This window comes from Cupressus sempervirens, chromosome 2, assembly GCF_028749045.1.
Source record: "Cupressus sempervirens isolate cs-2001-9-10 chromosome 2, ASM2874904v1, whole genome shotgun sequence".
Classification (NCBI taxonomy): domain Eukaryota; kingdom Viridiplantae; phylum Streptophyta; class Pinopsida; order Cupressales; family Cupressaceae; genus Cupressus; species Cupressus sempervirens.
Window position 1 is genome coordinate 438,560,374 of NC_143119.1, and position 288,358 is coordinate 438,848,731.

Sequence of the window (288,358 nt, forward strand, 5' to 3'; positions counted from 1 at the left end):
GCTGAAAAATGGTTTACATAGTTTTTTGTGCCATAAAAAACACATATGTCCAATCTATGTTACTTAGCATATGTAGTTACTGATGCTTAGCATTTACTTTAATTATGCTTTTGACTTGGCACCTAAACTACTCGGCATCTACTATTCACTTGGCACTTGAATCACTCGGCATGGTCTATCTGGTTGGCACTTAAGTGACTTAGTACATGAGTAACTCAACACTCATTGCAAGTCAACATGGTCTAATATTTACATGTTGTACTCAACATGCATTACTAGTTCAACATGAACTAAGTGTCTTGACACTCACTTGTCAAAACCAATTTGAGATCAACAAGGAGATAGTGACTTGGATAGAAATACCACATAGCAAGTAGATGTGATGTTGTGACCAACATGGTAGATTAAAAATTCCATCACAAGATCATGATATTGTGATGTGTGGCATGTGGGGTCCTGAGATCATGCGGTGATATTTCTACACATGATCGAGGATTGACTAGTGTCATGATATCACAAAGAAAAAGTGTTCATTGGATAACCATTGGAAGAGCTTGCTACATGGTGCATTTGGGCTCAGATAGTAGGTGGGCAATTAGAAAATGAGAAGGCACTACATTGCACTAACATGGTGGATCACTCTAGTAGAGCAATGATAGGGCAGGTGAGAAAGACATTTGAGCCAATCATAGGTCACTTCTTGTAACCAACAAGTCAACCAAGTTTGACCAAGTATTAAGTTAAGAAGGAAAATCAAATTCAAAAGGATTCATCTAAAAACATTAATATTGCTCACATAGGTGAGCACTCAAATTTGTCAAAATATTGGTGAAGATAATGTGCAAAGTATTAATAGATATAGACTTTAATGTGATGTAGGGCTTGCGTTTGGATTACTTACAATTTTAATATCAAACATGTGCATACATTTTAAAGAAAATTGCATTTTTTTAGAAAGTTGAAACTTTATGAAATATTTTCGAAGTCTTAAAAGGCTTATTCCTTATTGTTGTCTACAACTTCAATTAAATGCCTAGGGAATGAATACAGCCTGAATATAGGATAGTTATATATCAACAAAAGGGTCTTAGAATGCACTCTTTATTTTTAGAGGCCAAATGTCTGTAGGAGTTAATGCATAAAATTTTATCCCATTTTTGCCATAGCAGGTTGCTTAGTCAATTAAATATTCTTGGTCATTTGTGGTTCTATCATGGTAGTTAGAGTCATCACTTAAAAAATTCATCATTTGGATATCCACAAAATTTGGAGAGGAAAGTTCTAGAATCATCCTTATCTCATTTTATACATTTGGTGTAACTTTTAGCAGTGTTTTTATTAGAAGATCTGATTTTCCTTCTAGCAAGGGTTTTTCATTATTTAGAGAGTAATTTCCCAAGTTTGTTGCAAAATGATGAAGATAAGATTGGATTTTTAGTTGAGGAGAGAGGTGAGAGGATTTTCTTTGGTAAATGATGAAGAATCAAGTGGACAAGTGGAAGTTATAGATCAAATCTGACCCCTCTTATTTCTTCTACTTATTCTTCTTCTTTCTCATTCTACAAGGTTGGTTCTTAGCTATTTGGGAAAGTAATTGACCTAATTTTCCACCATTCTTTAACATTTTCTCTATATGAAAAACACATTTTACATTTCTTTAGGCATATATATGGATCTATGTTTAATCTTTGGTATTTGTGTGAGTTTATTGAGTCATGTATGCATTGTAATTGGGGAATAATAGAGTTTTAATGAAAAGGATTTTAGATTTGGCTCTCTCCATCTATGTAAATCAATAGGGTTTTGAAATGAATGTAACATAGTTTATTTTCCTTTCAAGGTCTTGTTCTAGGATACATATTCATTTGTTGTGCTTCAATCCTAGGGATTGACTAAATACTTCATAGAGATTATCGATTTGCTAATATTATATATGGATCTTATAAGTAGGCCAAGTTTAAATCACCATTCTAAGGTGTTGTAGGACATCAATTTATAGATCTATGTTTTTTCATAGATTTTTATTACTTTGCTACATTTCTTGTGACTTGATCTCCCATGGATTAGGAACTAATCTCAGCCAAGAAATTACATGTTCTTATGGTATATATTTGGTTCTTGTTGATATCAATTTAAAATAAAAAATCCATTTTCCTTTCATGTTTAAGAGTGGAAAGTAACCCTCATTTAGCTTGTGGATTCATAGGTTATGTTGTTATCTATTTCATACCTATCTAATTAAATAAGTGTAGAATAATTAAGGGTATTATCTTCTTTGTTAGATTGTGATTTATGTTTTTGCATTAGTCACATAGATGAATCTAAAGGTGTACCCTCCTAGGTTTTGCAAAGCCTAAAGTGTAGAAGGATTTTTCTCCTTGTTAGTTGGTACAGGTTCTATCCAAGGTGTATTGATAATGGGAATTATGTATCCTTAAATGAATTTTTTTTTAGCTTCTTGGTAGTTAAAATCCTTTCAAAATTAGAAGCCAACAAAATAGTTACTCAGTTGGGGATGTATTGAACTCTTCTATTAGACAAACTTTGAGAATCTTATAAGAGTTTCAATACAACAAGAATAAAGGAATGAAGATCATACTTGTAGCAGTAAGGTTACAATTTTTTTCATCTCACAAGTGTGAGTGACAACTCTAAGATCTCTACACTAGTTGCAATTATTTTATGTAAAATATTTCAAGGAATTTCAGCATTTTGTTGGGAAGATTTGAAACTTTTGTGAGTAGTTCTTGGCAAGAGAAAAGAACTCATAAATTCTTGATTGATGAGTTTAAGTGTTGTATTGATCTGATTAGGATCTAGGACTATTATAGAGGAATGTTAACTAATTATATAAAGTTAATTTTAAAGCTTTAAATGAAGCAATTAACGTAATTGAAATAAAGGAATAACACAAATTAAATTGACAGAAGGGAAATTGAGAGATAGAAGACACAAAATAATTTGATCTCGGAGTTCGTCTATATGGACTACATCTCTGGGTCCTGCTCCAATAGGGGGACCGATCTGATTAACTCCAAAATTAGGTACAAGTGTTTAGAAAATCACACCCTTCAAGTACAATAACATCACGCTATTCCAAAGTATAGGATTGATCACACCATAATTTCTCTCTCCTTCTCAACACTTGGACGCTCTCTCCATTTCAGAATGAATTCTAAGAGTCTCCTAAACCCCCCTTTTTATACACCAAATTAGCTAAAATAAGGCTATAATTTTTTTTTACAAGAATAGGCTCTCCAATTAATTGCCCTCTTGAATTAACCCTTTACCCATTTTTGAAATATTTGGCTCTATGTTATTTTTGGGGGTCAAAAATAACAAATAACCTTGATTTACTAAGGTTGGTGGGTTTTTTAAATGTTAAATAATAGCTCTCCCTTTACTAAAAAAAGTTCTATAAATAGCATAGTAGCATTAGTGATTTTTTCGTGCTGCCCGATCAGGGGTTCCAACCTTGCTGGTAGCCTCCTTTTCTCATTCTTTGGTAGTATTACGTTAAATATAAACTCGCACCTATTAATTTGTGAAATTCTTAGAGATAGAATAAACTTATCTAAACAAATGCAAAAACCCCCTACCCCACCACCCCCTTCCCCAACCCCTTGGCTTCCCCTCTAGTTTTGTAGTTGTTAAATGGTCCCCCTACATTCCTCCAATTCTAGTTGGTGGTTCATCAGGAGGCTGCCCCCCTATAGGTGAATAGGTGCAATTGCCACTAGCTTGGTTTTGGGAGTTGGTGGTTAGAGGTTCAAACCTCATAGGAGTCTTTTTTTTGCCAACCAACTTCCAGCTATCACGTTAGCATGGTGATGTCATGCTAACATCATTAGGGCCCCTTTTTCAACAAATTCAAACTATCGCCACTTTCACATACAAACTCCAATTTTATGAAACAAATTTTGTTCGAAAGATCTCAATGATCTCTTTCATTTGAAATCCATTATTGACAACTTTTGAGATGATTATTCTTTTCATCTTTTGGTGACCTCTATACCTAGTTTGACCAAACTTTGATCAACCATAATTGGAGCATACAGACTCCATTTTTGTCTGTTCAAGTTGCATTGGATTTAGAATTTTGAGAACTTCAACATGGTGCTAATTTTTTGAGTTTTTGAGACACTTCAAATTTTGGTGAAAATACCCTCCAAATCAAGCCTCCCCATTGAAGAGCTTTCAGATCTCTAAAAGTTTAAATTAGTCAAAAATTAGGTGAGGGTATAGTTCCCTCACTTTACCAATCTCCATCCATCTTTCCTTTCTTGGATGCATCCCCTTCAATCCCACTCGAAGGTATTCAACTGGTCCTCTATGAAGTTCTGAAATTCTTGTCTAGGATAACATCTTCTAGCAATTTTGACATATACTCTAGTGAAAGATCATCAATTGATGGAATCTAAACATTGATGTATTCATCCAAGATCATTGGAGGCTCATACAACTTCAAATTCTCAACATTGACAATTGAGTAAATTTGCATGTTTGGAGGAAGATTAAGGTTGAAAGCATTGGTACTGATCTTTTCCAAGATCTCAAAAGGACCATACCTGATAGGCTTGAGCTTCCTTCCTTCACCTTGCATTCTTTCCTTTTTGATATGTAACCAAACTCTATCACCAACTTAGAAATGGTGATCGATGCAATGCTTATCATGGTGAACCTTGTATTTTTCTTGGCTCTGCTCCAACTATGCTTCTATTGCCTGATGGATTTCTTGGACCTCTTGGATGAACTTTAAAGCCTTTTCTGCATCATGGTATACATCTACAACATCATCCTTTCCAAAAGCAAAATACATTGGTGTCTTATGAAAATAACCAAAGCAAGTCTCAAAAGGAGATCTCTTTCTAGAAGAGTGTGTTGCATGGTTGTAGGAATGTTGCACATAATCAAGACTTTCATCCCACAACTTAGGATGCTTGCTACAATAATCTCTAAGTAGATGCACAAATGTCCTGTACACTACCTCTATCTGTCCATCAACCTATGGATGGAAGGTTGTACTTTTCTTTAACTTGGTATCCATGAGGCCCCACAATGCTAACCAAAATTCTCCTAAGAATCAAGAATATTGATCTGATACAATAGAATTAGGTAACCCAAAATGAACCCATACGAATTGAAAGTACAAATGAGTTGTTAGTTCAGCAGTAACATTCTTTTTACAAGGCATTAAAATACACATTTTGCTGAACCGATCAACTACTACATACAAATAATCATGACCCTTCCTAGACATATTTAAACCTCCCTCAAAGTCCATAGATACATTTTCCCATGGATGGGATGGCATAGGTAATGGTGTGTACAAACCCAATTTCCTATTACTTGGTTTGGTAGTTGTACACATTACACATCCTTTTATATACTTAGTGACAGTTTCTTGCATCTGAGGACAGTAACAATATTTTTGTAATTGAGCCAATGTTTTACTTACCTCAAAATATCTTGCAATCAAAGAGGTACGTGCTTCTCGGATTACCTATGCTTGTTCATCTCTAGGAATACATAAGTTTCCCAAGTGGTAAAAAAATTATCTTGCACATAGTAATCTTTCTCTTCTACATGTTTACCCTAGATTAAAGCTGCATAAATATCCTTAAAGTTCTCATCATTAGCATACTATTCCTAAAAACTTTCATGAACCATAGAACTATTTTGAAGGATTATCAAAGCATTATTAACAAGAGGCCTTGAGAGCATATCTACTACTTTGTTATGGGCACCCTTCTTATAGTTAATTACCAAATGAAACTATTGTAGAAAACCCATCCACCTAAAGTGCCTACTTTGTTGCAACTTAGATTGTGAGTGAAAATACTAAAGTGGTTGGTGATTAGTGTGGATCATAGTTTCTTTTCCAATTAAGTAGTGTTTTCATTTTTTAACACTCTAAACTAAAGCATAAAGTTCCTTATCATAAATGGGATAGTTAGTTATTACTTCTAAGAAAGTTTTAGAGTGGTACCAGATTGGTTTACTACCTTGCATTAATATAGCTCCCATGGCAAACCCAATTGCATCTATTTCAATTTTGAATGGTTGATGTAAATCAAGTAGAGCTAGAACTGGTACAGTACTCAACTTTTCCTTCAAAGTGTCGAAAGCCCTCTGTTGTGGACCTCCCCACTGAAAAGTTTCCTTTGTACAGGTTAATGCATGTAATGGTGATGTAATGTAAGAGAAGTTTGCAATGAACTTCCTCTAGTACTGTACTACACCTAAGAAACTCTTGACTTCTATAATTGTACTTTGCTTAGGCCATTTTACAATACATTCAACCTTCATAGGGTCTACTTTCAATTGACCATCTCCTATGACATAGCCTAAGTACACTAAGGATGTCTTAGAAAATTTGCATTTAGACATCTTTACATAAAGTTTTTATTTTCTCAATATATCAAATACTTTCTTTTCATGAATTACATGATCATCCTAAGACTTACTGAATACAAGAATATCATCTAAATAGACTATGACAAAATCATCAATAAATGGATGAAAGACATCATTCATGACTATCATGAATGTAGCTGGTGCATTACAAAGCCCAAATGACATAACCAACCACTCATAAAGTCCCTGTTTTGTCTAAAATGCATTTTTCCAAATATCATTTTTTGCAATTCTTATTTGATGATATCTGCTATGTAAGTCTAGCTTAGTGAAATAAATTGCATTTTTCAACTGATCATGTAAATCATCAATTCTAGGAAGAGGGTATATGTTCTTTACCATTATCTTGTATAGAGCCCTGTAGTCAATGCACATTCTCCAAGTCCAATCTTCCTTTGCAACCAACACAATAGGAGAACCACAAGGAGAAGTACTAGGATGGATAACTCCTTTCTTGACTAGCTCTTGAACTTGCTTCTTGATTTCTTCATTCTACAAGATTGATAAGAAGTACATGCCAATATTAGGAAGTGGCACATCTTGTTGCAACTAAATCTCATGTTGTATCTCTCTCTTAGGAGGCAATCCTTTCAGTTCCTAAAACAAGTCATCATAAGTGGAAAATACTTTGACCAATTCAGCTTTATGTTTTGGTTCACATTCCTTAAATGCCTCAGATGTCTCATCTTCTTTAGCTTTTACAATCATCAACACAAAATTCTTACTAGAGTTGACTAACCTTTTCATTTGACCATCATTGAATAATGCCATATTAGTCTTAACCCTTTGTGCCCATACAATGTATTCAATTTTATCTTTAAATAGATGATACTTATTTTCCCTCTATAGAAGATAGCCTGCTAGTCATACAAATAGGGACTCCCAAGTATAAGACCACAAATATCTAAAGGGACTACATCTACTTCTACCTCATCTACAAAGTTTACAATGATATCAAATCTTAACTTACATTCCTTAGTTACCTGTAAGTGTGCAACATCACAAACCCATCCTAGAGGATATGGTTTTGGATGAGGTGTTGTAGTCAAATTAAGATTTTTAACAACCTCTTCAGCTATCAAATTAACTTGAGAACCCATATCAAACAATGTATCAATCTTAGTATGCTTGATAACAACTTGAATGTGAAATAATTCATTCCTTTGATTATCATTCTTAGGAGAAGATTCTTTACTTGTACTTGCACTTATGCTAGAAGAATTTGTAGCTGATGAAGAGATATACCTTTTCCCTTACCTTGGATCTTGGTTACAACAATCCTTGTTACATCTCTGGAATTAGATCCAAGATCTTGTTGAATTACAACAATAGTTTTTATTTTACCTCTATTTCCACCATATCGCATTGGCCTCTTTTCTAGGTGTAGCTTTCAACAATTAGAATCATCATGCCCTTCTTTCTTGCAATGTAAGCATCTAGGTTTTTCAACCTCTTTCTTTACTATAGCTATCTTTTTCCCCTTCCCTTTGTCTTTGGATTTACCTTCAAACTTAGATGGCTTATTTTCAACCCTATTAATAAAAGTACCCTTACCCCTTGACTCTAAGTGTGTCACCTGTACACTTACTTCATCCAAATTACATGGATTCAAAACCAAAATAGAATTTCTAAGGTAAGAATGAAGACCACCTATTTACTTGAGTAAAGTATCCTAAGTTTACAATGGAACATTTAGAGAAATAGCCATTTTGTGAAATTCATTGGTGTACTCCTAGACAATTTGACCTTTCCCTTCCCTAAAATGTTGCTAGTTCATCATTAATTATTGCATATGGCCTAAGGGGTAGAATTTCTTCTTTAAAGCACTAACAAATTTTGACCAAGACAAATTGAACTTACCATGCTATGAGGTTTCATCCCAAGTTCTACTCTCCCACCAAGTTAGAGCTACACCACCTAACTGAAGAGTGGCTAGCTGAATTCTATCAACATCATCTATAAGGTTTTGAACTCTATAGTAGAATTATACTTGTTGAATCCAATCATCTAATTTCTCAGCATTTAACTCCCCACAATACTTTGGTAAGTCAAACTTTACATCAAACTTGATTCAAGGCTTATGTCCACCCTTAAAAATATTAGAAGACTTAGAATGGGTAGAAGAAGGAGAAGAGGGGGGAGAAGGAGAAGACAAAGGAGATGGAGAAGTAGGAGGTATTTTTGGAGGATCATGATCGCCTCCTTTCTTTTTCCCTTTATCCTTTCAAGCTACACATCTTCACATCTTTTTTCTCTTTCTTGTACCAATAATTCTACCATTATTTGCAAATTCTAAAGAGTCTTCTATATACTCTTATCTTGAAAAACTTGTCCACCACATTCATCTATCATTTGTGATGATTGTTTAGTCCTTCTCTTTCTAATCTTAGGATTGTATTCCTTGAGCTTTCCTTTGCCTTTCTCAATCCTGGATCTTGTTAGCACTCAAATCTACAATACTAGTCACACAATAGCTTTGATACCAAATTTGATCTAATTAAGATCTAGGAATATTATAGAGGAATTCTAACTAATTACATAAAGTTAATTTTAAAGCTCATAAAGTTAATTTTAAAGCAATTAACATAATTGAAATAAAGGAACAATACAAATTAAATTGACAAAAGGGAAATTCAGTGATAGAAAACACAAAACAATTTGATCTTGGAGTTCATCCACATGGACTACATCTCCAGGTCTTGCTCCAATAGGGGAAAATATCTGATTAACTCCAAAATTAGGTACAAGTGTTTACAAAATCACTCCCTTCAAGTACAAAAGCATCACGCTATTCCAAAGTATAGGGCTGATCACACCTTCATAATTTCTCTCTCCTTCTCAGCACTTGGATGTTCTCTCCATTTTAGAATGAATTCTAAGAGTCTCCTAAACCCCCCTTTTTATACACCAAATTAGAAAAATAAGGCTATAACAAAATTTACAAGCATTGGCTCTCCAATTAATTCGGCTCTTGAATTAACCCTTTAGGCATTTTTGAAAGATTTGGCTCTATGTTATTTTTGGGGCTCAAAATAACAAATAACCTTAATTTAGTAAGGTTGGTGGGTTTGTTTAAAGTAAAATAATAGCTCTCCCTTTATTAAACAAAGTGTTATAAATAGCATAGTGGCACTAGAGATTTTTCTAGGCCGGCTGGTTAAGGGTTCCAACCTTGCTGGTAGCCTCCTTTTTCCATTCTTTGGTTGTATTATGTTAAATGTAAACTTGCACCTATCAATTTCAAATTCAATCGGTGGAGCAGTGGCCACTAGCTTGGTTTTGGGAGTTGGTTATTATAGGTTCAATCCTCACAGGAGTCTTTTTTTGCCAACCGACTTCCAATTATCATGTCAGCATGGTGATGTCATGCTAAAATCATTAGGGCCCCCTTTTTTCAACAAATTCAAACTATCGCAACTTTCACATATGAACTCCAATTTTGATGAAATGAATTTTGTTGGAAAGATCTTAACAAGCTCTTTCATTTGAAATACATTACTGACCACTTTTGAGATGATTATTCTTTTCATCTTTTGGTGACCTCTGTACCTAGTTTGACCAAACTTTGATCGGCCATAACTTGAGCATATGGACTCCATTGTTGTCCATTTGAGTTGTGCCAGATTCATAATTTTGAGAACTTTAACCTAGTGCTAATTTTTAGATTTTTTGACACTCTTAAAATTTTTGTGAAAATATCCTTCAGATCATGTATGCATCTATTTTTACTTTGGAAATTAAATATTAAAAAGTGAATCACAACTATTATTACATTTTTCCTATTCAAGTGGTGGTGAATCTACATAGTTCTCATGTATGATGTGAAGGGATTTCATGTCTACATTAGTGCTCAATCAGTAGATTAAGTTTTAGCATAAGAACTTAATGAATTTTGATTTTTATGTGTTTTCTTTCCATGAGGATTAACTGGTAGAAATGGTTACCTCTATTTAGTGATTTCACCACAAGGAGTAAGAGGTGTGAGTTTTAAAATAGATTCAAATCCCATATATGAAAATGATTTACCAAGTTATGAAAGTGTTTTTGAAGATATTGCCATGTTGAAAAAGGAATTTTATGACTAGATCATTTATTTCATAAGAATGGGAGTAGGGAGTAGAGAAGGTCAAAATGATGTTTAGTTCTATAAGAAATTCAAGATAGTACTCTTGGAGGATCCCCTCTCCATGAGACCTAAAGAATCCTCATGGCCTATTGTGTTTTTAGATGCCTTCATGCCTAATTTAATTAGTTGGTCAGTCTATGCAAGGTTAGAAATGGCTGATCTATTAAGAAAGTAATGAAAAGAATTGAAATTTTCATGTTTGAAGATATTCACCATGTTATGCCTTGTGTTAATGATAGTGAATGTGATGAATCCATAGATTTTGATATGTATTGTAATTATAAAGAAGAGCATTCTCAAAATGAAGGAATTGGATATGTGATTGAAAATGAATCTTGTGATAGTGTGTATGAGGAAAGTGACAAATACAACAACAAGAGACATGGTACTTCTTGTGATAAGTATGAGTTTAAAGAGGTTTCAAGTTTAATATCAAATAAAGAAGAAGTGTGTTGAAAATGTGTCACTAATTTTTTTAATTGTAATACTAATCAATATGTTGTTGTAGATGTTTTACGTCAGCCAAGTTGTGCTTTTAGATTTCAAGGAGAAATGGAAGTGACTAGGAATTAAGCTTTGCTAATTAGTGAAGAGATTTCAACACTATTTGCTTATGATTTTGAAAGATATCGATCCAAGGATCATTCAGTTTCTTTTTCACTAACACCCATAAGTTTCTATGAGAATCAAAGTACAAACACAAGTGAAAGGTATAATGCATATCATGATTCTCCTAGGTCTTCATTTCACCAAATACATTGTGATGAAGAAGCTTTGTATGAACATAAATGTGAGGTATTGTACAATGAGGATTTGTTTGATAAAGATAAGCATAGTATTGAAGCCAAAAATGTAAGATCATATTTAAATGATTTATATTTTTTTGAGAGGGTTTCTACATGTGTTGGATCTGATTTTAGTTATGCTAATTTTACTCCAACTGAAGTCACTTCTGTAATGTTTGATACTAAAAATGACAAAGAATCAGAGTGCTCTTCATTAGCATGGGGTAAGACATGTGATAGTAGTTTGTAGTCATACATTCTTGATTTTGATCAGTCATTTGATGAAGTGAACAATGTTGAAGGTGGGCATGAATTTGAGTTTCATCTTTCCTCTTATGTTGATGGGTTTTATGATAGTGATTTCAATGCATTCTCAAGTGTTTCTAATGGCCTTTTTGGTGAAGACATTGTCTCTTGTCAGCCTTCTCTTTATGAGAAATTGTATGATGGTTCTTTGAATTTGGTTTCTAATCCTTTTCTTGATTATTTTGAACAAGTATCAATATTTTTTAAATTTGGTTTGGTAATTTATGGTATTATAAAAGGAGAGAAATCAGATTTCATATACTCATTACAACTGATTGCACAAAGGGAGTTTCAAGTTCATGGTATTTGTGATTCTTTTTATCAAACAAAGTATGAGTCCTTTGTGTTTCCACTTCATAGAATGAATGAATCATATGTTGAAGGAGAATCAAAGTTTTATTTTGAAATCAAAGAGCGTGATGATTTTTACTTTCATAGTGAGCAAGATTTTTAAGTGGTCCTAGTTTGTATATGCACTATGAAATCAAAGAGCATGATAATTTTTACTTTCATAGTAAGAAAGATTTTTAAGTTGGTCCTAGTTTGTATATGCAATATGAAAGTGAAGAGAGTGATATTTTTTTTCCTAATGAGCTAGTTGAGGATGTTAATGTTGTTGGTCAAACTAGTTCATGTTTGGTGGCCCAGGGCCATCATTTGTACAGTTAAAGTAGGTGCTTCTTGCTTTCAATAAAGATTTATTCGAGAAAGGTTTGTTGGAATGGTCTACTTCTTCTAGAGATTTGAATTCTTTCGATGCCCACAAGGGGCATTCATCCCAAGATAGAGCCACTATTGTGACTCAAAATTGCAAGAGGATTTTGAATACCTATTTAAAAACTTTGCTAGAAATACCCCTATAAATATTTTTCATGTATATATTCTCGACTGTCATTTTGAAGCCTATGATGTGTTTTAGGTGTTCCATGCCTTTTATTTAGTATATTCATGTGACTCATGATTATAAGTTACAATTATGAGTCATTTTGAATATTTGAGAAATCTATATTTTTGCCTAAGTGGAAAATAGTGTTCAGAGAGCTAGTTTTCATTTAAATATCTTGTACCCAATTTAATTTCATGATTCACCACTTTTGGAAAGTTTAGTATGCATATAAAATGTCCAATATTTAAATTTTCAATTCATTACAACATGATTTGATAGGTTTTGTATCTTTCTAAAATTGGTTGTTAATTATTGTCTTGTTGATGCACTTTACCTAGAAATTTGGGAAGCCCTATTTGACTGATTATAGATTTGACTTAGTTGACCAAAATGTGAGCATGATGACTATTTTATAGGGATTAGAGATATGTTATGTTTTAGATTTGAGCTTATGAAGAATCTGTTTGGTCAATTTTTAAACGTGATTTTGCTTGAAATTTCTAACATGTTGATATAGATGAGTTTTACTAAATGATTGGAAGACATCTTCAGGATGTTATAACTTTGAAACCACAATAAAAATGTCTAAATAAATTTCACCACTATGCGACACTCAAAAAATACTTCATGTGTGCCAATTTGCAAGTTTTCACAAAACTGTTTGCATACTTTCCCAGGCCCATTCCATTTACACAAATCATTGTTTTACATGTATACTTAGTTCTTCAATTCTTGGGGCCCAACTTTGGAGGCTTTCCAATTGTTTCATGTTTGATATCATGATCCCAAATATAACTATATACTCTCCATATTGAAATGAACAAGTGTCCCAAGTTTTATGTTCACAAGTGTTCATTTGACCTTTTTTTTAGGGTCATTCCAGATGCATTTTGTTGTTTCTGACAAGTTGTTTGCAAGATGTTTTTCGAAGAGGAAAATTCAATGGTCAATATCTTTTGATTGGATAATCGTCACAAGGTGAGATTTTGCAAATTGAAGGAGTATATAAAAGAGAGCATGAATGCAAAGTGTTAGAGCCTATTCAAATGATTTTTTTAGTTTTTTAGGCTAGTCTTAGGGCATCTCAGGACAATTTCAAAAAAAAATTAGGGAAGTTAAGAATAAGTTTAAGCTCATCAACTAGTGATTTATTTTTAGTCTAGTCAATGCAAGAAGATCAATCAAAGAATTTCCAAGAGCTTGGGTGTTTGAGTTCAAAACTTTTTTTTTAGTTGGACCCACTTTGGGGCCTAACTGATTTCATCATATTGATAATGCATTATGAGAATTCAAGATGTTGAAAAGAGGCTAAAGTGATTTTGATTATTAAAAAATTTCATAAGTACTCACATATTATCATTCAAGATCAAGTGGGTGTGTGGGATTATTACATTAAATGAATAATAAATGAGGGAATGGAACATACCAAGGAGTGTCTAATATTCACATGTATTGAGGTTTATTTCAACAATGTTTTCTCTTTGGAAGTTGTTGTCTAGAACCTCTTCCATTTGATAATGTGGTATGATATTTTTTGAGTGAACAATTGTGCATCTCTATTATTATGATTTCCCTTGAAGCTAAGTGTTTCCATTTTTAAACTTTCTTTTCAATCTAAAATACCACAACACAAAAATAAATGTGTTGGTTCAACTACCATTTTATATAGATTCCCACAGAGTTTTCTACAAGTTTGAGATCTTGATTGTAAGGAGACCATATTTTTAGAAAGAGAGAAGATTTAATGGATAAGGGCATTAGAGGTATGTGTTTTATACTATGTGCCAAATAGATACTTTAATAAATTGATAAGTATTGTGTACACTAGTTTTGATGGGAATGCCTTGCATAAAATATTTTGAAATATAAAGTCTGATAAATCAAATATTTACATTTTGCCTTCTAAATAAGGTCATGATTAAGATGAATAAGTGCGCCACATTGCCAGGTATTGGAGCATACTATGTGAAGTCAAGAATGGGCATCAAGAGTGTAGAAGAACCTGCCAAATCGATTAGGGCTTGCATCATACCCCCATGAATGTTGATTATATATGCAGTGAGAGATTAAAGAGAAATAAATTGCATATGTCTAGAAACACCAAGACTCATGGTTTTTGTGGTCCAGCTCAAGAAAGGATTTTCCTCAAGACTACTTATTTTAAGTTTTCTCATGAGGCAATATATGTTGAGCTTTTAACAATGGTGGAAATGTAGATCCAAGAAGATTGCAGTGTCTCACCCTTGTTTGTGACAACGATCAATTTATTAAACTTCTACTATTGAATGCTATTCCCAATTTTCTCATAGAAGACATGCTTTTATGGAATGGTGCTTGCAACAAGAGAATAAAATGGGCATGAGTGCCTAATAAAGGAGTCATATTTACCATTGCACAATTTGTAAGTTATGAAGGAAACTAAAATATGAAGAAGGCAAGTGGTTGATGGACCATTTTTTTTAGAAGATCTATTATTAAAGATATATAGGAGAACAAATAGTGTGCATATAAAGACAACCTAAGATAAATTAGGATGAATCTATGCTATTTTGAAATGTTCCTCTCACACCTCCTACTAGATTCAATATCTATGATGCACAAGGTTGTGTCGCTTCCTAGATTTTGAGCATGTGGGAATCATTTGATTGAAGGCCCCATTCGATTTGATGACATAAAATGTGAAAGGGTATAGCCATGAGAAGTTTGATTGGACTAGCAAATTACTAGATGTTGTCTAATTTGTAGTTGTTGGTTTTGCTCTATGCAAAATCTAATATATGGGCATTTGCTACAGGGTTATTGTGAGTAAAGTCCAATAAAGGGAGGCTCAATTGGGGTGGAGCCAAAAATGAAAATAAAATCACACTCAGTTTGTGATGAATAAAGATGGAAAGCATCATCATGGCCTGAAAAAACATGTGCAAGGGGCATGATGTGATGACAAGAATCACATAAAATCATTGATAAAGGATTGTAATCAAATACATAAAAGGAACATGTAAACACTTTATTCGACATTCATTATAGGTGGAGACATTTTTAATGTTTTTATATCTCTGTGTACGATATATTGATGTCTTAAGTGTCTGACACTTTTGATAGGAGGAACCAATGTGCACATGGAGCATGTACATGACTTAGAAAATAGTTGGTGATGAAGTAGGTCAAATTTTGACTAGCACAGATACTGAGTTAGTGATTTTTGGATTGATGTCTATACCTAGTGAAGAATGGATGAGTGACAAGTGGCATGCATAGGAGGTAGTGACTTGGAGGGAAATTCCATGTGGCAAGAAGTTGCGACTGACATGATAGATTAGAAATTCTATCATGAAATCATGACATTGAACATGGCACATGGTTCCTAAGATCATGCACAAGATTTTGACACATGACAAAAGATTGATGACTATCTCAATATTACAAAGAAAAAGTGCTCATTAGATAACTATTGCAGCAATGTATCATGTGGTGCATGCAAGCATGGATAGAATGTGGTCAATTAGCGAATGAGAAGGTGCCACATGGCACTAGACATGGCTAGTCACTTAGGTGAAGCAGTGAAAGGACAAGCAACAGAGATAGCTAGGCCAATCACAAGTAACCAAAAATCACCTATAGGTAAACCAAGTTTGACCAAGTATGAAATTTAGAGGGAAAATCAAATCCAAAAGGGTTCATCTAAAAATATTAACATTCCTTATACAAGTGAGCACTCAAAGTTATTAAAATATTGGTGAAGATAATGTGCATAGTATTAATAAATGATGACTTGAATATATGGTAGGGCCTACACTTGGAGAATCTACCCAATCAAGCAAGAAAGGGTAAAATAAGATTGGACTAGTTAATTTTTTCAACCAATTAACTGAGACTTGCAATGTTAATATCAGACCTCTGCATGCATTTTAAAGAAGTCTACATTTTACTATAAAGTTGAAACTTCATGAAATATTTTTGAATTTTTAAAAGGGTCATTCCTTATTCTAGTCTGCAACTTCAATTGAACACCTAGGGCATGAATGGAGCCTAAATTAGGATTATTATATATCAACAAAAAGGTATCAGAATGGAATCTTCATTTTTAGAGGCCAAATGTGTGCAAGTGTTAATGGGAAAAAGGTTTTCCCAAAAAAATTTATAGCATGTTGTTTTCTCTATTAAATATTATTGCCTAATTGTGGCTCTTTCATGGTAGTTAGAGGCATCATTTGGAAAAACTATAATCTAGGTATGAGCCAAATTTAGAGAGGAAAGTTCCAACACCATCATTTTGTCATTACATACATTTGGTGGGATTTTTAGGAGTAGTTTTAGTAGCAGGTCTAATTTTCCTTCTGTCAAGGGTTTTTCATCATTTGGAGAGATATTTCCCAAGCTTGTTGCAAAATTATAAATATCATATTGGGTTTTTAGTTGAGGAGAGAGGAGAGAGGCTTTTCTTTAGTAGATGATGAAGAATCAAGTGGACAAGTGGAAGTTACAAATCAAATCCAACCCTCTTATTTATTCTATATATTTTTCTTCTTTCTCATTGTATAGGTTTGGTTCCCAACATTTTAAGCAATTAATAAACCTATTTTTCCACCATTATTCAATATTTTCTTTGTATGAACAACATATTGTCCATTTCTTTGAGCAGATATATGGATCTATGTTGAATCCTTGGTAGTTTCATGAGTTTATTGAATCATGTATGCATTGAAATTGAGGAATAAAATAATTTTAATGGAAAGGATTTTAGATTTTTCTCTCTCCATATATGTAAATTATTAGTGTTTTTAAATGAATTAAATTAGGTTTCTTTTCCTTTGAGTGTCTTTTTGTGGGATGCATATTCATTTTTCATGCTTCAATGCAACGGATTGACTAAATGCTTGGTAGAGATTATGGATATGTTGATTTTTCATATGGATCTAATAAGTAGGGAAAGTTTAAATCATTTTTATAAGGTTTTGCATGGCATAAATTTATAGATCTAGCTTATTTCATAATTTTTTATTACTTTGCTACATTTCTTGTGACTTGCTTTCCCATGGATTGGGCACTGATCTCAACTGGGAAATTTCATGTTCTTGTGGTTCATATCTAGTTCTTTCTAAAATAAATTTAAAGAAAAAAAATACATTTCCATATCATGTTTAAGAGTGAAAACTAAATGATGCAGGAGCGTCCTAGGCTGCACTGCTATCCTGCATGTTTTCAGTTCTTATCTTGCTGCTGAAACTGTGTTTTTTTTTAAACTGCATTTTTTGGTTTTTGGGTGCCTATTGCAGACCATATAACTAATTTTACATAATTAATGAAAGGCTGAAAAATTTATGGATTGAAGAAGGCCTAGATTAACATCTATAATAAAAGTCTCAAGTTCTAAGTACTTATGAGTTGAGAGATATGATAATTCTCCCATAGTATCAATTTCTAGTAGTTCTGTGCAACAATTTTTTGTGCTTAAATTTTAGAATGGATGCACACTTTTCCTTGATGAATTAGACTTTGTGCACTTAAGGTCTTGTAGAGGACCTAGATATCTACCCACAATTTGAAGCACAAGCTCTAACTCAATTAGAGCTAGGAGATATTATGATTTTTCTTAGACATTGATTTTAGGATAGTTAATTATTGTTACATGCTGACTTGTATATTTAAAGTTAGGTTTATTTTCATTTAATATTTATTGAAAGATGACTTGTGGCTTCTCCATGTTCTATAATTATTTTAAATCCATTTTGACTAGTATAAATAGAGCATTTAGGCTAGGAGCTAGGGAGTGAAGAGTTTTTGAAGAGAGGATTGGGAGCAGAACTGGAAAGTATGAATTTGTTGCTGGATCTTGGATTTGAATGTATTTGTATTTGGTCATAACCTACAAGGCCTTACAGCTAGGCATGTATGTTGAATATTTGAAGAATCAATAAAAGTATTTTACTCTTCTTCCTCCTTTGGTTTTTTTCTTTGTGTTTTCTTTTGTTGAGTTCACTCTTGTAGGGTGGTTTGGAGAGCTGGGTGTGCCATTGGCCCTACTTTTCCCTATCCTTCCTTGTGTTAGGTGGTATGAAAACTTTATTTTCATCCTTATGGAGATTGGATCATTTAGAATCCTATTTCAGATTTAGTTGTAGGGTTGCAAATCTATGGATTTGAACTATAACTTACAGAGGGTTACAATCTTGTAGGAACCTGATTTGTAAAGATGGTTCATGTTAGAGGAAATGTTGATAATGATATATTAGATTAGTTGAGACAAATTGAAACCATATTAGATGTTGTGGAGGTAGCCTAGAGGAGAGGATAAAATCTTGATGATGTAAGTAATGATGAAGCAGTAGCACCAAACCATAATCCAAAACCTAAAGAAGATCAAGATGAGGAAAGATTATTGAGAGCATTATCTAGGGAAAATTCAAAGCCTATTGTATAATTTGTTCTCTATGATGGAAAATTGGATACCAATGTTGTATTAGATTGGATCTCATATATGGAGAAGTTCTTTGAGTATGAAAACACTTTTGATAATAAGAAGGTGAATATTGCAATTACTAGGCTAAAAGGTCATGTTTCATTGTGGTGGGAGCATTTGCAAACTAATAGAGAAAAGAGAGGAAAGGAGAAGATCAAAACTTGGCCAAAGATGGTAAACAAGGTAAAGAACAAAATACTCCCTACTAATTACCAAGTTAGATTGTTGAGAAAGATGCAAAATTTGAAACAAAAGGACATGACTGTGAAAGAGTATACCAAGGAATTCTATAGATTGGACATCAGATTTGGACATGTGTGGATGATGATGTTGAGAAAATTGCAAGGTACATAAATGAATTGAGATCTAGAATTCAAGATGAAATAAGTTTTGTGAAGTTGGAAAGTGTGGAAGAAGCATATCAATATGCCTTAAAAGCTAATGAGATCTTAACAAAGAAGCATGAAAAAAGACAAAGAGGTAGAGGTGGTAGATTCTAGAGAGGCAGAGGTAGATCTTATGGTGAAGGTGGTAGATTTGATAATTTCATACAAGATAAAGGTAAATCTAAATAGAAGAATGATGACAAAGAAAATACTAAGTGGAAAGGTGGTAGTTCATACTGAGGAGGTACTAGATCATACTGAGGAAGAGTTAATTCTTATCCTAGAGGTGGTTTCTGTGGTAATTGTTTCAGATGTGGTAAGGAAAGGCATAGATATTTTGAATGTAGATCTTTTGAAAGTGGGAAAAATAATAGAAATGTAGTAATTCAAGGAGACATTAAGAGTTCACCAAGTGGACCTGAGGGTGGAGAAAATCTGATGGTGAAAAGAACCTTGTGTAATAAGGGAAGTGATGAGGAACCTATCCTTAGAAGAAGTCTTTTCAAGACTAGATGTAAGATGGCTAGAAAAAGCTGCAAGGTGATCATTGATAGTGGATGTTCAACAAATTTGGCTTCTGAAGAGCTGGTTACAAAGTTGTAGTTGTAGAGGCTAAAACATCCTAAACCTTATCATGTTTCATGGATCAAAGATGAGCATAAGATATTGGTAAGTGAACAATGTATTGTGAAGTTCAAAATTGGACATTACTTTGATGAAACTTTTTGTGACATTATGACCATGGATTATTGTCATATTTTGTTGGGTAGACCTTGGAGATATGATATATATGTTGTACATGATGGGAGATTGAATCAATATACTCTTTGGGTAAATGGGAAGAAACAAATATTGTTGCCTTTAATTGAAAGTCCAAATGAGGTTAGTTGTACTATAATAAAAGTTTAAATGGTTAATGGAAAGCAATTTGAAAAGGGAGTAAAGAAGAATCAAGTTTGTTTTGCTATAGTTCCTAAAGGAATGAGTGTTGGTAGTAATGACCAAGTAGCAGAAGTTGGTAATGATAGAGTGACAATAGAAATTGCAAAAAATTTGAATGAATATAAAGATACTATTACTGATGATATTCCTAATGGTTTACCTCTAGTAAGAAGCATAAGTCATTGTATGGATCTAATTCCTAGAGCTAGTTTTCCAAACAAAGCACCATATAGATTGACACCTATAGAGAATGAAGAACTTAATAGACAAGTGCATGAGTTGTTGCAAAAAGGCTTGATTAGAGAAAGTTTAAGTTCATGTGTTTTACCTATTATATTAACACCAAAAAAGAATGGAGAAAGGAGAATGTGTACTAATTCTAGAGCTATTAACAAAATCATAGTGAAATATAGGTTTCAATTGCCAAGGATGGATGACATAATGGATTGTTTGAGTGGAGCAAAGTATTTTACCAAGATTGACTTGAAGAGTGGCTATAATCAAATTAAAATTAGAGAAGGTGATGAATGGAAGACTACTTTCAAGACAAAAGATCATTTGTATGAATGGTTGGTTATGCCTTTTGGTTTGACTAATTCACCTAGTACTTTCATGAGGTTGATGAATGGAGTTCTGAAAAGATTCTTCGGTAAGTTTGTGATTGTTTATTTGGATGACATTCTGATATTTAGTAAGACTAAGGAAGAACATCTTGAGCATATTAGACAAGTATTGTAGAGGTTGAAAGAGGAAAAGTTGTTGATTAATCTAAAAAAATGTTATTTTATGTAAGAGGAGATTGTGTATTTGGGATTTGTGATTTCAGTTGATGGATTGAAGATGGATCCTAAGAAGGTTAAAGCAATTTTGGAGTGGCCTACACCTAAGAATGTGGGTGAGGTAAGATCATTTCATGGTTTGGCTACTTTTTAAAGAAAGTTTATAAATAATTTCAATGTTGTTTGTAATGCTATGACTGAAACAATTAGAGGAGATAAAAAGGAATTCAAGTGGACAATGGAGCTGATAAGATTTTTGAGACTTTGAAACAAAAGGTTGTTGAATTACATGTATTAGCTTTACCTAATTTCAATAAAGTATGTCAAGTTGAATGTGATGCAAGTGGTAATGCAATAGGAGCTATATTAAGTCAAGAAAGTAAACCTGTTGCTTTCTTTAGTGAAAAGTTGAATGATGCTAAAAGGAAGTATTATGTGTATGATTAAGAATTTTATGCTATTGTTCAAGCTTTGAAGAAGTAGAGACATTATTTTATTCATAAGGATTTTGTGTTGTATATTGATCATAAAGCTTTACAATACTTGGGAAGTCAACATAAATTGAATCAGAGACATATGAAGTGGGTTGAGTATTTGCAGAATTTTACATTTGTAACTAAGCACAAGAGTGGAGTTACTAACATAGTTGCTAATGCATTGAGTAGAAGACATTCTTTGTTGACTAAAATGAAGGTTGAAGTTCTTGGTTTTGATGAAATTAAAGAGTTGTATGATGCTGATCCTAATTTTTGAAGTGTGGAGAGAGTGCAGAGACCCAAATCTAACCAATCACATAAGTAAGTATGATGAGTATTTCATTCAAGAAGGTATGCTATTCAAAGGTATTCATTTTTGTATTCCTAGAAGTTCTATGAGGTTGAATTCGATTAAGAAAAAACATAGTGGTGGATTGGCTAGACATTTTGGAATTGATAAGACATTCAGTTTGATGAAAGAGAAGTATTACTACCAAAAAATGTATAAGGATGTTCAGAAATTTGTAGAGAGTTGTGGAGTTTCTCAAGTTGCAAAAGGAGTGACTCAAAATAGTGGTTTGTATACACCTATTACTGTTCCTAAGAAACCTTGGAGTGACATTAGTATGGATTTTGTTCTTGGATTGCCTAAAATAGTGAAGGGGTATGATTCTATATTTTTTGTAGTAGATAGATTTTCTAAGATGGCTCATTTCATACCATGTAAGAAGACATCAGATGCTGAGCATGTTGTTGAACTTTTCTTTAAAGAGATTGTGAGATTGCATGGATTGCCAAAAAGTATTATTTGTGACAGAGATAGTATGTTTGTTGGTTATTTTTGGAAGACTTTATGGAAGAAGATGGGTACTAAATTGAAGTTTAGTTCTACATTCCATCCATAGATAGATGGATAGACAAAGGTTGTCAATAGAAGCTTGGGTAATTTGCGGAGATATTTAGTTGAGAATAAGCCAAGTAATTGGGAGATGGTATTAGGACAAGCTAAATTTGCATATAATAATTCTGTGAATAGGAGTATAGGGAAGACATCTTTTGAGATTGTTACTAGAATGTAGCCTAGGGGAGTATCATATTTGAGAGATATTGTTGGTGAAGAAAAGATAAGTGTTATAGGAGAAAAATTTGCTGGTCTTATGGAGTCTTTACATAAGGAAGTGAAGTTGAGGATAGAACAAAGTAATCAAAGGTATAAGGAGAATGTTGATTAGTCTAGGAGACATCAAAATTTTCAAGTTGGTGATGAAGTGATGGTTCATCTAAAGAAAAGAACATTTCTAGTTGGAAAATATAGTAAGATGAAGATGAAGAAGTTTTGACCTTGTAAAATCTTGAAGATGTTTGACAGTGGAAACGCTTATGAAATTAAGTTACCTAGTGACATGGATATATCTGCTATATTCAATGTTACTAGTTTGTACAAGTATCATGAGTTAGATGATGAAGTTATTTTATTAGAGGACTATCCCAAGAAGTCAATTGAAGAAGTTGAATAGATATTGGATCAGAGAATTGGTAGGAGCGCAAGAGGAAAAGATTACTATGAATATCTAATGAAGTGGAATAATAGACCTATGGAAGATGCTTCATGGATTTCTCAATCTGAGTTGGATTCAACTCAAGTTGTGACATCTTAATGATTCAAAAAAATCATTTCTTCCAACCATGGATATTTTATGTAGGAGCATCCTGGGTTGCACTATTATCCTACATGTTTTCAGTTCTTATCTTACTGTTGAAACTGTGTTATATTGAAACTGCATTTTGGTTGTTGGGTTCTTGTTGCAGAACATGTAACTAATTTTACATAATGAATGAAATTTTTTGCCCTTTTGATATTGAAGAGGGCCTAGATTAACATATATGATCCAAGATGCAAGTTCTAACTCCTTATGAGTTGAGAGATATGGAAATTCTCCCAAAGTATCAATTTCTGGCAATTTTGCATGATAATTTTCTATGCTTAATTTTTAGAATGGATGCACACTTTTCCTTAATAAATCAGACTTTGTGCACTCATGGGGTTGTAGAGAACCTATATATATACCCATATTTTTAAGCATGAGCTCTAACTCAATTAGAGCTAGGATATATTGCAATTTTTCTTGGATATCAATTTCAGGACAATTAATTGTTGTTGCAATCCAACTTGAATATTTAATGTTAGGTTTATTTTCATTTAATATTTGTTGAAAGAAAACTTGTAGCTTATCCATGTCCTAGAATGATATATAACCATTTTTTCTAGTATAAATAGAGTGTTAAGGCTAGGATCTAGGGAGTGAAGAGCTTTTGAAGAGAGGATTGGGAGCAGAACTAGAAAGTGTGAATTTGCTGCTAGATCTTGGGTTTGAATATATTTGTATTTGGACATAACCCAGAAGGCCTTACAAATAGGCATGTATTTTGAATATTTGAATAATCAATAAAATTATTTTCCACTTCCTCCTCCTTTGGTTATTGTTATTTTTGTTTTCTTATGTTGTGTTAACTCTTGTAGGGTGGTTCAGAGAGCTGGGTGTGCCATTGGCCCTAGTTTTCCCTATCCTTCCTTGAGTCACTAAACCCTCACTTAGCTTGTGGATTCATAGTATATTTTATTAGCTATTTCATACCTATCTAATTGCATAAGTATAGAAGAATTAAGGGTATTATCTGCTTTGTTAGATTCTAGTTTATGTTTTTGCATTGGTCACATGGATGAATCTAAAGGTCTAGTTGTCTAGGTTTTGTAGAGCTTGAAGTATGGGAGTTTTTCCTTGTTTTTTGGTCCAGGTTCTATCCAAGGTGTATTGATCATGGGAATTAGCTATCCTTAGATGCATTTTTCTAGCTTCCTCATAATTAAAATCCTGTCAAATCATGAGCCAACAATTGAATTGATCAAACTCTTGATTTTTGATGGATTTATTTCTAGAAATGAGCGAAATTGGTTATGATATTATCCTAAGGATAATATTTAGAATGGGGAATATGTATTTTGATCAATATCTCATTTCTAAATGGTATGCTAAATGAAGTTAAAGTGATATTAAGAAAGACTTATATAATATCCTCCTCTTGCTCCAAAATATCCTCATAACGATGGTACATATTAGGAGAAGGGTCATAACTCATTAAGTCCTCATTAGTAGACGGATTTTTTTTTAAATGAATATAATGTGAAATTTCCCTAAGGGAATGACCAATTTGATGAAGATTATTCCCCTTATTAATACAAATACACACAACAAAATAGAGAAATAACAACAAAATGTATCAGGAGGAAACTTTCTTTCAATTATCTCCAAGGAAATAGAATTGCAATATTTAGAAATATGACATGAAAAGCCACATGGTATTTTTCCTCATAATATTGTGCAAGCCAAAGATACCATATACATCTCTAGAAATACCCTAGATAACCTAAGGAACATTCTTTCTATAAGCAATTATAACCACCCAAGAAATTTTAATATTAAAATTTGAGGCTAACCATTTCTACTATGTTATTTTTCATATTTAATTACATTAGAATATTCCCCAAACAACTTTCAAAAGTAAAAAAAAATTTTGAAGGAATTTCATTTTTTCTATTTCATACAATGCAACTTTCAGAGACCATAACTTATCTCCAGTTGACTTAATATGATATAATAAATCCATTTAGGGAATGATGCAAAGTTGTGTAACAAACTTGACTAATGCAAGCCCAAGTCAAATAAGGTTGAATCCCTTTACAGGCCCATGAATCCTTAAGAATTTATCACAAAATTTATGTACCTTATTGTTAATAGTAATGTTTTTAATATATTCAAAATTAGACTTAATTTTGCAATGAAACTTTACTACCCGAATGATATATCCAAAGTGAACCTTAGGGGAAGATATTAGAACATTCTAAGCTCCAATGAAAAACTTATAAAAAATAATAAGTTTCAAGAAATAACATCCTTGTACTAAGATGGCCTTTATCAAAAACTAGATAATATTTTTGGGTGATGCAAGATTTCCCTTACACCCCATATGCTCCTGTAACAAACACTTGGGGTAATTTGACAAGTGACCTTGTCACATCTCAAGTGTTCAGAAGAAAACCATAATGGTTAACTTCCTCCCTTGAGAACCATGATGAATCCTCAACGTTTCTTCCTTTCAATTTCACTATATATTCTTTGTATGTTATGTTTCTTGTGATTTGGCCAACATGACTATCCAAGATCTCTTCAATCCACTCTATAGATGAAGTAGTTTATGGAATTCTCTAGTGCACTTCTATGAGATATTTGATATGTTGCCATCAATTCCAAAGAGGGAGATTATTGGAATAAAATCTATGGATGAGACATTTTGCTACCTAATCTGAATATCATATCTATTTGAATGATGAAGAGGATTTGAGTGTTACTCATAACTATAGTACCTAGAGGAAATATTGAAGTTATAAAAAGGAAGTTACAATGCATATTTGACTAAATAGACTTTGATTAAGAAAAGTAATGGTTTTATCAAGGAAGCTAAACCAAGCCAAGTAAAAGAGTTAATTACTAAGGAGTGTTAAGTAATGCTAGTGTCAACCGAGCCATAGTTAGTGCTGAGAAAATCTAATGTTTACTAAGCATTAGCATTGAATAAGAAAGTTAGTTGATATCAAGCTAGAGAGTAATAAATAGTAACCGAGTATTTCAGTATAGACTGAGTATCAAAATTTAGTGAATTATGAGTGACGATAAAAGATAAAATTCAAAGGAATTATAAGATCAAGTCAACTCAGTTGATTTCTTGGGAGATGTAGAATGTGTTGAGGATTAGATTGATGAGTTGGATCATTAAATTCAAGGTGATAATTAGGTAATGACCTAATAAAAGGATTCAAGAAAAGTTTCTAGAGGATGAAAATGAAGTTATACAAATACATTGAATCACATTGACCTTGATCATAAACCCTGAGATCTATGGTGGATGTAGAAAATGGTAAAGCACAAATTGTCTATTTAAAGTGAGACTAAATTGAATTTTTGGTGTCATGTCAAATCAAGCTTAGCCCAACCCAAGTAGTGTGTATGAGTGAGTTCATATATAGAGCAAGGTTTATTAGAAGCACACAAGTGTGAATGTGAAGCTAAAAGAGAAATCTTGTAGATGTGATGCTTTTATTGATGTTGATGATAATTGTAGATTTATTGCTTGAAGGGTGTTCAAGAAGACCAAGATCATAGATGACAATGATAGGCTTATCAGTGAACTAACATAAGGACTAAACAAAGATTTGAACTAGAAAAAGTGAGATGTAATCACATAGATCAAAACCTACTAGTTTATTTCTTATCATCGTGAACAATTTGTATTGAAATCCTTTTAACAAAGGTTGACCTAATAGTCATTGAAAGACTTAATAGTCTGTGTAAATCCTTTAACTAAGTGACATTCTAAAATGGAATGATCAAAGCCCTCTTACAAGGCCACTCCTAATAGGGTAATTACATCCTCTAACCAAGTCACATTTAACAATGTGTATTGTAAACCTTTAACAGTGTTGGCTCCTAACGGAGCTCACTTTCAAAGAGTGAAAAAGAGTGACATGTTGCTAGTGGTTTTTCCCAAATTGGGTTTCCAAGTAAAATCCTTGTGTCAAAATGTGATGAATTTCTTATGAATTTTTTGCATGTATTGATGTTTTTCATTATGTAATACAAGTTAATTTTATGGCAATTTTACAGTATAATCGAGCAAAAACAAGCAAGATCAACAAAACATTGATTGTTTAATATTTAATAGTTCAAGTGGTACATATAGACCTTGAGTAACTAATTCATCCCCCCCCCACCCCCCCTCCATTTATTCTAAAGATTTCTAACAATTGGTATTAGAGCTAAGTGTTACACAAAAAAGTTTAAATGTACTTAAAGCTAAAGATCATGACATATAATAGAGATGTACCCAAGCGGAATAAGGAAAACCTTCCTACATGGTAGACCCTGATGAAGCTACACATATCTAATATCATTGATGGTACTATAAATTTTTTGAGTAATGATTATGTAATAGTAATAACTACTCCTCTGAATACTTAAAAATTGAGACATAAGTTAGATCACAACCAAGCAATGTTGGAGATTTCCTTAGCCCTAAGCTATGCTAAGTTTGATGACCTAAAAGATTATGATACTACAAGGAAAATGTGGGATAGACTGAAGACCATATATGGAGGTGATGAAAATGTACTACAAGACAAAGTAGAAACCCTAAGAGGTAAATTTGATGATATGAGAATGATGGAAGGTGAGAACATAGTACAATATTGCACAAGAGTTAAAGAGGTTGTTAATTCTATTCAAGGAGAAAATGGAATAGTTGAAGATGAAATAGTGATAAGCAAGGTATTGAGGATGCTACTCCCTATCTATGCCATTAGAGTCTTTATAATTCAAGAACTGAGATGTACACCAACTAACAATTTTAACCTTAGAAGGTGTAGTTGGAAGACTTACTGCTTTTGAGATGTCTAATTTTGATAGCTACACACCTGTTACCATTGAATCTTCTTTTAAGTCATAACTAATTCTTACTATGAAGAAAGGAAAATATGTGAAGAGTGAAAGTGATAGTTCTCATGATGAGATTGATGAACTTGAATCCCTTATCAAAAAAGGTTTGGAAGAGGAAGAGGTAAATACAAAGATAAATTACCTATCATTTGTTTTTCATGCAACAAAGTTGGTGTATTACTGCTAGATGTCCTGACAGAGAAGATAAAGATGAAAAGAAGGAAATCAAGTAAAAAGGAAGAAGAGATGATATAGACTACAGAAGAAGAAAGGATGAAATAGGTAATAAATCTTGTTAAATTTATGAAGAAAATATTGATAATGAATCTCAGAGTAATGATAAAAGATAAAGGCACTATTCAACTTGCTAATAAGATAACATGTGAAAATGTTTACTGGGTTGAAGGACTTAACTAAAATTTAATGAGTGTTTCATAGTTAAACAAATCAGGTTACAGAGTTGAATTTCACAATAGGAAGACCAAGATACATGATGGTGATGGTAAGCTAATTGGAACTAGTGAGAAGACAAAAGGTAATTTATTCTATCTAGACCTATCAAAAGGGACATGTATGCTTGCACAACAAGAAGATGTTTGGTTACGGCATAGAAGATTATGTCATGTCAATTTTGAAAGTTTGGTGAATATTAGTAAGATGAAGAAAGTAAGAGGATTGCCTAAACTAAAGAAGCCTAACAATGCTATGTGTTAATAGTGTCAATTAGGAAAGATGACCATGTCTAGTTTTAAGAGAGCATATACTACTAATGATATTTTGAAATTGGTTCATACTAATCTATGTGGGCCTATTGGTGTTAAAAGTTACTGTGGAGATCAATATTTTATTCTATTTGTGGATGTCTACTCTAGAATGATGACTATAATGTTTCTTATAGTTAAATCTGATGCCTTTCAATAATTCAAGTGGTATTTAGCAAGAGTTGAAAAAGAAATAGGGAAGAGTTTGAAGTGTTTGAGATCTGATAGAGGTGATGAATTCATTTCACATGAGTTCAACACATTCTACAATGACAAGGGAATCAAAAGATAAATGTCAGTACCAAGGATCCCTCCTCAGAATGGGATAGCTAAAAGAAGGAACAGATTAATTATGGACTATGCCAGAACACTAATGATGGAGAAAGGCATATGACAAAAATATTGGAGAGAAGCGGTGAGTACTATTGTCTACACCCTTAATAGAGTTCAAGTTATGAAAGGTACAAATGCTACACCTTATGAACTATGGTATTGTTATGCTTCCAATGTTAAATATTTCAAAATATTTGGAAGTAGATGTTATATATTGAAAGATAATAGAGATGGAAAACTTGATGCAAAAAGTGATGAAGGCATATACATATGTTGCTCTACAAAAAGAAAATCTTATAAGTGTTTAAATTATAAACCTAACAAAGTTATGAAAAGTGTAAATGTGAGAATTGATGATTTTGTTGAAAAAGGTGATGCTTCATGTAATGAAGAACTCAAAGACTATAGTCCATTCATCTATGTGGATGATGATGCTCCTAGCACTCAAAATGAATAGACAAATCAAGCTACAAGTTCTCATCAAACATAAAATGATGGAGTGAAAATACAAATTGTCAAGTAGTGGAGAGTGAGTACCGAGCAATAGATTATAGATGCTGATTCATAGACAAGAAATGTCAATCATCAGATAGTGAATGTCAAGCATTCACAACCTAAACCTGAATCAGAACAAAGAAGATGAAATGAACCTGAGATTAATTTTCTAGAAGAACCTAAAGAAGAGTTGAGAAGAAAGCTACCTGTATCAAAAAAATATGTGAGAAGACATCATAAACCTAATCAAATAATTGGAGATGTTGAATCAAGTGTTATAACAAGGAGAAAACTCAAAGGTGACACATGCCAATTATGTGAGTTCGAGCCTAAATCAATAAAATATGCTTTAGATAATGAAGATTGGTTACATGTTGTGAATGAAGAAATTGACCAGATTGAAAAGAACAATACTTGGAATTTAGTGCCAAGACCTAAAGACAAAAATTTCATTTTGACATAGTGGGTTTTCAAGAACAAGGTCAATGAAAATGGTGAAGTAACAAGAAACAAAGAAAGGCTAGTATGCAAGGATTATGCATAAGAAGAAGGAATTGACTATGGAGAAAAAATTTCTCCTGTGACCAAACTTGAAGGAGTCAGAACTCTGCTTGCATACTTAGCTTACAAGAATTTAAAAGTACATCAAATGGATGTGTAATCTACATTTCTAAATTTTATACTGGAGGAAGAAGTAAACATTGAATAACCTGAAGGATTTGTAGATCTAGACAAGAGGAACATGATATCTAAATTGAACAAAGTTTTTTATGGATTAAAGAAAGCACCAAGAGGATGGTATGAAAGGTCACATAACTATTTAGTGAAAATTAATTTTGTGAGAACAAATGATAACAACAATCTATACTTGAAGAATGGAAAGAATAATCAAATACTGTTATTTGCGATATTTTTTGATGATATCATATTTAGAGGAAGAGAAGTGTTATGTAAATAATTTTTTGATGAAATGAAAAAGGAATTTGAAATGTCTATGTTTGGTGAGATCAAATTCATTGTTGGTTTATAAGTGTGCCAAATGAAATTTGGTATTTTCATTTTACAAACCAAATACATCCAAGAAATATTGAAGACTTTTGGTATGGAAGATTCAAGACCAACGAGTACACCTATATCTATAGGACATAAGCTATCTAAGACTGATGATTCTATTGATGTGAACTAGACCCTATACAAATCCATGATAGGAAAATTGCAATGTGTTGTTCACAACAGACTGGATATTGCATTAGTAGTTGAGATTATTGCTAGATTTTTAGCAAATCCTAAAGAGAATCACATGATGATTGTAAAAAGGATAATGAGATATCTAAAAGGTGTAGAAGATTATGGATTATACTATAGAAGAAGTGATAGATTTGAACTGGAAGTTTTCATTGACTCATATTGGGTAGGAAATATTGATGATAGGAAAAGCAAGAGTGGAGGTGCATTCTTTCTAGGAAATATATTAGTGTCATGACAAGAAAGAAATAAAATTGTATTTTCCAGTTAATAGTTAAAGCTAACTATGTGGCAGTTGCAGTGAACTGTTCAAATGTAATGTGGATTAAGCAATTGTTAAAAGGCATAAAAGAAGAAATTGTAGATCCAGTAGTTATCTATTGTAATAACAAGTGTTCTTGACCTTTCAAAGAATCTAGTGATTCATACTAAGAAAAACCATATTTCTATCAAGTATCACTACATGAGAGAAGTAGTTCAAGAAAAAGAAGTGAAGGTGGAATATGTGAATACAAAGGAACAAATTGCTAACATATTCACAAAGCCATTACCCAAAGATGCTCATGAATATCTTAGAGGTAAATTAGGGATCATTCCCCTAACTAAGGTTAATTAAGAATCCAAAATGCATTGCATCACATGTCCTACATAGAATATTTTACACAATAATGCAATACAGTTCTACTTTGGGATATGCCTAAGGTATAATACTTCAGTACAACATACAAAGATCAGTCATAGTCAAATGACAAGTATCATCCAAACATGAAAAATATACATAATTCAAATGTATGAATAATTTGTATTTGAGATAGCTATGCATCTTTGAAATTTTTGTCAAAGAGGGAGATATTACAATGAAACTTAGATGAAAGAGGGGAAAATGACATAGGAGTCACAAGATTATAGAATCATGAAAAAGATCAAACTGACAAATGGATTTTGATAGTTTGAATGGATGAGAATTAGAATCAAACTAAGAATAGTGGTCACTCATGGAAGTGAAATATTTTGGATTGTATGGTAACTAAGTTATTAGTACTTTGGATATTTGAGATGTTGTCATCAATTCCAAAGGGGGAGATTGTTGGAAACTTACAATTGGAACAATTATTATTTTGTCATTAATGTCAAATCTATGAATGAGGCATATTGCTACCTAATCTAAATATCATAACTATTTTATTGCTAGAGAGGGTTTGAGAGTTTTAGATTAAGGTAAAAATAGGTTTTGAAGGGGACCCAAAACCCTTAATAGAAAAGAAAAGGATAAACCATGAAGCACTACCAGGTTTTGCAAGGACCTAAAACTTGTAATTTAACAATAACAAAATTAGGTTTTATAGGGACTTGAAACCACATAAAAGGACCATAAAATGAACTCAGGTTTTACAAGGACCAAGAACCTAGTTTTTACAATAGACAAAAACTAGATAAAATAACCAAGATCAATGACCAATTACCAGGACCACTACAAAAAAATAGAGACCAGATACTAGTAACACTACTAGCTACTATTGCAGCTCTTTAATCATTTTGACCACCTCTTTACCTACCTCCATAGTGCCTTGGATGGTATCAATAGTCGATCCCCTAGTAACCTCAGCTGCCCTTTTCCTAGAGCTCTATCTAGTTCTTTTACTTGGTCCACCTAGAGACATGATTTCTTCATTGGTTTACTTCCCTAAACTTGTAGCAGTAGCACAAATTCTAGAAGTAACTTGCTCCATCTTATTGCTACTTTCTTTGATCAACAAATGAATTTTATGTTCATACTCCTTTAGTTTCTCTAGTATATTACTCACCTGAACTTCCATCTAATTGATCTTTGCACGGTCAATTTCCTGGCCTTGTTGCACCTTTTCCACTTTACTTTCCAGACTCATTAATTCATTATACATCCATGAGTCAACTTGCAGACAAGTATCAACTTTAACCTTTGTAGTATGCAGGAAAGAAAGCATAGTATCCCTATGAGTAGACTCATTCTTCTCCTTCTCCATTTCTTCCCTACTAGAAGACTCATCCTTCTCTGTCCTTACTTCTTCCCTCACATTCACATTAGAAAGGTCCTCCTTTTCCTTCTCCATTTCTTCTTTTCCATTCCTCAATCCCTTGGAATGCTCACTTTGATTTTCCTCTTCACCAACATTACCCGACCCTATATTTTTCTCATTACTTTCTTTCTCCTCATCCTTATCAATCTCACCCTTGCTTCCTAGGTAGCCTTCCAAATTAGAGTTGAAATCTTCCAAATTTTTATTCTCCTCCTCCTCCAAATTTTTATCATCATTATTTTTTGAGTTATTAGACTCGATAATCTTGCCACATTTTTCTGAGGGGTTTGTTGGGTTTCTTGCTTCAAATTCCTCCTTTTTCCCTTAACCCCTTCATCACCCTTACTCTTCCTAGAGTAAGTTTCACTAACAAAGAGCCCTTCTTTTTTTTAGAAGGAGGAGAAGACACAATGGCCTTGTTTTTATAGTAATCCTCAATAAGTAAAATTAACCCTTCATGTAAAATTGGACAAGACTCTTTTTTCCTATGAGCTTGCAAACTTTGGAGTAAAGAAAATCTCAGATAAAAAGGAAACAAGAGCCCATCCTTGTGCCTAAAGTGATTGAGGAACACAAAATGAAATTTATCAACATGGTTAACTCTACCATCTAAAATAAAATACTCATGAAAGCATGAGAGCATATCTTGCCAGATAACCTTAATCTAGCCCAGTTCATAAAAATTACCATTATTCTCCAGATTCTTTTCCTCTTCATCCATTTTTGGAAATTTTTTAAACATAGCATTTGAAATACTTGTTTCTTTACTGAACTTTATGTCTTCCTTAGGAAAAACCATCACCATAGCTATGAACTCTTTAGTCAAATGCACTATCACTCCATGTAGGGAAACCCTATCTTCAATCTAGTTTTTGAAGAATGCCTCTGTAACATGAGGTTTATATCCATGAAGATGCTCCAAATAAGTGGTGACATTACCCTTCTTCAAAATATGCCAAATAGAAGCTTTGGCCTTCCATGCCTTACAATTTTTTGGCTCCTATTTTCTTGGTTCTTTGCCCATTTCCAAAGACTTTGAATTACTGCAAAAAGCCAAAGTGGAATGGACATGAAGAACAGATGAATTAATCAAAGATAATACATTCATTAAAACAACTAAGGCACACATTAAAATAGATACATGTGAAGCCAAGATAAAAATCATATTAATGTACTTCCTCGGGGAGAGAACACTGACATCCACAACCCCACTCTCATATATCATTAAATTGCTAATCTTAGAAAATCTTTGCTTCCATTACATGAGTTGTATCATAATTAATAAGGGCTTTCAAATCCACATTCCTACTTAAGTCACCATGCCACATCAAGTGTGTTTGGCAATCTAGTCAGCCACTGCATTACCTTCGTAGAAAGAATGAGATATAATCACTTTTTCAAATTTATTCATTAAATATTTAATTTCCATAACACTAGCTTCAATCAACCAATTAATTGATTTTTTATCATTAAGCATATTGATAATGTTTAAGGAATCTCCTTCCATCTAGAAGTTGTAAAAACCAGTTTCCACTACTAGCCTCATTGTATATAGAGCTGCAGTAGCCTCAGCTTTATGACTGTTAGAGATACCAATAGGTATTGCAATAGCATCTATTATATTACTTGTATGATCTCTCAAAACTCCTCCACAACCTACTTTGCTCAGGTTTCCCTTAGTAGCACCATCAAAGTTCCCTTTAAGACATCTAATAGGAGGAGCCTTCCATCTAGTCTTCAATCTTGGGTCTTCTTTTTTAATATTAGAACCGTTGGATAATATTGGAGTGTCAATTTGAAAGTTTTGATCACATCTTCTCTGAGACTTAAAATTTTCCTTTATTGCCCTGACAATATTTTGGCCAAACACCCACCCTGGCATTTATTTATTTCTAAAGATTCTGTTATTTCTTTCTTTCTAGATACCCCATCAAAGATGGGGAAGAGTAATTTTCCATAGAAAATCAACATTATAGTATCCTTAGATGGACATTTCCAACTTTTAAAACAAAGTTCAACATTATTTTGATGAACCCAAGTTATGTTCTAGTAATTGAGAATAGAGCTCCATACTTGTTGACTATAAGAATAGTTTAAAAACAAATGATCTCTATCTTCAAAACCTCCTTTACATAGACTACACTTGTTAACCATATTAATGCCTCTTTTTTGCAAGTTATCTTGAGTAAGAATTTTTTTTTGAAGCAAAATCCAATAAAAGATATTTACTTTTGGCATGAGACCCTTTATCCAAGCTTGAGACCATAAAGGTTGATTACCTTTCTCCTTAGATTTAAAAACAGAAGAATTTTAAACTGGCCACTAGGATCAGCATTACATATCATCCTATCCTCTTGATGGGGATACAAAGAAAAGGCATTTAACATTATCTAGATGTTATGAAGACCCTAGTCAACATCAAGCAGGTTAACCCAACTATTGTTATGCCAATAATGTCCCACAAAAGTCCCATAGAATTGCTTGCATCTATCAACTTGGGTTCTATCCTCAAATTCCTCAATCAGAGGATGATCCATTAACCAAGAATCTTCCCAAAATTTTACCTTCTACCCATTTCCCATTTTCCATGAATAGCCTTTGGCTAATGTACTCTTAGTTCCCTAAATAGCTTCTTGAATAGCAAAAGGGGAAAGAACATCAGGAGATGATAAGAAATTAGATAAATAATTAGTATTAAAAATATACTTATGTTTCCATATAGTACTTCATTCCTTATCATCATGATAAACTCTCCATCCTTGTTTTGTCAAAAGACCTCTATTCATACTTTATATAGACCTTATTCCCAATCCACCTTCCCTAATGGGATTACAAATTTGATCCCAAGTGATCAAAGCCATTCTCCTCCTTTCCTCAATTCCAGTCCATATAATTTTTCTTTGAATTTTATCAATAGTATCTGCAAATTTCACTGGTATTCTAAAAAGACTCAAAGCATAAGTAGGGATACTTTGGAGACAAGCTTTAAGGAGGGTAATTTTATTAGCTTGACTCAATAGGTTACCCTTTCAACCTGCCAATTTCTTGTTAAATTTCTTTATGAGATCTTCCCAAAAAGAATCAAGAGCTTTTGGTCCCAAAGAAAGACCTAAATAAATACAAGGAAAGGATCCTATTGAGCACCCTAGAATTTTAGCAACTTTTTTCTATCTTGGGACAGGGGTATTAATCTATCTTGGGATAGGGGTATTAACAAAAAATAAAGATCTCTTGTTCCAATTTACCAATTGACTTGAAGTAGAAGAGTACAATTAAGGGCTTGCTTAAGATTTCTAGCTTCCTTAACTTCAGCTTTGCCCATGAAAATAGTATCATCAAAAAATTGACCATGAGAACAAGTAAGAGGTTGAGAAGAAGGCTGCAAACCTTTAATATCCCCTTGTAAGACCGATTTCCCAATATATCTCCAAAAGCAATCAGCCATAATAATAAAAAGAATAAGGGATAAATGGTCTCCCTATCTCAATCCTCTAGATGGACTAAAAAATTTAGTAGAAAAACCATTCACCAAGACAACTATGAAAGTAGTAGAGATCAATTGATAAATAGCTCTTACAATCTGATGATCAAACCCAAAGGCTTATAAAATCTTAACAAGAAAAGTCCATTCAACTCTATCATAGGCTTTTGCAATATCAACTTTAATGATAAAACCCTGATTATTAGAACATGATAAAGAATGAATATTCTCATGAGCAGCAATGATCGAGTTAAGAATTTGACTACCTAGGATAAAACCATTTTGTTGAACAACAATAAGAGAAGGAAGTACCAGCAATAACCTAGATGTGAGGACTTTTGAAATAATCTTGTAAAAGGAATTATAGAGACTAATAGGCCTGAACTGGTCTGGAGAATCAACCCCAATCTTTTTGGGAAACAGACATAAGAAGGTAGAACTGATTTCCTTAAGAATTCTTTTTTCCCCAAAAAATTCCGTAATAGCATCACAAATATCTCTTCTAACCAGCTCCCATGCCTTCTAGAAAAAGAACATGGGAAAACCGTCCGGTCCTGGTGACTTGTCCACTTCTAAGGAGCAGATAGCTTTTAAGATTTCTTCTTCCTTAGGAATGGAACCTAATAATTTATTTTTCTCCTCGGTAATTAAAGGAGTAGTCAACTTCAAAAGTTTAGCCTGGTGAGCAAGATCAATGTTAGGATCAACTGTCATTAAAGAAGAAAAGAAGGAGACAATCTCTTCCAAAATATCCTTTTCCTCAGTAATCTTCAAATCTCCCTTTTTAAGCTATCAGATATGAGTGTTGGCTCTATGCTTCAGAATAGAAAGATGGAAAAACCTAGTATTCTTATCTCCTTCATTCAACTAGATCGATCTAGATCTTTGCCTCCAATAGATTTCCTCTTTAGTAACAATGTCATGATATTCTACCAATTTGTCATTCTCTTCTCTTAAAAGGTTAATAGTATATCCTTTCTTCTATATCTTGTCCTAGATAATTTGGAGATCTTCCTTAATACTTGCTTTACTCTCAAAAATATTACCAAAACATCTTTTATTTCATATTTTCACCTCCTTTTTAACATTTCTTAATTTTGAGGCCACTCTAAAAAGAGCAGTACCTTCAACATCTATATTCCACCATTTAGCCAATTTACTTTGAAACTGTGGATGTTGCATCCAAAATTTTTCAAACCTAAAAGGAAAGTTTTCTTGAGATTTATTTTATCAATAAAAAAAATCAAAGGGAAATGATCGAACCCAATTTTTTGAAGTGCCTCCAGTTTGCAAACAAACTCTTTAGTCCAATCAAGAGAAATAAGAGCTCTATCCAATTGAGCCTAAATGCAATCATTACCTAGCTTCTTATTACTTTAGGTAAACTAAATTCCATGAAGATCTAGATCCATTAAACCCTCCTTGTTAATGAAGTCCATAAGATCCAATCTCCCTTCCAGCTGACTCACATTACATCCATTTTCTTCATGGTTATAAAGAGGAACATTAAAGTCCCCCATAATAATCTGTAAACCAAAGTAATCTTTACTCTTTATATAAGAAAGAGTGCCTCATACCTTTTTCCTAATATTCTTGATATTTGGAGCATACATATTGACAATATACCAATCCTTATTCTAATTAATGCTAGTAATTCTAACCACCATGAAATGTTTACTAGCATTCAACATAGTTCCTAAGTAATAAGATTTCTTCCATATCATTAGAGTTCCCCTTGAAGCTCCTTCTAAACTACTTTCTTTTAAATAATAATTTTTAAAAGATTTAATTTGTTCAAATTTCTCCTTTTCCATCTTTGTTTCTTGCAATAATAGAAAATCTAGTTTATGCTCTCTAACAAAATTCCTAACAACATCAAGTTTATGACTGCTGTTCAAACCCCTAATATTCCAAGTAATAATTTTCATATATATTTTTTAGGGGTAAAATCAAAAATAGTTGCATATCTTCCATTAGCAATATTCTACATACTTTCCATTTCTCTAGTTCTCCTAGAAGATTTCCTTCCAGGTTTCTCTAGAGTACCAACATTTGGTTTCACCTTAGCTTGCTAGTCCAATTTACTACTTTGAGTCTCCACTCCTTTAGGAACTATATTACTCTTCTTTTCTATCTTTTTCCTTTGACTCAGTTTATGTTTAAGATCCTTCCCTTCCTTCTTTATCTCCTCAAGCTCAAATTCATTCCTAAAGGGAATAATTTCTCTACACATAGGTGTCTCAAGAGACTTTGGGGTAACATTCTAATTTTCAATCAGCTGGATATTTTGACAATCTTTTGGCACCATCAGTTTACTAGAGTTAGATAGAATTTCCCCCTCCTCTAATTCATCCATCTCAGCTAGATCTTCCCAGTTAGCATCAATCTTTTGATAAATTACTAGTTGTTTCCTCATATCCACCATATTTTCTATATTTTTCTCAGGTGATGCAAATTCAAACATCATCCCAACCCCCTAATTTTCAATGTTCAATTTTTCTTTCAAGGTTGAATTTGATATTTTACTAGTATCCTAAGATTCCATATTCATTTTATCCTTCATATCTTTCATATGAGTAACTTTATGTTTCCAAACTTTCTTTTGTACTTTTACTTCTTTCTTTTTATCTTCCTTTTTAGTCTTAAGATTATCCTTGCCTTTATTAGGATAGTTTTTCACCCAATGGCCCTATTTTGTATAGGCAAAGTAGTTATTTACAAGATCTTCATATATAATTTCTTGTATTCTTTTACCCAGTTTTGAAATTAGTTCCACTTTTTCTGGAAGGTGATTCAAGTTTGCCACTTTCACATATAATTTGGCACTTTGAAGTTTATATTTTGATCCGATTGCATGATCCATAGCAACCAATTCTCCAAAGGAGCTAGCAATTTCTTTAAAGATATATTCATGCCAAAATTCTAAAGGAAGGCCAGGGAACCTAACCGAGGTCGGTGTGGTTAAGAAGAAAGCATCAGTTAAATCCATAATTGGCTCCCATTTTTTAATAGTGAGAGTACTTTTTCCAAATGACCATGGACATCCACAAAGAACCATATTCAAATCTTCTTTACAATTAACAACAAATGAGAAGAAACCATACAACATAGGGGCTATATCAACTTCACCATGGATAACCTATTTCTGTTTAATCATTTTTTTGAAGTATCTATATCTGGTCTAGCCCCCATAAATTTTCCCACAAGAGTAAACTCCATAAAAGATATAGAGAAATCAATGATTGAGTTTAGAATAAAAATTTGGAACTCATCTTTCTCCTGGCAAGATTTTGAAGTGACTAGTGGGAAGGATGATTTACCAGCAAGTATCCTACCAAACAAGGAAGACCATGTCCTTTGATTACTAAACTCTTTCCTTGACCCTCCTAATTTCCTCTCAATATTGACCTCTACATTCTCCAAAGGATTCTTTTCATTCTTGAATACCTAACAAGGCACATGAATTATAGTGGAAGAGTCCAAAGAAAGATCTTATACCCCACAACTAGTGGTACCAACATCCATAGTTTTTTTAGTATAAGCCACATTATCCTTGATTCTTCCTTTTGTCCCATGAGCTTTTTCTAGATTTTCCTCTATTCATCCTTCTATCCCCCCAGGTTTAGTACCTCTTGCTAGATTCTCCCCTACCAATTTCCTACTTAGCAGGGAACCAACCAATTCAAAAACACTTAGAGCACCAGCCATTTACAAAAGACTTAAAATTTTATTAACCCTTGGTTGTAGAGAGGATTTGATAGTTACTCATAACTATAGCACTAAGATGAAAGGTTGAAGTTATGAAAAGGAATATACAATGGATATTTAATTAGCTAGGTTTTGATTAAGAAAAGTAATTATTTATGTTAAGGAATTTAAGCTAAGCTGAGTAAAAGAGTCAATTACTAAGGAGTACAACATATTGCTAGTGTCAACCGAGCCACTGTTAGTGCTAAGAAAATCTAGTATTGACCAAGCATTAACATCAATCAAGCAAGTTCGTTGATGTTGAGCTAGAAAGTAATAAATAGTGATAGAGTATTTTAGTGTTGATCGAGTATCAGAATTTAGTGATTGTCGAGTGACAATAAAAGATCAAATTCAAAGGAATTATAAGATCAAGTTCACTCGGTTGATTTCTTAGGAGATGTAAAACATGTTGAGGGTTAGATTGGTGAGTTGGATCATTAAATTCAAGGTGATAATTAGGTAAATACCTAATAGAAGGATTCTAGAGAAGTTTCTAGAGGATTATCAAGAAGTTGTACATATACATTGAATCTCATTGAGGCTAATCATAAACACTAAGATCTATGGTGGATGTAGAAAATAGTAAAGCACAAATTGCCTATTTAAAGGGAGACTAAATCAAATTTTTGGTGTTGTGTCCAGTCAAGCCTAGCCCAACCCAACCAGTGTGTATGAGTGAGTTCATATATAGAGAAAGGTTGATCAAAAGAATAAAAGAGTGTGAATGTGAAGCTAAAGGAGAAAGGTTTTAGATGTGATGTTGTTATTAATAAGTTATTTTGAGAAGAAGGCTTAAGTGTTGATGAGAAGCTTAGAATAATTTCTTGAAGGGTGTCCAAGCAGATCAAGATTAAAGATGATAATGAAAGGATTATTAGTAAACCAACATAAGGAATGAATAGAGATCTAAACCAAAAAAAGTGAATTGTAATCACACAGATCAAAACTTATTATTTTCTTTCTTATCATTATGAATGGTTTGTATTGAAATCCTTTTAATAGAGGTTGACCTAAGAATCATTGAAAGACTTAATAATCTATGTAAATCTTTTAACTAGGTGACATTCTAAATGGAATGATCAAATCCCTCTTACAAGGCCACTCCTAATAGGGTGATTACATCCTCTAACTAGGTCACATTTAGTAGTGTGTGTTGTAAACCTTTAACAGGGTTGGCTCCTAACAGAGCTCACTTTGAAAGAATGAAAAAGATTGACAGGTTGCTGGTGATTTTTCCCAAATTGGGATTCTACATAAAATCCTTGTGTCAAACTATGATGAATATCTTATGAATGTTTTACATATGTTGATGTTTTTCATTATGCAATACAATTTAAGTTTATTGCAATTTTACAGTACAGACTAAGCAACAACAAGTTAAGCAAGTTCAATAGAACATTGATGTGTTTAATGTTTAATAGTTCAAGTAGTGCATATAGACCTTGAGTAACTGATTCACCACCCCCCCCGCCTCGCCTTCCACCCTTATCAGTTATTCTAAACATTTCTAACACCAAGAACCTCAATAGATTTTCCAAACTCCTATTCACCACTTTTGTCTATCCACCAATCTCTAGATGATGTGTTAAGATGAACTTCAAATATTTCTTTAGCTTTTTATACAATTTTCTCCAAAAGTATCCAAATAACTTGGTTTCTTCATATGAAACTATGCTCTTTGGTAGACCATGTAATCATACCACTTCTCTAGAAAAAAATCTACCACATGAATAACATCATTAGTCTTCTTGGAAGGATTGAAATTCCAATCTCCAAAAATTTTTCAGCTATCACCATAAAAATTGAATCATTCCCTTTTTGAATCCTTAGAAACCAATAATAAAGTCCATACTAATATCCTCCCATGATTTCTCTAGTACAAGTAATGTTTGATATAACCCTATATTATAGTTGGATCCTTTTTCCATCTCACATATTCTACAACTTTATACAAATTTATTAATTTATTTTTGTAATTGTGGCAAAAAATAATTCTCACTTACAAGAAATTTTATTTTATCACAACCAAAATGTCTAGCTAGCCCTCCACTATGCTTATCTCTGATGAGATTCTCCCATATAGAACTGCTTGGAATGCATAGTTGACTACCTTAGAATAACATTCCATCCTAGATTATGAAGTCTAACTATCTATTTATATATAGAGTAAAAAATTCTATACAATCTTTCCGAACTTCACCAAATTTGAGATCCTCATGGTACAAACACTTGAGTTCCTTGAACTCAATGACATTGATCTTCATCTTTTTCAATAAAATCTATCTATTTTTTTGGAAATTTTTAACCCTATTAGATGTATCACTCCTATTTTTCAAAATAAATGTATAGCTTTACAAAAAAATAAACCTATTTCAAATGCATACAGTTCAACTTTCCTTAAATATAAAAATATTGCAAAGATTGATGGTAAGTAAATAAAACAAAATCCTTAGGAAAAAGATAATGTCTTCACTTACTTAATTCCTAAACTATAGCATAGAACTCTAGATCATAAAGATAATATTTCATTTTGGAATAATTCAACTTCTCACTAAAATAAGCAATGGGTTTACCTTCCTAACTCAAAACAACTCTAATGGTATTACCACTAGCATCATAGTCTACTTGAAATGGCTTATTAAAATTTAGAAGTGATAAAATAGGTCTTTTTTTAAACTTTTTTTTTTTAATAATTCAAACTCGTGTCTACTTCTATAGACTAGTTAAACTCTTTCTTAACCCCTCTTATTCTTTTAGCCAAGGGTCTATAAATACTACTAAAATTTCTTATAATTTTTTTGTAAATCTAGTCAAACAATGAAAGGATCTTACCTCTATAGCACTCCTTGGAGGATTCCATTTGAGGATAAACTTCATCTTTTCTAGTTATGTTATAAGACCTTCTTCTAAAACTAAAAATACCATATACACTAACTCCTTCACAAAACTCCACTTATGTAGATTAATCAACAAATTCTCTTACCTTAATCTTAAGTATACCTTAAAGTGTGCATTATATTCTCTTCCAATGTCTTACTCAAGATCAAAATATTATCTATATAACAATGAAAAACTTACCTTAAAACTCTTTCAATACCTCATTCATGAGCCTCATGAATGTTCTTGGTATATTGGCTGGACCAAAACAAATGACTAACTACTCACACAATCCCTCATGTTTCTTGAAGGTTGTCTTACATTCGTCTCCTTATCTAATTTAAATTTGGTAATGTCCCCTCTTCAAGTCTATTTTAGTGAAATACATAGATCCACTCAAACAATTCATAATATGATCTATCTTTTGTAACAAAATTTTGTACTTCATAGTGATCTTATTGATAGGTCAATAATTTTTACACATCCTCTATTGTCTATTTCTATTTGGTTCTAATAATACTGGTACAACTTATGATCTTAAACTCTCTAGAATCAAACCCTTCTATAACAAGTATTGTACTTGTCTATATTTAACTCTTCACTTTCTATTGGAGTGATTCTATCTACTATTTTATTTAGAAAACTAGCCCCTAGAAACAAGTCGATCTAGTGGTTGATCTTTTTCATTGGTGATAATCTATCAAGTACATTATCAAATAGACTTTCCTATAACTCATCCAATAAATATGCAAGTTTTGTACCTATAGATTCTACATCTTCATCATCTTTTGGAATCAAAACAAAACCCATATGCTCATTCCTCATTCCTTCTAAGAACTTCCTTCCAACAACTATAAATGTTGTGGCATTACTCTATACCTTTTCCCTATTTCCTCTAGTGGTTTCATCTTGTGTCAGATTCCACCCTTTTTCAAATAATAGGTATTTACATACTCATCGTGTACTGCTCAATGATAAAAATATTCAAGGTTACCCTAATAGAAAATGAAAATCACCCATAGGCATAATATCACACAACACCTCATCATGGTAGTTCCTAATGTTGAACTCTACTAGACATTTTTCATTAACAAAATTCTTATGATCCTTTTTCAACAAAGTAGTTTTCTATTTTCAAATGCTTCTTTCTTTCTACCTTCAATTTATCAACCATTTTTTCATAAATAATATTGTTTGTTCTACCACTATAAAAAAATGACATTGCATACTTTACCATTACACCTACACCTTGTGTGGAATAAATTCTTCCTTATTTTAGGTTAATTATCATTACTCACCAATTACCTTTTGGTAACCAATACTTCTCCTCTTTCAACATATTTAGAAGGTGATGACTTGGTAACCTCATCTACACGTACCACTTGAGCATTATCCTTCGGTCTTCTATTTGTTCTTCCTTGGTGTTGGGTAAACTCATAAGCTGTATGATCTTCTCAGCAATGAAAACATGTCCTACAAAAACTTCCTCTCCCTAGCCCTTATGCTCTTCCTCTTCCTTTTTGATCTCCATTAGTTTTATTACAAGAATAATTGAAATTATTTTCCCTCTAATTTTGGCTTACACTTGACTAGCTATTATTTTTCTAGACTTCATTTCATCCTCCACCAGATTGTCTACTAGATCTTCCACCTTTCTTGCTTTTGAACTTCTTGTTCAAACTCTCTTTCACTCTTAAAGAAGAATAGTTAAGGTCTGTTTAATATTGGTCATCCCAACCAGACTTAATTGCTCCTGAGTACTTTGTTTTAACCCATTGAGGAAACCATCAATTTTTTCCTTGTCAGCTTATGCATACCCTATTCTGATGAGGACTCAATAAAACTCTTATGTATATTCCTAAAAAAATCTTCTTCTTTTTTCAACCCTCTATTTCCTTGAGAAGATTAAATCTCATAATCAATGGGAATGAATTAGCTCTTTATTTCCTCCACCATTCGATCCCATCATGTGCTTTTCTCCTTTCCTCTTTTGTTCCTTTCCAACTGAATCTCCTGCCACCAAATTTTTGCATGTCCTTTAAGTTTGGCCTTCACAAATTTAACCCTCTTAGGATCATCAACATCTCCATAGTCAAAATATTCTTCTAGATTATTGATCCATATAATCATTTTTTCTAGATTAAGATTTCCCAAAAATGTGGGGACTTTGATCTAAGGTCTCTTTCCAATCCTATAAATAACCCTAAAAACCCTATCCTCCTCAAGATTCCTTACCACTTTTGGCAATTCATTTTCAACTTACTTGTCTTATTAATATTTCTCCTCACTTTCATCTCTTACTACAATATTCATTCCTTTATACATATTCTCTTGAAATTATTGCACTTATCTCAAGAGGGCTCTAAAACCCTCTTATGTCACACCCCCAACTCTTTTGGCATGATTCCTTTACAGAGACATTTTCACACTTATGTCTTAAACCTAAAACCATGGTCTTGATGAAAACTATCTCACACTTAGAAATATATCTACACTATCAAGAACTTCTTCTCAAATATCACTTGATGAAGGGTATTCCTCTTATTAACACAAAAATACACAACATAATAGAGAAATAACAACAAATCGCAAGAATGAGAAAATTGATTTCTATTATTTTCAAATAAATGGAATTAAAGTATATCATGCAAATACACATGGACATTTAACTTAAAATATTATGGAAAATAGATCCACTATATACACCCCTAGAATTTCCCTAGATAACCATGTATGCTTTCTTTATATAAGAAATTTTAACTATAGAAGAAGGTTCTAAAACTTTTAACCCTAAATTTTGAGGTCAGTCATCCCTAATATAGTATTATTTATATTTTATTATAGTATAATATTCCCCAAACAACTCTTAAACCTCAAGAGAAGTTTTGATGGAATATCATTTTTTTCTATTGTAGGTAGCACAAATTTAAGAGACCATAATTCATCTCCAATTGACCTAATTGATATTATAGCCCAATTTTGGAAATGGTGAAAAGTTATCTATAGTATCTAACTTGCATAAGTTCTATCCATTCAAATTTTGAGCCCTTCTCAAAGCCTCTAAACCCTTCATAATTATTTTTTTTTGGCAAAACTTCCTATTTATATTAATAATAACTAGTTTGAAAATGGATCCTAGAGAAAAGAACCAGAAAAGAAAAACTTTGCTCATTTCTTGATACAAAAAGGATGTAGAAGAAGAAATAATTCATCTAGAGAGAGTATCTATCAACACTAATGAATCTTGTCATTGTGAATCTATAATCAACAAAATTGTGATTACAAAGAACCCAAAACTCATATGAATACAATTCATTATTTGGTGTCAAAGACAAAACCAAGAGCCAAGCCAAAAACTATCATAGAAGGTTCCATCATTGATCTTCATCCAAAAATCCAATTGAGACCATGATATTAGAAAAAATCCATTTGATGCAAGTGCAATCCAAGACTTGAACTGCATACAATATCTCAAAAGAACAAGTGAGATCCATAAAAGTAAAACAAGTGAAATCGCAGAGAAGTCGTGATTTACTATTAAATAATATTTGAGAAGGGATCAAAATGATTCTAAGAATATTATTTTTTCATAATATTAACCAAGTTGGGGAAATCAATGAGATTAATAGGGGAAATTAAAGAATTAATATAAACCCCATCAGTACCCAAATTAGCAAGATAGTCAACTAATAGATTGCCTTGTCTATGAGTATGCATGATGTAACATTCAAAGATGGAATCAAGAAGACACCATACTTGAAGCAATATATTTTTTATGAACCAATTATATACATGGTGTTTAATAAATGCATTAATAATAATGGTTGAATCCCCTTCAACATGTAACTTAGATATAGATAGTGATTTTTCAAGTTCCAAACCAAAAAGAAAGGCCAAGGCCTCAACTTTGTTATTAGTACTCAAAGGGAGAAGAGATGAATTTTCTACAATCATATGACCATTAAAGTCTCTAATGACTATTTCGTAGCTAGAGTTACCTAGATTTCCCCTAAAGGCCCCATCAAAATTGAGTTTGCAAAAACCCTCACTTGGGGGAATTCACTTGGTTTGTGCTCAGATAAGAGAAACCTTGGATGAACACAATGGAATAGGAAGATGAGGAAAAAGTAAACCCTTCCAGTAATGAATAACATAACCATCCCAAGGAGAAAAAATTTGTTTATCCTTATATTTACTTACTGTAGCAATAACAAGATCAATAATTGATCTCTCTAATCCTTCCAAAAATTGTGGGATTGTAGATGATGTCTATCTAAAAATTCTCTTGTTTCTCTCCCACCAAATTTCCCATACTACATATATAGGGATGCACTTCCAAAGACATGAAAATATTGATTTAGAATGTAAGATTGGCCATGCCTAGAATAAACCCCATAGAGAGTTAGGTAATGGCATATGGAAATTAAGCTTATTAAGAACAAAATGCCAACAATCTTGGGCAAAAGGGCAGTTTAAGAAGAGGTGATCTATTGTTTCCATAACTTGCAGACAAAGCACATAATTAAAGGGATCAAAAAATGTTCAATCTATGAAGTCAATCACTAATTAAAATTTGGTTATTTAATGCAAGCCATGCAAAACTACATGTTTTTGGCAGAATTAAATTGTTCCAACAGAATTTAAAAGAATAATGGTTGGTATAATTAAACTGATTGTGTTGGAGAGCTAAGTATCCTTGTTTAATAGAGCATTTACCATCTCTAACAAGAACCCAAAAGAGAAAATCTGGTTGATTAGACATAAAAACATTTCTTTCACCTAATACTTGTTTGAAAGAAGCAACCTAATTGTGGGATATAGGAAGAAATGAGGAGTCTTTCCAAATTACTAGCCCTGTGAATCTATGTATAGATAACACATAATTAGAAAAATATGTCCCCCAATCTTGGATTACTATGTTTAAGAAATCCTTTAAGGAATCAATAGTGGCAAGGGAGTAGGAACCTATTCCATGAATCAAACCAAAAATTGACACTATCCCTATCTTTCACTTCCCAAGATATGAATTAAGTAATAACTTCTTGAGAAGCCATCATGAAATCCCAAATGATAGAGCCCTTTGGTGGGTCTAGGACAATTAAAACCCTAGAAGGTTCCAAGTTATCTAAATATTTCTCTTGTAAAAGGAGAAACCATTTGGCAGAGGATTTTGCATACATTTTCCAAACTAGCTTAGCACCAAGAGCCCTATTCTTATTAGTAATATTGGGAAGTCCAAGCCCTCCTATTCTCAAAGAGGTTAACATGGCATGAATAGAAATTAGAGGTATTTCTTCTGTCCATTCATATTTTGTGACCAAAGAAAGGTACCAATTAGAGTTTCAATTTGAGAAATGATACCTTTGGGGGCTTGTAAAATGGAGAAATAATAAATAGGAATGGTAGAGAGAATTATTTTGATAAGAAAAATTCTACCCGAGAGTGATAACCAGTGAACCTTCCAAGCACTAATTCTACTTTTGATACAATCAACCATAGATTTCCAATAAGAGGGTTTGTTTAATCCCATAAAAAAGAGAACACCAAGATAAGTAGAAGGAAAATGATTAAGGGGAAAACCAAGAAGATGGATTATTCTTTAATTAACCAATTGGGATGCATTAAAAACATAAATTTTAGATTTAGATGCATTGATACATTATCCCAAAACTTGTGTATATAGATCAATGACTTTGTTCATACTTTGTGCTTCTTGATATGTAGATGATCCAAAGAGTAAAGTATCATTAGCAAAAAGAGAATGAGTTATGGACAAGGATGTAATGTAATGTTGATACCTTTGCACAATCCCTTTTGATTAAAAGAGTTAATAAGTCTATTGAAGGCATCTGCCATAATGATAAACAAGAATGGAGAAAGAGGGTCACCTTGATGAACTCCTTGGGAAGAGGAAAAAAACCTATTGGTGCTCCATTAATGAGAATAGAAAAATGTGCACCTGAAATGCAAGCTTTAATCCATTTACAACACCTATAGGAGAAACAAAGTTGACGAAGGACTAGAAGAAGAAAAGCCCATTTCAATTTATCATATGCCTTCATCATATCTAGTTTGGCAACCAAGGCCACAATATTATGTTCTTTGATGGTATGAAGGGTTTCATGGGCTATTATGTCTCCCTTAGTTGTTTCTCAACTAGGAACAAAAACTCCTTATTCTATCGATATAATTTTGTGAGTAATAGGATTAAGTTGCAAATAAATAGCCTTTGTGATAATCTTATAGATGGTATTACACAGAGAAATAGAACAAAAATTTTCAAAAGAATAGGGATCATTGACCTTTGAGATGAGAGCGATATTTGTGGTATTAAAGTTCTTCAAAATGCAAAAAAAATCTCAGATTCTTCAAGAAAATCAAAATAAATGACATCCTAATATCTCTAAGAAAATAATGTGGTGAACCAATCTAGGCCTACAACCTTAATAGGAGGCACAAATAAAACCACACCACATATCTCAAAAAGGGAAAATGGGACCATTAGAACCAAATTTTTTTTTTGTGTAATCAATGAGGGGATAGAATCCAAGATCTCATCCTAATGAAGGGTCACACTACCCTTACCAACTCACAAATAAAAACACAAGAATATGGAGACAAATAGATGAAAAAATGCTTCACAAAGCATGCTTTTAATATACTTGAAAATCCTTACAATATTCTCCAAATAAGGGAACTCCAATACAATATGAGAGGGCTTCCAAAAAGAAAGTTTCCAAACCAAGAGCTTCCACCTACTAAGATCTTATAACTAAGATCCTTCACCTCCAAATCTTGCTTACAAGAGATTACACCATGAGAGCTTCACTACAATAGCTTACACTTGAAGAGGTTGCACTTGAAGAGCTTGATTACAAATCAAAAATATTACAAACACAACCAATGTGGGATAAAAGGTAAATACAACTACCTTAAAACAAATATTAAATTCCCACCCAAAAACAACTAAGCACCACCATGTAGCCCAATTAGAAAATTACATTTCTTTTGTGGATCACAACAAATATTAAATGCATGATTTAAGGAACTCTCCACAAATTTTTAAGATGCCACCTACACACCTCGATAAATAGAATGACAACTATTTTCTTATTTTCTATTTATGCCACCTATGCACCTTGAAAATAGAAATTCCTCTTTGCCCTCTTTTTCCCTTTTTTTATTTTTAATTACTTTGCCTCTTATTTTTGTCACTTTATCTCTCCTCCACAATTTTTAAAAAAATAATTTTGATCACACCCCCTTTTTCGTGATGCAAGATGCTCTTGCATTAGACACCCATGGTAGGAAATGTTGTCGATATGAATTCAAAAAATGAAGCAACTAATAATGACATTTTTTCTTCTTCTCTTCCAACACCTAGCTAGAAAAAGTATTCACTCTCAATATATTTCCTTCTTCCTTCATTTCCAAAACCTAGCTGGAACAAGTATCTGTTGTTGAAAATACTCCTTTGCAATGAACTCTATCCAAGTATAACTCGTATCCTCCTCTAATCTTATAGGATTTAATAAATCTATAATAAACTCAACAACACCATACAAATCTTTCTTTGCATACCCCACATCACTAACAAGATCCTCATGCAAACCATCATCAATATCTTTCAAACTCATTTCAAATTCAGCATGCCACAATTCATAAAAAATTACCTCTTCCACACAATCATATTTGTTTGTTTCTTTCATGTCTTCAACAAGGCATGCAACCACTTCAATTCTTTGACCTCCAACCAAGTCATTTTACTCTACCTCTACTACTACAATCTTCAAATTATCTTGATCCACTTCAGGCTCAAGAGTCTTGTCATCTTTATGCTCTTCCTCTTCTCTTCCATATTCTTCAACTTCAAGTTCACAAATATTTTCTTCTTCATCCTCTTGCTCTTCTTTTGTACCACATGTGTGATACTCCACTAGATCTTCTTTCTTTCCAACATCCAAGGAATTATCAGCATCTCTTTTCTATTGATGTGATCTTCTCTTTCACAAGTTTTCTTCTAATTCATTCACTTACTTCTACAAATCAAAGAATACAATTCGCAATGCCTCTTGATTTCTTGCTCTAATTTTCTCAATTCTAGGAATCCTTAGAATCCATCCAATAAAAAAAGTCATCTTCTTCTTTCTCTTCTCCATGATCAAGTCTTCATAAGACAAACTTTGTTCAACACAATCACCTCATGCAAACAACCTCACTGTCAATGATCTATCTACACAATCAAGAACTCCTTCTTGACAAACTTTACCCAACTCAAGGTCCTGGTGCAAACTACCTTAATTTTGGCTATCTGTCCACATGCTTAGGAACTCCCTCTTTGATACCATTTGATGAAGGGCCACGCTACTCTTACCAACTCACAAACAAAAACTCAAGAATATTGAGATAAATAGATGACAAAATGCTTCACAAAGAATGTTTTTATTATACTTGAAAATCCTTACAATATTCTCCAAATGAGAGAACTCCAATACAATATGAGAGAGGTTCCAAAAAGAAAGCTTCCAAACCAAGAGCTTTCACCTACTAAGATCTTACAACTAAGATCCTTCAACTTTAAATATTTCTTACAAGATATTACACCATGAGAGCTTCACTATAAGAGCTTACACTTGAAGAGCTTGATTACAAATGATCATAAGCTTTGCTTAAGTAAGAACTTAACATCAAAGATGTTACAAACACTTTCGTCACTTTCTCTCACTTCAAAATTTTTTTAAAAATAATTTTCATCACACCCCATTTTTTGTGATGCAAGATGCTCCTACATCACATCCACAAGGTGAGAAAGGGGGGGGGGGGGGGGGGGGGGGGAGATCCCGAGGTGGAGGGAATATTAGATTAGAAAAGAACCATACATTCTCATTTTGGATACCTTTAGCATCATAAATCAAATTTCCTAGATGCTCATGAATTATAAAAATTGTGTTGTTAGCCTTCTTTTGTTTGGAAGATGCATGAAAAAACTTAGTGTTTTGATCCCCTCATTGAAGCCACAATTCTCTAGACTATTGTTTCCAATACTCTTCTTCTTGCTTACATAATTAAGACCATTCCTCTTGCAATATCTTCTATCTTGAATGCATATCAGCATTTAAACCATGAAGTAAAATATGTTGATTGATCTCAGGTAGTTTTTATTCTACTACCTTTTTCTCCTAAAAAATATTTTTAAAAACATGTTTATTCCAAATCTTGATAAGCCCTTTGACATACTACATTTTCTTATGAAACTAAAACATTTTGCTTCCTAGCTCTTATGGAGCATCCTTCCACCATTTTTTTCAAAAGACCATCAAAATGGGGATGATGATGCTACACTTTAAAACTTAAAAGATGGTTTGGAAAGACTAGTAAGATGAGAATCTGATAGAAGAATCAACAATTGAATAGGAAAATGGTAAAATTTAGAATATGGTAATATATCTGACTGGATAGTATAGTTTGCCAATTTCCAACATTGTGAACACAAAAATCTATATAATCTAACTGCAATATGGTGGAACCCAACTCCTCCATTAGTACAAATGAAAGATCCATCTTGTGGGGGAACATCAAATATAACATTATTATCAACAAAGTCATTCTTATCCCTAGGATGAAGAATGGCATTAATTTCACCGATGGTAATAAATTTGGCACCTACTAATTGTTGGATAGAACCTGTAAGAGTAAGCCATAGAATTTTTCTTATCTAACATAGGGGTAGGGCCAAAAAAATTAATCAATTGGAATGAAGTTTCATAATGTTGAATGGATAACATTTGTCAATTAGTTCATTGATGAAGATGTTGAGCATTGATAGTCTTAGGATTCCATAATACAACAAGGCCTCTAGAAGCACCTAAGCTAGGAACATGTGATGAATTCCATGTTGACCAACATTCAATAGATTTCTGAAAGTGATTTGTTGATAGCTTAGTCCCTTGAAGTAACACTAGATCACATTGAATAGAATCAAGACACTGCCTTATCCTATTACATTTTTTAGGTGCATTAATGCCCCTGATATTCCATGAGAGGATTTTAATAATTGACAAGGAGCACTATTGGTAATCCTTGTTGATCATTTAGAGGTAGGAAATTATTGTCCAAAGTTGACTAAATCCCTGCATCAACATATTCTTTAGCTTTTGTAGCTTTTGATGGCGTACCCTGTTAGGATAAACCACGGACAGAAATAAAAACTACATGCAAATATAACCAATAACAAAAATAATAGAACACACAGAAATGAACACAAGGCACCAAGATTTAACGTGGTTCACCCAATCCCTGGGCTAAGTCCACCAAATAGCAAGTCCGATCTTATTACAATCCAGTGATTACAACCTGATTACAATCCGTAATCCCTTACAGCTCAATACCGCCGCAAGAACCAATTTCGTATCACCACATATCAAAAATACCCAACCCTAAGCCCTTTTTATACAAGTATTAAACCGCTTTAGGGTTATAACATGTCGGCCATATGTCGGCCATAATATGTCGGCTACCATGTCGATGTCGGCTACTTCCAAAAAACAAAATTTCTATTTATGAAGTATGTACAGTACTTTCCTGATCAGTCACCACAATCTAACAATCTCCCACTTGGGGACTGATCAGGCTCCACACTAAACAACAATCTCCCACTTGGAGACTGATCCTGTAGCAATACAACTACCGCATGGGGCTCCCACTGGATCAAACCACCCTGGACTCTGCTGTTCTTTTATTCACATTTAGTCTAAAAGACCAACTGAAGCTGAAGAGGAGTTCAGCTTCTCCCTTGTGAAAACCTTTGTCAACATATCTGCTGGATTTTCATTGGTACGTATCTTCTCTAGCTTTAACTGTCCATCCTCCAAAACTGACCGAATGAAATGGTACCGCAACTGTATGTGTTTGGTCTTAGAATGCAGAGCTGAATTCTTAGCAAGATGAATGGCACTCTGACTATCTGTGAACAAAAAATTATCCTTCTGAGGATGTCCCAATTCTTCCAAGAAGAACTGAAGCCATATCATCTCTTTGGCGGCCTCTGTAGCAGCAACATACTCTGCCTCTATAGTGGAGAGAGCATTAATCTTCTGTAGCCTAGAAACCCAGCTCACGGCTGCCCCACCAACAGTAAAGACATAACCTGTAGTACTCCGCCTGGTATCAATATCCCCAGCCAAATCTGAGTCAACATAGCCCTGTAAATCAGTAGTAGAGCCCCCAAAGTGTAAACACTTAGTGGATGTTCCTCTCAAATATCTGAGAATCCACTTGACAGCATTCCAATGCTCAAAACCTGGATGACTCATATACCTGCTAACGACTCCCACTACATGTGCAATATCTGGCCTAGTGCATACCATAGCATACATCAAACTTCCTACAACTGAAGCATAGGGTACCTTGGACATCTTATCCTCCTCTTCCTGTGTCTTGGGACACATCTCCTTAGTCAATTTCAAATGACCAGGTAAAGGTGTGCTGACAGCTTTAGCATTCTCCATAGAGAAACGTTGCAACACCTTCTCAACATAATCAGCTTGAGATAGCGTCAATGTTCTGTTCTTCCTATCTCTGCAAATATTCATACCAAGGATTTGTTTTGCTGCCCCCAAATCCTTCATAGCAAATGCATGTGCTAATTGGCGTTTCAGCCCCTTAATATGATCCATGTTAGACCTAGCTATAAGCATATCATCAACATATAAACATAAAATAATGTAACTATCATCATCCAACCTCTTAAAATAAACACAGTAATCTGAATGACACCTATTATATACATGCTCATGCATAAAACTGTCAAATTTCAGATACCATTGCCGAGGTGCTTGCTTCAGGCCATATAAACTTTTCTTCAATTTGCACACTAAGTTCTCCTTACCTTTGACCTCAAAACCCTGTGGCTGAGCCATATATATTTCTTCATCCAAATCACCATGAAGAAAGGCTGTTTTAACATCCATCTGCTCTAAATGCAAATCTTCAGTAGCCACAAGACTTAAAACAGTACGAATAGAAGTCATTTTAACAACAGGGGAAAATATTTCATCAAAATCAATTCCTTTTTTCTGTGCAAATCCTTTTACAACTAACCTGGCCTTAAATCTTTTCTTACCTCCTTCCTCTTCTTTCAACCTGTAAACCCATTTATTCTATAAAACCTTTTTACCTACAGGCAACTTGCACAAATCCCATGTCTTATTTTTCAGCAAAGAGTCCATTTCATCTTTCATTGCAGACTCCCACTGAATCTTAGCATCCACCTGCACAGCTTCATCATAACTTTCAGGTTCACCAGCATCAGTAAGTAAAATAGAATACAAAGAGGGAGAAAACCTTTGTGGAGGTCTAATTGGCCTTGTTGACCGTCTAACATTCACTGGTGTATGTGGTATTTGTTGTTGCGGTTGTTGCACATCATGAGGAATGGCTGGAACATCAGCTTTTGGAGTATCATCCAGCACTACATAATCATCTTCTTTCTTCTCATGTTGCTGCAACAGATCTTTGTACAACACTTTTTCATTGAATATGACATCCCGGCTTCTTATAATTTTATGATTTTCAAAATCCCAAAGCCTATAACCAAATTCATTAATGCCATATCCAACAAAGACACATTTCTTTGATTTAGCTTCTAGCTTGGTTCTATTTTCAGAGTCTATATGAGCAAAAGCTTCACAACCGAAGGTCTTGAGAAAAGAATAACTCACCTTCTTACCAGTCCATGCTTCCTCTGGAATACCACAGCCCAAAGGAGTAGAGGGACCTCTATTAATCAAATATACTACAGTATTGACAGCCTCCGCCCACATGTGTAAGGGCAACCCAGCATGCAACCTCATGCTCCTTGCACACTCCATTATAGTCCTGTTCATGCGTTCAGCCACTCCATTTTCCTGTGGAGTCCTTGGAACAGTTTTTTGTCTACGAATACCATTAGTGGAGCAATAATCTTCAAATTCATGACTGCAATACTCACCACCATTATCAGATCCGAGACATTTTAATTTCTTACCAGTCTCATTTTCAACCAAGCATTTCCATTTCTTAAAAGTTTGAAATACATCAAATTTCTGTTTAAGGAAATAAACCCATACTTTTCTAGTTGCGTCATCAATAAATGTAACATAATAATGAGAGCCACCAAGGGAAGATACCTGAGCCGGTCCCCATACATCTGTATGCACAAGTTCTAATTTCTCCTTTTTGTTTTCCTTCCCTGTCTTTACAAAACTCACTCTCTTTTGTTTTCCATACACACAACTTTCACAGAAATCCATATTCACACATTTTAGACCTGGTAAAACGTTCCTTGAATGAAGTACTTTCATACCTTTCTCACTCATGTGCCCAAGTCTATTGTGCCACAGCGCTGTATCAGAATCCACAGCAGCTATTTGTTCTCCCTGCTCATCTGCAGTAATTGTTCCTGAATATTCATTTTTCTCTGAAACAATCAAAGTAGAAGGAACAATATGACCTGTACAAAGATATAAGGTGCCTACTTTCACACCTTTTGCTACTACAAGGGAACCTTTTGAAACCTTCCAATTTTTATCATTAAAAGTAACTACACAACCCTCATCACCGAGTTGCCCTACTGAAACTAAATTTCTACTTAGTTTTGGAACATGTCTTACCTCATGTAGTAGCCAATGATTCCCATTCTGCAACTTAATCTTAATTTTTCCCTTTCCAACAATCTGACAGGGTTCATTATCCCCCAAATAAACAAGCCCAAAATCCCCTTGGACATAATCAATGAAATAACCTCTATGAGGTGTAGCATGAAAAGAAGCACCAGAATCTAAAACCCATGAATCATCAACACTCTCTAAAGACAGAAGCAAAGCATCCTCTTCGGATTTGTTACTTACCACATTTGCCTCTTTGTCTCCATCTGATTTATCTCCTTCATTTTTCTTTCGAGTCCAGCAATCTTTCTTTTTGTGCCCTGGTTTCCCACAGTACCAGCAATCATTTGGTCCTCTCGATTGAGACCTCCTCCCCTTTGACTTTCCTCTTGATTTCCCACGATTTCCAGAGTTACTTCCTCTTTCAGTCGTTCTGCCCCTGCTTTGTGCATTTAAAGCACTTCCTGATGTAGATCCACCTGAGGATTTTCTATGAGTTTCCTCACTTAAAATAACACCGATCACATCATCATATTTTAGGGTACTAGATCCAGGAACAGAATTACTCACCGCCATTACCAAGCCATTCCAGCTTTCAGGCAAAGAACACAAAATCAAGAGAGCCCTAATTTCTTCATCAAAATTGATACCCACAGAAGATAATTGACTAGTAATAGTATTAAAGTCATTTAAATGATCTGCAACAGATCCACCTTCTGCCATTTTCATATTAAATAAACGCTTCATGAGAAATACCTTATTTGAAGCGGAGGGCTTTTCATACAGTGTCGCTAGGGTTTTCATCAAATCTTCTGTCGTCTTTGCTTTTGTAATATTAAATGCCACCAATGGTGCCAAGCATAACCGAATGCTTCCAAGTGCCTTTCTGTCCAAAAGATCCCATTCAGCCTCTGACATAGTTCCCTGATTCTTGGCTTTTCCTTCCAACGGCTTCCACAAATCCTTCTGATATAAATAGTCTTCCATTTGCATCTTCCATAACTGGAAGTTCTGCCCATTAAACCTATCAACCCTCAGCTTACCATCATCTGCCATTGCTCCCACTCAACCGTGAGACTCCCACTTAACCGTGAGACTTTCCTGCAGAGGATAACTGAGAAACAACTAGGCTCTGATACCACTTGTTAGGATAAACCACGGACAGAAATAAAAACTACATGCAAATATAACTAATAACAAAAATAATAGAACACACAGAAATGAACACAAGGCAGCAAGATTTAACGTGGTTCACCCAATCCCTGGGCTACGTCCACCAAACAGCAAGTCCGATCTTATTACAATCCAGTGATTACAACCTGATTACAATCCGTAATCCCTTACAGCTCAATACTGCCGCAAGAACCAATTTCGTATCACCACATATCAAAAATACCCAACCCTAAGCCCTTTTTATACAAGTATTAAACCGCTTTATGCCACTATTTATGAAGTATGTACAGTACTTTCCTGATCAGTCACCACAATCTAACATACCCCTAGGCTTTGCAAATTTCTTACTCATAGAGGATGAGAGGGGGGTTTGTAGCATAGAAATTTTTGGAAGAAATCAAAACTAACATTAGCAAGAGGTAGATCAGCAAAGTGGGACCTATTTTGACCAAATCTATTTGTTTGAGCAGGAGACTTTTTGACTACCAAGCCAAGATCTAGAAAATTCTTGAAGCCATCCATCCTAGGTGAAGGGGGACCCAAATTTTAAAAAATTGTTATTCTTAGGTAGGTCATGGGGCATGCTATCTTCATCAAAGAATTGGTGAGGAATTGGTACACTACACTATTCTGCTAAAATTTGGGCATATTCAATAGATAATGAATGTCCTTGGGAAACTAATGCAATTTATAATCTAGATAAAAAAGAGATTGCTTGATTGTTAAAAACAAGCTCATTGATGAAAGTATCCATCTAAGAGAGATGAATAACATCTTCTTCATTGGTAGCCAGATATGTAATTGCAAGCTTAGAAGATATTGATGATGTAAAAAGAGACTGATCTAGACTTGTATGCTTATCTTGATGAGTATTCCATTCATAGAGAAGATGGGTAAAAAAAACATAAAATTATTAACAAAATCATAGAAAAAGGACCCTAAATTGGGAAAAGTCATAAGAGAAAAAGCATTCCCTAAAAGTGAACATTGAAAAGGAGTGTACAAATTAGATACAGAGTTATTAGGACTAGAACAGTCTCCGTGGGATTAATCTTTTTTCATATTACAATGACCCTTAGGAAAATGACAAACAATTGGATCTACAAATGAGAAATTATATGAGTCACCTATCATTTTATTGAGATACACAATCATCATTAAAGGCAAAAGGAATGGATTGTGTCCTAAAAGTTCACTTCAAGGGGATCAGAGTTATGGTTACTACAAACTATTAGATTAGACCAACTAGGATGTCGACATTTATTGGTAAAATTTTCCAAACAACCTACCTTCTTAATCACAGTCTGTGTGTCCTAAATAATAATTGTTTTGTTCCAACATTCATATTTAATTGACACAATTAACCTTGGAAGAAGGTAATAGTTTATCCAGTTTTAGAAAGGCACAGAACCTAATAGAAAGAGTTGGATAATCAAAAGGCACTAAGTCATGTCAAATGAATACCCCAATTTTATTTTCTATTAATTCAATAATTTGTAAATATCTATATTCAATCAGTAAAGTAGGAAGCTCTATCCAAAATGGCATAAAATCATAGGTTGTATGACTAGGTTTAGTTTGGAGACCAAGCCCTAGCATATATTCCCAACCCTCTCCAATACCAAATCTTAATTCGAAGAACGTTATCCTGAGAAAACTTAGATTCAAATATAGAAATAAAAACTAGAGACTCATGATCAACGTAGAATAAATTAGCAACACCATACAAGTATCACTTTTCCTAAGAAGGAGATCTGCAACCAAGAGGAAGGACCAAATCTTACCGATGATTATCGAGTTGACCATGTAAGAGACTTTTGGTTCAAGAATTTCATCTTCAATCACAAGAGGGTCATCCCCATCTTTGGATGTAGCATTGTAATATCTAGATTGCTACTGGGACTAGTTGATCTCACTGAAGTTCTTGATTCCAATTTTTCCTTCCAAACTTTGGTAGGCTAATTTTCCACATATTTTTTACCTCCAAGTGAAATATTATTGGGGTAAGATAGAAATGTTGGGTAGGAAATGGAGAGATTATTTGGCCATGACACACAAGAAGGGAGTTGGTAATTGAAATGTTTGATCTCCTCACCAGTCATAGAAAAAATGGGTGTGGGTCGGAGTGGCCCATGAAAAATGTCAAAAATTGGTTAGATCTAGGGTTTGGAAGCCTTTAGACCATGTTTTTTCTTCTTTGCACCATGTCCATTATGGCTAGAGCCATATGATTTGCTAAAATCCCTTATACCTATTTTTTCACCATGATGACGAAGATAGAAATCCCTTCAATCTCCATTCTTAATATGAGATCCATCATTCCAACCAAAATTTGGATGAAACCCTTGCATATTTTTACATTCAAAGGAAAATGAGGTTACTTTGAAAAGTTTCCATGCACATCGAAAGCTTTAGTCCTTTCGCCTTGCTCATGCTAAAAAATGAACTCCAATAATTTCTCTTCTACCATAGATCTAAATCCATTAAAACAAATCGATGTTTGGTGAATGAATAGATCTTTACTACCATCATTAAAGATAATGAATCCATAACCATTTTTTGAATCGAACCACTTACCTTTCTAATCATTTTCCCACTCTATTACATGTTTGCCAATTAGATGCGCATATTGGAGTCTGCTATCGGCCAAAATCTAATTTGTGCTCAATCTAAAATTATGAGTATGCCAATGATGCTATGGTAGGTATACTTTCCATCACTATTGGATTCATCTACAACAATTTTGATATAGATCTGGATCTACCAAAACTTGCACTAGCTTGAGCCTATTATAAATTAGCAATTAAGTCATGTTTGTATTCCCAATTAAACCCAAAAACCCTCTTCAAATTTTGTTGCAAAGATCTCAGTAATTAGTTCATAGATAGGCAGATGAAATTCAAAGCACGCTATATTTAGATCCATAAACTCCAGTTGAACCTTGTTGTAGTGATGGTGAAATCGACAAAAAATTAAATATACTCCCTTAGTACCAGCAAACCCTAGAATTTTATAAAGGATTCAAGTGTGGCAAAATTCAAAGCAAGAGCTCAAAAATACTTGGACTTTTAATCTCTGGAGTAGCTTGAGCTATGTGTTTGTAATTTATAAACCTCTTTTCTCATAGTACTATACGTAGTTTGGAGGAATAAATCTTTGATGACATCGGCTATGGTGCAACTTATTTGCACCAAAGCTCTTGTCCCATTAGAATGCTCTACTCGTATTTAAAAATTGTACTTGCTTGTAGCTAAAACGGTTGCCATAACTTTTAACCAACAAAAAATAATAATAAAAATGAGGTTGTAGAATAATTTTAGCAAGGAAAAAACTAGGGATTCATTCTTAAATAATTTTTAAATAAAATTTTTAATAGGAATTTGTTATATAACATTAACAAATATTATAATGTCTTTTTTTTTATATAGGATTTTGTTATATAATATTTAAAAATATTATAATGTCTTCTTTAGCATGCAAAAAAATATTTATAGATCTACTTTCATAAAGAAAATTATAAAATGTTGATAATATCATATTTCATTGAATAGTTAAAGTGGTATGTAAAAAATTATTAGTAAAAATATAGATTACCATTTTTAATTGAATAGTTAAAGTAATATTAAAAAGGTAATTTGTTAATTTTAATTTAAATCTATTTATTTAACTTTTATTTCTCAATAAATTTTATTATATAATATCTAAATATCATTTTAAAAAATTGATGTTTGATATCTATTTTAAATAAATTAAATATTAGATTGGTAAATTTTTCACTTTATTTATATTTTTTCATTTTTCATTTCCAACAAAATAAAATTCAAACAATAAAATAATAAAATATATAATTTTATTATGGTTTTTTTTTCTTATATAGTTAAATATTTTTAAAATTAGAAAATCTCACATAATTTAAATGTGTACGATTTTAATAATTTTCTAATAATACAAATCATGCTAATAAATATTGTTTTACTTAAGTATACATATCATATCATATTATTTTAAAATTTTCATTAAAAAAATATATTTTATAATATAAAATATTTTTAAAAATTATTAAATTATAAAAACAAAATTAAATCTTAAAGTTATATCAAACTTTAAAAAAAAATTATATACATACATAGAGAGAGAGAGAGAGAGAGAGAGAGAGATTTTAAAAATAGATTATAATATCTCTTAATATTATATACCAAAATTATACCAAAAATTAAAATTATTTAAATGTGAATAAAATAATTTTACATCCTACTTTAATTCATAATTTTTAAAAATAAATAATTTTTTACAGACCACTTTATCTATTTAGTAAAATATCACATATTTTATAATATTTTTTATCGAAGTAGATCTATAAATAAATTGTTATATGTAAAATTTTACCATCACAATATATAAATTTAAAATTTTAGTTATTTGAAAAGAGATTATAGTATTTGTTATTAATATTATATAAGAAAATCATATCAACAATAAAAACAAATTAAAAGTGAATCAAATGTAATTTTTTATTGTATTTCAAAACCATATCAAATCGTGTTAACTACGACAATGTATGGCATACAAATATGGGCAGGGCATTTTGACGGGACAAGAGGCTCAGTGCAAATAAGTTGCATTGTAGCTCATGCTATTTTTGACTCCTACAGATTGGAAACTCCACATTGGTTATACTGGCGCCAAGGTACTGTTACCATAATTGTGTCTCATGTCTCCATTTTGTGCTTCTTGATTTGGTGTCTATGGTTCCTAATCACAAGTCAGCCTTAATGTCATTGATCACATCTTTGTCCTTGTCAAATAAACTGAAAGCCTCCTTAAACTCAGAGATTTGCTCCTAAGTTGTTCGGCCATTTTTTTCCTATTCCACACATGAATCTTCATAATTGAGTTCAAAGTTTTTGTAACTTGCTATCAATACCATTTTTTTTAATATCTTCAAAACTAGAATCGATTTTCCAATGAAACTTTTCTAGCAAGATAATATATCCAAGTGAACCTCCAAGGAAGACATTAGAATATTCTGAACTCTAATGACCAATTTACCAATAATAATAATTTTCTTGAAATAGAAACTATGCGCTGAGATAACCCTTATTGATAACTATATAATCCCTTACACCTAGGATTCTCTTTCATTAAAATTATATTGATCTCCTCTACTCTAAAACCATTGTCCTTCACCAAGGTACCTCATAGGGGAGATGCATATCAAGAGAATAATCGACATAATCTTGTAATGGCTCATTTCAAATATGAAGATCATGTAGAAAAGGATTATCATCTCATCTCAAAATATCCTTAGAAGAAGCAGGGTACTTGTGATTGAAAAATAAAATTAACCTATATGAAATATTTATGATGAATAAACCAACATGACATGTGCAACACACACACATATATGAATATGTGTGTGTGTGTGTACATATATATACATACACACATATACATATATATATGCATATATATACATACATATATACATGTATATACATACATACATACATATATACATACATACATATATATATATATGTATGTATATATATGCATATGTATATGTATATGTATTTATATATACATACATATACATATACATACATATATATATGTACATATATATAAATATGCACACATATATATAAATGTACATGTATATACATATGTTTGTACATGTATACATGTGTGTGTGTGTGTGTGTGTGTGTGTGTGTGTGTGTGTGCATGCATACATACATACATATATACATGTGTGTGGATCCAATGCAAGCGCATAAATAAGAAATTAAAGGATCTATGCGAAATACAATAACTAATGTATGAAATAATTATTTTTATTTTATGAAACTATATCAGTTTACCTAAATTTATACAATGTAGAAAATATGTAATGTAGATAGAGATTTATGTAATAAGAAGATTGCTTTGAAGATCTTAAGAATGATTTTGAATTCTAATTGTTTGATTTCTTGATTGATTGATTATATATATCTTATTTTAATTTTATGAAAGAATGGAAAGGGGGAACTTTATATGGAGATCTAAAAGTAAAATTACCTTTAGACCAACATAGAGAAATGATAATAACCTATGTGTCGTACCTTTGAGGAATTTGAAACCATAGAACCCCACTTTTAAAATTCAAACAAAATTATCAAGAGAAATTTTGTAATGCCTACCCCTGGTTTTCTTTTCAGTTATTATTGCCAAACACTTTTAGGCTAGCTTTGTGATTATGCTTGATGATCAGTGACATTGTTTTCCATATTGTTAGATATTGTTTCATATTCAGTTGATATATATATATATATATATATATATATATATATATATATATACAGTCACTACATGAACATATATATATCATCATTGAACAATCATGAGATAAGTGAAATAGCTAAGTGTACTTAGCTATTTCAGTTATCTCATGATTGTTCGATGATGATATATATATGTTCATGTAGTGACTTTCAATTATTTAATGATGTTAGTTAGATGAATGATGTATATGCATTTTGATATATATGGAGTTACTTAGCTATTTCAGTTATCTCATGATTGTTCGATGATGATATATATGTTCATGTAGTGACTTTCGATTATTTAATGATGTTAGTTAGATGAATGATGTATATGCATTTTCTATGGATACTTACCCCATACTTGCATGTGTATGGTGTACATGTATGCTTTCTTTATGTTTGACATTTTTGATGTGGTTGAGGAAGGAAATCGTAGTCACCTAGTAGTCAAGACCTATATGATGCACCACTTCCTACCATTGTCTATTTAGTTTAGAATATATGTGTTTGTACATGCATGGATTTTATGCAGATTGTAGGTACCGAGTATCGACTTCCCTGAATTGCTAGGATGAGTGTTCCCTATCACAATATCTCAATGGTAAGAGAGGGGAGATAACTCTTGAGTCTAAATTCTATCCTTAAATCATTTGTCCTAAAAAGTAGGGCAAGTATCTAAGATGTTTTCCCTTCTGAATTCTTCATATGACATAAATTTGTGATTATAACGCTTGAGTTTGATATTATATGTTGTATTTTATGATGGGTTTTCATAGTTCGTCTTGTGGTTGTATGGTGATTTTTTTGTTAATTAAATCAAATTAAAAGAATATTTAATGATTTAATTTAATGGAAAATTATTAAGATATTTTTCATATTTAATTAATTTTATTTAATTGATAAATTGATTAAATAAAAGAATTAAATTTAAAGATAAAATAATAGTTCTAATTTTAGAGCATAATAATATTAATTTAATTTAATAATAATATATTTAGGATATCATTTTTAAATAAATGCTAAATATTATTATTACTTACGTTAATAAATATTTTTATAAAAAATGCTTCGTAAATTAATTAAAGAGAGAAAGAGAAATTAATTTAATAAAGATACTTTAAATTGCAAAAAGTGTGCATGAATATTTGAAAGTTAATAGAATATTAAAAAGAATTTGATCAATGAGTTCCCTAGCATGATTGCACAATCAGAGTATCAAATTTAGGGGAGAACTCTTTATTAGAGATCTAGAGCTCATTTTGCAGGGACCAAGATTTGGAGAAGGGATTTTTAGAAAGAAAGGTTTCAGAAGAAAGAGGATTTCTCATGTTCTTTGTATTAGCATCAAATTTAGGTAGAATCTTATGGTTTATTTGCATAGTGATTTTTGTTCTTCGAATTTCCTATCTTCTTTGTGTCTGATAAATTTGTTTTTTGAGTTTTATTTAAGATGAATCTTTTGTTGTAAAGTTTATTGTTATTTGTATCAAATTTATCTATATTTGAGAAATTGTGTTTTAGAACCCTCGTTCTATGAATTTTAATAGTTAACTATTTTAATCAGGAAGGGTTTTGAAAAGTAATTGGAATTTGTAGAATGCAAAATTGATTGGTTTATTGGGTTTTCCCTATCAAAGTATTTTGCACAATTTTCTAAAATATATATATATATAACTATTGGGAGGGGGCATTTTGTTTTGTTTGATTTTATATATATATATATATATATATATATATATATATATATATATATATATATATATAATAATTAAAAAATTAAAATTAAAATTTGATTGGAGGGAGGCGGGCCACCAAATCTGACCTCCCCACTTTTTGTCTCCCACAACATACATGTTGTTGCACAACATACTACTACAGTAGCAACAACACAACGTGCTACTGCAGCAACAACTATATATTGTATTGTTGCAGTAGCAGGGAAGTTGCAAGCCGGTGGGCCTTTAAAACCACTGCTGACCCACCCCCATTTTTTATTATTAAATGTTTTTTAAATATAAATTTATTTAATTAAATTTTAATAAATGTTTTATTTATTATAATTTATTTTTATTATTTATTTTAATTTATTAATAATTAATAAATTATTTATTATTGTTAGTAAATATTAATTAATTTGATTAATGTAGTTTAATTAAATTTAATTAATAGTGAGTATTGGTTAATGAGTTTAAGATAAAAAGGGCATTGTGTTATTATTTAATAATTATGATTATTAATTATCCTGTAATGGCTTTATTAAATAATCAATAATTATTATTTAAATTATGTTATGATATTTAATAAAGGCCTTTGTATTTTCATAAGTTAATGGTAATTGTGCAATTTGTTTTAAAATGGGAAATGGGTTAAGTCGTAAAGGGAAAATTTATAAACTATAGTAAAGTTGAAAACTTGCATTGAAATGAAAACTTGAACCTTACTATAAACTCAAACTGTGTGTTTTTGAAGTCAAATAGAACTACGAAACTACATTGTCTGTTGTATGTTTACTTCTATGTTGGGTTTCGAGTTAACTTAGTACTTTGACCAAATCAGGATGTTTACCAAAGGCTTGGGAGTTCTATTTTTGTGATGTCATGATGATGTTTTGATCTTGATCTTTTATACTCAACCATGGTAATGTGTCTTGTATGCTCTATGAGGAGTTTTGATCTATTGATTGTTATTGCTTTTGAGTGTCCTTGTGTGAAATTGAGGTGAATGGTGTGACCTATCTAATTTAACCTTTGAGTCTTCGATCAGTTATTTTTGGATGCTTTCTAGTTTCTTGTAAAGGACCGAGGTGTTATTGTGAATTGTCTTTTGATGCTTTCTAGTCACTTGTATAGGGCTGAGGTGAAAACTATGATTCTTTAATTTGTACTTTTATGAGCTTAGGGTAGGTTATCTATATGTAATGTTGGGAAGTGGTTTGCAATGGAGGTTGGATCTCAAATAGGTTGCCTAGGTAACCCATTGTAGGTTATTTTAATAAGTGAAAACACTACACTAAATGAGAGTAAAATAAACTAATAAGAGTCCTTGTCTTTCCTCACCCATGCCTCAAGTGCTAGTATAGACTAGGATGGGATTAAAGAGGATGCTTGGTTGTGACCTTGCTTTGTTAGTATGCCTTGTCAGTATGAAAGGATACTAGTGCCGCATAAAGTCACTAGGGGTCCAAAGTCCAGTCAGGCTGCTAGGGTAACCTTAGAATTGACTCATGCGATGACACTTGCCTGCTTGGATAATAGATTCCCTATGTGTCTTTGTTTTCCTCTGGGTTTAGATGTCATTTTATCTTGGTACCTTTGAGTTAGATCACTTTTAGGTTTTCCTTGACTTAGATGTTGGATTTTACTTTTTGAGTTTATTATCCTATTTGGGACTTGAGACTATCCCCTCAACGCAATGGGAGTGGACCTTTTTGGGTTACCATGAGGTTCGGGTGGTAGTGCTTTTTACTTTTACCATTGAGATCTGCCAGTTCGATGCTATGGCTGGAGTTCCTTATTTCACATTTCCTTTCATTCTATCTTTGTGTATTATGATAGATAGTTATACCTATTGTATGTATTTTATTTCATGGATCTTAAAGAGATGATGTAACCTATTTTATGATGTATATTCTTTCAGTCTTTCATAGCCTGTCACATGTACAGTGGATGATTGTGCATTCTGATTATTGCCAAGTGGTATTTGGGACAACTGTATATTATTTAAATGAATTTGAACTTGTAGTTAATCTTTAATGTGGACGTGTTATACATTGGATTTAGTATTAATTAAATTTAAATGTGATTCAACGTCTTGGGATCCTTAAGGAATGTAATCTATTTATATGTTGCTTATGTATGAATGTATGTTATTGCTTTTGTTATTTTATAATTGTTGTTATATGTTATCTTTATAAAAAAAATGTTTGGAAAACTTAGTAAAAATTTTAGGTTAGTTGTTTTGGATCCCTTGGTGAGGCATTACAAATTGCTTTCTATGAAATTATACCTAAAAAGTTGTCCTTTATCCAAAAAAACCACCATTTACCTTTAAAAAATCTCAGCACCTAAAATGTCACCATATTACCATCAAAATTTAATGATATTTTTTAAAAATAATTTTTGAATCAATTGAATTTTATTTGTCCACTTGTGTGAAAATATGAGTATAGTGTGAAAAATAGACATTCACAATATATATATATATATATATATATGAAATCAAATAAATTCAAAATTATACTATTTGGAAAGCTTATAATAAGGACATAATTTCTAAATCGACTCATGATTTGACCCCTTATAAGGTATATTAAAAGTTGTATTTTGTCAAAATTTTGAGAAGTGTAGAGGAGACTCCATTGTAGGTAAGACTTAAGACTAGAAGGATTTTATCTAAGGGGGCTTGATATAGGAGTGCTTGATCTAACCCCTTTTAATTAATTCCTTCAAATGGGACCTCCCAAACTTAAATAATTATACTTTCTTTAAAAAAATATGATTCTATGTCCTCTAGTTTGTGACCCGCTATTGTAATTTCAAATTTTAAAGTCAACACAAATTAAATTATTAAAATCTATTTATTTAATTTGGATGAGAAGGATTTAATGATTTAATTAAATAAATATATATATAATTATTTGCATGGATATAATGAATAAATTGACAAATTTATAATTTAATAATAAAAAATAATAATCAAAGAAGATAAGAAGGGATAAATTGATGAATGACATCAATTAAATAGTTTAAGAATCATGTAGTTAGTATTTTAGGCATGGGACAATAATGTGATATCATGTCATTAGTACTCATGTAATATATGTTTAGACCACATGAATGAAATTAGGACATAGACGATGATCACCTATAAAATAGGTGATATGAGTGAAGTGGACAATTTTAAGTGTCAACATTATACCTTTTAATTACTATTTGGGTAGATGTTTATGATTATATTTTAATATGTGTATAATATTTGTGCAAAAAGAGGGGTAAAAATTTATTAAGACAGAAAGGAATACAACAAGGAGAGCTCAACAAGGAGCTCGATCCTGAGCAACAAGATCATCAAATTCTTGCACCATCTCAAAGGACAGTTGCCCCCTATCCCTAATATTCCAACCCGGATCATGACTAGAAGCCCATTTGGCTAAACAATCAGCAGTTCTATTCCATTCACGAGGAATATACATGAACCTAATGAACTGAAAAGAGGAAGAGAAGAAAAGAATCTGCTTAACAACAGTGGCCAGCTGCCAACTAACATCCTCAAGCTCTTGCAAAGAAAGCATGTTCACCACCACCTGGGAATCAGACTCACAAATAATATTACTCCATCCCCGCAAGCAACACTGTTCCACAGCATATAAAATAGCCTGAGCTTCCATGAGATTGTTAGTATAATCACCCTTATGAACTGAGAAGAAAAATTTAACATCCCCAGAACTACAACGAGCCACTCCGGCAATACCAGCCGAACCGGGATTCCCACGGGAAGAACCATTAGTGTTAATTTTTAGAACTCCGCAGGGAGGAGGATTCCAGTGCCCATCTTGGTTAACTCGACCCTTCCTCTGATGGTGAAGCTGCCTGGACATAGAAGGAAACCTATGAGCTGCAACCCCATCTTGCAGATGAAAATTGAGGCGATTACAGATAGCAAGATCAACCGGATCCATACCCCCATCAAGCTCACACTTCACAAGAATAGTTTCCTAAAGAGAATGTGATATTTTCCACCAAAGATGCAAAACACCAAGCCAAACATCTTGGAATATGCGACGATTCCTCTCCAACCAGATATGCCAAAGCATGAAAGATGGGCCAGCAATCCAAGCAACATGGAGAATATGTGTATAATATTTGATCTAAGATAGTGTTCCAATTTATATCATTTATCATTATGGTATTTATCATAAAGTAACTAAAGTAATTTATCTTTGTGCATTGTAAGATAAGTACTTATGCATGGAAGTAAGGGAATAGTTGAAGAGACAAATGGAAGCATATATCCTACAAAAATTTAAGCTACTATGCAATATATTTTTATTTTATTGCAACATTCTTATTCACATAGTGTCATTGAACCAATATAGTTGAGGTGAAATGCAAGGTAAATAATTTCCTTCTTTGCAATCTCCATCTTACATTCTATACTCATTTTGGTGTTCATTCCCTCTCATCTATTTTTAGGTCAAGTTTCACCTAATTATGGCCCTTAGCATTATCACAAAATGATAATTGAAATCCCTCCTCCTTTACAAACACATTATATTATTTCCAAATATAAAAAGTGTTTAATGTGCAAGGAGGTATACTCCATAGGTGCTAGTATCTAGACACTCCTCTAAGTAAAATTTTCAAATTTAAAGTTTAACTCCCTATATTTGCGATATTTCTATGAGGATTCAATTATTTAATTTTGGATCCAAATTCATCGACACTTGTTTCATAGTAAAATCCATGTTAGGTGAATCATCATAGTAGAATCCATATTAGACCAATCATCATATTAAAATCTACACTAACTCCAATTTCATTAAATTTTGTGACACATGACAAGAACAAAGTACTTGTCTCCAACCTGACCACACACACCAAATTGTATTTGAGAGAACAAGCAAACAAAAGTTAAATGACATAATTCCTCATATTAACCATGAACTATAACGCTAAATTTTTACCCAAAAAAAGTAACAAAACATATTGGGAAGATTTGACACCTCACACCACTTTTTTTAATAGAAAATCTTTATTAGTTAGTAACTTAGCAAATGAATTAAGTACATTATTAGTTAGTAACCTAGCAAAAGCTTTGGGACAATTTAATGATGACACTTGTAATGAAGTATCTAGATTCCTTTTGAACATTGCATAGAAAAATTTGACATAATTCTTTTATAGACATCCAATCCATAGAACAAGGCATAGACATCTCGAGAAATTGTACATAGGGCACTAGGGAACAATATACCAACTTAAACGAAAGTTACAACTTTAACTTTTTTAAATTTATTTTTCTTACGTTCTAATTTGCCTATCACATTTTGAATGATTTCTATGAGTTTTTTATTCATAAATTTGAAATTAAAAATTTAACCCAATCAAATGTAAGGAGATAAAATTTAATGAGTTTCAAAGCTATGTAACATGGCATTCACTTTTTAATGTGGCATTTTGCAATAGTTTATGTGCTTTGTACATGCTTCAAAATTTTGCACATGTGTAAATATAAGAGGATTCTTAGTTAGGAATTGTCATATTATCGTACAAACTTTGCCCCTCTTCATTTTGATCAACATTTTTGTTTGCATTCCACAATCTCAAGGCAGGTCAAGTCATTGGCTTGCAAAACTTGATATTTTATATTGTTATTATAATTGAGAGAGACTTGCAAATATGTTTCATGTGTTTTTATTATTCTTTGTTTTTGAAATAAAAAGAAACCAAAAACAAGGGGGTCAGCGCTTGCAAACCAAAAGTTGGTAACCAACACATTACCAGCAGTGACCAACAACCAACAAAAAGACTAATTAAAACTTCACAAAACAAAAAAACAACTAACTTAATAAAAAATAAACTAAAATAAAAGTCCAAAAGATCTAACTACTACAGAAGTTCAACAAAATAACTGTTGGCATAACAAGCCAGCCCAAGTCTTAGTTACAGTTGGAAACCAGCAAAACAAAAAACAATAGAAAAACATAAAAGTCTTGGATCCGAGGATCCCATTAAACTAAAAAACTTGATTTTCTTTTTTCTCCTTGTCCTTCATAGCTAGTAGAATCCGGGACCAGTCTTCAGCAAGGAATTTGAAGAGGAGCTTATGGTCCTCCATATCCATACCAGTATCTTCCTTTTCCTGTGCCAGCGGCTGGAGGGTGGTGGTCGTAGCATGGGTGACTTTGAGGGAAAATTTAGAGAAGGTAAAGAACCCTTCCTCTAAGGTTTTAACCCTCTTATCCAAATTGGCACACACCTTCACCTACTCCTCAGTCACTTCCTTGATATCCATTTCCACCTTTTTTGCTTCTTCCTTTGTTTTATGAACCTAGATATCATCCTACAAAACACTAGGGTTAGTAGAAAACTTAGATTTTTCCTTAGCCAGGGATGAGATAGTTATGGGGGAGGTGTCCACTTTTTTTCTCTCTTCAAAAAAGGTTATGGTCTGGAGGGTGAAGCTAGCGAAAACATGAGTGACCTCCATGGTAGTAGCATTGTCAGCTGACACCTGAGTTTGCACATTTTCAACAGGATTATCCTCTGAGTTAACACTTTTTTCCACCTCCTCCTTTTCATCTTCTCTTTTAGAATTAGATTTTTCTTCCTCCTCCCTTTCTTCTTTATTAGTTTATGAGCTTTCCTCCTCAACCTCCTCAACTTTGAATCTATTGGATTTCTGTTTGCACCTTGCCTAGGATTGGGCGAGTCTTCCAGATCTCCTCCTAATATTACCCCCTAGCCTCCTCCTCTGAATCCTCCTCTTCCACCTCAACAGGTTTTTCAACTTTTATCTTTTTGTTGCCCTTTTGTTCCAAAGTCATATAAGGTTTTTTCTTTTTCTTGATTTCTCGACTAGGGGAGGGACGAGGGGGTATGAATTTTAGTGCCAGTACTGGTGCTCGGGGGAGAATTTTGGCAATGACACTAGTTGTCAACCACCACCACCCTAGGGGGCATAGGGCAAGATGGAATTGGTAGAGGTGGAAAATTAGTCCTTGATGGATTATGGTAAAGTTATGCCCTTTATTCCTCTTTTCTCTAACATCAGCTACCATATCCTCAAGAGAATGAAAAAGGAAAAATGGGATAGAAATGAAATCCCTATTCCTAAAATGATTTAACAAAGGGAAATGGTAGTAGTAGTAAACACCAAACCTACCCTCCAGTGTCAAATATCTCATGAGAACCACGCACACATCGTCCCATGGGGTTGGCATCTTATCCCTTTTAAACCCTCCTCTATATCGAACCAGTTCCTCATCTTCCACAAAGAAATTGTTCATACTTGCCTCATCAGTAATTTTAGTAACCTTTCTCCATTTTTTCCTTTTCATTGAAAGGCTAGTCACCATGGCAATCACTTCCTCATTCACTTGGAAGGTGATTCCATTAATGGTGACCTTGTGGTCATTCCACCCATTAACAAATTGGAGGGCACAATTTTCGTCATACCCCGCCATTGCCTGCACGTAGGGAAAAAAACCCCCTTCCTTCAGTAGAAACTAGGTGGCCATCCTATCCTTGAAGTTCTCCATTTTTGTGGGCTCTAGCCTATTTAAGTCCCCCCCGCCCCCCCCCATATCTATTCCGCCAATATCCTATTCCTCTTCTTCAATAGTGTGCATCTGAATTTCATTCTCTGTGAGATCTCTGCAACTACTTTCCACCCTAATACCTATAACAATAAGTAAAATAGTTTTATAGTCCCATGCTTGATAAGTTTCAAAATCCCATGCAATTTCATTATGGGAATCATGATTGTATAGTATCATAATTTTCATGCCCCAAAAATTTTTGATAGTCTGATAAAAGATATCATTCATACTTTTAATTAGGAAGTAATTCAAATTTTGCAATGGGTAACCATAATGGTGAAAAGACATCTTTCTTAATTTGTATTCACTCATTTTTTTGTTTGTACGACCACATCTTCTAATCATTTCCAAAAAGTCTTTGCTAAATTTAGCAAACACCGAAACAAAATTGCCAAAATTGGCTCCAAATTTAGAATTTATAGTCATAATTAAATGATATTCCCACCTCTTTCTTGGTTTAACAATGACTTAATGTCTTTGTTAAGATCTATCATATCTCTCCAGCACATGATTGTCATTGATTTAAACCCCATGGCAACCACCATGTCAGCCACCTTATTTCTTTCTCTATAAATGTGTTGTAGGTGGAAACTTTCTGTCCCTTCCAAAATTTGCCTAATATCCATAATGATAGTTTGAATATTCCATCCTAGTTGGGACATTCCCTTAACTAGGCAATGATTAATTTGGAGTCTCCCTCTATTGTTATTTCCCTAATTTTCATTTCACTAATCAGTTGAAGACCCCAAAACAACGCCATTGCCTCAACCAGATTATTGCTTTCATTTCCCACCTTCCTAGCATAAACTAATAGTGCATCACCATTCTTATCTCACAACACTCCTCCCACCGCTCCTATACCTCCTCTTGTAGCACCATCAAAATTCAATTTATATTGTGTAAGGGTAGGTGTTTTCCATTTCGTTTGTTGTCTCCTCAGCATTTTTGAGTTATCAAAGAGGAAAAAAATCCTCTTGACAACCCCACTTTTCAGCAATCTGTCCTTCTTGTCTACCTGGTTCTTCCTTTGGCATTTTACATTTAGCCACCTTTAAATTTTTCTTCAATAATTTCTCCATTATTTCTGTAAGAATTTGCCTAAGGGCAAAATTCACCCAGGAACTAAGAACTCAAACACAAGCACAACTGTAGACCAAAAATGGATATGATCAATTAATCAGAGTATGTATGAATACATTTCTCTATTCAGAATGTGATATTCAAACACACTAGGAGTGCTTGTATATAAAGGCCTCTCAGGAAGCACCTAGAATGTCTCTAGAAACAACCAGAAGATAAAATGACTAAGCACCTTATCCAACATTCTAGATGAATGGATAAGAATGACAAAGTCATATGTGTGTAGAAGATTCCTATGTTGTAGACAACATGTGCTTAAAAGAGGTGCGTAACCTTGTGATGTCATCAAGACAACTCACAAAAGTGCACAAACTCTTAAGTGTCTCACAAATAAAATAATTCAAATTAAATAAATAATGCATTAACCTAAGTAAACTTAAGTAAGTGTAATAAGTAAATACTTATTGACACCAACACCCCCCCTTAAGGGAATTCCCTTAAGTGTACAAACTAGGATGAAGATGCATAATGGGTCCCAGCTACTAGGCCATGTTAGGTACCCATGTACATAATGATGTAAATCTCTCGTAAAGCGAGGAAAGAGGGAAAACCTTGTGGGAAAAATCCTCCCCCAAAAAGAGAGATAAATAAGGATGCATCAATGGATGGAGTAATCAAGACCCCCCCATTACGACATACATCTAGGTATATACAAGAAAGAATGGAGAAGGAAAAAACCTCCTATTAGGAAAAAGTCCCCCCAAAAAGGAGAAGAAGGAGACAAGGTAGTCCCCCCCCCCCCACCCTGCTTAAAAGTAGTATGTCGATTAGTGAAGAATGCTCCTATGTAGAAGCTGATCCATGACTTCTGTATGATTTTCCTCCCCTTTGGAAGAAAAAAGAGCAAGGGTACCTGCGAGATACATCCCTTGGATGGAGAAGGAATCTCAATGATGAGTGGTATCTCTAAAACCTATTTAAAAGTCCCTGTGTCAATATTGATGATGGATTCCTCCAAAACTATTGAAGAGAAGAGCAGATCAAACAAGGAAGGAGGTAGAACCTGCTTTAGAAAACCAACAGTCTTCTCAAATGTGAAAGAGATCTCATGCAGATGCTGTAAAGAAGAATCCATAATCATGCCAATCTGGAAGGATTGATCATGTAGAGCATGGATTTGAGGGTCAGAGTGGGCCCTCACAACAACTGTAGAAGACTCCTTAGCAAAGAGAAGTGAGAAATCATCATAAAATTCTCCCATATCTACTATGTGTGACTCCAAGAATAGAACTAAAATGTCTGACAAGAAATCATCACTTGCAAAAGCATGAGTACCCTGCAGTGCTGAAGTACATGAATCTATCACTGTAGCAAAGGATGAAGTATTCACCTCAAAAAGAAGATGAATGTCATCAAGAATATCTCCCACATCTTCAATGTGAGACTCCACGAACAATTGTGCAATGTTTGAAAGGAAGTCTTTGCATGAAGGTAGAGTAGGAAGACATAAAGTATCCTACTGCACTAATTTAGAAGCATCTATGGCTGAAATAGGATTAGTAAGAGCAACAGGAGCTAGATGTGTGATCTCATCTGAAGAGGAGTCAGTTGCAACTGGTGGAAGAAGATCTTCTGGGAATGGAGGAATAGTTGGATCTTCATTATGCTCCCAAAGATACATTCATAAAACATATGGATCAGATGACTTAATTTTGAATGTCTTTTTTAGAACTTTATACTCCATATAGAGATAAAGAGTAGGAATAAGGAGGTCAACTTGAACAGTATACTCAAGAGTTGGCACATATGGTAGTACATTGTGCTAAAAGAGATATCTGACCATAAGTTGACTCCATTCCTTATAGTTATCTGGTGTCAAGTAGATCAAATCTGACTCTTCCATGATGGACCAATCAAAGAAACCTCCAAAAAAATCAAGGAACCCCCCATGAAAAGATGATGTTGGCACTTGAAAGCCACTTGCCAATTTAGGACCTATTTCTAAAAGTAGTACTTCTATCTACAAAATCTATAATGAATATCCTTAAATTTCAAAAATTCAAATCAATATCCTTAAATTTTAGAATTCTGAAAGTAGTATTACTGTCTACAAAACCAAAAAAAAATTTTGCCTCACAATCGACTTTGGCCTAAGGTAGGCAGCTTTGTAGCCAATTTTCACTAAATCAGCATTTTGGATGCCATGGTGAGGTCAAATCTAATGCTGGACACTCCCAATTTCAGTGATACTCCAGAGTCGAGCTACAGTGATGAAGCAAGATGATGGTCTCAAAATGACTATGTGATGAGAAAAGCTCCAAGTTTCTCTAATACCATGTAAGAATTTTCCTAAGGGAAAAATTCACCCAAGAACTAAGAACTCAAACACAAGCACAATTGTAGACCAAAAATGGATATGATCAATTAATCAGAGTATGTTTGAATACATTTCTCTTTTCAAAATGTGATATTCAAACACGCTAGGAGTGCCTATATATAAAGGCCTCTCAGGAAGCCCCTAGAATGTCTCTAGAAAAAACTAGAAGATAAGACAACTAAGCACCTTATCCAACATTCTAGATGAATGGATAAGAATGACAAAGTCATATGTGTGTAGAAGATTCTTGTGTTGTAGACAACATGTGCTTAAAAGAGGTGCAGACCCCTATGATGTCATCAAGAAAACTCTGAAGAGTACACAAACTCCTAAGTGTCTCACAAATAAAATAATGCAAATTAAATAAATAATGCATTAACTTAAGTAAACTTAAGTAAGTGTAATAAGTAAATACTTATTTACACCAACAATTCCAAAAACCACCTCCACCAGTTTATTCTCCTCTCTAAATATTCTATTATTTCTTTCTTTCCATATATGCCAGTAGACATATGGTGGAACAAATTTCCATAGAAAAATCAATCTAGGGTGATAAAAGGGACAGCTCCAATTTTTCACAAATTGCCCCAGATTGTCTTTCATAACCCAGTCCAAACCAAATCTCTCCTAGACCCTGGTTCATATTTCTAAAGCATACTAGCATTCTAGGAATAGGTTCTTCCTTTGGCATTCTTTGTTATTCTATAACTTCTTCATCATTTCTTTATTGGTACCAATTTATTATGTAATTTTGGTGGTTTTAGGAACCTTCTTGGTACCAATTTATTATCTTATTATGTGAAGTTAAATAATTGCACCTATTGGGTTGTTGGAATCTGGCCTCATGTCCTTTTGTTTATTTTTTTTTATGTTGCTTCTGTATGTAACTCGAAGAAGGGGATGCTCATAGGTTCAAGTTGAGTTTATTCCATTTGAATTTGCATACTCCCTACATTAGGTGGTATTAGCACAAAGTTATTTATTATGGATTGGATCATGGAGAACCTTATTGGATTGGTTGTAGGGTGGCAAATCTGAAATATGACCTATAACTTACAAAAGGTTCTGATCTTGCAGGAACTATTGTCAAGCTGGTTCATGGTAGAGGAAATGTGGATAATGTTATAATGGACATGTTGAGGCAAATTGCAACTAAGCTTGAAGTTGCAAAGATAGCCTAGAGAAGAGGTGTGCATCTTGAAGATGTTAGTCATGAAGAAATGGTAGCACCTAATCCTAATCCTAAACTTGAAGTTGAATAAGCTGAGGAAAGACTTTGGAGAGTTTTATCTAGGGATAACTCTATACCTATTGTTGAAGTTTCTTGTGATGATGGAAGACTTGAGACCAATGTAGTATTGGATTGGATCTCTGAGATGGAAAAATACTTTGAGTATGAAGGTACTCCTGATAATAAGAAGGTTAAGATAATAGTCACCAAGTTGAAAGGTCATGCATCTCTTTGGTGGGATCATTTGCAAATTGAAAGGTAGAAGAGAGGAAAAGAAAAGTTTAAAACATGGATGAAGATGCTAGGTAAGATGAAGAAGAAGTTTCTTCCAATGGACTACCAAGTTATTTTTTTGAGAAAGATGCAACATTGAATTCAAAAGGACACGAGTGTGAAGGAATATATCAATGAATTCTACAAGATGGATATCAAATTTGGACATATGGATGTTGAAGTGGAGAAAGTAGCTGGATACCTGAATGGCCTAAGGACATTCATTTGAGATGAGATCAACTATGTTAAGATGAATAGCATAGAAGAAGCATATCAAATTTTCTTTGAAGGCTGAAGAAAGATTAGCAAACAGACATGATCAAAGAAAGAGAGGAAGAGGTGGTCGATTTCAAAGAAGTAGTGGTAGAACTTATGTAATGAAATAACTTTCACAATAGAAGAAATAATATAAAATCTTATATAAATAATTGATAATAACTTAGACTAATAGGTCACTTCGAGGGGGCAACCTCCAAATATCTCCAATGAAAGCACACTTCACCATATGATCTTGAAATAAGACTCACAACCTCCTATATATACCTAATTATGCTTAGGCTGAATAGACACAATCCTACATAACACCTAGGTTGACCTACCTATCTAAATAATAATATAATAATGATAACATGACTTAATTAATGATTAAGATAGCCACAAGTTGACTATTCGTAACCCTATATACACCAATATTAAGGGTGTAGCATGCCCTATAATGTCCCCTTTTTTGGACATTCGATAGTTTCTTTCTGATTACTTTAATTTTTGATAATATTTTCTACGATGTCCTCTTCAACGTGCAATATCTGATATTTATATAAGTATTTCATAGAGGTGTGTCTTTTCATCAATATAAATTTAATAAGGTAGTTATATTATGTATTATTTAATTATATATAATTATATATTATATGTTAATATTAATTATATATGATTAGATTATAATAGTATATGATTATATATATTACATATAAATCATTTTAATTAAATATTATTTTAGTATATAATAAAGATATAATGTCATATCCTATTGTCATATAGATAAATATTAATTATCTATGACATATAAATACATAGTCAAATATATAATAATATTCATATATATATGTATAATTAATATATATAGTAATTTATATTTATACTCTAGTGTAATTATAATATTTCATATAAATTATTGATTATTAATATTATATACTCTTTATATATTATTATATGCCGAAATGGGGATATCACAGTCCTCCCCTCTCAAATTTGCTTGTCCTCAAGCAAAATCATACACACACAAACTGCTTCATAGATACAAAACATATTTGCATACAAAGTCCTAAAAGATTTATCAAATATACATCTTAATGAATGAAAACATGAAGCAAACACGATGCAAACACATCATACATTATTTTTCACAATGAAGTAGAGCAAAGGGAATAATTTATAAAATATACTTCCCCAGTATGCTTTTATCATAGATCCTGCAACACAAACAATTATTAGCATGTAAATGTATATAATAGCTTCAAAGAAAAGATTAGTCATGATAAATTAGTCTTGAACCAATATCCTACCAAGCCCAAGAGTAGAACTTTGGCCCTCTTGGCCTTGGTGGCAGCCATTGACATCCATCAAGGTGGTCTACTTGGCAAATTCTTAACTGAATAGAGTTGACATGATGTCAAGTCTTAATCAATTTAAGCCCAAAAGTGGAACTTTTGCCCTCCTGGCCTTGATGGAAGCCATTGACATCCATCAAGGTGGTCTACTTAGACGGTAATCTTATTCTTCCTGCCTAAGCCCAAGAGCGGAGCTTTGGCCCTCTTGGCCTTGATGGAAGCCAGTGGCATCCATCAAGGTGGTCTGCTTAAGAGGTAATCTTATTCTCCTTAAATATCCTACCTAAGTCCAAGAGTGAAACTTTGGCCCTCTTGGCCTTGATGGCAGCCAGCGACATCCATCAAGGTGGTCTACTTAGGAAGTAATATGATTCTCTAATTATTATAATTTTTAATTGAAAAATGTTAAATGTTACAAATATATTCAAAATAAATATAGAATAGTTTGTATCTATATTTGAGTCAATAAATATCATTTACAATTCTATATTAGAATATTTTACATAGCATTATGCTAATATCTTATAACCTTTATAATAAAATCTCTTATTAAAATAAAGTTACCAATAATGTAAAAGAAAAATGGCATAATAAATATCCTAGCTAAAAGTTAGCTTTCTTATTTGATAAAATATATTAGCTTTAAAAATCACCTACCTCACATAATAGGCTCCTATAATTTCGGGACACATAATGGGCTCCTATAATTTCAGGATTTTAATGAGTTCTTGGGCCTTCATTATATACTAGTTCTCCCAAAATCATTGTGACTTACATATTATATGTTCGGCCTTTTGTAAGTGTGGTTTAATATTTGCATTTGCATCGGCTTTATTCACAAAATGTGATACATTCCTCTCCCTTCAGTCCACATCCTGCTTCAATGATGATGATGATGTGAGACTTAATTTGGATGTTCGTCCCTCCTTGTCTTATTACTTTCACCCGACATGATTTTCTCCTCTGTCCTCCTTCCACATCCTTAATTGTGAGTGGAATATCTTATGTTGTTTTTCTTCGTAATTCTTGTGACTTTGATCCTTATACTCCACGCCTGTATTCAACAATGGGATGTTGTTCAAGTCTTAACACAAATATAAGGAAATCCACAGAAAAGGTGTTGGCATGCTGTTGATTGTGGGGAGTCGAACATGGAACCTGATGGACAACAATCTCGTGAGGGCCAGCTGCAGAAATGTGAGGTTCATTCAACTGAGAAAATGCTACAGCTAGATGAAGCTCTGTAAAGAACTCGGGTTTGTACATAGTGATAGAACTCTGGCAAATTATAATAAACAGATCTTCGCATGCTCTAAGAAGCCCTGTCCAGTGAAATTTAAGTGACAGGGTTCTTGTGAGCAGTGCAAGAAAATGGTATGGTAGATTCATTTGAGGCATGTAGGCATGAAATTGAAGTGTTTCAGGAAATTTCCCCGAGCCAGTCAATGCTTAGATGTCAATGAAGATTCCCAATTCTGAGTCGCATTTAGATATTGGTGGTATGTAGTGCATGTAGTGAGAGATATTAATGAGGATTATGTGGCTTCTCATAGCTTTATGTCTATGTTTTCGTTTCTTTGTCAACACAGGATGGCAGGAAAGTGGCTTTGATACCACTTGTAATGTCTCCTTTTTTGGACATTTGATAGTTTCTTTTTGATTAATTTAATTTTTTATAACATTTTCTATAATGTCCTCTTCAACATGCAATATCTCATATTTATATAAGTATTTCATAGAGGTATGTCTTTTCATCAATATAAATTTAATAAGGTAGTTATATTATGTATTATTTAATTATATATAATTATATATTATATGTTAATATTAATTATATATGATTAGATTATAATAGTATATGATTATATATATTACATATAAATCATTTTAATTAAATATTATTTTAATATATAATAAAGATATAATGTCATATACTATTGTCATATAGATATATATTAATTATCTATGACATATAAATACATAGTTAAATATATAATAATATTCATATATATGTATAATTAATATATATAGTAACTTATATTTATATTCTAGTTTAATTATAATATTTCATATAAATTATTGATTATTAATATTATATACTCTTTATATATTATTATATGCTGAAATGGGGATATCACATGCCCCCTCTCTTAAAAGAAACATTTTCCTCAATGCTAACCAAGAGTGGATTCTTTTGAATGAACTCCTCATCCTCCTATGTGGCCTCTCCAACTAGTAAGTTCTTCCATTGGATGAGATAGTGGGTGAGGGTTCTATTCATCAACTTCTTTGTGCATGTTTGAAGAATGTACTCTAGTTCCAAAATTATTCTTCCTTCTTCATCAAGCTCTGGTAGTACTGTTTGAGTAGGAATATTCTACCCAATTACCTTCTTCAAGCAAGAAACATGAAAAATTGGATGTATCTTTGTTGTTGGTGGCAACTCAAGCTTTTAGGCAACACTACCAATCTTTTGCACAATTTGGTATGGTCCATAATATCTTGGAGACAAATTATTATTATTTTTTGTTGATTCATTGAGATTTTTTTTTAAGGCTGCAATCTCAAGAAGTTCCAATCCCCAACTTTAAAATTTCTTTCACTGTGATGTTGGTTCTCTTGTTGTTTCATTTTATTTTGTGCCATAGCTAAATTCCCCTCGAGTCTTAAAAGTACTTGTTGTTGATGAAGCAAGTGGTCCCCTACTACATGAACTCTTGATGAAACCTTTAATGATGATGTGATGGAAGGAGGATGATATGCATAAAGTGCCAAAAATGGAGACATTTTTTATGAGCTATGAAAATAAGTATTGTACCACCATTCTACAAGAGGTAGCCAATCTACCCATTGAGATTGTTTCTCTAAAGTAAAACAAAATGGATATCCTTCCAAACATTTATTAACAACCTTAGTTTTCCCATCTGATTGAGGATGGTATGAAGATTTATGAGCCAATTGAGTACCCAAACATGAGAATAAATCTTTCCAAAAGTGACTAGTAAAGATAGGATCATGATCACTAATAGTAGCCTTAGGTGTCCCATGTAGCTTTTGGATATTCTCCAAGAAAATGTTTACCACTATACTTGTTGTAAAAGGATGTGATAATGCAATGAAATGTTCATATTTAATGAGGTGATCAACTACTACCATGATGACATTATGACCTTTAGATTTGGGAAGCCTTGTGATGAAGTCCATGGATACCTCTTCCCAACATTGGCTAGGAATAGATAAAGGCTCCAAGAGACCTAGTGACTTAATTGTTTCCCCCTTATTTCTTTGACAAACCAAACATTCAACCACAAGTTTTTTAACATCACCTTTTAGCCCTTCCCCCAAAAAATTGTGCTTGACTCGATGATATGTCTTAAAAAATCCCAAATGAACACCAATTGGGGACTCATGTAGTTCTTTGAGAATCTTGTGTTTAAGAGTGGAGTTCTTGCAAAGATACAAGCACTCTTTATACCAAAGAATATCCCTTTTAAAAAAAACTTATGTGAACTACTAGGGTCACTTTTTTTTCTAGATGAGATTACTTGTTGTAACATCATTTTGCCACTCTGCTTTGGCTTCTACCACCCAATTTGTTCGTAATATTGAAAGGGTACAAAATAAGGCTTCACCTTTTCTATCCTTCCTAGAAAGTGCATTAGCCACAATATTTTCCTTTCCTTTCTTGTATACAATTTCAAAGTCATATCCCAACATATTACTGACCCATTTTTGCTGCTCTTCTGAAGATAGTCTTTGTTCCAAAAAATATTTTAGGCTATCATGATCTATCTTAACCTTGTAGTGTCAACCCATTAAGTAAGGCCTCCATTTTTTAACTACATGAAGGATTTCTAGTGTTTCCTTCTCATAAATAGGTTTGAGTTAATTTTTACCTTTTAATTGATGACTCTCAAAAGCAATTGGTTGATCTTCTTGCATGAGAATTGCTCCTATCCCATTTCTAGAAGCATCACATTCTGCAATGAATTCCTTGGTGAAGTCTGGAGTGGCAAGCACTAGAGTTGTACACATAGCCTTCTTCAATTACTTGAATGCTAAATTATCATATTCATTCCAATGAAAAGAATACTTCCTCAATAGAGTGGTAAGGGGTTCTACTATACGACCATAATTCTTCACAAATCTTCTATAGTACCATGCCAACCCCAAGAAACCCCTCATCTTCTTATGGTTTTTGGAATAGACTATTCCATGATAGCCTTAATTTGTTGAGGGTCCACCTTTACTCCATATGAAACTATGTGTCCCAAATACTCCACATCCTCAAGACCAAAAGCACACTTAGATGGCTTAGCATAGAGTTGATGACCTTCAAGTAATTTTAATGCTTGATCTATGTGCTGAAAATTTTCTTCCCAAATCTTTCTATAAAGTAATATATCATCAAAAAAAACTAACACAAACTTTCTTAAGAACTTCTTAAAAATGGAATTCATTAAGGTTTGGAACGTAGATGGTGCATTGTGTTGCCTCACTTTTCATCCTCTAACCAATTAGTAAAAGTGAATGCCCATGTATAGTGAGAGGAGTAAGTTCTTAATTGTGGTTGATTCTAGGTCTAAGCCCTCTTAGGTTGAATGAGTCTCCCCCAGATTTCTCCTTTTCCCCTTCTCCTCATTTCATAGTTGAGTGGTTCTTCATGTTGTTGAAGTGATTTCGGGTAGGTTAGTGTCTAGTCCAATGGAGATTCATGTTGCTTATATAATGATCATTTTACAAGTTATATCCACTTTTAGTCTATCACTTTCTCAATAGAAACATTAGCTTGTGGAAATCTGAAATTTGTCTTCTCCTTGGAGGGTTTCTAACCAATGAAGATGATTTCCTGCAAAGGGCACCAAATTATACATATGGATCAAAAGCAAGAAAATAGCAAAGTACCCTATGGAAAATCCATGTTCCCTTTATGATTATTACCTTAGAGAATGTTTAGGATTCATCATAGCTCTCATAATAATTCTCAGAGGAAAACTCAGAATGAACTTCTCCTCGGTGGGTCTTCAACCCATGAAGTTGGTTTTCCACAAAAGGCAGTTTAGAGTGAAAAAAAATGATAAGTGGGCCCAAATATAATTTTTGCACCTCACTTAGAAATTTCTAAAACCAAAAATGATAATGGTCTAAAGGTCAATTAAAAAGGAAGCATTGGTGGAAAACCACCAATTGTCTTCTCATCCACAAGTTTTCAACCCATGAAGACAATTTCCTAAAGTTTATAGAAAGTCAAGTTGGTAATCGGATTGGACCCATAATTTGTTCATAAAATGTCTTAGAATGATAATGGAAAGAATCTAACCATTAAAAGAAAGATTTAATGAGCAGAATTCAACCCAACAGATATTTTCCCACAGAGTACTCTACTAGTAACTTCTTGAAACTTAAAGGAAAATGGGAAAGTAAGTTATGGAGAGATAGAAAGTTACCATTGAGCCAACAAAATAGTGAAAAGACCCCTTGATACTTGTTAAACCTTCAAATTTACTATTTCAATTGATCTCTTCTTCAATTCATTTGCATGGCACAAATTCTAAAGATTAACGGATGAACATAGACTCCTATATATGGAAACATGAACAGTTGGACAAACTACTGCTCTTTATTTGAACTATTATTCTATTAATGTGCATACTTTTTTCAAAAAGTTAGTATCCATTGCATTAATTATTCTTCTCACTTTCTTAATTCAAAACTCATTCTCAAAACCATGGCCACCAAGTTTGCAAGTTTTGACAGTTTGAACAAAATCAAATCTCAATTGTAGAATTTCATTGATACCTCCCTTCATTTTTATGACATGGGGGATTTCCAAAAGAGAGTGAAGTTAGAGTGAATTCATCCCATCACTAAGAAGCTCTAAGGATTTGGGTTAGTCATGGTAGTTAGTTTTCCAATTGCATTCCAAGCCTTAGAGTTAATCTATGAGTGTATAAATCATTACAACCTAGACATAAGGCAAATTATGCTACCAAATGACATGGTGCTGATTTCAATTGATAGGAAAACTATGGTGAATTTCCATCAAGTACCAAAATGTGAGGAATTCTTAGACTTGACCTTTGGAGGAACTATTTTTGACTTCTCCACAAAGAAGATGATCTAGAGGAAGGAAATCATGTAGACATGGTTCCAAAAACCACAGAGCGCCAAGAGTAAGGTTCCTAAGACCTTGTTTGGGACTAATCTCAAACCAAAGATCATTGATATCTTGGTCCTTCTTCATAGACTAAAAGGTGAGGTAGAAGTGTTGAATTTCATTGAGCAATATTTATTTTTGGTGCAAGTCATCTACTCTGACACCCAATATATTGATTGGGCTCATGAGGTAAGTGAAATTTTTCCAATGCTCTCCATGCCGCAAAGTTTTACAATACATTCTATATGTCTTCTTTCCTCATCTATATGTTGGCCTCATTACAACTATGGACATGCCTACCAAAAGTAGAAAATTTTCTTGATCATGTGAAATCTTGTGAGTGTTATCCATGCTTATAGTTGGAAAATAGCTATGCAAAGCATGTGAAAGTTAATGATGCATTTACTAGGAGGATTTGCAGGGAGCTATAGGGATGTCTAGAAAGGATATTTAGTCCTAAAGCCATGGTAGCCATCAGATAATTTGGGAGTTATTTCATCCAATTCTCATCCTTTTCTTATTTGTGTCTTGTAGTTTTTGATGGTTTCCCCTTGAATCTATCGAGATATCCTAGTGATATGATTGTTTTGATTGAGATTGTGCAGCAAGCTATTCAGGTGAACATGTTGAGCAGGAGTCTAAAGAAGAAAGGGTATGATTTTCCCATGAAGGTGGGAGCCTTCAGCTGTGAAACTTGTTTTGATACAAAGAACATAGTGAGGCTGTTTGAAATGAAGTATAAATTGGAAATGTACAAAGTTTTGAGGCCCATGTTTGATCCAAATGGGTATGCTAGGGAGGTTTTGCAGATTGGAAGTGTAATCAAGCACATTACCACCATTGAAGACTATAGGGTTGATTGCAAGGATGAGTTCAAGAGCCATGATTGTGCTTTTGCTAGATTGACTGTCAATCAGGTGAAAATGTATAAAGTCAATATTGGTGTAGCAGGAGTAGAAGATGATGGTCAGAACATGTATAGTAACACTTACCTGACCAAGCAAAGAGGCACTCCAATAAGCTCAAAACCTTATGAGGATTTAAGGGAAGAGCTAGATATAATGATGGCTCAAACTATCAAAAGGACCAGAAAATGGGTAAAATGGACCACAACCAGAAGGAATCGAGCCAAAAGCACATCTGGTCAAGCTTCTCTAGTAGTTACGTCAGCTTCCTCCTGTCAAGGTGGCACATTAGGTGTGACCTTGGCCATTACTCAAGGGCCAACACAAACATCATGTGGAGGTGATCAACCTCCCGAAAAAATATTCCTTTAGCTAAGACTTTTCAGGATGGCTCACTCCTAGTAATTGGAACTCCATCAAAAGTTGAGAAGAAGAAGGTAGAGGAATTAAAGGATGGTGTAGTCACTCTTGCTCTCTCACCTCATAGTAGTCCAATCCCATCTATAAGCACCACACTCCTCCTTCTGAGTAGTCCTCAAGTGCAAGTAGTAGATATCAAAGATGATGGGAGAAGTAAGAGTGAGTTGATTGAATTTGATGAGGCAACAAAGAAGACCTTAGAGGTGGAGAAAGGTTAGGATTCTTCAAAGCTTATTGACATAGATTCATGGCTTGAGGACACCTTGGACAGAACAAGAAAGAGGAGAGATGAAGGAGCTCCTAACAAAGAGACTTTATCTCTAGCTATCCACTCTAGATTAACACTTAGTAAAGTCAAAAACAAGAAGATCTTGTACATTCTTGGACAAGATCCTGAAACAAGGCATCTAACAATGGAGATTGCAAAGCCCACTAAAGAAGGAAGAATCAAAGATGTGTCTATAGATGATTTTTCCCTACACTCAATGGATCTTGGGGAGGTCATACATGATACTAAGGTTGGCTTATGGAAATCAAAAAAATGAGGTGATAGAAGGATAGCTTGAAAGACTTAAATTATCAAAAGTTAGAATGAAGGTGAAAATCCATGAACTCGACAACTTCATCAAGTAGTTGGTTACCCCATAAGCGAGCATCTCTGGAATGTCAGTTATTAGTAACCCTACTACTATAGATGTACAAACACTCATCTCTCAGCTCTAAGAAGATAAACACTTTGTGAAAATAGGTAGAAAATGGAGTGGGAAACTTAAGTTAGAAGGGGTGACCATCATAGAGAAAATTGACAATGGGATATTGAGGCTCGAAATAGAGAAGGACAAAATTTTGGCAAATAAAGCCACCTTAGCAGCAGAGAAAGCTAAGAGTGAAGGTTGTGTCTCTTTATTGAAGATGATTACCCATATGAAGACTAAAGAGGCTATTGAAGCAAAGATCTTACCTAAAGGATTCAAGCCTTTATTTGAGTGGCTCTAGAGCATGTAATTCAAGTCTAAGATGATCATAATGACAGAGGAAGGACTTAACGAAACAAAAGCTAAAGTGAAATAGGATTAGGATAGAGACTATGAAATCCTAAGAGGTCTACATATAGACTCATAGACTAGTGGACAAGGGAAGAGAATAATTGGAATAGCCATCATGTAAATGAACTTCTCCAATTACATAGATAGTTTGAAAGGGATATCTTCCAATCACTAGAATAGAGTTTTCGAGCTCCATAAACTTGGTGGGTGTGTACACGTAGCCATGTAAGAGATACAAGATCATTTAAATGTTGTTGAGGATTTAAGCAGAGAGCATTCTAAATGGCTCTTAAGACACACTAATGCATATGTACATAGGCATTAGGAATCAATTCCAATCATTGTCACTGCCAAGACCTATAGGGAAAAATTAGAAAAGGGAAAGAAGGTGAAGTGATTCATATTCTACCTCTTTCATATTTTTATATAATGATTGTAGTGGAAAAATTGGCTCCTTGCCACTTTTCATTTCTGAAGAGATGAACCAATCTAAATTCCTTTGTAATAGTCATCTCAAAATCCTATATGTACTAGATTGAAAGATTAATAAAAGGTCAACTAATTTTTGGTGTGAAATACTTGATGTTGTAGAGACAATAGAATGATATTTTATGTCAATTATTGTCTATTCCATTCTATTTGTGTTAAATTTTATGTTTTCTCTTTCATTTGAATTAAATCAAGGAATGAACAGAGCTTCACTCTCCTTTTTTTGAGGCATTTAACTTAAGATGATAGTATTGTTATCATAGGTTGAAGAGAGGTCTCTTTTGTGTTCTCTTTCAAGCTAGTCTTTCTTCTCTAGAGCTAGTTTTCTATTGATATCAGTTTAGTCTCAATTAGCATGAATTACTGAATCATTAGGTCTTGCATTGAACTTAAGATGATAGTATTGTTATCATAGGTTGAAGAGAGATCTCTTTTGTGTTCTCTTTCAAGCTAGTTTTTCTTCTCTATAGTTAGTTTTCTACTGATATCAGTTTAGTCTTAGTTAGCATGAATTACTAAATCATTAGGTCTTGCAGGTTCATAAGATGTGTGAATTCATAAGGCTTAATTAATCTTAAAGTATCAATTCTTTCCTAAGTTAGTTCCTATATAAGCCTAGCTTGGTTTTCCTTTCTTGTTTTCAGTTTAAGAGCACACCCCTTTTTAGTTTTAGAAACAAACATAATTCATTGCAAATCATACTACAATAGGGAGCTATACCTAGAATACTACAATAGGGAGTTGTACCTAGAAATTCAAAGGGAAGTTAGTCATTTCAAAAAAACTTTCCAACTATTTTAACCATATGTTGTTCACAAATTTGTTCATTTAAGGAGTTATAGATTTTTGGCGACTCTACTGGGGATACGAATAGTTGCTTGACTAATAAAACTATAAAATGAGGGGAAATGGTACTACCTCATGAGAACATAGTCCCAGTGCTCTAACATGGTCTTGGATTCCAAGATGACTAGGAAGATATAATCTCATACCTTAACACATTTGTTTGGAGAAATTGGAGGAATATAGAGAACTAGAGAAATGCTAGCTAGGTATTGGAAGAAGAAGAATTTAGGGCTGAAGCATTAGAATGAGTTGTTTAGGGGAGAGATATCCAAAGAGTAGAAAGACAAGTAGAATGTGAAACCTAGAGGATAAATTAACCTAACATCCTGGAACAAGAAAGGTTCATTAGAAGTACCAAAGAACAAGGTGGGCAAGACCCTATTTTTGAAAAGATTAGAGAACTTAGTTTCCCCATCCTTGACACCCTTAGGGGAAAAAGCGATAAGAAATGTTTAAGTAGACTAGCCTTGCCTGTTAGAAATCAAAGTTCTTCACATACTAATTGCTAGGTATTGGCCTTATATGAAGTAGCTATTCCTCCAGTCATCAATTTTTTCCATACCTTGCTAGAACAATCATAGCTGCTCCCTGGGCCACAATGACAGGTCCATTAGCACTGACAACTTATCACCCACTCCCATCTGGTTCAAGGAAGAATTTCCCTAAGTTTTTAGGTGATGGGAAAGTTACTACTGATGAACATATTAAGGTCTTTTTTGCAGCTACTCATATCTTAGGAGCATCTCATGAAGATGTAGTTGTAAGGCTATTTGTGGAAACTCTGATAGAGAATGTAGCGGATTGGTTTTATCATTTAGATGATGGCTCAATCACAAACTAGGACATAATAAGGATGACATTTGAAACAAGATTCAAAATGATGGAAGATGAGCATGTCCTATTAACACAATTGACATCTAGTAAAAAGAAACCTATCATGAGTATGAGGGATTTTGTTGCAACTTTTAATAAGATCACTAGTAGGATCCCCACCATTGATAGACCCATTGCTAGCAATCTCAAAATGTTCTTCATAAGTGTGATGTTGCCAGATATCAATTATGATTTAAGGAGGTGTCATCCCATAGATTTAGTGGATGCACAAAAGAAGGTGGTCAAATTTGAAGATGACTTCATCTCTACTGGGAAATGGAAATGAGAACTTCAAACCAAGGGAAGTTCCAACAATATTACTTCATCTAATGAAAGATTCATAAGTTATCAAATGAGTTGGTGGCACTAAACAAGAAATTACCTAGATTTAATCACTCTTACCAATGGAACTATCAAAATCCACCAAGAAGGAATAATAATGGAAAATTTGCACAGCTTATAGGTTGACAACTAAGGTTGGCAATTGAGGTGGCACCTAAGAAAGGAAATAATTGCATGTTTCATTTGACAATAGATCATGATAGTTAAAGCTGTCTGAAAATGGCTTGTATGATGTAGTTGTTATCCACTAACGAGTTGAATACTACAACTCCTTGCTCTAAGTCAGATTTGTACTCAAATGGTGACTCTATAAATTTACTTTTGGAGTATGAGTTGGACTCTTGAGCCAAAGGGTGAATGCTATACAACTATTCATGGAATTTCATGCATAGTGTTAACCTGAAGTCAAAAGCACAAAAATCAATAATCCAGTCATATTCTAGGAAGTGATCCTACCTCTTCATCAAATACCATTCACATTGATCAAGGAGCATCAATATCTAAAATAGGCAAGTACAAGAGCCCTTTTGATTTCATCTAATTTTGTAAAGAGTCAAGAATCCAAATTTCTCCCATAGACTATCTAAAATATCATCCCTCTAAGTTAAAGAGATTCATAGATCACTATAAAGGAGGTGCTCTAAATTTGAATCATAATCTTACCACTAAAGAAGAAAATAAATGTTTGACATCTAACCTTTTTGATCAAGAAGATTCCACTATCTTAGCAAATTTTCCTAGGCAAAAATCCTGATCCATTCTACATATCACTATATATCAACGAATGCAAATTAAGTAATTGCATAATAGATTTAGGCACATCAGACAATGTGATTCCTTATTTAGTAGCTAAAATCCTAGGCCTCATCCTCACTAAATTTTATAGAATATGTTATTCAATGGATGCTAAACAAGTCCTGTTACTTGGACAAATCAAAGATGCTTAGGTGGCTCTAGCCTCTCATCCAGAAAAGAAACTATTGTTGACTATCCTGGTTGTGGATATTCTAGCAAGCTATGGCTTCCTCTTAAGGAATTTTTTTTGTAAAGATCTAGGGGGAGAAATAAAATTAGACTGGTCTCAAGCAATCATACATATAGGAAGAAAAAAGGTTAAGTTGGAACCTGAAGAGAAAGCAAAATTTACTATCTTAAAGTTAGATGATCCTAAAGCCCAGATTCTCTATCAAGAACTAGAGTTCAAAAATTACATGATTTTTATAAAAGATTCTCTAAATGAGCAAGAAATCAAAAATCTGGGAAAGGAAATACTAAGTGAAGAAGAAGAGTCATCCTCTATATGGACATTGGAGTTTGACAAAAGTTTCTCTTCATCAGGGTCTAGTTCAGGCATAGTGTTGATAGCTCCTAAAGGAGAACCTGAACCCATGGCTTTCAAACTAGAATTTGCAATACAAATAACATTATAGAATATGAAGCTCTATTACTTGGGATAATAGTTGCAAAGGAAAAGGGAACAAAGATCCTAAGAGCTCAAGGCAATGAAAAACTTATTGTGAAACAAATTAAGGGGTGATACTCTATGAAGAATCCTAAGTTAAAAAATTATAGAAATAGGGTTTGGGATGAAATAGAAGGCCTTGATGCATTCTCTATTTAATCAATGCCAAGAGAGATGAATGCTAAAGTAGATTCATTAGTTGTTTCCACCTCCTTATTACTTCCTCACCTAGAATTCAAAGATAAAAAGTATCAAGTGGAAATTGTGTATTGAGCTTCTATTCGTAACAATGCATAATTTTAGCAAGTTTTCAAAGATGATAGGAGTTTGCATCTATTTTTAGAAAATGACAAAGCTACTTTCAAAAACCAACCCAACAAAGGTGATCAAGAAGACCCTAACCATAAGCAAAAAGAAGATCAAACTGATGAAGTCCAATCACAAGGTAATATCATTCCCCCATACTTTGTATCTTTGGAAAAAAAATTTAATAGGCATGATACCTACATAAAGAAAAAGAGGACTGAAAAGTGCCCTACTACTTGTGAATACGAAGGGGTGAATATTGGAGACACGCAAAGTCCTAAGATGAACAATATTTGAAAGTGTCGCTCACTTGAAGAGAAGGAAGCTACCAAACAACTTTTCATAGACTATCAAGATGTCTTATCTTGGAGTTATGAAGGTTTGAAAAGTTACAAAGGTGGAAAAAAAAACATTAGATTCCACTAAAACTTGATGCAGTTCCTTTCTGATAGAAGTAGAGGAATTATAATCTTAAAGTAGTAGACACTCTATTCTAGGAATTCGACAAGATGTTGAAGGCAAGGATCATATATCCCATTCATCACTCCACCTGGGTAGCTAATATAGTACCAATTAGGAAGAAGAACTAAGAAATAAGGATCTGAGTGGATTTTAGAAATTTGAACCAGGCATCTTTAAAAGACAATTTCACTCTTCCTAACATGGATTACCTACTACAAATAGTGGCTGGAGCTGAAATTATGTCCATGCTCAACGAGTTCTTGTGATACAATCAAGTAGAACTGGAAGAGAAAGGTCAACACAAAATGGATTTCACCACTCCTTGGGGTATGTTCACATATCATATAATGCCCTTCGGTCTTATCAATACTGGTTCTATGTTCTAGAGGTGTATGAGTAAATCTTTTGTTGATTTAAAGGATTGGATTTTTTTATATACTTGGATGATCTCACTATGTTTTCAAAGAAGACAAAAAACCATATAGAGGTTTTCAAGAAGGTATTGCTAAGGTGTTGCAAACATGAAATCTCACTAAATCCTAAAAAGTCCATTATCTATGTAACAGACAGAAAGCTACTTGGTCATATAGTTTCTCCAAAATGTATCAGAATCGACCCTAAGTGAGTCAAAGCCATTCAAAGGTTCATCCTATTAGTAAAAAAAATAGGAGTTAAGTCATTTTTTTGGGCAAGTGAATTTCCTTAGGAGGTTTGTACTAGAATTTGTAGAAACCACTAAGTGTATTGTGGATATGATGAAGAGATATTCAATTTTTAAATAGAATGAATCTAGGAAGCAAGCCTTCCAAAATATAAAGATTGCTATTGCTAATGCTCTAGTACTGTCATCCGAACTATAAATTGGATTTCATTATCTATTGTTACTCCTCTAAACACACCTTATCAACTATTCTTATGTGGGATAATAAAGAAGGAATACAAGCCCCTATTTCCTTCATGAGCATACCTCTAAAAAATCATGAGTTGAAATACTCTCAAATTGAAAAACATGCCCTCACAGTGGTCAAGGAACTAAATAATTTTAGGTTCTATATCTTGCACTTGCATTTTGTGGTTTATGTACCTAACATTGCAATAAAAAGTGTGTTAACTCAACAAGATGTGGGGTACAATACTAGAGGAATGTGGATAGCAAAAATGCAAGAGTATGACATTGACATCAAGCCGACTAAGCTAGTGAGGGGTAATGCCTTATGCAAAGAAAATGTAGAAAATGGAATCTCTAAAGAATTAGAAGAATTGGGAGAGAAATAGTTAGTTTTGGCGGTAGGCCTACAAGACTCTTGGTTCGAGAATATTGCCTATCTACTAACATATGGAGAATGTCCTGAAGACATGACAATAAAACAAAGAAGAGAACTCAAGCTAAAAGTCACTAAATATGTGATCTAGTATGATAAATTATTCAAGAAAGCTACTAATGGTACTTTTCTTAGGTGTGGAGATAAACAACAACAAGAGAAACTATTGAAAACATTCCATGATGAAGCTTGTGGTGGATATTTCTTATCCTCGGTCAAGACTTTCAAAATACTATGACACTATTGGCCTATCATGTTCAAGAATGCCTACTCCTAGGTGTCAAAATGTAAAAAAATGTAAGATGTTCATAGGTAGACCTCAGTTAGCTAATTTTCCTCTCAAACCTATCATCATTGAAGGTCCTTTCCAACAATGGGGTCTCAATTTCATTGATCCTATCAATCCAACATCTAGCAATGGTCATTAGTATGTTATAAAGGTGACTGATTACTTCAGCAAGTGGGTGGAGGCCAAAGCAACCAAGAAAACTACATGCAAAGAAGTTTTCAAATTCATCAAGGAGAACATATTGGTTAGATTTGGTGTACCCATCAAACTGGTAATGAATAATGTGGCATATTTTTCTTCAATTGAAATAAACAAATTTTGTTTTGAGTATGGCATCATAGTCAATCATTCATCTAACTATTTTTTACAAGGAAATGGCCAAGCTAAATTTAATAACAAGAATTTAATGAATATTGTTAAGAAATTGGTGTCAGACAATCAGAAAACATGGCACAAGAAGATTCATGAGGCACTTTGGGTAGATACGGTAACCCCCAAGAGGGCAATCAACATCTCTCCTTTTGAATAGGTCTACGAGATTGAAGGTATTCTTCCTTTACCCCTGGAATTGGCTACAAGAAAACTAAGGATAGTAATGGAAGATGATATCTATAAAGATGGATTCGAAAAGAGGATCTTGTTCTTAAGAAAACTTGAAGAAGAAAGAGACAAAATTGTAGATTGCATCACATCACACTAGATGCATGTGAAGAGCCTATTTGATAAAAGGGGGAGATTATGAAAGTTCATGGTAGGAGATAGTGTACTACTGTGGAATAAGCGAAAAAACACCAAAAGGTAAGCATAAGAAATTTGATACTTTATGGAAAGGCACATTCAGTGTTCATCATGCCTTTGAGAACAACTCATTTAAATTGGCGTATCAAAATGGAAAAATACTACCCTTGACATACAATGGTTAGGATTTGAAGCTCTATCAAATTTCAAATTGAAAATAGGTAATCCCTGTATTGTACTATAGTTACATTTAGTTCCCTTTCTTGTTTTCCTAGTTAGGTTTCCCTTGTTTCCCTCATTCCTTTGTTTTTTTCTTCTTACTTTAGTTTTGTTGTGTAGCCCCCTTTTACTTTTACAAAACTAGAGATTTTGGATTCCTTGCTTGCACATGGATTGTCCAAGTCCTCAAATAGAGCCAGCTATTGCCCCACTTTTCATCCTTTGACTAATTAGTAAAGGTGGATTCTCATGTATAGTTAGAGTAGTAAGTTCTTAGTTGCAGTTGAGTCTAGGTCAAAGCCCTCTTAAGTGGAATGAGTCTCCATCATATTTCTCCTTTTCCCTTTCTCCTAATTTCATAGCCAGGTGGTTCTTCATGTTGTCGAAGTGATTTTAGGTAGGTTAGTGCCTAGTCTAATGGAGATTGTTGGTGTAAATATGTATTTACTATTTACACTTTACTTATGTTTACTTAGGTTAATGCATTATTTTATTATTTTTAAGGTGAGGCACTTAGGAGTTTGCGTACTCTTATGAGTTGTCATGTTGACAACACTAGAGTAAGCAACTCTAATTCAACACATGGTGTCTACAACACTAGAGTTTGCATTATTAACTGAGTTGTCATGTAGACAACATAGTTATTTGCACTCCTAATTTACCACATGGTGTCTCCAACATTATTTTGCATGCTACACCTTTGTAGGCTTATCCTCTCATCATCACACTTACTTCTGTGCTTAACGGAGGATAATCCACATCTAGTGGACATGTACCTAGTTGTATGACTTATCATGTTGTTGATTCTTATGCATTCTAGAAGCATTCTAGAGGCCTTTATATACAAGCACTCATAGTATACTTTCACATTGAATTAAATACATATTATTATTCTGATCATACTCTTTTTTGGTCTATTTTTGTGCTTGTGCTTGAGTTCCTTGATCTTGGGTGAATTTTTCCCTAAGGTAAATTCTTACATGGTATCAGAGCTTGGAGAATTTCTCTTCACATAGTTATTCGAGACCATTGTTGCTTTAGCACCTTGATCCAAATCTAGAGTACCACTGTCATTGGGAACATCTAGAGCCAGAATGGACCTCCCCATTATGTCTGGAACATCAATTTGGTGAAAATTGGTTGTAAATCAACTATATTGGGCCAAAGTCAATTTTGAGACATTATTTTTGTAAACCGACACCCAAAGGTTTGATTTGCAATTTTGGGTATGATCTATTAGAACTACAATTTAATTTGATTCAAATCAATTAATTTTCTCTATATTTTCATTAGTATTTTCCTGCTATTTTCAAAAAACTTTTAAGGCTAGATCGGCCTACAAAGAAAAAAATTTGTACAAGCACTGGGCAGTGACCCCAGTCTTGCACCTTGCACATCACCAAATATTTCATTGGCATCTAGTAGTCTCTACATTTATTCTGGCATCTGCATTTAAATCTAGCTTACATACCCTTCTGACCAAGCACATAATCCAATTACCTAACAAGAAATGTTACCACTGTCCAACAACCTTGCCTTTGCAAAAATCTTCATTGTAGAAGGTTTTTAAACACCATGGAGGGTGTTTTCCCATGCAATGTGGGACTAATCCCCACCTCTTGGTGGTGGTGAGCTTTTAAAACCCAACACTGTGTTTGAACCAGTGACAACTAATCTTCCCCACCCACAGCATTAAATTGTCAGGCAGCATTTTGTTCATTGTCTTCACACCTCCAGAAGCTATTGTATTTCTTGACCACTACCTATTTTCAATTCCTCACTGGCCATTTTATTATTCTAGCAATTGTTACTTTCATGTTTTCTAGCATGGTAGCCCAGTCACAACCTTGTGCCACATGGCACTTGCAGAGTGAGCCACATTAGCTAGACCTACAAATCCCTAACACATCGATAGGATGGTCCATGTTTGCAACATGTTGGAGCCACCTAATCTGTTGTCCAATCAGTGAGCGGACCCCTTTGACAGCTTAGTGTACCTACTATACCAGACACATCAACCTAGTGGTATTGCCAGCTTAGATTCTATACAGTACTGACTCAGCAAGTTTGTACCTTGCCATGTCATTTTTTTCCATACTTCTTTCGTACATCTATTACATCATCTGTTGATGTCATCAACCACGTCATTTAGGGAGGCTTAGTTGTTGCTAACATCATCATTTTGAGGCATTAAATTTGATAGCCATCTGAGCATCATTTCTTGGCATTTTTGAATAGTTTTAATAGTTGTTTGACTATCAAATTTAACCTAGTAGTTTTTTGCCCAAACCCCTCTTTAGATGTAGTTTTGATTTGATAGTTTGACTTTGAGAGGCCATAACTCAATCATCTGGACTCCAAATCAAGTGCAATTTTTTTTTATTTTGGGTAGAATTTCCTAATATTTTTAATGGTGTAGTTCTTTTCTAGTTTTGATGCATGAATTTGTCAAAAATTGCATTTTTTGGCAATTCTGTCCAATCCTGCATTTTGCAACTTGAATCACTCCATACGGGCTCATCTGGACACATTTTTAGGTTCTATTTTTTTTTAAAGTGCTTAATTTTTTTTCTAATTTCTATATCTATAATCATATTATAGGATTTTTTGGACAAAAATATTGCTTTTAGATGTAGGGCCTTTTCTGCATTATAATACTTTAATTACTTTTCAAAATTGTTGTACATCTAAGCTACAGTGCTTAGTGATAGTTTTGGGCCTCAAAAATTAGTTGTAAATAGAAAAACCAAAAGTCCACTTTGTACATTTTGACAAGTGGCCTATTGTACAAAAACTACCTATAAAGCATTGAATCATTCATTAGGGGGGTTGATTCATTTTTCTTGCATCTTTGGGGGGTATATTGATTAGTCCATCATGGAAGAGGAAGATTTAATTATCTTGACACCAAACAACTATCAAGAATGGAGTCAATTGTTTATCATATATCTTAGTCAGCACAATGCACTGCCATATGTGAAAGGACTTTCATACGATGGTGATACTTTTTCCATCATTTGTCATACTCTCTTTCTATTTATGGATATGGAGGTTATGGATTTACTTGATGACATTAAGTCAACTGATCCATATGATTTTTGGATTCCTCTTTGGGCATTGTATGGAGGTCCACATATTCCTCCATTTCCAAAAGATCTTTTACCTATAGTTGTAGCTGCATCCTCTCTAGATGAGATCACACCTCCAGATGCTCCTATTGCTTCTATTGATTCAGTTCTAGCCATAGATGCTTCGAATTTAGTGCAGCAGGACACTCCATGTCTTCCCATTTTAGTTTCATGGGATAACTTCCTTCCCACCATCGCAAGCATGTTCGTGGAGTCTCACATTAAAGATGTAGGAGACATTCTAGATGATATTTGTCTTCTCTTTGAGGTGAATTCTTCATCCATTTCCATAGTGAATGATTCATGTACTTCAGCACAACAGAGTACACCTTGTCTTCTAGCTCCAACATTAGTAGATGACTTCTTCATAGAAATTTTAGGTTTGTTTTTGGCGTCACACATAGTAGATTTGGGAGACTTCCTTGATGATATATCACTTCTCTTTGATGATGCAGATTCTTCTCCAATTTTTGCGAGGGCTCACTCTAACCCTCTTGTCCATTCTCTACATGATCAATCTTTACAGGTTGATGTGATTGTAGATCCTTATGTACAATAGTTGCAGGAGGTCTCTTTATCATTTGAAGAGACATATTGTTCTTTGGAATAGGTTCTACACAAATCCTTGCTAGATCTACACTTCTTCTTTTTAGCAGTATTGGAAGAAGCATCCATCAACATCAACACAAGGATAGTTGAGTAGGTTTTAGAGACACCATTCATCATCGAGTTTCTTTCTACACATAGGGGAAGCATCTCATTTGTACCTCTACCATTGTTTCTTCCAAGGGTAGGAACATCATTCAGCGGTCATGGATCAACTTCTACATTGGAGCATTTCTCACTGATCGACACACTACATTTATGGGGGGGACTACCTTGTCTTCTTCTTCTTCTCTTTTATGAGGGGGACTTTTTCCTCTTAAAAGGGTTTTTTCCTTCCACTTCTCTTTTGTAAATACTTGATGTATGTCATAATGGAGGGGGGGGTCTTGATTACTCTATCCATACATGCATCTTGTCTTTTCATCTCTTTTTTTGGGGGAGGGTTTTTTCCATGAGGTTTTTCCTCTTTCTCCACTTAATGAGAGATTATATTTCATTATGTACATGGGTACCTAACATGGCCTAGTAGCTGGGACCCATTATGCATTTCATCCTAGTTTTCATAAGCTTAAGGGCATTCCCCTGATTTTCACTTAAGGGGGGGTGTTGGTGTAAATATGTATTTACTATTTAAACTTTACTTAAGTTTACTTGGGTTAATGCATTATTTTATCATTATGCATTAGTTTATTATTTCTTTGGTGAGATTCTTAGGAGTTTGTGTACTCTTATGAGTTGTCATATTGACAACACTAGAGGAAGAAAATCTAATTTAGCACATGGTGTCTACAACATTGGATTTTGCATAATTAACTGAGTTGTCATGCAGACAACATAGTTATTCACACTCCTAATTTAGCACATGGTGTTTATAACATTATTTTGTGTGCTACACCTTTGTAGGCTTATCCTCTCATCATTGTACTTACTCTTGTGATTAATGGAGTATAATCCATATTTGGTGGACATGTGCCTAGTTTTATGACTTATCATGTTCTTGATTCTTATGCATTCTAGAAGCATTCCAGAGGCCTTTATACACAGGCACTCCTAATATACTTTCACATTGAATTGAATACATATTGTTATTCTAACTGTTGGCCTAGGTTTTTACCATCCTTGTTTTGTTGAATCAGTAGTGAAAAATATTGAATGTGTGTTTTACAATCTTGACATTAGGATAGGACCCTAGGTAAAAATTGAAAAAAACCCTAAAAATATTTCCTAAAAATAATATTTCAAACAGAATTTAGGTGGGACAGGCTTATCCTAATAGTATTATTGTGCAAGGCTTATTTTATCAATTTGCATGATAAACCTTTATTAACCTTGCCTTTAATTATAGTTATTTTGAGTATTTTTCTTAACTACAACAAGATTTTGATTCATCGTTGATCTAAGTGACATCGACAAGTGGCATATCCCCGCATTAAGGACATGCAAGAACTTTAAGTAAAGTGGGCAAGCACCTTTGTGCCACGTAACTTTTGCTGACTTTGGAACCTCAATGTACTGCAAAGTCCATAAACTGTCAAATTTGTCAAATCCATGTTGCAGAGTCGTCAGTATTTGTCAGTGCATGTTCAATTTTCCTGCAATGTTCTTGGTTGGCTCTTTAATGAAGTTATTACTATATGATCAATTATGATGCATTGTTGATCTTTGTAATATCGACGGAGAGTGCTTGCCCACATTTTCAAAATGCATGACACTTACACAAAGCAGGGAAGCACCAGAAAGACACATAGCACATAGTGATGTCATGGACCCATGCCCAAGTCAGAAGTTAGATGAATGATTTTGATCATTGGATAAAGTTTAGATCAATGATCATCGCCAACTCACTATGAAAAGATGTGCATTATTTACCCAATGTGACATGGTGACTATGGGACCCACCATAGTTATATGTATGTAATGCAGTTTCCTCGCCCTCATATTAAGTTTAGATCTATGGATGTCACTTTACCACTGTGGTGAGTTGCTCGAATGTTAGGGATAGCAACATAGTGAGTAAAGAAAATGAAGGAGAGGCCCACCATTCTAACATTAAAAGTGCATTAAAATTTCTACCATCAGATTGAGATGAGATCAATGGCTATTTCTTCATTGCTATGACAACATGCTCACTCTTTATGTAAAGCAAGGTAGTGACTCTATGACACGTATCCTCAAGAATTAGTGAATCCAGTTTGAAGCGCTAGTAGTGAAGGAAAGGTACATATCGAGAATTTTCATTGGTTGACAAGGCTAACTGATCCTCATGAGAAAAAATTATGATTCATCATCAATCTTGGTAAGATCAAAAGATAGCACTTCCCCACATTACAAACATGCAAGAAATTTGAGCAATGCGGGAAAGCACCAATATGTTGCATGGCACAGTGGGACCAAGCTTTGAGGAGGACACTAAGTCATGCTAGATTTTAAAGCCATGCTAAATTGGAGCTCATTTATTGGTGGAAGATGATGCATATATGCCAAGTTGCAAATGATGTCATGGGCATAGAAATTCTCAGAATTAATATTGTAATCTGTGACACTGTCAAGCTTTTTAGAGCACGTTCATTTAAAAGGTGATATCCTATTGAACAAGATAGCTAATTGGACAATATAAGGGTACAATTTTGTGTGATTGTTGATTTGTACAAGATCAAAGGCCAGTGCTTGCTCACATTTTCAAGATGCAAGAGATTTAAATAATGCGGGGAAGTGCCTTGTGAACATGTGTCCATGATGATGTCAATGCCACAAGATATACTAGCACTGCTAACAGTTGTTCTCCTTCTATATCATAGGTGTCAAAACTCCATTAGCTATTTATGCTAACATGGTTTCCTGTAACATCACTTGGCTCCACTATTGATCTTGACTTAATCAAAAGATAGAACTTTCCCACTTGGTGAAGTTGCATGATAGATAAATAAAGTAGGTAAGCACCTTATGGACATGTGTCCTTACTAATGTCATTTCTTTTATCTCAGATTGTCAAAAGGGTTTAAGCTATTCCATTGTTGATCTTTCAAAGATCAATGGCTAGCGCTTGCCCACATTTTGAAAGTGCTCACAAGTTAGATAAAGTGGGGAAGTGCCAGCCTGACACATGGAAAATGTGATGTTAGGGACCCACCAATTTAGGAGATAATAAGAACAAAATAGTGGAAGTGTTAACTTTACACATGGAAAAGTGGGACCAAATGTAACTAAGGTGGGCTAATGTGTGACAAGTTGGAAGATTTACTATGCCAATTGAAATCATATGATCAGATGAAGAAAATAACAAAGGTAAGATGCTATGGGATAAAAAATTAAAATATGTTATGCATTTCAACCAATGGAGGATGGACTTGTGGCACTGTTCGATTTGAGGGAAATGGAAAATGAATAAAATCAACATTCAAATTTTTCAATCCATAAATTAAAATTTTAAAGATTTAAATGATTTTAAGATTTTATATAGTTCAAATATATAAATCATTTATTTTTTTAATTTTTATGACTATTCATAGCCCACAAGCCAAAATTTTAGATCAATCTTAGGGGCACCATTTTTATCAAAAATAGATAGTATAATATACCATTGGAATCAATAAAGAATGAAATCTCCATTTTTGTAGTCAGATTTTGTGTAGGTGTTAACCATGAGCAGCTACAAGCAGACTTGTAATTTTGAAGCATTCTTAGTGAAATCAGCTAAAATTGAAAACATGGTAAGAATGCAATTGGGGTCAATTTTGATCACGTTTATTTAGTTTAAACTAAAAAATTTACTATCATTTCATGAGGTTTTCAGAATTTTGGCAAACAGAATGGTTTTCATCATTGAATAGGAGATTTTTCAAGTTAGTTATAGGAAAGTGATGAAAACTAAATCAGATCAGGTGGAGAGAGAGATTAGAGAGATTATTTTCATTGCAAGCGATGGAATTTCAAGTGGACACATGTCATCTTTAGATTAGATCTAAGAATTCACTCCTTATCTATATCTTCTTCTTTCTCATCCATTGTAAGAGGTTGGAAAATATTGGAAATTCTGGAATGAAAACATTTAGCAGAATTGGCTCTAGAATTGATGAAGTCTGAATAGAAAGATCTGGGATGTGCTAATTCTAGACCATGAAGCTTTGCTTTGGCTATGATATCCCCTTCCCATCCCATCAGTTTCTTATTTCAACCATTTTTTCTCTTGTATGACAACATATGTTATTGTACAGTCTAGTTTATTGGGTATCTTGTGAGTCAATTTTATGCATTTTTCATGTATTATTTCAAGGAAATCAATACAAAGAACCACAGGTGTTGAGTTTCAATTTAAATCATGTCTCCTTTCTCAATGAGTTGTAATGTTTTATGATCTTTGAATAGATCATAGTTGTAGTTCCTTAAGGCTGTATGTTGTTTCATTGTTGCTTATAATTCAAGGAGTTATGTAAATGCTTTAGGGAAATCAACAGGGTTGCAAGTTTATTGAGGACGATATCAGGTAACAATGAGATTTAGATTGAACATTAATATCCAATTTACAAGGTAAATGGATAGATCTGAAGTCTTGGCATGGGATATGTGTTTAGGATACCCAAAATGCATAAGAGAGATTTATGAATTTGCCCACTGGATCAGGCACTGATCAGCTACAGGATCATTAGCTTGTTGTCCATACTTGGTTTTCATCCACTTTCCCCACCACATAAAATCAAATCAAATTCAAATCATATTTATATTTTATGTTGAAGAGCCAAAATAGAATGCCCTCACTTAGCTTATGCATTGCATTATCTTGCATTTAGCTACTGTAGATCTATGTCATTGTATGAGTTATTAGGAGATATAAGGGTTAAATCTGCTTAATAGATTTAGGAATATGTTTTTGCACTAGTACCATATTAATTGAATCTGAGGTCCACCCACCTAGGTTTTGTAGAGCCTGAAGTAGAAGAAGGGTCTAGCCTTATAGTAGGCCCAATGTCTGAAGTGATATGTCAAACATGGGAGTTAGCTACCCCTAGATGTACCATATTCTCATTGGGGTAATTTGAAACTTGTAAAGTTTAAAAACACCCAAAAAATGGCAAATTTGCTAGGGATCAAGGGTGTAAATGCCTGATATACTTTGCATATTCAGTATGGTTTTACCCATCTGAGTAGCCAACAAAATGGTGACCTACTGGGGAGATAAGATGGCAATACATCTTGTTAAAAGTACAAGAACCTCTGGCATGAATTGAATACTTCAGTCCTATTTTTAGTATGGTTTTTCCCATTTGAGTCACCAACAAAATGGCAACTTTGCTGGGGAATGTATTGAATCTGAATGATAGACAAACCTTGAGAATTTAAAAAGGAGATTCAATACAGTAGGAGAAGTGATGAAAAAGTTGTAGGAGCAAGTTATTTGATGTATTTTTCTAGTTTTCTTATTCAAAATGTCATGCACCCCAGTGATGCTTTGTTCAAGCTAGCAGTAGCTTTGAAGGATTGAATGCAGATTATGTTATTACTAAGTTTTATTTCTAGTCAATTCAACCAGTTATGGTTTTCAAAGTACTGCTATAAATTTAGAGTCAAAATTGCTTAATGATGGTTTCTCTCTTCTAAATATTTAAAGTTTTACAAATTCTACATGTTAAAAATCTAGTTCAGATTGGTCATGTTATGAATCATGTTTTAAATCTTTCTCACAATTTTGAGTGGCGACTCTCTAAAAGATCTTTGTACTAGTGTAGATTGGTCCTGTATAAATGTTTTGAAGATTTTTTAGCTAAGTTAGGTAGATCTGAAAGTTATGTTAAGTATTAAGCAAGAAGAGAGATATATAAGTTCTTGACTAATGAATTTCAAAGTGTTGTTTGATCTGCAATCATAAGATTTTTTGAATGATAAAAATGAATCATAGTAGTGATTTCATTTAGTTCTGCTTAAGGAGATGGTGGCTCTATAAGGATTTGATCAGTGGTATTAAGATTTGAAACCAACACCTATGCCAATCAGAAAATCAGAGATTTCATACAGCAACACATAAAGGTATTTTCAATTTTCATGTATTTGTCTTTCATGAAAGTTGAATGGTAGAAATGGTTGCCTCCATCTAGTGTTTCAGCACTAAGAAAATAGAGGTACAAATTTAAAATTTCAAGAGATGGATTCAGAGTCTAGATCTAAAAGTGATGTGCCAACTCTTGAAAGTGTTCATGCAAATATTGATAGGCTGAAAAGAAAGATTCATATTAAGATCGTCATAATCATAAGAAATACAATTAGTGATGTTAAGGGTCTTAATGGATTTCAAATTTACGTGAAGTTTAAATTAGTAGTTATGAATCTTGATGAGTTTTTTACACCTAAGGAGTTTTCATGGCCAGTGGTACTCTTAGAAGTTTTTATGCCACATTCAATTGATTGGTCAGCAAAGTCAAGATTAGATAAGATTTGTGAAATCCAAGATTTTATCATAGAGATTGAAAATGCTTTGAATTTTAATGAATCTAATTATAATGAATTAAATCAATCCATTGAAAATGATGTTAAAGATGAAGAGTCTCAGTTTTATGAATTAGAGGATAGTAATCAGCAATTTGACAACATGCATAATGTGGATTCATCTTGTTATGATGATGATTGTAAAGAAGAGGAAAAGTGTAACAATAGTAAGAGTTTTTCTTCTAGTGATGAATGTAAATATTCTAAGATACCAGTTCTTGAGGTATTGACTAAAGAAGGAGATGTATGGAATGATCATAATTATAATTTTTTAGAATGTATTACTAATGAGTCTGCTATTATAAATGTGTCAAGCTATCCAGATAATAATCATAGCCAAGGAAAATAAACTAGTAATGAAGTCTTGTTAAGTGTTGATGAGATTTTCAATTTTTTGGCTCATGATTTTGAAAGGTATGCTAATCTATCCAAGGATGCTTGTGCTTTGCCACATTTTGTATTTTCATATGATGAAGTCATTTCCCCTAAATTTGATGCTAAAGAGGATATGGTTTTAGAATATGCTATGTCAAGTTTTGGAGGTGTATGTGATGGTAATTCATACATCAATACAAATGACAACTTCTATATTAAGAATGAAGATTTAGAGATAAGGTATGTTGTTGGTTCATTTTCTTCTTGTTTTCATGAAGCTGAGATACATTTAGACTGCTCATGTGATGAGGAAAGAAATAGTAATGAATTAGTTCATTCTAATGAGTTATTTAAGGAAAACATTGATACGGATCAACATATTGTGAGAAGGCAATTTTATGATTATTCTTATGATTTGGTATCTAATAATTTGTTGGAATGTGAAGAAAATGTAACATATGTTCAATCTAATTTATGGAGTACTAATATTGCAAATGAGGAGAAATCAAATTTTACATCTTCTTCATATTTGGATGCACAAGGTGAGTTACCATCTGATTCATGTAACTCATTGAATGAAGTAGAATACCAAGCTTTTGTGTTTCTAGTTGAAGGTGTCCATGAGTTAGTTAGTGAAAATCCATTTTAGTTAGATATCAATAGTTTTAGATTAAGGTAAAAATAGGTTTTGAAGGGGCCCTGAAACCCTTTACATCAAAAAGAAGGATATACCATGAAGCTCTACCAGATTTTAAATGGACCTGAAACCAACAGTACAATAGAACCAGGTCAAACAAGGACCTAAAACCAACAGATAAGTTTAGAAAGAGAAACAAGAGAGAAACTTGGAACTTGGAAAGATAGATTGGAAAGCAAAATAACTAGAGAATCCTCCTAGACCAGAAAAGCAAGGACTAAGATTTTGATTTCACTCCCTTTTTATGAGAGCGCAAATTCATATCAAATTGAGGAAGGGTCTTTTTAGATCTTTTTTTTGTCATAGGTATCCATCCCTCCTCAACCAATGTAGCCTTTGACTGCCACTTTTGAGAATCCAAAAAAGTTGGAAAATCATCCAAGCTATGGCAAGGACCAATTGCCATCACCACAACCTGCAATTTGGAACTACAACCTTGTTTACCAGTTCCAACAATAGCATTAAAAGGACATCCATCCTTTTGACCTAGGCAATCTGCCTTCAAAACATCCACCAAATTGGAACCAATAGTTTGAGCTCCAACTTTATCACTAAGATTAGATACTATCCCTTTTTGTCCAGATTCAACAGTCACATTATCTCTACCAAATTCTGAAACAAGAGTACCAGATTTAGCACCAAGATCAGAGATTGAAGAAACAACATGCAACTTGCCCATAGCAGCCTCAGAGCAAGTATCTTGACCTGATTTTGCTACAGGACCCCTAACACTATTAACTTGGCCAAAATCTACACCAAGAGAACCAAAACAAACACCTTGGGTATCCACCTTAGAAGTAGAAGCAATCCCCAACACAGATCCAGAATCCCCATCTACAGGAGAAGATTTGTAAATTGTATAATTTTGTTCCAGAGCACCCTTCCACCAGGAGGACGGTTGTTTGTTTGAAGAATTCCTATACACACACTTAGCAGCCAAATGACCAGTATTGAAACAATTATTACACCTAAAAGGGAGGCCCTCATAATCAATCAACTAAGTCTAAGATGCCCTTGAATGATTTAAAAGAAGCTCAGCTAGGAGATCCTTAGAAACATCAATATCCACTAGAATCCTAGCATAAGTAGAATGGTAGTGCTCAAAGGATTGGGGATCTACCATACAAAAATCCCCTAAAGCCTCACCAATTTCCTTGAAAATAGAGTTCACCCAAAAATGAAGAGGAAGATTAGGCAGCCTTACCTAAGTCAGGATTTTGAAAGACTCCTTTTGAGGATCAAAATCTGGATGCCAAGGTTTAACCATTAAAGGAAAGCAGTGCTCCCAAAAAAAGACCCGATCACAAAGAATAGCATTCCTGCCCTCAGGATTAATAAAAGTAGCAATGAAAAAAACTTTAACCAAAGGGTTAATCTTGATAGTATCTATAACATATGGATCCCAATTCTTAGAAATCCAAGCATGGAGCTCTAAAAGAGAGGGCCAGAAACCTTTAAAGTGACAAATAATAGAATCCTTGGAAAGATCCCTCAAGCGTTCTTCAATTTCTAAAAGTGACTTATCCCCTAGAGTAAGAGAAATAGGCTTATAAGGGATCAAAGGGGATACGACAGATCTGCTTCCACAGACAACGTCTTTGCCAGAATTGGAAGCGAGCACATCACTGTTACCAGTTTTCCCACTTTCACAACTAGTAGCCTTGCAAAATTCAAAAGCCTCAAAAACCCTAACACCATTTTTCCCATGTTCATTTCCAATGACCTTTGTAGAAGCAGAAGCCATCACACCATCATTTCTAGAAACCCTAGTAGCGACCTTGCTGCTATCACAACCAACTCCCTTTCTAGATACAAAATCTGAATGAGGTGTAGAGGAAACCCACACCCCATCCACTGACCACCCACTAACAACAACACCTCCACCCATGCAACCAGTAGAACTAGAAGAAGGAGGAGGGATGCCATGGATGGAAGGTCCAAGTTTTTGAGCAGGACCAAGAGCGGGAGATCCAAGAGAATGAACAGGACCATGAGCGAAAGATCTAAGAATTTAAACCGAACTAGGAGTGGGAGCTCCAAGAATTCAAATAGGACCAAGAGTAGAAGATCTAGGATTTCGAACAGGACCAGTCAGAGTAGGAGATCCAGGATTTTGAATGGGAGCAACAGCCATTCAAATGGCTAGTTGTTAGATATCAATAGTTATGATCACAGTGATTCATATTTTCATAGTGAGCAAGATGGAGAAATTAATGATGATTTGTACATGCACTATGAAGATGATGATAATAGTTTTGTTTTGCCTAACAAAGTGATTGAAAGTGTTGATGTGTTAGGTGAAACAAAGGAGAATGATGATTTGAATTTACCTCAAGAAAATGTTAATGAGAATCAGATTTTTGATAGAGGTAAAAGTTTTTGTTGAAGCTCAATGGGCAGTGGCCATCATGTGCACATAGTAGGAGTAGTTTTCTTACTTTCAATAAAGCTATTCAAGAGGAGTTTTTGACAATGGTCTGCTTCTTCTAGAGATTTGAATCCTTGTCATGCCCACAAGGGGCATGCATCTCCAGATAGAGCCACTGTTGGCCTAGTTTTTTACCAACCTTGTTTTTTGAATCAGTAGTGAAAAACCCTAAATTTGTGTTTTAAAATCTCGACATTAGGATAGGACCCTAGGTAAAAATTGAAAAAACCCTAAAGCCTTTATTTTGTTTTTCCTTAGCCCTTGAAATTTCTTGAAAATAATATTTCAAACAGAATTTAGGTGGGACAGGCTTATCCTAATAGTATTATTGTGCAAGGCTTATTTTATTAATTTTCATGATAAACCTTTATTAACCTTGCCTTTAATTGAAATTATTTTGAGTATTATTCTTAATTGCAGCAAGATTTTTATCACTGTCGATCTAAGTGAGATTGACAGATGGCATATCCTTGCATTAAGGATGTGCAAGAACTTTAAGTAAAGTAGGCAAGCACCTTTGTGCCACATAGCTCTTGCAAACATTGGAACCTCAACGCATTACAAAGTACATAGACTATCAGATTTTTTAGACCCATGTCACAAACTTGTCAATATTTGTCAGCACATGTTCAATTTTCCTGCGATGTTATTGGTTGGCTCTTTAATGAAGTTATTACTATATAATCAATTATGATGCACTGTCAAGATCGACAGAGAGTTCTTGCCCACATTTTCAAAATGCAAGACACTTACACAAAGAGAGGAAGTGCCAACAAGACACATAGTACATAGTGATGTCATGGACCCATGCCCAAGTCAAAAGTCAGATGGATGATTCTGATCATTGGATCAAGTTCAAATCAATGATCATCGCCAAGTCACTATGAAAAGATGTGCACTATTTACCCAATGTGACATGGTGACTACATGACCCACCACAGTTATATGTATGTAATGTAGTTTCCTCACCCTCAGATTAAGTTTAGATCTATGGATGTCACTTTATCGCTATGGTGAGCTGCTCGAATGTTAGGGATAGCAACATAGCGAGTAAAGAAAATGAAGGAGAGGCCCACCATTTTGACATTAAAAGTGCATTAAAATGTCTTCCATTAGATTGAGATGAGATCAAGGGTTGTCACTTTATTGATATGGCAACATGCTCACTCTTTATGTATAGTTAGGTAGCAACTCAACAACACGTATCCTCAAGAATTAGTGGGTCCAATTTGAAGCACCAATAGTGAAGGAAAAGTACATATAGAGAATTTCCATTGGTTGACAAGGCTGACTGGATCCTAATCAACAAATATTTTGATTCATTGTCGATCTTGGTAAGATCGATGGATAGTGCTTCCCCACATTACAAACATGCAAGAAATTTAAGCAATGTAAGCAAGCCCTAATGCACCACATGGCACAGTGGAACCAAGCTTTGAGGAGGATGCTGAGTCACACCAGGTTGTAAAGCCTTTCTGAATTGGAGTGCATTTATTGGTGGAACATGACACATATATGCCAAGTTGCAAATGATGTCATGGGTGCAGAAATTCTCAAAATTAATATTGTAGTTTGTGCCACTATCAGACTTGTCAAAGCACATTCATTTAAAAGGTGATATCCTATTGGACAAGATAGCTGATTGGGCAATATAAGGGTACAAGTTTGTGTGATTGTTGATTTGTGTAAGATCAAAGGCCACCGCTTTCCCACATTTTCAAGATACAATAGATTTAAATAATGTGGGGAAGCACCTTATGGACACGTATCCATGATGATGTCAGTGCCACAAGATAAACTAGCACTGCTAATAGCTATTCTCCTTTTGTATCATAGTTGTCAAAACTCCATTAGCTATTTATGCTGACATGGTTTCCCGTAACATCACTTGGATCCACTATTGATCTTGACTTAATCAACAGATAGTACTTTCCCACTTGGTGAAGTTGCATGATAGATAAATAAAGTAGGTAAGTACCTTACTGACATGTGTCCTCACTGATGTCATTTCTTTTTTCTCAGATTGTCAAAAGAGTTTAAGCTATTCCACTACTGATCTTTCAGTGATCAATGGCTGGTGCTTGCCCGCATTTTTAAAGTGCTCACTGGTTAGATAAAGTGGAGAAGTGCCAACTTGACACATGGAAAATGTGACGTTAGGGACCCACCCCTTTGGGAGATAATAAGAACAAAATAGTATGATCGTCAATCTTACTGAGATCAAGGGCTCATGCTTACCCATATTTTCAAGTTGTAAGAAATTAAAGCAATGTAAGGAAGCGCTAACTTGACACGTGGCAAAGTGGGACCAACTGCAACCAAGTTGGGCTGACATGTGACAAGTTGGAAGATTTACTACACTAGTTGGAATCATATGATTAGATGGAGAAAATAAGAAAGATAAGATGCTATGGGATAAAAAATTGAAATATGTTATGCATTTCAACCAATGGAGGATGGACATGTGGCACTATTCAATTTGAGGGAAATTGAAAATGAATAAAATCAAAATTTAGAGTTTTAAACGCATAAATTCAAATTTGAAGATTTAAATGATTTTAAGATTTTATATAGTTCAAATATATAAATCATTTAAATTTTTCATTTTTATGACTGTTCACAGCCTGAGAGCCAGAATTTCAGATCAGTCTTAGAGGCACCATTTTTATCAAAAATAGGTAGTATAATATACTATTTGAATTAGTAAAGAACGGACTCTCCATTTTTGTAGTTAGATTTTATGTAGGTGTTAATCATGAGTGGCTATAGATAGACTTTTAATTTTGGGGCTTTCTTAGTGAAATGTGCTAAAATTCAAAACACAGTTATAGGACTGGTAAAACATGGTAAGAATGTAGTTGGGGTCAATTTTGATCACATTTATTTAGTTTAAATTAAAAATTTTACCAACATTTCATGAGGTTTTTAGAATTTTGGAAAATCTAATGGTTTTCATCATTGAATAGGAGATTTTTCAAGTTAGTTACAGGAAAGTGATGAAAACTAAATCAAATCAGGTGGAGAGAGAGATTAGACAGATTATTTTCATTGCAAGGGATGGAATTTCAAGTGGACACATGTCATCTCCAGATCAAATTTGAGAATTCACTCCTTGTCTATATCTTCTTCTTTCTCATCCACTGTAAGAGGTTGGAAAATATTGGAAATTTTGGAATGAGAACATTTAGCATAATTGGGTTTGGAATTGATGAAGTCAAAATGGAGAGATCTAGGATGTGTTGGTTCTAGACCATGAAGGTTTTCTTTGGCTATGATACCCCCTTCTCATCCCATCGGTTTCTCATTTCAACCATTTTCTCTCTTGTATGATAGCATATGTTATTGTATAGTCTAGTTTATTAAGTATCTTGTGAGTCAATTTTATGCATTTTTCATGTATTATTTCAAGGAAATCAATACAAATAACAATAGGTGTTGAGTTTTAGTTTAAATCTTGTCTCCTTTCTCAATGAGTTGTAATGTTTTATTATCTTTGAACAAAGAGCCTAGATCATAGTTGTCGTTCCTTAAGGTCATATGTTTTTTCATTGTTGCTTATAATTCAAGGAGTTATGTAAATGCTTAAGGGAAATCAATAGGGTTGCAAGTTTATTGAGGAGGATATCAAGTAAGAATGAGATTTAGATTGAACATTGATATCCAATTTACAAGGTAAATGGGTAGATCTAGAGTCTTGGCATAGGATATGTGTCTAGGATACCCAAAATGCATAAGGGAGATTTATGAATTTTTCCCAATGGATCAGGCACTAATCAGCTACATGATCATTAGCTTGTTGTCCATACTTGGTTTTCATCCACTTTCCCCACCCACATAAAATCAAATCAAATTCAAATCATATTTATATTTTATGTTGAAGAGCCAAAATAGAATGCCCTCACTCAACTTATGCATTGCATTATCTTGCATTTAGCTACTATAGATCTATGTCATTGTATGAGTTATTAGGAGATATAAGGGTTAAATATGCTTAATAGATTCAGGAATATGTTTTTGCACTGGTACCATATTAATTGAATCTGAGGTCCACTCACCTAGGTTTTGCAGAGCCTGAAGTAGAAGAAGGGTCTAGCCTTATAGTTGGCCCAGTGTCTAAAATATAACGTTAAAAATGGGAGTTAGCTACCCCTAGATGTACCATATTCTCATCAGGGTAATTTGAAACCTGTGATGTTTAAAAATACCAACACTGATCATACTCTTTTTTGGTCTATTGTTGTGCTTGTGCTTGAGTTCCTTGATCTTGGGCAGATTTTGCCCTAGGAAAATTCTTAAAGAAATTCATGTTGCTCATATAATGATCATTTACAAGTTATATCCACTTTCAGTCTATCACTTTTTGAATAGAAATAAAAGCTTGCGAAAATCAAGAATTCATCTTCTCTTCAGAGGGTTTCTAACCCATGAAGATGATTTCCCACAAACGGCACCAAATGATACATATGGATCAAAATCAAGAAAATAGAAAAGTATGCTATGAAGAATCCATGTTTCTTTTATGATTATTACCTTAGAAAATTTTTAGGATTTGTCACAACTCTCATAATCATTCTCAATGAAAAACTCAGAACAACCTTCTCCCCAAAAGGTCTTCAACCCATGAAGTTGGTTTTCTGCAAAAGGCAGTTTAGAGTGAAAAGAAATGATAAGTGGGCCTAGATAGAATTTTCACATCCCATTAAGACATTTTTTAACCCAAAAAGGCAGCATTGGCAGAAAAACACAAATTGTCTTCTCCTCAGCAGGTTTTTAACTGATGAAGACAATTTCCCAAATTTTAAAGAAAGTCAAGCTAGTAATTATATTGGACCCATAATTTGTGCATAAAATGTCTCAGAATGATAATGGAAAGAATCTAACCATTACAAGAAAGAGTTAATGAGAAGAATTCAACCAAACAGATACTTTCCCATGGAGTACTCTATTAGTAACTTCCCAAAACTTAAAGGAAAATAGTAAAGTAAGTTATGGAGAGATAGAAAGTTCCCATTGAGCCAACGAAATAGTGGAAAGACCCCTAGATACCCACTAAACCTCCACATTTACTATTTCAATGGATCTCCTCTTCAATTCATTCGTGTGGTGCAAATTCTAAAGATTAAAGGATGAACTAAGACTCCTATATATGGATATGTTTGCAAAGTGCACTAAGGAAGAATTGAAGATATGTTTGCAGATGATTTTTCCCTACACTCTATGGATCTTGGGGAGGTCAAACATGATACCAAGGTTGGCTTATGGAAGTCAACAAATGAGGTGATAGAAGGACAACTTGAAAGCCTTAAATTATCAAAAGTCAGAATGAAGGTGGAAATTCATTAACTCAACAACTTCATGAAGAAGTTGGTTACCTCGGAAGCATCTCTAGAATGTCAGTTACTAGTGACCCTACTACTATAGATGTCCAAGCATTCATCTCTCAACTCCAAGAAGATAAACACTTTGGTAAAATAGGTAGAGAGTAGAGTGGGAATCTTAAGTTAGAAGGGCTCACCATCATAGAGTAGATCAACAATGTCATATTGAGGCTTGAAATAGAGAAGGACAACATTTTGGCAAATAGAGCCACCTTAGCAGTAGAGAAAGATAAGAGTGAAGATTGTGTCTCTTTACTGAAGATGATTACCAATATGAAGACTAAGGATGTTGTTGAAGAAAATATCTTTCCTAAAGGAGACAAGCCTTTATTTGAGTGGCTCGAGAGCATGCAATTCAAGTTTGAGATGATTGTGATAGTAGAGGAAGGGCTTAAGGAAACAAAAGATAAAGTGAAAAAGGATTAGGATATAGACTATGTACTCCTAAGAGGTCTACATACAGACTCGCAGTCTAGTGGAAAAGGGAAGGGAATAATTGGAGTAGTTTTCATGCAAACAAATTTCTCCAATTACATAGATAGTTTGATAGGGATATCTTTCGATCACCAAAATAGAGTTTTTGAGCTCCAAAAACTTGGTGGGTGTGTATACGTGGCCATGGAAGAGATAAAAGATTGTTTAAATGTTGTTAAGGATTTAGGCAAAGAGCATTCTAAATGGCTCTTAAGATACACTAATGTACATGTACATAGGCATGATGAATTGATTCCAATCATTGTTGCTGCCAAGGCCTATTAGGGAAAAATCAGAAAAGGGAAAGAAGGTGAAGTGATTCATATTTTGCCCCTTTTTTATTTTGATGTAATGATTGTGGTGGAAAAATTGGCTCCTTTCCTTTTATTATTTTTGAAGAGATGAACTAATTTAAATTCCTTTGTAATGGTCATCTTGGAATCCTACAGATTGAAAGATTAATAAAAGGTCAGCTAATTTTTGGTGTGAAATACTTGATGTTGTAGAGACAATAGAATTGTATTTTGTGTCAATTATTGTGTATTCCATTCTATTTGTGTTCAATTTTATGTTTTCTCTTTTGTTTGAATTGAATCAAGGAATGAACAGAGCTTCACTCCCCTATTTTTGAGGCGGTGAACTTAATATGATAGTATTGTTATCATAGGTTCAAGAGAGATCTCTTTTGTGTTCTCTTTCAAGCTAGTCTTTCTTCTCTATAGTTAGTTTTATGCTAATATCAATTTAGTCTTAGTTAGCATGCATTACTAAATCATTAGGTCTTGTAGGCTCATTAGATATGTGAATTCATAAGGCTTAATTAATCTTAAAGTATCAATTCTTTCCTAAGTTAGTTCCTATATAGGCCTAGCTTGGTTTTCCTTTTCTATTCTCAGGTTAAGAACATACCCCTTTTGACTTTTAGAAACAAAAATAATTTATTGCAAATCATAATGCAATAGGGAGCTGTACCTAGAAATTTAGAGGGAAGTTAATCATTTCAAAACAACTTTCCAATTGTTGTAACCAAATGTTGTTCACAAATTTGGGCATTTAAAGAGTTAAATAAAAAGAACAATTTGTTTACCAACACATTGGTAAGACCAAATGACATCAATAAAAATTCATAATGACTCTCATGAGATTGAAATGTTCTCTTACAAATATGTTCCTTCTTAATCCAAATTTGGCGATAACCCTATCTAAGATCTAACTTGGTAAAATACATAGCTCTATTTAATTCATCTAGAAGATCATCGATGACTAGAATAGGTAACTTATCTTTAATGGTGTACTTGTTGACCACTCTATAATCTAGACACATGTGCCAAGTTCATCCTTCTTGCACACCATCACAATAAGTGAGGAGTAAGAACTTTGGTTGTACCTAATAATTCCTAGCTCTAGCATTTCCTCAACAATTTTGTCTATCTCACTTTTTTGCATGTGTGGGTACCTACAAGGCCTGATGTTTGGTGGTTAGCTCCATGGAACTAGTTGTATGACATGGTCATGATCCATTTTAGGAGGAAGTCCTTTAGGAATATCTCCAAGAATTATTGAGTGACAATCAATTATTGTTTATAAATCTGGATGAGTAAGAAAATTAGATTTAGAGACTTCTAATGAACATAGTTGGGCCACAAATCCATCTGCTTCTTTCTTAAGATAGTTTTACATATGATGAGAGCTTACCATCTATGGGGATTTTTCCTTCAACCCCCTTAGCTCCACTACCTTTCCTTTTGATTGAAATCACATGAATAGTTCTTGGAAGTTCATTTTAATTTTTCCCAATGTAGTAAGCCATTGTACTCCCAAAACAATATTCGCCACACCCATAGATATCACATACATTGGGATATCAAATTCATAATCTCCCATGGATAATTTGATGCTATGACATTTCCCTAAACAACTAATTGTGCCTCCATTTGCAATAAAAACCTAAAACTCTATCTAATCTCTCCCCTCAAATACAAAATCAAATCCTCATCATTTGGCCTCCCAAATGCAAAAATATCTTAGATATTTGATTGAACAAATAATTGATTTTAATGCCAAATCTGAACCCAAGGCAACAACAAAAATTAGTTAAAAAATGAACTCTAGAAGCATGAAAAAAAATTTAGAATTCATTTTAGGCTTCAACAAACTTCAATGCTTGTTCCCCAACTGATTTTGATGCTCCATGATGAAAATTGCCCATTTCACTAAGAATGCCCCAAATCTACTTATAACATGAACTAGTGTAGACCTGCTAAAAATCTAATCCCATATTTGGAAAATTCACTTCTTCCTAGTTCCAATGGTATATTATACTGCCTATTTTGGACAAAAATTTCCCCCTTGGTAGCAGTTTGAGAAATTCAGGCCTAGGCTATGAACAGAGCATTAAAATGGAAAATTTTAAAAAATTATATAGTTTGAACTATATAAAAACTTAAAAATCATCAAGATTTTTCCAAATCAAAACTGATGCGTTGAAAAATTTATGAATTTTGATTTTTATATCCATTTTAATACCCCTTGCCACTTGTCAATTTTCTACTGATTATAGCACCCAGCAGGCCCCACACAATTTTTCATTTGAAATATTTTAATTAATTAACTAACCATTAATTAATTCCTTTAATTCCTCCAAATTTGACTTTCTATAGCACTAGAGGGCTTTCAAAGCTTGCTTTAAGTTCTCATGGCCTCAATTTTTGTAACACTGGAGCCTTTGAAATTTTCCTTTATGTGCATGCAAGGTACTCACATTTCATTTTATCTTTATGCCTTTATGAGTGCATACCACCGAAGATGTTTAAAATTTTCTTCTTGAGCCTACAGGGTCTTCAATTCACATACTGTCATAATGCTTTTCACTTTACCTTCACATTCCTATAACCACAATGTAGGATTGCGGACCTCTTAATTTCTATCTTCCGACCTCATAGTGGGCCTCATTGTATTGACCATTAAAACCCATGTTTTGTCTTCTACCAATTGTCCAGGTCAGACCCACCATGCATAGGCTACACTTGTTTCCAAGTGGTTTCCTTTAGACACATTCTCTTTAGTGTGCCTGCACATAAATATAAAAAATAAACCCACCACATCATCAATGTGGGATATATAGTCTGCACCTCCCCTATAGCTGCAATTTCCTCCCAAACATATCAAACAAGGCCTTCTTTTTATGTCTCCCGCCTCTAATTTGGCTTGCCCCGTTTTCTCTCTTAACACTTATAGGATTAATTCCAATGGCAAAAACTCACTCCTTCTTTCTCTTGGTAGTACAACTTCTTCTTCATGAATTTCAAATGTGGAAGAAGTGGCTACAGCCACCTCAACATGATGAGGACTAATTTTCTCTTTTTCCTTGTCAATGAGGCCTCCACTGTGACATGAATCATAAACCATGGTGAATGATGCCCCTTCCACTACTCCATTCACTATCTCCCTAAAGTCTTCATTTATTCTCCGTTGTGTGCTTCTTACACCTCTATTCATGAATACTCTATTTTTCCTTGCAAGAAAGTTGCGGCTTCATCTACTCAATGTGGGGCTTCATTTTTATGCTCGTGGGTGATCTTCCATTATTTATATGGAATTCCTCCTTTTATTGCATGATGAGTAGATCTTCTCTGTTTGTTCATGCAACTAATTCCTTTGTATCCAGCAATGGCCTTCTCTTATGTGGGTGCCCTCCTGTTCCTATTGTCTCTGTGCAAGAAACTTCCTCTACAATGTGGACACATTTGGTTCCCCTACATGGACTTCCTTGCCTCCAAGTCTACTACCACCATCCAATAGAAAAAACCATATTTTCAATTGCAATTGACCATAAAACAAGTCAACTTTGGTGTTGGTAAAGTAGTGGAAAGTGAGAAATACATTGAGAATGGGCATGAGCTGGAAGAATACAAGTAGAGGAGAGTATAGTTGTTGCACTATCATTACTGATGCCTTCCAAAAATTGAGCATTCTTTTCACTATTCATCCATGCTAACCAACACAAACACTCCCTTTATTTTCCTCCCTACTACCTATTGTAATGTGTTTGCAATGAGCTCAGGCATCCTTTTCAACATGTACCTAATCTCTTAAAAACAAAGAATCAAGTACTTATCTTTCAATTCTGGAGTCTACTCTCTATCCTAGAACCTTATGCAAATGCCATGTTTTGTTTATATTTTTGATCAATGGCCCTCTTCCTTTTGAACTCCTTGCATAGAACCATTAACTATTCCATCCTCCATCACATCTAATCCATGTGAAGAGATAATCAACATTAGCATACATATGCTTTGCTTTAGCTTTAGCATTTCACAAAATATTCAATGCCTCTAATATTGATCCTAGCCTATCTTCCCTAAGGAGAAATTGATGCCAAGGATGCTAACCTTCACAAATATCTAATTGTTGGAATAAAGATAGGGTAGGGGGCGGGGGGGTGAATCAGTTACTTTACAAAAATTAATCCACATATCCCTTAGATGTCTTAAAGATCTAGTTAATCTAGTTACTGTTGATACTCAGTGAATAAATATTTTAACTAGGTAAATTAAACTATTACTTATTTTTTAGGCATTCATGCATGTAACTGAAAACAAAATGAACAGAAGAGACACCAGATTTAACGTGGAAGGGAAAAACCACCAAGTAACTAGTCACCAATTTTTCACTCTTCTAAAGTGAGCCCTATTAAAGGTTACAATAGACACTATTAAGTGTGACCCTGTTAGAGGATTTTAATCACCTTGTTAGGAGTGGCCTTGCTAGAGGTCTTTAGAACAATTCAACTAAACTGTCACCTTGTTAGAGGATTTACAAAATGGTTGTTAAACCAACTCTGCTAAGAGATTTGAAATCACTACTACAATGGTTAGAAAGCAACAATGAATTGACCTGAACAAGATGCAACTGAATTTGTTGGTTACAGGTCTCTGTTGAGCATCATTATATCCTCCTTGATCAAATATGGCTCCACTGCTCCTCAATGATCTCTGATCATCCTTCAAATTCGCTTCCACAATAATCAATCTTCATTTTACATTAATTCCACTTCCATACTCTTCGAATTTGTGACTTGACCTCTTACTTATACCATTTAGATTGTCAAGTCAGTCCATTTAAATGTTACATTTACCAATAAACCATGCATCAGTTAGTTACAAATATTACTCTGAACAAATAAATGTTATTTCATAAAATAGTGAAATCCTTTACTGGCCGACCCTACTCGGTAAATACTACTTCCAAAAATTACCTGAGTTAACCTTCTTGACTCAATTAACATTACAATATCTGTAAAATCCTTTGGTTGTCAAGTTTACTCGATAAGAACTAAATTCCTTCATGAGAGCTTGATAAGAACTGCTTCTACCACATTTCTTTTGATGACCGAGTGAGCTCAGTAAGAACTGCTTCAGTCACATCTCCTTTGATGACCAAGTGAGCTCAGTAAGAACTACTTCAATCACATTTCCTTTGATGATTGGGTGAGCTCGGTAGATTCTTTCCTTTTGCCTCACTAACCATCTGAGCTCAGTAAACACTATCCTTTGCCTTGATGACCTTCTAAACTTGGTAGATACTGTCCTTTGCCTTGCTGACCTTCTAAGCTCGGTAGACACTTTCCTTTGCCTTGCTGACCTTCTGAGCTCGGTAGACACTATTTGATGAGTGATATGACATTTGTGTGACATCAAAGAAAACACACAATTTGAACAATTGTATCCAACAATATCCCTTTTTGGCATTGATGTCAATACAACATGTCATAGCAGAATAAAATTTGAAAACAAGTCTTTTACTAATAGAATACTTTACTTTATTTTTAAATACAACAAACTCCCTCTTTCATAATAATCTCTCCCTTTTATACAAACTCTTATATTTTGCAAATTATAGAAAGATATGATAGTATACTCTCCCTCTTTGAAAACACATGCCAAAGACAACTCAAAATAGCTGAATATAATTGTACCTAATGTACTGATTCATATGCAATGTTTTCATTAGTTTGCTGCATCAACTGATAGATTTTCAATTCTGTTCTTGTTGATGCATCACTAAAGCTATATTTTAGTGAGCTTTAGATAGGGGAATGACCCCTAACTTACCTCTTAGATACAAGAATGCATCCTTAGGTAAAGGCTTTGTGAATATGTCAGCAATTTGTTCGTTTATATGGATATATTCCAGTCTTATTTCCTTTTCTTGTACCAATTCTCTAACAAAGTGATACTTTATGGCAATATGCTTGGTTTTTGAATGCATCACTGGATTCTTGGAGATGTTAATTGCACTTGTGTTATCACAAAACATAACAATAGGTTCTTTGATTTCTTGCTTCATATCTTCCAATAATTATTTAAACCACACAATGTTTGAGCAATTTACTGCTGTTGTAACATATTCAGCTTCTACTGTGGATTGAGATGTGCAATTCTATTTTTTGCTTGTCCAAGAAACCAACCTTTTTCTAAGAAAGAAAGCTCCTCCACTTGTGCTCTTTCTGTCATCAATATTTCCTACCCAATCTGCATCAGTGAACACCTTTAAATCTAGATTTCCTCCAAGTTTATACCATAATCCATATTCTTCAATTCCTTTTAGGTATCTCATGATCCTTTTGATTGCCATCATGTGATTTTCTTTTGGTTTTGCTAAGAATATTGCTACAATTCCTACTGCAAGGGAAATGTTTGGTCTTGTGTGCACTACATATTACATCTTTCCAATCATAGATCTATACAATGTCTGATCCACTTCCTTTGATTCATCATCTTTGGTCAGTTTTAATCCATGTCAAACTTTTTCAGTATCTCCTTGATGTATTTAGATTGAGTGATGTAGATGCCATTCTTATTCTGTTGAATTTGAAGACCAACAAAGAAATTTATTTCACCAAAAATTCACATTTCAAATTCCTTGTTCATTTTTTCTAAAAATTCTTTTCAAAGATCATCATTTCCTGTGAACAAAGTATCATCTGCAAATATTTTTGCCAAAACAATCTTATTATCTGGTATATCCTTTATGTACAAACTGCTATTGTCATTAGTTCTTTGAAAACCAATCTGAATAAGATATTTATGCAATCTTTCATACCATGCTCTAGGGGCTTGTTTCAGACCATATAATGCTTTATGCAATTTTTAGACCATGTCCTTCTTGTCTGGATCAACAAAACCTTTAGGCTATTTAATGTAAACCTCTTCATCCAATATGCCATTGAGAAATGCTGACTTAACATCCATCTGATAAACTTTGAATCTTTTGAATGCAGCATATGCAAGTAAGGTTCTAACACCTTCCAATCTTGCAATAGGAGTAAATGTTTCTCCATACTCTACACCTTCTTCTTGAGAATATCCTTTGCATACTAGTCTAGCTTTGTTCCTTGATACCTTACCATCTTCATTTAGTTTGTTTCTAAATACCCACTTTGTTCCAATCACATTTTTGTCTTTGGGTCCTGGTACAAGAGTCCATGTTTTATTTTTCTCTATTTTTTCTATCTCTTCATTCATAGCTTCAATCCAACTTTCATTGTCTAGTGCATCTTTGACATTTCTAGGTTCAAAATCAGCAAGTAAACAAGTGCCTTTTAGCTTACTTCTTGTCATTGTTCCTTCTGATTTATCTCCAATGATCTGATCTGGTGCATGATGCTTTCTGACATACTTGGCTAACATAGGCTCCTTGCCTTTTGAATGACTTGCATTGTTATCCTTCTGTGTCTCAACTTCTAGTTCTAATTCTGGTTGCTCGAGCTTGGTATATCCTAAATCTGTAGCTTATGTCTGCAACTCAGGTTCTTGCAGCTTGGTAGGTATTGACTCAGTTTGAACTTCTTGAGACTCAGTTAATGAAGACTCTGGAGTTGAAGATTCTTGATTAATAGGTATACTTGGCATTGTATCAGGTTCAATGTAAACAAATCTTTTGTAGTCTTCATGTTTCTTTTTGCTTTCTTCTTATGTTCTTTTTGCAAACTCATCAACTTTCACATGTGCACTTTCTATGACTTTGTGAGTAGATAAGTTCAAACATCTATATGCTTTTCTTTTGCAAGAGTATCCCAAAAATATTTCTTCATCACTTTTTACATCAAATTTACCTTTTCTAGATTCTTTCAAAATGTAACACTTGCTTCCAAATATTTTTAGATAACTTAATATTTTTAGATAACTTACATTGGGTTTGTAGCCATACCACAACTCATAGGGTGTTTTGAATGAGTCCTTTTTCAGCTATACTCGATTCAAGGTATGAACTATAGTGTTGATAGCTTCCTTCCAGTATTTGATAGCAATTCCTTTCTCAATCATTAAGGTTCTTGCACAATCCATGATAGATCTGTTCCTTCTTTCTGCTATTCCATTTTGTTCAAGAGTTCCAGATGTTGAAACCTATCTTTTGATTCCCCTTTCAATGCAAAAGTTATTGAACTCATGTGAAATGAATTCACCATCTCTCTCAGACGTTAAGCATATCAGTCTGTTGCTTGTTTCCTTTTCTACTCTGGCCAAATACCATTTGAACTTTTCAAATGCTTCTGATTTCTCTCTTATGTACATGACAGTCATCATTCTTGAATAATCATCAACAAATAGAATGAAGAATTTTTCACCCATATAACTTTCAATGCTAATAGGTCCACACGAATTATTATGCACAATTTCTATAACTTCTTTAGTCTAATAGTTCTTGCTTTTAAAACTAGTCTTTCCCATTTTACCAATTTGACAATTCTTGCATAGACCAACCTTAGGTTTCTTTATGTTAGGGATACCTCTTATTTTCCTGAATTTACTAATTTTTATTAAGTTTTCAAAGTTTACATGACACAACCTCCTATGCCATAACCAATTTTCTTTAATTTGAGCAATAAAACATGAACATTCACCAAGTTCAAGTTAAAATAAGTTACCTTTTGTTTGAGTGCCTGATCCAATCAACTTTCCTTTGCCATCCAACAATCTTGCTTTTCCATGCATAAATTCTACTTTGAATCCATTATTGAGTAGCTATGCCACACTCAACAAATTATTCTTTAGTCCTTCTACCTAGTATGCATTATCACATACAAGTTCCCTGGTTAGTGAGATTCTTCCTTTTCCTCTTATACAACAAGGTTCATTGTTACCAAATCTTACATTGCCACCATCATAGTCTTAAAAGTATTCAAATTTAGTTTTATCACCAATCATGTGATAAGAAAAACCACTATCTATGATCCATGTATCATTTCTGATCATATGAGAAATGAGTGTCATTTCCTCATCATTATCAGACTCATCTTTCACAGTAATGTAGACAATTTCATCTTCTTCTTCATCATTAGAATCATTAGAATCTTTAGCCATAAAACATGTTTTCTTACCTTTATCCTTGAATGATTTGAAGTCTTTCTTGCCATTGTACTTGTGACCTTTCTTCTCATCTTTGTTCTACTTATTTGGGCACCTAGCAGCAATATGTCCAATTTCTTCACAAGAAAAGTAGATTAGAGGAACCTTACCTTTGTATTTTCCTTTGCCTCTTGAATATTTTCTCGCTAGTAGAGCTTCAACCACTTCAAAATCACTATTTGAACTTTGTTTTGATTCTTCATCACTATTTGATTGTGGATCTTTCATTTTTTTCCCTTTTTCTTTGAGTGAAAGCTTGGCTTCAAATGCTAATTCAACATTCTTGGTAGTTGGAACATAATTGTCATAGTTTTCTAGCTCAAATGCAATCAATCTTCCAACTATGGCCTCTAAATTTATTTTATGATTTCCCTCACATCTCCTTTCTTGAATTACAGAGACTCTGATTGCATAAATGGGAAGTAGAGTTCTAAGAACTTTACTTATAACTATCTCCTCACTGATATCTCCTCCAGATGCTTTGATTGCACTAACACATGCTTTAATCCTTTCAACATACTTTGCAATGTTTTCATCCTCTCTCATCCTCATTTGATCGAATTGTCCTCTCAAACTTTTTGCTTTGGCTCTTCTCACATTATCATCTCCTCCATAGATTTCTTTTAGCTTGTTCCACATTTCAAAGGCAATTTTGCAATCCTTGATGTCATCAAACTCTTCATAACTTAGAGCATATGCTATATCTATCATCATGTTATTGTGAGTCTTCTTTTCAGCAATATCATTGACGAATAATGTACTAGAAGGTTCTTCATATTTTTCATCAAGGTACTTCAACCCTATATCACCAATAGAAGCCAGATGAAGCCTCATCAATCCTTGCCATGCTGAGAAGTTGTCCCTATTAAGTCTTGGAATTTCCATTTTGTAAGACATCCTAATCTTTAGCTTATATCCTTGAAATATTTTCCTATAAGCACCAATAGCTCTGATACCAATTGTTGGAATAAAGATAGGGTAACTGAGAGGGGGGGATGAATCAGTTACTTTACAAAACTTAATCTGCAGATCTCTTAGATGTCTTAAAGATCTAGTTACTATTGATACTCGATAAAAAAATGTTGTAACTTAGTAAATTATACTATTACTTATTTTTTAGGCATTCATGCATGTAACTGAAAACAAAATGAACACAAGAGACACCAAATTTAACTTGGAAACCCAATATGTGAAAAACCACCAAGTAACTAGTCACCAACTTTTCACTCTTCTGAAGTGAGCCCTGTTAAAGGTTACAATACACACTATTAGGTGTGACTCTATTACAAGATTTTAATCACCCTATTAGGAGTGGCCTTGCTAGAGGTCTTTAGAAAAATTCAACTAAACTGTCACCTTGATAGAGGATTTACAAAATGGTTGTTAAACCAACTCTGTTAAGAGATTTGAAATCACTACTAAAATGGTTAGAAAGCAACAATGAATTGACCTGAACAAGATGCAATTGAATTTTCTAGTTATAGGTCTCTGTTGAGCATCATTAGATCCTCCTTGATCAAATATGGCTCCATTACTCCTCACTGATCTCTGATCATCCTTCAAATTCGCTTCCACAATAATCAATCTTCATTTTACATTAATTCCACTTCCATACTCTTAGAATTTGTGACTTGACCTCTTACTTATACCATTTAGATTGTCAAGTCAGCCCATTTACCAATAAACCATACATTAGTCGGCTATAGATATTACTCTAAACAAATAAACATTATTTCATAAAATAGTGAAATCCTTTACTAGCCGACCCTGCTCGGTAAATACTGCTTTCAAAAATTACTTGAGTTAACCTTCTTGACTCATTTAACATTGCAATATCTGTAAAATCCTTTGGCTACCAAGTTTACTCGGTAAGAACTAAATTCCTTAATTAGAGCTCGGTAAATACTGCTTCTACTACATTTCTTTTGATGATTGAGTGAGCTCAATAAGAACTGCTTTAGTTACATCTCCTTTGATGACCGAGTGAGCTCGGTAAGAACTGCTTCAATCACATTTCCTTTGATGACTAGGTGAGCTCGGTAGATTCTATCCTTTTGCCTTGCTAACCATCTAAGCTCGATAAACATTGTCCTTTGCCTTGCTGACCTTCTGAGCCTTGTAGATACTATCCCTTGCCTTGCTGACCTTCTAAGCTCGGTAGACACTGTCCTTTGCCTTGCTAACCTTCTGAACTTGATAGACACTATCTGATGATTGATATGGCATTTGTGTGACATCGAACACAACACACAATTTGAACAATTGTATCCAACACTAATGCCCCATTTTGAGCTGCATCGAGGGGTTCCTCATAAACCACAATACTATCCACAAGTCCAACTTTATGTGAACCTTCAGAATTCAATGTTTTTGATGCCAATAGCATGTCAATTACCTTTTGAAATCTAGGTAGAATAGATGCTTAGAAGCATCCTGAAACACAAGGGCCAATTGTAATCACTCAACTTCATGCTTTGCATTTTCCAAATACATTAAAAATACTTGCTTCTATATTATGATCTTTAGATTGAGGAATGACTTGGAGATACTTAGTTTTCAAATATCATCATCATATTCCCTATCATTCCTTCCTTAATCTCTTCAAACCTCAAATCCAATTCTCAAAAGTACATCCTATTCAAGGTATTTTGTAGACAACCTCTATATTTGTTTCCTTGTGAAGCTTCTTTGTTACCCATTTCTAACATCTTAAAATCTCATGATACTCAGGACATGGATTTTTTATATTTCTCCTCTGATTAAATGCACTTTCCTCTTATTTAATTGTAAATAACTTTTCATTTTTAAAACATCCTCTATTTTCCTCATAACCCATCAATCCTGGTTGAATTAGTCATGCTCCAAAGTGGGTCTGGCTATAAAAAAAAAATTGTTTTCAAACAACAGATACTGCAAACTAATCCATAGATCATCAAACACTGATTTGAATCAAAATCCACCATCGAACCACCAATTCAAAACTTATTTTATCACCTTCTTGCAACTGTCAACTTTGTGTTAGGAGGTCCTTTGACTGGCCTTAAAAACTAACCAAAACACCTGATCTAGCTCTGAAAACTGGCACACTAATTCTCTATTCTACAACACTTACACCCTGTTGAATCTCATCTTATGATGAATTCTCAGTCAAAATATATTGACTATCAAAGTTACCACTTTAAAATTACCTGCAAGAAAACAAGTTAGAAAACCACAAAACATGTTTGGATTTGGCATTGAAAATTGGACAAATTGACACTTGGGGAAACGAAAACTAGGGCTTTGGTTCACTATCACAAGGAGAGTATAAATATGCAATTTAGGCTCATGACAAATAACAGGACAAATTTGGTGAGCAGTCAAAGTGGGCTACTCAAAATTTGTAGACTGAAACAATGGTAGAAAAGTGGTTTTTGTAAATGAAATTGACCTGGGAAAGTATGCAAATGGATTTGTCAAGACTTGAAAATTGTCACACTTGAAGTATTTTTAGTATGGAGCATAGTGGTACAATTTGTTTGATCTCATCTATCATGAATGTCAGATTATGACATCACGAATAGGGGTACTGATCAATCTACTTCTCTTGACACCAGTAAAAAGTTAGAAATTGCATTTGGAATCGCATTTGATAGATGATCAAATGGATTCGTCATAAGCTCAAAATTGAAAGGTAACAAGTATCTAACCTCAAAAATGTAATGCAATATAAATTTAACCATTTTGGTCAACCGGTCAAAAGTTATAACTTGTCAAACAGGGCTTCCTAGAATTCAAAACTAATTGCAAATGCATGAAAATAGTAAACTACCAACTTTGAGGGATTCAAGACCTAGTCAAAAAGACTCAAAATGACTCAAAATCTGAAACATAGGCTCTCAGGTATGGAAACTAAATAATTCCAAAGTGGTGAGTCATAAAACATTACTGGGTGTGAGATATTCAGTTGCAAATATGGCCTCCTATTGCTATTTGACACTTAGGTGAAAATGCAGAATTGGCAAATGCTTAAAACAAGACTTCACAAAATGACTTGGAATGAAAATTTAACTTCATGAAACATATAGGCATACTTAATACATGGTGCTAGAAACATTAAACACATCTTGGGGCTCACAGGTACAGTTGGGTACATGCACATTTAAAAGCTCTTATAGGGCTTAATTTCTCAAAAATTTCAATATGTGACTAAAAATTGACCATGCAATATGTAGTCCCAAGACAATGAAATCTAGAATTTCTTCTTTTCCTTTCAATCTCAACAATAGCATCCATATGTCAATGATCTCTCTTTTCAAATTGGTTCCAAAGAGAGTTTTCATCATTTTTCTCTTCTTGGAATGAGGTGTCCCAACCTAGGTTCTATCCATATCTTCTCTTTGCAAGGTTTTCTTTTCATTAAACATAGATGTAGAGGAGCCAAAATCAATATCATAGTACTCTTCCTTTACTAGCATGATGAATACAGATTGTACCAAGGCCTTATTTATTGAGAGAAGGATAGACTAATCAGGAAGCAAGATTTACATTGTTTTTGGATTATATCTCTTGATACAATCCCTCACTAGCTCTAGAGCCTTCAAAACCATGGGAAACCTGAAAAATTCCACCAATCCACTTTCTTTAATTTTTGGGTAATCAAGTGTATGGGTTGAGAATTAAGCCCTTCTATGAAGATCACCTAAATCATAGAACTTGAATAAAGTATCAATAAGATCCTTTAATTCACTTTCTACACCTATAAGTTTATCATAACCTATTGTTTTGATTGCCATTTGTTATTATTTCAAAGAGGAGGTTGTTGCTCGATAAATAGCCATTAAAACAATGAGGAAGCAAGTTTTAAGCAATTACAATGAAATAGCTACATAAATCTGAATGTTGGCACCACATAAATGAAGTTAAGTGCAAGCAATGATCATAATGGTAAGATTTACAATAAATTTGATAATCAATGGTTATTTAAAACTTTTTGTTTCTATGCACATAAAGATTCATAAATCTAAAAATCATATTACTTCACTTAAAGTGAAGTAGTATCATGAAAAGCCACTTATCAAACCAAGAGGCTTTTAGTTTAGTGAAAATTCCTTTGTTTACTTCATGATCTATAATAAGGATTCATATGGTAACTAATTATATACAGAGTGGAGATCACAAATATATATTTCTATAAGCTTGTATTTCCTTTGATTCGGAATTGTAGTGCAAGGAATGATCCTTTGATACCTCGGGCACTTCATCTTCTTATTCTCCACATTGAGCATTCAAACACTTGATCTCCTTTATATCAGGATTGCACCTGTACCATTGACTTTACCACAACCATATTTTGGGCATCTTTGTAGAATATTCTCATATTATATTCATGTAGCTCTTTATTTTCAAGTCTTTGAAGAAGTAGCCTTTTATATTTTCATAAGCCGAAAAAACCTCTGAAAGCAATGATTTCCAGGGAAAGAAACACTCTAAAGAATTTTCCCTTCTTTGATTAGATACCTTGAGATAAGATTTTGAGCATGGATTCATCATTATGAGCTTAGATTAATTATTTTTCAACATCATGCTTGAGTCCCGCTTATGCATAAAAACTTTTTAATTGAGCACAAGCCATGCTAGCTTTAGAAATAGAACATAATGCTTTCATTTCCATTAGTGAGTAGCTGAAAACCCATAGACCCATTTTACCTCAAAAATTTGACTTGAGAGCTTCTTAGCTTTGTCTTGCACTTTTCTAGATCTTTCAGACATAAGTCAAGAAAATGTCATCCATTTATACTATCATGACTTTTTTCTTCAAGCACATGCTTGATAAATTTTCCCAAGTTGGATAGCTAGCCAAATTACTCAAAGTTCAAAGGAGATGAGAATATTGGAGTAAGAAAGAAGTTATGGAAAAAAGGAAGACTGGCTTATCATTGGGAAGACACTTAAAACATATCCCAACCAAACCTAAATCACCTAAGCCCCAAATGCATTGAAATGACAAAAATCCCACATTGAGGACTAAGGAAAGGTAAAAAAGAGAGACTCAGAAAAAGATGGAAAGTGGGAGACTAGGGAACTTGATGAGAAGTTAGTCACTTAGAGGCTACCTCAATAAGTAATTTGAACAAAATTGCAATAAATTACCAAAAACCACAAACCCAAAGGGGAAAGACTAAAAGTTGGTAACAGAAACAAAGGATGACAATTTGCTACTGTATAAAGAATTTGTTGATCAATTAAAGAAACATTTCACCAAGATCGAATTCACACAAGTACCAAGGTTACAAAACAAGGCTACATATCCAATGGCCATCAGTTCACTCTTGAGAATTTCTCAAGAAGCTATAAAGTATGAGTCCTTAGTTGAGAAATATATGAGCCTGGATACAATTACAATGAATCAACATGAGTATGCATCTTGGTTTGTCCTAATCCCTATGGTTCCACAAAATTCATGCATATCTAAAAAATAGTATCATATCCCCTCACCTCACACAAATCCAATTCAAAAACCTCATTCATAAAGCATCTCACTACACTATCATGGCCATCACTATATATCATCGAGGTTATCATGATACTCTCTCTAGATGTATAGACCAAAGTGAGGTTGTCATGACATTAAAAGAGGTACGTTTTGGATTGTGCGGTGCTCACATGAGTGATATAGTCCTAGCACAAAAAAATCTTATGAGAGGGATATTATTGGCCTACTATTGAACATGATGCTTGCAAATTTTTCAAAAGGTTTCTACCTTGTCAACAACATGAAAATTTGATACAAGTTTTAAAACAAGATCTTCAACCTATCACACCACCATGGCCATTTGCATACTATGGGTTTGACATCTTTCATATCATTACACCCCTATCTTCAGAAGGCCACAAATAGATCATCACTGTTACAAATTATTTCACCAAGTGGGTTGAGGCAATCCCATTTGTCACTACCACAGGAGTTTGGGTATCTAAATTCATCCTCTATATTATTATATGCCACTTTAGTATCCCTACTACCATTTTTATAGACCACAAAGGTAACTTTGAAAACATTAATATGGAAGAGTTGTGTACCTACCTCCACATTCATCACCATTTCTCTAGCCCATACTTTCCACAAGGTAATGGTCAAGTGGAGGCAACTAACAAAACCCTACTCAAAATCCTCAAGAAAGTTATTAATGATTCTGTCCGTGATTGGCATCACCAAATCAACCCATCCTTATGGGCTTATCAAATCTCATTTTTCACATCCATAGGAATAACTCCATACTTCCTGGTCTATGGTGTCAAAAAAGTCCTACCTATTGAGGTTGAACTCCCATCCTTGAACATATCTTTACAAAGGAAAATATCAAATAAGAACTACAGACTTTCCAGACTCACACAACTAGATCTACTAGATGAGAGAAGGAAACATGCTTATGACTACCTCACAGTCTATCAAAATTGACTCAAGTGCAACTTCAACAAAAAGGTTCACTTGCAACAATTCCAAATAGGTGACATCATCCTTAATGAAAATATGAAAGTCAAGGCAGATCAAGAGAAGGAAAAGTTTGAGCCCACAGGCTTGGTCTATATGTTGTCACAACATCTTTCAGCTTAGGAGCATATCAACTATCAACACTAGAAGGTGAAACTTTGAATGATCTCACCAACATCATTCACCTCAAGAATTTATATACCTGATCCCCTTAGTGTATCTTGCTAATTGTGAAGAAAGAAAAAAAATCTTTAAAAGTCCTAAAAAATCTTCATCATGGTGAAAAATTGGTAATTCAAGCACTCAATGATAATAAAATAAATAAATAAATAAAAAGAACCCAATGGTAAAAACATGGCAATTCAAGCTCCTTGGATAGGTACCTTGGTGAAAACCTAGCAATAGGCACCATGTGTAGTTAGCCTTCCCATTATTTATTAATGATCCATACCCTCCCACCCTCTCAACCAATGCAATCATCCATCTACCTATATCCCCAAGATGTTCCAAAATCACACAATCAAAACAATTGTACTAAATGCTATACTTGTAGAAAATCTGAAACATTATACTCTATCATGATCCATATGTTTTATAGCTCCATCGTGTATAATACCATCCTAGATCTTAAAATTTACTATAAAAATGTCCAAATATAACATATCTTGTGTATTTTATCAAAATCTCTATTACACTATCCTTTGCCCTCAAAATATGTACTAGAAAAATACATCCCCTATACATAACACTAATATATCCTAACCGTCCCCTATACATAGCTCCTATACAATGCCAACTTTATAAATATTTTAGTCAGCTTCATTGTACATATTGTCCCCCCATATCGACCACTAGTCATCAACTCATCCATTGTCAGTCCTTAGTCATCAACTCATTGGTCTTAAATCTATCTCATTATACATAGCCTAGTCTCACGTCAATTCATGTCAAATTAGGTCCTTTAGTTCTCATTGCTCCTGCTTCATGCTTCAGAAAGTCCTTATTTGATATCTTATGTTAGTAAAATGTTGTCCTTATAATTTCTAGTTGCTATTTAATCTAGATGCTAGGTTCTACCAATAAGTCCTTGCAGGATACATCTTTCCTCTCATCAGACTTAGGTCTGTTGGTATTGAATCCTATCGATCTCTTTGGCACATATTTTTTATCAATTTACTCTGTCTTTTGATGTTGGATTTCAATTTTGGTTCTTGATTATCTTTTCTACTCAATCTAGTTATCCCCTCCTCAAGGTCATCATGATCATTCATATCATAGTGTGTTGCAAATGGGGCAATCATTTTCTTGATCTATCTTTCATTTTATTTTTCTGCCTGTGAGTTAGTCTAGTATAACCCTTGCATATCCCAACATATGATCATTTATGATTACATGGACTTGGTAAATATCACTTGTTTGTTGGTTACCCAGTGTCATTTCAACTCTAATTCCTATTGGGTTTCATGTGTGATGCTAGGGCAATCCTTGTGTGTTTGTTTTGAGTTAGTCCTATGCAAAAATGATGACTAGGCCTTGATGTTCTTGGTAACCTCGACCAGTCACCAATATTGCTATATTAAATTAAGTGCTCAACTACATGGTGGTTCTCTTTATAGAGAATCCCATGCTCAAGCTTCAAATCAATTCCATCTCATCCCCCCATTTCACAAGAAGGAAACACCAAAAAGAGTTCATTTCTATCCTATTAGCACCAATCCTAAAAACATCCTCTCAACATCTATCCTACATCCTTATTCAATCTTGAAACCTGTCCAAAATCCCACAAAACTCCTATGAAGTTTCCAAAATCCCACAAATTCATCCACCATAGCCTAAGAGTTCAATTTAAAAAGCATATTCTCTCATGTCCTCTATCTTATTTCACAATTTTGTCTAATTTGTACAACTAATCTCCCATTTTCTTGTACTCCCATAGTGAGAGTATGCACCACTTTTGAAAAATATTTCATCCTTTGTGCGTCCTCCATCTAACCTTGATTTTCTTAAATTTTGAGATTCCATCTAGTTTCATTTCCTCTACTTGTCACTTTCTTGAGGGGGCATCACATATTACAATATTTTATTGAAACTAGGGAAACCTATTTTCTTTAAAAACCTTCTTCATGTCATCTATTATTTTAAAAAATCTTCAAAATAGTGTTGTACCAACACTATATCGAAGAGGAGAAAAATGTAGACACCTAAATATGATCATATAAATTTGTAATCAAATTTTGTCATCTTCTAAAGCATATTTTAATTAAATATTAAATATTTAAGTATTTTAACGTTATCCCCTAATTAATTAATTATAGAAAAATTAATAAATTAATAGATAACTAATAGTCTAATTTATTAATAAAATCCCCCTTCCTCTATTTAATTAAATAAATATAAAACCCATTTAATTTAATCCCCACAACCCCTCTCTATTTAATAATTTAATTATAGCCCTCCACCCACAAACTAACCCTTCAACCCAATAGTTACCCAAACTTAACTCATTCATCAAATATTCCTCTTTTAATTAAATCACATGAACCAATAATTATCTTTTTTAATTAAATAATTCATTTAATTAATTAATATCACCCACCAACTTTTTTCTAACAAATCCATCCACCTCCCACATCCTCTAGTTAACTTATCCACCTCACCCTTCTTAGCTAAAACACATCACCTCATCTTCCATTTCTGAAATCCCTCTCCAAATCACTTAAACAAATTAAGACATAACTTACTCCCTCTAACTAAATCCCAAGTCTAGTCTCTTGCCACATATCCTCCATCTATCTCAATTAACTAAAGCCTATCTCACACCTCACTTAGTTAACTATCCATCAACATTTCTTATCTCTTTCTCACCCAATTGCCTATAAATTGAACCCCTCTCCTCTCACAAATAATCCACCTTCATATGCAAAATTCTAATACTATTTTGAGAGCCTAAGAATTATAAAAATATAATTATATAATAGAAAAATCCACTCATTCCTCTATTGTTGAATACTTCATCCATCTCTCATCCATTTAAGCTTGAGGCCACACTTGAGCATACATCTCCATCTTTTGGACACATTTACTCATTGATATAAGCTTGGAGTGTTCTCCTTTGGTTTGTATCCCTCTTATTTTCTTTTTTATCTAATATATATGTTGGTATGTGATTATTTTGTGAATGTTTCTCAATTGACTAATATTCTTTGCACTCTATTTTTCATAGCACACATTTTGGCATGCCCAGTGGGACCCCACAAATGGGTTATTCATTCATCCATTTCAATCCATTTTTCTTACATGCTTCTAATGTTTTTTGTCATTTGAGTGTGTTGCAAAGGTATTTTAGTTCATTTTACAATTCAATAAATGCATTTGGAAAAAAAAACCATTCTTTGAAGATCTTAAAGGACACCAAAAAACTCAACTACCAATACTCGGGTTCATTCTACCAAGTTCTTCATTCTACAAAGGAATCAAGGAATGCTTCCTACCACATTTATCAACACACAATCATGTATATCCCTATAATCATACTTCTAAGGTCTACCAAGAAACATGTGACAACTACTCATGTCCACAATATCACACAATACTTGATCCTTATACTACCTAATCTGTAAATCAATTAGACATTGCACCATCACTTCCAAAGAATGTTCATCTTGTAACCAACCAATCCTATAAGGATAAAGGTGTCTCATTCTCTTCAAACCAATCTTATGAACCATCTCTTCACCAACAAGGTTATCCATACTACTACCATCCACAATGACATTACAGATTTTACCACCAAACTTACAAATATTCTTTAAAAAATTACTCCTTTGACAAGGTTCCAGTACCTTCTTACCCAACAGTACTCACCAAGCCAATGGACTCTTTCCCTACTCAAGCTCATTGATATGGTCTTCAACCTCATTCACAACAACTCTTCTATCATAAGCCTTCTATGAATATTCAAAGGCTTTGTGACCTTCTTCACCACATTTGTAGCAAGAACCATTAAATGTACCTCTACCTATCCTCTTCCTTGGATCAATAGGTTTTGGTTCATCTTTTGAACTTATTTTATCCTTCATTGAGTGAACTTATTTTTCCTTTCCACAAGAACTATCTTGATGTCCGCCCTTCAACTTGTCTTCTACCTTTAGTGCATATTGATAAGCATCCTCAACAGAAGAAATATTCAACATACCAATCTCATCTTGAATATTAAACCTCAAGAAAATAATATATCTTGCCACATTTTCCTTAAGTAATTCTCTATGTCTAGATTAAATAGTCAACTTGTAAAATTCCTTAGTTTAATCTTTCAAAGATAAATCCTTTTGTTTTAGATTCTACAACCTCTTAAATAATTCGATTTCATAATCAGAAGGTATGAACTTAAGCTTCTATTTTATCACAATCAATTTCCAATGACTGGTCTTCATTTCACCCTCCTCTTCTCTATCTCTTTGTAATTCTTTCCAGCATAGAGCAACATGTCCTTTCAGCTTAGTTCATGCTAACCTCACTCAAAGTGGATTACCAATATCCTCTAGCTCAAATTAGTCTTACATTTCACTAATCAAATCAATGAGGTCTTCAGGATTCAAAATACCTAAGAAATTAGAAACATTCATCTTATGCTTCAACTTTAATTGAACGTTGGATCTATTTGACCCACTAGCTCCATCTTCCATAGATCTCCCAACTTGATCGATTATTTCCTTGCCACTCAATACAACAACCTCAAATCCTCAACAAAATCCTCATAACCATCTTCAATACCCACATCTTGAGGTACACCAGTTATGTCCCTCATGATCTCATTCTTCATCAACTCCATTTCAGATCTAAAATGTATTTTAACCTTCTCTAAGATCCTTGCTTCCATAGCATCATAGAGATCTTCAATTGCCATAGGGTCAAATCTTCTCAAAGGCATCTTCCAATATTTTTGCAAACCCTCGACAACAAATCTACAACCAAATCAAATCTTCACACAACTAAGGTCCTAGTGAAAAATTCCTCACATTTAGTGATTTGTCCACACACTCAAGAAAAGTAGGCTCTAATATCACTTGATGCAGTACAAGGCATGAGAATCCCTAAAGTAGATTTCCTAGCCCCCAAAAATTAGTAACATAGTAGAATATAAATGATAACACAAAGATTAAGATCCACAAGAACACCATTCTCAAGATAGAATCATAATATTTTCATTCAACATGCCTGAATTAAGGCCTTTCGAGTTACAACCAGGCACATAAGAAAATGCCAAAAAAACTTTGAAATATCTCACAAGATCCAAAACATAGCTAGCCTAGATCCACAAATTGGTAGAATAACTAAGAATAATCTAAACTTGTTCTCACAAGCCACCAAGAAACCTTCTTGTTTCCCAAACCCACACATAGCTACTAGCTTTGCTCAAACTTTTCTCCTCTTAGTTATTCATCTTCTCCATGGTGTATGAAAATGACTAAAGACTCTACATAATCCTCTACTTATACTCAACTAAGCCACAAGTCGGCCTAGCAAGTTACAAATTAAAAAAACCATTATATTAAATACCTATTTAAGCCACAAGTTAGCCTACAATAGATATTAAATACCAAATTCCTTAGAAGGATACAACACCCATTAAATACACATACAAAAATAACCAAGACCCAAATACACACAAACTCCCATGATTGCTCCACATCACAATCTCATGCCAAATGCATTAAATGCTCCAAGATGCTTGATTAAATCTACAAGAACTCCATCCTGCAAGCTACACTATCAAGCATCAACAAAAACCAAAAGAATTTATGAGCTCTAACAAGCATTGTTGAGTTTGAGTAGAGGTGTCTAACAACCAACACATGTTGAGCACTATAGTGAGTGTCGAGAAAAATAGCATAAAATTAGCAATAGTGTCTGTTGAGCTCCTACAATGATTGAGCCCCTCGACTGACACTACAACCAATTTTGACTGAGCACCACTCCTTTGGCAACTCAGCCCTCAGCTCCAAAAAAAAAATCCCTCCAATATAAAACATTTATAACTACCCTAGGATGCTCCTATATCATCATTTCACTAGGTAATAACCCTTCTTTCTAACTTAGACTTCACTCGATGTCCATTTATATTTGGTTCCAAGGTTCACCAACCTTTCTATCCTTCACAAACCAACCTTCCTATTCATTATATATTTTCACTAATGAAAAAACTCAAATGAAAATAGGAGTAACATTCTCCCCCTTTGGCATTAGTGAAGAAAATGCATTCATGTGCTCAAAATTGTTCTTGTAGTCAAAACTGAACTTAGTGAAGATTAGAGTACTACCCCTAAATTAATGCTTCTCAATAGCTTGAGTTTTTCAAAATTTATATCATCTTTATATCTAATTTCCCTTATAACTAGATATCAAATATTTTTACCTTATATCTATCTCCATCTATCATCTATCTATCCCCCTTTTTTGACAATAATGCCAAAAATTCATGACAAAAATGAAAGTATGTGCAAGATACAATTACATTTTATCAAATAAATATTCATTGGTATTTTTGGAATTCTCTAGTATGGTCTTCCAACTTTTCTTTAAGGCCTCCAATTCCAAGTGTTGTACATGTAGTTGTGATAATTACTCTATTTGACGATCCATCACAAACATTTCTTATGCAGGGATTAACTCTCTGGCCTTCTTGACATTCTTTTGCATGACTTCCAGTATGGGTATGAGAAGTGCTTGTAGCTCAAGAATTCTTTCTCTAATTTTATCCTCCTCTATCCTAATTCTAATTATAGACCCATAAAGTGCCTAACCTTTTGATAATGAACCTAGAATGGCTAGAGTTCCATGGTTATCTTGTCAGCACTAGCCTTTAGTTCCTCATCAAGTTTCTTCGAATTGTCTAAAAGTTCTTGTGTGAATTGAGGAACATCACACAACTTATGAAATAGTTTGATAATGGTTTTCAATTTATTCTACAACTCAGTGGTCAAGGTGTCTAGTTCAACTTATTGAACTACAATAAAATCACTGGCCTTTTCCACAATTTTATGCTCTGACTTCTTCTCATCTCATTCCATTAGCTTCTCCTAAACATCTATGTTAGCTACATTAATTTTCTCAACAAGCGATACCTTGAAATATTTCAATACTTTATTGTTCTTAAAGTCTTGCCTTACTTTTTCATGTGAAACTTTTTGTTGGTAAAATTCACCATACTTGGATAGTTCATTAGGAGGCAGTTTAGTAGGGTCACATTGTGTATCATAATAACTTCATCATGTGCAACAAGCCTACTTGTATTCTTCTTATTATTTTTCTTCTCCCTTTCTTGAGAGATGATTGAGGTTAAGCTCAGTAATATTAACTTGGGTGGTAGTGAAGCCTATTGGTCCTCATTTTTATTTGATTGCTCTGAGGTAGAAGGTGTACCTTATTTCTTATTATCCTCCTTTTCATGGAGAGGGGCATTGGTTCCAATGACTGGTGTAGTGTTTGTCCTACTATGGAGGTTGTACCTTGGTAGATGATCCAATATTATCCTTTTCCTTTTCTTTTCCATCCTCTTTTTCCTTCTTTATATCTTGCCCACTAGCCAATATGATTGTTCTAGTACCACTAGTAGATGTTCCCTGTAGACTCGTAGTAGTGTTATCTTTACTTTACTTAGTATCTTTATTGTCATCATTAGTAGTAGTGTCAGGGTAAACTTTAAGAAACCCCCCTCCAGAAAAAGATATAGATTATTGGTGAATATTTCATTATTTTGAAAACCAAATTATTTTTATTAGTAAATCTCTCGATTTTTTATTTTAAATATTATCTACATTGGCAATTATTTGGAAATCATAATTTTTTAGTAGAAAATATTGGAGAATCTCAATAATAATAGGAAGTTCACTAATCATCATGGAATAGTACAAATCAAAATTGAGCATGTTTTATCTCATGGAAATTATGAGGATAATTACATTATATTTTAAATCAATAGTGAAAAATAAATATTGGTAATATATCCCTAAAGTAACTAATAATTATGATAATTATTGTTCAATTATTTTTAATTTCTTTGATAATATATAATATTTAGTGTTGATCTTACATTGGTTTTGACAAGTGAGTGTTTATATAGTTAAGTCATTTACTTAGTTTATGTTGAGCCCATAATGAGTGTCGAGTCATTCATGTGCCAAGTCACTCAAGTGTCAATTAGAGAGTGTATGTGAAGTGATACAGGAGCCAAGTAAGTAGTGGATGTCAAGTCATTCAGATGCTAAGTAAGATAGTTTTGTCATAGTTTTTTGTAATGGAACAAACTACTATGTAAACCATTTTTGAGCCAACCTAAATATTGAATTACGATATTTTGGAGATAGGAATGAATCTTAAACTTGAATCCCTATGCATTACATGTATCTAGTCAGAAAAAAGGAAGGTTTAAGTGGAAAATTAATGAATCACAGTTGTTGATTCATATCTAACCCTAAGTCACCTAATTCTTCACAAACCCCAAACTTCATATGCATGTGGAAGAAGTGAATAGTGAAGTTTGCATGTGCAAACAGAGCATTCATGGTGGCTAAGGAATTGTGAATTGAAATTGCATTGCAGAATTAGTTAAAGAAGAACAAAGGAAGGGAATAGTATACAACAGAGAGACATCTGATCAAGAAGGATCAAGAATACATCAGTTTAGAGGTGATTCATCATCAAGAAAAAAAGTGTTACCCACAAGATCAATGCTAAGTCATTCTAACACGTGAATTAGTTAAATCTCTTAATAAAGTATTCCTAGCAGGTTGTATTGAAATCCTTTAATAGGGTGCTTACTTAATTGTGAGTTAAAGTCCTTTAATAAGGCACACTTCTAACAAGGTGTCAAAATCCTTTAATAGGGTAAGACCTAACAATCTTTGTAAGCCTTTAACAAGGTAGATCATGTTTCATGATCAAACATTGTAACCTTCATCGGATACACTTTATTACTGTAGTAGTGAAGATTTGTGAGTATCATCCCCACCCCAGTTTTACCTTCTCATTGGAGAGTCTCTGGGTAATCATATATGGTGTCATATATGTGTGAATGTTTACTTTTTTACATGATTTAGATTTCAATTGACCTTTCTCACATAATTCACTATAGGATTTGTGCATATTATGGTCACCAACCTCTCCAATTTTATAGTGGATGAAGGAATGAATATCTTGTACTAGTAGAACCCTAGGGGTATCGATTATAAAGCTCTAAATTTATCAGTTTGAGTAGTACAATATGGATGTAGTTTATAGTTATGTTATTCACAATCCTCATTTATCAATTTCATTTTTGAAACCTTCAAGGTCTTTATTAGTCGAGAACTAGATGTCATTGTTGTAGACTTGTGATTAGGGTTTTTAAAAAAATTAATGGACTACATTGTTTTTGCTCAAATATTTCATCAAATTACTCACACAACTTGAATTCTTGATACATTCACTCAATATGCCTCAAAATTCACTCACTCAAACTAATATCTTGAAATAGCACAAGTTCAATCTGAAATGCTCATGAATGCAAGGTAAATGTTGATATTTTTGAACCCCTATTTCTAGATAAAGTGCATTCAAGGGTTAGAAAGGGCATAATAAATTCTCTATTTTCTAGCTTGGTTGCATATTTACTTTAATTCTAACCGACCTCAAGTTTTTCTTGGTTTACACCATATTAACACTAACTAATATTATAACTTGGTTACCATACCACTTTCACTGACTACCATACTTGGTTGGGCGCACTGACTAAACTAACTTTCAACTTTACATGAGTTGACTAATGCATCTCATATATTCTAATTTCCATCAAATTCTTGATGTTCATACTTATTGCAATTATAAAAGTAACCATCAAACTTAGGAGTAGCATTATTCTTAGTGGCCTTTCTCCTACAAACGATAGCTGCATGACCTACTTTTCCACAATGATAACATGTTGGCTTCTTTAGTTTTGGATTGGTGTATGCATTCCTTTATTGAAGTTCTCTTTATGAATCTCCTTTCCCTATTGTATAGTACTAAGTATAACCTAATCCAATAGTATCTCTCAGTCTTCTCTGACTTCTCAACTGTTCATCCAATTTTTGATACTTTCCTTAGATCTATTAAGTCATTTTTTAGTTTCTATCTAAGACTTCATCTCATTTCTTAGTTTTACATTCTCTATTCTTTATCCAACAATCTCTTCCATCTTCATAGCAATCTCATTGTTCACACCGAATAGCTAATTTACATGCCATATTGGTTTTTTATCAATATTTGTATTTTAATATCTTTCTCGTTCATTATTTTATCATCTTTATCGTTCCTTTTCTATTCCAAGATCTCACACATTCTTAGGAATTAAGGTTCTTGTTTTCTCTTCATTGATTTTACTTTCTTGGTTAGGGCTTGATTCTTTTTCCATAAGATCTATTATAGAAGCTTTAGATTCATTGAACATGCTTCCCTTAGATAGTTATTCAAGATCTTTTTCTTGATAATGTGTGACATTCTATTGATGTCCTAATTCCTTCCTTTCTCTTAATGAATTCTTCAACTTCTCTTTCATTTCATAGATCTAACCTAGGGTAATCCATATTTCTAATCACTAATTCTCAATCAACTTATCAAGCCTATACCTTTCCATCTCTTCAAATGTTTTCTCTTAAGTAGTTAAACTTGTTAACAAGAGATTGATCTTTGATACCAATTGTTGTTATATTCAAAAAAAGAGGAGATGTTGGCCGTGCGAGGCATAAATCAGTATCTCTTAAAACTTTTATCACTTAATTTTTTTTTACCTCTAGATTACTTAACTTGATTTATATACATTTTTTGGATACAATTGTTCAATTGTGTGTTGTCTTTGATGTCACACAAATGTCATATCATGCATCAGATAGAGTCTACTGAGCTCACTCGGTCATCAAAAGAAATGTGGCAAAAACAGTTCTTACCGAGTTCACTCGGTTATCAAAGGAAATGTGGCAGAAGTAGTTCTTACCGAGCTCTCATGAAGGAATTCAATTTTTATCAAGTAAACTCAGTAGCCAAAGGATTTTGTGGATATTGCAATGTTAACCGAGTCAAGAAGGTTAACTTAGGAAATTTCTAGAAGCAATATTTACTGAGCAGGGTCGGCCAGTAAAGGATTTCATTTTTTTAGGAAATAACATTTATTTGTTTAGAGTAATATTTGTAGCTGACTGATGTATGGTTTATTGATAAATGTAACATGTAAATGGGCTGACTTGATAATCTGAATGGTATAATTAAGAGGTCAAGTTGTGAATTCTAAGTGAAGAAGAAGTGTGTGTGGAATTAATGTAATATGAAGACTGATTATTGTGGAAGCGAATTGGAAGGATGATCAAAGATCATTGAGGAGCAGCAAAGCTATACTTGATCAAGGAGGACCTAATAATGTTGAACAGAGACCTGTAGTTAGCAAATTCAATTGCATCTTGTTCAGTCAATTCATTGTTGCTTTCTAACCATTATAGCAGTGATTTCAAATCTCTTAACAGAGTTGGTTTAACAGCCATTTTGTAAATCCTCTAACAGGGTGACAGTTAAAAAGACCTCTAGCAAGGCCACTCCTAATAGGGTAATTAAATCCTCTAACAGGGTCACACCTAATTGTGTGTATTTTAACCTTTAATAGGTTTGGTTCCTAACAGGGCTCACTTCAGAAGAGTGAAAAATTGGTGACTAGTTACTTGGTGTTTTTTTCCATATTGGGTTTCCACGTTAAATTTGGTGTCTCTTGTGTTCATCTTGTTTTCAATTGCATGCATGTTTTCTTGAAGATAAGTAATAGTTTAATTTATTGAGTTACAACATTTTTTTGTTATGTTTACTGAGTATCAGTAGTAACTAGATCTTTAAGACATCTAAGGGATCTGTGGATTAATTTTTGTGAGTAATTGACTCACCCCCCCCCCCCCCCCCTCTCAATTACTCTACCTTTAATTCCAATAACATTATCATATTAACATTTGGTGAATAATATTAGGAACATCTAAAAGTTATAATAGTAATAACATCACATGCAATCATCAACACATTTAACACATATTTGGTCACACATAAACCCCTAGTTAGAAGGAAAACTATAGTGGGGATGACACTCACAAATCCTTCACTATTGCAGAAATAAGGTTTCCTATTATGGTATTAAAAGATGTCACTTCTAATGACTTACCTTGCAAGGAGTAATACAATAGGATCTATTAAAATCCACCTTATTAATGGAGCTAGCAACACTTTTCAAGTGTGCACTTGGTTAGGAGATTTTACAAAAAAACTATAAGGTCCATGCTCTATTACAATATTTTCTACTACAATAGTAAGAAATTAGTAGTAAAGTGATTTGACAATGTACAACTTACTTTTCCTAGCTTAGATATGGTCTTCTTTGTACTAATATTATCTTCATGTGATTGATTTTGACTAATCTTCCATTAATATTTTCTTCATACAACCATTCTCTTAGCATAACTCCATCTCTTATTAACCTATAATATATTCTTGATCCCTCTTTACATAGAAAATATTTGGCTTTCATCATATGTAACCTAATTAGGTTTGAAGACTTTTGGAATGCGTGATAAATTGCATCAACAATTTCTTATTCATTCACTCATACCAATATTCCTTTCTATATTTTCATTGGTGAATAATTGCACTTAGGGATCCATAAAGTCATGTTTAATTTCAAATAAATCTTTGCCTCAATCTTGGTAAATTATTTCCTAGCTTAGTAGGATTCAACTATATAAAATTATGTGGATTAATGATGAACAGAAGGTAGGGGAAAGGGGCCAAGTCCAATCTCCTAGCAGCTCAATGAGAATACACAAAAAAGTGCACACATATTCAACGACAAGAACTAAGAGATTTACCAATTCATTAGACAATTCTTATGGTAAAATGTGCAATCAACATGTCTAACTATGAGGCCTTCTGGATTGTGGCTAGTACAAAGAAAATACAATAAAAAATATCACCTTCTTTATATTCCATCTTCTCTCTACTATCTTTTTATTCATTTCTACCTACTTTTGTTGAAATTATAGATGAAGTAACTAAAAGGGGGGGTGAATCAGTTACTACAAAAACAAATCCTAATCCCTTAGATGTCTTAAATAACTAGTTACAGCTAATACATAGTAAACACTTCACAAAAATGCTATAACTCAGTAGATTAACTTGTTACTAATAATTAAGCATTCATAATTATTAGCATGCATGCAAAAGTAAATAACATGAACACAAGAGACAACAGATTTAACATGGAAACCCAATATGAGAAAAACCACCAAGTAACTAGATACCAATTTTCACTCTTCTGAAGTGAGCCTTATTAGGAGCCAAAATTGTTAAAGGTTACAATACACATTGTTAGGTGTGACCCTATTAGAGATGTAATCACCCTATTAGGAGTGGCCTTGCTAGAGGTCTTTAGAACAATTCAACTAAACTACCCACCTTGTTAGAGGATTTACAAAATGGTTGTTAAACCAACACTATTAAGAGATTTTGAAACCAGTGCTACAATGCTTAGAAAGTAACAATGAATTGACCTGAATATGATGCAACTGAATTTGCTAATTACAAATCTCTATTCTGCACCATTAGATCATCCTTGATCAAATATAGCTTTGCTACTCCTCAATGATCTCTGATCATCCTTCAAAATTTTCTCTCACAATAATCAGTCCTCCTTCACATTCATATCACATCAAATTCATCACACACACTTAGAATTCACAACTTGACCTCTTATATATACCATTCAGATTATCAAGTCGGCTCATTCACAAGTTACATTTACCAATAAACCATACATTAGTTGGCTACAAATATTACATTAGACAAATAAACTTTATTTCACAAAATAATGAAATCCTTCATTAGCCGACCCTGCTCAGTAAATACTGCTCAAAAAACAATTTCCTAAGTTAACCATCTCAACTTGGTTAACACTACAAAATCTGCAAAATCCTTTGGCTACTGAGTTAACTCATTAAGAATTGAATTTCCTTCGCTGACCATGAGAACTCGGTAAGAATTGTTCTCTGCCGTATTTTCCTTTGATGATCGAGTAATCTCGGTAGATAATGAATTTCTTTTACTAACCTTGAAAGCTCAATAACAACTATCTGCACAAGGTAAAGTCTGAGAATGCTCGGTAGATGCTGTAAATCTTCTTGCAAACCTTCTAAGATTAGTAGACTCTATTTGATAACTGATATGACATTTGTGTAACATCAAGACAACACACAATTGAACAATTATATCCAACAATCTCCCTCTTTGGCATTGATGGTAACACAACATGTCATAGCAGAATGAAATTTGAGAACAAGACTTCTTTGACAAAATGCTTCTCCCTCTTATATTTCATTCCACAAAACTTCTCAAATACAATAATCTCCCTCTTTCATAGTAATCTCTCCCTCTTGCATAAACTCTCTTTTTCTTGCAAATTTCAGAAAGATATGATAGTAAACTCTCCCTCTTTGACAACACATGTCGAAGACAACATAACTCAAAATGAATTTCACTGTACCTAAAATATTGATTCATATGCAATGTCTTCATTACTTTGCTACATCAACTGATAGATCTTCAATTCTATTCATGTTGATACACCACTAAAAATTTATTTTAGTGAACTTCAGATAGGGGAATGACCCCTAACTTACCTCTTAGATACAAGAATGCATCCTTAGATAAAGGCTTTGTGAATATGTTAGCAATTTGTTCCTTTATATGGACATATTTCAATCTGATTTCCTTATTCTACACCAATTCTCTGACAAAGTGATACTTTATAGAAATATGCTTGGTTTTTTAATGCAACACTAGATTCTTGGATATATTAATTGCACTTGTATTGTCACAAAACATAACAATAGGTTCTTTGATTTCTTGCTTCATACCTTCCAATAACTATTTAAACCAAATAATGTTTGAATAGTTTACTGCTGCTACAACATATTTAGGCTCTACTGTGGATTGGGATGTACAATTTTTCTTTTTACTTGTCCAAGAAACCAACCTCTTTTCGAGAAATAAAGCTCCTCCACTTGTACTCTTTCTGTCATCAACGTTCCTTTCCCAATCTGCATCAATAAACACTTTTAAATCCAGATTTTCTCCAAGTTTATACCATAATCCATAATCTTCAGTGCCTTTCAAATATCTCATGATCCTTTTGATTTCCATCATGTGATTTTCTTTTGGTTTTGCTAAGAATCTTGCTACAATTCCTACTGCAAGGGCAATGTCTAGTCTTTTGTGCACTACATACTACAACTTTCCAATCATAGATCTATACAATGTCTGATCCACTTCATTTGATTCATCATCCTTGGTAAGTTTCAATCCAATACACATAGGAGTCCCAACTGGTTTGCATTCTTCCATACCAAACTTTTTTAGTATCTCCTTGATGTATTTTGATTGAGTGATGTAGATGCCATTCTTATTCTATTGAATTTGAAGATCAACAAAGAATTTGATTTCACCAAACATTGACATTTCAAATTCCTTGTTCATTTTTTCTAAAAATTATTTTCAAAGATCATCATTTCTTGTGAACAAAGTATCATCTACAAATATCTCTACCAAAACAATCTTATTATCTAGTTCTTCCTTGATGTACAAGCTATTATTATCATTAGTTCTTTGAAAACTAATTTGAATAAGATAGATATGCAGTCTTTCATACCATCCTCTAGGGGCTTGTTTCAAACCGTACAATGCTTTATGTGATTTTCAAACCATGTCCTTCTTGTCTAGATCAACAAAACCTTTAGGCTATTCAATGTAAACCTCTTCATCTAGTATAGCATTGAGAAATGCTAACTTAACATCCATCTGATAAACTTTGAATCCTTTGTATGCAGCATATGCAAGTAAGGTTCTGACACCTTCCAATCTTGCAATAAGAGCAAAATTTTCTCCACAGTCTACACCTTCTTCTTGAAAGTATCCTTTGCATACCAGTCTAGCTTTGTTCCTTGACACCTTACCATCTTCATTTAGCTTATTTCTGAATACCTACTTAGTTCCAATCACATTATTGTCTTTAGGCCTAGGTACAAGAGTCCATGTTTTGTTTTTCTCTATCTTCTCTAACTCTTCATTCATAGCTTCAGTCCAACTTTCATTTTCCAATGCATCTTTGACACTTCTAGGTTCAAATTCAGCAAGTAAACAAGTACTTTTTAACTTACTTCTTGTCATAGTTCCTTCAGATTTATCTCCAATGATATGATCTGGTGCATGATGTCTCCTGACATACTTGGCTAGCATAGGCTCCTTGCCTTTTGAATGACTTGCATTGTTATCCTTTTGTGTTTCAACTTATGGTTCTAGTTGCTCAGGCTCGATAGCTATTGATTCGATAGCTTATATTTGCAACTCAGGTCCTTGCAACTTGGTAGGTATTGACTCAGTTTGAACTTCCTACAAGTCAGTTACAGAAGACTCAGGAGTAGAAGATTTCTGATTGACAGGTGTACTTGGCACTATATCAGGTTCAATGAAAACAAGTCTCCTATAGTCTTCAGGTTCCCTTTTGCTTTCTTCTTCAGTTCTTTCTACAAACTCATCAACTTTTACATGTGCACTTTCTATGACTTTGTGAGTAGAAAAATTCAAAAATCTATATGCTTTACTCTTGCAAGAATATCACAAAAATATTCCTTCATCACCCTTCACATCAAATTTTCCTTTTCTAGACTCTTTCAAAATGTAACATTTTCTTCCAAATACTTTTAGGTAACTTACATTAGGTTTGTAGCCATACCATAACTCATAGGGGGGTTTGAATGAGTCCTTCTTCAGCTATACTCAGTTCAAGGTATGAACTGCAGTACTGATAGCTTCCTTCTAGTATTTGATAGCAATGTTCTTTTCAATCATTAAGGTTCTTTCATAGTCCATGATAGATCTATTCCTTCTTTCATCTATTTCATTTTGTTCAGGAGTTCCAGGTGTTGAAATATGTCTTTTGATTCCACTTTCAATGCAAAATTTATTGAACTCATGTGAAATGAATTCACCACCTCTATCTGACCTCAAGAATTTTAGTCTTTTGCCTATTTCCTTCTCTACTCTAGCCAAATACCATTTGAACTTCTCAAATGCTTCTGATTTCTCTCTTAGGTACATGACAGTCATCATTCTTGAGTAATCATCAACAAAAAGAATGAAGAACTTTTCACCAGTATAAATTTCAATGCCAATAGGTCCACACAAATTAGTATGCACAATTTCTAAAACTTCTTCAGACTGATAGTTCTTTCTTTTAAAGCTAGTCTTTCCCATCTTGCCAATTTGACAATTCTTGCATAGACCAACCTTAGGTTTCTTTATATTAGGAATGCCTCTTACTTTCCTGAATTTACTTATTTTTACCAAGTTATCAAAGTTCACATGAGACAATCTCCTATGCCATAACCAACTTTCTTCAACTTGAGCAATAAAACATGAACATTCACCAAGTTCAAGATAAAACAAGTTACCTTTTGTTTGAGTGCCTAATCTAATCAGCTTTCGTTTGCCATCCAACAGTCTTGTTTTTCCATATATGAATTCCACTTTGAATCCATCATTGAGTAGTTGTGCCACACTCAACAAATTGTGTTTAGTCCTTCTACCCAATATGCATTATCACATACAAGTTCTTTGGTTAGAGAGATTCTTCCTTTTCCTTTTATGCAACAAGGTTCATTATTACCAAACCTCCCACTACCACCATCATAGTCTTCAAAATGCTCAAACTTAGTTTTATCACCAATCATGTGATGAGAACAACCACTATCTATAATCCATGTATCATTTTTGCTCACATGAGAAATGAGTGTCATTTCCTCATCATTATCATATTCATCCTTTACAATAATGTAAATAATTTCATCTTCTTCTTCATCATCAGAATCATTAGAATCATTCACCATGAAACATGTTTTCTTACCTTTATCCTTGAATGATTTGAAGTATTTCTTGCCATTACACTTGTGACCTTTCTTCTCATCCGTGTTCTGCTTATTTGGGTACCTAGTAGCAATATGTCCAATTTTTTCACAAGAAAAATAGATTAGAGGAACCTTACCTTTGTATTTCCCTTTGCCTCTTGAATGTTTCCTTGCTAGCAGAGCTTCAACTACCTCAAGATCACTGTTAGAACTTTTTTCTAATTCTTCTTCACTATGAGGATCCTTTATCTTCTTGCCTCTCTCCTTGAGTAAAAGCTTGGCTTCAAATGTTGATTTAGTATTCTTGGCAGTTGGAATATATTATCATAGTTGTCTAGCTTGAATATAGTCAATCTTCCAACTATGGCCTCTAAATTTATCTTATGATTTGCTTCACATATTCTTTCTTGAATTGAAAAAAATCTAATTCCATAAATGGGAAGTAGTGTTCTAAGAACTTTACTTATAACTGTTTCCTCCTTGATATCTCCTCTAGATGCTTTGATTGCACTAACACTTGCTTTAACTCTTTCAACATATTTTGCTATGTTTTCATCCTCTCTCATCCTCATCTAATCAAATTTTCCTCTCAAACTTTTTTCCTTGGCTCTTCTCACATTATCATCTCCTCCATAGATCTCTTTTAGTGTGTTCCACATTTCAAAAGCAGTTTTGCAATCCTTGATATCATCAAATTCTTCATAACTTAGAGTAGATGCAATATCTATCATCATGTTTTTGTGAGTCTTCTTTTTAGCAATATCATTGATAGATAATGTGCCAGTAGGTTCTACATATGCTTCATCCAGATATCTCAATCATGTATCTCCAATGAAAGCCAAATGAAGTCTCATCAATCCCTGCCATGCTAAGAAGTTGTCCCTGTTAAGTTTTGAAATTTCCCTCTTGTAAGACATCTTGATCTTTAGCTTAGATCCTTGAAATCTTTTCTTGCAAGCACCAAAAGCTCTAATACCAATTGTTGGAATTATAGATGAAGTAATTGAGAGGGGGGGTGAATTAGTTACCACAAAAAAAAATCTTGATCCCTTAGATGTCTTAAATAACTAGTTACTATTGATACATGGTAGACACTTCACAAAAATATTGTAACTCGGTAGATTAACTTGTTACTGATCTTTAAGCATTCATAATTATTAGCATGCATGTAAAAGTAAATAACATGAACACAAGAGACACCATATTTAACATGGAAACCCAATATGGGAAAAACCACCAAGTAACTAGCTACCAATTTTCACTCTTTTGAAGTGAGCCCTGTTAGGAGCCAACCCTCTTAAAGGTTACAATACACACTGTTATGTGTGACCCTATTAGGAGTGGCCTTGATAGAGGTCTTTAAAAAAATTCAACTGAACTGCCCACCTTGTTTTTGATAAGGTAAACAGGTTTTAAGGGGTCCTGAAACCCATAAGTTCAACAACAAGAAAGGCTGAAAATAAGCGAAAAAATGCCCAGCCAAAACATAATCCTTATGGCTGAAAATAAGCCCAAAGGCCCAGCCCGAAACAACTGCCCACAAAAAAGGCCAGAGAACCAACCAGAAAAACAGAGACCAGACAAAAAGCCAAAGCTAGGAGAAACAAAAACCAAAGGACAGAGACCCAACCTAGCAGACTACTTCTCCATCTCGAGAATGGTCTGGGCAGCTTCGGTGCACTCTTGTTGCTCTTCTTCCTTATGATCCTGGGCATTCGTCAAATCCTGCTCCATAGTGTTGTCCTTGGCTTTATCCACATCCAGCCTATCTTTGTCTCTATTATGTTTATCATCTTCCTCCATCTGGTTCCTGTCTTTGAGGTTTTCCAAGAGAGAGAGGATGTTGTTGTTGATCAAAGCGAGGAGGGAGATCATTTGACTTGCCAGGTTGTGATTGTAGTTCTCAATATTTTTTACTCTCCTCTCCATCAGAGTCTCCCAGCTGTTTCGGTCGCCTTGGCTTTCTGCACCTGTCTTGCTCTTGATTTTTTCCATTTGGGAAACCCTATCTCTGACATCCTCAAGCTCATAGAAAAGCCATTTAATTGATCTGAAGTTGTCGATCATGCTATTGCGGGCATTATTCAACAGATTCATGCCCGTCTCTCTTGCATTATCAAAAATAGCCACCATAGCCGGGTCAATTAGCTCATTGAGTCTAGGCTTCTCGAGGTCGTCCACCAGGAGTTGGGGGTTCATCGCCTCTCTGTAGATTCCCATAGTGGTCGTTCTCACATTGAAGTTCTTCCAAGCCTTCCTTCTGTTATTAACTTGCACTTCCCCCTCAATCTGTCTAGAGTTATCATTTTCCTCCAAAGGAGGCTGAGGATGTATAGGGGAGAGGGGAATGGGCAGAGAATCCTTTCCCTGACTACTGGAGCGCTCCATGCTCTCTCCCTCCCTCTTCTGTCTTTTTCTCATTTTCTCCTCATCTAGCTCCTCCTTCAAAACCTTGTCAGAATCATCAGTATCCATTTCCTCCACCTCAGCAGAGCCAGTTTTAGCTGGGGTATGACCTCTAGGGCTCTTTCTGCTGGGTAATTTGATAGAGGGGTAATCCTTCTTATGGCTTTTAGTCTTCTTACCTGAATGCTCAAAAACCTCATCAGAGCTGATGCTCTTGACATCGTCGGAATCTGAGGAAAAACTGGAGCTGCTCTTGTCAACATCCGCCCCCTGGATAGGCTTTTTGCTAATGGTTTGAGCGTGGAAATGCTCATGAATCAGAAGCAGAAGACCCTCATGCAGTGCCGAGTTGACGGTAGCTTTCTTTTTAAAATTAGAAATGGCCTTGTTCATCGAGTTAAAAAGATAATACGGGAAGGAGATCTTACTACCATGGCAAAAATGATTCAGAATCACAAAATGGTGAGTCCTAACCCTATCAAACCTGGGGTCTAGGGTTATATATTCAATGACAGCGTAGAGAACATACCTCCAGAGCTTCTTTATAGTATCCGTTACAAAAAATGTCTCTTTCTTGCCCAGCTTGTTCAGCTCTTCAGTGTTTTTCACAAAATCCTTGATTGCATTAGAAGACATCTTCTTGTCTTTGAAGAATTTATGCCCCTCAATCGGTATCTCTGTGACTTCAGCAACCACATCCTCAGAAATTTGAAAGTAGACCCTGTTCACCTTAACCTTACCATTATTCCACGAATTCACCATGCTGTTAGTGATCTCAGGATCCGAGCCATGAAGTTTCTCGAAGAAATTAGTAACCCCACCCTTTTCTAGCTCTCTCCAAACTTTGGCCTTGTTCTTCCACTTCTGAACTTCCCCCACCGGCTCCTTTCTGCTCCTCTCACCCGTCATGTTTACTTGATCAACTTCCACAATTCTCATGAACTCTGATCTGTGCAAGTTATTTGCATTCAAAAAAATGGTGATGTTTCTTTTATGATACCCGTGAGTATACCCCTTTCTGAAAATAATGGTATCGTCCTTTTGAACGTGTCGAAAAGTCAGAGGAAACCCCTTTTGCTGGTGCAAATCACGATGCCAATAATGGCACTTACCATTTATTAAGCAATCTTTATTATCCATAATTGCATTGGATTTGAGCCGTCCTTCCCAAGATTTTATCTTGGTTGATGAGCAACTTTGCCTCCGCTGAAAAATCTTTTCCGGCATGCCAAGACAAATTATTAGTAGCGTTAACCCCTTCATTAGCAAACCAATCAGCGACTGGGTTTGCCTCTCTGTAAACATGAGTGACGTGGACCTTATCGAACTTTGTGAGAGTGGCGCAGGTCTCAGCAATTATGTTCGCAATCGTCCACGAGGGAGGGGAAATACCATTAATGGTATTAATAATGTTTTTGGAGTCCCCCTCAAGCCAGAGTTTAGTAATCCCGGCTTCAAAAGCCAACTTGACCACCTTACTCGCAGCTCTTGCTTCAGCCAGATGAATAGTCTGGATTCCCAGCGGGGAAGCAAAGGTAGCTATTCCCTCCCCATAGCTATTTCTTATGATTCCACTGCAACCTGAAGGGCCTGGGTTACCCTTAGAAGCTCCATCAAAGTTGTCTTTTGACCAACCATCTAGGGGGAGAAGCCAGCTAGCATCTTGCCTTTTGAGGTTCCTGTCTTTTTCTTTAGCTATCTTTCTGTCCCCTTCTTCTTCTTCTTCCTCCTTCAGCACTTGGAGATTTTCCTTTATATTCTTCGAGACCTTCCTGCCAAGGATTATAGCTAGCTCCTCTCTGTCTCTAAATATTCTATTATTCCTTTCCTTCCAAATTCCCCAGCAAAAATGGGGTAAAATCCAGTCCGAGTGATCCTGCCGACCAGCAATCTTACAAAGACCTTTCCACTGATGGAAAAAATCCATGAGATTATCCGGTTTGCACCAGAGGGTTTCATTATCATGTGTGATGACATTCCACACCTCCCTGGCATAGTCACATAAGATGAAAATGTGATTTCCGGTCTCAGCCTGATTCTTACACAAGGGACATCTACTGGGCATAACATGTCCTCGCTTCATGAGATTGTCATGAGTAAGGATTTTGTTCTGAAGAGCCAGCCAGTAAAAAATGTTGATCTTTGGAGTGAGACCCAGAATCCAAGCCTCCGCCCAAGGGGCCTTCTCTTTTAAGCTCCAAAGGGAATTATAGCCTGAGGCAACAGAGTATCTTCCATTGGGATTATCCCTCCAGACCAGCTCATCCCCCAAATTGATAGGAATCATGGAATTGAGCATAAGCATTATAGGAGTCAAGTCCTGAGAGATGAGGGATAGGTCACTCCATAACTACCCACCTTGTTAGAGGATTTACAAAATGGCTATTAAACCAACTCTGTTAAGAGATTTTGAAATCACTGCTACAATGGTTTGAAAGTAACAATGAATTGACCTAAATATGATGCAACTGAGTTTTCTGATTACAGATCTCTATTTTGCACCATTAGATCCTCCTTGATCAAATATAGCTTTGCTACTCCTCAATGATCTCTAATCATACTTCAAAATTCACTCTCACAATAATCAATCCTCCTTCACATTCATATCACATCAAATTCATCACACACACTTAGATTTTGCAACTTGACCTCTTATATATGCCATTCAGATTATCAAGTTGGCTCATTCACAAGTTACATTTACCAATAAACCATACATCAGTCAGCTACAAATATTACATTAGACAAATAAACTTTATTTCACAAAACAATGAAATCCTTCATTGGTCGACCCTGCTCGGTAAATACTACTCCAAAAACAATTTCATAAGTTAACCATCTCAACTTAGTCAACACTACAAAATTTGCAAAATCCTTTGGCTGCCAAGTTAACTTCATAAGAATTGAATTTCCTTCACTGGCCATGAGAGCTCAGTAAGAACTGTTCTCTGTTGTATTTTCCTTTGATGACCAAGTAATCTCGATAGACACTAAATTTTCTTTGCTAACCTTGAAAGCTCGGTAACAACTGTCTGCACAAGGTAAAGTCTAAGAATTCTTAGTGGATGCTATAAATCTTCTTGCAAACCTTCTAAGCTTGATAGACTCTATCTGATAACTGATATGTCATTTGTGTAACATCAAAGAGAACACACAATTGAAAAATTGTATCCAACAACTTTCACTTACTTTCCTACATCTAATCTAAGCTCTGATATAGATAATAAGACCACAAGTCATCCTGTTAGGCATTTAATTACAAATAGGTGTCCTTTTCTTAAAGGAGAATAATTATATATATATATATATATATATATATATATATATATATATATATATATATATATATATATATATATATATATATATATATATATATATATATATATATATATATATATATAATCTACACTCTTAAGGATAGGTCCACATGTGATCCAAGAGTTGCCCCTTAACTATGCAAGATTCCATGTCACCATAGGAAAATGCACTAAAAGAAATTATGCAATGTGCTACGTGAAACACATAATGAAAATTAAGTGGAAAAGTGGCATGTAACTCCAAGCACAAAGAACATTGTATTTTGTGCACTTTGGGTAAGGATCACCAATGGGTCCACAATAAGATTCCTAATGTGCACAACTTCAAACCACAAGTGATAAGGACTACTCCTCGAACAAAAAATTTGTATAGAAAACAAAGCAATCTTTTTTGTCGATGCAAGATTCCTCATTGACCCAAGATGCTCCTACATCAATTTACAAACATTTCTATGCAAATTGTGTGTGTGTGTGTGTGTGTGTGTGTGTGTGTGTGTGTGTGTGTGTGCACATATACAATTTCAACTTCTTGGTAAACTTTTTGTCTTTCGATAATATCCATGCTTGGTCATAACTATACCCAATTATGTGGAAAAGTGGCATGTAACTCCAAGCACAAAGAACATTGTATTTTGTGCACTTTGGGTAAGGATCACCAATGGGTCCACAATAAGACTCCTAATGTGCACAACTTGAAACCACAAGTGATAAGGACTACTCCTCGAACAAAAAATGTGTATAGAAAACAAAGCAATCTTTTTTGTCGATGCAAGATTCCTCATTGACCCAAGATGCTCCTACATCAATTTACAAACATTTCTATGCAAATTGTGTGTGTGTGTGTGTGTGTGTGTGTGTGTGTGTGTGTGTGTGTGTGTGTGTGTGTGTGTGTGTGTGTGTGTGTGTGTGTGTGTGTGTGTGTGTGTGTGTGTGTGTGTGTGTGTGTGTGTGTGTGTGTGTGTGTGTGTGTGTGTGTGTGTGTGTGTGTGTGTGTGTGTGTGTGTGTGTGTGTGTGTGCGTGCGTGCACATATACAATTTCAACTTCTTGGTAAACTTGTTGTCTTTCGATAATATCCATGCTTGGTCATAACTATACCCAATTATCATATTGGTTGGTTATCATTGTCTTCAGTATGCAATCTTCTTATTAACTTAAAATTTATTTGATGTCCATAAATTTCTAGTGTCAAGGTTCATTGATGTTTCTATCTTTCATTAACTAACCTTCCTCTTCATCATAGATTTCCACTAATTACAACACTTAATTACAAATAGGAGTAACAAAATCTTCATAGAGTGTGTATTAAGACCATAAAACTATGTAACATAGAGTTATCATTACAGTTAGTAGATCATTGAGGGACCATTGGTGAGTAGGAGTTGAAGTAAGTTGAAAATATGCCTCCTAAAGGTAAAATAACAATGAGAACCAAGAGTTAAAAGACACTTTGGAAATGTAGAGAAAGAAAAAGAAAGAGCATGATGTAGAAAAGGAAAGAGAGATAAGGTAGTTAAGAAGAGATAAAATAGTTATGCAAGTATCCAATGTAGTATTGCAAGCAAAGATAGAGGCACTAGAAAAAATTTATAGAATAGGAATACAAAGTGATCATGATGATGAAGAATATGCTAAAGTAGATGAATGAGGAGATGTGGAATCTCACAGAGGAATACAAGAAGAGGAGATAGATATCAAAGAAAGAACCTGACAATGAGGATTTTGAAAGTAGTACAAGGGAGTGGAAGTGGATCTTTTATGGATCTACCTATCTATCAAGGTAGAATGGACATCATAGAGGTATTGGGATGGGTTAAATCCCTTGAGAACTATTCTAAGTTATAAGATATGGATGAGAATAAAAAGGAGAAATTTTCTAAGGCAAGGTTGAAGAGGAATACCATCGCATGGTGCAGTAGTGTGTAAACAAAGAGATTGGCAACTAGAATGTCTAGGTTCACATTTTGGAATAGGATGGTAGCCATGACAAAGGAACAATTCCTTCAATTTGATTTTATAAGACATACCAAGAGGACAAGGGGAAATTAAAAGCTAGAGGATATGGCAGTGATGAAATATGAAAAACAATTTCATAAGTTGAAAATAAGAGGGGGATTGGAAGACAGGGAAGAAATGGTGGTAAGATATCTTAATGGGCTAAGGTATAATGTATAAGATGAAATTGGGTTGAGTGTACCCAAGCAACTAGGATAATGTTTTCAGTTAGAAATTAGAGAAGAAGAAAGGATCAAGAGGACATAAGAAATAAAAGAAGAAAGTGGGAGAGGAAATACAAGAAGAGGTAGGGGAAGAAAACGTGCACAAGAAAATCAAAGTCAAGGAGATAAGGAAAAATGAAAAAGATTATATTTATAATCAAAGAGAAGGATATAGAAGTAGAGGAAAATTTGGGGAGGAAGAGGAGAAACTATGTTCATAGGAAGGTGGTATACATTTAATGAAATGAGACACCCTACATTCAAATGTCTAATGATTGAACAACATAGAAATAATGTTCAAAATAGAGTTCACTTAGTGCAAAAAGAAAAAGAGAAGATTAGAAATATAGATCCAATATTTGAAGGTGATTTTCTAATGTTTAGATGGGGTCTATTGCAGAAATAGATTCAACCAAAGATCTCAATATGTAGAACTCAATATCTAATCCAAGGTATAATTTACAATTTTATTAATGATTCAAATTTTTTGGATAACTTAATTTCCCTAGAAATGGTATATAAATTGCACTTAAATATATTGTTTCATAGAAAACCCTAAAAGAGAGAATGCACCAAGTTGTGGTGCCAAAAAGATGACACCTTTTTTTCTTCAAAATTTCCAATAGTGTGCATGCACTATGGCTTGGACTTAGGCTTGTGGAGCCTAGGCCATAGCACGTACACGCTATAATTCATATGCACTATTGAAAATCACATAAAACAAAAACCACTACTTTGCCTCTCCCTCTCTCTCTCTCATCCCCTACTCTATGTCCCTCTCTCTCTTTCTATGCATCCTATCCCATGTACTCTTTGAAACCCATCCCCTAGTGTCTCTCTCTCATCCCCTACTCTATGTCCCTCTCTCTCTTTCTATGCATCCTATCCTATGTACTCTTTGAAACCCATCCCCTACTCTCTCTCTCTCTCTCTCTCTCTCTCTCTCTCTCTCTCTCTCTCTCTCTCTCTCTCTCTCTCTCTCTCTCTCTCTCTCTCTCTCACACACACACACACACACACCTATCTTGGTGTAGGAGCGCCTATTCCTCTACTCTCTAGAGCATCAACTACAACAAGCTATTGATGAATTTATTTCAAGGGCATTCATGCCTAAGAGTCTTTGATAAGTTTTTAGAATTTTTTTCCTTTAAAAATAAGCCTACTTATAAGGCCTAGTCACCATTGATGTTTTATAAACCATGGGTTTTTTTACTATGGTCATTAGGCACATCTTAGTTCTAGGATAGGGTAGGTAAGTTCTTGAGCTTCTAAACCTGTGTACTCAGTTAACACACAGGATCCCTTTGTTAACCAACCCAACTTGGTTAGTACAAAGTTTATGTTGGTGTTCCTTCATTAACTAACCCAACTCAGTTATCACTAAATGCTTGACACATATGGGAAACTATCTTCGATGCCCAAGTGAGCTTAGTTATCATTGATTTCTTGGTACAGGCTTCACAGTTTATGATTACATTTAACAACTTTCACTTAATCACTCCTCAATGGTCACAAACTTTGAAAATTGTTTGTATTAGTTGGGAAAGGTCTTCAAATAGGCCTTTCAAGAAGGTGGAAGATAGAGAACATGTACTATTGCAATTTGAAATCAATAAAATCTCCCATTTTTCCTTATAATTTGTTGTAATACATGAGTGTACAGACTCATACGAATTGGAAAAAGAAAATAATTGTTTGAAATTGAATCTTGAATGTCTTAAGAGAATAATTAAAGTGGGTTGAAGGATTGAAGTGATAATCATATAAAGATACTTCACATTCTTCCTTGAGTGCACCAAAACCCTCATTTCATTAACAAGTTTTTACAAAAAAGCCCTAACTTGCATTTCCATCATAGAAATCGTATGCCATTCAAGAAAATGAAATTTAGGAGGGTTTAATATAAGACTTCAAAAGCATGGGATATGGAGAGCAATTTATCTAATTTTGTAGCCTGGCCTTATGTTAAACATCTCTATGTGTTTCCTTGAGGACAACATGTATTGAAGTGCTAGAAAGCAATTAGGGGATGGATAAAACCTTTCTAATGGTGGAGTGTGATCTCTAATATATCCCTCTTATTTTCTCAATTGGTGTCTAAGTCTGATCAATAGCCCAATTTGTACTTCCTTCACAAACCCAATCAATTAGGCCTAATAGGGCTAATTGTTGCATTTTTAGTTTGGTGGTCATTTGATTAGTTGGGAGTCTAAAACCTTGGAATTAGAAGAATCTTCCAAAAGGGTGTCTAGATATCAACTTTTTTTTCTAGGTCTTTTGGAGTAGTTTCAAACCAAGCTCTCATTTCCTCTTTGGTAGGGCTAATTGGGGCTCCTAGGCCTAAAAGCCAATTTTGCTATTTGCGGCTATTGGGCATAAGTTAGGTTGTTCTAACCCATTAAGTTGAATTTTTTGAATGTTCAAGAACCTCTCCACTCTCCTCTAAATACATAGGCTCCCATTCCAAGAATATCCCTAGTATTTAGTGGTTTTGTGCTTAGAGACCTAGTTGTGCTCTTTTGAGTACCTAGTTCATAATTGTGAGTAAAGTTTATACAAATGTGTAGAGCACTCTCTTAAATCCATTTTGGGGTATTTGAAGTAGTCTAAGGCCACACCACAACCTAGTTTCCTATATAAGGGAGAGCTCTGCATCACATCCTCTCTCTCTTTCTTTGCATTCTCTCTCTCTCTCTCTCTCTCTCTCTCTCTCTCTCTCTCTCTCTCTCTCTCTCTCCATCTACATCCTATCCCATGCTCTTTCTTCATTCCCTTCTATCTCTAGCCTTCTCTCTCTATCCTCTCTCACTCTACATCCTATACCCTACTCTCTCCCCATCCTCTACTCTCTCTCACTCTCTACCCTCTCTCGCTCTCTACCTCTCTCCTTCCCTCTCTCCCTATCCATCGTCACTATTGAAATACAAGCATTAAAAAGTTTATGCACAATATAGCACACACGCTATTTAAGCCTTGAATTTAAGATATGTTTAAATAGCCCACACACACTATAGCACATACACGTTATCTAAGTTATTGGATACCACTAGGCCTAAGGGTTGTATTTTTCTTGGGGATCCAACCCAAAAGTTTGGAGGCTCTAAACTGGTCTAAGACGTGTTTTGCAACAAGCATACAAAAAATGCTTGATTTTTCTTATGTGCTCTCCTTCAAGTTTCCTTGTGGTTGGGCATTGATAAGATTAGGTTACATGATATTATAGATCTATGTGTTAGCTATATAACCATATAATTTATTTCAAATTCATATTATTTCTCAAAAACCAGCATGTACTAATTAGGGTGTAGATTTTAGCTTGCTCATTGAGTTTTGCAATAATTTAGTTTCTTAGAAACTAGACTCCATTCTACACACTTTGAAAAATAGAAGTTTTGATTTTGGATTAGTATTAAGTAATTTCTATGGGGTTCATGCATATATTTCATGCTTTTGAGATGTGTCCACTTACAAAATTCATTAAAAAAAATTCAAATTATAAAATTACTTGAAATTTTTGGGATAAACTACAGGGTGTTAGGTAACTTCTAACCAGAACAATTAAAGAATTTCCAAATAAAAGTTAAAATTTTAGGGGGACCATAGTTTGCACTATGTTATGATTTTTCTAAAAAAATAGTACCACTTTCTATGGCCACCTTTTTTGAGGGCCTAAAACTAAACCATTTTGAAAAAAAAAATTAGTAGTTTAGAAACTATATTCAAAGGACTACTACCTTTTTTTTTGTCATATCTTAAAATTTTGAGTGTAACTATCTTCAAATTCTTGTTGAAGTTCAGAAATTATTGATTTTATAAAAAAAAAGTGGCCACTATACCCACATTTTGGCACCACAACTTTGTGCACTTACCCACAAACCAACTTGGCTTATTGATGAGAAAAGTCTTGCAGTCCAAGAATAAGCCTATGTAGAGTTTTCTATTGTTGACTACCATGAGAGGGTTTAATGAATTTTTGTACGTACTCTTAATAAGACCTTGGCAATACATGATAAAAACATTGCATAATGATATTCACAATACTTGCATTGATCATAAAAATGGAAAAAGTTTCAAAATAACACATTTGAAAAGTGATAAGACATTTGAATCGAGGGCTATCTATTTTGGTAGAAAAGATTATTTGGATATGTAGGTTCCTAAGTCATTGGAAGCACAAGATACATATTAGATATATGAGAAGTCTTTGTAAGGCAACGACATCAAATGGGAAATGATAGTAAAGTGAGGGAAGGTCTCTAGGATGTCATAGAGAAGATTCATGTGTTAATAGGGTATATAATGTGTCCATTGAGTAACCAGATTCAAGATAATGAAGGTCCTTCAAACATGAGCAAGTTGAAAGGACATTTAGACCTTAAGGAGCATATTAGCAAGGATCAACAAAAATCAAGGAGTGATTGTACAAGGTAGAAGTATAATATTCTTTTAAGAATACTAGAAGGTTGAATGAGTTTTGTGCATGTAGAAGACCAAAGGAAGGAAGAAATCCTAATATTTTTTATTGCATTAGATGCCCCAGGAAGGATAAAGTTGTAGGAGATCATCAAGAAGGATGGGTGGTGTGAAGACACGATCCCTGCACTCTCAAGGAAAGAGGGTTTTTTTTGGGTGGGGGAGAGTATGGTGTAGGAATACCCAATAAAGAAATAAGGTTCAATAATACATTGTGGAATGAAACATGGATTCAAGGGTCTAAAGGACCTAAATATTATGTAATAAATCCTATGAAGGTATTTGAATGTAATAGGAAAGACAGTGGGATTATAAGTCCTAACGGGCCTGATAAGGGCCATATGACCAATTTGTATAATGGGGATATAGGTAGGGAAGTGAGAGATGAATTGGGTATTTTTTTAATATCTTAAATGTTGTTATAAGGCCAAAATATAAGCCTTTCAATTAATTTAAGATTCCTAGAAGTCAGCTTGGTAGAGTTGATAAATTTGAATTTTTGAATCCTACTGACTAGTTAGGAGAGGGAAAGTATGAGTAGTTTAGGTTTCTTGGATTGGTTTACATGAGAGGAAAAAATTGTAATGGGTAGAAATGGTCTAACATGGCTACTAGAATTAGGCCTAGATAGCACCCAGGTAAGAGATAATTGATGAACCAGAAGGTTGGGAGACTCTAACTTGTTGAACCAATTTTATTATAGCATATTGAGACCCTAGGTAGTGTTAGGATAAGTGGGTGACGTTGTGATACAAATTTAAGCACTTTGGTGAAGCCTAGTGAAGGAAGAAGGATTGGTAAACATTATAGTTTATAGTCATAGTTGAGTGAATCCCTTTGAATCGTGTTGGAGTTTTTGTTAGGACTAGATATTTCTACATCAATAAGTGAGGAGGTATTTATAAAATGTAGGAAACCTAACTCTATGACACTTAAGTGGTTGAGCATTATCATATTTTTTTGACTTGAAGAGCCTTAGGTTCTTACCACGAGGATCTTCTAATTATTGTTGAACTCATACATTTGTGCTTCATAAATTAATGATCTCAAATTAATTATATAGTATAGCATCTTCAAAACATATGTATATAATAATATATATCATTTAATATATTAGTATATAAAAATAGTACAAAAGTATATAATAAAATAATATTATATTATTGGTCATATTAATAGGAGCATGATAACAATAATAAGGAGTATAAAGAAGAACCCTATTGTTAACATAAAACTCCAACAAGAGTAAAGGATTAGTATCAAGTTCAATCTAGATAGAGGGGTATTCATAATAGAGAAACTATCATCAAAGAAACCTCTAGGAAATATTATAAATTTAGCTTTAACATGGGAGGAGGAGGTTATGGATAAAATATTAGAAAAATAGATTTTATTAAATCAAATCTAAGATGAAGTGCACTCCTTCCAAGAAGAGGTTGGGAAAGAGTTAATGATTTAGGATGAAATATATGAAGCAAGAATGAAAGATAAGAAAAGAGGTTCAAAGGAGGAAGAGAACATAAAAGAAAGTGAAATTAAGGAAACATAGGAAGAAGATGAAATTTGTATGGAAATAAAAGAAATATATAAAATAATGGGGATAAATTAGAAGATGGATGAGGAATTTTTTGAAGAAGATTAACACAATGAGGTAGAGGAGGACGAAATAATAGAGCTAGATACAAAGAATATAAAGGAAGATGAGGAGGTTGGGATAAAGGAAAAGATGGCTTTGGTAAAAGAAAATAGGGAATCAGTTAAATTAGGATTGTCTTTTATTCTTTCTAAGAATGAGAGCCTCGATTGTGCTAAGACAATAAAGAAAGGATGACAAAAATCATTTTTTGGACTTATTAATTTAGCTGGGATGACATAGGATCAAGATATTTGAAATAGTTCCTCTCTTTTTATGCAAGTAAGGGGAAGAACCTTCCCATAGGGAAATGAAGATCACTACCTAGAATGTTGGGGGAATCAATGTCCCCAACAAATAATACTTAACTAAGCACAATTTAATTGTATTAGACTTTGAAATAGTCATGATGCAAGAAACTAAGTTGAATGAAGTGTTCAATAATGTCTAAGAAAAGAAAATTTTACATGAAAATTGGAAAGTGTTGCAACATAAGGGATAATAAGTGGTTTGGCCAAAATATGGGAACCAAATAGAGTCAGTTTTCAGATATCTATTATCATACCACAATGGCATGAATGATGGTTGAAGAGAAATAGAAACCATTAGTTATTTTTATCATCAATATATATGGACCTATAAGGAAAGAAATAAAAAGAGAAGTATGGGCTAAATTGGACACATTTTTCAATCAATATCCAAACCTGAATTACATAATTGGAGGATACTTCAACATGATCCTAGATCTAAGTGAGAAATTAAGAGGTATACAAAATGAGTTGTAGACATTTAAGGACATTAGGGATTGGGTAAATAGGAATAATTTAAAGGACATCAAAATTAATAATGATAAATTTACCTAGAATGAAAAAAGGCATTTTTATTGCAACATTACAAAAAAAACTAGACAGATTTATGTTTAAAGCCAACATGATAGGATTTAAGAACACTCTAATTTTGCAATATTAACATTGTAGGCTCTGGTCCTTTTCCAATACAACTGAAAAAATAAGAAGAAAGAAAACCCAAAATTTACGCTTTAAATTGAAAAGATATGGATGCAAAACAAAGATTTCTTAACGAGTCAAAAGAAAGTTGTTGGAAGGACTTAAATTTCTTTAGGTCTAAAATGTACTATTTCACTTCAAAACTAAAACCAATAAAGCATAAGTTGTGTTAGCCCCTATTTTAAACTTGCCATAATTTACAAGTTTTTATTTAGTAGATCAATGTCACATATTTGAAAAGGAATCAAATTATCTTGGAATTCTTAATTTCATTTCCAGGTTAAGATAAGTTGATGATATGAATCTTAGTCTAAGGTGCAACATAGAGAACAACCTTGTATACCATTCCTATTGTGTTTGAGGCACATCACATGCATTGTTACAAAGATGTAAAAATATTGAAAGCTCAAAAATTGTGAAATTTTGACCAATCTTGCTTAGAGTCTACATTCTTGATGCTGTTTGAAAATGATAACAAGTTTGCACGATGTGAATCTACTCCTCAACTTTCAAATCCCTTGAAAAATTAATTGTAAAATGAAGGACCAAAAACAAAAACAAAATAAAATTTGTAAAAATTACAAAGTAAATGGAGTTTAAACCAAAAATCAAAATTGCAATTGTTCAATACACAACATCGTGAAAGAAATAGAGATGCATATCAAAGATTATATGCATTATCCGTGAGGGTTTTGATTTCACATATAAAGTAGTTAAATAGACACCATAACGAAGGAGGCCTTAGATACTTTAATATCAAATTAAGAATTCAAGAATAATGCAATAATGGGCAATGTCGAAGTTTTAGTCAGAATAAGACTTCTTTAAGGTTATTTGAACATTTCACTTAATGGTGATCAAATAGATGTTGACATAGTAACTTATTTCATCCAAAACACCAACTACAAACCAAACTTGGTCAGCTTGCACAAAGTGTCGACAAGAGGTTTTCCAACTTGTTTTCAAAAGCCAATCCTTTAAAAAGGGGAATCTACAAAGTTGATGAAATCACGGACACATTCTCACCCTCCATTCAGTGGGTTTTAGGAAAGTTGGCTAATATTTTCTTAAGATGGTGATAATGTTATTGGGAAGCCTTTCAAAATGAATTGGAACATTATTTCAGAAAAGATAAATAATAACAATGAATGGAATAATTTCTAGTTTTGAAGCAAATCGACATGTTGTACAAGACACATATTGGCCAACTAATTTCTGTCCGTCAGATATTTGGAACCCATCATAGACATTCATGAAAATATAATGTTTGGGAATCTTTACCATTCGAGTTGCTGAACAGAATGCATATTTGTTGATGTGGCTTTTTATATGTTTCGAGCTAATGTGAAAGGAAAATTTGTATTAAAAAAGCTTTGGAAATAGCATGTGGAGAATAGACACGATAAGTAAACTCCTTGAAAAACTTCTTCAAGAAAAGCCATCTCATGAGAATTCATAATTGAGGGGTATGCACGAAACAGAAAAATGAATTTGTTAAAAGGGTTCCAAAATCTTTCAACCAAAAGAAAAATCAGCGTTCTCCATGCATGCATACACATTAAATGGTGAAATATTGGGAAAATATACATAAAAGAAATTTCAACTCATGGAATTCAATGATTGAAGGATATGTGTAATATTCTAAAATTAGTCCCCTAAACCAATTTGCGCCTAAATTCTTAAATCATTCCCAAAGTTCTAAAATCATAAGGCACAATCACCATTAAACATCACACACTAAGGAAAGAATTAGGCGTGGGGAAAAAAAAGTCAACTTTGACTATTTAACACTTTTGGTCTAGGAATTAAGCTTAGTGTGTGACGTTTAAGTTGTTCCCATTTCTAGTCCCACTTGAGGCTACTTGATTTGAATATCAATTGCATAAAATTCATATTTTGTAATCATTATTTAACTTTAATAAATTCTTAAATATTCAATTGAAATTAGCTAGCTAAACCTCTTTGATTTATTAAGTTAATATAAAGTTTCAATACTTTCTATTAAATTAATAGACTATAGTCAATACTATATGACAATGGAATTTATTAATTCATTTCAAATTAAGTTTCTCCACATATTCATTTATTGGAATTTAAATATTGAAATATGAGACACCCTTTTGGAATATTCAAAAGAATGATATTTTTCAAATGGAATCTCCAAGATGAGACAAATGGCAAGTGGGAAGACCCATCATATTCCTACTCCTGCAAAATCTCCTATTTTAGTCATATTCTCTCCACTCCTTTACTTGGACTTTTGACCAACTTTCTCTACAAATAGAGAGAGAGGTCTTATCTCTCACAAAGGATCCCACTTTTTAAGTGTTGAAACTCTGTCAAATTAAGAACTTGCTTGTTGCATCCAAGCTCCCTTTCATATTGTTCTCATTTCTAGTTTGGTTTTGGCATTAGTCTTGTTCTTTAATTTCATAGCTTAGATCACATTTCTATTGTATTGGAATATCTCAAAAATATAGTTTAATTTTGCATGCATTCTAGTCTAGATTGCTTCATTTACTTGTTCTTAGTTCAAATCTGCATTTGCATATAGCTTTAGTTCATCTATTTGCATAGAAAATACAAAAGAATTAGTTTTGCATTTACATTCAATCTCATGCTTTCAAATCCTTCATTCTAGCTAGGTCTTATGGTTAGTAAAGCTATTGATTTTGAGAGAACATACTCAAACCCCTACTAGATAGAAGACAACAGGTCAATTTGCTTGGATCTTTTGGGATGAATGACCCCATGTTCATTCTAGGATGAATCTGAAATGTAATGACTATGTTGAAGTGTGTCAACTATTTTTGACACATACATTTATGGTGCCCAACGTGGGGCTGATTACTACTAACCAAATATGGAAAAGGAATCTATTCAATATGTTGAATCATGCAAAAATTATGTTAGCTTCATGGTAATTTGATCTGCGCTCCAACCAGGGAGCTGATTCCATTTATCACACTATTGTTTTTCAACAATGGGCCTTTGATCTCATAGGATAGAGGTAGTACCTCTATCCTACTACAAACTATTTTACAAAATGGGCATAAGTTCATCATCACTGCTATAGACTATTTTACAAAATGGGTAGAGGCAATACCTCTTACTAAAGCTACTAGAAAAATTGTACTATGTTCATTCTAAATCACATCATCTATAGGTATGGTGTACCCTCCTCAATAATTACTCACAATGGGTGCAATTCAAGAAAAAGGATATGAAAGAACACTATGCCAAATTCAAAATCACACAACATTGGTCTTCCATCTACTATGCCGAGGGTCACGAACAAGCGAAAACATCCAATAAGGATATCTTAAACATCTTACATTGCACGATATGAAAATTTGAAAGGGACTGGCACCTTCAAATCAATCCTGCTATGTCGAATTACCTTTCTAATATCACAAAACCTACAAGAGCTACACCTTTTTCTTTAGTCTATGGAGCAAATGTTGTGTTTCCAATTCAGGTCAAGATTCAAACTCTATGAGTTTCTATGAGAGGCCTCATTTGTGATATCTTGGCTATAAGAGCTAGAAGTACTAGATGAATGTCAATGAGGGGCATGCAATCACTTAAGAGCTTACCAAAGGAGAATGTTTAAGAGCTACAAGAAGAAAGTAAGACCATTGGACTTCCAAGTGGGCTATCTCATTATAAGGGAGAACCCAAGAATCAATAGTATCGGGAACATAAGGGTAAGTTTAAGACTAATTAGTTTGGTCCATACATAATTACCGCAACATTTGGATCATGTGAATATCAACTCTTGACTACTAAAGGAGAACCACTCAAGGAGTTAACCAATGCCCTTCACCTAAAAAAATTCTATAGCTAATATTCTACTGAAGCTTTTTGTACATACCTAAATGTCCAAAAAAAATACTAAAAATTACAAAAAGTATTGAAAAATCTATTATCTTGGTGAAAACCAAGTAATGGGTGCATTGATAATAACAAAAAATTTGAAAAATACAAAAAAAGTTGAAAAATACAAAAATACAGAAAAATGATAAAAGAAAAAATAACAAAAAAAGAAGAAAAAGTGCCACTAATAAAAACTTGGCAAACAGACATCATGGTATCAAAAATAGAAGCTCTACAAAGATGGTGAAAACCTAGTAAACATGTGTCTCTTGTTCAAAATTTTCCATCTATTAGCACACCTCTTGACTCATGTAAAATTTTTCATTTGCTTTCACTTTCCTTCTTTGAGTGCTTTTATTTCTGCAGTTTCCTACTTTCATTTTCTACTCTCACTTGTGCATAAGCTCCAAATCACTTTGAGATATTTCTTGTACCTACATGGATTGAAATCGGTCATAGTCTAGGGGCAACCTACCTATATATTCTAGGGGGAAATGCACTATACTAACTTATAGTCTCTTGTACATCAGTCACTCACTATTCTAGATGAGTCCATTCTATTGTTGCCCTTCTGCCAAAGAGATTTCTACACACACTCTGAATTTCAAACTTGACATCAATCCACTGAAACACCAACCGAAATTAATACTATTTGAGATATGTTGAGATTTTCTTTATGTCCTTTTCTTTTTCTTTGTCATTCCCCTTTGAGAAACTTTGGGATGTTTTCCTTGACTAGAGGAGCAAGGATAGGAGGCATGATCTTTTCTTTTTTAGTTGTTTATCGGTTTAGTTCCAATTATCTAAAAAGTCCTAATAAAAGTTGTGTCCACTATAAGAGCCTCTATCTTGTGTTCGATGGCCATGTGTACCTTGAATCATTTTATACAAACATTTTGGTAAGGTTGGTAATTCTTTTTTTTTTATTTAATTATCTATGCTACACTACATATGAATACCTATCCTACAAAGTAAACATAAGTTTCACTATGGGTACATCTAGCGAATTTTTTTCCTAGGTCACTAATGATAAAGGGTCATTGTTGATAGAATACTTATTGTTGCTTAGCATGAAAAGGAACTCTCATGTGTCTAATGTGCTTGTACTCAAGAAACATTCTATCCATCTTGGTGCTTATGCCCTGATGCTTATGTTCTCTTGCTAAATCAATAGGAAAAGATGTTCTGGTCATTTTGGCTTCTTGTACCTTAATGCTTGCATCTAATTTTGATAAAACTCTGACTAATGTCATATTCATATTCTCATGGTAGAAATACTAGTAAGGATTGTATGACCTAATTTGGCCTTAAAAAAATAATCCCAAGTGATGAAAACTATATCATGATGGTTTGGTGACCAAGTCCTAGGTTGCATTGCATTACTAGGCTTGCATTTCAGCATGGTTTCACTTACTCTCTCATTCACATTTGAAAAAATCAAAGATAGAAAGCTCCCTATAGATGTCACATCTTCATCTCAATTGCATAAGTACTCAATTTACTCAAAAATTGCACCCTTACCTAATTTGATGGTCTTGGATCCACTTTCAGGATTGAAATCAAAATCTAACATCCCTAAACAGCTCAAAAATGCAATTTAAAATTGTGGGACTAATGGGATCAATTTCTTGTGTAGTCCATCTTTCTGATGAACATTCATACTAAAATCTCATCATATCAACAATTTCTTGAAATCTTCAATGTTTTCAACTAAAGTCAACTCTAGTCAATTTTTGTCAAACTTGGTCAAGCAAGATCCAAATTCTTGATAAAAGAGCTTCAAATCTACTTCAAATCAATCTCAATCTATTCTGATCTATTCTAAATCCTCAATTCAATCTTCAAATCTCATTCATTGTTCTTCAAAACCATTATAATATGTCATCTTTCAATTTTTCTCACGAGGGGAGCGAATGGATGCATTTGTTTACATCAATTAAATCTTGCTTCAAAATCAATCTGATCAAAGTTAAAAGTTCAAAGTCCTCATCATTTGGGGCATATTGGATTCTTGTAACCCATATCAATTTGGTATTACCTTATCTCTTGATCAAGTGACTATCTTTTTTTCATTTATCTTGGTCAACTCATGAGAGATCTCACCATGACACAGTGGACATGTATCTGGGTGTTCTACCTATACTTTTAGGGAATAAGCCTCATTTTGGGGATGATGCTATGACTCATGATAGTTCTTGTCATCTTTCCAATGGATCGGTATCTAGGTTTTCTATCTAGACTTCAATTAGAACTAAGCCTCATTCTGGAGATAATCCTAAAACCCTCTTTCAATCATTGTTCAATGGATAGGTATCTAGATTTTCTATTTGACTCCTAAGGATTAAGCCTTGTCTTGGGGATAATCCTATGAATCATGATAGTTCTTTCTCTCTCTCTCTCTCTCTCAATGGACCAATATCTAGGTGTCCTATGTGGACTCTAGAGAATTAAGCTTCATTATGGAGATAATCCCAAACTCTTCTAAATGAGAAGGCATTCAAATCTCCATCATCTATATCGAGTGAGCTCCCAAGGATTCACTTTTGTCCAACCAATTTTGGAATCAATTATATCTTATCTATCAGTCTTTGTATCATCAAAGTTGGAATTGGTCTCAGTTCTAATTCTATGCTTCAAAATTAGATTTTTCTTTGAATCAATACATTGTTTGCACATTAATTCAAAGAGGGGTAAACAAAATACCCTAAAATTGGTCTCCTAAACCAATTTACCCCTAAATCAATCTCAAAGTCCTGAAGTCACTAGACATTTCTAGTCCCACTTGACTGTACTTTATTTTAACATCAATTGCTTAAAATTTATATTTTGCATTTAACTTTAATAAATTTCTAAATATTTGATTGATATTGTCTAGCTAAACTTCTTTAGTTAATTAATTTAATATGAAGTTCCAATACTTCTAGTAAATTAACACACTATAGTCAATAATACATGATAATGGGATTTATTAATTCATTTCAAATTAAGTATCTCCTCATATTCATTTATGTGATTTAAATATTCAAATATGAAACATCATTATGGAATATTCAAAAGAATGACACTTTTCAAATGGAAACTCCAAGATGAGATAAATGGAAAGTGGGAAGACCTATCATATTCCCACTCTCTATGGAATCTCTTATTTTAGTCATATTCTCTTCACTCCTCTACTTGGACTTTTGACCATCTTTCTCTAAAAATAGAGATCTATTTTCTCTCACATTGGATCCCACTTTTTAAATATTGAAACTTTGTTGAATTGAGAACTCACTTGTTGCATCCAAGTTTTGTTGCACAGTGTTCTCATTTCTAGTTTGGCTTTGGCATTCCTCTTGTTCTTTGATTTCATACCATATATCTCATTTCTATTACATTGAAAAATCTCAACAATATATTTTAATCTTGCATGCATTCTAGTCTAAATTGCTTCATTTACTTGTTCTTAGTTCAAATATGCACTCTCATATAGATTTAGTTCATCTATTTGCATAGAAAACAAAAATAAGATCTAGTGTTTCATTTACATTCAATCTCGTGCTTTCAAATCCTTCATTCTAGCTAGGTCTTATGGTCATTGAAGCCCATGATTCTAAGAGGAAGTACTAAAACCCCTACTAGATAGAAGGCAAGAGGTCAATTTTCTCAGATATTTTGGATGAATAACCCCATGTTCATTCTTGGATGAATTTTCCATGTAATGACTATGTTGAAGTTTCTATAGACCATTTTTGACACATACAATATGCACAAAATAAAATTGTACATAACATTTTGAAAATTTCCAAGCTTCAACAACATGTGGGCTGCTTCTAAGATAAACTCTTAGATATGTGGTTGTTGGAATCAATGTCATTCATTATATATATTCAATAATACATATTAGCCTCATTTTCAACAATAATTTCTGATGGTGGGGGAAAATATAGTGTAAATTGGTATTTCTTTTGCATGTGTTCCTTATAGCATCACAATTTTGAATCCTAGCTTTTGGTGGAGTTGCAATTGCAATGCTATTGGGAACACATTAAAAAAACTATGCACAAATAATTTTCATTTTATCTTGTGAAAGGCAAAGTTAGCTCCATGTCATGGACACTATGAGGGTGAAAGCTCAAAGTTGATCTACAATATTATAGTTAAGATTAGAATGAAAGCAACTAGATGACCTAGGATGAGCTGAAAATATGTAGGTAGAGGGTGAGGGTGTATTTAAGAGACGGAAGTCCATAGCAGAGAGGGCAATCTATAGGAGAGAGGGTATATTTTGAGTGCCCAACAAATGTTTTCATAAATATAGGTATTTTGTTCAAAAATACATTTTTTCACATTTTTTTATAATTATCGTAACTCTTTTTTTCTTTTGTGAAACACAATCAAGTTGAAGCACAATAACACTATAACCCTTGTTTCTTTTGAGCAACACAATTAAATTGAAGCACACTAACAATTAAGTACATTTTTTTCACAAATTGGTATTTGAAATGAAGGTATTGAAAATTTTGCAATCCTTGTAGATGAAGCATACCAGTATAACCCTAGTAAATTTCATATATGATTTTGAGCTCCCTAAAAAAGGTTTTTGATAGGGGTTATGATAGAGAATTTAGTCTCCTTGTAATCTAACTGATATCCCTAAAAGGTAGGTCACTACTACATTTGGGACCAAATTGCAATGGCCACCTGTCGCCTAAGTGATAGTACCATGAATTGGCTCCCATCAGACGAGTGTCAAACTTTTGTTATCATAAATTGTGATGGCAAGAAAATTTGTCACAATTGTGATGGGTAAAGCTATCATAACTTTGAAGAAGGCAAGGGAAAGAGTTCATCTTCACGCTGTCACAATTGCAACGGTAAACCATTGCAAGGAGGACACCTTAAGCTTTCACTCCACCATCCCAATTGCAATATTTGTGTGATAGTGGTGTTGTGGGAGTGACGGCTATGTGCCAAAACTATCCATTGAAATTTAGATGGGTATGTGACAACAATATTGTAGGAGTGATGGTTATCCATTGGGAAAAAAAATCACAATCATGATGACATGTTGAATTATTTAAAAAACCATTGTCGGTAAATTTTGAAAAAGTATTCCCAGATTTTCTACGAGGACATCACAAAGAGGCCCAAAGTCAGCTATGATGCTCTAGGGAAGCAAGTGAAGGAAATGTTTTTGGATGCAACATGTTTCTTTATTGGAGAAAGAAGAAGTGTAGCCATTGCAGTATGTGACAGAGTTTTATGGAACACTTGGTTGGGGAACTCTTTTCATTAGATGTCCTGTTGAGGAGGAAAAAGATGGTTGGATAAGAATGCATGATCACTTGAGGGACATGGGGAGGAACATTGCAAATGGAGAGTCACCATACCACCTTTGGTCTCCAAAGCAAGTTATCAAGGTGAATTCAATGCCTTATTGTATGGATTTATGAGTCATGGCATGGTTTCTCCTTTCATCTTGAGATATTATCCCTCAATAGGTAAAGTCAATGTCTTCTCTTAATGGCTTTAATAATCATGGATAGTGTTGGTGTTTGAAAATGTTACCCGTTTCCAATTACCCTGATGAGAACAAAATGCATCTAGGGGCAGCTAACTCCCATTATCAACACATCCATTCAGACACCAGGCCAACTATAAGGCTATACTCCTTCTACACTTTAGGCTCTGCAAAACCTAGGCGGGTGAACCTATGGATTCCTTATATGGTACCAGTTGTCAAAGCATACACTGAATCTATTCAAAGCAGATAAAACCCTTATTTTCTCCTAAGAACTTGTGAAATAACACAAACCTACGATAGCTAGATGAAAATATATGAATCTCATAAGCTAAGTGAGGGCATTCTATGATAATTCTTCAACATGAAAGGGGAAAAGTGTTTGATTAATGATGTTGAGTTTCAACAAATCCTCAAACATGCAGCAATACCTAATGATCCTATCTCTGATCAGTGCCTAATCCATTGGGCAATTCCATGAATTGAAAACATACATCTATGACATCAGGACATATTATGTATACCCAAACATCAGATCTATCTAATCACCTTGTGATTCAGACATCAATGTTCATTCAGATCTCATTCTTACAAAAAATCCTTCTCAAGTAACCAGCAACTTTGTTAAACATATCAAGCATTTACTTGGCCCTTCGGTCCAACAGCAAAATACATCAAACATACAACCTGAAAGGGATGCAAATGAGTCTTAGATCTTTGTTCCAAAACCACATAAGACTTGTAGATTGCTGAGATAGGAGACAAGACACAAAATGAAGCTAGTAAAACTATTGCTCATATGTATTCATTTTCTTTGAAAATATACATTCAGGTGCATGAAATTAAAACATGAAACAACCTAACATCTCAAAACTATCTATATTATCTTTACACTTGCTATTCATATAAGAGAAAATACTGAAGAATGAAGGTGGAATTACAGTTCTGGATCCAATGAAGTGGTCTCACAGAATGACTGCAAATTTCCAACCCACAAAGGTTTTTCAGTAACAAAAACTGGAACCCCTACCAATGGAAGAAAGAAAGAATAATATAGGATGAAGATGAATTCCCAGATTGAACCTATAATCAACATGTGTCCCCTTAGAATTTCATCTCTTGCAACTGAAAAGACTCTCTCTAACCTCTTTCTTCCATCTGATTTGATTTTCTGTTTCATCATTACATTGCAACTATTTTGAAATATCTCTACCTAATGATGAAATCCTTTTGCATCTAAAATATCTAAAACCTTATGCAATTTTGGCAAAATTGTGAGTTTTTACTGATTTTCATGTAACCAATTCAACCCCAACTACATTTTTACCATCTTTTATGCATATTCAAGTCATTACCTTGCTAAAAACCAATTCTAAACTTCCTGGTCTGAAAATGGTTGCAATTCAGATACCTGAGACAAATCCTCCTGTAGCTCAAACAGACTGATACCTGTGCAAAAATTGACTCCGAAATCGGAAAGTTCATCTTCTCTCAATTTTGACGGTATATGACATCGCCTATTTGGCCTCTCGAAAACCTCCTGAAAGTCATTTTGAAAATGACTCCTCTACTAGAAAGTTCAGGCTTGCACTCAAGACATTTTCAAAAATTTAAAAGTTTCTAAAGTTTAAACTTTAGAAAAGAGCCTCATTTGAGTTTTAAAAAGATGCATGTCAACTATTTTTTATAAAAATAATAATAAAATATTATTATTTTTTATTCTTTAATATTGCCCTCTCCTTCAATCTGGGTCAACCTTTAGTTGACCAGCCTTTCTGCCATGTGGTGGCCTCTGATTGGCCGACCACTACTCTCAAATGCCACATCATTGCCGTAGGGACCCAATGCCACATGTCACCAAGGCGCATCCCCGCATTACTTAAATCCCTACAACTCCATATTACAGGTTGTGCGGACCGCCAGATCTTGCCACATGGCAAAATCTTGTGCCTCCATTTGAGCTGCTCGTTCTTGCCATGTCATCAATCCTGGGACCCGTCGTGCCACGTGGTGCCCAGGCGCATCCCCGCATTATTTAACTACCGCGCAACTCTTTTTGCGGTCAGCGTCTGGTGCGATCTCCAATCTAAGTGCCAACTCATCACGGGTGCAAGTTCGATTAAAATATTACTTTTTTTGACCCGCTGACATCACCCTCATCTGATTGCATCAGCATAGGACCCACCAACATAGAGCTAGCTCTTTCAAAGAGCGTTGTCTTAAAGAAAACTTACTCTGCGTGGGTTAGTGGATTTAAACATTTTAAAAGTCACCACATATACAATGTGGGATAAATTGTTGAACCACTTCCTGCAACCAATGTGCGAAACTCCCACTGAAATGTGTGACTTTCTTTCTTCACGCCTCTATTCTTCTTTGACATTAGGCTTTAGCAGGCTCTCCTGCTCTTTAACGTGTCTACCCTCTGTTTCACATTTTAAGCCTGCTCCCCATCTGCCTTCTTGGCGTGGGACTCACTACATTTCATGCTTCTTTTTTCAGCTTGGTAGTTATAAGTCTGCTCTCCTAGTTGCTATGAATTACCTCTTACACGTTGCTCTGACCATTGCCCTTTGTTTGGGCATGGCTACTTGCTTAATTTGCTTCTTTGCCTCTTAAGACTGCGGCCTCTTCCTTTACCTTGTCTCCAGGCGTTGATTGCTCAATGCGTGAGCTACTCTCTTTATTGGCGTGGACTTCCATGTTAACTCATGCAAGCTTCTACTTTCAACTGTCACCTCCTCTGCGTGGGCTTCCTGAATGCCTTTGGCATCTCGGCCTTTGAAAGGCTTCCTTAGGATTGTGTGGACTTCCATGTTAAATGTTAACTATTTTAAACTTGTAGCTTCTCTTCCTTCTACCCGCTGTGGACGCCTCTTGGTGGCTTCAACTCTTGGCTCTGTCATTTCCTTTATGGCTGTGAGTTGTCTCTTGTTTTTAATTCTTTGAAGCAAATTTCAATGTGGGATCTTCCAAGTTTTATGCAAACGTTCCCATGGCTCCATGCTATTTACTGGTTTGCTACTTGCAACAGCTTCGTGGCATCTGGATATGATTTAATCATACATACCACGTGCAAATAAATTTCCTTTGGATATGTTATGAAGCTCAACCTTCTTCACGTGGGATCTCTCAAAAGGTGGGAACCCAATTTTTTAATGTCATCTCATTTTCTTCAAAATTGGATTCCTTGCAACAAATGACGTTGCCACTATGAAATGTCATCCCTTGTGCTCCAAACTCCAGCTCATCTTGTGCTAGGACTCAGATATATGTGGGTTGTGGTCTTCTGTAAAATGCAATGTAGGGAGCATAATAAAATCTACAATCTCCTAGTTGTCGTGCCCATGTAGATGTTTTCCTTTAAAACAATGCCTTTCCCAATGCCCTAGATGCCAATAAACACATATTAGGTATTAACCATCATTCTTTCAAACAAGATGATAAACATATAAAGTGCATTCTGTTGGTTAACACTATTACTTTCTCCCCCGAGACATCCTTAAATTCCCTTGAGCTTTATCAACCTTGATGGATCCAGCCGGGCCCAAATTGGGTCCGGCTAAAAAAATTTTAGTTCTCGAACAACTAATTCTTGAAAATGATCCACTGAGAACTTCAAACATGTTAGGAACTAACTTCAATCACAAATTGATCATAGAATCATCACTAAAAACTTAATGCAATTATTTCCACCCCACTATGAAATCATTGTCAGGAGGCCTGTTGCCTGCCTTTAAAAATTGATTCAAACATCTGATAGAGACCCAAAACTCTAGATATATCATTTCTCTGACATGTTCAGCAAGTCTGAAAGATCTCGTTGCATGACGATATCGGGGTCAAAAGATATTGACCTCTGAAGTTGCCTCCTTAAAATTACCTACAGAGAAACACATTAGAAAGCAATAAACTGGGTTTGGAATTGACCTTGAAAACTGGGCAAATTAGCACATGGGAAAACAAAAACTAGGACACTCATTCTTTGTCATGAGAACATTACAGATCTATGATTTAGGCTCATGATGAATAATAGGGCGCAAATGGCATTCAGTCAAAGTGGGCTACTCAGAAATTTGCAAACTGGACATGCTGACAGAAAGCATTTTTTGCGAATGGAATTGACCTAGAAAAGTGTGCAAATGGATTCGTCATAACTTGAAAATTAGCAAAATTAAAGTACTTTCAGTATAGAACACAAGGAAACCAACCATTTGATCACACCTCTCACAGATTAGGAGATATGACATGCCGAACAGGGGTTACAATCAATCTGCAATTACTGACACCAGTTAAAACTTATAAATTGTGTTTGGAATCATGCTTGAAAACTGACCAAATGGATTTTTCATAAGCTGAAACTTGGAACATAACAAGTCTCTGATGTTTATAATACAACGCAAAAGGAATTTTCTCATTTGGGTCAACTGGTCAAAAGTTATTGCACATCAAACAAGGCTTCCCAGAATTTGGAATTAATTGCAAAAGCATGAAAACAGTAACTAACCAACTTTGAGGAACTCAAAACCTAATCAAATGAACTCAAAATGACTCAAAATCTGAAACATAGGTTCTTGGGTATGGGCACTAGACACTCCTAAAGTGAAAAGTCACAAAAAAATTTTGGGTGCGAGATATTTAGTGGCAAATAGGGCCTCCTGACGTTGTTTGATACTTGGGGTAAAAAGTTGATATGACAATTACTCAAAATGGGACTTCACGGATTGGCTCAGAATCTCTATCTCTCTTCATGAAACAAGTGGATGAGCTAAATGGAGGGTGCTAGAAGCATTAAACACCTCTGGGGGTTTACAAGTACAACTGGGTATATTTGCATTTATGGGGCTTTCATAGGCTTGACTTGATTCAAAATTTTAAATGGACGCTCAAAATGAGAAAGCAATTTTGAGCTCCAATAGATAGGGCACCCAAATTCTCTAGTTATAATGAGCTCCAAAATATTTCTTATGTTGACTTTGATAATTTAATAAGCAATATGAGTTCGAGGAATAGAAATAGTTTTACATAGTTAGTTGTGATGCACTCATAGGTTAATATTGAGCTTCACTTGGTTTTGAGAAAAGTTTAATAGGGTCAACCATATGAAGATAGAAACTCATTTGGCCCCACCCACCAACCCCTCCCCCCCCCCACCCAACATCTAAATTTTACTTTAACATCTAAAATTCATTCATTCATTAATAAAATTCATTCATAACATTAACAAATTCCTTGTTAACATCATACCATTGATTTGATAAACTTTAGAATAGCACTCTGAATCGAGAATGCATGTGCAATTGCATTCTATATGCATGGACAATAGGTGGAGCTAAAAAAATCCACCATGTTTAAATTTATATAATAGGTCTATGCAAACCTCTAACAAAAATGAAAACCTGTTGGGTTATTTAAGCTCCACCTGATGTCATATGCATATGAATTGAGATTGCATATTGAACTATGGTATCCTTTTTTGTTTCTTGAAACCAAGAGATTCACATAGTTAGTTGTCATGAAATCATAGGTTAATGTTTGGCTTCAATTGCTTTTGAGAATAGTTTAATATTCTCTACTAATCAGGGCCAACCACATGAAGGTGGAAGCTCATTTGACCCCACCCCGCCTACCATCTAAATTCCCCATTAACATCTAAAATATTTTTAAAAGGATCAGTATTTAAAGTACCTGGAATGTCCTCATTTCCTTTTTCTACTCTCAGGGAAAGTCCATCTTCATTATTCACGAGAAATTCATCACAATTCTTTAGTGATTCTCGTACATCTAACATGGGTACATCTAGGAATGTCCTCATTGCGTTGTTGTAGTTCTACAATGCATGCCACATTTCCTAATAGGAAATGGGGACCCCCTATTTTTCAAAGGTTTTTGGACTCCTAAAATTGAGATCCTAGTCATCTTGAGGTTCCCCACAAACCCCTAGTTCATGTTTGGGCCTTGCCAAAAAGCTCACAGATTAAAATCAATCAAAAATTCAATGAAAAATGCTATTTGAGGGTTTTGGCACACTAGGCGCACCACATGAGGTGTGCTAGTGCACCCAAAATAGGAGGAAACATTTTGTAATGTAGTTGTGTAGTTTCATATCAGCACACCTATGACAGTTGCACCAAGGGTGTGCATTATCTATTGAAGGGAAGGGGGTGTACTCCCTCCTCACCTTATCTCTTGACATTCATTTCACATTTTGTGATCTCTTTGTGTTTTTGCAACCGTAGCTCTCTCACTCACCAAGTCTAACTTCGCACCTCTACTCCCAATTTCACCTGTGCATGTTGGTAGGTGTGCCTTCCTCACCTACCACCAACTAAGCTACACTTAGAAACTATGAACCCATGTGGGTGTGCATTAGTGCACCTTATGTAGTGCACTACTTTGCACCCCTAAAACCTAAAAACAAACAAAAAATAAAAAGATAATAATAATTTTTAAAAACCCCAAGGGCTAGGTGACCATTAGTGCACCTAACTTGGTGCACTAGTGCACACCTGATCCTATACCCCCCAAAAACACATAAAAATCAAATGAACTCAAAAAAAAAAAAAAGGTGTGCACTTACACACCTGATGAGGTGTGCTAGTGCATACCTAATATATGAGAATGTGGTTTTAAAAAATTGTGCATCTAGTGCACCCATTAGGTGCACCAGGTGTGCCAATAGGTTTTTAAAGGATAATGGGGTGTTTTAATGCATTTAACTTTCAGGATTTTTTTCAACATGGGACTAAGTATTATTGTAATCTTTTTCATTCTTAGCTCTAAAAAAATAGACATTTTTTTGTGTAGATATAATGGCATTTTCATCAAGTGAGAAAATGGCACTAAAACCCATTGTCTTCAAATTCCAACGTTTTCCATCAAAATTGATGTTCCAAGATGATTAGTCAGAGATAAAAGATACAAAATTGGGACACACAAATTTTGGGGAATTCCATAAGATTTTTAATAAACCCACTAAGAGGTCTACTATGGTTTCTGCACTTATCCAATCTAGACTAGTTAATGTAGCTTCACACCCTGTATCAGTGTAATCTCTGGAGCTCGTGATGACACTAATAGAACACTTGGTCCTATAAGAGAGAGTGGTGAATAGTATAACTAGAGAAATTATCTTGGATCTACACCCCAAGAATATTGAGAAGGTATTCAACCTCCCATGGGCAGATTAGTCTATTAGACTCACCTATGAACAGATAGAAAGGTGGTATTGGGAACATATTGAGGAGGCATCATAGATCATTCAAACTTCGTACCTTATTGAGAAAACTCCTTTGGGGGAAAAAATGGGCAAGGTTAACATAACTAGGGGATATATGGTTGAAGACATCAGATATTCCATTATCCTATTGAGCAGAGTTATGGGTTTATGTGCAATAGGGCATTTGACCATTTTTATGTTGCATTTCATTGAAACAATCAAGAAGGTGACAATGCCACTGGATTGGGCCTCTACTCTGAATCAAAATTTGTTTGAGTAGTAGGAAGTAGTGAAGAACAAAAGGAAGTTTTATATGACTTCATATGTGGTGTACTTGTTAGCCACAAGGGCAACAAACTATCCAAGATTGTATAGGAAGGGTAGCATGCAAGATCCAAACACATGGCCTTACATTGTGTACCCTCAGTTGGTAAGGAATAAGCTCTAGGAGAAAAGTAAGGAATACAAAATAATGAATGATGCATTCATATTTGCCATCATCTAATTCATAGAAGGAGATTATGCAAAGAGGTTATCAAAGGATGCAGTGGCATGGATAATGGTACTCAAAGCATATTACATTTCGTTCAAAACATTTACATATATAAGGGTAATTAGTACCACTGTGAACCTAATGAAGCTTCGAAGGTACCCTTGTGATAGATTCGTCCTCTTGGAGATTTCTCAGAAATTGAGTCTACATATGACAGGGTCAGAAAACAACACAAACATTGTTGGATGTGGCCTTTACCCATAGGACCTTTTCAAGTGAAATGAAAGCAAGATATTCCTTCTTTTGAGTGTGAATGGGATCCATATCCCTTGGAAGAATACAATTTCCCATAGCCATATTTTGATAACATTGAGAGAGTGCAATATCTAGTAGGTAAAGAATTCACACATGAGGAGGCCATTGAAGACCATTGGATGAAGGCTACAAATAACTACGACATTTGAATAAGGGACTATTGTAGGATGACTTTTACTTGGAAGAGAAGGCCTTGAAAATGACAATTGCCTTGAAGATATGGCAGAAAGATTCTGACAAGTTGTTGGATCCCCTATTTAATAGGGATAGAATTAGCGAAAGGCCTATTATGAGTGCTAAGGTTGATAGGGAAGAAAACTCAGATATTAACCATTAGGCTAGGCACATTATTAAAATGACATAGGATTGGATTAAGAAGGAATTTGATCTTGATCCAATACCAAAAATAGTGATCTTCCATGTGCAAGCTCACCCAGCCAAAGGTAGAGGGAAGAAAGTCACAATTCCTACCTTTGCAGCTCAATCTCCAGTAAGGCCTGAAACTGTGCATCAACTTGATAGGCATGTAGGTTATTATTGAGCTCAGAAGAGTGGAGGCCAAGGGAAGAGAAAAAGAAATTACCCTCAAAGAGCTGAACCAAAAGAAGGTGAAATCCTGACACCTCAACAGTAAGAGGAAGTAAATGTACAAGGGTCTAAGGATACTTAGGCACCACAAGTTCATATTGACCTGCAACTTCCATCAGCTGCTACACCTAGCCAAACAAAAATAGAAGTTGAGGTTCAAGAGGTCTCTCCACCATACCAAATAGAATAGGCATCCCCTTTTGCACCCAAGAAAGGAAGAAATATTAAGACTCTGGTCAAGAAGAGGCAAAGGGTGATCAGGAGATTAGTTCCTTTCATCTATTCTAGAACCTATTCTTGAAGAATATGAAGAAGAGGATGATGAGGACAACATACCTTTAAATAGGAGAACACATCTAGAAAGAGCCACAGAACAAGAAAGAAGAAGTTTCACTATTACACCGCCATCAATCCTAGAAGAACCTCTGCAAACAACTACATCAGAGGATGAAATGTAACAATGGATTGATGAGTAGGATGTAGATGTTAGATTTTGATTTTATTCCCATAGGGATGGAATTAGTGGGAGAAAAAATAGGGATACCTCGAGAAATGAGCCCCAATAGGAAGAATGGACTCAAATGCCACCAAAGTCATAGGGTCTAGAAATAACTCCATCACCATTGCAAGTTTTAACTATTGATAAAGGCTTTTCTACTCCCCTTCCTCCAAGTACAGAAGAAGAAAAAATTCAAAAGGAGTAGGAGGAAGAGACACAACAAATATCAACTAATGAAGTGTCTAGGGAAGGGAAAATGGTTCAATATCCTCAACAGGCTTCCCAAGACACTGAGGTAAGAACTGTGGGCTCCACTAAAATAAAGGCTATAAAGGGAGAACCACCACAGAGGGAGAGAACCCCAGAAAGGATTAATAAGGGAAAAGGGGTGGTAGAAAAAACTCCTTCATTCTCAAGAGGCATGTTTTTAGTAGAATGAGTCCTAAGGTGGTTACACAAAGAAATGATAAGAAGTAAAAATCAACAATTTGGTGCTAATGAAGACAACATGATTAAGTTGATTGAGGTTCAAAAGAAACCTAATTCCCCATCAAAAGAGGTCAGGGCATTAACATTCATCAACAGTGACTGAGATCAATATTTATTTGCACAATTGGCTATTCCTCTTCCTGATACTAATGTATAAGATTTGACTCCACAAGATTATCAAATGAGAGAGGTTATGCTTGGAAAGCCCACATTGGATACATCTAAGTTGATGATCAAAATGGGGATGAAGGAGGTGTTTAGGAGTTTGGAACAAGAAGGGGCAGAACTTATGACACTTCATAGGAAAAATGAAATCCTGAAAGGATATTTAGCCGAAGTTGTTGGTCCCTTTTATACTGAACACTTTGAGGAGACTCTAAACACTGTACTAGAGAGAAGAGATGGAGGAGGAGTACAGTTAGATCCATTTTTGAATGCCTATCAACAATGGTGGGAAATTTATGAGGAAAAGGGCATGCTTATCATCCAAAAAAATCTAAAGCTACTACATGCTATGTAGGAAAATGCAGATAAAATGGTAGCAATTTTGAAGTAGGATTTCAGTATTATGGCTGAAGTACATGCATGGGGAAAATATTTACAAGTACTATAGACCATAAAGGGGCAAAACTATAGAATGCATGTAGGTGCATATACAGTAGAGGAGTTAGATTTAATTGATGATTGAATTGAAAAGGTAACAGATAGTAATAAGGTAATGGAAACATTACATGGGGAGATTCATCGGCTCAAGGACCAAGCCTGAGAGTAGATTTTTCAAGTAGAGAAACATTATAGTGATGCATGTCTCAACATTTTTGAAGATGATGCATGGGAGAAGTTAATACTGGTTAAGGTAGTAGTGCAAAGCTTTAGGAATATTTTTGATGAAGTTTCTAGTGATGAAGATATTTGACAAGCATTCAGGATAGAAGAAGCCTTGCTAGAGTTGGATACCAAACTCGAGGATTTTGTTAAGACTCGTATTGAAGTTGACGACTACAAATAGAAGGTCAAAGATAAGTACGATGCCTTAGATTTACCAAATTCCACAAAAATCACTAATATTATCAATAAATTTAAAGACAAGCATCTAGACATAGCTCTAGTATGAAGGGAAACAAAACCCAAAAGCCAAAATTTTAGTTTTGACACTCAGTAAAATTTTGCAATTTTGGACCTCTGAGGTGCGCTAGTGCATTGGTGTGCTATTGTGCCAAGTGCACTGGTGCACTTTTTGGTTACTAAGTGTTGGAAGAATTTTGAAGAAGTCAAAGGTGCACAAGTACGCTAATGCACTTTCTTCCGAGGTGCACTTTTTCCAGAGATGCACCTATAGTTAACTATCAGTTCAAAGATTAGAGCTTTCCATGCATTGGAAGCACATTTTGATAGTAGTTTAACTCTAACAAACACCCAATGAAGGTTGAGCTTCTATTTTTAACACTTCTAGACACTTCTACTTTGACTAAAGTCTTTCTTCTTCTTATTTTCTCTCAATTTCTTTGTTTTATGACATGTAAAGGCTCATGCATCCAATTAATGAATATAAAAATGGATGGACTCCTACTAAGCACTAGTTAGATTGTTAGTTTGTACATAATTATTTTGTTTTATTAAAATAAATGCATATTATTGCATGAAGATATCTCTCACTCTTAACACAAATTGACGAGATGATTTCTTATAAATATAGGATTGTAATATGTAATCAAGGTCGCCATTATTTTGCAATAATATTATGTTTTTGGTGCTTGCATTTAGAGTGTAGTGATTCTTTCCTAAATGTGTCATTCTTTTGTTAATTTATGTTCATGGAATTGTGATTGAGCCAAAATTTTATTGCTTTGTTTTTGGTTGTGCGATATTTTAGTTTTGGTGTATGCTACAGTTTTACGAATTCCATTGACATATCTAGCTTGAGAAGAAATCACCAAATTGTGCCTGCATAACTCTTTGTCTCACATGAGCGCACTTTACAAGGCCTTATGATTTGATGAAGATTGAAACATCATATGGTTATTAAGTTTCTCATTGACAATTGCATCAATGGATTCAAGGAAGCACAACTCTTTTTTTCATTAGATACTCGACAATTTCTTCAAAAGTTTAACTCACAGACATGTTGTTTCCATAGCTTATGTCCACTAGGATTTTACTTTCAAGTTTTTTTCTTTAAATTTTTTGTTATTTTCTTTACTAACCCCTTGTTAATTAAGAATTCATATTATTTGCATTGTTAGATTGCATTCATATAAAAAAAACTATAAAATACAAAAACATAGTTCTTTTGTGTGTTCATTTTGAAATAATGAGTAGATTCTACATCTTAGCTGAAATTATTCAAACCAACAAAGGCCTCCTCATGAAAAAAAAACATTTATCTTCAATTGAGTGGATTCTAGTAGGTTGCAAGATCACCTAGAACCTTAGAGTTCATTCATAATATTTACTTTTCAAGAGAGGAGTTCAAAAGAATTCATGTCATTTAGCATTGTGCGTAGCAACAACTCAACAGAAGTGGCACTAGAAGGAGGGCCCTCATTTTGATTTTTTGAATAGAAGGAAATTCTGCCAAAGTTTTGAAATTATACACTTTTTACAAGTTCAAATATTTTTGAATTTTTTGGAAAATTTAGGTGCGCTGGTGCACTATGTTGAATTTACAAGTGGGAAGATTTACTTCTGGGAGGGGGGGGTAAATTAGAAGTAACTAACTTTAACCTTTTCAAAACCTTAAAAATTTGTAACTCCCCCTAAGCTAATGTGCCAAATCTGTAACCAAAAACTCTTTGAGCTGAATTTGTCTCATGTTGATTCCATAATATACCTTATCATTCCTTTGTCTTTGTTTTTGTGTACCCTATTTTTTCTTTATTTGTACTCTCCTCTATTTTTTCTAATACTCTTTCACACATCTTCACATCTTCTTGTAGTTTTATTGTCCTTTTGGCTGTATCCTTATTACTTCCACAAAATCTGAGTTTGAATATCTCCCCCTTGGGTATGTCTCCCTTTTTTTTTTTACACATCCATTCTTATTATCTCCTATGGGTATATCTCCCCCAAAATACTATATCTCCCCCATTTATTTACATAATACAATCTGAATATCTTCCCCTTTTTGACACTTATGTCAAAGGGTCCTAAGGATGAATAAAATATGTATCCAAAAATGTTTTATTTACCTCCATGATCATCTTTAGAGAAGCATCCCAATTGTTCAATGCTATTTCCAGTGATTTGTGTTGGATGGCTATCTCTACTACAAGATGTACAAGGCCTTCTAGTGTAGAAAGATTGGAGTATTTCTTCAAAACATTTTCTTCATAGGCCTATTCCTTATGTAGGACTTCTAGATGTGGAGTAATGGAGGATTGAATCTACATTAATTTGGCCTTAATATTGGCCTCTTATTTGTCCATACAAAAAACTCCTTCTGTGTATGAAGCATAGTTGCAAAATGCGTCTCACTCTAAGCTGGATCTTTGGGTAGCTATGTGCTAGAAATCTTGAGATTTTGTTCCAAGCTCAATATCCTTTGGCTAGATTCTTGAGTGAGGTATGATGAGTCACATGATTTTGAGTATAATGAGAATACATTCCCAAGTACTATCTTCACCTTCTCAATCTTCTTACCCAATTCAACTTGTGAAAGTGCTATTTCACTAGATATTTTCTCATTGACTTTCACTTGAAACTTCTTTTCTAACCATTCTAATAATTTAACATTAGTTTTAAGGTTTTCATTCTGTACCTGGTCCACTATGTTGGACAATTGCTCCATAATGGGCTTGGTTTCATTAGTTACTTGCAAGCTAAATGCATCAAGAAATATATCTTTGATTTCAACCAATGCTTGCTTATATCTATACTCATTTCTAAGTATCTCTTGTTTCTTCCTTCTCTCTAGTGCCTCTTGCACTTCATTTATCTATGCTAGGTTCATAGTTCTAGAGTCATAACTAGGTATGACTATTTCCTCATCAAGTGTAGGGTCTCCATAGTGAAGTACCCTTGCAACTTTGGTGGAGCTCAAGCTTGGTGCTGAAATCTGCAATGGTATTGCATCAGTGTTCGGCTTCTTGGTAGGAGTCCCTGAGGTAGGAAAGTTTACCAATGTCTATATTACCTCTTGCTCCTTAGGGGTTTTCTCCTCTTCCTTCTCCTCTTCTCTACTACCTTGGTCAATAATGATGATTTGAGGAGGTGCACCTTGGCTTTGTGTAGTAGGAACATCTTGTCTTGTTTGTTCCTTTGTTGGATCCTCGGCAGTTATTATTGTTGTGATTATAGAATCAACCTTAGCAATTGTATCCTATGCTTCTTGCTATTTAGGTTGATTTTTTGTAGTTGTGAGAAGTTCTCTTGTGTTTTTTCCTTCTCCCTTTTTATTTTTGCTACAACCTTTTGTAATTCTTCCACACTCACAAAAACTAGATTAGTGCATAGTTGTGATTACAATGTAGTTTGGTGAAGAATCTTCTTGAGATCCTCTGCAGTAAGTGGATTGATTTTTTGTCTTGAAGTGTCAGGAAAATCCTTGACAGTTACTATTTCTACAATTTTTGAATGTGGAGGACTTGGTTGTGGCATTTGGGTGTCTTGGACACAATGTTCTTCCTGCTACTCTTTAGATGTTGCCTTTTCACCTTGTGTCTTCTCCACTGTTTCATTTTCTTTTTTTTTCTCTATATCTTCCTCCTCTTCCTCATCATTCCTTCCTTCAAATGGGTCTTCTTGCCCTTCCTTAACTATTTGGAGTCCATCTATAACCTTCCACATAAGAGTGGATTTCTGCACAACATCCTCAATTTGGTTTTGCAATATGCTAAAGGCTCTATATTTGGGTGCAAATTTGCTCCCATTCTTTTTGCTAGCCTTTTTTATTTGACCTTTAGTTAGGTCAAACATTATATGAGCCAATGAAGACTCCCTTATTTCCTCTTCCATTTTAGGACAATAATGCCATTTATTTTCAAGTAGTAAGCTTAGCTCCTTAGGCATTGAGTTGTCTAGTTCAAGTGGGGTGGTCTTGAACTTAACCATCATAGTGTAGATGGACTATTACACTATGTTTTTTTGTTCCTTTCATAACTTATTAGAATCAATGGTCTTTAGACTAGTTAAATCTACATTGTCTCTAATGTTATTGCAAACACTTTCCAATTTAGATGTGGTAGAACAACTTACCAATCTGAATTGATCTTCATCAGACTCTGTCCTTTCTTTGTTTGATTTGGGAGGTGCAACATACTTTCTTCTATTATTTTTCTCTATAGTTCCTCCTTGTTCTATTTCCTTTTATTTCTCCTATTCTTTTGACACTTGGGTAGTTTCCCTGGTATTTGCCTTTGTAGTTGGCTTGGCTAGGCTTGGCTTTGTTGCCTTCTTCTTTGCCTTTGGCTATGCAACTGACAATTTGTTTTCCTTTCTTTTCTTTGGCTAAGCCTTGGGTGCTTCCTACTCAAAACCATCTTCCTCTTCAACATCCTCCCCCATGCTAAGCCTTGGGTGCTTCCTACTTAGCACCATCTTCCTCTTTAGCATCCTCCCCCATACCTTGGGTTAAAGCAAGTGGTCTCTTACCATGTTCCTCTAAATTATCCTTAGCTTCTTCAAGTTCTTCTTCTTCTCCTTTTGTAGTATCATCACCAAATTTGGCTTTTAATTTCTTGACAAGTTTATCCTTCTTTTTCAATGTGGAGGCAGTCTTCATCTCCATGTCCAATTTTGATCTCAACATGTCATAGGTTTTAAAATGTGGTACATCTTTGTCTATTTTCTTTGTAAGTAATGCATTTATTGTTGTTGATACTTCATCTATGTTAATTTCATAACCAAGAGGTCTTAACCATCTCACTCTTGGTATGGCAGCTTGAATGTATGTATAGTCAATGTCTACAAGAAATCATACATCATTTACATGTTTCTCTACTAAGGAAACTAGTATTCTTAACCTTTGCTTCATTGTCTTCTTGAACTCTTCAAAATAGCTAGTCATTAGGGTCTCAAAATTAGCTCCCATTTGCTCAATGTATTCATTGACTTGAGCTATGATTGACCTATCAATTTTTTGTGCAACTTTGACAAAAGAAGAAAACTCATTATGAACATAAAAGAATATACAAGTCAAAATAGCACCAAATTTGCATTAGGCTCCCTTGATTCTCCTTATAATTGCTAGATTTTCATTAATTTGTTGCAGTTGTAGTTCTGCAAGATCATAAGTATGATCCTTTTTCACCAATTTGTAGCTTACATCCATTGCAATGTAGGGCACACTGTTAAGTCTATTAGATTGGTAGAATTTATGTGCAATCACCATAACAACAAATTCAACTAGAGGGTCTTGAATGGTATCAATTATCATCCCTCTCTTGTTACACTTAGCACCAATATTTTTCTCAATCGCTTCCTTTGCATCACTCCTAAGTGTCTTTAGCCAATCTAGGATTGGGTACCCTATCACTCTATGAACAATTCTCTTTGTGATTTTAATTGGGCCATCCTCCAACCATAAGCTTCCATCATGTATTCTACTAAGCACTAGTCTAATCCATTTAGTCTTAAATACCGTAGGGAATTCTAGGGCATGTGTTAAACCTTTGTTTTCAACAATTTTGTACTCTTCTTTCAACACTCCATTTTCACACAATTTGTCATAGGCTTCTCTCATTTCCATGTCTCCTATGGCTCTAATCTTGAAATTGTAGCATCTCCTTACATCTTGAACCATAACTACTTTGGGGGGGGTATGACAGATAAGGCTCCAGTTGGGTCTTTTATATATGCTACTTCAAGTATTGGATAGAAATCGGGTTGTTTCACCTCTTTTGACACTAGTTGGACTTCAAATGGTTCATTTTCCTAAGTTTTCCTAGAGCTAGAAGTCATTGTGTACAATCTAGTGTTTGTACACAAAGAAAACACAAAACTGCGTAGCTTGTCACAAATGTAAATACCTTGAAATCAATGAAATTGTGCTAAAATGCTATTGAAATCTACTCAAATACTAGATTCTCTACTGTGAGGTTGCTCTGCACTCTTTTTCATCTTTGATCTTCATTCGCGATGAAGAAAAATGATTGAAAATGCAATGATATACCCTATTTTTACTACATTTAATACTTAGTGTGGTTATAGCTATCTACTTAGTTTCTAAAGGATTCTACATTACTCGGCTTCCATTAGCTTTTCATCACTCAGCATCCACAAGAGTATTGTCCACTTGGGTTCAACTAAATTTTCTCTTTACTCGGCTACCACTACCAACTCGGCTCTAACTAATCATTTAGCTTCTACTATTTTGACACTCAACTCATCACGAACTAAGATTTTATTCGACATCTAAGGGCAAATTGGAAACGTTTTTGAAATTTTGAAAACTTAACTTTACATCTTTGATCATGTTGATTTCTTCTTTTTAGTACTTACTTGTTTAGGAACTAATGTATGATAAAACTTCGTAAATCAGTCCCGCATGCCTTTTCTTTGCTTAGTTTGATGTAGTGTGATCGCTTGACCTATTAGATGAAGTGATCCCTTCATTTGATGAGGTACTCCCATTTTTCTTCTTCCATGTCTTATTCATGTCTCCTTTGATGTGTTTAATATCCACCTTCTCTTTACCTTTTTTGTTCTTTGAGTTGGGTGCCTTTAACCTTGTTGGGCAATTTTTGCTGACATGACCAGTCTTCAAGTAACTGAAACATATGGTTTGACTCAACCATATGTTGTATTTTCCTCTAAAATGTGTTCTTATGCAATTTTTAGGAATGTGTCCATATTCCTAACAGTAATGACAACTATACTGGTGTTAAAAAACCAATTATGGTGATGTTCATGGTTATTTCCTCTTTTTGGCTGATTAGGTGTCCACATAGGCTTTGATCTACAATCAAAAGCTCTATGTCCATACTTCTTGCAATTGTAGTAGTGACCTTCAAATATTTGTGTTCTAATAGTCTTAGTCCTATAGTTATGTGCTTGATGTCCTTTCTTGTTGCACTTATGACAGTGACCAACACTTTTAGGTTTGTTATGCTAATGGGCATTATTACTCCTGCACACGTATGTCCCTTTTTACCATAGAAATGACAAGTAGGTTTAGTGTTCTTACCTTTGCTACTTTTTTCTTCTACAGTCTTGGATGACTCTCCTTGTTCAGTGCTAGTGTATCCTTGTCCTAAAGTATCATTGCTAGCCCTTGGTGATTTCAGTAGCTACTCAAAGTACTTAATGGCCTCATTGGGTTTGTTTAAGCTCTCTACAATTTCCTTCTCTCTTTTTAGTACATTTTGTAGTTTTTCATTTTGCATCTTCAGTGTAGAGATCTCAATGTCCTTGACATTCGGTTCATGATGTGCATTCATCATCTAGCTTAGGGTGTCTAGCTGCATGTTTGAGATTCTTGCAAGCTCAATTGACTTTTCTTCTAGTATTATGTCAAGGTTTCTCTTATCTTCTTCTAGCATAACCTTATCTTCAATGGCTCTTTTATTCTGTTTAGTCACCTCACAAAGCATCATGGCTTGTGACTCTTGTTCAATCTTGAGTGTTCTGATTTCTTCTGCTTGAGCTCTATTCTTCTCCATTAGGTATGCAATTGTTGCATCAAATTCTTTGTAATCTCCATTTGTAAACAATTTTGAGGTGTCAATCTCCTTGTATTGTGTATCATTCTCAGCTATGGCAATGTCTCTTCTTCTCTTTAAGAATTTTCTCAGTTCTTCTCTAGCTTCTTCTAAAGTGTGTAAAGCAAGTTGTATATTAATTTCCTAATTCTCTATGATCTTCTCAAGTTTGTAGACTTCCACTTCTAGACCTTTTCTCCAAGTTGTAAGGCTCCTCCTCATGAGAACTTAGCTCTAATACCAATTGTTGATTTTACAAGTGAGAAGATTTACTTCTAAGAGAGGGGGGGTGAATTAGAAGTAACTAACTTTAACCTTTTCAAAACCTTTTAACTAGTATCATTCTCATGTGTTAGGAACCTGTGTGTTCCTTCTGTTTATTTTGTTAGAGTAGTTTTGTTGGACGCATATGCTTTGTAAGTCATCCCGTGAGTATATTTTATTATCCCACATGCATAGGTAGTATTACTTTTCTAGATCGTACCCAGTATATAAGAATAGGTTGAGGCCCTTGATGGGCACGGACGAATTTATTGTATTGAGCTTGCTCAAAGGAGGTTACCCCCTCGAAGTGGCCTGCGATCAGTAGATTCATTCTGAGTTCTGCTATCACTTTGTATTCTGTTATTTCGAAGCATTCTCACGATATTGCTATAAGGAGGTTCTTCACATCTGGTATCAGAGCACTCTCTTGGGCTCGCTGGGTGGAAATTACATCAAATTTTTTTTCTGTCGTGGCCTTCAGGTTCCTCTCACTTCTAATATCTCTTGTTATTGCAATAACTCTTTTCAGTTGTTCTGTCTGTGAGTGAATTTTTCTAAGTCGACTGTTCAAAAAAAAAAAAAAAGAGTAAAAATTTTTCTGTTTTTTAGTCGTAGCTTCCTTGTTTGCTTTCTGTTTCTGCTCATACTTCCGCAGAACGTCTGCAATATCATTTCGCATACTTCCTTCCTTGGCGACCCAACCCCAAATTTTACATATCAAAGCCCTAAATCCCTTATTTATCTAATTTTAGGGTTTGCATTATCTTTTTCACCTTTCATCCAATCGCCACCAAACTGAGCCACAAGATTCAATTCCTCATTTTGCTCCCTTATCCCTCTTGGACTGTTCGCCTCATTTCGCCTCCCTACCCTTGAAACCCTCATTTTTCTTTTTCCCTTGTCCCCAGGTAGTCTCCCACCACCCGTCGAACACCCATTTCCTATATGAGTTTTACCCAAATCCAAGTTTGCCGTAACTAAAAAAGTTTTTGTTTCTCCTCTTCTACCCATTCCAAAAAAAAAAAAAAAAAAAAAAAAAAAAAAAAAAAAAAAAACCTTGTTTTATGGTTGTTACGCGTACAGGAGCAAAAATCATGGAAGAGGAAATTGCATCCCTCAAAACCAAACTTCAAGATCTGGATGACAAAATTCTGGGTCTTAACTTTCAGCAGTCAGCCATGAGCCGAAACCATTCAGGAGATACTGGGTCCTCTTCTGGCAATTTCCATGGACCAAAGCTTGATTTTCCACGCTTCGATGGTTCTGATCCGACTGGATGGATCTATAGGGCAGAGCAGTATTTCAGCTTGCATAATACTTTGGATAACCACAAAGTCCCCCTTGCATCTTTTCATTTGGAACATGAAGCTCTTCAATGGTTCCGTTGGTACATCAAGGCTAATGTAGGCCCAACGTGGAGCGAATTGTGCACCCTCATTTTGGAGCGCTTTGGCCCTAGTTCCTTTGATGATTTCACAGGAGCACTCACTAAACTGCGTCAAACAGGCACTGTAAGAGAATACCAGACAGAGTTTGAAAAATTAGCTAATCACACAGAGGGCTTGTCTGATGAATTCTTCCGTAGTTGTTTTGTCAGTGGTCTGAAGGATGCACTTCGCTCAGAAGTCAAAATGTTTCGACCTACTACAATGATGGAAGCCCTTGGGTTGGCTAAGTTAGCGGAAGACAAGATTAGTGCTCTACAACGCTCCAGATCTAATTTTGTTCCATTCAGAAATACAGGTTCTCACAACCCTCCAGTCATACCAGCTCCCAGAACTACTCCGATCAAGCACTTGTCTGAAATAGAGATGCGAGTCAGGCGAGACAAAGGGCTTTGTTATAATTGTGATGAGAAATGGTCTCGGGGCCATAGATGTGTTCAGCAAAAGCTCTATCTCTTGGATGTGGATTCTCCACCGGAACTGGAAGAATATGTAGATGCTCAGGAAACAGTGGATGATGAGGTTGAGCCTCACCAACCTGAACCTCCTTCACCAGAAGCTCCACCAGAGATATCTGTCCATGCTTTGGCAGGAGTCACTACTCCACAAACCATGCGGGTCCAGGGTTTCTTCAAGAAGATCCCTCTTACTATACTCATTGATTCTGGTAGCACTCATAACTTCATTGATCCATGAATAGCCAAACAGGCTGATTGCTTTATCCATCCCTGCTCTAGCTTTGAAGTCATGATTGCCAATGGGGGCACTTTACCTTGTAAAGGGAAATGTCGCAATGTGCGTCTCTCTATTGGAGATTATAACATGCGCTCTGACATGTTTTCCTTACCCTTAGGTGGCTGTGATGTGGTTTTGGGTGCCCAATGGTTACGCACTCTTGGCCCCATTCTCTGGGATTTTGCTGAACTTTGGATGCAGTTTTCAGCCGAGGGGCACCAACACACTTTGAAAGGCTTACAACCAGGGTCTCTCAGCATCATCAGTTCACACCGTATGGAAAAAATTCTTAAGAAGAATTCACATGGTGTCATCGCTCAGCTCCATTCCATTCAGATGCAGCCATCAGCAGTCTCTAGCACTCCTGCCGATCTCCAACACATTTTGGACAAGTATTCTGGTATATTTGCTGAACCTGTGGGATTACCTCCTTCTCGTCCAGAGGACCACCGTATTCAGCTCCTTCCTGGCAGTGTTCCGCCCAACATCAGGCCCTACCGCTACCCATTTCATCAGAAGACCGAAATCGAGATACTTGTCCGTGACTTACTGAAGCAAGGTATTATTCGCCCTAGTACCAGTTCCTTTTCTTCTCCAGTTCTGCTTGTTCGCAAAAAAGATGGGTCATGGCGACTCTGCATTGATTTCCGAGCACTTAATCATCTCACTATAAAGGACAAGTTTCCCATTCCAGTTGTTGATGAACTTCTTGATGAACTTCATGGGGCTCATTTTTTCTCCAAGTTAGATCTTCATTCTGGGTATCATCAAATTCGGGTTCATGAGGAGGATATACCTAAAACTGCCTTCCGCACACATGATGGTCACTATGAATTTTTAGTCATGCCCTTTGGCCTCACGAATGCTCCTTCAACATTTCAGGCAGTGATGAATAACATATTTCGACCATACCTCCGGAAATTCATTCTAGTCTTCTTTGATGATATCCTCATATATAGCAAAACTTGGGCTGAGCATCTCCATCATCTGGAGCTTGTCTTGCAACTTCTCTCTGATCATCAACTCTGTGCACAACTATCTAAATGTGTGTTTGGCTAGGAGGAAGTGGAGTATCTCGGGCATATTGTTGTGCACCATGGAGTGCGGGTGGATCCTACAAAAATAGATGCCATGAAAACTTGGCCGCATCCTAAAACTCTCAAGAGCCTTCGGGGTTTTTTGGGGTTGACTGGCTACTACCGCAAGTTTGTCAAAGATTACGGGAAAATTGCAGCACCATTGACAGCTCTGTTAAAAAAGGATGCCTTCTCCTGGACCCCTGTTGCTGAGACTGCATTTGAACAACTGAAACAGGCTATGTGCAGTACACCTGTTCTCGCGATGCCAGATTTTTCCAAACCCTTCACTATTGAGAGTGATGCTTGCGGCAATGGATTGGGTGCTGTTCTCCTGCAAGATGACCATCCTATTGCATTCACTAGCAAAGCCCTCTCTGGTAAGAATCTAGCCCTCTCTACTTATGAAAAAGAAATGATGGCTATTTTGCATGCTGTACAGAAGTGGCGGCCATACCTCTTAGGGAGTCATTTTTGCATCAGAACCGATCACCAAAGTCTGAAATACTTCCTGGAACAACGGGTATCCTCTCCTACACAACAGAAATGGGTCAGCAAACTCATGGGGTATGATTATGAGATCACCTACAAGAAGGGTAAGGAGAATATTGTGGCAGATGCTCTTTCTCGCACATTTGATAATCAAGCTTCCCTTTCCGCTATTTCTATGCCCATTCCCAATTGGTTAGCGTCTGTTCAGCAGGGCTATGACAGTGACTCTTCTTTATCTCAAATCATTCACCAGCTAGCCAATAATTGGGATGGTACTTCTCTTCGATACAAGGGTCGACTAGTGCTTCCTCAGAACCCAGCTCTACATCAGGCTATTTTTTATGAACTCCATGCTCCTCCTTCAGCAGGGCACTCAGGCTTCCTCAAAACTTATGAGCGAGCAAGGAGAAACTTCTTTTGGAAAGGGATGAAACAGACGATTCAACAGATGGTGGCTGAATGTGATACTTGCCAACGCCACAAGGGTGAAACGACCCTCCTTCCTGGCTTGCTCGAACCATTGCCCATCCCTACACGGATTTGGACTGATATTTCTATGGATTTCATTGAAGGGCTTCCTAAATCCGGTGGCAAGACAGTGATCTTGGTTGTGGTTGATCGTCTCTCGAAATATAGTCATTTTTGTGCCCTCAGCCACCCCTATACTGCCTCCTCTGTTGCACAAATCTTCATGGACCAGATATTTCGTCTTCATGGACTCCCTTCTTCCATTGTCTCTGATCGTGATGCAACTTTTACCAGTCATTTTTGGACTGAACTATTTCAAAAAACTGGCACCAAACTGAAGATGAGTTCGGGCTATCACCCACAAACTGATGGTCAAACTGAAATTGTCAATAAATGCTTGGAAACTTATCTTCGTTGCTTCACTTTCGAGTAGCAACATCAGTGGGCCAAGTGGCTCCCTTTAGCTGAATGGTGGTACAATACCTCTTACCACACTGCCTCTAAAATGACTCCATATGAAGCAGTCTATGGTCAGGCACCTCCAGTGCTCCTTCCCTACACTCCCAACAGCTCACCAGTCCAGGCAGTTGACATAGTTCTCCGCAGCAGGGATCAGATTCTTCGTACCTTACAGGATAATCTTCACATGGCCCGTAATCGGATGAAACAGCAAACAGATCAACACCGTTCTGAGCGCTCATTTCAAGTTGGGGATATGGTTTTTCTTCGTCTACAGCCATACAAACAATCCTCCCTAAAGCTGAAAGGGCGTCATAAGCTGGCCCCAAAATTTTATGGGCCTTATAAGGTTCTGCAGAAAATTGGTTCAGTTGCTTATAAACTAGAACTTCCTCCTTCTTCCCGCATTCATCCAGTCTTTCATGTTTCTTGTCTAAAGAAAGTTCTGGGTACCACTGTCAGAGCACAAACTACTCTCCCTGAAATGGATACGGAAGGATCCATTATCCTGGAGCCGGTGGCAATCATTGACCAGCGCACTCGCCAGCTTCGCTCTCGCTCCATCTCTGAGGTCTTGATTCAGTGGCATGGCATGCAACCAGAGGATGCTACCTGGGAACCCCTTCTTCAGATTCAACAACAATTTCCACACCTTAAGCTTTGAGGACAAAGCTTTTTTCTAAGGGAGAGGGGATGTTAGGAACCTGTGTGTTCCTTCTGTTTATTTTGTTAGAGTAGTTTTGTTGGACGCATATGCTTTGTAAGTCGTCCCGTGAGTATATTTTATTATCCCACATGCATAGGTAGTATTACTTTTCTAGATCGTACCCAGTATATAAGAATAGGTTGAGGCCCTTGATGGGCACGGACAAATTTATTGTATTGAGCTTGCTCAAAGGAGGTTACCCCCTCGAAGTGGCCTGCGATCAGTAGATTCATTCTGAGTTCTGCTATCACTTTGTATTCTGTTATTTCGAAGCATTCTCACGATATTGCTATAAGGAGGTTCTTCACATCATGCATCTAATTCATCTAATAAACATGAAAGTAAATACATACATGAAAATAGATAACACAATATTTGGTAACCCAAAAACCCTCCAAAATGAGAAGGTCAAGTTGGGGTGGGGATGACACCCACAAAGTATCACTACAACAATATGTAACTTGTTCAAGGTTACAAAGTTTGACCACTTCCAATGGTCTTCCCTATGAAAGGCCTATCCTATTAAAGACTTTACACCTTACTAAAAGTGACCTAGTAAAAGGATTTACAAACATTCACTTGGAATGCTACTCTGCTAAAGGATTTACAATCCTACTAAGGATCTACAATGTGGCTGCTAAACAAATATAGTTGCTAAGCCAACCTATCAACATAGGATTTTCATTCTTATTATACAATGTTTAGAAAGTATAGAAGAATGTCTTGACCTGATGACTTGCAATCCTCAATTGCTAATTCTAGATCCTTTTTTTGCTCTTGTTGCTCTGATCCTTGCTTGATCTAATATGTCACTCTTCAAATCTCTAATACTCTATTCTTTATCAACTAAATACTGCAATGTTGCTCTGCTATGTCTAAGTCTTTAAACTTCCCTCTAAATTTTGGTATAGTTCACCCATACACTTCTCTCATACATGCATACAATGGGGTATTATCCTCCTTTTAAATATTTCAAAGACTTAGGGTTAGGTATGAATCTACGATCAATATTTACTCTTCATTTCCTGCTAAATTCATGCACTTTTCCTATTGGTTGCATGCCTTCTCCATTTTTCTTATTGACTGCATGCTGATTACATAGGTAATGCAAAAGATTCAATCTTATCTTCAAGATCCTTTGAGATTCATACTATGTCAGCTCCAAAAATGGTTTACATCTAAGTTTGTGAAAATATAAACTCATATGTTGATTTTGTGTTACTCAACACTTACTAGTTACTAATGCTCAACACATATAGAAATTGTGTTTCACTCATCTCCTATAGTAATTTGGTCTCACTTAGCATCTATACTTTGCTTGGCACCTATAGTGACTTGGCATCTATAGTGACTCAACACTTGATTTTCGCTCAGCACCTAAAGTTCACTCAAAACCTATTTCTGGCTCAGTACACATTATAGCTTAGCTTCCATATTATACTCAGCATCATCTTCAGAATTTGTTAAGTGTATTGACACTCAATTGTCAAAACCAGTTTGAGACTAACATGCTGGTGCATTGGTGCATTGAATTCTAATTTGTGCCTTATTTGTGAGAAAGTGTGCTTCTACAGTGGTATGCTTTTTCTAGAATTGAGATCTTCTCCAAGTACACATGAGTTTCTTGAGCTTAACCAGTTCCACAAGCCTCACATTGATAAAGGAATACCTCAAATTCAACCACTTCCCTTCAACATTTCATCATCTTCTTCAGCCCCACCTACACAACAACCACCCTTGGGTCCACCAAATCATCCAATGGCCTTCTTTGCAAATGTTTTTAGACTCACTAATTAACTTGAGAGGTATACTCCATGACCTCCCTAAGAATCTCAAGAAGTTTTTCCCAAGGTTCATTTATGGAGAAACATGAACTGCCAAAGACCACATCAAAATTTTCAAAGAAATTTGCAACCAAAAAAAGATTTCCAATGAGGATGTGGTCCTTTGTTCATTCCCTTACTCTTTGGGGGAAGTTTCCTACAATTGGTATGTCAATTTGCCACCTAGATGTATTGGAGATTGGGATACTTTCAAAAAATTGTTCTTAGAACAATTCAAAACCTTTTTCAACCCATCGATGATACATCAACAATTAATATCAATCAAAGGGATCTAGTTGAGATAGTTTTGCACTTCAATCATCACTTTTATATGGCATATCGCAAATTCGAAACACCATATACTATACCAATTAAAAAAGCTATTCAGATTTACCTAAATGCTATGGACCCTTTTACTGCTATCTTTCTGACAAGAGTTCTGGTAGAAAATATTGATACATTCGAAAAAATTCTTCACAAAAGCAACCACTTTTACTAAGAAAGCCAATCCTAATGGAGGAGGATTGACACTTCTAGTCCAAGCTATCATAGCAATGCCAACATACCCTATCAGAGTACCTACGATGCCTAGTCAATTCATACTTATGAATCTAGTTCCATTACAATAGGCATCTACTCCATAAAACCCCACTCTAACATATCCCAAGTATGAACCTCTGAAAGTTGCTTTCTTTGAATAGAAGGTAGCAATTCCCATAGAAGCAGATAATAGCTTTATTTCCAAATTTGGTCAAATGAAAAAGACTATGTCACAAATGAACAACAAGTTGACTCATTTAAGGTTGTCATATGGACAGAATAAAATTTTTCAAAGGAACAACATTGGCCCCTACAACAACAATTATGGCCAAAGTTATAATAGGAACTTCAGTGGGAATAACAACAATGGTAACAACAATGCAGGAAACAATAATAGAGGAAACAAATTCAATCTTCCTAATCAAAATAATGGCTTCCAAAGGAAAAACCAATAATGGAAAATTTGTCCAAATAATGGAAGCATCCCTATAGAGAATAACAAGAATAATGTTCAGTATACATATATCAATCAATGTGATGATGGTCAAAATGCATCTAACAATGATGGTTCATATTATGGTGGAGATCAAGAAATGACTTAAAATTCATAGGTAAATAGCAATGTTCCCCCTATGCAATTTAATGCTATGTTATTAGAATCCTATGATTTTGCACAAAGTACATAGGTAGAGTGGCCAGTCAACAAAGAATTCTCATTCCCATTTAGCCAAGAACTTGACCTTCAGCATGAAGAGATGTTTGCTTTTCACAATGACAATCAAAATATGTACAACTTCAAAAGTATAAAGGAACCTCTAACAGATGGAATTCCCCCAGCACTACAACCAACTCCTCTTGATCCAAGAGTGAGTAAAAATCTGAAATTAAACCACCATATGGAGGACAAAAAAATCAGAACCAAGGAAATGAACCAACAATTTTGAAAAACCCTGCTTGGTCTACTGAAAAGTATAGTGCCATAGAAGACCTGAAATGAAAAAAGGCCAACATATCCATGTTTGACATGTTGCAAAATTTTCCACAACAATGAGAAGCACTCATGAAGACTCTGGATCATACAAAGACCTCCTACAATATGAATACTACCCATCAAAAAAAGGTATCACAACAAGTTAATGCTATGAAGGAATTGCCCACTATGTTTAAAGACAAGGTTGAGGTGCCCATGTTTTTGCTCAGCATCAAAATATATGGGAAGAATCTTCACAATTTCCTTATTGATTAATGAGCTTCATGTAATGTCATGCCATTGTCCATAGTGAAAAAGTCAGGATTCAACCCTCAACCTACCAATCGAATAGTGATAAAGTTGGACAAAATAGAGGTGAAGGTCATTGGCATATTAAAGGATGTTATTGATATTTATGTGGTTGATATCCCAAAGAAATATGGATTACTGCTAAGTAGAGAATGGACAAACTGCCTAAGGGGATGGTTTTCCATGGATTTCACTCAACTTTGGTTACCATGGAAAGGTTTGAACAATTAAATCAAAATAGATGTAAAGCTAAAGTTAGAAAAGATGATCATAAAATATAATGCTCCTAATGAGGTAGCATTCTTGCAAACAAATTTAGGCTCCTACAAGGTAATGGTTTTTTATACAACTTTTACCAAAATATCAGATGATCAAGATATTGACTCCATAATTTCAACCCCAAAAGATGAGGTCATAACACAATTCATAGACCATATGATGGCTAATTTACAATGTCTAGGAGGAGAAGCTAATCAAAATATCCTCCTCCTTCCAAGATTTTGTTGATTACATAAAGTTAGTCATTTTGATTTTGAATGTTTATCATGTCAAGAAGAAATTGCTAAGGTGTTAACACAAATGATGGGAGTAAAGAAAGTCAATAATCCACAAAATGAACCCATAGAAAACCAAAGTCTTACAAACATTTCTGACACTATCGAAGAGATTGAAGAGGAAACTAAAGATCTAAATGCATCATATAGTGATACCTCATTAGATGGTAGAGTTTTTTCTTCTCCTCCACCTAGAATTATCAAAGTAGAAATAAGATGGTACATAAAAGGCCAAGGGTGGACTTTGGTAGTATTCCATACTAAACCAAAAGTGGATGAAATCAAAGAATTGATAGGTGAAATTCAAGACAAACAAGAAAAACATAAGCTCTCAGTTTCAAAGAACAACAATGAAATATCAGTAAGCCCACCCCATGAAAGATTATAATGGGTATCCAAGAGACAATCCTTCAAAGCTCAGGTAAAGGAAGCGCTAAGGAAAAATAAGCATAAAGTTAGAAAATCCAAGGAAAGCCCAATTTGGACACTTCACTTTGATGGTTCCAAATGCAAATCAGGAGCTAGTGTAGGTATTGAATTGATTAGTCCAAAAGGTAATTCATTCTACATAGCATATCAATTGTAGTTTAGATGTACTAACAATGTTGCAGAATATGAAGCATTGATTTGAGGACTTTTTTTGCACTTGAGAATTAAGTTATAGCTCTCATAGTCAAAGCAGATTCCCTACTAGTTATTTGACAAGTGAAATTATTATATTCCTATAATGATAAGAGGTTGCTTGCTTATAGGAAAATGGTATGGGATCTACAAGATGATTTTGAAATTTGAACATAAAGTCTATTCCAAGAAGGAAAAACATGATAGCAGATGCCCTCACTATTTCAACAAGTGCATTACAAGCAGTTGAAAGAAAAAAATTAAAATGATTTTCATTTGAATTGGTTGTTGCTCTATCTATTCCTAAAAATATCACAAAGTTCAATTTTTTTAAGATGATCAACATATTCTTGAATTTATTATGTGCAGTAGCCACTTTAAGGGGCAAGAAATAGATGACACTTTAGGTGATGCACCTAAGGACAATGCAACTCAAGATGAAGATGGCATATCTCTTAATCCCAATAAATGTTCATTTGGGCTCACTAAGGGAAAGCTCCTAGGTCATGTCATTTTTGAAGCTAGCATCTCCATTGATCCTAATAGAGTTGAAGCCATTTTGATCTTATCACCCCCCAACAGTCAGAAGGACAAGTCTTTCTTTGGAAAGATAAATTTTTTTGCAAAAATTCATAAGCGGGTTTGCAGAGATAGTGCATCCCCTTAATGATTTACTCAAAAAGGGGGCTAAAATAGAATGGGTTCCTGAGGTAAAGAAATCATTTGAAGATATCAAAGTAACCATTTCCATGGCTCCAGTACTGGTAAGTCCTGATTATGAGCTTCCTTTTAAGATATATTCCTTCACTTCAAAACATTTGTGTGTTGGGATCCTAACCTAGAAGAAGGAGAAGGAAGATGAAAGACCTATTGCTTTTATGAGCTACCCTCTGAGAAATGTTGAGTTGAACTATTCCAACCTTGATAAATAATATTTTTCCTTGATTAAAGCATTAAAGAAGTTATGCCACTATATACTAAGGAGTAAGGTGTATGCTATTGTACCTAATCTAGTAGTAAAGACATTATTGATGTAAAATGAACTTGGTGAAAGATGACGCAAATAGATGGCAGTATTGCAAGAATTTGATCTGGAGATCCAACCCATGGGATTAGTCAAGGGTCATAGATTATCAAGAATGATAGCTAATAACCAAATTGGTAATGTAAAGAAATTCAAGTTTGACAGTGAAACAAATGACAATAATCAGAAGAAAATGATAGTATCTCAAGTTGATATTGGTTAAGGTGTAGTGATGGATGTCTGGTACCAAGATATTGTTTACTATCCTCTATAGAACTCGTGCCCTAGTTGGATGAATAGTTCATAGCATCGGGGACTTAAAAGAAAGTGTGAGTTCTATATGTTGCAAGACAGAAAGTTGTAGAAGATAAATTATGAAGGAATTTATCTGGGGTGCTTAGGACATGAGGAAGTGAAAGAAGTTCTAGAAAAAGTTCATGATAAGTATGGTATAGGGCATGGTTCTATAGAGGTGACTACTCATATGATTTTAAGATTGGGTTATTTTTGTCCCATGATATTCAAGGAAACTTTTGAGCATGAGTGTTCTTGTCATGTTTGCTAGACTAGTGCTAATAGAGAAAGACACCCAACAATGTTGCTAGAATCAACGTACGAGGTACATCCCTTCGCAAAGTGGGGGCTAGATTTTATTGGTCTAGTTAATCCATCATCATCTACTAGACATAATTATATTCTCATAGCCATGGATTATTGTAGAAGATGGATAGAAGCAAAAACTTTCAAAAATTGCACCGCTCAAGTGGTAACGGACTTCTTGGAGGAACCCTAGATTTGGGATGCCATTCAATTTAGTGTGTGATAATGGATTAGATTTTGCAATTGTATTCTTAACTCAATGGACATTCAAAAATTAGGTTATTATCAAGTTCTCATTAAATTATTATCTGCAAGGAAATGGGGTAGCTGAATCTATAAACAAAAGCTTGATCACAGTAATAAGATGCTTATTGAAGGAGAATCCTAAAGATTGACATATGCAACTCAAATATGCTCTATAGATGGATCAAGTAAGGATCAAGAATGTGCTTGTCTATGGACAAGACCCAATATTTCTACTTAATCTCATAATCCCTATTTTGAAATTCATGAGTGGGTATGCCAAAGATGCTAACAAAGTACAGATCAGATTGATGAATCTTTTAGAGATGGATGAGACACGGACAGCTACATTGGAGCACATGGCTAAAAATCAAGCTATCATGAAGAGATAGTTCAACAAGAGGGCCACAAAAAATTCGTTCAGGATTTTTGACCTTTTTCTACTTTGGGATAAGGCAAGAGAAAAGTTGAGTAGCCACACCAAGTTTCAACGCTTGTGGATTAGCCCTTATCAGATCATTGAAATTCTTGGAGAAAATAATTTTAGGCTCAGTTCCTTATAGAGGGAATTAGTTATATTGCCAGTCAATGGCCAATTTCTAAAACATTATTTTGAAGCCTACAAGAACCAAAATAAATTGATTAATTAGCTTTTATCTCTGCAAGTGTGTTTGCTTTCATTCACATGTTTTTCTTTCAAAGTTCTGTCAGTCCAGGGGGTAAAGTGCACTCAAGATTTTATCTTGACATATCTTACTAACTACTCTTTTGGTTCTAATTTTAGGAGGAGGTATTTCTTTGTCAAAACATTTGGATGTTTGTGTGTCTTATACCAACTGAGGGATGGATGTTACTTTCAGTAATAGGGAAACTTTTAGTCTTGAGTTTTGAATTCTAGACTTACAAGTTCTCAATACCTTACAAATTTAAAGATCAATCATCTTAGGTGTTGTTAAACCAAGGTTGAAAGTAATAAGGGATGGTCCAAACCCCAGTTGGTTCAAATAGAGGGGTCTTCTCAAAGGATTGCTAAGATCATTGTTTGGTGTGAGAGTTTCTAAAAAATAAAAATAAAAGTTCTAAAATAGGAATGCAAGGGATGTTCACAAATGAATCTAATCCATGAAATGACACTAGTGTCCTAGCTACACAATCTAAGAATATTTAGGATACAAAAGAACATTAAAAAAAAGAGAGAGAAAGAAAAAGAAAAGAAAAGAACGGTGTTAAGACTAAAGGATTCTAAAAAGTCTAAAAGGGGTAATATGATAAAAAGATATGAAATAGCTATCTAATATCAAAACATTACTTCATCCAAGAATCAAATAGTGACATCATAAACTACATGGAGCAATTATTTGAAGGATTACCAAGAAATTCAAATAAAGTGACACCTCGCTAAGAGCCCTCAAACTGATTCTCTCATCTAGTCAAGCAAAGGATCGACAAATGACCTTGGCAAAGATTCTCAATGGATGTGCCAAGAGGGGTGGAAGATTGTTTTTGAGTTGTCAGAAGATTTTGATAGACCATATCCTGAGATGTTGAAGGGAATAAATACATGAAACACACACTAAGCTTGGAGGTTTTAGATTCTAAAGTTTTGACTGTGAAGTCATTTGAAATATGCTCGAAAAATTTAGGATTATATTGGTGTTTGGAATATGTCGAAGGAATGCTTGCTGATGAAGAAATGCCTTATCATTTCTTGCTTTTGGCAGGGCTATTTATTGTTGTTCTACAATGCACACCACATTTCCTGATAGGAAATGTGGACTCCCTAATTTTCAAAGGTTTTTGGACTCCTAAAATCAGGGTCCTAGTCATCTTGAGGTTCCCCACAAACCCCTAGTTTATATATGAACCTTGCTAAAAAGTTCAAATATCAAAATCAATCAAAAATTCAATGAAAAAGGCTAGTTGAGGGTTTTGGTGCAGTAGGCACACCACATGATGTGTGCTAGTGCACCAAAAATAGGAAGAAATATTTTAAAGTGCAATTGTGCAATTGCACAGCAATGCACCTATGGTAGCTATGCCAAGGGTGTGCATTATCTATTAAGAGAGAGGGGTGTACTCCCTCCTTACCTTATCTCTTGGCTTTCATTTTTCATTTTGTGATCTCTTTGTGTTTTTGCAACCACAGCTCCCTCACTCACCAAGTCTGATTCTATACCTCCACTCCCGATTGCACCTACACATGTTGGTAGGTTTACCTTCCTTACCTACCACCAACAAAGCCACACTTAGAAACTGTGAACCCATGTCAGATGGGTAGTGGCACACCTTGTGTAGTGCACTAGTCTGCACCCCTGAGACCTAAATAGAAATCAAAAAAAAGATAATAATTAAAAAAAATCCAAGGGCTTGGTGCAGATTAGCACACCTAACTCCGTGTGCTACTATGTACCGACCCTATACCCTCCAAAAACACATAAAAAACAAACAAACTCAAAATGAAAATAGGTGCACACTTAAGCACCTAATGAGGTGTTGTAGTGGACACCTAATATATGAGAATGTGGTTTTAAAAAATTGTGTATCTGGTGCACCCATTAGGTGCAGCAGGTGCACCAATAGGTTTTTTAAGGATAAGGGGGTATTTTTATGTATTTAATTTTAAGCATTTTGTTTAGGATGGCACTAAGTGTTATTGTAATCGTTTTCATTCTTAGTTTTGAACTAATTGACATCTTTTTGTGCAGATATAATGGCATCTTCATCAGGCAAGAAAATGGCACTAAAACCTATTGTCTTCAAATTCTAAGGCATTCCATCAAAATTGAGGTTCCAATATGATTACTTAGAGATAAAAGACACAAAATTGGGACACACAGATTTGGGGGAATTCCTTAAGATTTCCAACAAACCCACTGAGAGGTCTACTAAGGTTTCTGCATTTATCCGATTTGGACCAGTTAATGTAGCTTTACACCCAGTATCGGTGCAATCTTCAAAGCTCATGATGAAACTAGTAGAACAGTTGGTCCCAGAAGAGAGAGTGGTTAAGAGTGTAACTAGAAAAATTTTCTTGGAACTAGGCCCCAAGAATATCAAGAGGGTATTCCACCTCCCATCAGTAGACCATTTTACTAGACTCGCCTATGAACAAGCAAAAAGGTGGTACCGAGAACATATTGAGGAGGCATCATAGATAATTCAAACTTCATACCTTATTGAGACAACTCCTTTGGGGAAGAAAACAGGTAAGGTTGACATGACTAGGGATATATGGTTGAAGACATTGGATATTCCATTATCCTACCAAGAAAAGTTATGGGTTTACCTGTAGTAGGGCATTTGAACATTTTTATGGTGCATTTCATTGAAATAATCAAGAAGGTGACAATGCCACTTGATTGAGCCTCTACTCTGAGCTAAAATATGTGTGAGAAACTAGAAGTGAAGAAGAAAAAAAGGAAGTTTCATATGACTTCATATTTGGTGTACTTGTTAGCCACAAGGGCAAAAAACTATCTAGGATTGTACAGGAAGGGTAGCATGTAGGATCCAAATGCATGGCCTTACATTGTGTACCCTTATTTGGTAAGCAAGTAGCTCTTAGAGAAAAGTAAAGAATACAAAATCATGAATGATACACTCATATTTTCCATCATCTGATTCATAGAAGGATATTATGCAAAGAGGTTATTGGAGGATGTAGTGTCATAGATAATGGTACTTGGAGCATATTGCATTCAGTTCAAAACATTTACATATCTAAGGGTAGTTGGTACCACTATCAACCCGAAGAAGCTTCCAAGGCACCCTTGTGATAGACTCATCCTCTTGGAGATTGCTCAAAAAATTGAGTCTGCATACAACAGGGTCAGAAAACAACACAAACATTGTTGGACATGGCATTTACCCATAGGACCTTTTCAAGTGAAATGGAAGCAAGATATTCCTTCTTTTGAGTGTGAATGGGATCAGTATCCCTTGGTAGAATACAATTCCCTGTGACCATGTTTTGATAACATTGTGAGAGTGCAATCTCTAGCAAGTAAAGCATTCACACATGAGGAGGCCATTGAAGGCCATTGGATGAACACTACAAATGACTATGATGTTTGAATAAGGGAGTATTGTAGGATGATTTTGTACTTGGTAGAGAAGGCCCTAAAAATGAAAATTCACTTGAAGATATGGCAGCAAGATTCTGACAAGTTGTTGGATCCCCTATTTGATAGGGATAGAATTAGTGACAAACCTATTATGAGTGTTGAGGTTGACAGGTAAGAAAACTAAAATATCATCCATCGAGCTAGGCACATCATTAAAATGATGCAAGATTGGATTAAGAAGGCATTTGATCTTGATCCAATACCTTAAATAGTAATCTTCCATGCACAAGCCTACCCAGCCAAAGGTAGAGGGAAGAAAGTCACCATTCCTACCTTTGCAGCTCAATCTCTAGTAAGACCTGAAACTGTGCATCAACTTGATAGGTTGGTAGTTTATTACAGAGATTAGAAGAGTGGAGATCAAGTGAAGAGGAAAAGAAATTCCCCTGAGAGAGTTGAACCAGAAGAGGGAAAAATCTTGGCACATCAATAGCAAGAGGAAGTAAATGTACATGGGTCCAAGGATACTGAGGTGGCACAAGTTTAGATCGACCTGCAACTTCCATCAACTACTACACATAGCCAAAAAAAATAGAAGCTAAGGATCAAGATGTCTCTCCACCATAGAAAAAAGAACATGCATCCCCTTCTGTGCCAGAGAAAGGAAGAAAAGACTCTAGTCAAGAAGAGGCAAAGGGTGATCAGGAGGGTAGTTCCTTTCCCATCTATTCTAGAACCTATTCCTGAAGAAGATGAAGAAGTGGATGATGAGAACAACATACCTTTCAATAGGAGAACCCAAATAGCAAGAGCCATAGAATAAGAAAGAAGAATAATTCCCATTGTTACATCACCATCAATCACAAAATAACCTCTACAAATAACTACATTAGAGGATGAAATGCAATAATGGATTGATGAGCAGGATGTGGAAGGTACTGACATATTTTAGATGTTAGATTTTTATTTTATGCCCATAGGGATGGAATTAGTAGGAGACAAAAATAAGGATACTTGGACAAATGAGCCCTAATAGGAAGACTAGACTCAAATGCTACTAGAGTCACAGGGTCCAAAAATAACTCCTTCATCCCCATTGTAAGTTTCAACTATTGATAAAGGCTTTGCTACTCCCCTACCTCCAAGTACAGAAGAAGAAAAATTCAAAAGGAGCTAGAGGAAGAGACATAGCAAATATCAACTGATAAAATCTCTGGGGAAGGGCAAATGGTTTAATATCCTTAGCAAGCTCCCGAGGACACCAAGATAAGAACTATGGGCTCCACTAAAATATAGGCTACATAGGGAGAGCCATCATAGAGGGAGAGAACCCTAGAAAAGAGTGATAAGGGAAAAGGGATGATAGAGAAAACTCCTTCATCCTCAAGAGGCAAGCCTTTAGTAGAATGAGTCCCAAGGTGGTTACGCAAAGAAATGATAAGAAGTAAAAAGCAACATGTTGATGAAGAGGACATGATTGAGTTGATTGAGGTTCTAAGGAAGCCTGAGTCCCCATAAAAAGAGGCTAGAGAATTAACATTCATCAACAGTGACCAAAATCAAGATTTATATGCACTAGTGGCTATTCCTCCTCCTAATGTTGATGTAGAATATTTGACTCCACAAGGTTATAAAATTAGAGAGATTATGCGTAGAAAGCCCACATTGGATACAACCAAGTTGATGGTCACAATGGGGATGAAGGAGGTGTTTAGGAGTTTGAATAAGAAGGGGTAGAATTGATGACACTCTGTAGAAAAAATGAAATCCTAAAAGGACATTTAGTCGAAGTTATTGGTCCCTTGGATCCCGAACACCTCAAGGAGATTTTGAATGCTACACTAGAGAGAAGAGATGGGGGAGGATTACAATTAGATCCAAATTTGAATGTCTGTCAGCAATGGCAAGAAAGTTTTGAGGAAAAGGGTGTGCTTATCATCCATGGAATTCTAAAGCTAACATGCTATGCAAGAAAATGTAGATAAAATGGTAGCAATTTTGAAGTAGGATTTTAGTATTATGGATGAAGTACATGCATGGGGAAAAGATTTATAGGTACTATAGGCCATAAAGGGGTAGAGGTATATAATGTTTGTAGATGTATATATAGTAGAGGAGTTAGATTTAATTGATGATTGGATTGAAAAGATAGTAGATAGTAATAATGTAATTGAAATATTACATGTAGAGATCCATTGGCTCAAGGACCAAGCCCGAGAGCAGATTTTACAGGCAGAGAAACATTAAAGTGATGCATGTCTTGACATTTTTGAAGATGATGCACTAGAGAAGTTAATACCAGTTGAGGTATTAGTGTAGAGGTTTAGGGAGATTTTTGATGAATTTTCTAGTGATGAAGATATCCGGTAGGCATTCAGGATAGAAGAAGCCTTGATAGAGTTGGATGCCAAACTCAGGGATTTTTCTAAGACTCGTATTGAAGTAGACAACTATAGATAGAAGGTCAAAGATAAGTATGATGCCTTACAAAAATCACTAAGAGTATTGAGAAATTCAAAGGCAAGCATCCAGACATAGCTCTAGTATAAAGGGAAACAAAATCTAGAAGCCTAAATTTCAATTTTGACACTCAGTAAAAGTTTGCAATTTTAGACCTCTAAGGTGCACTACTACATTAGTGCACTGCTACACTAGGTGTGTTGGTGTGCTTTTTGGTTACTAAGTTTTGGAATAATTTTGAAGAAGTTAGAGGTGTGCAAGTGTGCTAATTCACTTTCTTCTAAGGTGCAATTTTTCTAGAGATGCGTCGATAGTTAACTGCCAATTCCAAGATTAGAGCTTTTCATGCACTGGAAATGCATTTTGACAATAGTTTAACTCTAATGAATGCTCACTAAAGGTTGAGCTTCTATTTTTGACACTTCTAGACACTTCTACTTTGACTAAAGTCTTTCTTCTTCTTATTTTCTCTCAATTTCTTTGTTTTATGACATGTAAAGGCTCATGCATCCAATTAATGAATATAAAAATGGATGGAATCCTACTAAGCACCAATTAGATTGTTAGTTTGTATATAATTAGTTTGTTTTATTAAATTAAAAGCATATTATTGCATGAATATATCTCTCACTCTCAACACAAACTGAGGAGTTGATTTTTTATAAATACAAGATTGTAATATGTAATCAAGGCCACCATTATTTTGCAATAATATTATGCTTTTAGTGCTCGCATTTAGAGTGTAATGATTCTTTCCTAAATGTTTCATTGTTTTGTGAATTTATTTTCATGGAATTATGATTGAGCCAAAATTTTATTGCTTTTTTTCTAGTTGTGTGATCTTTTAGTTTTAATGTTTGCTACAGTTTTACAAATTCCATTGGCATATCTAACTCAAGAAAAAATCACCGAATTGTGCCTACATAACTCTTTGTCTCGCATGAGTGCACTTTTCATGGTCTTGTGATTTGATGAAGAGTGAAACATCATACAGTTATTAAGTTTCCCATCAATGATTGCATTAGTGGAATCAAGGAAGAATTTCTCCTATTTTCATTGGTTACCCACTGATTTCTCCTAAAGCTTAACTAGCAGACATGTTATTTTTGTAGCTTATGTCCATTAGGATTTTACTTTCAAGTTATTTTCTTTAATTTTTTTGTTATTTTCTTTACTAATCCCTTGTTAATTAGGAATTCATATTAGTTTCATTGTTAGATTGCATTCATATAAAAAACAAAAAATACCAAAACATATTTCTTTTGCATGTTTATTTTGAAATAGTGAGTAGATTCTACATCTCATCTGAAATCATTCAAACTAGAAAAGGCCTCCTCATGAACAAAAACATTTATCTTAAAATAAGCAAATTCTAGGAGGTTGCAAGATCACGCAAAACCTTAGAGTTGATTCACAAGATTGACTTTTCAAGAGAGGAGTTCGAATGAAATCCTATTTAGCATTCTGCATAACGAGAGCTCAACACACATCCTGCATAAAATGAATCCAATATTACAAAATGCCCCATAAGAAATAATATTTCAAGTGAAATAAATATGTGAAAAATGAGAGAGAAAAGAAGGAATCTACTTATCAATAGGTGTTGCCATTGCAGCTATGGCCATGCTACATGTTGAGTGAGTTTTATTATTTTGTTGTTGTGCCAAGACCTCTCTTTTTATATAAATACATAGACACACACATGTGTGTGAGTATGTACGTATATATACACACATATATACATATATATATATACATACATATATATATACATACATATATATATATACACACACATATATACATATATATATATACATACATATATATATACATACATATATATATATATACACACATATATACATATATATATACATACATACATATATATATATATATACATACATACATATATATATATATATACATACATACATACATATATATATATATATATATATATATTTGTATATACATATTCATATGTATATATATGTATATACATACATACATATATAGAAATCACAAGGGCACAACAACGAGATGTAGATATCACAAGGGCGCGGCAACAAAGAGTAGTGATCACAAGGGCACATACGTACATGTATATATACATACATATACATACATACATGCATTCATACATACATACATACATACATACATACAAGTACATATATATACAGAGAGATCTTATTTAAGGTGTTAAGTGACTTACCTCAAGATCCAGGACACAAATAATGCAGACCAGGAACAATGGACAGAGTTTGCAAGAAATTTTATAAAAACATATCATAGAAAATATTTTAGAAAGAAACCAGCCATTACCTAGTTAAATGGGTCTAGTTGTTGGTTAGCCAGATTGATTAAAAATTCTTATAGAACTGTCATCAAATTAGGTAAAATAAAATGAATAAGATGTGGAGATCACAAGGGAATGGCAACAAGATGCAAAGATCACAAGGGCATGCCAATGAAATGCAATGATCACAAGGGCATAACAACAAAATTCTAAATCTCCACTAATCTCTACAATCCATAAGATCTCTTTGTATATATACATGTATATGTATGTATATGTATGTATATATGTATGTGTATATGTATGTATATATATACATATATATATATACATATACATATGTATATATATGTATGTGTATATGTATGTATATATATACATATATATATACATATACATATGTATATATATGTATGTGTGTATGTATTTATATATACATATACAAATGTATATATATGTATATACATGCATATACATATACATACATATATACATATATACATATATATGTATGTATTTATGTACATATATAGAGAGATCTTGTTTAAGGTGCTTATTAAATCTTAACACAACATAAAAATTGATCCAGATGCATACATATTCCAAAATCCAAATAATAAAACAATAAAACTCATTCAACCCGTACTAAGTGACTTACCTTAAAAACCTAGACATAAATAATGCGGAGTTAATGGGAAATGTGTGTGTGTGTGTGTGCGCGCGCGTGCATGTGTGTGTGCGTGTGTGTGTGTGTGTACAGTGTATGTATGTAGGGGAAACATAATGCCCATTAATAATGACATTAACTCTGCCCATTTTTCCTAGTTTGTATACATAGGTACATACATACATACATACATACATACATATATACATACATATACACATAAATATATACATGCATACATACATATGCATCCTTTGCATGGTTTAGAGGTAATATCATTGTGTCAAAGGCTTCTGCAAGGGAATGAGCTTTGTGATTATGGCATTTACATGGAAGCAAAACTTTCTTCTTCAACTCCTTACACTCAACTCTTCACTAAAGTTATTCTTCTAACAGTGAGAATAGATTCTACAAATTCCTAGGAGCCAAGGGACCCTAAACCTATGCTACATTTTCTAGAGACATGGGATAAGTTACTACTGAATTCAGTACTTCATAACATTCTAGATCATATAGTGATGCTCAAATTAATAGTAGCAATAGATACATGGGATCCTCACAAGGAGATGATTATGCCAATACATGCATGGTTACATCCTTGGCTTCCATTGTTGGGCCAATGTATGGAACCTTTATATCCAACCATTCATTATGAATTGGGGAATATGCTTCATGCCTAACATACAAGTGATGCATTTTCATATGCAAATTTATCACCTTGGAAGACTATATTTGATCATTGGCTTTGTTCAAAACCTGATTTTAATGAAGTAACAAAGTGATTTTTAGGGTGGAAAGAACTATTTCATCCCAAGCTTCTTGCTGATGAAAGGATAATAAGTCAACTAAATGTAGCCCTTGAAGTGATAAATCATACAACTGTGGAACAACCTAGGGCTAGAGAGAATGTAAGCTATCTTAGGGTGAGGGAGCAGCACCAATTTGAGGTACTTGAGAAGAGACAAGAAAAAACAACATATGCTCAACAACAAGCCTCATCTTCTATGGGTAGTAGGATTCACTTGAATAATTCCATGGGTGCACCTCAATTGAGTTTGAAGGAAGTGATTGAAATATATGCACAAGAACATGATATCTAATTTTTCCCTAAAGTGGGATGCACATGTGATGGCCTTTAGGTTTATAGCTTTCGAACTCTCAGTATCTATCTAGATTTTGTAAAACAACAAGTTCTTGCATAATCTAGAGATAGATGGGTGATTGCATCATTGGAGCATCTAGTTGAGATGCATTATAATTGAACTAGAGGAAATCATTAATAAACCAAAAATATAATGAAGAGAAAACTTGAAAACTTGAATGCTAAAATGCTAAAATGAAAGCTATAGAGGATCAAACACCTATGCTAGAGTTACAACACAATGTGAAGTTGATTTTAGATATAAACAAAAAAAAATGCGACATAAATCATTCCCCATTTGTTTTGATTGTAGAGAGTTTCACACAAAAGAGGGTGGAGAGATCCAAATGTGGTTGGAGAGCTCTGAATGTTGGTGGAGAGCTCTAAGCTTTGAACATTGGTGGATATTTCATTTTCATGACCTTGTGATCATTGCATTTTTTTTTGTGCCCTTATGATCTCTACATTTTGTTGGTATGCCCTTGGTGGAGATTAGTGAATATCTAGGATTTTGTTGCCATGTCCTTGTGATTGTTGCATTTCATTGTCGTGCCCTTATGATCTCTGCATTTTTTTATCATGCCCTTGTGATCTCTCTGCCCTTGCTCTATGATTTCATTGTTGTGTCATGCCCTTGTGATCTCTCTGCCCTTGCTCTATGATTTTATTCAAGGGCAGGTAAATCCTTAGATGATATTTGAATAACATTATTGTGATGTTGTTTTGCAGAACACTTATATGGATTCATATCTAATGATCATAGGCTAGAGTTATTCATGTGTATCATACACTTTTCATGAAAAAGCCCCTAGTTACAGAAGTTTCTTCTACCACTGGAGCAAGTATTTTCCCTTGAGTGAGAAATTGTATGTCATCTGTAAAATCCCTTTACTTTTTTGGGACATGCAGCATATTCTATGTTAGTAAAATTCAGTTTTGCATTTTTTTTCAAAGATATGAACAATGATTGATTAGAATTCCCTACATTTGGTTGTAGATATTACCCTCTATCATTTCCTTCCTCTGGACATTATTGTCATCTTTAATTTCCTAAATCTATCCATACACACCTTCCTTCTACCCCACCATAGGCAAGGACTATAGTTGCATGCAACCCTCATTCTCTAACATGCATATGGTCAAATATAGACATGAATTACATAGGCATTATTTGTTGACCTGCATATGGTCTTTTATTTTACGGAGTCTTCCATATGGCCTATTACAAATATACAATCTAATTTTAAGAAAAATAATAGTCTTAAATGTGTATGATTAAATTAAATAAACAAGAGTACTAGTTGTAGCTATATAATTCTAGTATTATTGATTATGTTAAACAAAATGTTCAATAAAACAAGTATCAAGTAACATAAATGGATCATTTTCTCAATCCTCTTATGACTTAATGTGAATGCATCCAATCATTACCTAGATGATATTATGCATGAGATCTTTACTCAATCACCAAGAGATAATATAATCTATAAGTACAAATTTAAGCATACTTAGTTTGGTATGAATAGTTTCAATTCAAATGCAAGGATAATTGCTTGTGTGAATTCAAGACGTGGATGATTAAATTTAGGACAAGTATTATGCAAGTGTGTATGTATGCATGTAAATAAATTCACATAGTGAACTAATATACATACATACATGCACATATGCATACAATCATCATAATCAATTATCCTTGAATCAAACCAAAGATATTATATACGAACAAGAGATGCATTTTTAGAAGAAAAAAAAACATTTACATAAGTACCTCTTCTCCCCTTGAAGAAAGTTGCAGAGTAAGGGCAAAAAGATCACAAGGACATGACATGACAACAAAATGTAGTGATCACAAGGGAATGATGACAAAATCCTAGATCTCTAGTAATCTCCACCAATGTTCAAAGCTCTCCACCCTCATTTGGAGCTCTCCACCCTCTTTCATGCGCAGCTCTTCGCAATTAATCAAAACAAATGGGGAATGATTAATGTCATGTTTTCTTTTCTTTTTTGTTTATTTTATGAAGTCCTCCATATGGCCTATTAAAAATATACAGTTCAATTTTAAGAAAAATAATAGTCTTAAATATATAAGAATAAATAAAATAAATAAGAGTACTAGTTGTAGTTGAATAATTCTAGTATTACTGATTATGTTAAATTAAATATTCAATTTGTGATGGTTAAGTTGTTATGTTGTTATCCTTGCCATCAAGGTTCAAATCTCATGGGGATGAGGTCCCCCGTTTGTGGCCTCACTGATTCATAGCTCCAGGTCAAAGCGTTTACCCCTTCGTACCAAAAAAAATTAAATATTCAATAAAACAAGTATGAAGTAACATAAATGGATCATTTGCTCGATCCTATTATGGCTTAACGTGATGCATCTGATCATTACTTGGACAATATTATGTATGAGATCTTTACTCAATCACCAAGTGATAAAATAATCTATAAGTACATATTTATGCATACTTAGTTTGGTATGAATAGTTTCGATTGAATGCAAGGATAATTACTTGTGTGAATTCAAGACATGAATGATTCATTTAATTTAGCACAAGTATAATGAAAGTGTGTATGTATGCATGTAAATTAGTCCACATAGTGAACTGATATACATACATACATGCACTACAATCTTCATAATATGTTATCCTTGAATCTAACCAAAGCTATTATATATGAACAAGAGATACATGTTTAGAAGGGGAAAAAAAAGAACATTTACATAGGTACCTCTTCTCCCCTTGAATAAAATTCCAAAGCAAGGGCATGGAGATCACAAGGGAATGACACAAAAAAAAAATGCAACAATCACAAAGGAATGACAACAAAATCAAATTTTTAGATCTCTCCACCCTCTTTTGTATGCAGCTTTCCACAATCAATCAAAACAAATGGTGAATGATTAATGTCATGTTTTCTTTTCCTTTTCTTTTATAATCCATAATCCACAATCCACAAGATCAAGATCCATATATATATATACATACGTACGTACATACATACATACATACATACAACAAAATCAAACTTTCAGATCTCTCCACCCTCTTTTGCATGCAACTTTCCACAATCAATCAAAACAAATGGTGAATGATTAATGTCATATTTTCTTTTCCTTTTTTTTTTATAATCCATAATCCACAATCCACAAGATCTCTCTCTCTCTCTCTCTCTCTCTCTCTCTCTCTCTCTCTCTCTCTCTCTATATATATATATATATATATATATATATATATATATATATATATGTACGTACGTACGTACGTACGTACGTACGTACATATGTATGTATGTATATGTACACATGAAAATAACAATGCACTTTCTAAGTATAATGAAATAACTTGCAAAATAGAAGAAATAATATGAAATATAATATAAATACTTGATAACAGCTGAGAGTAATAGGCCACTTTGAGGGGGAAACCTCCAAATATCTCCAATGAGAACACAATTCACAATATGATGATGAAATAAGACTCACAACCTCTTATATATCTCTAATTATTCTTAGGTTGAATAGACACAACCCTTCATAACACCTAGGCTGACCTACCTACCTAAAATATAATATAATAATGATAACATGAATTAATTAAGGATTAAGATAGCCATAAGTTGACTATTCATAACCCTCTATACAATAATATTAAGGGCGTAGAATTCCCACTCTCTTGAAAGAAGCATTGTCCTCAATGCTAACCAAGTGTACATTCTTTTGAATAAACTCCTCATCCTCCCATTTGGCCTCTTCAACTAGTAAATTCATCCATTGGATGAGATACTAAGTCAGGGTTTTCTTCCTCGGCTTCTTCATGCATGTTTGAAGAATGCACTTTGGTTCCAAAATTATTCTTCCTTCTTCATCAAGTTTTGGTAGCACTATTTGAGCAGGAATATTCTACCCAATTACCTTCTTCAAACAAGAAACATGAAAAACTAGATGTATCTTTATTGTTGGTGGCAACTCAAGCTTGTAGGCAACACTACCAATATTTTGCATGATTTGGTATGGTCCATAATATCTTGGAGATAACTTATTATTATTTTTTTGTTGCTTCATTGATATTTGTTTATAAGGCTACAATCTCAAGAAGACCCAATCCCCAACTTCAAAATTTCTTTCACTACGATGTTGGTCCACTTGTTGTTTCATTCAACTTTGTGTCATAGCTAAATTCTCCTTGAGTCTGAAAGTACCTATTATTGATGAAGCAACTGATCCTCTGCTTCTTGAACTCGATGTGGTGGAAGGAGGATGATATCCATAAAGTGCCAAAAATGGAGACATTTTTTATGAGCTATGAAAAGAAGTATTGTACCACCATTCCACAAGAGGTAGCCAATCCACCCATTGAGATTGTTTTTCTAAAGTAAAGTAATGTAGATATCCTTCCAAACATTTATTAACCACCTTAGTTTTCCCATTTGATTATGGATGGTATGGAAAACTATGAGCCAATTGAGTACCCAAACATGAGAATAAATCTTTCCAAAAGTGACTAGTAAAGATAGGATCATGATCACTAACAATAACCTTAGGTGTACAGTGTAGCTTTTAGATATTCTCCAAGAAAAATTTTTCTACTATACTTATTGTAAAAGGATGTGATAATGCAATAAAATGTACATATTTAGTGAGGCGATCAACTACTACCATGATGACATTATGACTTTTAGATTTGGGGAGCCTTGTGATGAAGTCCATGGATGCCTCTTCCCAGTGTTGGCTAGGAATAAACAAAGGCTTCAAGAGACCTGGTGTCTTAATTGTTTCCCCCTTATTTCTTTGACAAACCAAACATTTAGCCACAAAATTTTGAACATCACCTTTTAGCCCTTCCCAAAAAAAATTTTGCTTGACCCTATGATATGTCTTCAAAAATCTTGAATAATCAACAATTGGGGACTCATGTAGTTCTTTGAGAATCTTGTTTTTAAGAGTGTAATTCTTGCAAAGATACAAGTGCTCTTTATACCAAAGAATATCCCCCTTTGAACAAAACTTATCTGAACTACTAGGGTCATTTTTCATTTGCTGGATGAGATTACTTGTTGCAACATCATTTTTCCACTCTTCTCTGGCTTCTACCACCCAATTTTCTTGTAATATTGAAAGGGCACACAATAAGGCTTCATCTTTTTCATCCTTCCTAGAAAGTGTATTGGCCACAATATTTTCCTTCCCTTTCTTGTATAGAATTTTAAAGTCATATCCCAACATCTTAGTGACCCATTTTTTTTGCTCTTCTAATGATAGTCTTTGTTCCAAAAAATATCGTAGTCTATCATGATCTATCGTAACCTTGAAGTATTGGCCCATCAAATAAAGCCTCCATTTTTTAACTACATGAAAGATTGCTAACATTGCCTTCTTGTAAATAGGTTTGAGTTGAATTTTACCTTTTAATTGATGAATCTCAAAAGCAATTGGTCAACCTTATTGCATCAGAATTACTCCTATCCCATTTATACAAGCATCACATTCCACAATGAATTCCTTGGTGAAGTCTGGAGTGGAAAGCATTAGAGTAATACACATAGCCTTCTTCAATTGCTCAAATGATACATTAGCAAATTCATTCCAATGAAAAGAATCCTTCTTCAATAGATTTGTAAGGGGTGCTGCTATACGACCATAATTCTTCACAAATCTTCTATAGTATCCTGTCAATCCCAAGAAACTCCTCGACTTTTTAATAGCTTTTGGAATAGGCCATTCCATGATAGCCTTAATTTTGTTAGGGTCCACCTTTACTCCATGTAAAACTATTTTTCCCAAATACTCCACCTCCTTAAGACCAAAAGCACACTTGGATGGCTTAAGCATAGAGTTGATGATCTTTGAGTAATTGTAATGTTTGACCTACATGTTGCAAATGTTCTACATGCTATAAATTAATATATCATAAAAAAAAAACTAACACAAACTTTATCAAGAATTTCTTAAAAATGGAATTCATCAAACTTTGGAATGTAGATGGTGCATTTGTATGACCAAATGGCATCACAAAAAATTTATAATGGCCTTCATGAGTTCAAAATGTTGTCTTACAAGTATCTTCCTCCTTAATTAAAATTTTTTAATAACCCAATCTAAGATATAACATGGTAAAATACATAGCTCCATTTAATTCATCTAGAAGATCATCAATGATTGGAGTAGGAAACTTATCTTTAATGATGTACTTGTTGAGAACTCTATAATTTGGACACGTGTACCAAGTTTCATCATTCTTATGCACTAGCACAATAGGCGAGGAGTAAGCACTTTGGCTATGCCTGATAATTCTTGCCTCTAGCATTTCCTCAACAACTTTTTCTATCTCACTTTTTTGTATGTGTGGGTACCTATACGGCCTAATGTTTTGTGGCTAACTCCCTAGACCTGATTGTATGGCATGGTCATGATCCCTCTTAGGAGGAAGTCCTTTATGCATATCTCCAAAAATCACTAAGTGACAATCAATTATTTCTTGTAAATTTGGATGAGTAAGAGCATTAGATTGAGAGACTTCTAATGAACATAGTTGGGGCATAAATCAATCCACACCTTTCTTAAGAAGTTTTTACATTTGATGAGAGCTTAGCATCTATGGGGATTTTTCCTTCAATCCCATTAGCTCCACTACCTTTCCTTGTGATTGAAATCACATGAATAGTTCTTGGAAGTTCATCTCAGTTATTCTCAATGTAGTAAGTCATTGTACTCCCAAAATAATATCTATTGCACCCATGGATATCACATACATTAGGGTATCGAGTTGATAATCTCCCATGGATAATTTGATGCTATGACACTTCACTGAACAACTAATTCTGCCCCCATCTACAATCAAAACCTAAACTATGGGGCTAGATGTATAAAACAATTTAGAAGATTTGCCAACTTTTTGTTAATGAAATTATGATACTACTTGAGTCGACTAACACTGTTACATTCTACTTCTTTAAGAAACCCATTACCTTTAGAGTTTGTGGTGCACTAAAACCTAAAAGTGCATGACAAGAAATGATTGGTTGAGAATCATGTGATTCCTCACCTGATTCTCTATTCTCCTCTGATATGGGCTCATCCTCTTCTTTCTCACTTGGATCTTCAATGTAGAACAATTTCTTTTTACTATATTTATGTCCTCAACTATATTTGCTATCACAATTGAAACACAACCCTTTTTCTCTTTTCTCCTTAATTTTTTGTGGAGTTAACCTATTAGGTTGAGGAAGATAAGGTGTTGAATATCCTTTGTCTCTTCTCACATTATCCCTCTACTTTCTAGATATCAAGAACTTCTCATCTACCTTGTGTGCCAATATAAAAGACTCATTTACTGAATTGCAACAAAACATGCATACCTCATGTTGAATGTGATCCTTGAGACCACCCAAAAATAAATCATTCAAGTTATCCTCTGTAATTGTATCCACTCTTAAGGATACATTTTGGAATTGCTGAATATAATCCTTAACTAATCTTGTTTGTTGAATCTTAGCAAGTTCACTAAAGAATTTTTCTGTCACACTATTATATATTGTGCTTGGAGTTCTTCTATAAAAATTGACCATGATACAATGAGACCCTTTTTCCTCCTATGAGTACAAAGCCAAGGATACCAAATGAATTGATCTGGTTCTAGATATAAGGAAGCCATCATAATCTTTTGTCCATATGAGATTTGATGTATTTTCAAAAAAAATCTCCATTTGATTTATCCATTTTAGAGGATCCTTGCCATCAAATTTGTGCATATCTACCTTTGGAAAAAAAATTCTTAGATCCCATAGAATTAATAAAATTTGTGTCATTATTAGTCAACTTGAAGATTTCACCTTGATTGTTTGAGAGCTCCTTCCTTGTTTCATTCATATAGGTGCTTAATATGCTTCATATATCTGATATATCTCCTCATAGGTCACACATATCCTTCTTAACCTCTTCCTTGAACTTACTAAGTTCCTTATTAAGCTTACTATCCTTTGTTGCTTCCCAATCTTCATCAAAGGATTTCCTCGGTGTGGTAGAATTCTTTTTGCCTCTGGTAGGAGGCCTCGTCATGATGGAAACCAATGTTTTTGAAATAAATCACACAAATGAAATGTAAATTCTCTAATTTATTTATTTCTACTGTAACTTACTTGGGCCAATAAATCCTTACTCAAAAAAAAGGTCCCAAAAAAAATAGCAAATTTTCTACCTTGAGACAGAATTTTACTAATTTTACAATATCTTTCTTATTTTTGTATTTAAATTTCTCCAAGCTTTTAATTTAGGCTCCTCTACTATGTTTTGAAAAACCCAATACAAGTTATACTCCAATTCAGCAGGATGTGAGAGATATGAAGATCTCAAAAAATTGTGTAGAAATAGTAATTTTGCAATAATTTCCTCAAATTTTCTCCAATTCCTCTAAATTTTGGACTATATCTTCTTTAATATGTTCTTAAAAATCCCTTTAAAAATATTTTAAAAATTTCCTAAAATCTGAAAGTTATGCTCTTCCCAAAATTTCCCCAATGTTGAGAAAAAATATTGTCTCTATGGTGCCAATATCATGCTTTGATACCACTTGTAATGAAATAACTTGCACAATAGAAGAAATAATATGAAATATTATATAAATACTTGATAATAGTTGAGAGTAATAGGCCACTTCATGGGGGCAACCTCCAAATATCTCCAATGAGAACACACTTCACAATATGATGATGAAATAAGACTCACAACCTCCTATATATACCTAATTATTCTTAGGTTGAATAGACTCAACCCTTCATAACACCTAGGCAAACCTACCTACCTAAATTATAATATAATAATGATAACATGACTTAATTAAGGATTAAGATAACCACAAGTTGACTATTCAAAACCCTATATACAATAATATTAAGGGTGTAGCACTACGAGTTTACAATTGTTCAACAAAATTAATGTTTTACAAGAAAATGCACCTAAAGAACTATTATCTCAGGAGCAAGAACATGGTGTTGAAAAAATACATAAAGTTCTTGATATGAGAGGTCTTCAAGTGAGGGTGTTGACCGATCTTGAAAACTTGAATGCTAAAATGAAAGCTATCGATGATTAAACACCTATGCCAGAGTTACAACACAATGTGAAGTTGATTTTAGATATGGTAGAGGCATATATTTAGAAGTTTAATAATTAAAATTTAAGGAACAAGAGTGAAGGAGAAGGAGAGGCTTTAGAAAGAGAAGGAGGAGCGGCTTTAGAAAGAAACTGGATGACAAGAAAAATAGCTAGACAACATAGAGGATATTATGGGAGCCATTGGATAGAATCCATAAAAGTGTTGTGCTAGGTACTATGACATTGGAATTACTTGCAAGTTTTTGTGAGAATTAATAGTCCAATTATTGGAAATACTACAAGTTTTTCAATTCGTCATGTATTGCTACATTTTCTTATGAGTGTTTCAAGTATTGTCACAATCTCCCTGCAATGATCCCAAGTATCAAATTCTTATAAGAGTGTTTCAAAGTTGGGAACCACTTCAACATCCTTCACATGGTTTAGAAGTAATGTCATTATGATAGAGGCTTTTGCAAGGGAATGAGCCTTGTGATTATGGCATTTACATAGGAGCAAAACTTGCTTCCTCAACTACTTACACTCAACTCTTCACTAAAGTTATTCTTCTAGTAGTGAGAATAAATAATACAAATTCGAAGGAGCCAAGGGACCTTGAACCTATGCTACATTTTCTAGAGACATGGGATAAGTTACTGCTACCTTTAGTACTTCATAAAATTCTGGACCATTTAGTGATGCCTAAATTAATAGTAACAATAGATACTTGGGGTCCTCGTAGGTAGAGTGTGTCAATACATGTATGATTACATCCTTGGCTTCCATTATTGGGCCAGTGTATGGAGCCTTTATATCCAACCATTCATTATTAATTGGGGAATGTGCTTCATGCCTGGCATGCAAGTGATGCATCTGTATATGCAATTTTATCACCTTGGAAAATTGTATTTGGTCTTGCTAGTTGGAAACAACTAATTATTATTTTTATTGTACCAAATCTAATGATAGTTCCACAGGAATTTGTAATCAACCTAGCTAATTAGAAACTAGACCCATTTAAATAGGTTATGGCTAGTTTATTTCTAAAAAATATTTACTATGATATTTTTTTGTAAAATATATTGTGAACTCTATCCATTTTTCCTATTTTACATTATTTTTGTGTGTGATCTTGAGGTAATTCAGTTAGCACAGGTTGAGTGATTTTTATTGTTTTTTTATTTGGATTTTTGAATATGTATGTAGCTAGATCAATTTTTTATTGTGCTAAGATGTAATAAGCACCTTAAAAAAGATCTTTAAGATATACATGTTTAGAAGGAAATATAAAGAGATACTCATTTAGAAGGAAAAGAAACAAACATTTACATAGCCCTTGAATAAGATTGCAAAGGAAGGGCACAACAATGAAATCACAAAGCAAGGGAATGACACGACAACAAAATCATAGAGCAAGGGCACAAAGATCATAAGGGCACATGATGGAAACAAAATCATAGAGCAAGGGCATGGCAACAAAATCATAGAGCAAGGGCACAACAACAAAATTCAGAGCACACAAGGACATGGCAATGAAATTGTAGAGCAAGGGCATGGCCATGAAATGTAGAGATCACAACAAAAAAATTATAGAGCAATGGCATGATAATGAAATCCATAGATCACAGCAACAAAATGCACCAATCACAAGGGCATGACAACATTCAGAGCTCTCCACCCTCGTTTGAAGCTCTCCATCCTCTTTCATACACAACTTTCCACAATCAAAACAAATGGGGAATGATTTATGTCATTTTTTCTTCTTCTTCTTTTATACTCATGAGGGCATCACAATTTGACCACAAATGTTGTAGTGGGTATGAGAATTACCAATTTAGCAAAGATGAAAATCCAACAAAATACAAAGCATTTCCAACTAAATGTCTACAATGTGCTTTGATCAATATAGAGAAACCATTTCAATGCTCTTATCTTGTGGAACAAGTATAAAAGGATGGTGGAAAATCTTGTGGAATCAGTTTTCATCTTGTTGACTACATCGACATTTGTTTGAAAGTTTTTGTTGACACAAAAGTTTGCACCCTTACTTGAGGTATGACCCTCAAGTGACCTTGTGAAACATGGAAAAAACCTCCAAGTTTGGGACTTGTTCTCTAAGGCTGAATCTTTAGAGAAGGTTGGCTTCCTTACTATCAGGATGCACCTACAATACCACTTTGAGAGAAGAGGGAGGAGAACATGGAAAAAATTGCAGAAATGAAAGCGGGGTGATGCACTAGATAGAAATGTTGGTTACAAATCTTCCCACAATTGCACAAAACATGAATGTAAAGGTCAAATGCATAGATCTCAACTCTATTTATCTCCCAAAATTCACACATAGGTCAAAATAATGAGTTGATACAAGGAAAATGACTTTCACAATGTAGCATTCATAAGAAAATTGACACAACATGTAAACTAGATAGACAAGAAGAATGCATTCAATTTATGGCAAGAAATATGCACATATAGCTAAATGTGAGAAGAGGCAAACTAAAATTTATATTCATATAAGGAAAATGAAAGTTACAATAATAAAGCATAATGTTGTTGTCATGAACCAAAGAAGAACAAAGAATATCCTAGAAAAAGTATTTACAACTGCCTTTTAAAGAGTTCAGGCATAACTCTGATTTAACCATGAATTTCAAAGCCCAACCAAGGTGGAGTCAAGTTGTAGAGAGAATCAATAACTAAATATTTAGAACTAAATCTAATCATGAAATACAATCTATTGTAATAAAGTGACAAGAAGGGGCAAAAAAATACACCCAACCGTAAGAAATCAAATCCCATGCAATTTGATCATAATTACAATCAATAAAGAGGCATGGAAATGTAAAGATATCATGTAAACAAGGCCAAATAATTTCATTCAACATTAAATAACAATCCTTCTAATGCGTCATGGTCATAACAAATAAATCTGCACCACTATCAAAAAATGCAAGATTGGATAACACACAATGTTGACCCACCAAAAAAATTACAAAGTTGACCTACATGGGATAAATCTAATTTTCCCCCAATAAGATGAGTCATTGATGTAGATCTTCATTTGAATATGGATGACCATGATGTTGTGAAAATCTCCCTAATAGATGAATTAAACACAAACGTAGATCAAGATCCCTTCATAACCATGGATAGCTGAGATGCACTCAAAAATATCTAAAGATGCTTCAAAATATAACGGTCACAAGAGGTCTAAGAAATTATGTGAAAATACAACCACCATTTGATTAAAATCAGCCCAGCACAAGAAGGATCTACCACATGCCATGAAACTATTGGTCGACAAATTTCCAAATGCACGGTCAAAGAGACATCAATGATTTTGTGGAAGCAAGAAAAGTCACTCCCTAAAATAAAAAAAATGGTTAACATGAAATGTTAACCCTTGTAGATGTGTGTGTTGACTCACAAGTTGACAAAAGAGGAAACTAAGCTCACTCAATCAAAGAACAAACTAAACTAGCTCAATCAATAAAGGAACCAAGCCATCTTGGTTCATTAAGAGGCTGAGTTAACACAAAAAGTTAACCCCAACCAAATCGCATGTTAACCCACATCAAAGAAAACAACCCATTGAAGATATCTCTGATCAGTTATTGACGATGGGTTAAATGGAGGTAGAAATGGCCAACATTCTTGGTGACTCAAAGGGGATGATTTCCTACTAAGCATAGATCAATGGCCTTAAGAAATCTATTTGGAATGGAGTCACTACCAAGAATTGATGTTTTATCCCACCTATAATTTTACAAAATTATGCAACTAGCAAAAGACAAAACAACTCTAGGAAGCTCTAAAAAAGGGAGGATATGTGCTCCAGCACTTCTTGGAAAGAAGAAAACACCTACTCTAATATATCAAGCATTTACAATGAAAAAATATCAAACAAAGTCATTGATTGGCTTGTTGAAATAGTTACCCTTCCTCACAAGTTGATTTCTTGTTCCATGCATAAGGGTAGTCAAGTGAATCAGCAAGTATGACAAGCATACTGCTACATGGAACACCTTCCTCCCAATGTTGAAAATAATGAAGCTTTCCAACACTAGGTCATTACCTTATGGAGCAAACCATACTTTCTCCTCTTTGTGATCTCCATCCTCATGCTCAAGAGTAAGCATGACCGGGGGCAACTTGCTGATTTGTTGCAAGACTAGATGCATGATGGAGCATCCTCTTGATGGTTTTAGGTCTAAGAAATCAGCCTTGACCTTGTTATTGTGCTCTACAACCTTAGTAGTATCCAACTAGTTTGGGAGTGGCTCCACTTCTTATGAAGAAATGCTCTCCACCTTATCTTCATGTTGTTCATGAACCACCTCCTCGAGAGCTACTAGTATAGCATGAATCTCCACTTGTCATTGTTGAACATTCTCTTCATATATAGGAGATGATGACTCAATATCTATGGAAGAGAAAATAACATCAAACTCATCCAAAAGGTCATCCTTATCGTGATCTCCTCCATTATAGTGGAAATAACATGCATAGGTTGACAGGCAACCTCATACATATCAGCATGTTCCTCCTCAAGGATAGTGCTATCCTTGAGACTCTCTTCTCCATCCTCCACATCATGGAGGATTTTTTGCTACAATAATTGTTCTTCTTCCTTATCAAACAGTAGATCCTCAATTTCTTGTAAGCGCTCAAAAGCCATGATTTTTTCCTCAAGAGAAGGAAAAGCATTTTCTTCTTCTTCTTTCTCAACATAAAAGGGAATCTCTTCAGATAAGAGGATTGGATCCTCTTCCTTCTTCTCAACCACTACCACTTTTTTCTCCTTAGTAGGCTGCAACTCCTCCCTTTATGGTTCTATTTTCTTCATTTCCTTCTCCCAGAACTCCATGTTTGGGCCATCAGGATTCCATACAACTAGTCCACCCACAAAGAGTGAAATGGTGACAAGTATGAAAGGCTCATGAGGCCATCTCTTCCATACAATGAGTGGAGGGGTTATAGGAGCAGGATCTTGTAATGGAGGGGGCTTCCTAAGGCTAGGAATGACATATTTTGGAGAAGGGACTATAGTCTTCCTTGGTTTGAAAATGAGCTGACTTGAGCCTCGTTTCCTCCTCTCTTGTTGTAGCAACTTGCATAGCAAGTTTCTCCTCAATGTGTTTTTGTCTCTCCCTCTCTTCTTCTTATTTTTGGAGATAGGCTTGGTATTCCATTTCCTCCTACTGTCTCGCTATCTCCTGTTGCCTTGCAATATCACCAAGTTGCTTATCATAGGCCATTAGTTGCTCATTTTTCTTATGAAACCGTGCATCTATTTTCTTACTCCTCTCATGAAATTTCATGTCCAAAATCCTCTCATTCTATTCATGAAGTTTCCAATTGATCATGTTTTGGAATTCCAACATCATATCTTTAAGCTCCTTATATGGGGATGTTGGGACAGGTGGAGCAGGGGTAGCAGGAGAGTAATAATTTTTAGCAGGTTGGCTATAAACAACTTGGGGATGAGATTGAAAATGAAAATATGAGGGCTAAGGAATAGTATTTTCATTATATGGGGGGGAATAGTAGTCATTTCTATGAAATGGGTCCATGATTAAGGCTTCATAAAAACTGTAATCTCATAGAAAATTTTGAAAAATCACAAGAAGATCAAGAATGATCTTTACATACCTGCATTTTTTTATCTTGAAACTAGTAGATGTGCACTAGAGTTTCCATGGTGTTTGATGGAATGCCTCCAAAGGTTGATGGCATTGAGAAAAACACCCAATTTCTCAAAGAGTTAAGATTGCAATGGCTTCTAGTGAACTTGACTAGCTAAAATTATTTGTCCCACCGGGCATGCTAAAAACTGTTGACACAAAAGTATGCACCCTTTCTTGAGGTATGACCCTCAAGAGACCTTTTGTAACATGGAAACAACCTCCAAGTATGGGACTTTCACTTTGAGGTTGAACCTTTAGAGAAGGTCAACTTCCTTACTATCAGGATGCACCTACACTACCACTTTGAAAGAAAAGAGAGAAGCAGAATATGAAACAAATTACAGTGATGAAAGGGGAGTGATACACCAGATAGAAATTTTAGTTAATAATCTACCCACAATTGCACAAAACATGAATAAAAAGCCCAAATACACAAATATCAACTCTATTTATCTCCCAAAACTCACACACAAGTCAAAATAATGAGTTGATACAAAGAAACAGACTTTCACAATGTAGCATTCATGAGAAAATCAACACATGTAAACTAGAAAGACAAGAAGAAGGCATTCAACATAAGGCTCAAAATATTTACATACAACTAAATGTGAGAAGAAGAAAACTAAAATTTCTATTCATATAAGGAAAATGAAAGTTACAATAATAGAGCATAAGGTTGCTATCATGAACTAAAGAAGAATAGAGAAGAACCTAGAAAAAGTATTTACAACTACCTGATAAAGAGGTCATGCATAACTTTGATTTAACCATGAAGTTCAAACCCCAACCAAGGTGGAGTCAAGTTGTAGAGAGAAGCAATAAATGAATATCATAACTAAATCTGATCATGAAATATAATCTATTGTAATGACATGACAAGAAGGGCAAAAAAATGCACTCAACCATAAGAAATCAAATCCCATGAGATTTGATCATTACAATCGATAAAGAGGCATAGAGATGCAAATATGTCATGCAAAAAAGGCCAAAAATGTCATTCAACATTAAATAATAGTCATTGTAACATTTCATGGATGTAACAAATGAATTTGAACCTCTTGCAAAAAATGTGGGATAGGATAACACACAATGTTAACTTGACACAAAAATTATAGAGTTGACCCATGTGGAATAAATTTGATTTGCCCCAATCAAATGAGACATCAACATAGATCTTCATTTGAAAATGGATGGCCAAGATGTTGCAAAAATCTCCCTAATAGATGAATAAAACACAACCGTAGATCAAGATCCCTTCATAACCATAGAGGCTAAGATGCACTCAAAAATATCCAAAGATGTTTCAAATCTAACATCCATTGTATCTTCACAAGAGGCCCAAGAAATGATGGAAAAATATGACCACTATCTAATTGAAAAAATCCCAAAACAAGAAGGATCAACCACATGGCATGAAACTGTTGGTTGTCACATTTCCAAATACATGATTGAAGAGATAGTAGTGATTTCATGATTTTGCAGAAGCAAGAAAAGTCACTCCCTTAAATAGAAAAAATGGTTAACACAAAATCTTAACCCCTATAGATGCATGTGTTAACCTACAACTCAGAAAAATAGGAAACTGAGCTCACTCAGTCAAAGAATAAACTGAACTAGCTCAATCAATGAAGGAACTGAGCCAACTCAGTTCATGAGAAGACTGAGTTAATACAAAATATTAACCCCAACCAAATCACATGTTAACCCACATAAAATAAAATAACCCATTGAAGATATCTTTGATCAGTTATTGATGATGGTGTGAATGGGGGTAGAAATAGCCAACAATTCCTAATGCTTTATTCAAAAAATTTGTTTTGAGTATTTTCTACAATCATTACACTCCATTAGCTCACATTTTTCCAAGGCATTTTTAGAAAACAATGGGGCACATTATCTATGAATCCATATTCTCCATCAATATCTACATGACAATTTGAAACTATGATATACATCTTTCTTGCACCATTATATGGTAATATCATAAATACATTTTGTTTCAAAATCCCATATTGGCATACATGGAGGAATGCAATGAATGTAGTGTTAGATAACTAAGAGGGGGGTGAATCAGTTATGTCTAGTTATCATATAGTCCCTTCAAACAATTCCAATACCAATAAAAATTCATAAACTTAAACAACAATCACTCAATGTAGTCATTCAACTTATAATTTAAATCATTCGATCACTTTATTCCAAATAGTTAACTCACTGAACTTTGCATTACTGAGTACCAATAAACTTTCCAAGTATAACCTTGAAATTACTTAATTATTACCTTTAGGAAATAAAATAGGTGGGATAACATACTGTGATCAACCACAAACTCAAATAACATATGCTAACTATCCTAATCTACCATGAAAACCATTGAAAACAAAGAGATTAAAAAAAATCAAAACCCCCTTTCAAATGTAGTTTCCATATTTTCCTTTCTTCTCCATTGTTGATGTTGATGTAACTCCAATTGGCTATAGTATACCTATAATTTAAATAATAATACATTAATAAATTGGTGTGATGAATGATGGAGAGAATACTATAAGACTGGTTAAGAGGCAAATGAGTGCAAAATTTCTCAATTTATAGCCAAAATGAAAGAAGTTAGATATGAATGAGGAGATGGGCATTTGTCATTTTCAATTGTGTCCTTTGGCACAATATTCCTTGGAATGTCTATGATGAATATGATATAATATTCCACATGTAAGATCCTATGACACATATGAGTCAACATGACCAAAAGTATAAGAGAATCTATGACAAGCTTATAACACATCATAGCCATGTGTAGACAAGAATCTATGACAAGTGTGGCTTATTATAGCCATGTGTAAGAAAGAATATGTACCAAATATGACACATATTATCCATGTGTAGAAATAGAATCTATGATTCATTATGGCCATGTGTCAGGATTAGGTAGAATTTTGAATCAAAAACTCATAATTCCACACAAATGGAAATTAGTAAATTAGAAATAGGAAATGGAAAAATAGTGTAAGAATTTGCCTTAGGGTAAAATCACCCAAGATCAAGGAACTCAAGCACAGGCACAAAATGAACCAAAGTATGATCATAATAACAATATCAAAATGAATTGATGTAATTGCATTTACAAACACACTAGGAGTGCCTGAATATAAAAGCATCTGGAATGCTTCTAGAATGTCTAGGAGTCAGTGCATTGATAAGTCTTACAACCAAGTGCATGTCCACTAGGAGTAGATTATCCTCCATTAAACACACGAGTAAGTACAATGATGAGGGGATAAGCCTACAATGGTGTAGCACATAAAATTATGTTGCAGACACTATGTGCTAAAATAAGAGTGTGAATAATTGTGTTGTCAACATGACAACTTAGTTAATTATGAAAACTCCAGTGTTGTAGACACCACATGCTGAATTAGAGTTGCTTACTCCAGTGTTGTCAACATGAAAACTCATATGATTATGCAAAATCCTAGGTATCAAACTAATAAATAATAAAATAATGCATTGGCCTAAGTAAACTTAAGTAAAGTGTAATAAGCAAATACTTATTTACACCAACACCCCCCTAAGTGCAACTTAGGGGAATGTAGTTAAGCTTATGAAAGCTAGGATGAAAATGCAAGATGGGTCTCGGCTATTAGGCCATGTGAGGTACCTATGTACAAAATGCAATGCAATCTCTCATAAAGTAGAGAAAGAGTGAAAACCTCATGGGAAAAACCCTCCCCCAAAAAGACATATGAAAAAACAAGATGCATGGATGGATGGAGTGATCAAGACCCCCCATTACAACATATATCAAGTATATACAATAGAGAAGTATGAGAAGAACACAATCCTAGAAGAGGAAAAGGTTCCCCCCATAAGAGAGAAGAAGAAAGGAGACAAGATAGTCCCCCCCTTAATGTAGAATGTCGATCAATGATAGCTGCTCTAGTGTAGAAGCTAATCCATGACTACTAAATAATTTTCTTCCCCTTTGGAAGAAATAATGTCATAGGTACATATGAGATGCTTCCCCAATGTGTAGAAAGAATCTTGATGATGAATGGAGTCTCTAAAACCTGCTCAACTATCCATGTTTTGATACTGACTGTCACCCCTTCCAACACTATTGAAAAGAACAAGTGCAAATTTAGCAAGGATGTATGTAGAACATATTCCAAAGAACCATGTGTCTCCTCAAATGATAAAGAGACCTCCTACAACTATTCTACATAAGGATCCACAATCATATCAACCTAAAAAGACTGATCATGTAGAGAATGGGTAGGAGGGTCAAAGTTAGCCCTCACAACAACTGAAGAAGGACCTTCTTCAACAAAGAGAACATGTATATCATCTATAATGTCTCCCAAATCTAAAATGTGTGACTCCACAAACAAACCTAAAATATTTGTTATTTAGTCATCCCCAGATGCTGGAGCTAGAAGACAAGGTGTACCCAATTTTATTGAATTACATGGACCTATCACTATAGTAATGTATGCATGTGGAATGTGTTGACGTGGTGACCTCTTACTATAGTTTTCAATAGGATCCCACATATTTGAATCTGTTGAATCATTATCACTATTGTCACTATTAGTTTCCACTATGTATGAAGTATGGAGAGGATTAGAGGATAATCTAGGTGAACTTTCCTCAAAGTGAACATTCCTCTCTATAAAAATCTCATGAGTCTTAGGATCCATAAGTATGTATGCCTTAACATTGTCTTCATATCCAATGAAAGTAAAAGGCCTTGGTGGTGGTGCCTTGCATTCCCTTGAAGATATATTTGCCCATGTTGCACAACCAAAGACTGTAAAGTGTTTCACAACTAGTTTTCTACTGCACCATGTCTCAAAAGGAGTCTTTCCATCTAAGACATAATGAGGAGACCTATTAAGTATACATTATTGGCACTACTTATATCTACAACTTCAAGTGATGAATCAAGAGACTCGTCTTGAATCATGCAACTTGCCATATACTTAAGAGTTCTAATCCTCATTGTTGCAACATTTGTCTTTTATGGATTGAATTCTATTGGATTCTAAAGATCAATACCCTCAAGTTCAAAAAAATCTCTAATTCTTGTGTTCATATATCTACTTTCATTATCTATACGAAGACCCTTGATGGCTTTCCTTGATTTCTTTTCAACATGATTCTTGAAGGCTAGAAACTTATCAAACACTTCATTCTTTTGATTAAGAAAGTATACCCATGTGTAGCACAACAATTCATCAATGAATTAAAGTGATCATATAGTGACCCTTGCTAACTGATGTTACTGCAAAAGGACCTGCTAGAACTATGTGAACCAAATCAAGAGCAACTATTGCTTTGCAAGACTTTCCTTATCAATCTTCTCTTCTAGATGCAATCCATTGAACAAGTTGAACATTCACCCTTATAAAAGTTAATTGTAGGTAGACCTTTGACCATATTGTTTAAGATAAGTTGATGAAGATAGCAGAAGGCAAGATGTCCATACCGCTCATGCCATAATTTTCTTTGTGAATGAGATTGTGTTAACAAGGCATGTGAAGGAGACTTAAGCACAAAGTGGGAGAAGGAATAAAGCCTTTTGTCATGAATGACTTTACCCATTACTACCAATGAATCATCTTTAAGATTTTGCACCATTACTAAATCAGGAAGGAATTCAACTTTATTGCCATCTCCATAGAGTGATTTGGTAGATTGAAAGGAAGTTCGAGCTAAGGTTGCAAACATAGAGAACTTATTTAAACTCTCAATTTTCCATCTCAACATGTCCTTTCCCTTAAAATTCCATTTTTTTATCATCCCCTACAAAGATGTGAGGTACCTTAGACTGCTTCAATTAAGAAAAGTCTCCTTTTGAAGAACCCATATGATATGAGGACATGATTGAAGAATCCATTCCATTGAAGAACTTGAACCTACCATAAGTGCTTGCCCTTTTTCATTTGAAGTGGGTGGAGTTAAGTCCTTGGAAGCATTTGGCATATGATTTTTTTCTTCCTAAGTAAGTTTTCCAACTTATCGATTCTCTTAGTCATACAATGATGCTCATAATGATTCAATTTCTTGTAATATGCACAAAAATAGTTTTTCCTTCTTGTCACTATTTCCCTTCTTGTTGGAAGAAGAATTGAATTGCCATGAGGAGGAAGATTTTTTTGTCTCTGATTGTGATTTTTTCTTTCACTTCTTTTTCTTGTTGTTGGTAGAATATTTTCCACTTCAATTTGATTGGTTCTCATTAGTAGCCACCAATGCCTTTGTCTTTGATGACTTCAGAATTCCCATATCTATCAAATTGGATTGTTCTAACATCAACATTTCTACAAATGTATCAAACATAGGTTTAGTGAAGGCACTTCCCATGGTCAGCCTATGAGTGTTGTAACTTGACACAAAAGATACATACTCTGAAGGTAGCCTCTTCAAGATGTGATGAATCAATCGATCATCCTTCATGGGATTACCACAATCTTTAAGTAGTGCTCTCAATTCATTGGCTTCGTTGATATAGTCTTGAATTGTGTCAAAATTCTCAGAATCCAATAGAAGTAGGCCATCCTCAATTTGAAATCCATTTTCCTCATTCACCTTACCCTACAACCCTTCAAATTTGTCCCAAGCAGTCTTGGATTCCTTAAAGCTAGAATTGTGAAAGAAGAGATCTCTATGAACACAACTCCAAATAATTCCTATAGCCTAAATATCTTTGATTTACCAATCAAATAGTGTTGTAGCATCAATGGGTTTGGTAATTGTACCATCAACATATAGATTTAAACCTTTTTCCATTAATCTAATCCATACAATATATATCCATGTAGTATAATTGTGTGAAGTTAGAAGTGGAGTTTTAGGTGAACCATGATGCAAAAAATGAAAAGAGCACAAAAAAAAACACAAGAACACAAGAGACATCCTGCCTATTCATTCAATCAAAAGACCCCCTCCAAAAAAAAGATGCTTTTGACACTTTATATGTAGTGCATTTACAATAGGCCACTTGTCAAAATGTACAAAGTGAACTTTAGATTTTGCTATTTACAACTGCCTTTTGAGGTTCAAATCTGGTACTAAGCACTGTAGCTCAGATGTACGACAATATTGAAGATTTATCAAAGCATTACAATGCAAAAAAAGACCTAATCTTGAAAGTGATATCTTTGTCCACACAAGCTTATAATCTGATGGTAGATCTGGAAAGTAGATGAAAAATTAAGCACTTTAAAAAAAAAAAAACCTAATTTGGAGTATAGATGAGCCCATACAGAGGTGTTTGAAGTTGTAAAATGTAGGATTCTACAAGTACAATTGCCAAAAAATGAAATTTCTAACAAATATGTGCACCAAAGCCATAAAAGAAAAACACTATGAAATCAAAACTAAATCTGGAGAGTGGTCTATAGAGGAAAACACTGTGTTAAATTTGGTGTCCAAATAGCCATCATAGAGTGCATTTTGGGATAAAACTGATAGTCAAATGACCATCAATTTTAACATACTAAAATGTTGATGTTAGCCAAAAATGGTCCCCTAGTGACATGGCAAGTGACATCAATGATGACATCATTCACTACACAAAATAGTACAAATATACACATGGTATAGTACAGTGGTCCTGTGTGGCACCTAGCATGTCCTTGTATGGTTTGTTGAGTCAGAGACGTAGTGCAAGGTGGCGCTAAGGTGGCATTCTAGTCATCCTTGTTGACGTGGCACAACATGTATGGGGTCTATGTTGGCACCAACATGGCTGCTATGTTGGTTGTTGATGTGTCAATGGTCGACATGGTAGATAGGAGGCTATGGCTTGGTGCTAATGTGGTGATGGTTTCTAGAGACTTTACGCATGGAAAACTGAAGGTTTCATCATCGGTGGGTCCTCAGAGTTTGGCTCTAGTGCCCTCGAGAGCCTTGAACAAGCTGGAGGAAATTGTAGTGGTTGGTTTTGTAAATCTCTAGTAGGTATTATCCCATATGTATGTAGGTTGTGCACTATCTGGTATTCAAAAACAAATGCCACCGAGTTCTAACTAAATTAGAGCCACTAGAGATTTAAGTCGTGTTTGGTTGAGCCATTGTCGAATGTGGCTTACCCATCCGTTATGTGAGTTGAATACCATGGATGTAAATGGAATATTCCTAAATATCTAAGAATATTCCTTGTAGGGGCTAGAATTTCACCACCTGACCGATTCCTACAAAAAAAATTCTTGGCAAGCCTAATAGGCTAAAAAAATTCAAAAATATTGCTTCGAAAATGCAGAAAAATTTTGACAGAAATTTCAAAGAAATAGAATTCCAATCTAAAAAATAAATTCACAGATCTAATAAATGATGATACTAAATTTACAAATCAAGCCTTCGAGTGCTAGTTTGCAAAAAAAATTTGCCTCAAATTTTATAGCCTAGGGTAGTCAAATTTCACTTAATCGATGTTTTGGATGCAATGGCGAGATTCGCTTTGGCTTTATATGCTCCCAATTACTGCAATACTTTGGATCTAAGTCAAGGTTCTCTAAGAGGTGAAGCAAAAAAATGGTCTCCAATGGCTATTTGAAGAGAAATTCCCTTAACTCTGATACCATGGAAGAACTTTCCTTAGTAAAAAATCACCCAAGATCAAGGAACTCAAGCACAAGCACAGAATGGACCAAATTATGATTAGAATAACACTATCAAAATGAATTGATGAAATTGCATGTACATACACACTAGGAGTGCTTGAATATAAAATCCTTTGGAATGCTTCTAGAATCTCTAAGAGTTAGCACACTGATAAGTCTTACAACCAAGCACATGTCCACCAGAAGTGGATTATCCTCCATTAAGCATAGGTGTAAGTGTGATGATGAGGGGATAAGCCTACAAAGGTGTAGCACATAAAATTATGTTGTAGACACCATGTGCTAAAATAAGAGTATGAATAACTATGTTGTCAACATGACAACTCAGTTAATTATGCAAACTCTAGTGTTGTAGACACCATGTGTTGAATTAGACTTGCTTACTCCAGTGTTGTCAACATGACAACTCATAAGAGTACAAAAACTCCTAGGTGTCAAACTAATAAATAATAAAATAATGCATTGACCTAAGTAAACTTAAGTAAATTGTAATAAGAAAATACTTATTTACACCAACAAATACAAATTAGGAAATTAAGAATTGATAAGTAAGAGATAATTTCCACAAGAAGTCAAGTTGTGATATTGCTATCAGGATTTAATTGTGTGATTTTTTGAGTCAAACTCATTGACCCATATTTCATGAGTAGTGATTCAAAATGAATCCATCTCTCATGAGAATAAATGGAACACTTAGCACTCATTGGATCTAGGTGATGCTCATAGGGGTGAAGCATTGAGACTTCTCGGGAGGTCACCCATCCTAGTACTACTCCAGCCTAAGCGTGCTTAACTATAGAGTTTCCTCCATGGTTAAACCCAAATCTTGCAATCCCATTTTGTCACCCATCCCAGTACTACTCTAGCCTATGCGTGCTTAACTATAGAGTTTCCTCCATGGTTAAACCCAAAGCTTGCAACCCCAAAGCTTTCGACCCCATTTTGTCACCCATCCTAGTACTACTCCAACCTGAGCGCGCTTAACTATGGAGTTTCCTCCATGGTTAAACCCAAAGCTTGCAACCCCATTTGCTGCAAGCTTTGGGTTTAACCATGGAGGAAACTCTGTAGTTAAGTGCGCTCAGGCTGGAGTAGTACTGGGATGGGTGACCTCCCAGGAAGTCTCAATGCTTCACCCCTATAAGCATCACCTAGATCCAATGAGTGCTAAGTGTTCCATTTATTCTCATGAGAGATGGATTCATGTTGAATCACTACTCATGAAATATGGGTCAATGAGTTTGACTCAAAAAATCACACAGTTAAATCCTGAGAGCAATATCACAAATTAAGAATTATTGTAATTTGTAAAAATGGATCAATTAATTAACAAATATTAATTAATTGAGAACATTGGTCAATAAGAATAATTAGTAAAGTGGCATGAACAAAATTATTGAAATGACATAGGATTATATTATGGATTATCTAATCCTAGATGACAAATTGGTAAATGATTGGCCAATTTGATGAAATAAATGTAGGATTACCCTCTCAATGAATTGTGATGATTATGCAGATTGAGTATGATGATGGTAGGTAGATCAAATTGATTGGGTGATTAGGATTGATGACATGTCAAGGCCATATGACATGGATTAAGGGCATGTGATATTTGACATGCATTGTAAATACCACAAGATCAAAGTTGGTTGATAATATTAATCATAACAACATCAACAAACATCATCAATGTAATTAAATTGACTAGATAAGGCCATGATCCAATACTAAGGGACTCAAAAATGTCAATGATCAAATGATAAAAAGATAGGTTGAGCTAGCGACAAGGGACAAGTGATGCTAAGGTCATATTTGATATATTTAATAGATTGACAAGGAACTTGGGGATATGAAAATGCCTAGGACTAGATAAATGATGATTGATTAGGGATGTTTGACATGTTTTGAATCAATTAGGGTTGACTTAGAATAGTTTTGGGTTGATTTAGGATGATTTAGGGTTGATTCAAGATAGTTTAGGGTTGATCCATAATGGTTTAGGGTTGGTTAGAAGGGATTCTGATCACATTGAAATGGTTTATATTTGATTCAACAAGATTCTAATAATGTTGAAATGATTAATAGTCAATTCTGAAAAGTGTAAATAAAATAGGAACCCATTCTTAAATGATATATAGTTGATTTGAAAATAGGGTGTGAATGATGAAGAATATGTCAAAATATGCTTGAATGATGATCAAGTTGGTCAAAAGATCAGAATTAGTGAAATATGAAAATGGGACATGTTAGTATGAAAATGTGATGAAATAGTAGACATGAACCATTTTTAAGTGTGTACATTACCAAGTTGCAATAAATTATAAAACATGTAAAACAACTTGCAACACAAATAACATTCACACTTTTGACACCATGATTTTAACATGGAAATCCCGTGAAGGGAAAAAATACCTAGGACCATCAACCCAAAAATATTCACTCTTTTAGAGTGATCTTTGCTAGGAGCCAACCTTGTTAAAGGTTACATACACATTATTAATGTGACCTTGTCAGAGGATTTTACTAAAAGATAATATAGACCTTATCACATCTTGTTCATGACTAAAGAGTTCCCTAATTTAAAGGACTTACAAACACCATTAATTTGTGTTACCATATAGGATTTTATAAACTTTTTAGGTCCACTATGTTCTTCTGAGTTTTTCTAGTAAAATAGTAGAAATGATATGTTAAGAATAGAAACTACCTTTTTTTGTTTAGATATCTATTATGTTCCCATCTCTATCTTATCTCTCTGTTGGATCTCCTTTCACTCTATACTTTGGCCAGTTGATTATCACCTTCTCTTTCTCTAACTTTACTCAGTTCAATTCGCTTACCAATATTCTTTCACCTTCTTCAACTTCATGTTCACAACAACTTAATACACTAGCAATATGATTAGAAACTAAATTAGGTTCCAACTAGAAACCTAGATCTATCTTGACCTACTCCTTAAATAGCCATCTCCAAACTTCCAGATTCCTCCATCTTTTTTTTCTTAATTACAATCATCGATCTTAGATTCATAAAAAAAATTCTAGATTTAAAACTTCATAAAGTGAATCTAGACACTCAGAAAATATAACTTTAATAGAACTTTGTGTCCATCCTTATCATTCTTCAATCTCTATCCTTAGATCCTTATTGAATTTTTCCATTTGTAGATCTTGTAACAAACATTGATTTGTGCCTTAGACAATCTCTAACTTTTTATTGGTAAATATATTTGCTCTTTTGATTATGACCCTTTAATGCCCAAGTTTGGAACAATATCTGGTTACAAATAGCTAAAAAGCCACATATGTATAAACAAGCTTTTCTTTGAATTGATAGGTACAGCTCCCTATGAAAGATCTTCAATGAATTATGTTTTCTTCCTAAACTAATTTGGGGTTATGTTCTTGACTCAAGAATAGACGAGGTAAGGCCAAGTCAGACCTAAACAGAATCTAACTCAGGCTAATAAATATTTCTAAGTATCAACATGGGTTTATGCATTCACACATCTTATGAATTCATAAGGTTAATCCAAATAATAACTAATATTGGACTAAGCTAGTTTGAAACTAAATTTTGAATAATAAAGTGGAAGTGCTGAAAGGATTCCTCTTTGAATGAACAACAACAATGCCTATTACATTCATCCATTGTTCCAAAATAGGGGAAATGAAACTATGTTCCTTCTTTTTTTTGATTCAAACAAAAGAGAAAAACATAAGACCTAAACTAATCCAAACTGGAACAGAAAATAATTAACATAAAATACCATTCAATTGTCTCTACAACAAAAAGTACTTCAAACCAAATATTTGTTGACCTTTCATTAATCTTTCAATTCTATACATATAGAATTTTGAGATGACCGTTACAATAGAAGCTTAATCAGTTCATCTTCTAAAAATGACAAATGGAAAGATTCCAGTTTGTTGTGTTACAAAATTACAAAAAAAAAAAACAAAAAGAGGGCATAATATGAGTCATTTAGACTTCTTCCCCTTTTCTGTTTTCACTCTATATGCCTTAGCACCAACTATTACTAGAATAAGCTCCTCATGGTTGGGCATGTGTACATTGGTGAATATCAAGAGCCATTTTGAATGTTTCTTTGCTAGCTCTTTCACATCACCCAACTAATTTGGAAACTCCCCCATGGCCATGTGTATACAACCACTGAGTGTCTGGAGTTTTGCACTTCTATTTTGACTACTAGAAGTCACTCCAAATAGATTATCCAAAAATTTAGAAAAGTTATTTTTCATTATATCTATTCCAATGAGAGCCTTTCCTTGGCCACTAGTTTGTGAATTAGTTTGTAGCCCTCGCATGAGTTTGAATCATCTATCTTGAGTCTTCTTTTCTTTATCCTCTATTTATTTGAGTCCTTTTTTAGCTAGTTGGATCATTTCTAGCTTGAATTGCATGCTTTGAAGCCATTCAAATAGAGGTTCATTTCCTTTCTTCAAAATCTTTGCATCAACTACTTCTTTTTCTTTCATCTAGATGATCATCTTTAGAAGAGAGATGCAATCATCACATTTGACCCTTTCTCTAGCTAGAGTATTGATATTTGATAAGAGGTTATCCTTTTCTATTTCTAGTCTAAGGATAACATTACAAATTTGTTCTATGATGGAAACTCCTTCTGATTTGAGTTTATCTATCCATTCCTTCCCAATCTGGTCAAAGTGCCTATCTTCTTGAAGTTGAGAAATGAGGGCTTTTACTTCAACAACAATAGGATTTTGGGTTATAGACACACCAAAGATAGTTGCCAACGGAGTGACTAGTTGTTTGATGAACTTGTTCAATTCTTCTATCTCGGCTTTCATCCTGATCTTTGATAACTTAAGACTTTCTAATTTTTCTTCTATTACTTCATTACTTGATCTCCACAAGCCAACTTTTGTGTCATGTCTAGCCTCTCCAAGATCGATTGAATGCAGAGTGAAATCATCAAGTGTCATGTCCTCGATCCTCCCTCCTTTGTTTGGCTTGGAAATTTCCAATTTCAAATGCCATGTTTCCAGATCTTGACCAAGTATTGACAAAGTCTTTTTCTTCTTAACGTTTTTCAATGCAAACCCAAAATGAATTGCAAGAGATACCATATCTTTCATGGAAGCACTTTCATCCTTTCTCTTTCTCTTCCTTTCCAAAGTATCTTCCAAATAGGAATCTATTCCTATCACTTTGGAAGTTGTTCCAAGTGATTCAATACTACACATCTTTTTCTTAACTAGAGTTATTGTTATAGTAGTTGAAAACAAAGGATTTTTTGAGTCTTTAGAGATGAACCTGGAAGAAGTCTTTCCCTTCTCCACTTCTAAACTTTTCTTTTCCACCTCATCTAACTAAGTAGACTCACTACTACTACTCTTTACATCCCTTAAGTCTACTATCTATATAGGGGAACCACTTGGCCTCAAAAGTGAAGCACTCACTAATGGAATGGGGCTATGATGAGGAGATGGAATTGGAGTAGTATGACGAGAAGGAACTAAGGTAGTGTGAGGAGATGGAATTGGAGTAGTATGAGGGTATGGGACTAGAGTGGAGGCACTATCCTTTGGCTCTTCTATCTTCTTCTCTTTAGTACCAGCCTAGGTTCCTATGATTGGGAGAGAACCATCATGATAGCTTCTAGCTATAGGGACATTCTTATCCAAAGGTTGATCACCTCCTCCTGAAGGTTGAGCTAGCCCTTGAGTGGAAGCTATGGTCACACCTCCTGTAGCACTCTGAGATTAAGTAAGCATTACAGCTACTGGAGAAGCTTGAGTGACTACACCTTTACTTTGGCTCTTCTTAGTTGTCCACTCAACCCACTTTCCCATTCTCTTGATGATCCTAGCCATCATGATATCAAGATCCTCTTCCACATCTACATATGGCACGGAACTAATAGGAATCCCCCTTAACTTAGTCAAATAGGTATTTCTATACATATTTTGACCATCATCCTCCAATCCTTCAACATTGAGATTAATACCATATGTCTTTACTTGTTCCATCATGAGCCTAGTGAAAGCACAATCTTAGCTCTCTAACTCATCCTTGCAATCTACCCAATAATCTTCTACAGTGGTGACATGCTTGATCACACTCCCAATTTGTAACACTTCTCTTGTGTATCCATTCGGATCAAACATAGGTCTCACAACCTCATATTCTTCCAACTTGTATTTACTCTCAAATTCCTTGAGCATATTCTCAACATCAAAATGAGACTCACAACTATAAGCTCCAACCTTCATAGGGAATTCATACCCTTTCTTCTCCAAACTTGCGCTTAGCATGTTCACCTAGATCACTTGCCTTATGATCTCTATGAGCACAATCAAATCACTTAGGTATCTGGGCAACTTCAAAGGGAATCCATCAAAAGCTACAAGATGTAAATATGAAAAGGATGAGAACTAAATAAAATAGTTACCAAACTGACTAATGGCCACCATTGCCTCCGAGTTGAACCACCTCTCTAGGCATCCTTGGAGTTCCCTACAAATCCTCATTGTAAATGAATCATTAACTCTAACATACTCTGCATAGCTATTCTGTAATTGCAAGCATGGATAAAATTCATAACTTTTCACATCATCAAGGAAGTTCTCTATTCTGGGAAGGTGTAGCCATAATTTTAGAGAAGCTAAAATATATATTAGGAAAGAAGGCATGTAGAAGGTATTATAAAACTTTGCAACATTGAGGGCTCTGGATAGATTCTCACTTACCTTATATGCCCAATCAACATAATGTGTATGTGAAAAGATGATTTGTACCAAAAAGAAATATTGTTCAACAAAATTGAGTGCTTCTACCTCACCTTTAAATGATGTAATAGAACCTGAATGTCTACAATCTTAGGCTTGAGATTAGTGCTAAATAGAGTCTTAGGAACCTTAATCTTAGCTCCCTGTGGCTTTTGGAACTAGAACCTCATGATTTATTTTCTCCACACCATTTTCTTCAAGGAGAACTCGAACATAGCTCCTCCTATTGTCAACTCAAAAAATTCTTCTCACTCTACAACCCAAAGGCAATTTACTACAGTTTTCCTGTCAAGGGTGAACCCACAATAATGGGTTCCACTTTTGTGGGACGAAGGAAGTCAAAAAAAATGGTAAAATCTACATATTGGATTTACCATATGTTCACGCGAACACATTTGATATATATAGGGCATGTTCGCGTGAACATACTCCACTAATATGTACACCATTTTCTCCATTTTACTATTTTTTTGCACGGTAAACTTAGCCCAACATGTTTGCGCAAACACCTTTAATATGTTCACGCGAACATGTAATTTTATAAATTTTTGACCCTCTTTTTTGAAAAAAAAATAAAATTGGCTCTTTTGATGCCAAAAATTGAAAATGAATGATCTCCTACTATAAAATAAAAAATACCAATTTGTGTTGCTCGGAGCAAGCTTTCCAATGACTATAATTGTAATACATATTATATTCATTAAGACTTTCAAATGTGAGTTTAACTCATTATAGGTTCATTATCGATTGAACATTAACTGACTTTGACACTTCGGGAAAATTAGTAAATTAGGTCAATTTTTTTTTGGAAAATATCTGGGAAAAGGGTATTTGAGATAACTTTCTATTCAAAAAAAAAAATTAGATTTATGATAAATTGATTTCAAGTTATATGTGTCAAAAGGAACGTATGTCTGAATTACGATTAGTGTCACTTCAAAACTTCATAAACTATACAATATTCAACCAAATTGAATCAAACCAAATGCATCCTCTAGATATTGATGTTACAAATCCAATGTTGAAAGAATTACCTCATTATCTTTTCTAGAAAAAAAGTTATGTGTGTCAAACGGACTATCACTCTTTAAAAATATTGAATTTTAATATGTACCACTTTTCGGAGGAGAAGAAAAAATTTGCTTCAATATTTTTAAAAAATAAAATAAAAGATATGGTTAGAAAGTAGGAATAGAGTACTAGAAATCACTAGTTTACATCATCTTGAAATTATTCATAGTTTTAGAGATATAGTCACTCGAATCTAAGATTTGTTTCAAAAATATTGATTTCAGTGTCAAAATTGGTGAAAAAGTGGAACCCATTATTGTGGGATTGCCCTCAATGGAGATTGAAACTGTATGGTCGAGAAGCAAAATTTGTCTACTATCTAGGTTGTAATGATGTATACATTCGATAATCAACTCAGGAGCTTGAACTACCACTGGAAATCTAGCTGCTTCCACTAGCCCACTTCCCTAGAGCTTTTCAGTTATGGGGTGAATTGGCTCCAACCTCAGCCTCCATTGAAAGTCTTGCATGTTGAAGAAATGGATTGAGGTGTCTGTAACATTCTGCAATGTAGACTTGATCCCATTTAACCCATCAAAACTAGTGAATCTAGTTGCCATTTTATTTGAGATAGAAGTAAATCAAAACCTTAAAATTGAAAGTAGTGTAGAGAGTAGAATTTGCAAGTATAAGAGCTTGAAAATGCTATACAATTCAATAGTGTAATAGTTCAATAAAAAATGGTAATTTGAAAAACCGTTATGTTTCTCTCTATATAGCAATCCTAATTCACCCGTTAATCTTCAAGATCTGCGCCACACTAGTGAATTAAAGGATAAATCCATTGGATTAGTAAATGCGAGAGTTTCTCACAAATTTTTCCATGTCTTTTCACTAGTTTCATTGACCTAACGATAACTTTCTTTAATTGCATACTTACTTTCCCATTTTTTAACCAACCTTTAGAGAATTAAGAACGGAGTACTCTATAAGGAAATATCTGCTCAGCCAAATTTTGCTCAAAATACCTTTCCAAATGTGATTAACTTGCTTCCATTACCATTTTTAAATATCTTATGATCAATTTATGTGCTCAACCTACTTGTAGAGTTGATTTTTTAAATGGATGTAGAAAATTATCTTCAAGGGTCAAAAACCTGCCGAGAAGAAAGCAACTTCTATTTTTCCACCCTTGCCTTTATTTTCACATTACCTTTTAAGTCAATGTGTCTTGAAGCTTTGGAAAATCTCAAAAGGGCTGCGAAAATAAAAAATAAATCAACTTACTTGCTTTTCTCTCTCACAAATGCTTTTATTGGAAAAGTGACTTCATGGGTCAAAAGCCCACCATGGAGAAGTTACTTCAGAGTTTTTTGCTAGATGTGATTATGAGCACTATAATGAACTCTAAGTATCTCCCAAGGTAGAATACTATAATATAGGGATGATCTATCCATAAAACAACTCATTTCCTTCTTGCTTTAGCTTGTAAACCTCATTTGTTGATTTCTACAAAAAATTGCCCTCACGGGTTGAAAATTCATTGAGGAGAAGGCAATGTTGGATTCTTTGCAAGCTTCATTTTCTTTATGTTCAAACTATGATAAGTCACAAAAAAATCCATCTTTGGAAATAACTTTGTGAAAATCATCATAAAGCACAAGAATCTCCATCGAATTAGGTTCTAAACTACCCACAAACTCACGACAACAAGGAAAGCCTACCCAGTTATGTAATGCGAGAGAAAGGAAAAGTATAAACCCGATGGAGAAACTTTTCAGCTAAGGGGAAAGAACTAGACTTTGGACATACCCAAACCAAACTAAAACACAAGATCTTTTCCACTTTGCAAAATGGGTATAGGATGAAAAGTGGGGCAACAGCTGGCTCTAACTGGGGACTTGGGTTGAGCATACCCAAGCAAGGAACTCAAAATCTATGGTTTCACAAAGAAGATAAAAGGTGGCAACACAACAAAACACAAGCAAGGCAAAGAACAAAAAAACAAAAGCAAGTGAAAAATTCTAACCAGGAAACACAAAAGAAACTAAACCTAACTATAATACAATATAGGGGTTACCTGTTCTCAGTTTGTAACTTGATAAAGCTTCAGATCTTGACCATTATAAGTCAGGAGTAGTACTTCAATATCTTCATACACCAACTTGAAAGAATTATTTTCAAATGCCTGATGAATTTTGAATGGGCCTTTCCATAAGGTGTCAAACTCCTTATGCATACCTTTTGGAGCACTTGTTTATCCCAAAGTAGCACACTGTCTCCTACCATTAATTTTCAGGGTCTTTCTTTCTTATCAAACAGATCCTTCTCTCACATTTGATGTTGTGTGATGTGATCTGCAATTTCTTCCCTTTCCTCTTCAAGTTTGCTCAGGTACAAAATCTTCTTCTCTAGACCATCTTTATAAACATCATCTTCAATCATTGTTCTAAGTTTATTTGTGGTTAATTCTAGAGGTAAGGGGAGATTAGCCTCAGTCCCATAAACCAAATCAAAAGGAGATATGTTAATTGCCCTTTTAGGTGTCACTCTATCTGCCCAGAGTGCTTCATGAATCTTTTTGTGCCAAGTCTATTGATTATCTAAAATGAATTTCTTAATGATATTCATCAAATTCTTGTTACTAGACTTAGCTTGACCATTTCCTTGAGGGAAATAATCAAATGAATGACCAATGGCGGTACCATACTCAAAGAAAAAATTGGTAATTTTAATTGAAGAGAAATAAGATGCATTGTGCATCACTAATTTAATGGGAACTCCAAACCTGACCAATGTGTTCTCCTTTATGAATTCACACACCACCTTAGAAGTAGTTTTCTTAGTAGCTTTAGCTTCCACCCACTTAGTGAAATAGTTAGTTATAGTTATTACATATTGGTGACCTACACTAGATGCTAGATTAATTGGACCAATAAAGTCAAGGCCCCATTGCTGAAAAGGTACTTCAATGATGACAGGTCTCAACAGCAAAGTAGCTAGTTGAGGGTGACCCACAAACATCTTACATTTCTCGCATCTTGCTACCCAGGCATAGGCATATTTAAATATCCTAGGCCAATAATAGCACTATCTCAGTTTTTTAAAAGCTGTGAGTGAAGATGAAAAGTGTCCTCTGCAAGCTTCATCATGAAATGTTTTCAACAGCTTCTCTTGTTGTTGCTTGTCCACGCACCTGAGGAAAGTGCCATCAATGGCTTTTTTGAATAATTTTCCATCCCAAATCACATACTTAGCTACTTTCAATTTGAGATATCTTCTTTGTCTTGCAGTTATGCCTTCTGGGCATTCATCATATGTTAGCAGATAGGAAATATTCTCAAACAATGAATCATAGAGACCTACAGCTAAAACCAACTACTTCTTCTCTAATTCTTCTGATTCTTTAGTGATCTTGTTTTTTGCAATCACCTTGTATAGAATTTTTCCCCTTATTAGCTTGGTAGGCTTGATTTCTATATCATACTCCTATATTTTTTCCACCCATGCTCCTTTGATATTACAACCCACATCCTACTATGTTAGAACACTTTTTACTGCTACATCTAGGACAAAAACTATAGAATGGAAATGTAGGATATAGAATCAAAAAAAATTAGTGCCTTGGCCATTGCATAACTGTGTTTTTCAATCTGTGAATACTTTAGTCCATGATTCTTCAAAGGTATGCTCATGAGAGCTATTGGGGCCTGTACCCCTTCATTATTTTCTTGCATAAGTATCGCCAATAGAGTATGTTTAGAAGCATAACAATAAATGATGAAATCTCATTTATAATTTGGCTAACATAAAATTGAGGCATTAGGAATAGTAGTTTTTATATCCTGAAAGGCCTGCTTTCCCACCTCATTCTATTTGAAATTTGAATTCCCTTTCATCATATCCACTATATGCTTAGTAGTTTCTTTGAAATCAAGCACAAACCATCTGAGGAAGTTCACTTGCCCAAAGAATGATTTGACTCCTATTTTATTTGAAGGAAAGCTTAATCTTTGAATGGCTTCCACCCATTTGGGGTCACTTCTAATGCCTTCTTCGGACACTATATGACCCAAGAGTTTTCCTTCTATCACACAAAAATTTGATTTCTTTTCATTGAGAGAGATTCCATGTTCTCGGCATCTTTGTAAAACTTTCTTCAAATCTTCCATATGATCCTTCCTCTTTTTTGAGAATATTATGAGGTCGTCTAGGTATATGACTATGATTCAATCCTTTAGGTCAGCAAACATCTTGCTCATACATCTTTGGAATGTAGCATTAGCATTGATAAGTCCAAAGGGCATCCTCCAATATGCAAATGTACGCCAAGGAGTGGTGAATGTCATCTTATGTTGATCCTTTTCTTCTACTTCAACTTGATTGTAACCTGAGAATCCATCGAACATGGACATCATTTCAGATCTTGCCATTGTTTGTAGTAAGTAGTCCATATTAGGAAGAACAAAATTATCCTTTAGAGATGCTTGATTCAAATTATAGAAATCAACATAGATCCTTGCCTCTCCATTCTTCTTTCTGATGGGTACTTTATTAGCTACCCAAGTGGAATGATAAATGGGATAAATGATCCTCACCTTTAACATTTTATCTACTTCTCAAAAAATGGCATCTGCGACCTTAGGATTATAATTCCTTTGTTTTTTCTATAAAGGGACTACATCGGGCTTAAGTGGAATTTGATGTTTTACCTTCCCATCTCTGTAGCTTTTTCAAATCCTCATAAATCCAAGCAAAAACATCTCTATATTCTATGAATAAATTTCTTGTTGCTTCTTTCTCTTTAGGAGAACAGTATTTCCCAATATTAATCATTTTAGGATTATGGATATCTCCAATGTTTACTCCTTCATATTCACCCATAGTAGGCCATTTTTCTGCTCTCCTTTGTTTTATGTAAGCATCATGTCTATTAAACATTTTTTCTAAAGCCACAAAATATGGAGGAATAATATTACCTTTCAATTGAACCTCTGCATTTTGATTCTAATTCCTATTGACATCAGATTTTTCATGATCGCTTCCACTAGATTCATGTTCAAAACTAGACTTATCATTTTCCAAGAATTGCTACAAACTCTTATTATCATTGAAGACTTACCAGGATTCTACATTGTTTAGAATGGAGGATCGGTACATAATTTCAATCTGATACCTTTTATCTTTGAAGTCTGGATGAGGAAGTAACAGGGAGGTGGAGACTATAAGAGAATTAGCCTTAGTTTTCATCTCCCTCGGAGCTACTTCAATAGAGAAGGCATCTGGGCCTTATATCTCATCCCAAACTCTATTTCTGTAATTCTTTAGCTTGTGATTTTTCTTAGAATATTGTTCTTTTATTTGTTTTACAATGAGCTCTACATCACCTTGAGCTTTCAAGATCTTCATCCCTCTTTCTTTTGCTATTATTATCCCTAGTATTATAGCCTCATACTTAGTAGTGTTATTCGTATTCCCAAATTCTAATTTGAAGGCCATGGGTTCAGATTCTCCTTCCAGGGATATCAACACTGCACCTACTCCAAATCCTAAAGAGGCATAGCTTCCATCAAATTCAAGTGTCCATATGCCTGATGCATCTCTATTTTCATCAAAAACTCTTCCACTTTGATTTTCATCTCTCTGTTCATCTAGAGCCTCTTTAGTAAACAACATATAGTTGTCAAATTCTAACTCTTGATATAGAATATGAGCTTTAGGATCATCTAATTTCAAGACTATAAACTTTTCCTTTTCTTCGGGTTCTAATTTGACTTTCTTATTCCCAATAGGTATCACTACCTGAGACCAGTCTAGCTTTATTTCTCCTCCTAAGTCTCAACAAAAAATTCTACTTAAAAGTAATCCATAGTTTGCTAGAATGTCAACTACTAGAATGGTCAATACGAGCTTCTTTTCTAGATGTGAGGCTAAGGCTACCTTAGCATCTTTAATCTACTCGAGCAAGGGGACTTGTTTAGCATCCATTGAATAACATCTCCCATGCACTTTAGTGAGGTTGAGACCCAAGGCCTTGGCTACAAAATAAGGCATAACATTATCTGATGCCCTTGAATCTATTATATAATTGCTAAGTTTACATCCATTGATATACAATGAGCTATAAAAAGGGTCAGGCTTTTTCCTAGGAGATGTTGCTAAGACAATAAATTATTCTTGATTAAATAGAATAGATGTCAAGGTTTCCTCTTCTTTTTCAATAGTCACACTATGATTCAAATCTGACATATTTCCTTTACACTAGTCTACTAGTCTCTTTAACTCAGAATGGTGTGACTTACAATAATCTATAGGGGAAATTTGGATTTTTGATTCTTCACAAAATTGAATGAAATCAAAAGGTGTTTTTTCCTTACCCATTTGTGAAGTATATGCTCCTTTTTTAGTATGTACATTACTTGTCAAAGGACTGGAATCATTTTTGTGAGCATGACTAGAAGATTGATTTTTCAACCTTTGGCTCGAGTAAGCACTGTATATGAAGTTTTGTCGATAGTTGCATAGCATTCACTTTTTGGTTTGGAATCTAATTCATATTCTAAAAATAAATTTCCAAAGTCACTATTTGAATAGGAATCATGCTTTGAACAAGGAGTTGAAGTGGTCAATTCATCAATAGATAATAACTGCATCATACAAGAAGTCTCTTGACAACTCTCACTATCATGATTTATGGTCAAGTGAAAAATGCACATATTTCCCTTCTTTGGTGCCACTTCAATTTGAAACCTGGGTTATGAACCTGTGAGCTATGAGAATCTACCTTCATTATTTCTTCTTCGTGAGTTTTGATAATTCTGTTCATAGGAACTATTGAATCTAGGTAACTGCTTCTTCACTGCTACTAGCTCATTTGAAAATTTCTAAATCATCTCTTCAGACGACGTGGTATTACTAGAACTTCCTTTAGTTTGAAGTTCTCATTTCCATTTTCTCACAAAAATCAAATCATCCTCACATTCAATCACTTTCTTTTGTGTGTCAGCTAGATTCATGGGATGTGCTCTCCTTAAATCATAATTGACATCTGGAGGCATCACATTAATAAAGAAATTTTTCAAATTACCAGTTGTGGGTCTATCAGGAGTTGGAATTCTTCTAATGATCTTATTAAACTTGGCAACAAAATATCTCATACTCATAGTGGATTCCTTTTTAATTGAAGTCAATTGTGTTAACAGGGCATGTTCATCTTCTGCAATCTTAAACCTTGTCTCAAAGGTTTTTCTTAATGTATCTCAATTAGTTATTGAGCCATCAACCAGATGATAAAACTAGTCTACTGCACTATCTATGAGGGTCTCTATGACCAACCTTATGGAAAAATCTTCATTTCCAACCCCTAATATATGAGTGGCTACAAAGAAAACTTTAATGTGTTCATCTATAGTAACTTTCCCATCACCTAAGAATTTAGGAAAATTCTTCCTGGAACTAGTCGAGAGTGGATGATAAGTGTTTAATGCTAATGGCCCTATTGTTATAGCCCATGGGGCAGCCATGATTGTCCTAGTAGTGTATGGTGAGAAATTAACAACTGGGGGGATAGTAATCCCATGCAGGGCCAATACTTGACAAGTAGAATGTGAAATGCTAGTATCTTGATTCCTAGCAGGGGAAGGTAGCCTACCTTGGCTTTTATTTTCTCCTTTCTGCGTTGGAACGTCTAAGATGGGAAAACCAAGCTTTGTGAGCCTATCAAAGATAGGTTCTTGCCCACCCTATTCCTTGGTACTTCTAAGGAACCTAATTTTTTCCAAGATGTTGGGTTAGGTTTATCTCAGAACTTCTTGTCTCGATTGTCATTCTTTGTAATGTCCCCTTTTCAAATAATTAAAAAATAATAATCTTTGCTAAGGCAGGCCAGGCCCAAGAAAGTGAAGTTTCGGAAAAAGGGGGTTAATCTTTGGAAACCGTTGGACTAATAAATGAAAATTATTATTAAAATATGTTTCATTAACCTCTCTTCGATGTGAGTTACATTTATGCCCTCTTTTAAGGGGGTTTGGAGGCATTTTGGGCACATTCCAGAACTTGATTTTCGCTCATTCTTTGTTATTCTTCAGAGGCTGCCAAACCTGTGGAGAAGGAGACCCAAGAATGGGAGTTTGTAGGTTTCTAGGAAGGCTAAGGATGGGAGTTTGAAGCCATTCCATGTGCATGCTCATACAGAGTTTGCCTTTGTGCTGAACAGTGTAGATTTGTGGGTTTTTGGGTGTGTTTTTTGCATGAGTTTGGTGTTTTCAGTTGAGCATTTCATATTAGTTTTGGTTGCTGCTGTATTTCAGACTTTAAGCTGTTAAAATAGAGCTGAATATATGTATTGGGACATGATTAAACTTCTGAGATAGTTTATTAGTGTTTTTGTGGTGTTTCCGGGCATTTTTGTGTTAATTTCGGGAGCCCGATGAGCATAGTTTTTGTCCTACATTTTTGAGCTGTTGTGTAAAGGCTATATAGATATGGAAATGTCATTTAGTAGGCTTTTATGCTGCTGAAAATTCTGTAAAAATTTCTATTTTCAGATTTATTAATAATAGGTGAAGCTGTGAAGCTTTTGGCACCATTTTTGGCATACCCGATTTGGGGTTTCTTGAGAAATTTGGAGGATCTTTGTGATATCAGTTGTTTGATTTTGAAAATCTGATTAGAGGCATGAAATACCATATAAAATCATAAAATGGGACATTTTAGTGGTATCAGAGCCATGATCTTGCCAGCCTGAGGGTTTGTAGAAGTTTGCAGGTCAGTTTTGACAACTACCCAGATCTTGCATTTCAGTTTTGAGAACTACCCAAATCTTGCATGTCATAATTTATGATTGCATGTTGCTTCTAATCAGCTGCATGTCAAAATTTATGGTTGCATGCTACTTCTAATCATTTTCATGTTAGTTCTTGGTGAATTTGGTGGTTGTAGAAGTTTGCATTTCAGTTTTGACAAGTACCCAGATCTAGCATGTCAGTTTTGAGAACTACCCAGATCTTGCATGTCATAATTTGGTGGTTGCATGTTGCTTCTAATCAGTTGCATGTCCAAATCCATGGTTTCATGCTACTTCTAATCATTTTCATGTTAGTTCTTGGTGAATTTGGTGGTTGTAGAAGTTTGCATGTCAGTTTTGACAACTACCCAGATCTTGCATGTCATAATTTGGTGGTTGCATATTGCTTCTAATCAGTTGCATGTCCAAATCTATGGTTGCATGCTACTTCTAATCATTTGCATGTTAGTTCTTGGTGTTTGAAGAAGTTATATCCTATTGGGGTTACACTCTACTTTATCCAGAATGGACAGGTATAGTACAGAGTCTCAGAGGGAACGATCTTGGACAATTGATAGCCAGAGTCAAAATAGTAGAAAGGATGGTTATTTAGACATTCGAGATAAACTTATGAAAATAAGCCATGACATGTCTAAATAGTTGTTTGAGCACCACCGTATAATGAATGACATGTTATCTGACCCAGCTAAGGTGGATAAGTTGACTGGATTTCTATTTGGCAGATTTTCTCACAGGACAGATGACATAGTTCCCAAGAACTTGCATGAGGAGTTTGAGAAACTAGCTGATAGCCAGGTAGAGGTCTCAGATTCTACTCTACCACAGGAGGTGGTGGGAAAGGATATTACATAGATTGATAGTAACGGTCAACTTGATACTCAAATTGAGACAATTGTTTACAGGTGGTCAAAGGGTGATGCCACAGGTATTCAAGATGGTATAGTTACAACAGGCAGTGACTACAGTGTAGTGGGTTCAGATGATGATTATGAGGATGTTGTTGTGCAGGATGGTGAGATACCTGGTAGAGATGAGCAAACATTGAGCATTCATGACTTTGCTGAGAAAGAGTACCAGGCATAGTTAGATGCTTCATCACATGAGGTTGAGGCAGGTAGTACTTCACATGATTTATCCCGCCAGCTGAAGGTGAGTGAAGATAGTATTTTGACTTCATTATCTCATCATGATAGGTATGTGGAGTTAGTTGGTATTGGTCATATTACTCAAGTGAGGATTTTGCTTGAGTTACCAGCTGATTCTAGTTTACAGATATGGACTCAAGATTGTTATATTGGCATTTGGGATTCAGTTGACAGGAGATCTTTAACACTTTTTGGTAGTAGTGTTTGTTTGGGTGCTATCATGGATTTGATTAGCAGATTGCACGGTGTTGTCTTTTCTTGTGCTAGCAGCTTGTCCAATGTTGGTATTAGTTTTTATACACCGATGTTGGGCTTTGTTCATATATCCAGTCGACCATACTTGCTAGAATGTGTTGATGATATTTCATATTTGGTCGTGTGTATAGATGAGTCCCAGGATCATATTGGCATTTATGACATCCAGGAGGATGCAGTGGGCAATTTTGAAGACTTAGTTTCCTTGGGTATAGAGGAGTTGGACAGCAATGCTAATGTTTTTGATACTCCGTATGTTGATATGAGTTTTAGATTTGATTCACAGGATATGGATGGTAATACTCTAGAGACTAGTAACTTTGAGGATACTCCTTTAGACAGTGCATCAGAGGAGGTTTGTAGGAGACAGTCAAGCCAGTGCCATCATGTGTCTAATCAGTTGAGAGTTAGTGACCAAGACATTGCTATCACTTGCCAGCATTTCGATGCTGCTCGTCAGTTGTTAGCAGTTTATGGATGGGGTTCTCCTACTAGTGATGAGCAGGGAGGCAGTTATCTTTCCTTGACAGAGTTCCACTCTTTATGGGAGGCTATCTAGATTCTGAGACAGGATTATATGCAGTTGGTAGCCGACAGAGATTATCTTATGAAGTGGGGTAGTACAACATATGATGCATTGTTGGCCAAGGAAGATGAGGTGAGTGAGCTTACTGAGCAGCTTGAGGTGACTTCTGAGATTCTTGAGAGTACACGGTTGGCTTTCAAGGAGTCATAGTTTCATTTGGCTAAGGTGACCATGGAGTTAGAGCGACTACAGTCTTTACCTGATTCTATACAGTCACAAGCTATGGTGTTTGGTGATCCGAGGATGACCATGGCCGAGATTGTCAGAGATAGTGGAGATGGGGATGCATCCATCCTTGATACTAACATTGGCATATCAGGTTCATTCCCACTAGAGTCAGGTTCAGTTGAGTTGGGTATTGTAGCAGATTGTTGTATGCCTGACATGGTGGTGGCCTCTAGTATTGATGGCACAGAGACTAGAGATGTATCAAAGATCGTGTGTGATGTTGGTGAGTCGACAGTTGGCATGGTTCCTGCTAGTAATACTACTCCCTTGGTGATATCTTTGGAGGTAGTAGTCAGTTCCAACATGGTTAATGATCAATTGCAGTTAGTTTCATCTGGATTATAGCCTGAGCCACTGACTGAGTTTGGCGCATTCTATCGGCATTACACTATGAGTTTGATGCCTCAGGATGAGAGTTGTGATGGTCACGACATGGTGATAGGTCCTGCAGTTGATAGCTTGATAATACATGACTTAGAGTAGGAGTTTTGGAGTGATGCTTCAGCAGGGTATGTACATCAGTTAGCAATTGATCCTTGTGTTGAGGAGTTGATGGTGGGAAAATTTGGTTTGGGTTCTATTTCTTGTTGTTTATCTTGTGATGGCTTTTCACCATCAGGGGTGCATGGGAGTTATGGTTATGAGATAGTGGCTGATGATCTACAGAGTTGTGTTGACTGTAGGAGTTGTACAGTGTGTGGATTCTCCATACTTGGTATAGTTTCATTTGAGAGCATTCACCATTGTTGCAGAGTTGGATTGTACATTCCGTATAGGCCAGTGGAATGCGTTGATGGTATTTACTGTGTTGGTAGTCCACTTTACTTGGGTTTTGATGTTCTAAGAGTTTGTGTCTCGTGGGTTTCTAACTGTGGAAGATGTGATTTTGGAGTTTGGTTGAGCTATAATTGTCAGTTTGATTATGGATTCCTCTTGGTCATATTGCAGAGGATATTGCAGGAGCCTGTGTTAATTGGTAGTAGTATAGTTCATGACTACATTTGGGATCCAGGTGGATTGATTGGTTTATTGTTCAGCCATTGCTTGAGGACAAGCAATGTTTGGGAGGGGAGGACTTGTAATGTCCCCTTTTCAAATAATTAAAAAATAATAATCTTTGCTAAGGCAGGCCAGGCCCAAGAAAGTGAAGTTTCGGAAAAAGGGGGTTAATCTTTAGAAACCGTTGGACTAATAAATGAAAATTATTATTAAAATATGTTTCATTAACCTCTCTTTGACGTGAGTTACATTTATGCCCTCTTTTAAGGGGGTTTGGAGGCATTTTGGGCACATTCCAGAACTTGATTTTCGCTCATTCTTTGTTATTCTTCAGAGGCTGCCAAACCTGTGGAGAAGGAGACCCAAGAACGGGAGTTTGCAGGTTTCCAGGGAGACCCAAGAATGGGAGTTTGCAGGTTTCTAGGAAGGCTAAGGACGGGAGTTTGAAGCCATTCCATGTGCATGCTCATACAGAGTTTGCCTTTGTGCTGAACAGTGTAGATTTGTGGGTTTTTTGGTGTGTTTTTTGCATGAGTTTGGTGTTTTTAGTTGAGAATTTCATATCAGTTTTGGTTGCTGCTGTATTTCAGACTTTAAGCTGTTAAAATAGAGCTGAATATATGTATTGGGACGTGATTAAACTTCTGAGATAGTTTATTAGTGTTTTTGTGGTGTTTTCGGGCATTTTTGTGTTAATTTCGGGAGCCCGATGAGCATAGTTTTTGTCCTACATTTGTGAGTTGTTGTGTAAAGGCTATATAGATCTAGAAATGTCATTTTGTAGGCTGTTATTCTGCTGAAACTTCTGTAAAAATTTCCATTTTCAGATTTATTAATAATAGGTGAAGCTGTGAAGCTTTTGGCACCATTTTTGGCATAACTGATTTGGGGTTTCTTGAGAAATTTGGAGGATCTTTGTGATATCAGTTGTTTGATTTTGAAAATCTGATTAGAGGCATGAAATACCATATCAAATCAGAAAAGGGGACATTTCATTCTTCTCTTTGGATGTTTCTCTTTTGAATAGATCTTTCTAAGGCTTCAGCTCTCCTTTCTTCTTCCTCCAATACCTGGCTAGCATTCTTGTAATGTTTGGAATTCCTCCTATGTCTCCAAATAAATGTGTTAAGAGATGAAATTATGCCTTCTTGATCATCTTGAAAACCAAGATTAGGTTGGAGCACTAGAACAATATTTTCATGAGGTAGTACCATTTTCCCTCATGATATAGGCTTTTAGTCAAGCGACTGTTCACTTCCTCAGTAGAGTCACCAAAAATCTATTAGTAAATAGATTTTTACTTTTGATTATGACCCTTTAATGCCCAAGTTTAGAACAAAATTTTGTTACAAATAGTTGAAAAGCCACTTACTGATAAATAGGCTTTTCTTTGAATTGATAGGTATAGCTCCCTATGCAAGATCTTCACCGAATTATTTTTCTTCCTAAACCAATTCAAGGGTATGTTCTTGACTCGAGAATAGAAGAATTAAGGCCAAGGTAGACCTAAATGGAATCTAACTTAGGCAAATAAAGATTTTTGAGTATCAACACGGGTTTATGCATTCACACATCTTATGAATTCACAAAGTTAATCCAAATAATAACTAATACTGGACTAAGCTAGTGTGAAACTAAATTGTGAATAATAAACTAGAAATGTTGAAAGGATTCCTCTTTGAATGAACAATAAAAATGCCTATTACATTCATCCATTGTTCCAAAATAGGGGAAGTGAAACTCTTCCCTTCTTTGTTTTGATTCAAACAAAAGAGAAAAACATAAGACCTAAACTAATCCAAATTGGAACAGAAAATAATTGACATAAGATACCATTCAATTGTCTCTGCAACAAAAAGTACTTCACACCAAAAAATTTCCAACCTTTCATTAATCTTTCAATTCCATACATATAAAGTTTTGAGATGACCATTACAATAGAATCTTAATTGGTTCATCTTCTTAAAATGACAAATGGCAAGATGCCAATTTGTCGTATTACAAAATTACAAAAGAAAACAAAAAGAGGGCATAATATGAGTCATTTAGACTTCTTCCTCTTTTTTGTTTTTGCTCTATATGCCTTGGCAGAAACTATTACTTGAATTAGCTCCTTATGGTTGGGCACGTGTATATTGGTGAATCTCAAGAGCCATTTTGAATGTTCCCTTGCCAGCTCTTTCATAGCACTCAACTAATTTGGCAACTCCTCTGTGGCCACATGTATACAACCACTGAGTGTCTGGAGTTCCATAATTCTATTTTGACTATTGGAAGTCACTCCAGATAGATTATCCAAAAATGCAAAAAAATATTTTTCATCATATCTCTTTCAATGAGAGCCATTCCTTGGCCACTAGTTTGTGAATTAGTGTGTATCCCTCACATGAGTTTGAATCCTCTATCTTGAGTCTTCTTCTTTTTATCCTCTATTTCTTTGAGTCCCTTTTTAGCTAGCTAGATCATTTCTAGCTTGAATTGCATGCTTTGAAGCCATTCAAACAGAGGTTCATTTCCTTTCTTCAAAATATTTGCATCAACTACTTCTTTTTCTTTCATCTGGATGATCATCTTTAGAAGAGAGATGCAATCATCACATTTGACCCTTTCTCCAACCAGAGTGTTGCAATTTGATAAGAGGTTATCCTTTTTTGTTTCTAGTCTAAGGATAAAATTACCAATTTTTTCTATGATGGAAACTCCTTCTAATTTGAGTTTCTTTATCCATTCCTTCCCAATCTAGCCAAAGTGTCTATCTTCTTGAAGTTGAGAAATGAGGGGTTTCACTTTAGCAGCAGTAGGAGTTTGGATTACAGACACACTAGAGATAGTTGCCAGTGGAGTGACTAGTTACCTAATGTACTTGTTCAATTCTTCTATCTCAACTTTCATCCTAATTTTTGTTAACTTAAGACTTTCTAATTGTCCTTCTATTACTTCATTACTTGATCTCCACAAGCCAACTTTTGTGTCATGTTTGGCCTCTCCAAGATCAATTAAATGTAGAGTGAAATCATCAGGCATCATGTCCTTGATCCTCCCTCCTTATTTTGGCTTGGTGATTTCCATTTTCAAATGCCCTATTTCCAGATCTTGCCCAAGTATTAACAAAGTCTTTTGCTTCTTAATTTTTGTCAATGTAGACCTAGAACAAACTGTGAGAGATACCATATCTTTCATGGAAGCACTTTCATCCTTTCTCTTTCTCTTCATTTCCAAGTATCTTCCAACCAAGAATCTATTCCTATTACTTTGGAAGTCACTCTAGGTGATTCAATACTAAACATCTTTTTCTTAACTAGAGTTATTGTTACAGCAGTTGAAGAGAAAGGATTTTTCAAGTCTTTAGAGATGAACCTAGAAGAAGTCTAGCCCTTCTCCACTTCTAAACTTTTATTTGCCACCTCATATGACTTAGTAGACTCGCTGCTACTATTCTTTCCATCCCCTAACTCTACTATCTGTATAGGGGAACCATTTGGCCTCAGAAGTGAAGCACTCACTGATGGAATGGGGCTATGATGAGGAGATAGAATTGGAGTGGTATGAGGAGAAGGACTTATGGTAGTGTGAGGAGATGGAACTAGAGTAGTATGAGGGGATGGGAATGGAGTGGAGCCACTATCCTTTGGCTCTTCTATCTTCTTCTCTTCAGTACTAGCCTGGGTTCCTATGATTGGGAGAGAAACATCATAACAAGTCCTAGCTATAGGGACATTCTTGTCTAGAGGTTGATCACCTCCTCCTATATGTTGAGCTAGCCCTTGAGTGGAAGCTATGGTCACACCCATTATAGCACTTCGAGATGAAGTAGGAATTGTAGCTTCTTGAGAAGCTTGAGTGGCTGCACCTTTACTCTGGCTCTTCTTGGTTGTCCACTCAACCCATTTTCCCATTCTCTTGATGATCCTATCCATCATGATATCAAGATCATCTTCCACATCTACATATGGCTTGGAACTGATAGGAATCTCCTTTAACTTAGTCAAATAGGTATTTCTATACATATTTTGACCATCATCTTCCAATCCTTCAACATTGAGATTAATACCATATGTATTTACTTGTTCCACTATAAGCCTGACGAAAGTATGATCTGGGCTCTCTAACTCATCCTTGCAATCTTCCTAATAATCTTCTACACTGGTGACATGCTTGATAACACTCCCTTCTAGAGAAGTGATGAATCCCCAGATTCTAGTGGACAACCAGGAGGAGTTGTGGCTTAATTAACCCTACGATTGTGGCAATCTCTAATAATGCTAGGGAAATTGGGATGAACCTTTTGAATAACACCAACAACAACATGATTGACAATTTTAGGTCAATCAAGTGGCTTTTTCATGAGCTAGAGGAGGTCAAGGAAGGTGGTTCAAATGGAAGGAGCCAAGAATTTAATGAGTCTTGAGAAGGGGACAGACCAGGATGATAGAATTAGCCTAGCAGAAAGGAGGATCCACAACCTGGAAAATTACAATCACAATTTGTCAACCTAGATGGTCTCATTGCTCAACTTGATTAATGAAAACATTTTTTCATTAATTGATTGGCTTAAAGATAGAGGTATGCAGGGGGATAAGGAAGGAAAAGATAGGGAAAAAGCCAGATTCGATGATGAAACTACCACAGGTGTCACTTACACTAGTCTGGACCAAGATATACACAGGAATCATCAATAGGAGTTCAAGGAGAACCAGATGGCCTACAAGGCTACCCAGGTCATGTAGGAGCTCGAAAGAAAGAATGAGGATTAGCTATATTCTAGCTGTTCCTTTTTTTCTAGCTTTTTGTCCTGGATTTTGCATGTTTTGTTTTTTAATTTAACTGTTTGGCCTTTCCTTTGGCCTTTGTGGATTTGGCTAGGCCTAGTGCTTATTATCAACCTTTAGACTTGTTCTTTTTTGGCTTAGACTTTAATGCTTATTATCAGCCTTGTTTATGTTTTAACTCTTCGGTTTCAAGGTCCCTGTACAACCTATTTATCTAATCAAAAACATTCCCAATTTGTAACACTTCTCTTGTGTATCCATTCAGATCAAACATAGGTCTCACAACCTTATATTCTTCCAACTTGTACTTAGTCTCAAATGCCTTGAGCATATTCTTAGCATCAAAATGAGACTCACAACTGGAAGCTCCAACCTTCATAGGGAATTCATACCCTTCCTTCTTCAAACTTGCGCTCAGCATATTCACCTAGATCGCTTGCCTTACAATCTAGATGAGCACAATCAAATCACTTGGGTATCTTGGTAGTTTCAAAGGGAATCTATTGAAAGTCGTAAGATGTAGATACAAAAAGGATGAGAACTAAATAAAATAGCTACCAAACTGACTGATGGCCGCCATTGCCTCTGGGCTAAACCTCTTCTCTGGGCATCCTTGGAGTTCCCTACAAATCCTCATTTTAAATGAATCATTAACTCTAACATACTCTACATAGCTATTCTATAATTGCAATCATGGATAAAATTCATGACTTTTCACATCATTAGGGAAGTTCTCTATTCTGGGAAGGCTTGGCCATAATTTTAGAGAAGCTAACATATAAATTAGGAAAGAAGACATGTAGAAGGTATTGTAAAACTTTGTGACACTGAGGGCTCTGGACAGATGCCAACATAATGTGTATCTGAAATAGATGATTTGTACCAAAAAGAAATATTCTTCAACAAAATTAAGTGCTTCTACCTCACCTTTTAATCGATGTAAGAGAACCAGAATGTCTACGATCTCAAGCTTGAGATCAATGCCAAATAGAATCTTAGGAACCCTACTCTTAGCTCCCCATGGCTTTTAGAATTAGAACCTCATGATTTCTTTTCTCCACACCATTTTCTTCAAGGAGAACTCAAACATAGCTCCTCTTACTGTCAACTCAAAAAATTCTTCTCTTTCTAGAACCAAGAAGCAATTTACTATAGTTTTCCTATCAATGGAGATTAAAAATATATGGTCAGGCAACAAAAATCTTCTAGTGTCTGGGTTGTAATGATTTATACATTTGATAATCAACTTAGGAGCTTGAACTACCAATGGAAATCTAGCTGCTTCCACTAGTCCACTTCCCCAGAGCTTTACATTTATGGGGTGAATTGGCTTCGACCTCAGCCTCCTTTGAAATTCTTGCATGTCAAAGAAATGGAGTGAGGTGTTTGTAACATTCTGCAATGTAGACTTGATCTCATTCAGCCCATCAAAAATACCAAATATAGTTGCCATTTTATCGAAGATAGAAGTGAATTAAGACCTTAAAATTGAAAGCAGTGCAGAGAGTAGAATTTCCAAGTATAAGAGCTTGAAAATGCTCTACAACTCAACAGCATAATAGTTCAATAAAAAGTGGTAATTTGAAAAATTGTTATGTTTCTTTCTATATAGGAATCTTAATTCACCCATTAATCTTCAAGATTCGTTCCACAAGAGTGAATTAAAGGATAAATTTGTTGGATTAGTAAATACGAGAGTTTCTAATGGATTTTTTCGTGTCTTTTCAATGTTCCCATTGGCCTAATGGTAACTTTTTTTAATTTCATACTTACCTTCCCATTTTTTACCAAGCTCCGAAGAATTAAGAATGGAGTACTCCATAAGAAAATATCTGCTTAGCTAGATTATGCTCAAAATACCTATCCAAATGTGATTTACTTGTTTCCATTACCATTTTAAAATATCTTATGATCAATTTATGTGCTCGACCTACTTGCAGAGTTGATTTTTCAATGGATGTAGAAAATCGCCTTCGAGGGTTAGAATCTCACTAAGGAGAAAGCAATTTCTATTTTTCTGCCCTTGCCTTTATTTTCACTTTACCTTTTAAGTCAATGTGTCTCTAAGCCTCAAAAAATCTCAAAAGGGCTGCAAAAATAAAAAATAAATCCACCTACTTTCTTTTCTCTCTCACAAATGCTTTTATAGGAAAACTGACTTCATGGGTCAAAAGTCCGTCGTGGAGAAGTTACTTCAAAGTTTTCTGCTAGATGTGCTTCTGACCACTACAATGAATCTCGAGAGCCTCCCAAGGTAGAATAATATAATGTAGGATATAAAACAACTCATTTCCTTCTTGCTTCAGCCTATAAACCTTGTTTGTTGATTTCTATAGAAAATTTCCCTCACGGATCAAAAATTTGTCGAAGAGAAGGCAATGTTGGATTCTCCGCAAGCTTCATTTTCTTTATGTGCAAACTATGATAAGCCATTAAAAAATCCATATTTGGAAATAACTTTGTGAAAATCATTATAAAGCACAAGAATCTCCATCGAATTAGGTTCTAGACTACCCACAAACTCACGACAACAAGGAAAACCCACCCAGTTACGTAATGCGAGAGAAAGGAAAAGTGAAAAACCTGATGGAGAAACTTTTCACCTGAGGGGAAAGAATTAGACTTTGGACATACCTAGACCAAACTAAAACACAAAATCATTTCCATTTTTTAAAATGGGTACAGGATTAAAAGTGGGGCAACACTTTACAAATTTCTATCAATTGTTAGCCTTAGATTCCAATTCTCCAATTTTGATCATCTACTTGTTACTCGATAAACATAACATTTAATCAAGTAATATATAACTCATTCATTACCAACTCGCTCAAGAAATATTGTATTTCTCTTTTTCTTTATTAATTGCTTATGCATGACTACAGTCACTCAATGAATACAATCTTCCTTCATTAACCTTGTCACTCGGTTAAGCTTGAATTGTTCAATATATTGCAACAATACATAATTTTAAAATAATAAAACCAATATTACATTTTCACTATCCAAATCATTCAAGTACCCATTAAATAACTTACATATCAATACTATTTTCATCATACTTTCTTCAAATCCTCTACATCAATATAATGATATGGTACTCTACTAAATTAGCACAATGTCTAGCCAACTAAGACTTTGACATTAATGATAATATAACAATTGATATGACTCTCTTATATACATTCATAGAATTACCAATTACATTATCATTTAGGGATAATAATCTCCCCCTTTAGCATTAATGGTGCCACATAATATAATATTTTACATTGCAAAATATTACATAAGATAATCAAATGTATGCATTGTCAATAATACAACTTTTCAATTTGTTATCTTCAATTGCAGAAACTTTGTAACTTCATATGTATCTTTAGTAGTAACAACAACAATCATCTTCAACATATCTCCCTCTTAGGATATGATCTCCACTCAATCTTTTGCATTTTTCTCTTCCTTTAGTATATCCTCCCATTTAGTTACTCTCTCCCCCTTTTCAATAATCATCTCCTCCTTTGACGAGAATGCCAAAGGTCATTATACATTTAATCATGAAACTTATAAAACCTTCTAGTTATCCTTGTACCTTACTTGTACTATATACATTAATTGTTGGAATTCTTTAGAATGACTAAGAGGGGGGGGGGGGGGAGTTGAATCAGTTATCCAAGGTCCAGATGTACAAATAAAACTTTTCACAACTTAGTGAACCCATATCCATAAAAAATATTCAACATGTATACATCCATTAAGTCACAAAATCACTTAAACTTGTAGGTTACTATCAAATAAACTTTGCAAAAATGTAAGCATCAAACATAATAGATTCAATCATACATTTGACACAACAATTTTACATGGAAACCCAATTTGGAAAAAACCACTAGTAACATGCTACTTATTCTCACTCTTCTAAAGTGATGCCCTATGAACGGCCAACCCTATTAAAGGTTACAATACACACTATTAAACATGATCTGCTTAGAGGATTTCAATCACCCTGTTAGGAGTGAGCCTTGTTAGAGGACTTTAGGCTATTCCATTAGAATGCCGCATGATTAAAGGATTTACAAATGATTGTTATGTCAACTTTATTCCAAAGGATTTTACCTAGATTGATGCAATTATTAGAGAGTAATAGTAAGGCTTGATTTGGTTTTGGATCCCTATAAAACCTTCTCTACCTTATTTGCTTCTTCATCCTTATCATCAATTATCTAGTAGATTGTCTTCCAGAATTATGTGGATTTATTTACTACATCCTCTATATTGTTTTGTAGGATGTTGAAGGCTTTGTATTTGGGTGCAAATTTTCCACCATGTTTCCTATTAGCCTTTTTTATTTGACCTCTTGTTAGGTCAAGCATCACTTGTGCTAAGGTAGATTCTTTGATCTCCTTTTCTATTTTCAGACAATAATGCCATTTATTTTTAATTATTTCATATAGCTCTCTAGACATGGTATTGTCTAGCTCTAGAGGTGTATTTTTGAATTTAGCCATCATGGCATATACTGATTCCTCTATATTATCTTGCTCTTCTCTACTTAGCTTATTGAAATCAAGACTTTTCAAATCATTTAAATTTGCATTCTTAATATTTTCACAAATCTTATCTATGATCTGCAACTTTGATTTGCTGAATGAGATTCCTTGAATCGCAATTATCACCTTATTGTGATAGATAAATATTTGTTGTCCCTCATAATGCTTGTAGCCTTCTTCAATTCACACTCATACACTTCATATTAATTGTCATTAACACACTTGGATATGATACAATGAGTTACATATATATCAATCCAAATAATTACTTACTGGAGTTAGCTGACAAAGTCAGCCCAACTATTGTAACTCGAGTTCTAATGACAACTTTGGTGATGTTTAGTCACTCGAAAAACATTTTCAATGCTCGAAAAACTCTGGCACTTGGTTGAAGTTGAAGCTTAATCCATACTGATCACTTTGAGTAGCTCAAACTCAATCAACACTATGTGACTCAGTGAACACTGAGAAAATTGGTAGATACAGAATCACTCTATTGATAGTGTATGACTCGGTCAACACTAGATTTTCTTTGTTGACATTGTCATCTCAGTAAACGCTATAGAGCTTGGTTAACACTTTAGAGCTCGATTAACACTAAGAACCTCATCACTTCTACTACATAGCTTGGTAGACACTACTACACTTGGGATATACTATAAACTATCTCAACTACTCAGTAAACATTATCTAGCTCAGCATGAACTATAATCTAAGTGTTTAGCTTGGTAGCAACTAAAACACTTGGTTAACATTGTTAGATGAATGATAAGCTTGGTAGAAATTGTAGAACTTGATAGAAATCTAACCAATTGACTAAGTGTTGAGTCACTAATAGAAAAATCAACCTTAATGTCAACAATCTCCCCCTTTGGCATTAGTGAAAAAAACACTTATCAAACCAAAAATCTAAATTCTCAAAATTACAAGTTAAAAACTTCCTTTATTAGCATTTTGTGTCTTCAACTCGATTTTGACTTCCTGCTACTGTAGCTCAATAAATTGCTCTATTTTTCTAATTTTTCAAAATTTATTTTGTAAACATCTTTACTACTTATTTGTACATATTACTACTCCCTCATACATATATCTCTCCTATATGCATATATCTGGAGTATACTATTCTTCTCCTCCATTATGAATAGTATTCTCCTCTATATTATTAATGCACATATTTACATTTACTTCTCCAATACTCTATACAGATAATCTTCTTCTCCCCCTTTTTGACATAAATGTCAAAGGTGTATAATATCTACAAGCTAATACCAAAATGTGACAAGAAATTAGAATGTACTTTTAAGATCAGTACCATAGTCTTGTCCTAATTCTCTTGCAATACCTTACTTGCATGCAAGGCTATTTGTACCTCTACTAACAATTCCATCATGTGGTCAGCTATGAAGAAGTTATCATTGTGGATGAGAGTCTTTGCATGTTCAATGTGCTTTTGTAGTGCATCCATGTTTGGAAGAATCATGCCCTAAATTTTTGTAAGTGTGGCCCTAATTTTGGCTTATTCCCTCAATAGTTCTACCTAGAGATTTGTCAGATATCTAATCTTTATGAAGTGTGCAAAACTATAACTTGGATCAAGTGATAGTTGGTCTACACTTGCCTTCATATCCTCATCTATCTTGGATAATTTATCCTTGATCTCCTTTGTGAATATAGATGTGTCACTCAATTTGTAAAATAAAGAAACGATATTACTAACAGATGTTTCCAATATAGCAAGAATAATAGACATTTCTACTTGATCTATAACAATCTTCTATGCTAATTGCTCCAACACTTTATTTTCAAATTTTCTCTTAGCTTTCTACATCATTTTTCTTATCCATTCAATTCTTCATTGCACTTGTGGACAATTTCAGCTAACTGATCTAGAATAGGTTGTTTCCCATCAACTTCAATATTCAGAGCATCAACAAATATGCTCTTTATGTCCTCAAGAACTTGATTAATCTTTTTCTTCTCTTCTGTAAGCTTCTTTTTCTTAGCCCATTTCTTCTAAAGTTCTCCAATGGTATCCATTTCTTTAGGACTAAGGTTAGAGGTATCCCAATTTGGAATAACAATATCTTGATCTAGATCAGTTTCTTCCTCTTCTTTTCCCTTAATCTTTGGACTGGTAGAAGCAATTTATTTACCATTATTTAAAACTTCATTGCTTGGTTGAGACTGATTCTCAACTATCATTGTACTGACCATGGTGCAAATAATAGTGGAAGAAGTAGGAATAGCACCAAATATAGTAACAATAGAAATAGCACTAACAGTATGAATAACTTGTTTTTTCTTAATCAAGCATGATGTTGGCAAGACTTGTTGATCAGTAGATGAAGTGCTAGGCACTTCAGTCATTGAAATACTCGACATAATAGTTTTGAAGATTGGTTGTGTGCTTGATGTTGCAGATTTGACCTCAACCAACTCGGTAGAAGATTTCTTTGAGCCTGATTTCACTAAGGCTTTTCTCGAAGAATAAGGAAAGGAAGTCTTAATTTGTGTTGCAATCTTTTCTGATTTTGATTCTTCAATACTCTATATTTCTAGAAGACTTCCTCCAGTGGCTTCCTGATCTTCTTCCTCATCATCAAGATTGGCATCATCTATCTCCTCATCTTTGATTGCTACTTCTTCTTCAACATCATCATCTTCACCATCTTTATCATCAACTTGTACAAAAAATTCAACAAGCTTGTGTAACCCATAGATATTCTTCCATGGTAGTCGTAGACTTCATCATAGATTCAATTTCTTTAAGCTATATTATACATGTATTGAATTTGAGTGTGAGCTTATTCTCATTTGTTTTCAAATATTCCTTCACCTCTTCTCGCTGAGACTTGACATCAGTTGTCTCAAGTTTTGTTCACTGATGTCTTTGGTAGTTTTCGTTACACTATCCCATTAAGGTTTAACTACTTTCAAAAGTATATCAAGAACTTGTTGTGAAATCTCATTAGGTGAATACTTCCACTTACCCAATTTTGTCACAAGGGTATCCTCAATTTGCTTTTCCTCTTCTTCGCTCCTGGTCTCATACTTAAGAGACTTAAAATATGTCATACATGTTCCTTATTCCATTTTCTTTAATCTTTCCTCAAGGTTACGTGCAGACCTCTAAAATATAATCAGTTCAACTTCATCTTCCTCACCTAACTTTAGTTTCCTCTTGGATTTAGTAGTTCTTCTTGTAAACCTAGTAGTGAAAGACTTGGTAGGTTTGGTTATTATAACCTTCCATTTCTTCTTAGGAGGCTCCTCTTTATTAGGTTCTGCTTCCTCTGCATTATCCTCTTCATCTTAATCCTCCATATCATCTCCTTTACCCTTGGTAATCATGAAAGGAGAACTTGATGACTTAGAATTCTTGATTGTTTTCTCTATCCTCTTCCTTTTGTTGTTCACTTCTTGAGGTAACTTGCTCTCAAGTTCAATTCTGGCCTTGGCCTCTTCATAATTGCCAAAATATGTAGCTTTAGGATCCATAGGCTCATTTAGTAGAGCTTCAATGATATCTTTAGTGTCATAAATGTTAACCTCATATTCCAAAGGCTTAACCCATGCCACTCTAGATATGACTACCTAAATGTAACATGTGTCATAGTCAACCATAAAACAAATATCTTCTTCATAATGTTCTACTAGTTTCCTAGGAATCCCAAATCTTCTCTACATTTTCTCCTTAAATGTTTCAAAATAGTTGTCCATGATACTATCAAAGTTTTCTCCCATCTCTTCTATGAATTCATTTATTTGGTACAATACTAGAGTATTTATCTTCCATACTACAATTCCTTTAGAAGGTAAAAACTTCTGAACATAGAAAAATAAACATGTCAATAGAGAAACAAACTTACATAGATTGTTATTTGATACTTGAATGCTCTTCATATTATTGCTAAATTGATTCAATAGAAGCTTGGCAAGGTCAGAGGATAAGTTGTTCTTCACCACTTGTATGTCAATTCAACCACTTCACATGACACAATGTTTAACTAGATTGAGCTATAGATTTTGAGCTATCACATGGATGCCAAACTTCAATTCCATTTCATTTACACCACTTAGCTTCATGTCTCTACCATCCCACTAGGAAAGAGCTTACTTTGTCAATTCTACCTGACCTAGGGTTTTAGTGGTCTTTGCTTTGTTTAACATGGGCAATCCAGCAATCTTCTATATCATCTTCTTGATTATCAAGATAGGATGATCTAACCATAGTTGTGTGTGATGAACATGCCTCAAGATGATTCTGATCCATTTTACTTGAAATTCCCTCAGCACATGTTGTATATGTGTCAAACCCTTTGTCTCCAAATGTTTGTGCTCAAGTTTTAGAATGACATCCACACAAAGTTTGTTGAATGCTTCATTCATTTCTAGGGTTCCAAGCTCCTAAATAGAATACTAATAAAATAAATGAATATTGTGAACAAGTAGTACCATAGGTAGAATCTTTGGTTGTACTCTAGTGGGATCTAGTGTCTCTATAATTGTTTGACTCAATTTGAACATGGAATCCTTGCAATCCACTCCATGAACTAACATCTCAAAACCATTCTTAATCTTGCTACTTGAAGATGTCATCGCTTAGTAGGATTTTGAACATGGGAGAAATATTCAATAGAAAATTCTAAAATCACTCAGAGGCTCTAAATTCTCTCTTAACTTTTTGCTCTATAAATTTGTGGTGAAACAGTACAATCAATTTCCTCCTTTTAACAAATTTCTCATCTTGATCATAATTAATGCTTTGTACACGTATCTACTTAGTGACAGGCTATCCTCCACTCAGTTTGGTCTTTAATACTTAGAAGACACCTTCAACTTAGCAAGGTCTCTTGACTCAGTAGGAACTTCCAACTATAAGGAAACTCAGGTGTGGAAACAACTTCCTACACTAATCCCTTAAGGAAAGTATTGTGCAAATTCCTAATAAATCCTTACAATTTCAGATTTGATATTATGTAATTAATAATATTGTAGTCAACCATGAATATAGAAAACAAATAGAGAAAGAAAATACATAAACACAAAGATATGCCGGTGGGGAAAAACCTTTCAGTAAAACAACTCCACCCCTCCAAAACCTACACAATATATTATCTTCAACACAAAGGTTACAATACACTTGCAATGCAAGTTCTTTTAGGACACAGAAGAGAAATCTAGTAGCAACAAACAATACACTTTTCACACACTCCTATCTACAATGATAAAACCACTTATATCATGCACTTTTCATTTTAGGGAAACTTTCTAAGAACAACTGTATTAGGGTTTTACCATTCTTTGAAAAGTAGGAACCCAAAAAAAAATTGAGCCAATGCCCTAAACCACACATGTTAGATGGAGACTTGAGTGTATAGTACTCAATGATCAATTGCCACATGTCTTCACCCTTCATCAAATCTTCTAGAGATAGCACTTACACATCATAGGAATCCGTCATAACTATTTCAGCCATGATCTCCTTACACACAATTCAAGATGCCGACACAAACAAGTGGAGTGACACATCAACATCCCAACTAGACATGTACACTCACACTTAATTACATTATTTGCAAAAAAATACATTTACAAAACAAATAATAAGAATACGAATTATCCAAGGTTGAGACACCTTATTCCTAACACCAACTTGACATTTGCATCCTGAAAAAGATATGCAACCCAACCTTGCTCAGTAAGGTCTTGAATTCCCATCATCACTCAGTGATCCTTGTGCATATTTTATCTTGATATGGATCTTTTTGCTTTCTACCTAGAATTGATGTTAGATGACTTCTTTTGAATCACAATTCTAGTGATCTCCATAGGGAACTAAGTTAAAATGGTTAAGCCACCCAACTCACTGACTTAGGTGCCAACAAATTCATGACTTTGGCTTGCATTCACTAGAGATTTCTATACCCATTTTTGCCTCTTTTGTTTTCTTATATTGTTAGCTTTGGCTTTCTTTTCATCATCTACTTTGCCTCTATTCATATAGTTCTTGGCAAGATGTCCAAATTATGTACAAACAAAACATCTCTTTGTAGTGTCTCTTTTCCTCATGTAATGTTTCACATAGTTTGCTCCAATATGCCCAAACTCATTATAGTAGTGACATCTACACCATATATTATAATCACATCCAAATATTGATTTCACAATTTTCTCTACCGGGTTCCATTTCTTGGTCTTTCACTCTGAAGATTTGTGTCCTTTTTTGTTGTAATTATGACTCTTTCCTTCAAACTTAGATTTCTCTATAAATTCATTTTCTCTATGACCATACTTATTGCAATTGTAGCACTTTTCATTGAATTTTTCTTTACCATTGCTCCAACATTTATTTGATGTATGATCTATCTTACCACAATTATTACAAGTAGCTATTTTATTGTTTTAAGCTACTTGCTGAGATGATTCACCTTCTTCTATATATCCTAATCCAACTTTTCCTTTGTATCTATATTGAGTTTTCTCATTCAATTGATTCATGCTTTGCTAAGGTTTTATCATTCTCTCATTGGTTTGATTTTCAATACTGAGATCATTTTGTAGTCTTTCATTTTCCATCCTTAGATTGATAAGCTCTTGATTTGCATCATTGAGTTAATCAATAAAGTTTGCTTGCTGAAGGGATAGTTGTTGAATTTTATTGTCCTTTTCTTCTATCTCTTCTTTAGCTTTATCTTTTTGTTCCATGACTTCACATAATCTGATAGATTAGATTTCTTGCTCTCTTTTTAGCTTTTTGACTTCTTCTTGAAGATTAGAATTCTTCTCTAATAGGTCTTTGATTACTTCATCAACTTCATCTAAATTTCTTTCTACGCATAAGTCTTTAGTTATTTCTTCAATGTAGAGATTGTCATCCATTTGTACTACAAGATCTTTCCTTCTTTGCAATGATTGATAGAGTTTCTCTTTTGCCTTCTTGATTTGTCCAATAGCTAATTCTAGATCTACCTTTTCATTCTCAATAGCCTTATCTAGCCTGTATATCTTCATTTCTTCTGATCTTTTCTCAAGCTATCAAACTTCTGATGTGAGAACCAAATGATCTGATACCAATTTTTCAAAATATAAGGTGGGCTAGGTTACTAAGAGGGGAGGGGTGAATTAGGAACCAATAAAATCTTAACTTATTTCATCAATTAATCCTTCATATATTATTTTGATCTAAACGCATGCATGAAAGAATGAAAGAATAAAACATTCATAACACTTTGACACAAGATATGGTGACCTAGAAACCTTCCAATTAGAAAGTAAAACTAGGGTGGGGATGATGCCCACAAGCTTTAGTACTGTAGTATAAAGTTAACCTGTTAAGTCTTACAATTGATCACTTCAGATGATTTGCCCTGTTAGGAGCAATAAGGACTATGAGGTCCACCTTGTTAAAGGATTTACAAACATATAGTGAAGTATGCACTCAGTTAGGATATTTAGCAAAAGACTATTAAGTTCACCTAGTTAAAGGATTTAACTGATACACCTATTAGAATGAATTAGTGACTGATCTTTGATCTACAACTTTGATTTACTAAATGAGATTCCATGAATTGTAATGATCACCTTGATGTGATAGATAAATCTGTGTTGTCCCTTATACTACTTGTAGCCTTCTTCAATTCACACTCATACACTTCACATTACTTCTCACTAACACATGGTACAAGCAATGAGGTACAAGCTGTAGGATCCACAGAAACTAAGCCTACAGAAGGGGAGCCCTTACAGTAGGAGATGATTCCAAGTAGGAGCGATAAGGGGAAGGAAGTAATAGAACACACCCCTTCATCATCAAGAGCTAGGTCCTTAGCAGAAAACATCCCTAGATGGATCTCGAAGGAAATAGTGAGGAGTACTAAGCCTCAATTCCATGCTTCAGAGGATGACATTTGTGATATTGTAGAGATTTTGAATAAATATGAATCTCCATCACGCAAGGAAACATTGTTGGCATTTGTCACTAGCACACGGAACTAGGAATTGTTTGCATAAGTGGTTGTCCCTCCTGAAGACAAAGATGCAAAAGGCCTTGATCTTGAGGATTATGAATTGAAGGATGTTATGTTGGGGAGGCCTACATAGGATTCAACCTGATTAATGATGACCATGGGAGTCAAAGAGATCCTCAAGAACATGGAGCAAGATGAGGCCAAACTCCAAACACTTCAAAGGCAGGTTGAGATCCTAAAGGGATATCTAGCTGAAGTTGTTGGTCCTCTAGATCCTGAGCACCCTAAGAAAACTCTAAATACCATACTTAGAGAAGGGATAGATGTGAAGCTTGACCCATTTTTGAAGGCCTGTCAGAAGTGGTGGGAAAGTTTTGAGGAGAAAGGAGTTTTGATTATTACAGAGAATTTGAAGTTACTACATGCTACACAGGAGAATGTGAATAAAATCATAGCAATTTTGAAGCATGATTTTGGGATTATGGATGAAATACGAGCCTAGAGTAAGGATTTGCAAACTCTACAAGCCATAAAGGGAAAAGGTACCAGGTTTTGATTGATGTATATACCAGAGAAGAATTAGATATGATTGATGATTGGATAGAAAAGATAGTGGATAACAATAAAGTAATGGAAACATTACATGAGGAGATCCATCGGCTCAAGGACCAAGCCCAAGAGAAAATTTTGGAAGTAGAGAGATACTACAGTGATGCATGCCAGGATATTTTTGAAGATGAGGAACGAGAGAAGTTATTGCATGTTGAGATAGTAGTAGCAAATTTTAAGAAGACTTTTGAAGAAGCATCCAGTAATGAAGATATCTGGCAAGCCTTCAGGACAGAAGAAGCCTTGTTAGAATTGGATACCAAATTTGGGGATTTTGTTGATATATGAATTGAGGTAGATAATTACTGATAGAAGGTCAAAGACAAATATGAGGCTTTAGATTTACCAAATGTGGTGAAGATTATTGAGATTATAGAGAAATTCAAGGGAAAACATCCAAACATAGCTTTGGGATGAAGAAGAACAAAACTTGAATGCCAAATTTTCAATTTTGACACTCAGTAAAATTTTGAGATTTTAACCCTATTGAGGTTCGTAGCTGTACAGGTCTGCAGGTGCGTAGGTCCGCAGGTCTACAATTTCAGAGGTGCACTGATAGTTAACTGCTAGTTCCAAAAATAGTGTTTTCCATGCTTTAAAAATACATTTTGACAATAGTTTAACTTCTACAAATGCCTTGTGAAGGATCAGCTTCTATTTTTAACACTTCCAGACACTTCCACTTTGACTTGGAGCTTTCTCGTTCTTTCTATCTCATAATTTCTTTATTTTTGACATGTAAAGGTTCATGCATCTAATTAATGAATGAAATATGGATAGAGTCCTTCTTAGCACCAATTAGATTATAGTTTGTATATAATTAGTTTATTTTGTTAATTAAAAAAGCATTTTATTGCATGAAGAATATCTCTCACTCTCAACACAAATTGAGGAGATGATTTCTTATAAATACCCCATTGTAATATGTAATCAAGGCCACCATTATTATGCAATAAAATTATGCTTTTGGTGCTCGCTTTTGGAGTGTAGTGATTCTTGCCTGAATGTGTCATTGTTTTGTGAATTTTGTTCATGAGATTGTGATTAAGCCAAAGGTTTATTGTGTTGTTTCTGGTTATGTGATCTTTTAATTCTGGTGTTTGCTATAGTTTTAGAAATTTCGCTGATGTATCTAGCTTGAGAAGAGATCATCAAATTGTGCCTAAATCACTTTTCATCTCGCATGAATGCACTTTTTGTGGCCTTATGATTTGATGAAAGGTGAAATATCATACAGTCATTAAATTTTTTCATCGACGATTGCATCAATGGAATCTAGGAAGCGTTGCTTCTGTTTTCATTGGTCACCTACCAATTTCTTCGAAAGATTAACTCGCAGTGTGTTGTTTTCTATAGCTTATGTCCATTAGGATTTTTATTTCATGTTATTTTCTTTACAATTTCGTTATTTGCTTTGCTAACATCTTGTTAGAATAGAAATGCATACTAGTTGCATTGTTAAATTGCATTCATTTAAAAACATAAAAAATAAAAACATAGTTATTTTGTGTGTTATTTTGAGACAGTGAACAAATTCTACTTATTTTATGAGATCAAAAGCGAACCAGCAAAGGCCTCCTCATGAACAATATTATTTATCTTCAATTGAGTGGATTTTGGTATGTTGCAAGACAAATACAAAACCTTCAAGTTGATTTAAAAGATTAGCTTTTCAAGAGAGGAATTCACAAGAATTCTTACCATTTAGCATCATGCATAACGATAGCTCAACAGTTAATAGTGATTCAAAATAATTTAGAACTTACCTTGAGCCAAATAGTTGTTGATTTGATGAAGATAAATTTTTAGATCTAAGACATTTTTGTGCAAACATGTGCACTATATAGGTTGTGACATGAGAAAAAACCTTAATAAACTCTACCTTTGAGTAGCTAGATGTGATCCTTGGATAATTTCATGCCAAAAAACTAAATATCTTCAAAATCTATCAAGTATTGACAAATGTATGATTAATTCTTTGTTGCAAAGTTCTATTTTTTTTAACAAATCCCCAAAAAGTGGTCTTTTCAAAGCCAAAAACACATGTTTTGGGGTTAAAGATTGCTACTTTTTCAAATTATACCAAAAACCCTTGTATTTGGAAGTAAAGATACACTTTTAGGTTGCAAGATCCTATTTTGTTGGACAAAAAATGTCACCCTCTCTAAAAGTATGCACTTGTGAGTAAAGTTGTGGTTTTGAATTACAAAGATTGTCACTCTTGCGTTTTATAGTTATAAAATCAATAAGGATGCACTTTTAGGGATGAAATCATGCGCATTTGGTCATACAAGCCAACCTTAGTGATTTTGGTGTAACATTCACGTTATAAAAGTAATGGTGTTCTTTTGGGTTGCAATAACATGTGCTTTTGATACAAAAATCAACACTTTATGTATTTTTAAAACTAGCATGAGTAAGGACATGCTTTTAGGATTGAAAAACATGTGTTTTGGTGCCCAAAAAACCCACTTCATGCATACATACATTAAAAATCCCATTAAAAAGGAGTAGTGTCACATTTTTAAGGAAGATATATATATATATATATTTTTGCAATTACATGTGCTTTTGACTTGAAACTCCCCACATATATGCATTTTATAACTAAGCCAAGTTAATAAACACATTAATAAGCTTAAACAACACAATAACACATTCCTCTTTGGCTCAAATTCCACACTTATAATCACTTAAATCATTAAATAACATGTTATTATATTTAAAAAGTCCATTTATATGTTATTAGGGCTTAAGTTTATTGGTAGCTATGAGGTTTTAATAAGTGGTTAGCATGTTGACATATTCTTTGAGTGATTAAGACCCCACCATTATACATTTTTAATGTCTCATGTAATTAAATTAAATTAAATAACTATAGTATTTAGTAAAGTAACATGAAAATAGACTTTAAAAGGCTATTTTTTATGATTCATTAAAAACTATGGTCAAATCAACTTGAAATGAGCTAACAAATTTAAATGGATGTCAAAATCCACTAAATATTGAATGTGATTTTATTTCATGGATTTTCCTATAAAAACCCCACTTTTGAAGGTTTTTTAATCATAATGTGTTTTTGACATGAAAAAATTTACCTTTTTCTTCACAACTTTAGTTAGGCAACTCCATTTGAGGCCTAAGTTAGCTCAAAATGAGGGGGATTGCAAGGGATATTATCATAAGGAAGAAACAAGACTCAAGACTATTTACAACAAGAATAAAAAATACACAAAAGATGTTAAAGTGAACAAAAAATCAAGCATTTTCAATCAAAGAAGAAAAACTCCTTTTCCCAAACATTGGGGATTAAACTTGACAGTAACATCCAAAAGAAATGCATAAGAAAAGTTATAAATAGTAAATTCTAGGGATGAAAATTTTCCTTAATGATTCTTTATTAATACATTAAAATCAAAGAGGTTATACCCACAAATTCATGAGAAAATCATACAGGGTTGCCTCAATCATGTGATGTCAAAACTAAGGACAACAATTGGCCCTAACTAGGGAACTTACCTCATTTGTTCTTAGAAACAATAATGAATGTAGAATATAAACCTCTAAATGCCTTTAACTACTCCATTGGGCTATAGAGTCAGTCAACAAAAAATAAGTGACTAAAAAATGATGACACGACTAATTCAAAGTGAACCTAGTTAAAACAAAACAAACTAGTGCAAGTGCACTTATAAAAAACAAAGAAAAACATACCTAATTAAAAATAGTCAACAATGAAATTTTTTAGATGAAACAATTTACTAGTTCAACAAAATAGCTACCTTTTTTCGACAACTTGTAGTACCTTACATGTTCATAGGCAACTTTTTATAGATGATGTATGAAAAAATAGAGAAATGGTGTCAATACACGATGATGAAAAAAATCACCTTTTTGAGATGAATCATATGCACTAATGATCCAAGATAGGTCCATAAATTCAAAATGCTCTTGTTGAACAGAACATGCTTCTTTGGCTTCTTCCTTGATAGTATGTATATGTTCAAGTACATGTGGAACGTCTAGATTTTTGTTGTCCTGCAACCAAGTGAGTTGTCAAATTAGGCATCACCTTGATCGAACAAAGATTAAACTTTAATTACTAGTTGCAACTTTCTTGACTAGTTCATCAATCACTAATACCTCAAGTAGATCAAGAAAACTTTGCTTATGTTTTCTAATAGTGACCCAACTACAATGCATGCCTCAACATATTGCTCACAAACTTTTGACATGGAAAAGTCTTTATTATTTATGAGAAGTTATTTCTCAAATTCTAGAGTAAAACATTAATGCAAAGTGTTCACAAGATCATGAACTTGAGATATGAATGTCATTTTTAGCTTCATTAAAACTTGATTGCATCTCCACTTTTATAACATTATTATCTTGAATATTGGAAGAAACATTTTCATTCCTCATCTTTTCATCACTTTCCTTTCAAGACTACATGAACTAGATATGTGAGTCATCAACTATGTCTTCTTCCTTTTCCAAGAAGAGAATAGAAAGATCACTAGGTCTGGATATAAGACATTTTATTATTGTCTTCATTGGTGGTGCCTCAGTAGTAAGCTTCTTTGAAAATTAAACTAGCTTTTGTTGATTCACAACAACATGACTATGATTAACAATTAGAAGTGGTGTCCTTGGTACATCTTTGTGAGGAAAAAAGAACATTCCTTGAGCTATTTATTTTTTGAGGGCAAGCAACTCAATTCCTAACCTTTGCACTATAGGATCCATCCTTGTGATGGAAGAAAATGAGTTATTTTCTTCAAATGTACTTGCTAAGAAATTCTTATCTTCCTAAGAAGAATTAGATCATCTTTAATTTTGATCACCAAATTTTGTGCAGCTACAAGAGTAGTTGGGGCTTCTATTCTTAATAGAAAACTAATTTAAGGAATTTGATCATTCACAAAGAAACACTTAAAATTTGCATTTTTAGGTTGAGCAATAACTAGAATTATTCATGTCAATTTGTTGAAATGAGAAAAAAAAAACATGCATAGGTGTGTGAGGTGCCTTTTTTAGCTAAGTAAGTTGGGCCAACGATGCATGAGTATCTTTAGGAGGCTTGAATCATTCCACAAACTTGGCTATAAGAGTAGTCCAATTTTTAATATGATGTGGTGGTAAAATGTAAAACCAATCAACAACCATACCTTAGAGACTTTCCATGAATAACCTTAAAAAAACATCCTCATATTCAATACCATGAACACTACATCCAATGCAGAAAGAAGCAATATGCTCATCAACATGTTGTTGTCCGTCACCAAAGAACTTTGGAAAGTTCTTTCACAAGCCATTAGGAAGAGAATTTAGAGGTAGAGCTAGACTCAGTAGACCAAAAGCATTCCAACAAGGACCTTGGGCCATTTATATGTCCTTGGTAAATTCTTGAAATAACTAAAAGAAAAAAAATTAGAATGGATATTTATAATAAAAAATACCACATATATGCTTCAAAAAAAAGTGTAAGTCTTTCAAATGCATGTCATGTCCCCAACAAAGTCGCCAAAAATTGTGGGTAAAATATTTTGTAAACCACTCACCAAAACTTATGAAATTATGACATTAGGAAACATTTTAGGAGATCTCTCTCTCCTCTCAGCAATAGGGGAGGCTCTCTTCTTACCAAAAGTGGAACCAATAGAAACATAACTACAAATTGCAAACAAGGTGGTTCTCTTAATCAATTCCTCTTTTTAGGAATGATTTGCAAGCAACTATGACTTTCAAACTTAACACAGAGGTCTTATTGCTGCACTAATACCAATGTCTTGGGGGTTGATGTAAGAATAACACCACAAACAACATATTACATATATATTTTTGTGAAACAAAAACTAGAGCCAAAGTCTCCTATGCTTGTTTTAATGAGGGTTAAGAAGAATAACTACTAAGGCACAAAGTATCTCACAAAATGCTCTCAAATTTAATTAAAACACTTATAAATGAAGCCCAAAGTCTTCAGCTCCAAGTAATTGCAACCACTAATATTTATCACATTTTTTCCTCCTGCAAGACAATGTCTTCAAAAGTTCAAATTGGCTATGAATGCAATAAGCAACTCAAAGTCTGCACAATTAAATTCAAATTCCTCTTGAGAAAAGCTCCAAAATTCACAACCAAAATTCAAAATATGACATCACTTAACATGTTGAATACACACAAAGTTTGAAAGCAAGCTATCTCTTTTGTTGAAAGCAATTTAGATTTACATCTAAGCTCAAAGTCTTAGAAAGCATATACAAATTGGTAGAATTTTCTTACCTTGCCAAAAGATGATTATTCATAGAGATCTCACTTCTTCATATAGGAAAATAAAAGGGGAATCCCTCAACCACCTTGACCTATTCAAAAAAAAAACTCCTAACTAACTTTGACTTATTTAACATTGCATGCCTAATCCAATTGCAACTTGATTACATTTTACAATTGTGCACGTAATATTATGACATGCAACTACATGTTAATTTTCCATTACAAGTAATATGTGAATTATGTAATGATTCCTTATCGATGTCCCTCTAAAAAAGGAATTTTCTTCTACTATGTGCAAAGATAACGGAGGTCGTACGGTTCTATGGTGTACAGTGTCTCAAGGGGCAAGATATCCATACATAGGGTGTGTCATACAGATGCAATGTTGGTTGTATGGTACTATAAAGTTGGTCATATGGTAGCTATGAATGGTTGTACGATATGTAAGAAATGGTCATATGGATGGTGTAGGGAGGTGGTTTCGGGGAGAAGATAAAGGTTGTACGGGGCAGGTCATACAATAAAGAGAGGAAAAAGATGTCGTACAGTAGACTGTTCTAGTTGTAGTGCAAGGGAAAGTGTAGACCATATGGTGAATGGGGAAAATTAGGTCATATGACTTGGTTATGCAGGGGCATGGAAGGTGTGCTAGGTGTTGTAAATAGCTAATGGAGTATGAACAAAAAGCCAACAACTAATAGATCATGAAATAAAACCAAACAAAGATTGAACAAAAATAAGCCTTCAAATTAATAATTGCCAAAATATGGTACTTCAATTTGCCTAATCCTAGAAAATTATTACATGTAACTACAGAATAGATTGAGGGTTTAATCCAACTAAAACCACACAAGCCAAATAGGGAATATCTTTCACTTTCAAAATGGCAAAGAAATTCAGAACTCCAACAAGAATTCTCAGTAAAAGAAATAATCTAAAATGCATACCTAAGACTATCTACAAGTCATGCTTAAATACCCATCGAGGAAAACTTTCTGAGGGTGTACAAAGATAGCTAGCAACAACACAAACTACAAAATCAAAACAAAAATGGGTCCGAGATATATTAAATCGATTGGCCCATTAACAATAGTTTGATTAATAATTTATTTTATAACGAGAACATTACAAGTCTCCTATCCCAAATTTTTCTTGTCCTCTAGAAAATGCAATGTCAAATGTTGTAGAATGTGCTTGCCCTCCCACATCACATTATCCAATGGCAAGTGTTTCCAACATACCAAATATTCCTTCACCATGTGGTTTTGTAGGGTCTTATCACGTACTTCAATGATCTCGACTAGTTCTAATATGAGCTTTCCTTCTTCATTGAGTGGCAAAAGGTCTGTGGCTATTGTGATGTTTTGTCCTGTGACATTCTTTAGGCATGAAACATGAAAAGCATTATGAATACGGATCCCCTCTGAAAGTTCCAAATCGTAGGAAACTTTACCGATGCAGTGAACTACATGGTAGGGCCATAAAATCATGGCTTCAATTTTTCTTATCCCTTTTCCTTCAATGAAGATTGTTGGTATGGTCGGAGCTTGAGATAGACCAAGTCTCCTACTTCAAAAATCCTCTCTATTCAATGTTTTTTGGTGTACATCTTCTATTGATGTGCTCATTGTAAGTTTTCTTTTAGGTATCTTACAATGTCTTGTCCAACCTAAAGTTAGTCCCTCACCCTCGATGCACGACTATCACCCAGAACTATGTCGATAAAGGAAAGGGGTTCATACTCATATAGAGCTTTGAATGGTGTCATCTCAATGGATATGTGGTACATGGTATTGTAACAATATTACCGTAGGTGTATCCATTTGGCCCATGCTCATTGTTGTGTCAAAACATAGTTTTGACGGCAACCTTCAAGCCACTTATTCACAATATTTGTTAGTCCATCTATCTAAGGGTGTTAACTAGTACTTGGTGGTCCAATTTTGTCCTTGCCAGCTAAAATAGCTCTATCTAGAAGATACTGATAAATCGTCCATCCTAATCATTGACAATGTTTCAGGGTAACCCGTATAGATGAAAAACTTCTCTGAAAAATAAATTTGCTACCTATGCGGCTTGAAAGTCTGAGGGGATGGTGAGGAAATGTGTTTACTTCATTAGTCTATCAACCACCATGAAAATACAATCCTTTCCATTCACCTTAGGAAGTCTAGTAATGAAATCCATTGAGATACTTTCCCACTTTTGTCCTAGAATTGGTAGAGGTTGTAGTAACCCAGCAGGTAGAGTATGTTCAAATTTGTTCTGATGGTAGACCACACACTCTCTTGCATACTGCAATACATATCCTTTAGACCTTTCCATGAAAAAAACTCCCTTAGATGTTTGTAAGTTTTGAGGAAGCCCAAGTGTCCTACCAAGTGTGAGTTGTGTACCTCCTTCGAGATTTTTTGCTTTAATTTAGATTCTGGCAATAAAAATATATAATTCTTATAGTAAATGATGTCATCCACTACTTTTTACCAATCATCCTAGGTGTTTCCATCCATTAGCTCATAGAAAAATATATTTTTGGAATATTCTACCAACAAATGTGCTTTCTAGTCAGCTAAAATCTGGGTCAGTAAGTAGATGGCGAGTTTCCTTGACAAAGCATCTGCAACCACATTGTTCTTTCCTTTCACATATTCAATATCAACATCAAAATCCTAAACCTTTCTTACCCATTTTTTTTCCTCTCATTCAAGTCCCATTTCTCCAAAAAATATCTTAAACTATTGTGATCCATACAAATGACAAACTTGGCACCCACTAGATACTATTGAAACTTGGTTAATGCATATACAATGGCCAACATCTCTTTGTCATAAATGGAATATAAGTGTTTTTTTTGCATAAGGTTCTTGATTTCATAAGCTATGGTGTGTCTATCTTGCATCAATACTAAGCCAATGCCTTCTCTGGATGCGTCACACTCCAGAATGAATGGTCAAGTGAAATCAAGTAAAGAAAGTACAGGACAAGTGCTCATTGCTTCCTTTAACTTATCAAAAGTGAGTTGAACCTTTTCATTCCACTAGAAGAAGCCCTTTCTTGTCAAATCTATTAATGGGGCACTGAGCTGAGAGAATCCTTTAACAAAACTCTGGTAATAACTGCATGGTTCAAAAAATACTCACAACTTCGTGAGTGATTTTGGGGGAGGCCAATCAAAGATAGCCTATATCTTCTCCTGATGAACTTGAACTCCGTATTTACTGACAACATGTCCTAGGTACAATATTTCTGTCATACCATATTCACACTTGGATCATTTGGAAAACAAGGATTGATCCTCCATGATCCTTAGAACTTCATCTAGATGCTTCAGGTGCTCTTCCCATGTCCTACTATAAATAAGAATATCATCAAAAAATACCAGTAAGTACTTTTGCAATTTTTTGTTGAAGATGTAATCATGCATGATTGGAATGTAGCAGGTGCATTCATTAATCTGAATGGCATGACCATGAACTCATAATGCTCATAGTGACAACTAAAGGCAATCTTTTCTACATCGTCTTCCCTCATGCAGATCTAATGGTATCTAGAATAGAGATCTATTTTCAAAAGATAGACTGTACCATGTAATTCATCCAGCAACTCATCTATCCTTGGAATGGGATATCTTTTTTTTTTTGTTTCTTTGTTCAATGTACAGTAGTCCATACACATATGCATCATCCTGTCCTTCTTTTTTACCAATACCACTAATGACACAAAAGGGCTAGAACTAGGATAGATCCATCCTTTCTCTAGCAATTTCTAAATCATCTTTTTGTTCTCATCTTTGTACTTCTTAGGATGGTGATAAGGAGTGGTTATGACCAGCTTGGCTCTTGCTTCCAATTTGATAGTATTTTCAAACCCTCGATGAGGAGGTCTGCTAGGAGGAATATCTATAAAAACTTTATCATGATCACCCAAGATATTTTGGAGATCATCATCTTGGGGAGGTGTCTATTGCCCTTTTATAAGTTCTATCGAGACATAATAGTGTGTAGCCCAAGCAACATCATTACACTAAAAAATTGCCTCCATCCGATGTGCAAAAACTTCCTTCGGACCCTCATTTGTTATTCCATGGAGAACAACCTTCTTTCCATCAATGATAAAAGTGAAGTCCATCCATTTAAAGCTCTGAGTATATTTATCAAGTGTCTCCATCCATTGTATGCCTAGAATAACTTCCATATCATCAAGATCCACTATAAAGAAATCCTCGGTCAACATGTGATTTGACATTGTGATACTTAGTTAAGGAACAAGGTGTATGCAAGGAAAAAGAGTCCCTCTAGCAACCTTGACCTAGAATCCTGCATGTCTCCATAGGTAGACCTCTTCACTTTACCAGAGATGATTTTATGAAGTTTAAAGTGGCCCTTCTATTGAGCATCACTATAACCCTTTGTCCTTGAAGGGTTCCCTATACACGAAACATCGTGCACCTCAAGCTACTAGAAAGGGAAATAATTCCTATGTGTTGTACCAATGCTATAATTCTTTATGTACATTTTAAACTAACCATTTTGGTGTCCTCATGGGGTTGGTTGTCTTCAAAGGGTATATCTTCATGTTCATCCTCATCATCAAATACAACCTCAATGTAATGGATTTTTCCTTTCCCGAGGCATCTGTGCCTAGGTTCCCATGGTCCTTTGTAGTTGAAACATAGTTTTTTTCCTTCAAATCTCCTCTCTGGTAGCTTCGTCCAATGATGGCTTTCTTGGTGGAGGTTTTTTATATTTGTCCCTCAAAAATACTAGTGATTTGGACTGTGAGTAACTTTGTGAGGATGACGCCAATGATGGTGCCTTAATTCTTGTCTTCCTAATGGCCTTCAACAAGGTGGCAGGATTGAACCCTTTTACCCAACCCTTTAGTGGTTCTGTTAGTCTG